At 43.4% G+C, this 288358-nt stretch overlaps 4 protein-coding genes across 7 annotated transcripts; 1 reads left to right on the top strand and 3 right to left on the bottom strand.

The window, feature by feature from the left end:
* Positions 1 to 16686: 16686 nt before the first annotated feature.
* Positions 16687 to 22194, bottom strand: INHBB (inhibin subunit beta B; the record flags this gene model as incomplete). Its single annotated transcript, XM_081261181.1, has 2 exons — positions 16687 to 19284; positions 21747 to 22194. The coding sequence occupies 2 exons, from the start codon at positions 22192 to 22194 to the stop codon at positions 18509 to 18511; spliced, it is 1224 nt and encodes a 407-aa protein (XP_081117307.1). The 3' UTR covers positions 16687 to 18508.
* Positions 22195 to 69247: 47053 nt separating this feature from the next.
* RALB (RAS like proto-oncogene B) lies at positions 69248 to 112262 on the bottom strand. Of its 2 annotated transcripts, none has more exons than XM_081260789.1 (5): positions 112089 to 112262; positions 90123 to 90300; positions 77440 to 77648; positions 72480 to 72657; positions 69248 to 70009 (listed from the first exon to the last, which is right to left on the bottom strand). In XM_081260789.1, the coding sequence occupies exons 2-5, from the start codon at positions 90234 to 90236 to the stop codon at positions 69890 to 69892; spliced, it is 621 nt and encodes a 206-aa protein (XP_081116915.1). In that variant the 5' UTR covers positions 90237 to 90300; positions 112089 to 112262; the 3' UTR covers positions 69248 to 69889. The 2 variants fall into 2 exon arrangements, with proteins under 2 accessions (XP_081116915.1, XP_081116914.1); XM_081260788.1 differs by having other exon boundaries at positions 90123 to 90296; positions 112088 to 112260.
* Positions 112263 to 137402: 25140 nt separating this feature from the next.
* Positions 137403 to 140204, top strand: TMEM185B (transmembrane protein 185B). Its single transcript, XM_081261067.1, has one exon. The coding sequence runs from the start codon at positions 137868 to 137870 to the stop codon at positions 138918 to 138920; it is 1053 nt and encodes a 350-aa protein (XP_081117193.1). The 5' UTR covers positions 137403 to 137867; the 3' UTR covers positions 138921 to 140204.
* A 32790-nt stretch (positions 140205 to 172994) lies between these two features.
* EPB41L5 (erythrocyte membrane protein band 4.1 like 5) lies at positions 172995 to 287514 on the bottom strand. Of its 3 annotated transcripts, none has more exons than XM_081260425.1 (25): positions 287334 to 287514; positions 280039 to 280234; positions 267164 to 267261; positions 258532 to 258574; positions 257766 to 257844; positions 255875 to 255919; positions 255628 to 255680; positions 251978 to 252098; positions 251769 to 251856; positions 250429 to 250517; positions 247944 to 248013; positions 242746 to 242915; positions 241131 to 241237; positions 239408 to 239435; positions 234348 to 234390; positions 233837 to 233952; positions 206314 to 206477; positions 202541 to 202638; positions 195249 to 195377; positions 191536 to 191600; positions 188349 to 188439; positions 186544 to 186618; positions 183627 to 183668; positions 183138 to 183268; positions 172995 to 176938 (listed from the first exon to the last, which is right to left on the bottom strand). In XM_081260425.1, exons 2-25 carry the CDS (start codon positions 280175 to 280177, stop codon positions 176872 to 176874), a joined length of 2151 nt encoding a protein of 716 aa, XP_081116551.1. In that variant the 5' UTR covers positions 280178 to 280234; positions 287334 to 287514; the 3' UTR covers positions 172995 to 176871. The 3 variants fall into 3 exon arrangements, with proteins under 3 accessions (XP_081116551.1, XP_081116549.1, XP_081116550.1); XM_081260423.1 differs by having other exon boundaries at positions 267164 to 267268; positions 280047 to 280234; XM_081260424.1 differs by having other exon boundaries at positions 183138 to 183265; positions 267164 to 267268; positions 280047 to 280234.
* Between the last annotated feature and the right edge of the window lie 844 nt (positions 287515 to 288358).

Genomic DNA, 288358 nt, shown 5'->3' with positions numbered 1-288358 from the left:
ATAACATGGCATTGGGAAACAGTTTGGAAGTCCCTCAAGAAGTTAAGTTTTGAGCTACTAAATGATCCAGCAAGTCCACTGCTAAGTGTATATTTCCAAGAGAACTGAGAACAGAGGCCCACACAAGAACTCCCACATGAAGGCTCAACAGTATTCTTCGAATGAATGTCTACAAACAGATGAATGAATACCCAAAGTGTGATATGGCCAAGAAAAGGTATATTATTCAGCCATAAGAAGGAAAAAAGGGGGCTGGGGATGTGGCTCAAGCGGTAGCAGCCAGGATTCCATCCTCAGCACCACATACAAACGAAGATGTTGTGTCCGCCGAGAACTAAGAAAAAATAAATAAATATTAAAATTCTCTCTCTCTCTGTCCCTCTCACTCTCTCTTTAAAAAAAAAAAAAGAAGAAGAAGGAAAAAAGGCTGGACACAGTAGCACACACCTGTAATCCCTGTGGTTTGGGAGGCTGAGGTAGGAGGATCACAAGTTCAGAGCCAGCCTTGGCAATTTAGTGAGGCCCTAAGCAACTCAGTGAGACCCTAAGCAATTCAATGAGGCCCTGTCTCTAAAAAATTAATTTTAAAAAAGGGCTGGGGATGTGGCTCAGTGGTTAAGCACCCCTGGGTTCAACCCCTGGTATAAAAAAAAAATCCAGGTACATGGATAACCTTGAACACATAGCGCTCAGTGAAAGAAGCCAGACCCCAAAGGCCACTCACTGTAGAGTCTGTTTACATGAAATGTCCAGAAGAAGGGAATCTGTAGGGACAGAAGGCAGCTGGGGTCTAGAGCTGGGGGATGAGGAGGGGGAGTGACCGCTAATGGATCTGGAAGGGGTTTGGGGGGTGATGAGGATTTTTAAAACCTGATTGTGGTGATGGTTGCACAATTCTGTAAATATATTGTGAAATCAATGGATTGTCCACTTTAAGTGAAGGGCAGGGAACTGCCCAGTGTGGGGGTTCTATCTCAAGGATGCTGTTAAAATTGAAAAAAAAAAAAAAAGAAGAAGAGAGCCATGGGGGGTGAGGGGGCTTATAAAGGCCTGGCAGGGGCTGACATGGTGGACCCAGACCTCTGGGTGGCATGTCCCCCTTTCAATCCCCCGACCCTTCTGTGCCTGGAGAGTTCCTTCCTCAGCCCTCCCCTCCCACTTCCCCCAGTCCCCAGGGAACCCTCTGCTCCGGCCCTACTCCCACCTGCAGGCACCCAACACAGGGCAATGCTCCACTCCCTCCCTTTGCCTGAGCTCCTGGGTGCCAGACCCACATCTGCTTCTCCTGATTACAGCGTCAGTGACGATGGTGGACATCTAACACCCATTGTGCACTTAGTATGCACCAAGAACTTTGTATGCCTTATCCCATTTAATTCTATACCCCATAAGGCATGCTACTATTGTTAGCCCCATTTGCAGAGAAGGAAACTGAGGCTCAGAGAGGGGGACTTACTTGCCCACAGACACACAGCTATGGAGCTGAGATTCAAACGGAGGCAGCCTGGATTTGGCACTCACAGCCTTGAGCCCCAGGTGAAATGCATTGTCTTCCCCAGGCCACTCCACCCGGCTCACCCGACCTGGGGTGACCACCTGGGTCCTCTGCTCTCCCCAGGAAGCCCACTTAGGCCCTCCTGAGTTCCCAGGGCAGGCAGGTCCGCATGCAGAAATGAGTCAGGCCCACCTCTGGTGTCCACCTCTGTTCAGGAACAGGTGACTCAGGGCCCAGATGAGTAAAGCAGGCAGTCAGCCTGACAGTCAGACAGACAGTCAGAACATGGCGCCCAGGTGCAGGCCACCAGCTGCAGGCACTTCTGGCCTCCCCACGTGGCCTGAGTTCACATAGTCTGAAATGAGGTTCCGAGGACAAGTCCTGCTCCTTTCTCTGGGACCCCTGAGGACCCCTGAGGAGCAGGCTGCGGGCTCAGCGGTGGGAGGAGCCCCCTGCCCCGCCTGCCTCCTGACGGGAACGGGTATTTCTGTGCCAACCACAGCCCTTCCCTAGGGCTCGCTGATCTAGTTTCTCGTTTCCTACCTTAGAAATAGCTCATCCCAGCAGTTTACCCACAAGCCCGCCCTTCTGAGGGGCCAAGGGCCCCTCACCCCCAGGAGGAGACTCTCACAGCCTAGGAATTTCTGAGGGCATAGCTGGCCTTGGGTGATACTCAAATAAATTTTTCTTGAGTGACAAGAAGGGAAGGGAGGACGGGAGGAAGAAGAGATTCCCAGCCTCTGGTTAACTGGGTGTCCTTGAATTTGTTGGCTGAGATTATGCTTACTTGTCTTCTAGTCTCTGTGTGACCTTGGGGAAGTCCAGCAATGTCTCTGGGCCTCCCTTCACCAGCAGTCAGTGAACACATTACATTAGACGTTCCTCCTAAGACGCAGTGATGGACCCAGGCCCCGGGGGTTTGCAAGGTCTCCTGGGTACCTGGGAGCCAGCTCTGCACAGCAGATCTTATCTGAACAGCCACGTTCCTAGCCCACCCAGCAGCCCCTCCTTGCAGCCCATGGAATGTCCTGTGTAAGTGTAGGGACAGGTCAGAGCTGGGGGGACTCGAGAGACAGAATCCCAGCTGCTCCAGGACAATCAATATGTGCCAGGGATTCTGGCTTTTGTTTGTTTCTTGGGTACCAGGGATTGAACTCAGGGGCACTTAACCACTGAGCCTCATCCCCGGCCCTTTTTACATTTTGAGACAGAGTCTCACCGGAGTTCTTTAGGGTCTGGCTAAGTTGCTGAGGCTGGCTTTGAATTCGCGATCCTCCTGCCTCAGTCTCCTGAGTTGCTGGAATGACAGGCGTGCACCACTGTGTCGGGCCACTTCAACCTCTTGACGGTGCCCCAGAAGGAAATCCCCTGGCTTTCATTTTGCAGGTTTGGGACCTGCTCTGAGGCAGGCGGGACCTGCCTGGGATGGATTCTCAAAAGCATTGCCCAGCTGCTCTCAGTGCCTGGCTCACCCCACAGCGGGCAGCATCTCCCTGAACCAGCAAGTGCAAGTCTGCGCCATGCACACCTGCCTCGTCTCTCGTGGGTACCAGCGTATGGGAGCCCGGGGGTTCTGCCCCACAGAAGGCTCAGTCAGGATCCTCTTTCACAAGAAATGAGGCAGTCAGAGGAGGAGGCTGAAACAGGAGGAGGCATGTGAGGTTGCTTGCTGTCTCCCAGGCCCACGAGGGGAGGCTGGTGTCACAGAGAGGAAGGCCCGGCTGATTCTGCAGCCTGACTCCAGGACAGTCTAGGCAGGGAGGGGCAGGGCCGTGCAGGCAGGTCCCACATGGCACCCTGCAGGCTGCAAGGGAGGCTACAGCAATCCTTGGAGCTCCCAGCCTGGCCCACCCCAGGGACAATGCTCAGCAATCAGAGCGGCCAGCCTCCTGCATGGGCCTCCTTCCTTCCCATCTATACCTCCGCCTCAAGCTACATGGCCTCTAGCCCAGCCCTGTCCAAAGCTGCCTGTCCTGCCTTTAGGTCCAGCCTGGTCAGACTCTTCTGCCCATCTTCATACCTGACCTGGACATTAGGAACTTCGGGTGGGGGCATTGCCCCTCTCGCTTACTAAGGTCCATTCTCTGCATAGAAGCTAGGGGGATGGAATCTTATGAAAATAAGTCAGATCACACAGTGCTCTTGCCCCAAACCACCCAGGGGCTCCACACAAGCCACTGCCTCTCTGACCTCTGGTCATGGTGCACTGTCCTGCTTACTTTCCTTCACTCCTCTTGGCTCTGCTGCCTCGGGCCTTTGCACATGCTCCTCCCTCTGTTTGGGAGGCCCCACCCCCTCGCCATGGAATGACAGTGATTAGCATCTTAATTTAAGACACTGAGTAATGGAACGTTCACAGATGAGCGTGGAGATGAAGGGCCAATGTCGGGAAGGTCGGCGCTGGAGCCAGCTCTCCCTGTTCCCACCTCCACTCCTTGTTCACCCACGGCTCACAGTGATCAACGCCAGCAATGGCGGGTGCTGAGCGCCAACCACCTTATGCAGATCACCTTAATCACACACCCTTCCTGCTACTGACAGGGGAAACCGCAGCTCTGTCACTGAACAGCCACCAACAAAGGAGCCCCAAACTGCAATCAAGGCAGTGGCCGTACAGGTGGCCCAAGAGGCTGGAGGGGACCGATGCAGCCAGCCAGCATCAGTGTGCTGCAGAACAAGGAGCCCGGGTGAGGCTGGCCACGGGGAAGCCCCAGGAACCCCAAGGGCAGCTGGGAGTCAGGGATCCAGGTGGCCCTGCAGGGCAGAGACTGTAGGCTGCATACTGCCCAGGGTCCCTCAGGCTACATTTTATTTATAAATAAAACATAAAAAAGACTGGGGATGTGGCTCAGTGGTTAAACGCCTCTGGGCTCAATCCCTGGTACCAAAAAAAAAAAAAAAAAAAAAACTAAGCTGTGCACACTGTCACCTGCTGTCCAGCCCCACGCGTGGGCAAATCCATCAGCCCATTACCCGGGTGCACCCTCGGTAGCTGGGATTACTGGTGAGGTTCTATTTGATTCTCTTTATGTTCCTGTGCTTCCTAATCCCCTCGGTTCTTATGCCTGAGGCTCATGACCAGGAAACCACCAGGAAATTATATTCGAACCCAGGGCCTCACACATGCGATGCAGGCGCTCCGCCATTGAGCCACCACCCCAGCCCTGCTCTTCTTTTTTAAAAAGAAAATGTAACCAGCCATGGTGGTGCACACCTGTGTCCCCAGCTACTCAGGAGATTGGGGCAGGAGGATCCCTGGAGCCCAGGAGTTCAGAGCCAGCCTGGGCCACATGGTGAGACACTCTCTATAAATTAAATATAAGAAAAATGAATGAATACATAGATAAAGAAGATGTAAGCGTCCTTTTGAAGAGTCGGTCTTTTTGTGGAGAGTGGCTACTGGGGATGGAACCCAGGGGTGCTCTACCACTGAGTCACCCACCCAGCCCTTTGGATTTTGGACAAGGTCTCACTGAGCTGCCTAGGTTGGCCTCAAACTTAGGATACTCCTGCCTCAGCCTCCCGAGGCCCTGGGATTATAGGTGAGAGCCACCTCACGCAGTCGGAGAGGTGTTCTTAAATCATTCTGCTCAAGACCCTGATAAATTGGGATGGGGTGAGGCCCAAGGCCTGGAGGGGGAAGTGGGAGGTCAGGGCTGGAAATAGGCTGGGAGGCGAGGGCTGTGCGTACCTCCATGAGCAGAAGAGGAAGGATACCTGGGGACCCTGCTCTGGGCCTTGGCTACTGCTGTATCCAATTCCCAAAAGACCTATCCTCCTGCCCTTCTTCCCTGGCTGACTCTTGTCTGTCCTGTAAGATGTGGCCCAGGGACCACCTCTACCAGGATGGCCTCCCTGATCCCCCCAGCCCCAGCCTCCTGGGTCCCAGACGGGGACAGTGTTTCCAATGTGCATCAGGACGGCCTCTGGCTCGGAGAATGAATGTGAACGGCCACGGCGTGGACCATGTGCCATCTGCATTCTTGGCTCACCTGACCTCCCATCTCCGCTGCTCTCCCGACAGCAGCCCACTCTGTCCTGGACACTGGCCTCCGCTGGGCTCTGCTCATCCGCTGCCAGGGGCCCATGGTCAAGGCCCAAGCAGGGAATTCCAGACAAGAGTTTAGGGACAGATGCCAGCCCTGGCTGACAGGTCCTGGCAACCTCCTGGCCCCTCCTCAAAGCCCCTGGACCTCAGAGTCCCCATGGGCAGGGCTCCAGCTCCAGACCTTCCCAGATCCTTTTGGTCTGGAACCTGGAGACCATCCAAGGAAAGCAGGAATTCACAGTGCCCGTGTCTCCTCGAGGAATTTTTTTTTTTAACTGGGGGTTGAACCCAGGAGCTCATAACCACTGAGCTGTACCCTCAGCCCCTTTTTATTTTTTATTTTGAGACAGGGTCTCACCAAGTTGCTGAGGGCCTCACTAAGTTGCTGATGCTGGCCTCGAACTTGTGGTCCTCCTGCCTCAGCCTCCTGAGCCACTGGGAGTACAGATGTGCATCACTGTGCCTGGCTCCTGGAGGACTTTTCTGAGGATACAATGAGACAGGAAAGTACCTGTCTGGCGCCTGGTAAAGGGAACCCACTCAGAGCCACCCTGCTCACCTGCTCCAGGCATGTAAGGGGAGAGTCTAGGCTGCCTAGAGGGGGCCCATGTGAGTCTCTGAGCCCTGGGACTGTACCCAACCTGGTACAATTTGAATTAAAATATTCCTAACATAGAATCTAGGACTTCCTGAGTGTGTGCTTCAGGGCAGGAGGTGCATTCATATTGTCCAACTGTGGCCACCGTCCATCCACCTGGCTTGCTCATCCTCCCAAACTAAAGCTCTGCATCTATCCAACAGTGACACCCTGCCCTCCCCGGACCCACCCCTGCGGGTGTCTCATACCGCACTAGTCACTTTGGCCTACTTGGCTGAGCACAGCGTCTTCAAGTTCATCCATGCCATTGCAGGTGTTGGGATGCCCTTCCTTTTCAAGGTTGAATAATATTCTATTGCATGTAAGACTCTCTCTCTCTCTCTCTCTCTCTCTCTCTCTCTCTCTCTCTCTCTCTCTCTTTTTGGTACATGGGATTGAACTCAGGGGCACTGAACCACTGAGCCACATCCCCAGCCCTATTTTGTATTTTATTTAGAGACAGGGTCTCACTGAGTTGCTTATCATCTCACCTTTGCTGAGGCTGGCTTTGAACTGGAGATCCTCCTGCCTCAGCCTCCCGAGCCGCTGGGATGACAGGCGTGTGCCCGGCTCTGATTCTTTTGAATATAAATCCAGAAATGAACTTTCTGGATTGTAGGGTTTTGTTTTGGGTTTGGTGTGGGGGTTTTTTGTTTTGTTTTGTTTTGTTTGATTCAAGGTCTCACTGTGCTGCAGAGGCCCACTCTGCACCCCTGGGCCCCAGCAGTCCTCCTGTCTCTGTAAGGCCAGGCTACCATGCCCAGTCCTGTTTTGCACTTTTTGAGGAAACTGCCTACTGATCCCCACCATGGTTACGTTCCCACTAACATGGCGCTCATCCTCCCAAACTAAAGCTCCAGGTCACATATCTTCGCTACCATTGCCATTTCTGCTGTTTTGATAGTGGCCATCTTAGCGGTGTGAGGTGGTGTCACGGGGCTTTGGTACCAACCTCCTGGCACTTGGCACCAGGCCCTAGGAAGGCTCTCAAGATCCAGGAGCCTCACCCTCGGCCCTCCAGGCCCTTATTCTAAATATTTAGGACAGACACACTCAACGTGCAGTGGACGGTGATTGTCTCAGCCAGGGCCACAGGTCCACCTCTCCCCCCACCCGCAGTAGGAAGGCTGCAGAGATGGGGGCCTCCCAGGAGGAGGGTGGGGGCCACTTCAGTGCCCGCTGGGACATCTGCCCTGCCAAGGAGCCTTCTAGATCAGGGGCCAGACCACTATGTGTGGGAAGGTCAGACAGTGCACACTGTGGGTCTGCAGGCCACGTGGGTCTCCGTGATGTCCAGTGAACGAGGTCGATGTATTCCAACACAACCTTATTTACAGGCACTCAGTTTGAATGTCCTGTCAGTTCCACATCATGCACTATCATTCTTGGGGTTCGTGTGCAGCCATTTAAAAATGTGAAAACCTGGCTTAGCTTGTGGATGTGGCTACAGGCTGTGGTTTGGCCACACGCTGCCCTGGCTGTGTGAAGGCAGGGTCCCCAGCTCTCTGCAGGCCGATTGCCTCCATGGAGACAGGCCCTGGGCATCCCAGTTCCACGACAGTCCAGAGATCCAAGTGGGTGTTGTCCTCAGCTTCCGTTAGCATCGCTCACCAGTCCACACCCAGCTCTGTGACCCCAAGATGGCAGAGGGGACTTCACGGGCACCTGCTAACTTAGGGCTAAAGATACAGAACAAGCTAACACTGTTTGCTCTGGGGCAAACAGTGCCACTTTGGCCTGGTTAGTGTTATAATTTCATTTCATCTGAAGGAGTTTAGGATGGAAATAGCATGTTTTCATTCTCCTGTCTGATGAAGGAACTCAGGCACAGAAAGGTTGAGCAACCAGCCATAAGGCACACAGCTAGGGCAGAGCTAGTCTAGAAAGTCATGTCACGGTCTGCCTGAAGACCTTCCTTAGTGCCTGGCCTGTGTACCTACCCTCTGGGGAAGCCATAGGAGCAGGGATAGTGGTAAGGAGCTCCCAGGCCCAGGCTGGACCCTGTAAGAAGGTGCCTGGGGACTGCCTCGTCCAGGAAGCCCTCCACGTGACTACTATCCCCTTCTCCCTCTCACCCTCAAGAGCCACATGCACACTTTGATATATCATGGTGCCTGGTGAGGATGACATTTTGGGAGTCTGGCCTCTGTCAAGAAGGGGCCTCCTCCCCTGTGCACAGGAACAAATATTTGGATGCAGCTGAGCTACTAAATGGAGCTTCCTTAGCTGTGGGGCCTCGGGCAAGGCAAAGCCCTGCCCTGGGCCTCGGCTTCCCCATTTCTAGAATGAGATGGGGCTTCTCAGTTCTCAGACCTAAGCAGCCCTTAGAAGGTCCTCCATGGGCCGCAGTGACTCCCACCACCCAGCTCCCAACCACTAGCCTCCAAGAGCCTGCCTCCCCCAACCCATGGAGGACAGTATAGTGCTTCCCTGAGTCACTGACCCAGAGGGGTCCCTGCCCCACCACGCCAGCCACCTCCCCTCCAACCACACTGTGTGGTGGGCCCTCGGGTGGGGGAGGGCCCATGGTGGACCAGCGCTCGGAAGCCAGCCTTCTGTCCTGCCACCACAGCAAGGGTCCCTGTCCCCCACCGAGATCTTCAGAATGACCCCCGTAAGTGGAGGCCAGCAGTACCACCTGGGTCTCTGCCTGGGACCTGAGGTTGCCATGAGGCCGACTCTGGATCACTTGCCACCCCAGCCTCCAAGGGCATCCCTGCCTCCCTGCCAGGATGACACAGCCACAGCACAGCCCTGCGAGGGGACAGGAATGCTGGAGCATCTCGCCCAATCCAGATGAGTACAACGGAGACCAAAGACAGTGAGAAGGCTGACTGAGGTTGGGTAACCACTGAGTGGCTGGGCCTGGATGAGACTGCCAACCAAACAGCACTTATGGAGCACCTACTATATGCCAGGGACTGTCCCCAGGGCAGCGTCCAAGCAGACAGAGCCCTGCCCTAATGGGCCTTAGTCTTGCTCCTAACTGACCTTGACGGAGGCTGCTGTCTCACCCCACAAGAGCAAAGAAGACCCTTGACCGTGAGGCCCCCGTCAGCTCCTCCGGGGTAAGACGGGGAGCAGCGCTGGGTGGCAGGCTGGCCTGCGGAGCTGAGTCAATCTTGTGTACTTCCCAGTCCTTCCCCAGTGTGGTTGGAGATTAATTATTAATGCTGAAATAATTGGCACTCATTAGTGTGCCAGTCATCCACGGGAGGGGGGCCGCGGGGCTCGCAGTAACCGATTCCTAGCTCAGTGATTGATTCATTAAAGCTGAGCTTTTACAAGACACCCTCGGGTGATGAACCACACTCTCCCGAGAGTGGAAGACAAGGGCAGGAAGAGGTGCCTTCTTGGGGTGCCAGGGAGGAACCAGGAAGCCGGCCCAGATCTTCATTGGCCCCTGGGCCCGGGTGCCACCCTTCTGGGCTGGCCCTGTTTGTGCCTGCGGCTTGTGTGAGAGGCTATGCTTTCCATGGAGCTGAACACAGGGGCAAACTATGGGCTTTTGAAAATGCTGTTTACGTGAATCACCTGTGGGGCACGGGGTGCTCTTAAAAGCAAGCAAAACAACAAAGGAGTGGACCGGAGTACTGGCTTCTGGTCTCAGACAGAGCCTAGCCTCTCCCTGTGGGGGTTCTGCCAACCCCCTCCACCTCAGTTGCCCCAACAGGGAAATGGGTGAATAGAATCCACTTGTCACCCATCTGGGGCATTTCTTCACTCATTGAAGAGGAGTTTTTTGAGCACCTGTTATTTCCCAGTCTCAGGAGGGACTGGGGGGAGCAACATCCAGCTCCTGGGAAATCTGGTCCTGCAGCCTTTCAGGGGAGGCAGGTGTGTCTGTGGTCAGTGACCCTGCAGGTGAGGCTGGGAGTGGAGTTCCACAAGCCCTGGGAGTCCAGTGCCCACTCCAGAGCCCTGAAGCGTGAATGGCCATCTGCAAAGCAGGGGAGAAATGGTGTTCCTGGCTGGAGGCGGTGGCACATGCCTGTAATCCCAGAGACTTGGGAGGCTGAGGCAGGAGGATTGCAAGTTCAAAGCCAGCCTCAGCAACTTAGCAAGGCACTTAGCAATTCAGTGAGAGCCTGTCTCTAATCAAATATTTTTTAAAAGGGCTGGGGATGCAGCTCAGTGGTTAAGCACCCCTGGGTTCAATCTCTGGAACCAAAAAAAAAAAAAAAAAGTGTCCCAGGAGGGGAGGACATTTGGTACAAAGGCAAGGGAGGCAAGCTGTGGATGGGACCTTAAGCCCAAGCGTGGCACTCACTCAGGGAGGTCTCTAGGTGGGGAGGTGAGCAGCTGGGGTCCCAGGGAGCCCTGGAGCCATCAGACCTCATGCCCGGGGCTGCAGTAGTGACAGGGTCACTTAGATGGTCACTAGGAGTGGTGTGCTTTGGAAAAGCCTTTCATCCTTCTCCGAGGTCACCTGAAGTGCAGGTCTGAGCAGGATCTCAGCTGCACCAGGCTCTTCCAAGCTCCCAAGGCCAGTTGCTCCTGAATTGTGTGGATGCCTACAAGGGACCTGAGGTCCAGGAGTGAAGGACCCGTCGGACCATCTTTCTAGACTGTCAGGTCATCAGCAAGCAAGTGGAGGGCTGGGGTGGGCTGATGGCACTCAGAGGGCCCCCAAGCCCCCTCTTTGAAGGACAAATCTTATCAAACACCCCACCAAGCAGGAAAATTAGGGAGCTACTTTCAGGGCACTGTGAGGACTCACCTGCCCGCCTCACCCTGCCATCCTGGCAGCCTCCCCGTCTAGGGGACAACTGTCCTAACTTACCTCCCTCCGAGACTTCCTGGGAGGAGAGAGGTGACACCCAGGAAGCACAACGCAAAGCCAGCTAACCTCACAGAGTGGTCCTCTGGGGCAGGGGTGTTCCCTCTAGGTAAGACTGGCCCTCCACCCCCCACCCCCCCCTTGGGGTGGCCTGGAAAGGAGGCTGGGGCTCAGGGAGGCTGGGGGCTGTTTTCTCCAGCCCTGGGGGAAGGGAATGTCTTCCAGTGTCTCCTCTTTCACACACACAGGTGCCCAACACAGGCTGGGAGGAGTCCCCTCCCCTGCCTGACCTGGCCACCTGGGGATCCTGGGCCCTGCCTGTGCCCCACCCTCGGCCCCACAGCCAGTGTAATGGTGGCCGATTCTAAGCACAGCAGCTCAGCCTCCCACACCCCTCACTCCATACAAAGGCTGCAAACAGCACCCGGAGACCCACCCTCACCCCAGTTCCTGGGTCTGGGTGGGGCGGGCTCCAGAGCAGAGGCCAAGGAAGACCAGGTGCAGAGAGCGCTCAAGCCAGTGAGCCACCCACAACCTGTCAGGGACAGCCACAAAAATAGCAGTGCGAGCTGACCCAGGGCCCTTCCCGCCAGCACCCCCATCTGCTTCAGGAGCCACAGACCGTGGTTCCCACCCTGCAAGCCCTCCGCAGAGCAGAGACAGGGTGCTAGAAGCTCCCCCATGAGGGGTGCCAGGTTCCTTCTGCGCCTTCCTCTGCCACCACCGCCCCGTCCCCCGCCCCTCCTCCACTCCTAGGTGACTCCACCCAGGAGTACAAAGCTCTTCCCTGAAATGGCACCTGACACTGGGCTCAGCGCATGTGTCCTCGGCATCTCCGTGGGTCTTCACCCCAGCAGATTCCCCGAGGATCTGCCATGACCCCAGGCCAGTCCCTGGTCCTAGTCATAAGAGGGGTCATTCTCTCTAGATGGGACCTGCAGGTGGGCTGTAACTGGGGTAGCCAGACCCCTGGGTGCCCTTTATGGAGAAGGGACAAGGGGTGGGCGCAGCTTCAGACTTCGGATGGACCTCCCAGGAACATCCCCAGCAGTCCCCAGGCCCCCTCTGACCTCACAGCAGCGCCCCTGTGACTTCCTATCTCCCCAGCCCCCTGGGCTCAAGATCCGGAGGGCCTCTTGCAACAGTGAAGGGAAAAAAGGCAGCATCTGGGCCCCAGGCCCATTCATCCCTGTGAACAGCCATTAAGACTCAGAAAGCCGGGCACAATGGCGCACTCCTGTAATCCCAGCGGCTCAGGAGGCTGAGGCAGGAGGATCACAAGTTCAAAGCCAGCCTCAGCCATAGCAAGGCCCTAAGCAACTCAGTGAGACCCTGTCTCTAAATAAAGTACAAAAAAGGGCTGGGGATGTGGTTCAGGGGTTGAATGCCCCTGAGTTCAATCCATACTACCAAAAAAAAAAAAAAAAAAAAAAGACTCAGACAAGATGCTCAGCTTCTCTGAGCCTCAACTTCCTCATCAGTAAAATGGGCACGCCTCGGGAGGTGGTAAATATGAACCCCAAAAGAGTGCATCAGATATGCAGTAAGTTCTCAATAAATGTTTGCTGATATCATCGGGAGGCCTCTGTGAATATTTATCGAATGAGTAACTGAGGATGAAGGTGTGCTGCGCGGCAGCCCCCCCCCCCAGGAAGGGCGTGGCTCTGGCTGGGTGCCCAGCACCCTTCCTGACACTGAGCAGAAGCTGGAAAACATAATGAAGAAACTGCCCCCGAGCCTGGCCCTGCTCTAAGCACGTTTACCACAGCCCTCTGAGGTAGGCCCTGTCATTGTCCCTTCTGCAGATGGGGACTCTAAGAGGGGACACCAGGCTGGAGTGGAAAAGGGGGCTGATAGACACTGTGTCATGAGGAAGATTGTCCAGGTCCCTCTTCCTCCGTCACAGCACCCAGAGGCCAGGTCACTAACGTCCTGAACCCGCCCAGCTACCCTCCATCCATGACCTGCCTGTCCCCTCACCCCCTTCCTCATTTCCAAACCTGGCAGCCATCCCACCCACCTGGCCACGGAGAGAGTGGAGATGGTGCATGGACAGCTGCCCCGCAACCAGAGAAAGGTCAGCTCAATAAAGCAGTTCACAGCGATGCCCTGGGGTGGAGCCAGGATCAGAGGCAGAGGGCAGGACCCCTCCAAATGAACACCGAGGAAACCCCGAGCCCTGGCCTCACCCTCTCTCCCAGGGAGGCCCCAGAGCGGCTGCCCTCCCCTGGATCTCCCCCTGGGCAGCCCAGGGGCTGTTTGTGACTCTGGAAACAGGTACCTGGGGGAAAATCCACATTGCTCCACAGAGCTGTGCAACCTCCAATGAATGGCTTCTTGTGCCAGCCTCAGTCTTCTCATCTATACAATAGGATTAGTGACACCTGCTCCCCTCTGCTCCCTCGTCCTTGTGAGGGCTAAACTGAGATGATGGGTGAATGTCACATACCAACAGGCACCCATGAAATGTCCTTTGAGTGAGTGAAAGATGAGATGGTCCCTTTCCACTTTTAAAGTGCTCTGGCTTTCAGGCTGCAGGGACACCACGGTGATGTCCTGGCCCTGAATGACTGTGAAACTACGCTGAGGACATCTCTACCGGACACAAAGGTTGCCTGTGCCCCTGCAGCCCAGCATCTGCAGGCACCAGGGAGACCAAGGATTCCGATTCCAAAGGGGATTCCCAGCAAATTGGCTACCTCTAAAGATAGAGGTACCCCGATCACAGCACACAAACTGACCAGAAGAGGAAGAAAATGAAAAGGAGATCAAAGGCACATATGCCACCACACCCCACAATCAGCTGGTCCCCAGCCCCACACAGTCTCACATTCACCCATGCAACCGCCAACCTCAGAGACAGCCAGCACGCTCCAGAGTCACACACAGCCAGCTGCGCACCCCACACCTCCCTCCAGCTCCCCACAGGTCCCTGTCCACACCCTGGCCCTGAGCCACCCCCTGCTCTGCACGCAGCACACACTCATACACTCATGACCCCACCCCACTCACACCCCAGCCTCCCCTGGCAGACCCCAGCAACACGCCCAGCCCCAGCCGGGAACCGTCTTCTGCTCCTGGATGGGGGAGCTCCCAGGGCCTCTGCCCATGGAACAGCGCTCTGATTCTGCTAGACGACCTACGAAGGCCTGCTCTCTCTGGCCTGCGGAAGTGCCTGTGGCGTGGAGCAAACTGTGACCTCACCGACACGCACCCTGCCCACTCTCCTGCTCAGGAGGGCTAGGCACTGCGTGAGTCTCAAGGCAAGATGACCTGCAAGTCCCCTTGGGGGATCCCAGCAGTGGCTCCCACGTGGCCTGGCAGAGGGCCGGGCAGGCGGATCCAGGGCCAGGTCACCGTGCCAGAGCTGCCCAAATCCTCTGGATTCCAGGCCCCCTCCTGGGGTGGCGGTGCAGATCCTGGCAGTGGGATCCTGTCACGTCACAGGTGGCAGGCATTAAACTCTGACAAACAATAGCCACTCCTAAATGCTGTCCCCCAACCTGGGGACGGGCCACAGAGAGCCCCCTATGTGTCCCACTCAGAGCCAGGCCAAGAGGCCAGGAGAGGAAATGCAAACCAAGGACACCTTGGGTCCTCTGAGGTTGGTCCCTTCATCTGCCTAATGGGACATGAAGTGAGGGGAGGTAGACGTGGGTATTGTCCACCCCCACTCGCTCCCCCAGACCCAGGGCCCCATCAACTCAGACCTTGGGCTCCATCAAGTCTCTAAGGGTCAGGGTATGCGTGAGGGTCAGTCTGGGGTAAAACTGGCGTGATGGATGGTCAGGCATTGCCCGGAGGGGAGAGAAGGGACACTTGAGGAGGGGAGAGCAAGCAGCCTCTGGTTCTGCCCATGTCACTGATTCCCAGTGGGGCTGCAGGAGAATAAGGGCTAATAATAATAAGCCACAGGGACGGGAGGGTGGGAAGGATGACTTGAAGCCCAGCAAAGGGACTCCAGCCAGAGACCCAGGCCTGGGGCAGTGGGCTGCCTGTGCGCTGGGTCTGGCAGTGCAGGGTGCCGGGGCCAACTCCCAGGAGACACGGCACCCTGCTGCAGGCCCACTGCGGAGAGGAAGGGAAAGACTGGGAAACAGGAAGACAGGAGAGGGAGAAAAGGAGGACAAGGGAAGGTGGCCCCAGGAGGCACCACAAGCTGTAGAGCCCCACTGGAGGGACACCTAACGCAGGACAGGCCCCCAGGGCCCCCCGCCTGCTCCTCTCAGCCACAGTGCCCCAGATGGGCCACACCCCACAGGTACACACGCCCATGTGGAGCAGCGGTCACACAGGGACCATGCCTGCCAGCCCACTGCCCTCGTGACTCTGGAGTCCCAATGCTTCCTGGGGCGACCGCTGGGCCCACAGAACCATCCTGGGCTCCCACAGGGGTTCAACAGCCCACCAGCCAGGGTCCCTGTCCCTACATTCATGAAATCCTAGGGCAGCGCAAGGCAGGGCTGGACTGAGGGCCTGGGGCTGCCCCACAGAGCAGGGGCGTAACTAGGGGGTGAATTACTCCCCAAAGTGACCAAGCCACTCCCATCATGATGACTTTTTTGTTTTTTGCCCATGAACTATTAGAACATCTCTCGACCTTGCAGATTCACCTCCCGGGACAAGAGCCCAACAAAGCAGCAGCTCTCTTTGTAGGGCAGAGACTAGGAGACAGGGGCCTTAAGAATGTCCCCTGCTACCTACTGGCCGCATGAATTTAGCTGTCTGGCCTCCCTCAGTTTCCCCATTGTTATCTTAAAGGGTAACAATTCGCACACATTCAAGTGTCCTGAGATTTTCTGGGGAAGACCCCGGATGACACAGACCCCAGGACAGAGCCCCTCTGGGCCTTCTCAGAGGAAGGCAAGGCCACAGGACTACCACCTCCCACCCCTACTCCAGGGGAGCAGATAGGCAGCACCTGGCTCAAACTCCCAGGGCCCCTGTCCCAATTGGGTCACCCTCAGGCAGGGCCTGGACTGTCTGAGGCCCAGATCCTAACCTTTGGTAAATGAATATGCATGATGTGGGGGCCACAGGAACAGGAGTGAACGGGTCTCTAAGTCACCCCGTGGTGGTCACTGCTACAGTTAGTAGCTGTCACCACTAACTCCGCCCCTTTCTACCAGTTCAAACCCCTGTAGGGCAGGACACTGCGCTCTTCCTGACCTTGTCTCAATTTCCCCTCCTATCCCAAGATGGGAAGGCCCTTCTGGGGGACAATGGCCTGGATTAGTACCTGGAGGTGAGCAGAGAGGTCAGGGGGGCTTCGCCTTCCCCACTCTACCCTTCCTTCCAGGGATGGGTCCCCCCACTTTCAAATGGTAATCGATGCGGCCGTGGTGAAACATAATTAGTCTTGGGACTAGAAGGGTAAACAAATACGTAATTCATGAATTTGCTAATTGTCCTTCATTTTGATCTTCTGCCATCTCTGCTAGCTTGAGTGACATACATCTCATGGCAAGGACTCAGAGAGTGCCGGGAGCGAGCCGCGGAGGCTGTTGGCATGGGAGCTGGACACCTGGTCTGACCCTCCTCCAGCTGCCCACCGCCTCAGACATCACACAAGGCAGGAAGCCCGTGGCACTCAATTGTTTATTTTCTGAAACTGTACACAAACGTAAAATACTTTAACAGCCAGTCTATGGGGGAGATTGTTTGGTTTTAAATTATTATGAAACAGAACCTAAGGGGAGCTTTTATTAAATAAACATAAAGATGAGGATTTAAGGGTACACACCTGCATTCTACCAGTCATTTTTTTTTTTTACTCTAGCTTCTGGGTGTGTGAGGATAGAAAAGACACATCGAACTGAATAAACAAAATCCGTTTATACCCTGAAACGTTGGCAGGCCACTCAAGCGATTGTTCAGAACGTCCATCTCACAGAAGATGGCCTCACCATCTAATAAAAATTAAAACTGATCTGTTGGCCTCTTTGGTTCCAAAATTATGTATAATACATTTAACTGTATTCATTTTTTTGATGCTATAAAAATAACTTCTTTTTTTCAAATGGCAGTTTCTGACTAACCCATGCAACTAAATCAGTGCAAACATTAAAAGCAATCATTCGCTTAAAAAAGAAGCAAAGGATTTCATTTCAAGTATAAAAAATATAAAAAGAGTCATACGAGTCCAGTTTCGTCTAGTGTGGGTCAACCCTTTAAATTGCATAGTTCACGTGGCACTTGGACATCTAGAGGGAGAGCGACTTCAGCGCTCTCTCCCCCCGGGGGCCACTTCTGGACACGCGCAGATCGGCAAGTGCTATATCATGTGCGTCAGGCAGGTCAGCAAGTGCTATGCGGGGCAGGTAGGCAGGCGGGTGAGTGGGCAGGTGCCATGTCCATGGCTGGCCCCGGTGGCCAGGGCCCACCCACGCGGGCAACTTCTGCAAAGCAGTGAAAGCCTTCCCCATCTCTCCAAGGCCAGCAAAGTGGCTCCCTTCCCCCACCCTGTGCTGAGGGACACCCAGCAGCATTTCCAGAATGCCTCTTCCAACTCCCATTGCCTCCTCTGGGCTCATCCCTTGCCTAGTGGTCATTCCCAGCCTCCCCCAACCAGTCCTAGAGGAATCTCCCCAGGGAAGGGCACCGATTGCAACTTTTCTTCTTCTCATTTTGAACAATTCCGTTTTTCACGTCAAAGGTCATACCTGATAGAAAAGTCTTTACAGTTCTACAACTGGCACAAAGGACCTGTCAACTGTTGGAGATCAGTTAAAGCATCAAATTAAGACCCCATCCTCTCCCACCCTCCCCACCCCACAAACACACACACACACACACACACACACACACACACACACAAGTCGTGTCAGGGACCCGAGTGACAAACAGTCGAATGGTCATTGCCCCTGCTCCTCAGTCTCTGACAGGCGGTGGACTTCCTGGGCCTCCTGCCCTCTACCAGGGCGTGGAGGGACAGTTTCCCCAGGTCTCGAGGCATGGAGGATGCCAGGTGGGGAGAAAGGGGCTGCTGCAGCAGATCAGGCCTGGTACAGCCCAGGGGGACACACAGCCTGCCGCACGGCTCCCCACCCTGCTTTTCTTCTCCATGGCACTCTCTCTCTCTTCCTCTCTCTCTCTCTCTCTCTCTCTCTCTGTCTCTGTCTTTGTGCTTTTATGTGTGCTCAGAAGGCGCGATTCAGAGTGGCCCGGCCAGCTGGTGGGAATGGTGGCTGCTCACCCCATTCTCCTCGATTGACAGGCATTGGTAGCTAAGCTGCCATTTGTCACCGCATCCATTTGCTGGTATCCTGGAGGCTGCTGTGTGGGTGGCAGGATGCGTCTGGCTGTGCGTGTCTACGTGTGCATTTGAAAGTCTCTCCTGTCAGCTGGGGGCTCTCCCTCTAACTTTGACCGGTTGCTGTATGGAGTAGTAGGCAATTCTCTCTGGCTTCACCCTGGCCCTCTCCCTGCAGCCCACTGGAATGACCGCACTCAGCCCACCGGGCACCTCCTGTTCCCGCAGGGGCTGGAAGAAGCCCACCGGGGACTGTCGTCCACACCCCACTGCCGCTGTGCCCCTGCCCTCCGCCATCAGGCGCAGCCACACTCCTCCACGATCATGTTGGGCACGTCCCGCTTGACGATGTTGTACTCGTCATCGAAGTAGAGCATCGACATGGAGCTCAGCTTGGTGGGGATGCAGCAGGAGTTCACAGGGCCGGGGTTCAGGCCCCGCATGCGGTACTGGTTCACCACGGCCGTGTGGAAGGAGGAGGCGGAGCCGGGGACCCCGGCCAGGTAGGCCGGGCAGCTGCCCTCGCAGTAGTTCCCGTAGTAGCCAGTGGGCGCGATGATCCAGTCATTCCAGCCGATGAGCCGGAAGTCGATGAAGAACTGTTGCCTGCAACAGAGGTTGGTCCGGCCATCGCACTCCAGGCCCCGCTTGCGGATGCGATGCCTGTTGTCACCCAGCCGAGCCTGCACCACTACGAAGGGCCGGTGTGACTCCTCACCCGGGTCAACGAACACTGGCACTACGGCCAGCTCCTGGCAGCTGTCACACTGCACATCCAGGTTGAGTCGTCGCTCACCGCGCTCGAACAGGGCTTGGATGGCCTCCGTGAGCGGGAAGGTGTGCCAGCCACTGCGCTTGAGGTCCACCTTCTTCTCCACCACATTCCACCTGTCGCCGTGGCCCTGCTCCTGGAAGTACACCTTGACCCGCACCTTCCGCCGACTGCCCTTCTCCAGCACGTAAGGCAGAAGTTTCAGGTAAAGCCACAGGCTGGCCTGCACCACGAACAGGTTCTGGTTGCCTTCGTTGGAAACGAAGAAGTACAAGCGAACCCGGGAAGAGGCGAGACCATCTGCAGAGAAAGGGGAGAACAGGCCAAGTGAGCTCAAGGAGAACACGAGGCATCAGGGGAAATGGGCTCCGCTGCCTCATGCTGGAATGCACACTTGCCACACAGCTGGAAAACGTTACCGACCAGAAATACCGATCCCAGAGCCCGGGCCTCTGCCTGTAACCTGGGAGAGGCAGAAAGAATCATTTCCCATTGAGAAACCTGGGCCAGGTTGGAGCTGGAGGGTCCCGGCTTCTAAGATCCGGCCTCACCTCTCCCAGGCCAGGACTCCCTGGAGACGGCCTGTCAGGCCTCAAAGCTCAACAGAGGAACTTGTCAGGAGGCCAAGATCTTAACAAGTTGTTATGGGTATCTGTGAAATCTGAAAAACAAAACCAGGATCGCAGGGAGGATTTTGGGGTGGGTTATTCTAAGTAGGTTTTTCTCTTCTTTCTGGTTAACTTAGGGCATTGCAAAATCAAAGCTGGGCCACCTACCGCCTCTTTCCAGTGTTTACCTAAGTATGATCTGATCCAACCCCCAGTGAAACCTCCACAGCAAACAAGCCAGCTCTGCTCAGGTTTCTGACACAGGAACATGTGGCTTTGCAAGCTGCAAAGTGCAGCCCTTGTTTCCAAGTCGTTCCAAGGGACAGGACATTCAGCCTTGAAACTTGGAAGTCCAATCCTCTAACAAGACCCTGGTTCCCCGTTCATGAACGTTCAAAACCTCCAGGGAAAGCAGAGGCTGGTTGGTGAGTCTCTCAATAATTCAGCTCAACAAGAAGAGTGGCCCATGCCAGCCAGGAGATGACTCTCCTCTCATCCTACATTTGGGTGACCCTTCCCTTTGACAATCTCTACTTTTTCTCTTTCTTTAATTTTTTCTTTCTTTCTTTCTTTCTTTCTTTTTTCCAGGAACCAGGCAACTCCGTGGACACAGTTAGTTTTATGAAACCTCCCACCATGCCCCCCCAGACCTCCTTCTCCGGCCTTGCCCGGCTCCTCTAATAACACTGACATCTGACTTTGAAATGGGGGAGGCTGCAGCCTTAAAAGCTGCCTGTGACCTGAATCTGTTATTTATAAGTCAAAGAGCTGGCTCCGTGAAACGGACCAGAAATATAACAGCCCCCGCTGTCATTTTGTGCCACCGGGACCAAAAGGCCTCCTCGACCTTCCAGAGTCACATTTCTACCCTGGGCCCCAAAGCACCCTTTAATCCAAACCCTCTAATTGCATGTCGAGCTTCCCCTGACTCGGGCGGACAGCTAAAACGGCAATGCATTTCTTTCTAAGCACAACCAGCCCTGATTGTCTCTGCTTTTCTCCACACCCGGCCATGCAAAACTTTTCATCCCTTTTCATCCCCAGGCGGCATCAGCACGGTCTGACTGCTGCCTGGGGGAGCGTGGGGGGGCATCTGCAGCCATGGGCACCACCGACCCCCCTCCTCCCAGGCTCCCTGCTTGTCCCCTGTCCCTGCCTACACCGGTGCTTCCCCCCTGAGACCTTCTCTGCAGTCCTCTCTACACAAATGGGGCCGAGCTCCAGGCACAAAAGCCAGCCTGGCTCATTCAAGTCCTGAAAAGGACAGCGGAGCCGAAAGCACTTGCAGCAATTCAGTGCAGGCACGTTTTCCTCCTTCTTTTAAACTTCCCAAAGATTTTTCTCTCCCTGATTTTTAAATTTAGACAGAGGTAGAGCTCTACAATCAGGTGCTTGGGGGGGGGGGGGAATTCCAGAAAGGAGTCCTACCCTTTGTTAACTAGAAACTCTGCAGCTCGGACCAGAGGGCTGTTGCTGCTGCCAGGCAAGCCAAAGGCACGGGGCTGTCCCCGAGCCGCATCTTTCTGTGTAAATGATGGACCTGTTGAGAAGCCTGCCTTCCGCCCCATCCCGGTGCCCACACAATCGGAAGAGAGGTTGCCTAGCTCTCCCCAGCGAGGCTTCAGCAATCCTGGCAAGCCCACGCCGCCCAGCGATGGAAGCGGCCCCGGGGGCCTCTCACGCAGTCACACACACATACATGCACTCACACACACACACACACACACACACACACACACACACTCTCTCTCCTCCGGCCCACGTATATCAACAAGCACACACATCTCCATCCACACTGCTAAGCCTACACTCCGATCGTGGGAAACAAAAACATTAAGCAATCTCCAAGCAAGTGCCCACAGAGCCAGGGCCGCGCGCATCTGCCGGGAGGGGGACGCGCGCCCAAAGGCGCTGGGGCCCGATTCCCAAGAGCAGGGGTGAAGGGCCGGGCTCTCAGCTGCGTGAGTGGGGGGACCAAGAAGGGGTCTACAACCTGGGGGAAGAGAAGAGCTGAGCGCGCGGGGCCGCGGGCAAGCTGCTGGGCCGTGACTCCAGGTTGCCCCTGGGGCGCACCGGCTGTGGTGGCCGCAGGAGCTGGCAGAGAGGGAGGGAGGGGGCGCGGGCCGCTACTGGCCGCCCGAAGGCCATACCCACCTGTCTCAGCAAAGCTGATGATTTCGGAGACGCGCTCCTGGCCGTCGGCGCCGGGGCTTGCGTGGCCGTCGAGGTGTGGGATCTCCACGCGGCCATCCTCGCGTACCTTGCCCGCGTGCAGCTTGCGCAGGGCCGTGACCATGGCGGCCTTGGGCACAGCGTGCGTGATGTTGGGCCGGCCCCGCAACTGCAGGCGGTTCAAGATGTGCCGCTTCACCGCCTCCAGGAAGTCGCCGTCCACCCGGCCCAGCTCCTCAGGCCGCCGGAAGCCGCCGCACGACGTACAGGTGTCCTGCGAGGAGCCCGGAGCTCCGGGCGGCGGGGGCGGCGGCGGCGCAGCGGGCGACGGCGGGGGCGTGGGGGAGCCCCAGGCCTCGGGCCCCAGCCAGCCCGCCACCAGGAGCAGAAGGCAGGCGGCCCCCAACACCCGACCGGGCAGCCCGTCCATGGTGCGCCGCTGGCGACAAGGGCGCCCGCCGCGAGGCGAGGCGAGCCGAGCGCAGGGCCGGGCTCCGGGCTCCGGGCTCCGGGCTCCGGGCGCACCGCCCCGCCCCGCCCCCGCCCGAGCCCGCGCCCGCCCGGGCCTCCGCCCGCCCGCCTGCCGGGAGGGCCGCCGCCGGCTCGCAGGGGGAGGGGGCCGGCCGGGCCGCGGGGGTTCCCGCGCGGCGGCGAAGGGGCGCGGAGGGCCGCGGGGGCTGGAGGGGCGCGCCGGGCGCGGGCGGGTCACTGCCGCACGGGCGTCTCGAGGAGCCTCAGCATCTGCAGCCTTCTGCCCATCCTCTTCGAGTCGGGGCCCCGCAGCCCCCGCTCCGGTGAAGCGAAAGCAGCAGCGGCGGCGACTCAGCCGCGGGGATGGGAAGGTGGCGAAGGAGCCGGTCGACGCAACTTGGTCGAGACCGAGAAGAAGGTGCCGGAGCCCCCAGAGCGAAGCCGGGCGCGGCTTGGCGCGGCGCTGCGGCGGGCGCTGCGGCGGGGCCCCGCGCTCGCACCTGAGCGCCTCGCCCTCGCTGCCTGGCGCCGAGAAAGAGCCGCCGCCGCCGGCGACGGGCAGGTCGTCCCCGCCGCGGGCCGGCGGGAGGCGGCGCGGAGCGAGCGCGGTGTTGGGGAGCACCGGCCGCGCGGGCCAGCTCACAGGCGCTGCTGAGCTCTCGGCCGCGGGCCCTGCAGTCCTCTCGGCGCGTCACACGGCAAAGTTGTCTCCAGGCTCCCGGGGCGCCGCATCCACGGGCGGGCAGCGGGCGGGCCGGACGCTGCGAGCTTCTCCGGGGCCTCTGCTCTGCCCGCCTCCTCGCCGCCTCCCTCTCCCTCCGCCTGCCTGCGCGGGCCGGCCGGGCGCGGGGCGCCGGCCGAGGAAGGCGAGGCGGAGGCCGGGCTCTTCTCGCCCCGGTCTCTTCTGCCTGCCGCGGCGGTGGCGAGGTCTGCTCGAGCACCTAAAAGTCTCCCGGCGTCCCCGGGAGGCGATGCCCTAGCTCGCGCTCCCACTGGCACACGCTGCAGGGCCGGGAGAGAGCGGGCGGGTGGCAGCGGCGTCCCCGCGCCCAACCGCGGCACGGAGTGGAGAGCACACCGAGGAGGAGTTCTTGGCTTTGCCCTCTCTTCTTTTACAGTCCCCGTTTTTTCTCCAGAGGGGTAAAAATGCTGCACACTCTCCGCATGTGCGCGAGCTTTGAGATAGACGTTGGCAGAAGGGGGGGGGGGGAGCGTCGTCCTGGCCGTGCGGGAGGAGACGGTCCGCGCCTCCCGGCTCGGGCTTCCCGGGGGCGGAGGGGGAGGCGGAATCTGTTCAGGTCGGTGCTGCCCGCTCCCCCGCCCACCTCCGCTTCCCTCCGCTTTTTCCCTTTCTGCCTTAAGGAGGGGTGACTCTGCCCTCTATTCCCCCGCACCCCCCCCCCCGCAAGGCCGGGCCACTTCTGCTGCTTCGAAACTTTCCCCCCACGTGGGTGCCCCGGACCCTCGCCCAGCTGGGCGTTCGAGGCACCGATGGGCTCCGGGCGCTCGCCACTCTCCCTCCCACCGCCCCTTACCCGCGGACTCCCAGGACCTGCCCCTGTCCCAGTTGCTGTCCTCCCGGACCCAGGCTGACGGCTCTCGCCGCGCGCCCGCCCCCGGCGGTCCGGGGGTGCTCCTTCTCTTGCCCACCGGGTGAGGCGGGGCAACAACGCGCCTGGGCTCTGCGGGTGGATTCCGCTCCCGGGCTGCAGTGCCCTCATTGTGCGAGGACCCAGCCTCAAGGCCCACAGAGGCCTCTGAGCCCCGGGGCTTCCCGGACTGGTGGGGTCTGCAGCAAACCCACCCCACCCCCACCCCGCCTTGGCAAACCATGGCTCTCAGTCAAAGCCGGGTTTCAGTCCGGGCTCAGCCACTGCCAGCTTTGTAGCAGTGCTCTTGGATAGAGTCCTCATCTTCTCCAGTCTCTGTGTCCTCGTCTGTAAAGGGGGTACAGAGACACCTTATTATCACTGGCTGATTGGGAGGCCTAAACGAGGTGACGAGGCCAAGCTCCTCGCAGAACTGACGGTTCCAGGGAGCTGTTCTCTGGCTGCCAAAGAAACACTGTCAGTGGAAATCTGACTCCAGATCCTGTCCAGAACCCCGAGTGCCATCCATTCCTTTTGTCCCTTCTCAAGCCCCCACCTGTGTCGGGGGCTACACATCAATACCCACAGGGCACAGAGTTTGGGGTCAGGGACGCCTATCCACCCTTGGCCTCACCTGGCAGCAGGCAGGACTGTGAGGAAGAAGTAGGATGGGAGGTCATCTGGCTTTCTTCCGAAATGGAGATATGACCTGGGCAGAGCGTGGCACCCATCTGGGGTCCCCGCAGCCCCCCATCATGAATCTTTGGGCCAGCCGAGCACTGTGGAGCTTGGCCAGAACCGCAGGCCAGCCGAGGCCCCTAAAGTCTGGAAGTGGAGCGCCCCCTCCCTCCCAATCAGAGGAACCTACCGAAAAAGTCCCAGAGCCAAAACTAGGGCGGGGTCTGAGTTTACCAACTTGGAGTCAGAAGCAGGTGCCCAGCTAGAGCACTGAGAAGGCAGCCCTCCTGCCTGCTTAGAACCTTCTCAAGAATCCAGTTCTCTGCTGCTTCCATCCAGACTCTGTGGCTTGCCCTGTCTAGAGCCTGTGATCCATGGGCAGGAAGGAGGCACTCTACCTCCCAGGCAACCTGGGCCAGCACATCCTGCAAGGTCATCCTGCTGAACCAGGCAGCATCCCTCTTGGTGGATTTGCTTGCATCTTCTCATGGGCAAGTGCACTGTGACCTCAGGCTTTCTCCATCACCTGAGCCTCTGACTACTTGGCAAACTCATTCTCAGTCTTTAGGACCCAGCCCAATCTCTCTTCCTTGGCAAAGCTCTCCCTGACCCTCTTGTGCTCTAGATGGTACCTGTGTGATGAGGCCCCTGTGTCCGTGCCTGGCTGTTATCTCCTTACCTGTCTATCTCCAGCCCAGGAACCAGGACTCATGGGCCCTGTCTAGGGTTAGACCTGACATGATCAGGGAGCTTATTGAAAGAACGATTGATTGAATGAATGAGGGAGGTCATTAAGCCAGTGAAGGATTTAACACCACCCATCCCCCCCGCCCCAGCACAAGCCCTGGAAGAAGCATTCTTGACCTGCCCAGCTTCAACCCTTCCTACTGCCAGCCTCACCTGGTCTGGACAGGGAAGAAGGGTGGGCAAGGGCTCCCCACCTTCAGAAAGGTGCAGCATACTGCCTGTTAACCTGGCACCTGGGAAAGGCAAAAGCCACTGTGTCCTTACCGGTGGGAGGAGGGAAGAGGAGGGGGGGTCCACACTTTGCTCCCCTGGTGGAGGAGCGTCAGCCCTGCTGCCAGTCATCTGCTGGGAGGGAACTGGGTCAAGCGGTAGTCAGAAACCATCTGCTCGAGAAGCTGGGATTATCCCGCCCTCTGCTGATCCCCCAGCCCACAGGAGCCAAGGGTGTAAATTGAATCCTTCCAGATCACCTTGCACTTTTTTTTTTTTTGGAGGGAGGGACTCTTCATCCCCTCCTGAGGGGCAAGGACCTGTTCATGTTGGTTCAAAGTCTCATTTAGCATTGGGCTCAATTCTTGTGTTGGTGACCTCAGCCTTCAAACTTGGCCAGGGATGTGATTGCGCCTGTCAGTTTTGAATACAATAATGCACAACGATGCCGTAGCCAACGCCCTGCACGCAGGCTGCAGGACCAGGCCGCCCCCACACAGGATGCTGGCTCCCTGCCGCCATCAGGGACCTCGGGCCCAATGGAGAAGGCAGGGAGGAAATATGGTGACACCGTAGAGTCAGGCATACAGAAAATGGGAGAGGTATCTTCCAGCGAGCTCAGAGCACTTTGTTCTCACACCAGTTTCTGTTTGTTTGCATAACCCATCACTAAGTGTCAATTTGTGGCTGGTGAAAATTTCCAAAGTAACAAGGCACACCATAAAAGCAAGACTGAAGTCTCATTTGCAAAAAAGGATTAAGAACCCAGGTGCAGTACTTGGCCACACAGCTCCTGCAGGGTATGGGGGAAGAGAAGGCCTTAGCTGGAGAGAGGTTTTGGCAGAGTTGGACTCAAGGACCTGGCATTCACTTTCCTACCACTGCTGCTGCCAAACGTCACCATCCTACATCACGCCTCTCTAGAACAACTCGGTATCAGCATGGCAGGAGCTGTAGGCCTGGCTCATGGTGGCTTCCTGCCCAGGGGACAGGAGATGGACAAGGTGAGCCTGGAGCAAAGAAGGATCCCACAGAGGCAGGCCCTAAGGGGCCAGGGGCCAAGCTTGCCCTTTTAAAAGCTCAGACACCAACGTGGAGCCCCGCAGAACACCTCAAGCTACCTCATGCTTTTGAGGTCACAGAACCAAGTCCTTGATGAGCAAGTGGGAGGGTTATTTTGATGAAACAGCTCCATGTGTCTCACCAGGGCAGCTGGACAGCGCCCACCAGCCACAGAGGGCCCCTTAGGGTATGGCAACTCGTGATCGCCTGCATCATTGTGCCGAGCTGCCCAAGGCCCAGTGTGTGACTTAGTGCCTTGATTCATCACACAGGACACATGGAAAACTGAAGGGCCACCTGTGGTTTGGCCAACACCCTGAAGGTCAGCCATAGGCCTGGGACTCCATCAGAGACCTGTGTGCTCCTGTCCCTCCCCAGGGACAGGGACATCTGGCCACACAGGCCCATCCCTCCTTTGACATCTCCATTCAGTGGCCCAACAGGCTTGCACTCAGAAGCATCTTATGAGGCTTTTCATCCACAGTGTCACTTTCGGAGTTCCTCAGCTCCTGACACCCTGGAGACCATTGATTGTTATCAAGAAACACAAATCACCATGTCCTGGCCCCATTCTCAGTGAGACCATGGAACCCGAAAGAAGCCAACTTGAGAGGACCTCCTCTGCGTCACCTAGCAGGGCTGTGGGTGGGGCTCCTGGAGGCTGCTCGAGAGTAGGATTTAACATGTTTTGAAACACTCAGGAAATATTTGACAGCAGGCCCCTGGGCATGGCTGTCCAAGTAGTGTATTTTCTAGAAAAAAAAAATAGAAGTGCTAAATACAGCAGTTGGTCAGTGGCCCACTTCAGATTGCTAATCACAAACCATTCCTAGTGCAGAGCTCCTTCCCATTCATTCAGTGAGCGCGAGGAGCTTGTAAGTGGCTGGGGATGTGATATGGCAGGCGCGGGAGGCTTCTTCTCCCATAACCCTCTCTGTCCGCCGGGAAGAACAAAACGTGGACGTGGGCTGTTCAGGGAGAGGCTGAGATGAAGCGGAGGACACCCCAACCTGCCAGGAGGAGTCTTGCGGAGGCAGACGAGGTAGTAGCACTGGGGACCAAAAAGGAGAACATGGAGGACTGGACTTCTTCTTTGCACCAGGACCCCAGGACTGGGCAGCCCTGAGATGTGGGAGGGCTGAGCCAGATGAGATGAAGACCCCTACTCCACCATTTCCACAATAGGAATTTATGTTCCTACGGACAGCATCCACAGGTCCACATGCGGCCAAGAACCCCATGAGCTGGTTATTTTACAACTAACAAGGGAAAGATAGAGCATTTCTAAGTTGTTTGTTTTTTTTTTTGTTTTTTTGTTTTTTTTTGCTTTGGGTCTCCAAACCCAACTGTGTCCACTTTGGGAACCCTGGGTTCCAATTACCAAACTCCCCTTAAATGGCATTCCTTGAGCCATCCCTGTTCTGAGCTTCAAGGCTGACCTTTGAAATCTACTCTTTGGAGAACAAAACGTTAACTGTCCAATGAGGAACTTACCCCCCCCCCCTCAAAAAAAAAGAGAAGGAGATTAAGAAAGGAAAAAAAGGCACAATTGACCCCAAATAGCATTTTTGTGGGGTACCAGCTATTAAACACAGGGGTGCTCAACCACTGAACCACATCCCCGGCCCTTTTTATATTTTATTGAGAGACAGGGTCTTGCTAAGTAGTTTAGGGCCTTGCTAAGTTACTGAAGCTGGATTTGAACTCGCGATCCTCCTGCCTCAGCCTCCCAAGCCACTGGGATTTCAGGCCTGTGCTACTGCACCTGGCTCCAAATAGCATTTCTTCTGTTCTTACAGGTCATAGAGCCAACACAGAAATCAAGGAAATTGTGCTTGTATACAGACAGACAAGAGAGATCATCACTTTTTAAACAAAATCAATAAATCCAGCCCATTTATGTCTATGATAGCTGAGGACCTCATGGCCAGACTGGCAGCTACACAATGACACTCCCCATTGATCTAACTCACAACCATCAAGGAGCTCAGAAAGGGACCCCTCATGCTGTCGGGCTTCACACCATTTCTGCCCCTCCTGACGAAAGGCCCTGATGGAATTTTTGCAGTTGGTAAATCTCAGACCTGACATTGAAAGGCACGCTGCCAGGGAGCCCGTGCGGTCGCAGAAGAAATGGCACTAGAGGCGTCGCCTGCTTCGTCTCTCCCAGCTCAGCCTCCTGGTTGGCCCCTACAGCTGTGTTAGTTTCAGGACCTCTCAGCTCTGAGCCCTTTCCCTGGGCTCACGGTGGGCAGGCGCCTTGGTTCACACTACACTCTCCCCGGCCTCTTCTTTCCCATCCCAGGGCCCTTGGTTCAGGTGCTAATTCAAAACAGGAGACCTTTGTCACTGAGTCAGTGTTTGGGCAGTCCACGTTTTCAGTGCCTCCCTTTCCCATACACAAGATTATGGGTTGAGATGCTGGAGACAGGGAAAAAAATATATGAATGAAAAGAGAAGGAGAGACCAGGTGGAAGAAGAAAGGAAGGAGATCAGATAGACAAATAGAGAATGAGCATATTTCGGATGAAGAAGCACAAAACATTAAACTTCCATTTGACTTTCATCTTTCCTTGTGTGTCAGTACTTCTCATAGCCCACAACTTCCCCCTGATTCAGAAATAATAGCACAGAGCGAGGAACTTAGTTAAAACTTAAAAGAATCAGCAGCTGAGGCTTTGGATTTCATCAGACACAGATGCTGGTCCACTCCTCAGTTGATGCTGCTGGCTATTGGGAGTGGAAGAGGGCAGCCCAGGCACTATGACACCAGTCTCTTCAGGACATTGTCTCTGTAAATAAGGGAGTCACACTGCCACTCATCTGCGCTCAGCGAACCACGAGTCCTTCAGTAGTTAACTCGAGGCTCGCTCTCTGGCACGCTCACATATTGCAGGGAGCGGTTTTGGGTTCAGGGCCCCTCAGCCTGTTCCAGCTCTTCCTGACCCCTCTGCCTGTTGTCCCAAAATTACTTTTTTATTTGTTATCCACCTGCACTGAGGGCCTGGTAGGAACAGCACTGTTCCAGGCAGTGACGGGCTATGGCACTGACCTGCCTTAAGACCAAGTGTCAGGAAGGGTCAGGCACCTTGGTGGAGGGCGCAGGGCCACACAGAAGGCTGAGGAGCCAGAGAGCCCCTGGCACTGCAGGGTCAGGAGAGTGGAGGGAAGAGGCTGGCTTGGGGGAGCCTCTTGGAGCCGATGCTGAGGGTTGGAGCGACCCTGGAGAACGCAGCCCCAGCCGGTCAGGGTCGGGGAGGGGTGTCTGGCTGGGCCTCCCAGACAGCCAGCTCCCAAAGGCTGGAGTAGGGTCGTGGTGACTTGGCAGGCTGGCCCAGCAGGCTGATCTGCCGCCCGAGCTCTGTCCTGACGGAGAGGAGAAAACCTTGAGCGGTCGCTCCACTGAGATTGGAGGGTTTCCATTCTGTGCAGCCAAACTGATTCAAGGCGACTTCAAACTGAGGTGGCATAGCCATAGTTAGGGGACAGGCGGTGGGAGCGGGGGGAGAACCAGGGCAGGGTGGTGTCCCTCAGTGAGGGTCAGATCCAGAGCAGAGCCAGGAAGCCAAGTGCCCAGGTGGCCCAGGGAGGCTGAGAGAGGCTGCTGTTGTGGGCAGTGAGTGGTGTCCGAATCAACAAACTGACAGTGGCATTGGGGGAGAAACAGGGGGCCGGGGGCGGCACAAGGGCATCTTCGATCCGTCAATGGGGCACTCACAGCTGGGGGGCAGGGGCAGGCATGGGCTCCCTGTAGCTGGGAAGCCCCTAGAAATGGAGCCAAGGGAAGGCTTACACTAAGAAGTAGAGGCAAGAGGACTGGGTGGGCAGATCTGCAGGTCACAGGGGACATGCACAGGGAGAGCCAAGGAGGGAAGCGTTGTCCAAGGCCTCTGAGACCCAGATGTGGACATGGGGCTTAACCTGCTGTCCTGCCTGCTTGAGGTGCAAGGCCCAGGAAGGTCAACACAGGAAGTGAATCCAGAGAGCTAAATGGTGTGTGTGTGTGTGTGCGCGCGCGTGTGTTGAATCTGAATCTAGGAATGGAGGTCTATGGACCTAGCTGTGTTGCTTTGCACGCTGGGGGTTGTATGGGTGTATTGTGCTGTGTTTTAGTGAGTGTGTATGGGTGTATTGGGCTGCTGTGTGTGTTGGGGAGTGTGGATCGAGGCTGTGTGTTGCACTGTGTGTTTAGGAATGTGTGCTGGGGAGTGTTGGGGTAGGTAAGTTGTGAGCTGGGGTGTTGGGATGTGTGTAATGGGGGTGTGTTTGGGGGTGTATGTTGCACAATGTATATATCAGGGTGTGTGTGTCAAAGCATCTGCCGTGTTTTGTGTATTTGGGGTACGTGTCTCAGGGTCTGTATGTTGGGGTGCGTGTTGGGGTGTGTATATAGATATAGGACTGGGGCACCAAAACACAGGCACGTGTTTTGTCTGGCTTTAGAGATAGGCCCTAGCCCCACCCATGAGTCCCTTGGGCTGCAGAGCTGTGACTTGCTGCTCAAGCAGTCCCTGAAGCCACAGAGAGCAAAGGCTTCCTGAATCCCCTCGGATGACTTTCCCCAGGTTAGTGTGGAAGGTCTGGCCTGCAGGAGGACAGCAGAGGGCAGAGGAGGGAGTCTTTTCCTCTGTCACAGCTTCCAAAGGGACAGCTGAGCCAAGGCAGGTGACACAGAATCACAGCTCAGTGAGCATCCGTCCCCAGACTTGCAGGCAGGTTGCCTTTCCACTCTGCAAAACCCAGGTGAGCCTGGGGCTGTTTCCTCAAGCAGCTGCCTGTCCCCAGCCTGCCCGGGGTACCAGACGGTGAGGCTCCTCCTGTGGCCCAATGGGAGGGATCCTGTCATCAGCAATGGCCCCTCTATTCCCTGTCACTTCCCCCAGTCTTTGCGGGTGATTCGCGCTGTCAAGGAGGAAGTTCACATTCTTCATGCTATCCAGGGGGCCTCCACAAGGATCCAGCCGCAGAGGCCTCTCCGGCTCTGGATAAAGAGTGTCCTTCCTCACCGCACAACCTGCTGGCTCGGTATCTTCTCCAGCCACTGAGAGAGTCACTTCTAGGGACCCCCAGCTGGCCCTGGCTTCCCTGGGACAATGGGTTTCCCCAGATGGGAGACGTCCCGTGGGGATAAAAGCAGGATGGTCAGGACACATGGGTCATGCTACGGCTTCCCTGCACCTTGAGTGCCAGGAACAGGCTCTCTTCTGTCCGACCCTGGCTCAAGCATCTGCCACCCCATCCAGCTCCTACCTCCCTTAAAACCCGAGAGTCCCCCTGTGCCTTCCCAGGGCTCCAGCACAGCCCGCAGGTACTGCAGACCAGCTGGAGTCTCTGTCTTGAGGCCTTGAGCTCTCAGTAGCGAGGAGCGATACTGCCATGACATTCCTGTGGCTGGCAGAGGCCTGGCAGGTGGGTCCTGGGTGCCGGCTGAGCTATTTTCTACTGTTTCCTTTTTTTTTTCAACTAGGGGTTAAATCAGGGGTGCTCTACCACTGAGCTACACCCCCAGCCCTTTTTATTTTTTTTTATTTTGAGAAAGGGTCTCACTAAGTTGCCCAGGCTGGCCTTGAACTCGTGATCCTCCTGCCTCAGCCTCCCAAGTTGCTGGGGTTACTAGTGGTAAAATGTGATAAAACGTGCCTGGGATCAATCCCTGGTACCAAAAAAATAAGAGGGAGGAGAAGGAAGAGGAGGAGGAGGAGGAAGAAGGGAAGAGGGAGTGGAAGGGGAAGGAGAAAGACAGTCACAGAGACCTGCAAGAAATGCTTCAGGTGGAACTAAGTGATTCCAAGGAACATAAGGAAAGCGAGTGTGGTGGGACATGGTGGTAAATCAAAAACAGGGTGGTGGAGATAGACAGGAGATGTAGGGAACAGCAATGCATTTTGTAAGTTCTGTTCCTTAGGATTAGACTTGGCCTCAATCGGAAACTAACCCAAGATATTTCTTAAAGAGAAGCAGCTCAGTGTTAGTGAGTCCACGCTGGGTAAGATGGTGGCTCCATGTCATTCAGGATCCCTACTCCTTCTGCCTTTCTTATGAAGTTCCCATCATCAAGTTTGCTTCACGATCGCAAAATGGCTACTGGAGCACCATCTATCCTATCTCCATTTCAAGCAGTAGAAAGGCAGAAAGCAGAGAGGAGCAAAATTTTGCATCCTCTTAGTTGAACTAGTTCCCTTAAAAGGACGATCCCAAAAGCCCCATTTCAAAATTCATACAGATACTTAGCTGGGTGCACAAGAGTTCAATCAGAAAGTAAAAAACACTGAATAAGTATTGAACAGAGCCTGAGCTTTGTTCTCAGGGCTATAGGAAGGTGTGCGAGGGTCTTAGCAGGGGTTGCTGTGATTTGATTTAGACAGCGAGGTCACTCTGGCAGCAGGTGGAGAAGGAGCGGTAGCCAGGCAGGAGTTGAAGCTGGGAGATGAGCTGAGCACCGTAGCAATGATCCAGTGAGAGACGAGGGGCCTTGGCTAGCCCATCAGAGCCAGGGGATGAGCAATGTCTGGATATGGCTTCTGGTTGGGCTGGTACTGACAGAACCTGCTGATGATAGATCAGGGGTGGGCATGAGAGGAAGAGAGTAGAAAGAGGACGAATCCCAGGTGACAGGGCTAAGCAGGCAAGATGTGAGGACATTCATGGGGCTGGGAGAGACAGGAAGAGGAGCAGGGACCCGTCAAGTGTCTTTCCAAATATACTGATTTCCAAGGCCCGTTAGGTGCCTTGGACAAGAGGGACGAGGGCCAGGGGCCAGGTACTGCAGGCATCAAGTATGGTGAGAACGGAGAATCCACCCAGATCTGACCACAGAGGGGTGGTGGCCACTCCGGCCAGAGCCAGCCGTCTCAGTTGAGGAAGCCTTGGGAAGCAGAGCAGGAGAACAACGGACCAGCCAGGAGACTCCCCAAGAGTGTTGTCATGGAGGAACAGAGAAATGGGAGCCAGAGGAGACATGAGGCCATGGGGGGTCCCTATTGTCACAGTCAAAATAGAATGACACGTCTCCAGCCCTGCTCTGCAGATCCCCTAAGCCAGTCAGTGGGTGCAAAACAGGTTTAGGCACAGAGGACCACGCCCTCACAGTGGGACTCAAGAGTGTCTGTCCTTACCTGGGAACCTTGGGGGACACTTCAGTGCCAAGCAGAGCTAGACTGAGTCCCTACTTAGCACAGATCCCTGTGCTGGGGACAGTTCCCTGCTTCACCTGCTTGCTCACCATCTGAGAGTGAAGAACATCCACCTGACTTACCTGAAGCCACATCTGAATTCAAGGGGATCTGTTCCTCCGAGTGGGGCCTGCACAGGTGCTGGCAGCTGGACTTTGTCCTCCACAGACTTCCCTGGGCCTCTGACCACCTTCCCTTGGGGGCTGTCTGGCTTCCTCTCTCTGAGCATTCAAGGAGGAAAGGGGTGAAGCTAGGATGGTTGGGGTTTCATTTTGCCTTAAGCTCTTTGTAGAAACCCCCTGGTATGGGCAGGAGCAGGAAGAATAGCATAACGTCCCTCATGGCCATCCTCAGGTGGACTGGGAGGGTGGTCACTTGGCCCCAGAATCAGTTCTGCCAACTGCCTACAGCGGTTTCTCACACTGCTATTGTCAAACAAGATTGGCTCATGGGTCCACACGTCTTGGATCAAGATGCTCATTTTTCAATGCAATAAAATGGAACAGGATAGAAAACAACATATAACCACACATAGATGGTCTTTCAGGACACTGGTGTTTGGGTGACATCTGCGTCTGTGTTTATGTGTGCGTGCATGCAGGTGGTAGGAGGCCACGTCCAGTGGATTTGTTGGGTGAGTTCACAGTCAAAAGAGAGTGACAGCTGGTGGCCTCCCATCTCCGTCTTCCTCTTCCCTCCCCAGCCCCAGTGTGGTGTCCTTGATGGAGCAGCTGGGCAGGAGGCCACCCCTCATGGCTGTTCTGCCCAGGTGGGCATCTGGTGTTATAGATGGACAAATTGACAGGGAAGCATATGCACCCAGCTGAAGTTCCCCCAGACCTGCATTTCTTTGGATGCATGTGGGTGATTCCGTGCCAGGGCACCGCTCCTGCTGGGTGGGCTACAGCCACGTGGAAGCCCAAAGCCACTGAGGGACCAGTGACTCTGAGCCAGCTGCACACCAGCAGCACCATCGGGCTTTCTAAACCACTGCCACCAGCCACTCTTGAAGATTTCCACGGTCCCAGGAAGGGACGCTGCTGGGTGCCGGGAGGGGATCAAGCCTCCCAAGTGACAGAGGGCTGGTGGAGCTCCCCCTCACGGAGCTGGGGTGCTGGAGCCACTTCACGGGGACAGGTGTGCTTGGTGGCTTTAGTGTCCTGAGCAGCAGAGCCCAGGCTGTGGCAGTTCAGGGGTGGGCCCCCACTTGCCCACATGCTCACGTTCCAACCGAGGGGGACCAGTGACCCAGTGTTGTCCCCGTGTGCCCTCCCAGTATCAGGCTCAGAGGGACAATAGAAGCCCCCAGGGAATGCTCTCCAACACCAGGAACTCTTGTCTGGAGACCTGGGCTCAGGCATGAACAAGAGCCTCCCGTGGGCCTGGCAGCCATGACCGCAGGCCCTTCCCCTACACTCCTCCTCTAAGGAGAAAAACTGAGATTGTGGAGTTTCCATGAAAAGATCCGAAAAGACCTCAGAGAAGCCACCGCCCTGTCCAGATTCCCACATCCTTCCTGGGTTGGGGGCTTGGGGACCCGCTGGACATCTAGCTGGTGGATAATGCATTGGCCAACCAGCCTAGAAAATATAAAAATTGCCTCCCAAATCCATCAGCACCAAGGTCATCACCTTTGCTGTGAGATGAAAACTTCATCTGAAGTGTCTTTTTTTTTTTTTTTTTAAAGGAGGAAAAAGAGAACAGGCAAAATGGTTCATTTCAAACTTCAGTGGCTCTGTCAGGGTTTTGCTCAATCCCTGGCTAACGGCTAAACCATCTGAACTCCAAACCAAAATAAATACACCTCTGAAGTTAAACAATGTTCTTACATCCAGGCTGATGTAATGGTTCCAAACCATGAGAAAATACTACTCCCGCATAATGGGTTCCTCTGTTTAGCCAGAGGAAAGGCCGGGCAGTTGGCGTGGTGTCAACTGGAATTTGGCGTTTTCTATCATTATTAAGCTGGGTGTGTGTGTGTACGTGTGTGTGTAACCTCATTAACAATGTCTCTGTCATTGTGGTGTGAAAGTGTAGAGATAGGTATTAAATATAATTGAGGGGTACAGAGCAGGTCCCGTGGACCAACCCAAAGAAGAGGTCCAGAACAAGCAGCCCCTGCCCACCCCCGCCCTCAAGCCCTTCCCACACTCGGCTTTCCACAGGGTGATATTGAGGACATCAGTGGCCCTCCAAGAGTGTGCTGTGCAGGGGTGAAGAGAGGTCCCACGGCCCCGAGGATGCTCACCTGGGAGACAACTCCCAAATCAAAGTCGGAAGTCGTACCTGACCCAAAGACATGTCCTGGGCACCCTGCAGACAGACAAGCTGACTCTGGTAGCTGAGCTGAGCTAGAACGACTAGTGTCCATGAGGAATGTCCTCTTGATGGACACTGTCTGCACCAATGGCTCAGATCTGCATGGGGCCCCCAAACTCACACCGGCCATGTCCCTGGCCTGAGGCCTTGGTCTTTGGGCTCTAGCAACCTTGAGCCCTTCCCCAGGGCAGGCCAGACAGAAAGTGCATGGAAGGCCTGTCCTCCTGCCTGACCTTCTCCAGGTCAGAGGCTACCATTGAGAAAACTCGAGGTAAAGAGCTATAGGACATTCCCCCAAGTTCACAGTCGGAAATTTGCCAACCAGAGCAACCTGAGCCCTTCTGATTCCAGGTTCTGCAGATTTGGGAGGGGGCAGGTTGGGGATTTTTTATTATCATTCTTCAACACCAACCGCCAACTCCCGGGGGTGGGGGGGACTCAGAGCTAGCCTCTGCCCAGGCCCATGGGACTCTCCATCGAATCAGGCCAAGACGTGGGTGGGGACAATATTGATTGCATCATCTCTCATTGAATTCTTACCACAAAAATATCATTAAGCCCTTTTGCAGATAAGGAGACAGGCTCAGAGAGGTTAGGAACTGGCCCAGCGTTTCATGTGTGGAGTCTGGCCGAGTTACAGGCCTCAGTATACTACGGTTTCAGTATGGGGAGGGTCCCCCCACGGGTACACATGTTGAGGGCGTGGTCCGCAGGGCGGAGCTACGGGAAGGTGGTAGAGACTTTAAAGGTGGGGCCTGGTGCGACGTCCTTAGGTTACTGGGGACATGCATGGAAGGGGACTGGATTGTGGGACTCTACTCATCCTGTCTTGAATTAACATGTCTCTTCTCTCTCTCTCTCTCTCTCTCTCTCTCTCTCTCTCTCTCTCTCTCTCTCTCTCTCCTCTCTTTTTCTGGCTTCAGATATGACTACTTGCTCTGACATGTACCCCTGTAATTGCCATACAGCACCCTTGCCAAAGCCCCAAACCAATGAGGCTGCCTGATCTTGGGCTTAAACCTCTAAAACTGTGAGCTAAATAAATCTTTCCTCTTTATTAGTTAGTTTCCTCAAGTATTTTGTTATAGTAACACAAAGCTGACTGATAAAGGAAGCCACAACAAAGTACCACAGAAGGGTTAGGTTAACCAGCAGAAGTTTATTTTAGCACAGTTCTGGAGGCTGGAAGTCCAATGTCAAGGTGTCCACAAGGCTGGTTCCTCCTGGCCTCTTTGGTTTGCACATGGTTGTCTTCTCCCTGTGTCCTCACATGGTCTTGTGTGTATGCGTGTGTCCTAATCTCCTCTCCTTATAAGGATTAAAGCCCACCTTGATCATCTCTCTAAGTACAGTCACATGATGAGGTTCAGGAGCTCAGGCTTTAATGTGTGGATTTTGAGGGGACACAACTCAAGGGTGCTGGCAGGGTTAAGGGCAGAGGTGCCTAGAGCAGGGTAGCAGCCTTGCTCACATCAGTGCGGGATGGTGGACAGCTGGCTCTAGATTTTCACTGAGTGGTTGCAGCAGGTCAGGCTAAGGCTAGTGTGAGAAGACCCTTTGCCGCTGGGCAAAATGACGGGGGAGAGGAAGCAGGATAAGGAGATGCTGCTCACTAGGGTCTCTGGAATCATCCAGAATGCCAAGAGCCTACAAGAGAGGCTTTGCAAATACAGTGCCCCTCCCATTCATGAGTTTGCTCTCTGTGCTTCCTATTAGCTGTGGTCAATAGGAAGGAGGAGCGCAGAACAATAAGATATATTGAGAGAGAGAGAGAGGCCACATTCACATAACTTTCACCACAACACATCTCTGTAATTGTTCTGCTTTATTAGTAGTAATTGTTAATCCTTTATGTGCCCAATAAATTAAACTTTATCATAGGAATGTGTCGGTACCCATGGTGTTCATTACTACCCAGGGCTGCAGGCATCTGCTGGGGTCCTGGAACCCCCATGGGTGAGGGGGGAACCTCTCTACATTCAAATCCTGTCTGCCCGTGGGTGGCTCAGACTTCACGGCCCCTCTGGTGTCCTGCAAGCTGAGGCTGGAACCGTCCTCAGTAGTCAAAGGAACTGGTCATACTCAGTAGTACTTCCCCCCAGCACACGGCAGAGCACGGGCCCTGGCTCAACGGGAACTTGCTGAGTGACTGATGACACAGACGCACGTTGGACTGAGCCTGTCCTCCTCCCCTGCCCTCAGCGTATTCCTGCTAAATCTTCATTTTTTTTTTTTTTGGAACAAAAAGAGCTCGGTAGAATTCTGGACCACACTCACCATCCACCCAGAGGGACAGTCTGAGCTGGGGCTGCCCCAGGGTGCCAGCCAGCTCATAGAGGGGTGGCCCAACGGTTCCTTACCTCCACACTCTCTGGGTTGCTGGCCCATTGGGCCCTGCCTCAAGAATGGCAGACAGGCAACTGCCCACCATGTCAAGAGGTGAGTATTCAAAACCCCTTTGGGGACAAGCAGCAGCAAGATTCAAAGCAACGCATAGGGCATAGGTTGAGGGCTTGCTGAATGCTGGAACAAGTCCCCCGGGGTGCACCCTCTGAGTTCTAACCAACAGACTCTCGATTCCTAGCTGTCGGGCTCAGCTGGGGTGTGGTCTCATGTAGAGGCAGGAGGAGAAACCACATGACCTCTTTGGGTCCCTTCCTGCTCTGGGATGTCAGGCAGACATTAACGTCTGAGGAGTGACAGTAGCTAAGAGATCCCAATGGCCTGGAGCCAGCAGTAACAGGGTGGCCCAGTCTGGTCAACCCACCTGGAGCTAACCGACAGGTAGAGTGGCAGATAGCAACTCGTCTGGCAGCTGCCAGGGTTACCCATGCAACAGCGTGCGGTGGTGGATGGGACCGCTCGACCTCGAGGAGCGTGGGCGGGGACGTGCATCCACACCTGCCACCCACGGGACATGCACACAGAAGGCATTTATGCAAAGGTGGGGGGAGGCCCTCCTGGGAGGTCTGTCCTCCAGCTCCTAAAAAGCGAATCACAGCCTCCAACCAAGAGCTGAGCCTGTTCTAGCGCCTCAGTGCCTCCTCTCGGGAACAGGGGCCAGCCAGACCCTCCCCATTTCAGCCAGACTGAGAGATGGCCGAGATCCCCTGAGAGTTGCTCCAAACCCAGAGGTCTGCGTCTGGGCTGGGACTTTCTAGTCACTTTTCTGACCACCTCTGAAATCAGATTGGCTTTTTTTTTTTTTTTCAGTATTGAGAGTTGAATTCAGGGGATGGTACCATTTAAAAGGTGGGGGGGATGGAGATGTAGCTCAGTGGTGCAGTGCCCCTGAGTTCAATCCTCAATACTGAAAAAGAAAAAAGCCAATGACCTCTGTGACGTCTCTTTCCTGAAGCATTCATTCTTCCTGGGATGTGTGTGTGTCACGGAGGGTCTGCACAGTCACACTCAATCTGAGACCCATGGCCATGTCTGGACGCTCCTGTCTATGCTGGTGGCTACTGAAGTCGGGAGCAGGCCTGTGCTGGTCTAGATGTGTGAATATTCTAGAATCACCAACCAAACCAATCCCAAACAACAAAGCCCCCTCCTTCCCGGGAGGTCTTGACCTCCAAGAAAGCTATTTTCTGAGCTTCTGACATATTGGCCAAGTAGGAACAACTCCGTTGGGGGCTGCAGGTGTAGCTCCGTGGCCGGGTACGTGCTCAGCGTGCTCCAGGTCCTGGGTTCCATCCCCAGCACCTTAAAAACAGCAAAACTCACCTCCAGCGGCTCCACCCCCACTCACATCCCCCCCACCCACTCCGTCTCCTTTCCTTTATTCCCAACCAAGGTCAGCGGAGGACTCAGTTGCCCAGAGGTGTCCTGGGCACAGGTGACAGAGTGCATGTCAGCCTCAGGGGACCTTCACGTGGGTCCCCAAGCATCCCCAGTGTCCCTCGCAGAGGCCCACGTCTGCACTTCAGGGACTCCAAAAAGGGCAAGTGACCCTCAGGCGTTTCCATGACGACACCAACCCAGCCAAGCTCAGTGCTGGGTAACTTCATGTGAGTCCCTTACCTCCTTTATCCTCCCACAGAGGTGACAGGCAGGACCCCAAACCATGACCCAGGTCTGTGTTCAGACTTGTCCCTGATAGAACATCGGCCACACCCACCACAACAATAGACCTGGTTTAAAATGTTTTACAAAAGAGCTCATGTGCCCCCCCAAAAATGTGAAGGTACAACTTCCCCTCCAGGCTTCCTCGGAACGTACCAGAACCTACGAGGACACCCAGCCAGCAAGCTGCTGCCCCCCCCCCCAAGTGCCAGCCTCTTCCCACAACTGTGGTTCCCTTGTCCTCAGCAGGAAGGGTGGCTGGTAACGACTGTCACAAACAGGTGACCCCAGACTTCATAATATTTTAAGCTAGGTATCAACAACCTTGGGTCACATCAAGTGAATTCCCCTCTGCTGCGGCCTGGACTTCTGAAACCTACCTGTTTCCATTTCGGGTGAGAGCTTTTCTCCTTTCACGTTTCCTCAGCCATCGAGTGCTTGGGCATCTCTTGTCACTTGGGACAGGTTCTGCGTCGGGGATGTGTATTAGTCCACTTTCTGTGGCTATCACAAAATGACTGAGACCAGGTGATTTATAAGAAATAGAAGTTTATTTGGCTCATGATTCTGGAGGTTGAGAAGTCCAAAGCATGGTACTGGTGTCTGCTCAGCTCCTGGTGAGGGCCTTAGTATGTCACAACATGGTAGAGGGCATCACAATGGACAGCAAGCGTGGTGGCTAGGGTCTCTCATTCTCTTCTTTTAAAATCCCTAATGGCTGAGTACAGCAGCAGTACACATCTATAATCCCAGCAGCTCAGGAGGCTGAGGCAGGAGGACTGCAAACTCAAAGCCAGCCTTGGCGACTTAGCCAGGCCCTGTTCTCAAAATAAAAATAATAATAATAATAAAAAGGGCTGGGGATGTGGCTCAGCATAGAGCATCCCTGGGATCAATCCCTAGTACCAAAAAAAGTAAAAAATGAAAATAAAGGAGAGAAAAAGAATGAGATTTGTGTGGGAAGAGTATAAAACTCAACAAGGAACAAACATCACCTAGCAATAGTCATTCAGTTTTCTGTGCTCGGGGTTTTCTGGGTTTTGTCTATGATTTTCTGGGCTGTGTCCTCATAACCCAGTGACGCAGGCGCTCGTGTCTATTACCTCGTCAGGTTTCACCCCACCCCCTTGGGAAGATGGCCTCGGGCAGACTGACCCCGCACTCCGACCTCACTGGCACGGGCCTGCTGCCACACAAGCCCCTGTGAGGCTCAGGGGACAGAGTCCATTCCACGCGCCACCAGCTCCAGCTTGCAGATCCTTATGGAAACTGGACCTGCAGGGGGCCCACTGGTCAGAGTGCCCTGGATCGCCCAGTGCGCGAGGGGCAGTGCCCGTGTGGCTCTCCAGTGTTCTTTACCCCATGGGCCAGACTGTCCTTAACAGCTATCCAGAGGACAGTGTTGGTCAGCTGGAGTCCAGGCAGGCGCAGGACTCTCTGTAAACGCTCATGGGAGCAGAGTGACAACTGGACAGGTGCTGGCCTGCTGGAGCTACCTGAGGGCCACCCTTGAGACCTCAGATGAGTATGAGATTCGATTTCTTTGCAGAAGATGTTGAAGCTGTGTGGGGTTTCCTCCCTTCTGGTGTCCTGCTCTGGTCACAGTTTTGAGGACCTCTTCCTAAGGCACCATTGCCCCACCTGGCCTCCCAGGTGCCCACCCCAGTGCCGACAGCACTCCTAGAGAGGCAGGCTTCACTGGCCAAGGCCCCCACAGCCTCCCTGTTTCATCCGCAGTCCCTGAGATGAGTTACCAGTGGTCTAATTTCCTGATAGAGGAGGTTATAAAAGTTTCAAAATGAGGGGTCAAGGGCTCAGTGGAAGAATGCTTGCTTAACCTGTGGGAGGCCCTGGGTTCCCTCCCCAGTGCCCTAAGACAAAAGGGGCATGAAAGACCGTTGGCTTAAGATCTTGGGTACTTCACTGGACCAGCAAGACGCTCAGACAGCTTGAAGGACTGACAAAGTCGTGGTCACTTGCCACACCCCCAAGTCCACAATGCCTGGACTCCGTACAGACGCCCAGGCCAGATGTCCCCCTAGCAGAAGGGAGGGAGACAGGCAGCCGTGGGCTACTGGACACCTGTCCTGTGCCCTGGGGGTGGACGTGCCTACCTTACTTAATTTCCACAGCCCTGTTAAAGTAGGTGTTACCACATTTTACATGTATACCCCGAGCCTCCGAAAGACTAAGTCGTTGCCAAAGTCAACAGTTCCTGGGTGGCAAGGCCAGGACAGGAATCCAGATCTGCCCGAGCCTGTGGCCAACGCTCTTCCCGCCTAGGCGCTGCGTCCAGACACGCGACACGTCCACCTGCCTGCCCGTGCTCCCCCCTCCTATCCGTCAGCACCTCCCCTGGAGGGTAACAGGGAAAAGAGGTGAGGATGGAAGGGAGGTGAGGAACAAGGAGGTGGTCGCTTGGCTGATTAGATGCTTCATTAAGAGAAGAGAACGAGGCCAGGTGCGGTGGTTCACTCCTGTATTCCCAGCAGCTCAGGAGGCTGAGGCAGGAGGATCCTGAGTTCAAAGCCAGCCTCAGCAATTTAGGGAGGCCCTAAGCAACTCAGTGAGACCCTGTCTCTAAATAAGATACAAAATAGGGCTGGGGATGTGGCTCAGTGGTCCAGGGGTCCCGAGTTCAATCCCTGGTATACCCCCCCCCAAAAAGAGAGAGAGAGAGAGAGAGAGAGAGAAAAGAGAATAAGGAAGAGACTCTAACCTGAGGTGGGCACACTCAGGACACCTCGTGAGAGAATTAACAGGGCTCCTGCTGCCCACTCACACCTGTCATTCATCACCCATACTCCCACAAGGGGCAGGCTGGGGGACGGGGCCCAAGAAACAGACCTAGGAGCCCAGGGATGGGGAGGTGTCATGGTCTTGGATGGCAGCAGGAAAACACAGAATGTGAGGAGCAAACCTGAATCAGGAGTGCCTTCCCAGTCTCCCGGACTCAGAGACAGCCAGGGCTGGAAATGGAAGTTACCAGAAAACCAGGAAAGCACTGACAAGGGCCGGCCCTGCCGCCGAGGGAGGGCCTGGCAGAAGGTGCCCGGTGCCAGAAAGAGGCTGAGCGTGGGAACTGCAAAGACACTGGCAAATGTAACCACTGGCACTGGCTCTGTGCAGGTCATGAGCCAAAGGTGGTGGGAGGCAAGGCAGATTGCACCTGCTGAGAGAGGGGGCGAGGGGAGGGATGGCCAGGAAGCTGCAAGTAGAGACTGTTTGTCCAAAAGGCTGATATTGAATGGAAACAGATACAAGAGTTACAAAGTCGGGGGGGGGGGGCTTTTTTTTTTTTTTTTAAATAGAGGCTACTGGAACATAGAAACAGACAAGAAGGAACAAAGCCAGGAAATGATAAGGATTTGAATAGCAGGAGAGAAAAAGTATTCACAGGGCAAAGCTCAAGAGGAACTTAAGATGGGCAGGGTCACAATCAAGGACACAAGAAGGAAAGATTAGATTTGAAAGGAAAAGACATTTTAATCCTCTGCAATAGGAGAGAAGGATGAGCAAAAAGGGAGCTGGGAATGAAGAAGTATTAAGGCAGAGGGGCTAGAACTCATGCAGAGGACACTGAGCAGCCCAGAAAAATAACAAACAGGGCCAGAGCAGAAGGCAAGCCAAGGGATGAGGGGCCAGGGAAGTGTTGCCAGTCTGTATTAGCGAGGATAAGCAATGCTAGCTGCTATAACAAGCAATGCTCAAGCACAGAAGTTTCACTCAATGAAAACTTATTTTGTCATTCCTTCAAAGTCCAATTCCAATGTTACTGGACAGCAATAGTCTTCTGTGGGCCTGGGACCCAGGTTTCTTCCCTCTAGTGTCCACACCATCCCTGAAGAGGACCAAGGAGCAAGCAGATGGAGAATCGTGTGGGAAGCTTTCTGGGAGGGCACAGAGCAGCACACAACACTTGCACCCACATTTCACGGGTCAGGCCCCAGTACCAATGCGAGCTAGACAAAGTCGTCTTCCTGGGTGCATAAACAGAAAACAGATTTTGATGAGGTCTCCGATAAAGAAGAGAAAATTCCAGTAATTTGAGTTCATGAGTTGTGACTGTAATCACGTGGGTGATGGGAAATGAACTATTCATCACACTCGTGTCTTCTCAGCCAATCTTTCGCAAAACCCTGGCTCATTCGATGCTTCCAACATGTGGACACAGCCTTGGCCACACATCTCTACTACAGGAAGACGTCCCTCACTCTATTCGCTGTAGCTTGGCACCTAAGATGGACAGTTGTATTTGTAGCAAAATGCCTGCCCCCATCCCAAGACACAAAGCCTTAGCAATGGCCTTTCAAATGATCCTCCCAGAATTCCACAGTCATTGCTGAGCATCCCACCATCTTTACCCCACCAGCTGGACAGAGAGGTGCCCTGCTGGCCCATTACAGCCGCCCTAGCTCAGAAAGGCAATTGTGTAAAACTGGTCTTCTGAAGATCAATACAACCCAAGGAGATCTCAGGATTTTCCCTTTGATTCTTGTTTCTGGGAACTGGCTTTTCAGTAGGAACCCAGAGTTCCCCATACCTTCTCTTTATCACACACAAGGATATTGTCTTCCGTTTAAAACCCAGAACAAGTTTCCCAGGCCTGTTGGAGAGGGTTGCGCTGCCCATCTAGCCCACTCTAAGAAAACAAAGGCCCACAGGGAGGCCACGTGAGGGTTGCTAATAACTTGTAGCTTTTGTCCGGAGGCTCTGTCTTGCGCAGCTGATGAAAACCATCAGCGCCTGAGACAGCAGAAGCAACACGGCACTGATGGATCCGAATGACTTAGGAGACGCGGATCCATACACATGTGTTGTGCGGATCTTGCAAAATCTGACTATGGGGAGGGAGGGAGGGCCGGGGAGGGAGGGAGGAAGAAAACAATTGAGCCCCAGAGGCATCTGGAAATGAATGCTAGACTGTGTCGGTATTGCTCAATGGTGACCTGCCTTCCCGGGGGGCCGTGCCAGGCTCTGGTGAGGGCCCAGGTCTTGCTGATGGATCATTTCACCCCTGCTGGAAAGAACATGGGGAGCCGCTTCGAAGTTGCAACGTCCTTTGAGCAGCAGGGATCTAACGATGCCAGGGCATGCGAAGGGCATCACTTGCTCCCATGCAGGCGAGGGGAGCAGACAAGCATCTACCTGCACAAGGTGTGTTTACAGGGCGAAAGCGAGGTGTCTGTTTGCCTCCAACACATGTGGTCAGGTTGGAGAACAGACGCTCATTCATTCCCCGTTTGCCTTGAAGCCTAACCCTTCTCCTTCAGTTGCTTGAGTGTACAGACTCGCTACTGCTCAGCAAGACCCAGGTGTGGTGGGCTCCAGCATGGACCTCTTTGGGCATAGACATTGTTTTGTCCTGGGACAGAGAAGATGAGAGCCTTAAAGGGACCTCCCAGAGCCATGTTTCAGCCACCTCTGATTTTAGTGTGCAAAGTTCAACCCGAAACATCCACCACCCACCATTCCCCCAGCCCACGCAGAGAGGCTGGCAAACGGAGGTTCAAGGCTGGGAGAGCTGCAGTCAGGCAGCCCGAGTCTTGGCAGGCCCAGGGAGCTAATGAGGCTGTAAATGGCAGGCCGGAGGTGTGCAGGAAACGGAAAACATCCCGATGGCTTTGAACTCTGTAGACCTGCTCAGAAGCAGGCCCGTAGGCCTGACACTTGGACACGGCTCCTACACTGTGGGGTGCAGGAAAGGCTCCTGCTGCTGCTGGTGTGGTCGCATGGGACCAGCATTCTCTGAGCACCTGGGGACTCACACCCTAGAGACAGTCAGGTCAGGCCAGGTGGTCCCCAACCAAACTCCAACAGCCCCAGCCTCACCTTACCATTCCCTGCTCCGTGACACTGGGAGATTTAACTTTCCTGTGGCTCTGCTTTTTCATCCAGAAAGTGGGAGTGACCAGCAGGACCTGCCTGGAGGAGTCCGGGCAACAGCGGGATGCTGGTGGGGCTGGTTTGCCTGTGCCCAACCACGCCTGAACCCCCAGAGAAGAAGAAACCCAGACCCAGGTGCAGTGGCGCACATCTGTAATCCCAGTGGCTCGGGAGGCTGAGGCAGGAAGATCGCCAGCCTCAGCAACTTAGTGAGATGCTAAGCAACTCAGTGAGCCCCTGTCTCTAAATAAAATGTAAAATGGGCTGAGGATGGGGCTCAGTGGTTAAACCCCCTTGGGTTCAATCCCTGGTATGAAGAAGAAGAAGAAGAAGAAGGAGAAGAAGAGACCCAAACTATTGCTTTTTCCTGCCCCCTGCTCCCTCTCTGAGACCCTGTAAATTCCACCCTGCACACCCTCTCGGCCCTATGCCCCCACCAGGGCCAGTATACAGCTGGGCCAGACGAGGCCTGGTCTCACAGGCTCCAGAGGAGCACAAAGCACATGCCCAGAGCCCTGGGTGGCTGGCTGGGGACCCTCTCACAGCAGCCTGGGCAGAAGGCTGATGTTCACATTAGAATTGGGCCCTGGAGGCACTCTTCCCTCCCCCATCTCAAAACCCTCGGCACAGACCCCAGGTCTGCTCTGCCGCATCCTTCCTCCGCCTGCATTACAAACAAAACCGTCAATAGGCCTTTGTCTGCCAGCCTGCTCTCCACGTGCCCCTCCCAACATACTTGAGAACAGTTTCCCATCGAGCTGACTTCTCAGCCTACCTGGAAGCTCAGTGATCACAGGCCCCTCCAGGCGAGGGTGGAGGGCATGAGCCAAGAACCAGCTTGGAAGGGCGCCCGTCCCTTTCAGCCCTGTCACTGGGCGAGAGGCTACAGGGGTGGCAGAGGGGAGAGTCCAAGAAGGAACCCCGCGTCTCCTTGTTCTCCCACACACACTGCCTCTGGTCGTGACCCTCCTGCTCACTCCCAGGAGGCTCCAGTGACCCTGGGCTGCTGCTCTCTGTCCCCTTCTGCAGATCCTCCAGTCCTACCCCACCTCTGTCTCTTGCAAAGAATGATGTACTCAACCCCTTGGCCCCTACATCCCTCCTGATGGGGTCACTCGATTCACTGTCCCCTTCTCTGCTCCTAAGAACAGTGCTGCCCCCTCAGGCAGTCCATGCTGTCAGGGGTGGGGCACCAGCAGGGCTCCTGCAGAGAGCACACTCGAGAGACCTGGGTTCGAATCCATCCCTGAGCCTGTCCTTCGGGCAAAGCATTTAACACCGAGCTTCAATTTCTCATCTGATGGCATGGAGACTGTTAGAAAAATAAGTTAAATTGCTCCAATGGTTGGCACGTTAGGCATATAGTCAACGGTCCTACTTCTTTCATGGTAGGATATTTATTTGCATTTACCAGGGGGCCATCTGGAGATAAGCTTTCACCCCACGGAGGAAGAAGAGGAAATTTGGACTCCTTGTTAAGGTAAGTGAAAGATGCTTTGGTGATGGAGCTGGGAGGGGCCCTTTTCCCGCAGTGGAAGTGGTCACCTGCCCGGCTGCCTGGCCTATGGTGGCTGCTGGGGGCAGTTGTACAACAGAAGAGGAGAAAACAGGTACTATGTGCATTTGATTTAAAATAGAGACAAGGAGAAGAAACAAGGTGCCGAGGGGTTCACCAAGTTTGGGGCTCAAAGCCAAAGCCCAGGAAAGGAAGGACCACAGACCTCAACCTTCACTCCACACCTGAGGACAGGGACAGTGAGAGTCACCTAGGTGCCACCAGTGCCCAGCACACAGGACCCTCACCACAGACTTCCTGAGTTACAGAACCTTACCTAGTGTTCCCAGCCCTTCGTTAACTGAAAGGACTACTCTCTTCATACAGGAGGATGCAGGGTCTTATCTCATGCTCAGTTCAGGAAGTCACTGGGAAAAAAAAATTGAAGGGAGAGGGGCAGAAAGAAGAGCCAAGAGACGGAGTTTTCAGTTTGAGAGAAAACACAGGTCGGATGTAGAGCTAACAGAGCTCAGAATCATGGCCAGCAAAGTAGTAAGAGGACAGCCCTGTGCGTGGCTCCTAAGAGAAAAAAAAATGAGCAACTGAGCAGATCACACTCCAGGAAGGTCTCCTTCTCCTCCCTGCCCCACCCAACGCCACCTCTTTCCCTCCACCAAGATGAGGAATGATTGGAGTAGACTAGAGTAAGAACAGCAAACTGCAGCCCACGGGCCAAACCTGGCCCTCCACTTGTTCTTCTAAATAAAGTTTTATTGAAACATAATCACATTTGTTCCTTTACACATCAACTGGGGCTGTTTCTTCAGCTTTGAGTTATATGACGGAGACTCTGTGACCTATGAAACCCAAACATCGGGTCCTTTATAGAAAAGGCCTATCTACCTCTGGTTTGGAGAGAGGGAGAGGAGGGCATGTCCCACTCCCCTCCCCGGGTGAGTGGAGAAGCGCTGCTAGTAAAGCGCGGTGCTTCTGAAAGGGGAGCCAGGGCAGCCCTAAATCAAGCCAGTGAGGGCCGATCCACCCCTCGATGGAGACACAGAAAGAAGAGCCACAGCTCCTTCCCCAGAAGCTAAAGGGGCCTTGAGGGAGCTGGGACACCAGTCCCATAAAGGACCCAAGGCGATAAGAGGAGAAGCCAGCAGGCAAGGGCCCTCTGTGACTGCCCCCTTGCAGACAAGTGAGGCGGGAAAGCGTCCCTCATAGGAGAAGCTCATTTTGTTGGACTTTTTAAAAAGAAAAAAAGGACAGAGTCTTCACTGGCAGGGACAGGCAGCCGGGTGAGCACATCATGAGCTGCCTGTCCCTGCTGCCCACGCTCTCCCATTCTGCTGCGATCCCAGCCTCTGCTCGGGGCCCTCTTGTGACCCTGCACACTCTGCTCAGCAAATCCCTCTGTGGCCTCTACCACTGACACTATCGCAGGAACCCAGATTGCCCTGGCAGCTCCGGCTGCTGCCATCCAACCCCTGTATCGGGGTGAGTGTGGTCCCCTCACCCCCCTGACCTGCCATCCGGCAGGACTCATCTCTGGTGTTTCCTCCTCCCTAGCAATGGGACCCAACCCCCAGATCAGATCTTGATGTCCACCTCACATCACATCACACTCCAAGTCCCTCCAGGTCCACTTCTGAAATACAGCAGTCCCCCACGGCCCCGCCTCGTGTTAGGATTTTACTCACTGTGACAAAATGCTCTAGAAAAACAACCTGAAGGAGGAGCCATTTACTTTGGCTCACAGTTGCAGAGGTTTTGGCCCATGGTCCACTGGCTCTGTTGCACACAGGCCTGCAGCGAGGCAGGAGCATCATGGTGGATGGGTGCTACAAAGCACAGCTGCTCATCTCATGGCAGCAGGAAGCAGATAAAGAGGAAAGTGCCAGGAATGAGATGTAGTCCTCAAGGGCATGTCCCTAAGACCCACTGCTCCAGCTAAGTCCCACCTCCCATAGTACCTTCCAATACTGCCATTAAACTGTTAATCCCCAGATGAGGTCAGAGCCCTCATGAGCCAATCACTTTCCAAAAGCTCCACCCCTGAACTCTGCCGCATCAGGGACCAAAACTTCAACTCATGAGCTTTTAAGGGACATTTCAGATTCAAACCATAACACCCCTTATCCATGGTCTCACTTCCTCAGTTGCAGTTACCCATGGTCAATTGCAACCCCAAAATATTAAACGAAAAATTCTAGAAATAAGCAATTCATAAGTTTTAAATCACATGCTGTTCTGAGCAGCACGATATAATCTGGCATCATCTCGCTGTGTCCAACCCAGGATAAGAATCAACCCTTTGTGCAGAGTATCCACACAGTGTATGCTACCTGCCCAGTAATCATATCATTGCCATCTTGGTTATTAGAGAGTCTATTATAGTATCACAGTGCTGGTATATAAGGGTGAGTACAGTCTGTTATTCCAGGCATCCACCAGGGGTTTTGGAAGGTATACCCTACTATGTGTCTCAGTTCTCTCTGCTGGTTTGTCCAGACTGTCCAACATCTTGGAGCTAGAGCAGATCTCCTCCAACACAACTCTGACCCTGTGCACATCTGCTAAACCAACCACAGCTCTTGGTAATTTCTTTCCCCAACTGGGCTTTTCACCCTTGGCATTGTGGCTGTCCCTCCCTGGCCTCTCAGTGCAGCCAGGCCTACCTCTCTACTCTCTGCAGAATGTTCTAGAGGCTTTGCAGCTATACTTCAGTTGCATGAACTTGGGCAAGTTATTCAACCCCTCAGGGCCTCAGTTTACTGAGCTCTCCAATAGTGGCAGGACTAGGTGGTGACTGGGTTGCCATGAGGGTGGACAAGAGGCCATTGCCATCTGCCTTCTGCTCACGGCACCCGCACTCACTGAGCAAGGGCAAGGTCCACCAAGGGCCCAGGGAGAAAGAGCTGTATCCCCAAGTTATAGTAAGGAATGCTGTTGGCGGAGCACCCTGCACTATGCTGGGGAGAAGCCAGCCCTGGCTGTGCCTGGGAAACAGAAGGAGCCAGATGGGTGAAGCCTGTGGGAGGGGCACAGAGCTGGGTGCAACCAGAGAAGGAGAAGTCACACACCATGGAGCGGATGCTGCCCAGCTTGTGTCCTGTCCAGCTCTATGGAAATGATGCTCTGGGATGCAAGCCTGGGGAAGCAGGGACGGTGCCAGCCAGGGGCTCCACCAGCCACACACCCACTCGCATTGGTGGGATATGTGGTCCTGGGGGATCCTCCACGGGTGAGTGGCACCATCGGACCTGTGCCATGAAGTGTCACATAAAAGATGGCTGTTAGTGTAAAAGACTGTCCCAGAGACAAAGAGTAGCGAGGTGAGAAACGGTCACCATGGAACGAGGCCGTGCCCACCTGAGCCAAGGGGCAGCAGAGGCTAGTGGAACAGAGCACACTCTAAATACGATGGGAAGAGGCAGCGCCAGTCAGTGGCCAGGAGGAGAGGGAGGGAGGGTGTTCACAGGGTCACCCCGGATGGCCAGCCCTGGCCCTGCGTCTCTTGGGGTGGGAGGCTGCCCTCAGCCAACAGGCAGAGTCCATTCCAGAAGGTCGGCTGGAGGGTGGGAAGGAAAGGATTATGGCTCCAAGGAAATGACATAATGATGGAGAAAAATGTGCACGTGTGTGAGAGAGAGAGAGAGAGAGAGGGAGAGCGGGAGCTAGAGAGGCCAGGAGCAGCTACCCACAAAGAGGGTTACCAAGAAGGCAAGATCACCCCACAGCCCCGGGAGCCAAGAGCGTCCAAGACAGAGATGGGCGTAGAAGACACAGACTTTGGTCCGCTGTTTTAAGGACAGAAAAAGTCAGAAAATCACTGCCCTAGGTTATTTGCCTCCTACACTGAAGAGGTGCCGGGCGAGGTGAGGGAGAGCTGGCAGGAGGCCCTAGGATCCCTCGTTAGGTTAGCTGCACCAGCGCCCAGGTTTTTATTGCCTCCACGCTGCTAGAAGAGCTCAGTCCATCTGGTTGTGGCTGTTAAAAATGTGCTTGGCTTTCTTCTTAAAAATAAAACCCCAATCAAGCAAGGGATGAAAGAAAGTGCTTTGGAGCTAATCCAGGGAAACATCGCATACAGGTGGGGGAAAAAAGAGGGCTGGAGAAGATGGCCAGGGAGGGGCAGAGGGACGCTGAGCAGGCCATCGCTGTCAATAAGCACCTGCGTTCACCAACAGCAGAAGTCAAAGTTGTCTTTTGATGCTCAAAACCAGGCAGGATATGCAATTTAGGGAGCACAGACGGAATGGTCCAGGACAAGGGGGAAGAGGTGTGAAAGTATATAGCAAGAAGCGCCCATCTACTTTTAGCTAGGTAACACGAAACGGCTATTAAAAGTCTGCTTTGAAATTTAAAACAGCATATGGTCACAACTTCATCATGTGCAAACGAGTGGCTTTCCTCTGCCAGCTTCATCCTAAACTACCGCAGGCAAGGCTGAGCCGCAGGAGTCTGAGAGGTGAGCCCTTTTCCCAGGGCCACTCTCGGCCACTGTGGGAGACAGACACAGAGCTCTACATCATGCAGATGCGGTTCAAATACTGGAGCATAAAATGCACCAGGGTTTCCATGAACTGCCACCCTCCCAAGAAGAATGTACAGAAAGTGCCCTGTTGGTGCTGATCACAGGTCACGGTCAGACTCAGGACTGCCTATGGACGGTAGTGATGTGTCCACCCGCCCAGCTGCCTCCGGCCTCTGAAGTCAGTTTGTTTGGGCTAGAAGAAAGCAGTCCTTGAAGCGGAGGCCATCCCATCTGATCGCAGCCAAATGGCATGCAGCAGCAACTTCTGAAGCAGGGCTACTGTTGACCCCTGGCAGGAATGTTTCTTAAAATCAAGGTCTGGGTGCTCTTTGGGGGGGGGGGGGGCAGGGCACGATGCTTGGCCAAGGCTGGCAGGACTGTCTGTCTGACTGGGTTGGAGATATGCTTCCATTTTGCACGGAGTAAGTTAGCTGAGATTCTGGAGAGGGATGAAGGCTTCCCTTTCATTTCCAAATCTTCTCTCAGTAAACAAAACTCAGTGTGGGAACCGTATTCCTAGTAAATTGCAACGCAAATTGATTAATGCCATAAAAATGCGACTGAAACCACGAGCCCTCACAGACAGTGGGGCTTATGTTGTCTGCCCCACTCTGCGGGAGCGTTTCCCTCCAGAGTTTGTGTATTGTTCACCCTTTTGGCTTGGCACACACGCAAATCCAAAGCCTATAATAACGCAGGTCATTAAACTCAACAACTGCATTTGGACCTTTTTCAAGGGAGTGATTCAGGTAGGCGCTCTCCCCAGGAATCAGTTTACAAGGTGTTATCAAACGCCACCTCCCCTCCTACAAAGGGGGGCGTACCAGGCACACACTTCGCTGGATAAACGGACCTCCTGTGGCCACTAGGTGGCACTAGGTGTTTGCAAAAGGCGGGGGGGGCAGGTCTCGGGAGCATTTTGTCATTTTTCTGAGCAACTGTCCTGTCCACATCAAAAGGAATAAAGGGGTCTATATGATGAGAAACACCTCAAAGTTTTGCATGGGGGAAGCCCTCCAAAGGTTGTGAGGAAAGAATCCATCTCTCACTTTATTGGAGGAGACAGGAATGATAAGGGACAGACCCAGAGGAGCCATTGTAGAACTTTCCACGCCAGTTAGTCTGAATGTCCCGGGCATCTCCCAGCCCGAGTACTTCTGGGAATGTGGAGCTCCGTGACTGAATTTCCCATCTGGCTTTGCCAGGTTGCTGTGCCCATGGACCCACCAGGCAGGGACGTGAACCATCAGATGGCGACGAGTGGCCAGGCCACCAGAGAATTGGAAATGAGGCGTCAGCCTACAGGGGGTCAAGAGGAAAGGCCAGATGACCCCTTTGTGAACCAGAAGAGGAACTCTCGTGGCTAAGTTCCAAGAGAACCATTAAACTGCAATGAATGAGAAATTTATCAAAGCAGCATATATACTTTTAAAAAGCAGTTGAAAATTAAAGGAATCAGGTCATGGGATTTAGGCAGCAGCATCCAGGTCTAGGGTCTCCCAGAACTAAAGTAAATGTTCAAAAGAAACCCTTTTTGTGCACATATGGAGCCCTACTCTGATCTATAGGATGTTAAGAGATGTTTTGCTTTAATTTTTTTTAATAAAAAAGTGTATCCTGTTCAAAGAAGCTCAGAAAATACTGAATTAAAAATAACGTGTTCTAATGAGCACTTTGAAGTTCCAGAAGGTGGAATCTGACATGCAGTGCTGCGTGCGCATGTTTGGTCACAGAATTCTTTCCTAAAAAGCCAATTAGCGGTTTTGAAGAGCTAGTGTTTTGTGCAATATTTTTTTGAGGAGGTGTTCAATTGCACAGATCATTCAGGATGGCATTGACCAGAAGTCAGGTTGTGGTGTCTATGACTTCCGGGCTCTTGGATAAAAAATATCCTATGATAGAGTTTGGTCAAGGTATTGTTTTGCTGGAGATCACATTTTGAGCATGCCAAGCAGGTGCGCAACCACTGAGCTGCTCCCCAGCCCTTAGGTTCGGTTGAAATCATAGCAATAAGACAAAGATGTGATGAATGACAGGAAAGTAGACACAGATTCCAGAGAAGTGTACAGTCACCAGGAGAGCACAGAGCCCAACTGTCACAAAGATCTCCAGTGACCTCACAGAGCCTGATTAGTTCATGACATTGGAAACTCATCCAATGGAACAGGCTCTGAAAGCTGTATACAAATGTCCTCCTTGCAGGCAAAATGTCCTCCTTCCAGCATGGGACCTTCAAGGAAGGAGCATTGTTTAGAAAGGCTGCAGCGTCACAGTGGGACGGACCCTGAGGTGTCACTGCAGCCGCACCAGCCGTGGGTCTGGGCAGCCAGTGTCCTCGCCTGTAGCCCCTGCCTTCACGCCCCACCATGGAACCCAGGAGACGGAGGCCCAGAAGTTCAGAGCCTTTGAGACTGAGAGGCGGCTTACAGAAGAGAGCCCTGGATCACAGGAAATCACGTGACTGTCCCTTTAACTTAGGGAGATGACATCCCCACATGTGGCATTGACTATTTTTACCAAACTATTGTTTATTATATGCCAGATTTTTTTGTAGCTTCAGAAAACTGAGAATGCTGAGATTCTTAAAAGGAGGTGAGAAGAGAAGGCAGCTAATGAAGAGTCACCTTCCTGCGAATGTCACAGAAAATTCCATGAAGGTGCTATTATTACCAATTTTGAGGAGGTGGGACCTCAGAAAAGCTGAGAGGGCACCTAGAATGTCAGTTTTAGTCGGATGACCCGAAGTCCCTACTTCACCAGAGCAAACAGATCCACTAGTAACTTCACCACTGCATGAGCTGCTATGACTAAATCTTAACTGTCCCCCAAGGCAGGGGACATTGAAGGCTTAGTCACCACCTGTGGTGCTACTGGGAGGTGGCGGCATCTTTAACAGGTGGGGCCTAGTGGAGTTAGGTCCCTGGGCATGTGCCCACCTGGGATATGGGGACTCGGATCCCTGCCTGTCTCTCTCTCTGCTTCTAGCCACCGATGTGAGCCACGTGATCCTGCCATGATGTGATCTTGCTCCACAGGCCCAAGGCCATGGTCCAAGCGACCATGGACTGACACCTCTGAAACTGTGAGCCACATGAAGGAAACCTTTTCTCAAGCTGATCAACTCAGGTATTTCGTCACAGGGACAGAAAGCGGAGTCACAAACAGCGAGAGCAAACTCCTGCTTTGCTCTGAGTCGCAGAGCACCCTGAGCCTGCAGTGACAGACACCCACTACAGCAAGGTCACAGAGCAGCTGCTGCGGGGAATCCGCCATGCTCTCAATGGCAGGACACTGTCCACTTCCAGCCACAGCAGCCTGGGCCCAGGACTGTGCTCAGACCCCAAAGAAGCCACCCTGGCCTAGGGTTCCCTCTAGCCCACTGTGGGGACAAACAGCCTACAGAGTCCCCCTGAGCCCTGGCTGGCTGCCATGTCACAAACTGCCCCAGCAGGAGGCCATGGAAGGCCCCAGGAACGAGGGCAGCCTCCACACATCAGCCAGCAAAGAACAGAAACTCTCACTTCCACGTCAAGGAAAGGAATTCTGTCAACAGCCCAAAGGAGCTTGGAAGTGGCCTCTGCCCCAGCTCAGGCTCCAGATAGGAACAGCCCAGCTGGCACTCAACTGCAGCACGTGACCTCAAGCAGACCCCTGACCCACGGAAATGTGAGCTAATCCTTGTAGTGAAGACCCCCATCATGAGGACGTTCAGTGTCAGGCCAAACCTGAGCTGTGCAGACACAGAGTCAGTCGGCCGTGACAGCAGCAAAGCAGATGTAGCAAACAGAGGGAGAGAGCACTGGGTGACAGACGGGGGCTGCTGGCAGGGAAGGGAGCACCAGATGCCTGTCCCTGAGGGGCCCACAGAGTCGTGATCTGTCCCTAAGGAGGCCAACGAGAGTCCTGAGGCATCCTGGACAACATTCAGTCCCTATATGGGGCTAGCTCTCCTTGCACCTCTCCCCTGACTCACTTCCATCCTTTCCTGGAAACTGCTCATCTCCCCGTGGTCTTCCTCTCAGACGGGGCTTCCATCACCCACAGCAGGAATCTGGACGTCATTGTCAGTTTCTTCTTCACTCCTTTCCTTGGTCTGTTTTCTGTTGCTATAACAGCATGCCAGAGACTGGATGATTTACAAAGAAAAGAGGATTTTTTGGCTTACAGTTCTGGTGGCTGGAAAGTCCAGGTGAAACAAACACCATCTGTTTCAACTCATGGCAGAAATTGAAAAGATAGGCAGACATGGAAGAGGCAAAACATGAGGGGTGGACTCGCTTATAACAACCCACTTTGTCCTAACAAATCCAGTCCTGCAAGAGCCAGAACTCATTTACAGGAGAAAGGCATCTATCCCTTTTAAAAACCAAATCACCTCTCACAAACCATATGGGACAACACCACCAGATCAGCAATCAAATGTCAGCCTGAGTTCTGGAGGAGACAAACCATATTCAGACCACAGCAACCTCTGTCCATCACTATGTCTTTCTGATTTTACCTCTTAAAATAATCTCTCAACTTGAAACCCTTCTCTGTGTCTCCTCAGCCACTACCCAGTTCAAATATTTCTTCAAGAGCTCACTTTCTCTGGCCTCTACTCCTTTAAAAACACTGCTCATGGAGATGAGCACATCATGGCCCCTTATACTCAGCACCTACCAGGAGCTAAGGACTCTACACATTTGTACACACACTCTCTAAACCTCTCCAAAGAGCCAGGCATGGTGGTGCACCCCTGGAATCTCAGTGAATCAGGAGGCTTAGGCAGGAGGATTGCAAGTTTAAGGCCAGCCTCGGCAACTTAGTAAGACCCTGTCTCAAAATAAAAAATAAAAAGGGTTGGAGATGTGGCTTAGTGGAAAAACGCCTCTGGGTTCAATCCCTGACCAAATAAAGAAATCTTTCCCAAGCCTCCAAAAGTGAAGTGTCCTTATTTCCATTACAGAGAAACTATGAGTCAATGCTGCTCAGAGAGACTTAGTAGTTCATCCGGGCACACAGCTTTGGTGCTGAGGTCTGAGGCTGCTCTACTCAAAGCTTGCTTTTTTGCACAGCCCCGCCTTAAAATGCAAACCTGCTGAGACTCTGCAATCCTGCCCTTAAGGATGGAGCTCTGCAAGAAGTAGCTGGGGAGGAAGGAGCTGACCACAAGTTCCTGGACCAGGCCTGGTAGAGTCCTGGTGCTGCCCCCGCCTGGCAGCCCTCTCCCCCAAAGGCACTTGGAAACGAAATAGAGTCCCCTTCACAGGCTGACCTCCAGGGGCTCGTCACCTTCGGGCTTCTCCATTTCCTCTGGTCAATGGGAGAGCTGGGGGAGTGAACTCAAATTCTCCCTCTGGCTTGAACAGACTCCCTTTGGTTGCTTCCCCTGGCTGTGTCCTCCTCTCACCATGGCTGTCCTTCCCCTTCTACACTGGACAGCTGATTCCCTGCCTTCCTAACACAGAAGCTCCACATGTCACTGTGCAAGGTCAGACAGATCTCCCTAGCTGATCCTCCTCCCGGCAGCCCAGAGGCTCCCTGGGGTCAGCATGGTGTTCTCTTCCATTTTCTATCCCTGGTGCTCAACCCAAAGCTGGGGACAGAGCAGGCAGGTGACCATCAGCACCAGCACGTGGTGAGCTGACTCAAGAAGAGGCTGTGGTTCATTCATCGCTGAATCCCTTCCCCACCACCTGGGCACCCACCTGGCACAGGTGTTCCTGCAAGTGGAGGAAGTGCTTGTCCTCACTGACCACTTACTTCCCCCAGGGTTGGCTGGGCTCCTGGTCCTACTTCCCAGGAAGGAGTATCCCGCCAGCAGCCCTGACAGCTCTGTGCACCCTCCATCACCTTCCTGATGACCTTGAACTGCTGGGTGGACTCTGAGAAACCTCAGTGCACATGCCAGCAAGTGTCTCTGGGAGCTTTTGGAGCACAGAGGACTGAGGCAGAAGAATGACCTCTAGTGGTCCTCATCGGCTGTGTTGGTCCAGGAGCCCTGAGCGTGGCCAAGTGTCTGCAGTGCAGGAGGAAGTGGCTATTCCAGGTCACTGCTGTCTGGAAAGAGCACCCGTGGACGGCCGAGAATCCCAGCACCCTCAACAGAAGGACCCGCCGCAGAACTGCAGCGTAAACACTAGCAGACCTCTGGATGATTGGCAATAAACCCATCGATGTAGCTGTGAATAAAACATCTTCCAAATGTTCTGAAGTCTACGAAGCTTTCAATTTAAGAAATGCAAAAAGACGCTCTCATGAACATCCCAAATAACTTAAATACAGACAATGGTACACCGTAGCACATATTTACCTAAAGGCATAGTTTTAAATTACTTTTATCTTCAAAAAAAGTCCCACCCCTGTGCCCACCAGCAAAAATCACTATTATTGTTCAGTAAGAGATCATATATATATACCACAGGGCTCTTGTTCTATAAAAGCCATCCAGAGGCTCTGTGGACAGAGGGGCGTGGACCTTCTCTAACAGATGTGTTTGCTCATCCCCTGATGCCTTTTCCTCCACCGGCTGTTGTAACATTGTACATTCAGTCATCAGTAGCCATACTGATCTTCTGAGTAGGTCTTTGCTTTCTTTGGAGGAAAGAGAGTGGCAATTGTTTCTCTGATGAACAGATAGAGTAGGAAAAAAGTTTCGTTTCTTTTGCTAAACAGAAATCCCACCAGAAGACTTTCCCCTGATTTCGTGCAGAACTAAAGCTCACAACCACCTTCACGGTGACATCAAACACAAGCCAGACTCCTAAGGGCGTTTGTGAGGCTGGGTACTCATAAACTCAGGCCTCCTAAACGTCTTGAAATGTTTTGAAAAATAATTTGTACTCACTCAGGAGCGCTCACTTTCAGGTAACTAACCCACTTGGTGGCACTGGACCGAGCTTGTCTACACTGGCACAGTCCAAGTTCAAATCCTGGACAGACCTGCCATGTGTAAAACCTTAGGTCCAGAGCTCTGAGCCTTCAACCGCAATCACAGAGCTGCAGGGCACAGCGACCTAGCAGACCTAGTGTACGCAGCAAAGTATCTAGAAAGCAAGAAAGCGAGCCGTGCCCAGGAATAACCCAGTTTCTGGTTTGCATGACAAGTGAGCTTCACACACTCAGCAGATCTTTCTTGCACCCCTTGTGTGTACAGACACTGCCGGTTTCTTCTTATGGTTAGACTCATACATTTCACACTCATTTCAAGGAAGCACTTGGCGAGAGAGTCCACTTTTTAAAGCTCCCAGTTAGAATTGAGTGGTCTTCGAAAAGATAAAGATCCTTCAGCCCGTAAAACAGAAAGATCGTCAAAGAACATGTCAACCCAACAGTCGGGGTGGGGGGCGTGGGGTGCCTGGCTCCCTCCATCACAGCTGTCATCATTTTCCTGTGAAAGAGGTTGTAGTCTCAGTGTCCCCTTCCAAAGGCAAATGGCTGGCAGCCGTTCTGTGGAAGGAGCTAAGTCAGACTCCACAAAGACACAGAGGACGGCCTCACCCTGCCGGAGAGGATGGTCAGAGGGGAATCAGAGCAGACAGTAAAGGCAGGGGTCGAGGAGGAGCTGGAGAGAGAAAGGACCTGATTCTGAGAGGAGGAGGCATCAGGGCAGAGGTGCCTGAACAGGCTCAGACAGGGTTAGCCTGCTGGTCAGCCGCCAGGGATTCCGGCTGCTGCGCATGTCAGAAGCTGGGGAGGCAGGGACTGCAGACAGAATGAACTGCATGAGGAAAGAGAGCGAGGGGAATGGAAGGGCTTGCCTAGCGTCCTTCTTTCTCACCTCCACTTTACAGACGTGCCCTGGCTCCAAAGCACACCTGGGGCAGAGCCAGAATTCAGAGGAGTGGGTGACCCCGGAGCTGGAGCAATCTGCCTACACCATGCTCAGGGACTGCCCAGGAGGAAGATGGGCTCAGGCTGGCAAGGGTGCAGGTGGAGGTGAGGGCTGATGTTGAGGTGGGGGAAGGTCCCTGAAGCTCTGGTGGGTGCTCCTGAATCCCTAGAGGTGTGGGGAAGTCACTGGGCAGGGGAGATGCAGGGGCCTGTCAGAAGCTGCATTTTGATAGCATTAGTGCACCACGATTGTAACTCAGGAGAATGTTTGAGTCAGCAGCAGCACTGGCTCTGAATGCTGGCAAAATAATTTGTACTCACTCTGTAGACACCAGCAAGGGTACAATCTGAGAGGTGTTTCATATCAGCTGCGAGACAGGGGAGATCTGAGCAGGAAGACCACAGCCACCTCCAAGTCAGCGAGGACTGGGTGTCCCCAGAGTGTGAGGGGTCAGGAAAAATAAAGGAGAAAAGTAAGATTAAAAGAAAAAGCTGAAAAAAATCCATGTTTAAACAGTGTGGTTTCTTCTCACAGCAGTTAGAATGACAGGCATCATGAATACAGGAATAACAAGTGCTGGAGAGGATGGGGTGGGGAACACTTTTACACCGTTGGTGGGACTGTAAATTAGTACTTGGGCTCTGGAGATCAGTATGGAGGCTCCTCAAAAGACTAGGCATGGAACCACCGTGTGACCCAGCTACGCCATTCCTCGGTATTTATCCTGAAGAATTAAAGTCGTCTTACTACAGTGATCCATGTATACACCCACGTTTATAGCAGCATGATTCACAACAGCCAAACTAAGGGACCATCCAATGGATGCGTAGTGTCCCCCAAAACTCATGTGTGAGACAATGCAAGAAGGTTCCGAGGAGAAATGATTGGATTGGAAGAGTCAACCCAATCAGTGATTTAATCATCTGCTAGGGATTAACTGAGTGGTCACTGGAGTGGTGGGGTGTGGCCGGACGAGGTGGGGGTTGGGGTATGACGTTGGGTATATATTTGTATCTGGAGAGCGGAGTCCCTCTCTGCTTCCTGATCACCATGCTGTGAGCTGCTTCCTCTGCCACACTCTCCCACCATGATCCCCGAGGAACGGACAAAGACCTCTAAAACCACGAGCCCTCAAATAAACACTTCTTCCTCTATAATTGTGCTGGTCGGATCCTTTAGTTATAGCAGGGGAAAAAACTGACTACAACACGTGGATAAAGAGAATGTGGTACCTATACCCAATGGGTTTTTTACTCAGCCACAAAGAAAAATGAAATTGTGTCCTTTACAGGAAAATGAATGGAACTGGAGACCATTATGTTAAGTAAAATAAGCCAAACGTAGAAGGTCAAGGGTTATAATGTTTTCCCTCGTTATGAGAAAGGACTAGAGAGAAACAAAAAGGACCTCATGAAAATTGAAGGGAGATGGTCAAGTAGAGGAAGAAGAGATCAGCAGATCAGAGGGAGGGAGAAGAGGAGGTAACAAACAAGGAATAATGAAACTGATCAAATTATTAAGTACCTGGCCTCTACTCATAGGACTCACTGCTGCTCACATGACAATAGGGACTGAGAGGGTGCTGGGATGCAGCCGGGAGCTGGGAGGGCCTGGGAGAAACTGTGCTGAGCCCTCAGCACAGTCAGGAGGCCTGGCAGGAAGGCTGCTTGGTCTGCATGCGCCCTGCAGCTACGGGGTACTGAGGGACAAAGAGAGCATCAAATTGGGCTTTTTAAAAAAATAGTTTTCAGCTGTCAATGGACCTTTATTTTATTTCTTTATATGCAGTGCTGAGGATTGAACCCAGTGCCTCACACATGCTAAGCAAGCGCTCTACCACTGAGCCCCAGCCCCAGCCCCCAGATTGGGCTTTATGGAGCTATTTCACCCTGCCATTGTACCTCAATCAACCTGAATCTACCAAGGGTGGGAACACAGAGTGAAGCCAGGAGCCAGATGAAGTCAAGAGGATGAAGTCAAGGAATCAGAGAGGAGAGGAGAGCAGGAGACAGGGAGGCATGGAAACATTTGCAAATGCTCAAGACTGAAAAAGGCCCTCTGATCTGGCAGGAGAAAGTTACTTGGGACTTTGCCCCAAACAGCCTGGCAGAAATGGGAGCAGACTGCAATGGGTACCATTTTGTGTTTCTGGAACAGGAAGCCCACTCCCCCATGCCTAAGATAAGTAGTGTGATTTAACCATGAAAGGCAAAAAGGAAAAAAAAAAAAATCATATTTTCCCATGCCTATCCTATTCCCATTCCCATCCCTTGTGTCTCTGCAAGGAAAAAAGAAATTCTAAATACACATCAAAAGCAATTTTTCCAGAACAAAGAAAGTGATTAGCATAGCCTAAGATGGCCAATTGCACTTGGGAAAGTGCTGGCTTAATGTTTCACCATTATCTGGAGAGACAATGTCAAGACAACTGTCACACAGGTGAGTTGACACTCACTGAGAGTCTCCACAGCCAGAATCCAGGACCCAGCACTTCCCATGCTTACCTGGCCACCAATCCCTGCCACACCTGTAACCCTCTCAGCAAGCCCAAGAAACCCTGGCCTGCAGCTACATTTCCATTTGTACAGAAGTGACGCTTCGTGGGCCAACACACCATCTTGTCTTAGCATTCTCACTCAAGCCAATGTGTGATTGATGAATGTAAGTCACAGCCTATATTTACATATTTTTAGCATGAATTTAAAATGATGATATCATACATTTGTTTTCACTGAGAAAATCAGATTTTGAGAAAGTGTTTCCAGCTCTAACTACTGAAAACACACAAGAATGAATTGGTGACGTAGGCCTTCTGAAGTTAACCCATTTATCCCTTTGATTCCTTTGAACACTTGCCCTGGCATGTATGTAGAATAAGTAAGTAGAATAAGTAGTAGAATAAGTAAGCTTGTTTTAAAATATTAAGTTGAGAGCTTAACTTTCCAAAGGATTTTGGAACTTGAAGATCATTCAGATCCTTGGTCCTTTTTCAATGCCAAATGAGAAGCCTGATCTTTCACTCAGGGGATGCGCTGCAGAAGCCACGTCACCCTCGGTTGGTTGGGGAATTCATCTCTGCCCACAGGGCTGGGCAGTCTCCACCAACCTGGGTGGGAGACTGATCCACCATATTTCTGAGTTCTTCAGACATGACCAATGGCCCCTTTTCCAACTTAATAAGTGACACATGTGGCAGTGAGTCATTCTGGCAATGCTTCTGATAGTACTGTGAGCATAACTGAAAATATGTGGCCTGGTGGTGGCTGGGTGCCACATGTCAAGACATGCACTGGCATCTAAATGGGACAAAGACCCGGAGGGGGCACTGGAGCAAGTAACTTTCTTCATCTACATGTACTCAAATAGGGAAGCCACAGTCCCAAGGACCCAAATCAGTTTTAAAATTTTTATGACACACTTTCCAAAAGTCCTCAAAGTGAAAGCCCTGTAGCAGCAATTCGTGAAATAAGGAAGTCTATGTTAGCAATACATGTTTTATTTTATAATTGGTGCTGGGGACAAACCCAAGGCATCTTGCCTGCTAAGCACAGGCTCTACCACTGAGCATTACTGAGAAGCAAAGATAACAACTGGAAAGCAGGACATTCCTGCCCTGATGAAGAAATATCTATAAAATCACTAACAGCACAGGTAAGTTGACTTAGATTCCTTAACCATATGACAAGAAGAAAACATCCACAATTAACCACATTTCAAAAAAGGAATTATTACTTCACACAGCAAATAATAAACCCATCACCTAACAGGGAAAGAAAAAAGTATGAATGAAATTAACTCAGGCTTAGGGAGAACCTAGGATTCCTTCTTTTGAAAGATGACATCAGACACACCTATAATCTTAGTAGCCTTGGGAGGTTAAGGCAGGAGGATCTCAAGTTCAAAGGCAGCCTCAGCAACTTACCAAGGCCCCAAGCAATTTAGTGAGAGCCCATCTCAAATAAATAAACAAACAAATAAAAAGGGCTGGGAATGTGGCTCCTTGTTAAGCACCCCTGGGTTTAATCCCTGGGACCAAAAGAAAAGAGGACATCAGAAAACAACTAGCCAAACCCAGACCTCAAATGTCGAGGCACACATTCCTGCACACCAGGGATTGCCATGTGCCCCTCCCCTTCAAAATGACCCTGCAGGGGGCCAAATCAATGGATTCCCTCATTGTCACAAATACTAGTCAGTGTGGACTCACACTGATCTGGCAAAGGAGGAAATACTGGTATTTGTGACAATGAAATCAGAACAAAACAGAAGAGTGAGCTCCAACGTTAGTCTCCCCTAAAACCTGTGCTGGAGTAACTGTCAAGGAAAAGTCTAAAGGGCCAAAAGCATGGGGGAGGGCCACCAGCTAGTGGGCGAGTTTGATGAACGATGCTAAAACCTGGAAGAGCTGGTAGATACAACAGGAGGGGCTGTGCAGACAAACTGAGCTGCCTAACAGGGCCAGTCTGAGCTAAATTGGCAGGTGGAAAAGCAAGGCTGTGGCCAAAGCTGACCCAGAGACTAATGAGGGGTCTGTCTAGCAAACAGTCTGCCCCACCCTGCAGGCAACTGTGTCTGCCACCAGAGCTTTTGTCTTTATAGATAAAGTGTCTGGAGAGAACCTGGCAGTAGGTGCCCAGGGAGTAGGCATCAGAGGTCCCCAGCACTATGACTGGGTCTCCAGGCATTCCCCTCCAAGTCCAGCCTGCCTCTCACAGGCCCCACTCAGCTCCATGGAGCTCCTGGCTGACTTCCTCTCCCTCCTAAGAATATGGCTGACAACCAGGGATCAAAAGTTTCAAAAATGAACAAAGAGAAAATCTGAATAAAAGCAAACAAAGGCAACTATGAGAATACAGCTTCCAAAAGCTCTCACGTCCTTAGAAAGTCAAGACAGTGAATCCACGAGGCCAGGAACAGTGGCTATGGGAAAGAGGAACAGTTGTAGACAAAGAAAGCTTTTCTTCACCCACATGAATGTCCAGATGAAAAGAGGAAGCAGAGTCCACTAGAGCAGGCTCAGGAGGGCCAAGGGTTTATCTGCTTTGTTCACTGCTGTATCTTGGGAACCTAAACTAACACTTGGCAAATAAATCCCAGGCCAGGGAAGAGACAGGGAGGGAAGATGAACGGGAAAGAAAATAAAGATGCAAAATACAGGACACGATGAGGCATATATGACCCTAGGAGCTCCAAAATCTGATAACTAGAGTTCTGAAAACAGAAGAGAACAACTCAATGTCAAAAATACACTTTCTAGAGCCAAAGAGATAGGAGCCATCTCTGAGCAGGATGGATCACCAAGGCCCACACTAAGCTCCACCACCATGTCCTTTCAGACACTATGGACAAGGAGGGTCTCAGTGACTGGGGACAGACAGGGCGTTATGGTCTCAATGAGTGCCCTCCCCATCCCAGGCTCATATGCTAAAGGCTTAGTTGCCAGCCTGTGGCGCTACTGGGAGGTGATGGATCCTTTAAGGGGTGGAGACTCATGGGAGGAAGTTAGGTCAATGGGGGTATGACTTAGAAGGAGATATTGACTGGCCTCTTCCTTTCTCTCAGCCTTCTAGCTACCATGAGGTAGCTTCCTGTACCCACACTTCTGCATGGTATGCTGCTTTGCCATAGGCCCCAAAGCACAAGAGCCAACCAACCACAGAATGACACACACAAAAGACCCAGAACAAACCCTTCCTCCTCCTAAGTTAGTTCAGCTGTTTTGTCATGGGGGTGGAAAGCTGAGACAGAGGGGAAATGCAGAGCACCTATACAAAGAGACAATGGTTGGGATGGCACCAGACTAATTGGCAGCAACGGATGTTTGAAGATGCTGGAGCTAAGCATTTCAAGTTTGGAGGGAAAATGAGTTTGAACCCAGAATTCTATTCTAAGCCAAACTAGCAATCAAATAAAGAAAGGCCCGAAGTAATCACACTCTCAGAGGTACTAGGGGACTGTGAAAGTTTACCTCCAGCGCATTCTTTCTGAGAATGTATTCCAGCAAAATGAGGGTGAAAACCAATAAAAGAAATGGGAGGGCCAGGAAAGTGTAGAATTAACCCAAGTGTTCAATAAAAGCAACTCTCAGTACCTAGAAAACAATCAGTCCAAATTACATCAATTGGTCAATCAACAAGCTCTAAGAAAAATGAGCATGGAAGCAGATTCCAAGTAATGGAAAGGAACCAAAAGAAACTGGCGTTAGGCATGAAAGAGTACGTAGTCACTCAAAAAGAAAAATCACTCAAACTTCAGGCAAGGTGGAGGGTCGGGGCAGGGGGATAATGCATATGAAATAGTCCAGAGATGAAGCAAGCCAAAACATGGCATAATTCCAGCAATCGATGAAAGAGTCCCCTTCACTGGACACTAGGAACACTGTCCCAGAGTGGTGGCCCTGAACTGTAAAGGAAATGCAACTGCCACATAGGCTTGCCTCGGCAATGGCCCTATTTATCTGAGTCAGAATAATCAAATCATTGTGGACTGGTATTCAACTTGTAGAATGAAGCACGAAAGTCTGAATTTTGGATGGAATACACATGTCAGTCACCTTGATAATGGAAAAGCAAAGGTGTAAGAGAAGAAGGAGCTGCCGAGAAGGTCAAGGGCGAAGTTAGGAGCGTTAACTGCTCACCTTCCATAGCTGGAAGGGAAACATACGCTGAGAGCTGATTGATAATTCAACAGAGGTTCAGAGCTGGGTGCAGTGGCACATGCCTATAATCCCAGAGGCACAGGAGGCTGAGGAAGGAGGATCACGAGTTCAAAGCCAGCCTCAGCAAAAGTGAGGCCCTAAGCAACTCAGTGAGACCTGTCTCTAAATAAAATGCAAAATAGGGCTGCGGATGTGGCTCAGTGGTCAAGTGTCCCTGAGTTCAATCCCTGCTACCCGCCCCCCAAAAAAAGGATAATAAACAGAAGTTTAAATATATAGTTTAAAAAGATATGGCAGCCACTGAGAAAGGAATTAACACAGTGATATTACTGTTGACAGTGGGATGGAGTAGGTTACAGAAATGCAGGAAGCTAAATCCTCATCTCCTGAGTCCAGTCCTCACTGGAAATGTCAGAGATTGAAAATCAACGAATAGTGGCACAAGAATATTATTCAGAAATGCAGGAGTACACAGTGAATGATCTGGGGGCAGAAATGGTTAGAATGTTGAAGCACAAGTTGATTAAATTTTTTAAAATATCAAAATGAAGTTTATTCTAATATTAATATATAATATTTTGCAATATCAATTTTTATGCACTGTGAAGCTTCTATGAACCCAGAATCCTACTCCAAGCCAAACTAGGAAGTAAAATAAAGACCACAAGTAATGCATTCTCAGACTTGCTAAAGGACTGTGAAAGTTTTTTCGGTGCTTTAATAAAATGTAGCTTCCAGGCCAATGGAGATGAATTTTGTATTTCATTTACTGCCATTTGATTTAAATCTATATGCCATTACTCACCTTATATAAAATACATATTTCCCTCTGCACTTTTATGAGGGTAAAATCAGAATGTTTTCATTAATTGGAGTGGGGGTTTGCTAGTGGTATATAAATTATGATGTTGTCCTGCAGTTATTAATGTCCTTAGATTTGATCAAATAGGACACTTACAGGAAATTCTATGTCTAGGTATTTTCCCCATGTTACTTTATGGAATCATGAACAGCTAACTGTCTTTTTCTAACATTCTACTCCTCCCTCAATACACTCCAGCTATACACTGGTCTTTTGGTTGCTCCTGAACACCTCAGGGCCTTTGGATAGCTGTCCCCAAGTCCAGAAAGCTCCTGTTCACCCCACTAACATGGCTTCTCCTTCAGGTCATGAGGTCCCACCTTAAGTGTCACTCCCTTGGAGAAGCCTGTCGAACACCACATCTAAGCTCTGCCTCCTAGAGACAGCTCTATCACATTACCCAGTTTTAAGAGCCCTTTTGCTAAGATTTTCAATTTGTTTCCTCACTCAAACAAGCTCCTGGAAGTTTGGCCTGTCTTGTTCATCACCACATCCCAGCCTGACCCTCGGGAGGAGCTTGAGTATTTCTAGAATGAACACTTTACTGCTAAGCTAAGGGTATAGTATCTAATCATTCAGTAACTGTTTAAAATTTATATACGCCATTGCTTCTCTATTTTCCTATGGCACAGAGCCTCATGTGTATAATAAATTATTTTGTTAGGAACATCCATTTCTGACTGCTATCCAATTGAATATAATTGTAGAAATATACTAGCATACCAAATATGATTTCTCTAGCATGAAATAATTCATGCCTTCTTTTAAAATTTACACTATCATTACTTCGTCTATACATATTCTAAATGTACCTATTCTTGACAAACAGGTTGGCAAGCAAGGATGAAAATATAAAGGTTTCAGAAATTTGAGAATATAATTACCTCTCACTTTTTAAATTTTAAGAAGAGCAGTGATCTCTCCCAAAGGAAAGGATGAAGTTAAAATCACTGTTTATAATTTTATTTCCTAATTCAAAGGACTGACTGAAATAAAGCTTGTCTGTTATTACAGATCATCTGATAAGAACAATAATGAAAAACTTACCATCAATTCCCTTACTACTTACATTTCACATGTATGGCAGGACAATAAAATCAAAAGACCAAAATCTTGAAAAAGTTTGTTTGCTTTTTTTTTTTTTTTAATTCAAAAAAAGCCCACGATTCTTTGGGAGGTAATACAAGACTGATTTGCAAGGGTCAGATCATAATTTCCAGAATCTCTGTAATATAAATTTCAAAGGCTCCCGCTCTCCCCACTCCAATTCACTTTTGGCACCAAAACATGAAATGTTCACTTCTGAAAAATGGGGGTAAACCCACAAAATACCATGCTTTTACCACAGTCCTCCTCTCCTGGTGAGAGTTCTTCTGATTGCTGAATTTAGCATACTGATACAGTAAGAAAGATTAACAACAGCTCATCAATAAAAATCTTTTTCTAACTACCTACCTGACTATTTCAGACAAGAATCACGTTAGAAACAGCAGTCACTTCTCAGAGGTACCCGGGCAGTGGCTTCTCTTCTCTCCCCACTTGTTCTAACTCAAGTTAGAATCACAGAGCAATTCTCTGAGAGGTAGCGAAGGCTCTGGCTTCGTGATTTTAGAATACGATTTTAACTCATCACATTTTCCAGAAGAATTTGTGTGACACTGACAAGAGTGAGAGAGAAGCCTTGCTCGACCTTTGCAGGCAGAGTGAAGGTGATCAAGACGACGAGGACGTGATTACAGTGCAGAACAGGGGCCTGCAAATGGAGAAGACGTCCAAGAAATCCCATCAGAAAGGCGTGTCATCGTAAAGTACTGCTCTTGAGTCTTCACCTAGACTACAAAAAAAGAGAAGCTCCCACACAGCAATCGGGACAGAGTAGGAGAAAATCAGCCAATGTAGACTATAAATGGACAGAATTTAAACATGAAGAAAACAACCTGCTACTTTTATTTTTCATATGTGAGGAGGATTTGTAAATATGATGTTGACCTCTCCAGCCCAATTCAAGTTCACTTTTCTAACTATGCTTCAGATCCGCAGGGTATCTCCTAGAAACTTGTCTTTAAAAACCTTAGAATTTCAGTGTCATGAGAGCCCAATGGATTTTTCTGAGTACTACTGTTACAGTGATAAGGGTTGGGGGGTCTACCTCAGCACCCTCCTTCCGAAGCCTAGTAAAATAAGACATTTTATTTCAAAACAAAAGAGGGTAATGTTAAAAACCTGGGTGGGGGATAAGATGCTGTCACAATACTCTTTCTTTTTAATGAACACTTGACTGTCTCCTCCCTAGAGCTCTACCCTAGCTCAGCCCTGGAGGGAGGGGCAGGACTCGGGAAGGACAGAACTCCACAGTCCTGGCGAGGCAGCCACTCCTTTGCATGGAGAAGGGATTGTTTCTTCTTCCAGCCACCAATTCATGACTATTTGTCCCCATTTAAAGAAGTACAGGTGAATAAGGTTGGGAGAGCAGGAAGTACACCAGAAGCCAGCTACAGCCTCCCGTGTGCCCCAGCCCTGTGTCTCTGGCAGCAGGGGTCTCCCCCACCACTCGGCCTTCACAGCAGGCAGCATCTCTCTTTAAAACTTTTCTTGTTCTTGCTGCTTTTCTTGCCATTCTTGTCTTTGTTTTCTGACATCTTCTTTGCTCTGATTTCTCTCATTAAGTCAAAGAACACCTGGGAGTGGGGAGAAAGGGTGAAAAGTCATTTCATGATTTTGATGAAACAACTGAGCAGGATACCTAGTTCACTGCTACAGCCTCCAGGTCCCCAAGCTTCGGCTTAAAAACCACATGTGTTCAGAAACAAGGGTCTAGATGAAATAAGGACAACTGACCTCAAAAATGTACCCTAATCCCATAACGCAGACATCTTTGCTCGGCCACACAACTGGCCAAGCGCAGGACAGAATTGTACTGTCACTACCATAACCTGATGGCGACTCTCAGGGGATAAACTCTTTTCTAACAGTAAGTATAATGAAGGGTAAAGCGTTCTTGCAGAGAACAGATCTGTTACATTTGTGAAGTTCATAAACCTGAGGGCGACTGTGGGAATCAGACTTTCTAGCATTTCCAATCACCAGAAAAGGAAGGGTGACCCGAGCACCCGAGGCTGGCGCTGCGCTGTATACTTGTCTCTCCACCCCTGTGGGGACCTACGCAGGCCGGAAGAGCATCTGTGAGACAGTTTCCCAGCTGGTCCCCAGCAGTGTCTTGCCCTATTCTTCCCCAGGTATACCCCAACTCAACGCTCAGGGCCTTGTGACCTTAGCTGAGAGGAACTTCATCAAGAACTGGAGACACTAGATGTTTCAACATGTTAGTTGGCTGAGGATGATCATGTGTCACAGTAGTTTGGATTCTGTCCTCTGCAACCAGCAATCGTGCCAGAGGACCAAGCAGAGCCAGTGGCCAATGTATGCCTCCCACAGAGACCCCTGAGAGACCTCACAGACTGAGTGTGACAGGGAATGTGGGCTTTATTTTTGCACAGGTGTATGACACCACAGGCTCCTGTCTTATTTTCATGGATATGTCTTCTTCTTAACCCTCTGGAGTGTGGGACTCCATGTGCACATTTACTCAAGCCCCAGGCACAGAAAAGGGAACCTCAAACTGGATCAGGCTGACCTAAGCTCCTGTTTTTGACAGCCTCTCAGTAAACACACGGCCCATAAAAGCAACAGTGAACAACTCCCAATGTCACAGATTTTTCTTTTTATCCAAACACCAAAAGGCAAGAGGAGGGGCGTGGAGCGCATCCAGCTAAAATGATGACAAAGCCGTTCGCTGCTGATCTTATGGACAGCCTTCTCTGTGTAAAGTGTTTTCCAGTGACTACAATGCTGCCAGTCATAAGTGTCTGCTGGTTCCTGTTTGGCAGGTCAAGCTGGTCCAGCCGTGGGGGGAAATGACAGCAGTGAGACAGCCACCTCCCACCCTGCTCCCTGTCCCACCAAAAAACACACATCAGCAGTTTTGTGAAGTGATCCTGATTTTTTTTTTTTAAATGAAGCACAGGTGTGCACTTCCTCCGTGTTCCTCACAGACAGGAAATCATCTGAGGGAGATTTTGAGTAGCATCAGAATCAATGTAAGAATTGAGATAACAATATAAAGAAAAGCAGGCGACAACTGAATATACCTCTCATTGCAGCCGACAACTGCAGACCCTTGTTGCACACGCCACCTAGGGCTCCAAATATAGGCCCTCGGAGTTGGCATCCAAATTCCAATGTCCCTCTGACATCACCTCAAGCTCCAGGAAAGCCTGGTTAAAATCTCCCCCCCATCAGGTGAGAAACCCAGGGGACCCCTGAAGGAGGGGCGTGGGGGGCTGGCTGCTGCTCGCTACATAACAGACATAGCGCTCAGGTGCCACAGGAGTAGGGATCATGAAGGAGAGCAAGGGACAGAGCAAAGCAGCAGGGACAGCCTCAGCTTCATGCTTGCTTATTTTCGTTGTGCAGCAACCACCTTAACTTATAAGGAAAAAACAAAAAGCTAACAGTAGAAATCTCCAGGAGGTGGCTTTTGGTCAGCTTTCCTCCTTGCCATGGCGACTCTTCTGTGAGCCTCAGGAAGCGGAAGTGAGAGTACACTGTGGACGGGGTAAGAGAGAAAAGGGACCCAGAGCTGGATCCTGAGGGCAGATCCTACTGAGAGACCCATCTACAGGAGGAACCCCGGCTCTGTGCGTAGACAGAAGGAGAAAAGAACAGACCTAACCAGCAACTCAACAGGAGCAGAGGCAAGACTCATCATGCTTCTTTCAAAGCCAACTAAGCGGCAGCCTGACACCGCCAGCCCTGTTCCCCAGGCCACAGGCTGTTGGGCGGGAGCACAGGGAAGCGGAGTCTGTCCTCGCTGTCTTCACAATCCACACATCATCTCACCTGACCTCCAGAGACAGCCCATGATGAGCATCCTCTAAGGAATCCCCATGGCGAGGAGCAAGGTCTCCTTGGGCTGCTTTGGATACAGGGTCAGACCTGCCCAGTGCCTCTCACTATCATGGCATGGACGTCTGGAAAACCAGAGTCCTTGTCCAGCTTCCATAAATGGTTGCCTCAAAACCAAGTGAGGTATGTGTTTGGTCAAGGCCAAAGCCTGTTTCCAAGAAAACACCCAGGGCACAGGCCTACCTTGTCCACGTTGGCCCGCGTTTTGGCTGACGTCTCCACGTACTGCACGCCCCACTCCTCCGCTTTACTCCTGGCCTCCTCGATGGGCACTTGCCTCCGCTCCTCCAAGTCAGACTTGTTTCCCACGACAAGCAATGGGATTTTATCTTCTTCAGCCTTAACGCGGAGGATCTGTTCCCTGTTGTTACAACAAAAGTACAGCAGCCAAGAAAACCACAGTAAGAACCGAGTTCATTAACCATCCCAACAGAGGCCGTCCTAAGGCAGAAGAACTGCTCCATTTAGGGCATGTGCCAAGGAAGCACTCTGGGGTGGGGGGGCAGCCACCAGCCAGGGAGTGTTTCCAAGTCTGGTTCCCAGTTGGTCTGCATCAGAAGCCCCCAGGGCACTCTTTACAACAGTGCAGGTTTAGGGGCCCAATAATCCTAGAAATAGATGTCTGGATAGGAGGCCAGGATCGTGCATTCCTACAGGGTCCCCAGTGAATACTTGTAATCACAAAGGAAGGAAAGGGAAGGGAGGGGAAGGAAGGGGAGGGAGGAGAAAAGTCTGTGAATCTGTGGGATAAAAGCAAGCTAAAAGAAGTATCTCACAAAATCCATAATTCCCATGGTGGGGCAGAAAGGGTACGTGACTTGTGACTGTAAGAACTATGAGGTCTAGTGTTTTCCATATGGGAGGCAGCAGCCTCTGAGAGGATCTTGAAATCAATTTAGCGAGTAACAACCAGAAATTTTTTTCTTAGTGAAACAGATTATAGGAGATAGCAGAACAGAAACATCCAAGGGAATCTTAAATAATAAGTACTGGCTTGTGAAATTTCTGTTTCAATTAGATCTGTGTGTGCATATGGCTGTCCCTCAGTACCCAAGGGGCATTCATTCCAGGACACTGAGGATACCCAACTCCACAGAGGCTCAAGTGCCTTATATCAAATGGCACGGTATTTGCATATAACTGACGCATATCCTCCCATATGCTTTAAATTCTGTCTCGATTAATTTAAAAACCTAATACAGAGTAAATATTATGCAAAATGAACATTAGACTCTAGTGTTCAGGGAAGAGAAATAAGGAAAAAAAGCCTGCACATGTTCAGGACAGGAACAACCATCACAGGCCTAACTAACTTTTTTTTTTAACATTTATTTTTTGGGTATAGTTGGACATAATACCTTTATTTTATTTATTTATTTTTATGTGGTGCTTAGAATCGAATCCAGGGCCTCACATGTGCCAGACAAGCACTCTACCACTGAGCCACAATCCCGGCCCCCTAACTAACATTTTTGATCCAAGAATGTGGAACCCACAGACATGGAGGACCAACTGTATGTTCATCCCACCCACAGTTTCCACTTAGACACAGCAAATGTTCCAGGCAACAGAATTAAGATAGTTACATTAGGCAGTAGTCATATTCCAATGAACATCATTTTTCCACTGTAGTGAAAAAACGAAAATAAAGTACTTTAAAGCTTAGGGAAAAGTATTTCAAAATGTCCTCTCTAAAAAAAAAATATATGTAGCACATTCAATTTTACCTATACTAAAATTAATCACCTACCTAAAAGTAGTAATCAAAACCAAGTATTTCTAAAAACTTAAATATTCTACTCCCACTATTTTGTTCCAATAGGACACTTTTTGGGCGCTGGGGATGGAACCCAAGGCCTCATGCATGCTGGGGGAAGTGCTCTACCACAGAGCCACAGTCCCAGCATCAGTAGGGACACTTCTACTACCACATTCCAAAAAGAGTCCCCTCTGAAACAATTTTGTGGAGTTCTGTACTGATATTTATATGACAGAGCAACATTTCACAATACTAAAAATATTCCTGAAAGTTTCCATACAGGCAGTTTAAGTGCCAGATATCAAATATTTTAAGATAAATGAAAAGAAGGAAAAGTTGATGTTGAAAATCACCTCGAAGCCGCTTTGTTATAACCTGCATTTGAACAGTAGTCAAGGACGTTGATGCACTGGGAGTGATGCACACCTGTAATCCCAGTGGCTCAAGGGTCTGAGGCAGGAGGACTGTGAGCTCAAAGCCAGCCTCAGCAACTTAGTGAGGCTCTCAGCAACTCAGGGAGACCCTGTCTCTAAATAAAATATAAAAAGGATCATAGAATTTGCAGGGAAATGGATGGCACTAGAGCAGATTATGCTTAGTGAAGCTAGCCAATCCCTAAAAAATAAATACCAAATGTCTTCTTTGATATAATGAGAGCAACTATGAACAGAGCAGGGAGGAAGAGCAGGAAGAAAAGATTAACATTAAACAGAGACATGAGATGGGAGGAAAAGGGAGAGAAAAGGGAAATTGCATGGAAATGAAGGGAGACCCTCATTGCTATACAAAATTACATATAAGAGGTTGTGAGGGGAATGGGAAAATAAACAAGGAGAGAAATGAATTACAGTAGATGGGGTAGAGAGAGAAGATGGGAGGGGAGGGGAGGGGGGATAGCAGGGGATAGGAAAGGTAGCAGAATACAACAATTACTAATAGCGCATTATGTAAAATTGTGGATGTGTAACCGACGTGATTCTGAAATCTGCATTTGGGGTAAAATCGGGGGTTCATAACCCACTTCAATCTAATGTATGAAATATGATATGTCAAGAGCTTTGTAATGTTGTGAACAACCAATTAAAAAAAAAAGAAAATATAAAAAGGGCTGGGGATGTGGCTCAGTGGTGGAGCACCCCTGGGTTCAATCCCTGGTTACCTGCCCCCCCCCACAAAAAAAATTTAAAAAGAACATAATACACTTAGAAGTTGCAACAGATATAAACTATAAGAGTAAAAAACTGATACACTCCTGGCTTATTGGTTCTGCAGGGGCATAAACACCTGATTAATCAACCTACTGCTCCAAGAATGGGAGCATCAAGTTCTGAAATCTTATGACCCACTCACTCTCTCAGCTGTAAGATACTGTCCAGGAAGTTTCAGGGAAGAATGTTTCATTTTATGCTGGGGCCTTTCCATTTAGAAGATGAATACAGAGATGCTATGGTTTAAAACTGCTAACAGACCTCAGTGACTGAAGTTAACACCAGGGCTTGGAAGATTTACCTCCCTTCCTCTGTTTCCAGAAGGCATGAGAAACCCAGAGAGCTCCGAGGAGTGTATCTCAACGTCCAGAGCTCAAGTCAGGAGAGCCACCTTCCCTTTCTTTTTTGCTTCAGGGATTCATCTATCCTTTTTTCTTCTAAGAACCCCTCTTCCCACATAATCACCAAAGCCCCCTCCACAGTGAAGCAAGGCTTGCTGTAAGTCTGTGAGGACACATGAATGTTCCCTGCATGTGGTGACCCAAAGGGAACAAGACAAAGGGAAACTGTCCTGTGGAGATGACGCTGCTACCATTCAGCACGTCCCTTCTTGGTGAGCTATAGAGCAATGGGAAATCAAAGGCTCAGCACAGGGAAGAAAATAAGACAGTGTGTACTTCTGTCCTGCTTCATCCTCAAGAGAGCACGGAAACAGGTCTACATAGAGGCAAACACAATTATGAATGCATGGGCTGTGATCCAATATCGAAACCTCCAAGTATGTCTGACAAGGCTAAGAATTAATAAGACTTCTCAGAGCGAGTCCCTGTCTTCTAGCCAGTTACTTCCACACACACACAGTTTCAGAGCCCTGGGACATCCGACTCTGTACAATCGAAGTCCTACCTCATTCCTTCCACTCTCTCTGTTGGACCACCTGAGATTACCCCTCCAGGCCTCCTGGCTCACTGATGCTTTCTTTCAAATCTCAGGCTGATGTTTAGTGGCCTCATTTCACCTTTGGTTGATTATCTTACTTTCTAATCAGAACTTGTTAAAGAAAGAATTACTTGGGTTTTATTTTCTTATCTCTTTACTTCTTTCCTGTTAGACTGTGGTTATGGTTCTTCAAATACCATCTGGATACTATTATGGTTTGCATCTTCGCTGTCCCCCAAGGCCCACATGCTCAAAGGCTGTCCCCCAAGCCTGGGCCATCAGGAGATGGTGGAATCTTAGGAGGAGGAGCCTCATGGGAAAAAATTAGGTCACTGGGAGCATTCTGGGACCACAGTCCCTTCTCTCTCTCTTTGCTTCCTGGCAGGGATGAGACAAACAGCTTCCCTTTGCCATGAATTTCCACCACAATGTACTGCCTTACAGAAGCCCAAAAGCAACAGAGCCAAGCAACCATGGACTGAAACCTCTGAAACCATGAAATAAACCATCAAAATAAATGTTCCCCCTTTTTTTTTTTTTTTTTTGTAAATATCCCACCATATAGGCCACATGTCATATGAATGCACTGTGAGGGGGCCAGGGACATGACAGATTTTGCAGTTCCTACCAGAATGGAATTCAGTCTTATGCACAGTTTCATTTCATTTCTCCAATAACACCTGCATTTTTAGAGAAAGAAATAATTTCTGGATGCTCAGTAAATTTGCCCGTGATCAAAAGCTGGTAAGTGGCATGGAAGATTCATTCAGACCAGGTCTAATCACAGTCTGGCACCAGCCGGGTCCTTCCCTCGAAGTGGCAACAAATGGTCACTCTGACTCACACTATTCATTGTCTCCCCATGTCTCATAAACACCAAAATAGATCAAAATTGTCATTTATAAGTAAAATTATTTTAAAAATCAAAGACAGCTAACTCTTATCACTGTCTCAGGATTTATATGAACAAAGATACATTCTTGAGGATATGGAGTAGCTTCATCCTCGGTCAGAGACAAGATCCTTCAGATACTTCACTTGCAGAAATCTAGAACAGGAAAACCTAGAGAGATGACAATGGTGGCCTCCAGTGCGTGGAGATTCAGAAAGTCCTAGAAAACTCTTTGGGCAGAGTGCTCCCTAGTAACAAGCTCCACCTGCTCCTCCTTGGCCAAGCCCCAGGCTCCTTCTAAGTGTGAGGCGCGAGAGGGGAAGGGCTGTTTCATCTCAAACCCACCTGAACTCGGCCGTGGCCGTGAAGGCCTCGCGCTCGGTGATGGAGAACACCAGCAGAAACCCTTCCCCGCTGCGGAAGTAGTTGTCACGGATGGCTGCGTAGTCCTCCTGCCCGGCAGTGTCCAGGATGTCGATCTGCACCTCCTCCCCATCCAGGACCACCTTCTTCCTGTAACTGTCAGCCTTGGTGGGCTCATAGTCTTCCACAAACTGGGGAGATACACAGCATTATCAGCAATTAGCAAGACGTTAAGGAGAAGAAAAGCTGCCCCCAAATAAAATTTGATATCTAAGTACTTTGCTTATAATCACTTAAGTACTCAGTGGGTACCTGTAATTATCACACCACATAAAAGGCAGCATAAAATAAAATAACGTTATATAGCATTATATAAAACCTCACTTCTTTTTAGCTATGTTCAACTATTTTTTATTTTGACTGGAAACAACAGGGGCAGATGTTCCCATTTACAGATGAGAAAACCAAACACAAAGCAGAACACTCGGCACTATTATTGTCAGTACAGCATGAAATTATGATAGATCACTAGGAAATGTGAGAAATGGGAGTTCTTTTTCTAATTAACAGAAATTTAAAAATCACCTGAAAAGTAATTTGGCAAGAGGTTTACAATACGATAAAGCTCCAAATGGGTCAGAGATTAAATGTTAACAAGAAAACCGCTCAAGTACTAGAAGAAAAAAAAATGGGTGAAATCCTTTTACCACCTTGAAGTAGAGAAGGCCTTCTTAACTAAGATTCAAAATCCAGAAGTGATGTTGGAAAAAACTGATAAATTAGACTACATGAAAAAGTAGGGCTGGGGTTGTGGCTCAGTGGAAGAACATTGGCCTAGCACATGTGAGGCACTGGGTTCAATCCTCAGCACCATATAAAAATAAATATTAAATAAATAAAGGTATTGTGTCCATCTACAACTAAAAAAATTTTTAAATTAAGAGAAAAAAATTGTTTAAAAAAAGTTTTAGCAGAGCTAGCACAATATACCATAAACATAGGCAAATGACATACAGGGAAAAATTATTTGAATCCATAGTACAAGACCTAATGTCTTTAATATATAAAGAGTTCCCAGAAACAGAGGAAGAATATTGACAGTAGGGAAAAGTGGGCAATGGACATAAACAATTCACTAAAAAATAGATACCCGGTGCTAAACACATAAAAAGATGTTCATCCTCACTAGTTTTTTTTAAAAAGTGAAAATTAAAACTACATTGAGACATCATTTTTTACCAACCAGTTGGCAAAATTCCAAAAGTCTGACAACATACTTTAGGGGAAAGGCACTCTCGTACATTTCGAGCAGAAATGGAAAACAGGACAATTCCCCTGGGGAAAAATTTGTCAACAGCTGATAAAATAAGAAAAATTCCTTACCCCATCCTAGCTATCCTGCTTCTAGGAATCTAAGCTCCAGAAAGCCTGCACAAGAATATACCAAGTAATTCACTGTGGCACTGAGTGTAACTGCAGAAGATTAAAAACTTCCCAAATGCCCAGTGACAGGATTTCACATGAGATACTGTGCGGCCAGGCACCAGAGCTCCAAGGAAACAGGGAGAGCAACTTGACGTATGTAGGCATTTGCCAAAAAGGCACCTTGAAAGGACCGACAGAATTGAAAGCTGTTAAACAGAAAAACCGAAGCAAATGAGCCTACCTGAATATTCATTTGCTAGTGAAGACACACAGAAAAATAACTTAATTAATTTATGAGACTTTAGAAGAGTATCGTGAAAAAATGCATCCCATTAAAAAAAAAAAAAAACCTAAGGAGGGCCGGGGCTGTGGCTCAGTGGTAGAGCGCTTGCCTTCCATGTGTGAGGCACTAGGTTCGATTCTCAGCACCTCATAAAAATAAATGAATAAAATGAAGGTCCATCAATATCTAAAATATATATTTAAAAAAAAAATAAGGACAAAAAAGTCAAATATGAAACTTCCTCTCAGTAGTTGTATTGTTTAGTAATAATGATATTATTCCAAAGCTATTTTCTTTATATTGGTGTGTATAAAATAAGTAATCTTAATGATTCTAAAAATCAAGAAATAAACTAAGTTTAAGGACAATAATAAATAATAAATTGCCTCAGTCTGGCTGGGCACAGAATCACGAGCCACTCAAGCAGGAACAAAACTTTATTTTTGAAAAAGCCGCCAATACTCCGCCGGCAAGCCAAAAACCGGTCCACCCACGCGCGCGTCTACCAGAACGGCCCCCCCCACCTCCCCCCGAATTCCCTCCTACTATCCTTCCCCAACCAATGGGAACTCTCCAGGAGTCCCATAGCAAGCCAAGGTGAACAGCAGGAGTCCAATTTCCATATGAATGTAAATCTTAACATAATCATATCATCTCAGTGGCTAGCTGGCGTCCCCTTACAACCGAAAGTGCCATGCATCATATTATTTGCTTGTGGCTCCTAGCATCTGCCCCCTTCTGTTTAATTAAGCAACAGGCAATGTGGCTAGGGACTGTGCCTGTTAGGTATGTCCAATTCAACATATGGTTCTTACCTGTCATCGGAAAACTGACCTCTAGGCGTCAGCCTCCTGTCTTAGGTTGATACCACTGCAACTGAATCATACCCGTCACTGACTACCGATCCAGCATATAGCCATACCTGTGGATAGGCCTATGCACCAGTGGGAGGGTGAGGTTCTTTGCCTCACCTCTGTTGGCCCCCAAATTTGACCTTGGTGCCGGTGGGGGGGTGAAGTTCTTTGCCTCACCTCAGTTGGCCCCCAAAATTAGACCATCACTAGTAGAAGGGAGGAGGATACAGAAATGCCACGACATCAAGTCAATAGACGGCTCTTTAGGAAAAATTGCATCACTGGTGACACATCAGCAAAGATACTCCAGCACTGCCATAGTTCGCTGCATCAACAGATAGAGCACAATGCATACAAGTGATACATAGTCCAGGCAAGTTTTGTAAGCAGTTCAAAGTGGAGGAATCTATCAATATGTCCATTTCCTCCCAAAATAAATCGACTCAGTGATTGAGCATTACTTGTTGAGTTATTATTCATTGATGCATCAGTTTATACAGTGTGTTGTGATAATTATTGAAGAAGTTGTAGTTTGGTTTCATCTTTGTCTTCACCGGCACTGGGATGAAAATAGGGATTGACAATGATGTTAAGAGAAAAAAAAATAAATAATAAATAATAAACTAAGTTAAGGACAATGTATTTTTAAAAATTAAATGGTGCTGGTACAGCTGGATCCCCTACTTCATACCACATACCAAAATTAAAATAGATCAAAAAATTAAAATTATAAACTCTTAGAAGAAAACACAAGTGTACATCTTCATGACCTAGTATCTGGCAATGTATTCTTCAATATGATACCAAACGAACAAGTAACAAAAAAAAAAGACAGGTAAACCGGTCTTCACTGAAATTAAAATTTTTCAGACTTCAAAGGACACTGTCAAGATGGTGAGAGACAACCCAGAGAAAGAGAGATACTTGTAAATCACATGTCTATTAAGGGGATTATTTCTAGAATACATAAAGAACTCTGGAAATTCAATCATAAAAAGAGATAACCGAATTAAAAACAGGAAAAGGGGGGGGGGTTGTGGCTGTGGCTCAGTGGTAGAGCACTCGCCTGGCACATGTGAGGCACTGGTTTTGATTCTCAGCACCACATATGAATAAATAAAGGTATCCTACAATTAAAAAAAAGTCTGAAAAAAAACCAGGCAATATGATGATGTAGTTCAATGGTAGAACACAATGGTAGAGGCCCTGGGCTCAATCTTCAGGACCAAAAAAAGGGGAAGAGAGCGCAAAGAATCTAAATACACAATTTTCCAAAGAAGATAAACAAAGAGCAATAAGCACATGAAAAGATGCTCAGCATCACTCACCATCAGGAAAACATAAGTCAAACCACAATGAGACACCACTTCAAACCACAGGATGGCTGTAATACGCAGACAGACAACAAGCTGGGCATGGTGGTACATGCTTGAAATCCTAGCTACTTGGGAGGCTGAGGCAGGAAGATCGAAAGTTTCAGGCCAATCTCAATAACTCATGAGACCCTAAGCAACTTGGCAAGACTATCTCAAAAAATACAAAGGTTTTGGGCTGTAGCTCATTGGTAAAGTATCCCAGTACCAAAAAAAAAAAAAAAAAAAAAGAAGAAGGGTGGGGGACAATAACAATTGTCAAGAATATGGAGAAACTGGAACCCTCAAATATTGCTGGTAAGAGTGGAAAATGGTGTAGGTACTATGGAAAACAGATTGGCAGTTCATCAAACAATTATAATAGAGTAATCACATGCCTCTGCAATTACTTGCCCAGGTATACACTCAAAGGAATTTAAGATGTTTTCATCTTGAACACCCATGTCCATAGCAACTTACTCATAAGAGTCAAAAAGCAGTAACAACCAAATGTCCCTCAATTGTTGGAAAAACAAAATGTGGCCTATCCAAACAATGAAATATTATTCAGTCATAAAGGTAATGAAGTAGACCGGTACCTGTGATCCCAATAACTTGGGAGGCTGAGGCAGGAGGATTGCAAATTCAAAGCCAGCCTCAGCAACTTAGTGAGACCCTGTCTCTAAATAAAATACAAAAAAGGACTGGGGATGTGGCTCAGTGATTGAGTGCCCCTGAGTTCAATCCCCAATACCAAAAAAAAAAAAAAGTAATGAAGTTTCAATTCATGCTACAACTTGGATGAACCTTGTCGAATTCTACTAAGTCAAAAAAGGCCAACACAGAAGACCGCATATTGTATGAGCCTATTTATGTGAACTATGCAGAACAGACAAATCTTTGGAGATAGAAAGTAGATTAGACAGTAGATAGTAAGTAGGTACTCGGGCTGGAGGGATAAAGAATAGGAAATGACTCCTAGTGGATGTGGGGTGAGGAAAATGTTCTGGAATGAGATACTGGTGATGGTTGTACAACTCTGTGAATATTCTAGATATCACTAAATTCTACACTTTAAAAGAGGAAGTTTTTTTTTTTCCTGTGGGGTAGTGGGGAGGGTTCTGGGGATTGCAAGGGGACTCAACCACTGAACCACATCCCCAGCCCTTTTTTGTATTTTATTTAGAGACAGGGTCTCACTGAGTTGCTTAGCATCTTGGTGTGCTGAGGCTGGCTTTGAACCTCAACCCTCCTGTCTCAGCCTCCCCATCCACTGGGATTACATGCGTGCACCACTGTGCCCAGCTAAAAGAGGAAGTTTTATGTGAATCTTATCACAATTTTTTTTATTTTACTAATGTTATTTATTTATTTATTTATTTATTTATTTATTTATTTATTTTTATTTTATTGTTGGTTGTTCAAAACATTACATAGTTCTTAATATACCAAAAAAGGAATAAGTACTGTTACATGCTACAACAGGGATGAACTTGCAAAACACGATGCTAGGAGAAAGTCATGAAGGCGATATTGTGTGACTCCATTTAGGTAAATCCACACAAACAGAAAGTGGTTGCGAGAGGCCAGGGGCAGGAGAGGAGGAAGTAGTAATGGGTGTGACTGCTAATACACAGGGCTTTTTTCTTGAGTGATGAAACTTAGACAATGGTGAATGTTACACATCTGCATAAACATACAAAAGAAGTGAATTATACACTTTAACAGACTGCTTTTCATGCTATGTGAATTATACTCAAAGTTGTAAGAAAAATTTATAATCTAAAAACTGAATTGCAAATATCAACAGAATTTAAGGTTCCTTCAAAGAACACTCCTAAAAATACCTTATATTATTAATTAATGGCTGCCAGTTCAAATTATTTTAAATCTAAAAATAAAAATCCTAAAATAGTAGGCTAGGGATATAGCTCAGTGGTAGAGTGCTTGCCTAGCATGTGCAAGACCCTGGGTTCAATCCCCAGTACAAAAAAAAAAAAAATCCTAAAATATTTTAATCCTGGGTTCTCTTAACTTCATACTAGTAATTATAATGTGAAAACTTGCCTATGCTTTGCAACAGTATCTGTCCTTTTAACTTTCCAAAGAGACAAATACATGATCCCAAAAAGACAAAACCACCACTCCTCCATCACTCAGAATCTCTGCATATCACCATAAACATCTCAACTGGGCATTTCTGAGCTTCTAAGAAGAAAGCCGCCACAGTTTCACTGATCCTTTGACACCAGAAGTCTGAATTTCAGACATACCCGCATAGCTCTGCACTGAGTAAAGCCTGGTATTATTAGAACATTCTATCGCAACCCTGATGTTTACATTTTTCAGGTAGAATCAGAAAATCACCAAAGTCTCTGTTAATATGAACCATACTCGTCCTCTACTGGCCTGCAAAGCTTCGTGTGGTTCAGTTTCAGATGCCCAAGATGCACAGGTCCAAGACACATTCACACACACCCCTTCTCCCCGCACCCCCTTAACATTTTATAGTTATTTTTTGTTTTTAGTTATAGATGGACACAGTGCCTTTATTTATTTATGAAACCCAGGGCCTCACAAGTGCTCCACCCGAGCCACAATCCCAGCCCCCACACCCCTTCTTATTGAGCCAAGTCTAGGGAGACTTTGGGGAGACTGAGTCTGAAGTGGCTGCTGCCAAAGCATCCTCACCCCAACCTCACTTTCATGGAAAAAGCTAAACATCTTTGCTATGGTTTGGACCTGGAATATCCCCCAAGGCCCATGTGTTGAAGGCTCTGTCCCCAGTCCTAGGAGCCACATGGGAGGCAGTAGACCTTTAAGAGGTGGTGCCCAGTGGACGCCTGCAGGTTGGTGGGAGAGTGCCCCTGAAGGGACTTCTCTCTCTCTCCCTCCCTCCCTCCCTCTCCCTCTCTCTCATACCCCAGCCATGAAGTGGGTAGCTTTCTCTGCCAGGCACTCCTGCCAGGATGGGTGCTTTGTCACAGGCCAACAACAGCAGGGCCAACTGATCCCAGGGATGAAAACCTTAAAACCTTAAACATTTTCTCTTTATCAAGTTATCATCTCAGGTACCTGTCACAGTGACAGAAATTTACTAACACAATCTTCAAGTGTGTTAGGCCAGGGCTTAAAAAGTTACGATCTCCGATCAGCCCCACTGGCAGTTCCCTTTAATTACTGTCAAAGTGAGACTCTAGAAAGGAATAGACTGGCTCCTTCCATAGTCCAAGTTTCACAAAAAATTTCATGGTGTTAGTTAGCTGGCCCCTGAGCAAAAGCCTCGGTGTCCGTCTCTGTGAAATCTAGCTGGCTTCGTGATCTCTCAGGTAGGAGTTATCACAACTGGCCACACGTCAGACAGCATACTGGAAATGGAGGCCTCGTTCTCAACTCCAGATTAAAAAAAAAAAAAAAAAGTCTTCTGAATAAAGGAGAGTGTATTTCAAGCTATGGTTAATAATCACTGATAGGGTCTCCTCAAGCTCTAAAATTATGACTCTAGAACTATCCTGCCCAATATTGTAGCCTATAGCCACATTTCAAGTGCATAATAGCCACAAGTATTCTGAATCCTAACTCCCATCAACATCCTCTTTTCCCTAGTCTCTGTTACATTAAAGAAGAAAAATAAGAAATTTTTAGTAAGCAAATTACAATTACTGAGTTACTAAGCAAATTATGATCCCAGAGCTAGCTTGCTAATACAGTCATCACTAGCCACATTTCAAGTGTACTACACAACAGCATTAGAAAATCAATCAAAGACTCCCCCAGATACACATCACTTCTATTCTTTCCCTGTCCTGATTTTATTTTGCCATTTCTTCAATAACCACTACTTTCTGGTCTTCAAATAATGTTAGCCCACAAGAAAAACAGACCAAGGCAAAGCATAGTTTCCCTTGTCTTTATGAAGGACAGGAAAAAAAAAACCTCTTGTTCTTCTGCATCTTTCCCCTCCCCTCTACACACACACACACACACACACACACACACACACACACACTCCCAGACCGGGCTTTCTTAGTCTCCTATGGTGTCAGCAGCAGTATTGAGCTGTAAAATAGGTCCTAGTCTCACAGAGGACTAGAACTCTGTATCTGAACTTGCCCTTGGATTTGGCATCCCGAGGCCCTCAATTACCTGCACTGTAGGAGTCTCCATTCTCTGATCAGCCACAGCTCTGTTATGATTTGGATATGGTTTGTCCCCACCAACACTCATGCTGAAATCCGGTTGCCAATGTAATGGTATTGCAAGCTGACAGCACTTTTACAAGGCAATTAGACCCTGAGGGATCCACCCTCACAAAGGAAACAAAGTGGTTCCTACAAGAGTGGGTTAGTTACCATGAGTGGGTTGTCATACAACACCTGGCTACTTTGTACCCTCGTCTCTTTACATATTCCTGCTTGCCCATCTGCTTTCCACCATGCATGCAGCAGCACATGGCCCACACCAAAAGCCAAGGAGATGCAGGACCATGCTCTTGGATTCCCAGACCCATAGCCAAAATAAACCTCTTTTCTTTACAAATTTCCCAGTCACAGCTATTGTTAGAGCAACAGAAAATGGATAAAGACAGTCCCAGAAAGGTTTCTCAACAGCAGCACTGATATTTTATGATGGTTAATTTTTTTTTGTACTGGGGATTGAACTCAGGGGCACTCGACCACTGAGCCACATCCCCAGCCCTGTTTTTTATATCTTATTTAGAGACAGGGTCTCACTGAGTTGCTTAGTGCCTTGCTTTTGCTAAAGCTGGTTTTGAACTCCCAATGCTGCTGATCATGCTACCATGCATAGGACAGCCCCACAACAAAGAATTATCAGAGGGTGCGGTGGTGCACCCTATAATCCCAGTGGCTTGGGAGGCTGAGGCAAGAGGCCCCTACCTTCCAGTAGTACTCTCCCTCTGGTAGTGACAACTAAAACTGGCTCCAGGCATTGCTGAATATCCTCTGACAGAAAAAAGCCTCTTCCCCACCTCTGTTAACAACTGCATTTCTAACCTTTCCCCCTCATCCTAACTCCTTCCTCACTCTTTCCCCTTCTTACAAAAGAAGAATATGTAAGTTTTAAAAAGCAATTTACAAGTTATCAACAAAAGCAAACAAGAAAAATTTCCACGGCAGAGTTCTCAACTTCTCTCCTTCTAAGCAAAAATGTTTGAAGTATATTTAGCAGAGTCTGCCAGATTTACCCACTTCAGCACCTAGTTTAAGATAAAAAGAAGTAGGCATTGACCACAAAAATGTCCCACTGTAAGATACAGGTGGTGTGACCCAGAAGGAGATACAGGTTGTAGCCTGATGCTTACTGATTTGAGGGACCCCTCCTTTAAAAAAGGATTCACAATATTAGGTGCAAAATGAGTATTTATCTCCATGAGAAAAGCAATAATAATTCATTATAAAAATTTAAAGATATACATACACTAGGCACATACACTTTCAGGCAACCCCCAATGAGCCACACCCGTGGATAATGCACTCCCCTAGAATGCAGACAGACCTTGGAATTGCTTCTAGCCACAGAATATGGTAACCATGATGGGATTAGGCCCAAGAGGCCCTTTCCTTATACAGCCTACCCCACATATGCACGGGTTCTCTATCCAGATTCAATCAATCACAGATCAAAATGTAGTTAGGCCTACAATGGTTTCATCTGTACTGGACCTGGATAGACTTTGCTCCTTATCATTATTCCCTTAACAATATACAGTGCAACAACTATTTGCATTGCATTTATGTTGTATTAGGTATTATAAATAATCTAGAGATAATTTAAAGTATGTGGGAGGATGTGTGTAGGTTAAATGCAAACACTATGTTCTGGTTTGGATGTGAGGGGTCCCCCAAAAGCTCACATGTGAGACAATGCAAGAAGGTTCAGAGGAGAAATGATGGGGTTGTGAGAGTCTGAACCCAATCCGTGAATTAATCTCCTGATAGGAATTGAGTGGTAAGTGAAGTCATAGTGTGTGGTTGGAGGAGGTGGGACCTGGAGTGTGGCTTGGGGGCTATTTGTATCTGGAGGGTGGAGAACTCTGTTTCCTAATCATCATGTGAGCTGGTTCCCTCTGCCACACTCTCTGCCATGATGGCCTGCCTCACCTCGAGCCCCAAGGAATGGAGCCTGCCTGTCCTGAAACCATGAGCCCTCAAATCAACTCTTCCTCCTCTATAGTTGTTCTGATTGGGCCCTTTTAGCCACAGTAGCAGAAAAGCTGCCTAAGACATGCTACATCATTCTATAAAAGGAACTTGAGCATCTGTGGATTTTAGTATCAGTAGGAATCACAGAACCAATCCCTTATAGATACCAAGCAACAACTATACAAGACTCTGTCTTAGCTGAGCCTACAAAGTCCCCTGCTGGTCTTGAAGAAGACAGCTGACATAGAATGAACTGCCTACCCAGTGTGACAGGGGACTGGGAGCAACCTGTAGAAGCTGAGGGCCAATGTCTTTCATCCACAAAGAACTAAACTCTGCCAATAATCAGGGAACATGGAAGAAAACTGAGCCTCAGACAAGATGACAGCCCTGGCCAACATCTTGACTGGAGCCTTAGGAGACCCTGAGTAGAGGCTCCACCTAAGCCACACTTCAACTCTTGACCCATGGAAATTGCGACAAGAAATGTATGTTTTCAAACTACATTTGCTAAATTTGTGTCCATGATTACATGGCAAGAGAAAACTAGGACAAATACTGACATCACAAAACCCAGGAAAATACTTTAATATTGTTATTCATTAACTGCCTGACATCTCTAGAATACCTTTTTAAAAATTTGCTATATACTCTTTCTTGTCATATGCCAACAACTTTGAAATGTTTTTCTATAAAGAATAACAAATAATGTAGCCATGCTGATGGAAATTTCTCTTGTACTGACAGTTTAGAAAAGGTTCTTTCAGCTTCACAAACACATGACATTACTCGTAATGAAAATTTTAGTTCTGTAGTCTGCCCATGTCCATATCCATGAGTTTCCCAATTGTGGATTCAACCAATCACAGATGAAAAATATTCAGAAAAAAAATGTTTACACAGACATGTACACTTATTTTTCTTGTCATTATTCCCTCTATGATATCAACTATCTACATAGTGCTTACATTGTGTTAGGTATTATAAGGAACCTAGAGAGCACTTACAGTGTATACAGATTATGTACAAATACCATTCCATTTTATAAAGGGACTATGAATTTTGGAATCTTTGGAGGGTCCTGGAACCAATCCTTCACAGATACAAAGGGACAAATATACTGACACATTTACGAAATACATATGAAGTTTCAGTGTAAGATCTGGAAGAAATTTCCAGACCAATTGCTAGCTCCATATATTTTGCCCCTTGTTTCTCCTCCACCACCCCCACACTCGCAGTGCTGGGTCCCACAGGACATGTTCTTGCTGCGACCCGCCTGGCCCTGCAACACACATCACAATGCTAGTGAGTCACACAGTGGGTGGCAGGAATGTTCCCACCCCATGTACTAAAGTGACTCTGTGCACGCAAACACACACATACACACACACAACCGATATTTCCCAACTAACCCCTATCCCTAACTGAACTTCCCTGAGCTAGAATCAGAAATGTCCACAGCCACTCCAACAGCACCTAACACAAGAGGAAGTGGGACAGAGGAAAGTCTAGTAGAAAGATAGTGATCTTCTCCAACTGTGCCCTAGTTTTCTCTCTTTGGCAAATTTCATAGAGCGTACACTTGTGTGAATGCCATGCTAAGGTGTGGGCTTTGCTCTGAAAATGCCCTCTACCAGAAGGTCCAGCTAATGGCCATCCAGCAGAAACTCTGGTAGCCACAGAAATCAAGACTGTGCTGTCATATTGGACTCAACACCACTCACATTAATCACATAAAGTAAGTAATACAAGTGTTGGGTAAGAATGGCACAAGCCTTACCTTGCTGCATAGAGAATCAAGAACTTGATGTCCATCACTTAGGAAAAAATTAGGTTCTTATGACAACTCAGCTCCCTTTTTCTTCTTTCCCCAAATTGACTAGGCACAAAGCTAACTATCTAGCAAGTATTGAGAAATACTTGCTGTTAGTCAGTTTCTAGCACTGTGACAAAATACTAGATAATCAGTTTAAAAGAGGAAAGGTTTATTTTTGGCTTATGGTGTCAGTCCACAGTTAGTCAGCCCTGTTGCTTTGGGGCCTGTGGTGAGGCAGCGTGTCATAGTGGGATCACAGGTGGAAGGTGCTCATCTCTAGCAACTGAGAAGCCAAAGAGAGAAAATAGATGGGACCAGGTCCCAACATCCCCTTTAAGGGCACACCTCCCTGTGACCTGACTCTCTCTCACTAGGGCCCAGCTCCTAAAGGTCCCGCCACCTGCTGCTAACACCCCAGGATGGGGACCGAGATCTAACAAGGGGCCTGTGGGTAAAACCCCAGATTCAAACTCTGGCACCTATACAAAGGCCTCTCTCCGCTCCCTCGCTCTTGTCACAAAGAAATATCAAAGAACAAGAGTGGAGACAACGTGAGCAGAGGCGCCTCACATCCCTGCCAGAGTCGAAGTCACATCTAAAATCAGCACCCGGACCTTATGTTGGGAAGTCCCCTAGGAGGCTATTCCCAAACCACCTTGACACGGATTTGTCCCATGAACCCTATGCACATGGGGGAAGGGCACCAAAACATGGCTGGGACATTGTCCCACTAAGGAGTCCACACAGGCAGTGTGGCTGGCGTCTTACCTCGTCGTACATGAACTGGAGCGTCAGGGCTGACTTGCCGACCCCGCCACTGCCAACCATGATCACCTTGTGAAGGGCCAGGGAGCTCTGGCCCTTGTTCTTGTTCGCAGCCATCCTGCTGGCTTAACGGAGGTGACAGGTGACAGCACGCGGACAGAAGAGCCAGTCGGAGAGCTGCCGGTGACAAAGACAAAGACTTAGACGCAGTTCAACACGCCTATGCTTTGGGAATTGGACAAAGATAAAAGCCCTGTGACCACCTGGAAGTCATTTATCCCCACAGAGCCAGGGCCAGAGTAACACCAAGTCAAGAAAAAAGACACGGGAGCACAGCCTGAGCCTCCCACTGGGGAGGGTGAAGAGGATGCTGTCACTAGAGTCCATACACCCCCCAGGGCTTCCCTGGGACAGAATGACCGAAAGGCTCCAAGTCTCAATTCCCACCACTTCCCCGAGTCACCCAGTGTGCCAGGGAACCATGTGGCGACCTGGATCTCCAGTTTTTTATCCTTACTCCTCTCCTTGTACCTGTCCCTCTAGCCTCACACTTCCCCACCCCACACACAAACTCACAGCCCTCCATGTGAATTAAGGAGGTGGCTGAAGAGGAATAAGTAGATATATTATTTTATAGTAATATATAAATACCCCTCAGGACACAGGACACAGTTAAAAGAAGTATGTAATTATTTACTCCAGGTTTGTTTAAAGTAATGAACTAAAAGAAGTTAATTTTTTAAAAAATAACAATTAATTTAAATCAGTTTGTCCTCCTCAAAAATAAGAAAATGAGTACCAATCCTGGCATTAAGGGAGATGAAATATGCCCCATAAGTAAATTCAACAGATATCTAGACCCTGTTCTGACCCAAGAGCTAATCTTTAAATAATTTATATGGGGGTGGAGTTCTATTTCCATACATCTCAGCAAAATGGACCCAAATCTGGTTCTGCCATTTGTGAGCTATGTGACCTACGACTAGTTATTTAATTTCTCTAAGTTACAGGGTTTTCTTTTTTTTAATTTTTAATTTTTTGTAGTTGTAGACAGCATGCCTTTATTTATTGACTTATTTTTAAATGTGGTGCTGAGGATTGAACCCAGTGCCTCACACGTACTAAGCAAGGGCTCTGCCACTGAGCCCCAGCCCCTGGTTACATGGTTTTCTTATCTGTAAATACATATAAATGGGCATTTAAACCTGCAGGATGGTCCTGAGAACTACAGGACCTAACATGTGAAAGATCTAAGCACAGGATCTAGCACATAGTAGGGATGTAATAATGGTTGGCTGCCGTCCTGTTTAACAGGGTGGTTTTAATTAGATTTTCTATGTGTGTGTGTGTGTGGTGCTGGGGATGGAACCCAGTGCCTCACATGTGCTAGGCAAATGGTCCACCACTGAGCCACAACCCCAGCCCTAACAGGGTATGTTTTTAATTACAACATCATGGGCTCCTATTTCTCTTCTTGTTGAGTTGAAAACACTCCCACTAGAAAAAAAACAAATACACACAACACACAAATCACTGGGAAAAACAGAACATCATTTTAAATCAGTTGTTTCCATCCCTGGCTTCAAGCAGCTTAGAGCTATACCAACATCCTGTGTCAGAGATTTTGATGCAGCCTGAAACTCGGGACTTCTAAAGATTCCCAGGTGACTCTCGTGGGCAGCGAAGGCTGAGAATTGCTCTGAAACGCGCAGCTGAGTTCAGTGGAAAAGCAGCAGTCCCCACTCAGCAGTAGGAGCTGCTCATCCTGCCATTTCTAGGTAACAAGATTTAATATACACAGAACTAGGAGACCAAGGCCCACACAAGGGAGGAGTGGAGAACTGAAACACCTTTGCAACTGAGAACTGAGAGGCCAAGGCCTTTGAAGGAGCACCAGAGGAGAGTGGATTAGAAAAACACGTTCACCAACAGGAACGATGACAAAGAGGCTTATCTGCCAAAGCCCCAGGTGTAGGCAAGTTTTACTTAAAAATCTACAACCACAACAGTCCTCCAAAACTAAGAAATGCACGTGCAAAGTGGTCCCATGCAGGTAGGAACACCGGGGCTCCAAGCAGCGTGCTGGCCAAAGCCTGTCTGGGAGATGAGGGCAAGGAGAGCACCTTCCCAACTTCTGGAACACACGAGAACAGCACCATGTGGGAGCCAGCATACATAGCAAGTGGGGCTTTTCAGACAGGCAGCAGACAAAGGATTATTTGATCAATTGTAATAAAAACAAAAAGCAGCATCTAAAAAACACAACATTACCAACAAGTCAGATAGACTTTAACAAGAATCATTCTAAGTGCCTAAAAATTTTTTTGAATATTTAAAATGAAAAGTTATGATGCTCTGTAGCAAACCTACAAAACACACACATAATCTCTGAAAAAAAAAAACATGTATGATCTACCACCAGGAGATATTCATTATTAACTGAGTATTTCCTGCTAGTATTTTAATCTACACAGTGCTACATTTGAAACGTATATGAGGGCTAGGGTTGTGGCTCAGTGGTAGAGCGTGTGCCTTGCACCCGTGAGGCACTGGGCTGGATCCTCAGCAACACATAAAAATAAATACAGGTATTGTGTCCATCTACAACTAAAAAATATTTAAAAACATGTTTGAGATCATATTTATATAGTTTCACAAGTTTTCTATGCACTATATCTATTTTCCAAAACAGGTGAATTGAACGAAATTCAGCCTTTTCACATTGAGTTCCTCAGCTACACAGGGGCCACGTGAATGGCCTTGGGCTGCCCTGAGTCAAAGTCGAAGCCCTGCTCATCCATTGGTTCTCCACCCTCACATTTCACCATCTTTTTACCTGCCTATACCAGGCACTCTTTCCACTCCCCCTTTGCTAATTATGTGCTTTTTATAATAAGTGAGCTAAGCAATTAACTCGATAATTAAGCACATCTGAATTGTGACTAAAATAAAAGAAATGGGATAAGGGGCAGGCCTCCCCCAAAGGCTTCAGTTTAAGAATGTGAAACTACTTTTGGCCTCATTTCTGGCCCCCAGCAGTTTCCTAAAAACGGAATGAGGTTGCAGCACTCAAATCCTCCATCCCACATTTCTCCAAAGCAAACTTCTGTGAACTACATGAAAATGGACAAATATTTTTCCAGGCTAAGAAAAGAGGTCTTTCCAAACACGTGAATAAGTCTAATTCTGAACCACTATTTTCAAAAAGCAACATCAATTTCTCTAGAAGAAACAATCACAAATAAACTGAAGGCTACTGAAGGAATCCACAGATGTTTACTAAAACATCTCTGCTCAAGTCCAAAACCGGAAATAACTATGGCGGATATTTCCTATCCACGTCACTGCTCTGTCAACTCCGCACGCACGCTGATGGGAAGGACAAAAGAAAGGCAGAGGTGGCAGCCAAGTGCCCCTCATTGCTGACCTTCAGACTCCTGGTGTGAGAGATAAGACACTTCTAACTGCTGAAGTCTCAGAGTCTATTTACTGTTGTGGATTGTTTTTACTTTTACCAGAAAACATTACAGAAATATAGTCTTTGCCCATAACAAAGTTGTTTGAGTGACAGTCTACTGGTTTGAACAAATTAGTAAATGAGGACAGTACAGGGTGACAAATTCTATGGTTAAAGGGCACTCTGGAAACGGAAGAGAGATCTAAAGCAGAATGTAAGTTCAGGGGAAATTTCCTGGAGATAGCAACATATAGACTCAGATTTGAAGGACTTAACTAAAGCGAGGAGGAAAAATAGAAGAAAAAGAATCAGTGAAGCTTGGGCAGTTCATGTATATGATTTAACAGATATATACAACATTTAATTAATAAATAATAGTTTATGATAGATGTACCTATTCCATAATGTGCTCTTAAAAAAAAATACAGGTTGGGACTGGAGTTGTAGCTCAGTGGTAGAGTGCTTGCCTCGAATGCAGAAGGAACTGGGTTCAATACTCAGCAACCACATATAAATAAGTAAATAAAGATCCATTGACAACTGAAAAATATTTTAAAAAAATACAGGCATCCTTTTCCCTAACAGTTTATTCTGGAAAATTACAAATATTTTGAAAAGTTTAAAGACCTTACAGGGGCCAGGTGTGGTGGCGCATGACTATAATCCCAGTGGCTCGAGAAGCTGAGGCAGGAGGATCGTTCAAAGCCAGCCTCAGCAACTTAGCAAGGCCCTAAGCAACTCAGCAAGACCCTGTCTCTAAATAAAATACAAAAAAAAAAAAAAAAGGGCTAGGGATGAGGCTCAGTGGTTAAGTGACCTCAGGTTCAATTCCGAGTACCCCCCCCAAAAAAAAAGAAAGAAAGAAAAGAAAAACAAGACATTCCAAACTAAGAATGCTTCACTTAGTTGGCTTAGGAAAGAGGCAAAAGAGCTTAGAAATGATTTTTCTACATATGTTCTATGATACAATAATATCATAGCATAAAGCCAAATACCAGAACACACATTCACTTGAGAAGTAAAATATATTTTGAAAGCAAATCTCAGTACATAAAACTATCCAAGTGTTAAGAGGAAAGGGTGTTTCCAGTGAATTTTAGTTTGACAGGCTGACAATAGTCATTAGTCTTTCTTTTAATTTAAGCAAAGAAGAAATATGCTGGTAATAGAATCCAACTGCCACGTTGCCTGTATCATAGGGCTGTCATGAAACACAAGTAACAATGAGAAAACCTAGGGGACACCAGCTCTCCCTGACCCCTCATAAAATCCAATATGCTGGGTAATACAAAATGCAAAAGCACACAGCACACTCCCCCATGCGACACACCCAAGGAACTGAATGTAGCACTTTTTCTCCAGACAATATGAATGAAGGTAACCTGGATGCTACTCGTAGGTTACAATCATAATATCTGAGTCTCCCACAATGTTATCCAGGTATTCAATCCTTTAAATAACAATCAAAAATCCTTTAAATAACTCAACATTCCTTTAAATAACAAGCACAAATCTGAGACACTTTTAGCACCCAAGTAATTAAAGACAGTATTGAAACAGATTATTGAAAAATCAGGAATCCATGAATCTAGACCTAAAATAAATATTAAAGGAAAAGGGAGGGCCCTTGCTTACAGAAGGCCAAGGGCCACCTGGAAAATGCAGAGGATACACCTGAATTGGAAAATTAGTATTTCACAACAGTTTAAAGACTGACAGGCAAGACTCATCAGTGGATGCTAAACCTACGGGAAGGATTGGACGAGGAAAAGATTTGTGTGATCTTAAAATGTCTCTCCAGATTTACTTATTAGTTACAAGGGGAAAAAACAGTAAGTATGGCAAAATCAGACAATACTTTGATCACATGATCAAAATTAATAATGCCAAGGTGGGGCAGGTAGACATCATGCACCTCCAGGACATTTAGCCATAAGAACACATCAGACAGGGCTGGGGATGTGGCTCAAGCGGTAGCGCGCTTGCCTGGCATGCGTGCGGCCCAGGTTCGATCCTCAGCACCACATACAAACAAAGATGTTGTGTCTGACGAAAACTAAATAAATAAATATTAAAAAAAAAAAAGAACACATCAGACAGACCCTGATCTTGACAAACTTGGAATACAAGAATAGATTCAAGATTTGAGTAGTATATCAATGCTAAATGTACTGATGTTGATAATTGGACTATATTCATAGAAGAGAATATCCATATTCTTAGAAATAAAGTCATGATTTATACAACTTATTCTCAATAGTTCAGAGCAAAAACAAAAAGAACTCTTTCAGGTGATTTTTTCTTTCTTTTGCACCAGGGATTGAACCCAGAGGTCCTTCCTTAACCATTAAATCACACCCCCAACCCTTTTATTTTGAGACAGGGCCTTGCTAAATTGCTTAAGGGCTTCTCTAAATTGCTGATGCTGGTCTCGAATTTACAATCCTCCTGCCTCAGCCTCTGGGATTACAGACATGCACCACTGTGCCTGGCTCTTCCAGGTGATTATTAATCACATTAAAGGTAATTAACAGGAACGGATGACAATTACCTAAAAAAAAAATTCCCTTGCCAAAGAAGGGCCAAGCTCTGGTACTAAGAATCTCGTCCCTGAGCTCCTTCCACAACACTCAGACACCAGCAGTTAAAGAAAGAGATGTGAAGGTGAAGGGCCTAGAGGAAACTCATTCCCCCGGGCCCCCCAAAAATTCATGTATCCTGGAAAATATCCCCAGATGTGTCCACAGCCCCCAACGACACTGCACATGTAAGTCTACAAAGGTTCCAGGAGCCATCTTTGTCCCACACAGTAAAACAAGAACATGACGGAGGGTTGGGGGGTGCTTTTATTAAACAATTACTATTGGTTATTTCCAGTTCAATACTATTTCACGTGGTACTCTATTTGGTGGACTATAACTGTAGGTTATGTGCTTGGACATTAGGCTAACAAGGAAAACTCAGCTTTATTTATAAAAGCTCAGTGAAGAAGACAAACACTCAACTTCTGTATTTTCTTCAAAAGATTGTTCCCAATAGGAAGTAATAATGGAAAAATGCAGGGAATTGAACACGGCAAGAAAGTTTAAACGAAACAGCCATAAAAGAGAAAAAAAAATGAAGAGCAAGGGAGAAGTATACATACGGAGCAACAGACACACTGGGAGAAAATATTTGCAACATATGATGAAACTGTATCTGTAAAATATAAAAAGTTCCTGCAAACCAGTAAGCCAAACAACCCAAGTTTTTTTTTTTTTTTTTGGGGGGGGGTGGTCTGGGGACTGAACACAGGGGCCTTTGACCACTGAGTCAGATCCCCAGCCCTATTTTGTATTTTATTTAGAAACAGAGTCTCACTGAGTTGCTTAGTGCCTTAATAAATTGCAGAGGCTGGATTTGAACTCATGATCCTTCTGCCTCTGCCTCCCGAGCCGCTGGGATTACAGGGATATGCTGCACCTGGAAACAACCTAGGTTTTTTAATAGATAAAAAATTTAAGAAGTGATGCTAGGAGCCACAAGCAAATAATATGATGCATGGCACTTTTGGTTGTAAGGTGACATGCCAGCTAGCCACTGAGATGATATGATTATGTTAAGATTTACATTCATATGGAAACTGGACTCCTGCTGTTCACCTTGGCCTGCTACAGGACTCATGTTACGGGACTCCTGGAGAGTTCCCATTGGTTGGGGAAGGATAGTAGGAGGAAATTCCGGGGGAGGTCCAAGCCCCCCGGTTCTGGTAGACGGCGTGGGAGGACCGGGTTTAGCTTGCCGGCGCCTAGGGAGTATTGGTGGCTTTTTCAAAAATAAAGTTTTGTTCCTGCTTGAGTGGCTCGTGATTCTGTGCCCAGCCAAGACTTCGGCAAAGTGACTCACAGGAAAGAAAGTGAACACAGCTCATAAATAAATATATAAAGCCATATCCAATTTCTCTGTTACTCAAGGAAATGCAAATAAAACATCAGCTTGGGTAAATTTAAAAAGTACTGTCAAGAATTTGGAGAAATGGATACTGTTGATCATAATATTAATTGCAACAACCTTTGGGGGAAGAAAAGTCAACAAAAATCAATTAAAAATTTAAAAATCTAAAACTTGTAGGAAAGTATTCTATAAAAATGGACATATATCCTTACAAGAATGATTTTTTGTGATTACACAGAATACTCTAATAATCTGAAAAACATCCGCCAATAGGAATACTTGCATATATTATAATAAAACCAAATTTTAGATACACAACTACAGAGGAAAATCTGTATGTATTGACCTAGAAAAATGGGAAGATGTATCATTAAGTGGGAAAAAAAAAGTTTTACAAAATGTAATGTTATTGTTAAAAAAAATATATATGTATAATTATGATAACATACACTGTTAATACTGGCAACAGTGGCATCAAATAATGCCAGTGAGATAACTTCAATTTTATTGTACACATTTCCATTTCATTTAAATTTTTAAAATCAGTGATTATATGATGAATTTTATAAAATTAATAGAATATCAAAGTTTGATTTTAAAAATTTAACAGCTGAATAACACAAAAATTTACCAGGAATTTTTTCCTTATTAAGTCCCTACAGTCTGTGGAGAAAGATGTTTACATTCGGGGTCTGGGTTGCATTTTAAGTCACACCCAGGAGCCTATGGGAAATGCGGAATCTCAGGCTGTACCCTAAGCCTGTGAACCAGGCTCTGAACTTTAACAAAGTCTCCAGGGAAGTCCTCTGCACAGTGAAGTTTATATAGCCCCCTGCTAGGTGAGTGCCAAGGCAAATTCCAATTGTTTATACCACTTCCTGTTAGAATCCAAATTAGGAAAATCTCCACCTAAATTATGATCATGAAGGACTTTTCCCCAAAAAATAACTCTCTCAAATATGAAGTAGCACAGGAAACAAGATGACTCTCAGGGTTTAGAAATGCTGCATGATTTAAAAGTAAAATTCAGTGACATTGTTTGTCCAGTGGACCTCATTCTCCACTAGTATTGAAAATCAAACTGGAGTCTTTCTCTTAGCATCTAATACCAAATTACTACGTAGTTGTGACAAGATCACCAACCTAGGAACTGCATCTATGAGTGTCCATGTTTATGTGTGTGTGTGTGTGAATATATATAATGATGTCCCCCTCTCCTTCCCCGAATCCCTACACACGGTTAATCTAACACAACGCAAACCCTGTAGCTATCTATAACATGGTCATGTCCAGTCTGTGGCACAGAAGCTGTATCTTGATCACATGTGAATCTCCAGGGACAGCTTTGACCTACAGTGCATTAGAAACCTACAAATGCCCGGAGAATGAATAAAGGGATGGATGAATGATGAGTGAAGCATTTTAAGAGGAGAACACGTTTTAAACAATTTTCCTTTACACATACTCCATGTTTCTCATCAACGTTCCATTAAGGAAATGCTGTCCAGAAGGGCAGCACTTAAAGCAGCAGCCTTCCTCAGAGGTTTTTAATGCAGTTCAACAATAAACACTATCAGCTACCAAAAATAACAATAAATTAAAAATAGACACTTGCCCACCCATAGGTACTCAGGAGCCAATTTGAAGAGACTAGTCAGAGAGGCAATTAAAGATCAATAAAGATAACTGCAACAGATTGAAACAAATCAAATTTGTTCACGTGCACCTTAAAAAGCACTTCATCTGTCACTTCTGGAGGTAACAACTCATTATGTTAAAAATAGGCAAATAAAAAGGAAAGAATCAAAAATGCACCCTACTTCTCCTATGCAAACTGTACCACTGGGTAACTAACAGCTGAAGCAAAGGCCTTCCTTCTAGAAATAATCTCACAAACCAAGGAATGGAAGAATTTGGGCAGCACCTTTTTACACTTTCTCATGCTATTGAGCATCAAAGGCAGCTAACACCACAAAAAGAGCATTAATGGCAGCTAACCCAGGTGTGGTGGCATGTGCCTGAAGTCCTAGCCACTCAGGAGGCTAAAGCAGGAAGATCACTTGAGCCCTGGAGTTCAAGACCAACATAGGGACAACATAGGGAAATCCTGTCTCAAAAGAAAAAAAAAAAGACAAGCTAGCATAAATGAGCATCTTGAAAAAGATAGAACATCAATGATATGGTATTGGAAAAATAAAAACTTCTTCTAATCAAGCCACCAATTAACAGCAGTTCCAGGAACATGTTAAACACCACCACAGAGATGCACACCAGCCATAAGTAAACTACAGGAGGCTCCATGAACAAAGCACCTAATTTCTCCAGTAAACAAATTCAGGGGAAAGAGAAATAGAGAAGGAGCCTATAAATTAATAGACCCAAGAGACTATCAATCAGTTGAAACAGAGCCTTTTTTGGATCCTAATTTAAATAAAATGAGGAAATTGGATATTCTGGCTAGATTTAATAATATTAAGGAATTAGTGTTTTAATTTTTTAAAATGCCTCATCTAACCTCATTTGTAATGAGGTTAAATGATGTGCAGGATCTGCTTCAAAATTATCAAGAGAAAGAGAGTGAATAGAGATAGAGGTGAAATAAAATTAGCTATAAAGTGATCACTGACCCTGACCCGATAGGGACAAAGTAATTCATTGTGCCATTCTCTGAACCTTTGTATATTTTTAAAAATCCCCATGAAAAAGAAACATAAGGTAAATAAGCTCATATATCCAGAAGGATTTGCCAGGAAAATACTAGTGTATATTACTGATACAAAGAAAAAAACAATGTTTTTGAAGAGAAAGTAAACAAACAAACAAACAAAAAATCCACAGCACAGGAAGGAGGCTGAAGACACGGCTGGGACTTGAGGGCAGCTGGAATCAGAGCCCTGCACGCTGCCAAGACTGTCACTGCTTCCCTTCGTGTGCTGGCTCTGTCTCTATCTTGCTATAGATCAGCTTTCACCACTTGGCAAAAAACAGAGCTGCCAATTTGTAAAATTTGGTGGCCTGCAGGCATGCTTTGTTTGCTCACACAGTGCCTTTTAAAAATTGATTTAATTATTAACATTTTTAAAGGGAATTTTACATACAAGTCCAAATTTCTGGCATCGCTTGAAAAATCAGAAGTCTGACTGACGTTCCTAAATCCAGGCAATTGGCTGGCACTGACGAAGGCCGGTGCTTTTGGAAGGCGCTGGCACTGTCTGCCAGGGCAGAGGAGGCCACTCCTGTCTTCCTGCACCTGCTTCACTCATGCGCAGGACCCCTCTGGCTCCCAGCCCAAGCACAGCCACCATGAGCCAGGCCTCTCAGTCTCTTACCCAGAACTCACTTGGGGCCAGTGCCCTCCCTGGTCCAATTTCCCTTCCCTGGGTAGCTGCTATTGTCATTAGCACCAGGACATACTTTTAATGCACTTACAGGCGTGACTCAGTTTCCATGTCTACAAAAATGAGGAAGCTGAATTAAACAACCTAAGTTCCTTGTTAATTTGGGGCTTTTATTTCCTAAAATTAGAGCTATAAAACAATTCAAATTAGCACTGCTGTGTGCCTAAGGAAATTTGTTTTAGGTATTTCTGTCCCCTAATGAATACCTCTTTTATCTGTCCCATCCCCCCAAAAAAAATAAAAATAAAAATAAACCCGGGTTAACAAAAAAAATTTTTAAAAATTAACTAGAACAAGAGGTTGGGTTGTGGCTCAGCAGTAGAGCACTCGCCTAGCACGTGCGAGGCCCTGGGTTCGATCCTCAGCACCACATAAAAAATAAATAAATAAAATAACAGCTGCAACTAAAAAATAAATATTTAGAAACATTAACTAGAACAAAAGATAATAGCTCTGAATCTCTTATCAGAAGCTTCTCATGTATGCCCCGAGGCACATGTTAGTCCTTCTGCCACAACTGCTCTTGCTCCTCAAGAAAGACCAAGAGGGTCATCTATAATTGTACCCTTTACTGAAATATTTCCTCCATCACCTTCCTAGACACCCCTGGCAGCTGACCTGCCCAGTCTAAGTGGGTCCTCCCACACAGCTGGCATAACTTGCCTGAAGTCACGGGTTTAGAGTCCACACTCTGAGCCACTACACTGCTGCTCCCAAGATTGGGGTGGGGTGGTGAAGCCCTTCAAATATGGCCTGAAATACTGAAACTTATTACAGGGACCCAGAGCTATGGGGTCAGAAAGCTCACTAAAGAGAGAGACAAGCCAGGAAGGGTGGCATATGGCAGTAATCCCAGCAGCTCAGGAGCTGAGGAAGAAGGATCACGAGTTCAAAGCCAGCCTCAGCAAAAGTGAGGTGTTAAGCAACTCAGTGAGCTCCTGTCTCTAAATAAAATACAAAATAGAATCGAGGATGTGCCTCAGTAGTTGAGTGCCCCCGAGTTCAATCCCCAGTTACCCGCCCCCCAAGAGACAAATACAAAGACCTGAGAGGAAATGTATGACAAAAAATAGTCATTATACACCCAAAATAACAATGCAAGGACTTGGACAGATATTTTCACATCCACATTCACAGCAGTATTATTCACAATAGCCCAAGGTGGAAACAGCCCAAGTGTCCATCAACAGATAAGCAAAATGTGGCCTGCAGCTGCAACAGATCATTATTCAGCCTTAAAAGAAAGGAAATTGACACACATTACGACATGGATGAACCTGAGGACATTCTGCTGAGTGCAATAAGCCAGACACAAAAGCACATATACTGGACAGTCTCGTGAGACACCCAGAATAGTCAAATTCAGAGACAGGAAGTAGCATCTGGTTGCCAGTGCCTGGAGTTAGAGAGAAATGGGCACTTGTTGTTTAATGGGTACAGAGTTTCATATGGGATGATGTGAAAGTTCTAGAGATGGATGGTGGTGATGATGGTTGCAAACCATGTGAATACAACTTAATGCTACTCAAGTATACATTTAAAAATAGTTAAAATAGTAAGTGTTATTTATGTATGTTTTACTATATTTTTTTTTTGAAAAGTAGTTATGTATCAACTACAGTATAAGCCAGGAAAAAATATTTCTACTTAAGCCTGAAGTCTGCCATTAAGAAGCTAACAACTTTGGTTATTTAACATTTATTGGCCTCAGTTTGATTCATAAAAAATATAGGATAGCTCTCTCCTCAGGTTGTTATGGAGACCAAATGAGGAGATGCATGTCAAAATACGTTCTGAGTAAGTACGGCACTGATTTCTATCAACTCTAAACTTCTAGAAAGCTGTAAGAAAGACCTTAGCTTCAGAGCCAAGTCTACACTAAGTCAGGATGAGCTGCTGGTCCTTAAAGAATGCAGAGACAGGGCAGGGAGGTTTCTTCATTCAGAGGCCGCCCAGTGTCCAGCACGTACGCTAGTGAGGAAGAGGCCTGTCTTCTAGCCTCAGCCACTCACACCCTACTGGCCACAGAGGCAAGACACTTCATCACCTGGGCCTCAGTCACCACCTGAAGAACAGGGCAAAGATCTGCCCTGCCCACCTCACAGGTCAGCCAGGCAGGAGCAAAGGGGGATCCATACCAAATGCACGGTCAACACAGAAACAAGCGTAGGCATATTCCCATCAGCACTGGTGCTCGACACCCTTCTTTATTCTCCATCACCCAGAAAGATACTGTCATTCCCTTCAGAGGTATCACCAATGGACATTTTTTGTTGATTTTTGAGACAGGGTCTTGCCATATTGCCTAGGTTGGCCTGGAATTCCAGAGGTTCAAGCAATCCTCCTGTCTCAGCCTCCTGAGTGGCTGGGACTGTAGGTGCATGCCACCATACCGGCTCAATGGGCACTGTAGGACATGCCTATCCTAACTTCCCCCAGTAGCTTCTGGAACTGCTCTAACAGAAAGCCCTTCATCCCTTTCCCTCTGCAGCAGTGCGTGATGCATGAGGGGACCTTGTGCAGCAGATGCTCCTCCCTGTCAAGACTTGGGAAGGACAGTTCTGGAGGAGACTCACCCTTTTCCAAGGGGTGGCACACCCCTGAACATCTCTCTGACCAAGTCACTGAAAGGGTCCTCATTACTAGGACTCAGCCCAAGAGAACTGCATCCAACCCCTGAAATGACTAACCCCGCATTTCCTGTACCCTCAGGGACACCAGCAAAGCCTTCAAGAGCCTCTGCCTCTTTTAAAAATGTTCTCAACTCTGGCTTTGCCAGATACCTGGGTGTACCCTGGGGATGCCACGTATTAAACAGCAGCCATGTGACCTCTCACACCATGTGCCTCCAGGCCACAGGGAACCAGATAAGTGTCCTTCCTCCTTCTCTTCCTTCAATTCCAGTTCAGTGCCTCCCCTGTCCCCTCCTGTTGCAGAAGCTGCATCTCTGAGGCCTGGACTTCCCAGCTGTGATACCCAGTCCCCTCTCTGTTACTATCAGCTCCAGATCTCCTGGTCACTTCCCTCATTTATTAGGGACATCCGCTTCTGTTTCACAGACTTCCTCCTACCCCAGCTCCGTCATCCTCCTCAGTGACTTCTACCCCCACTCGGATGACCCAGCAAAGGGCTCTCAGAGGCTGGACCTCCTCTTCTCCAAAACCCTTTTCCTTCATCCTCCCCAACACTGCTGTGGTCATACCCTGAACTTCACCATCTCCAAACAGTTCTCTCCTCTCACCCTCCAGCCTTGATCCTTCCAGCTCTCTGCTATTTACCAATAGCCCTGCCAGAATTCTCTGGCCTCCTGACACCTGCAGGCATTGGCCTCCAGCAGGTTCTCTCTGCCCATCAACCCCCTTCACCTCTGAGGCCCCTCTCCCCAGCACCTCACCTCCTGCTCCTCCTGGAGGCTCCCTCAAACCACTGCTCTCCTCGCCACACCTGACCTGGCAAGAAATGAAATCCTGTCACCAGTCTCACGGAATTCACTTTCAATGCATTTATGATCACAACCAGGCCTGGGTGCTCACTCCACATGTTCTAGAAATCTCACCATCTCTCTCCCTTACTCCCTCCACTTGCCCATTCTTGACAGATGACCTTGCCTCATTTTCCCGAGAACACAGAAGCCATCACCCATAAACAGGTGGTTGTCTTCTCCCTGGCCAGTCTTCTCCTCTCTACAGAATCATCCCCAGAGCAAAAGAGACAACTCCATTCCATCTTCATCCTAAACACACACACCCTGATCCCCTAGGTCCCTCCAGCTAACCACACTATTCAGAACTGTCTGGCTAACTATACTAATCGTATTAGTTTACCTTCTATTGCTAAAACAAAATACCTGAGGCTGGGTCATACATAAAGAAGAGGTTCATTTCGCTCATGTTTTTGGAGGCTGAAAGTCCAAGATCAGGCAGCCTCATGTCTTTGGCCTCTGGCGAGGGCCTCAAGAAGGAGGGAATCATGGCAGGAACACAAGTCAGAGAACAGGGAAGGGTGATTCTCACTCCTTTTTTAACCCAAGGTCCCACAAGAACCTTGCTCTTTTCTAAGGGCAGCACGGGTCCCTCACCTACGAGCCAACCATCCCCCCCAGGCCTTCCCTCTTAAAGGTCCCACAGCCCCAAGCCCTCTACACTGAATACCAGGCATCCAGCACACCAACTTTTTTTTTTTTTTTTTTTTGGTGGTGGTGTTGGGATTGAACCCAGGGCCTTGTGCATGCAAGGCAAGCACTCTACCAACTGAGCTATATCCCCAAACCATTGCACCAAAGCTTCTCAAACTCTAACGTAGCAACAAATGAGCTGGGGATCTTATTAAACACGTATTTGGAATGATCAGGTCTGGGTGGACTCCAAGCTTCTGCACTAGGCACCTACGTCAGCTGTTGCTCTGGGCCCACAGATCCCACTCTGAATAGCAAGGGCCTGTGCTTCCTCCTCTTGCTTTTCATTCTAATCTGACTGACTCCCTCACATAACCTCACAGAAACTGGTCTTGTCAAGACACCAACAAATACCATGTAACCAACTCCAAAGAAAACTTGTCTCCCTCTCCTCTCCAACCTCTCCCCTGTTTAAAAATGAGCACAGAGCAGCTGCAATGAAGTCTTGCCTGGAAGAGGGAAGGCCCTCGGAGGCCAGTGCACAGCGTGCCTCAGCGTGTCTTTCCCTTCCAGCACCTACACTCACATTTCCTGGAGGGCTTCTCACTTCTCTGCGCCTTCCTCCACATTTACAGGCCTCTTCGTCTTTTACCTGGCTTCTACATTTCAGTCCTCCTCAGACACCCACCCTTACTGTCTCTCTACCCTCTCCCTAGGCAAGGGCATCCCTTCTAGGGTTTTCTGTGCAGCTTGCAAACTGTTCAGATGCAACCCAGACCCCCCTGCCTTCCTGCCACCCGTCTTGGCTGTTTCACAAGAATCTCAAACTTAGACCCAAAATAGAACTGTTGATTCTTCCCCCTTAAGGCTGCTCCTTCTCCACTCTTCTCTCCCCATCTAATAGCTACCAAACCACCCTGGGGTACCCAAGCTGTCATAAGAACCAGAAACTTGAAGGTTATTTTTGATTCCCCAACTCAGCTTGTGACAAGTTCTATTGATTTCACCTCCAAAATACTCTTTAAACCCAACCACTCAGTCCACCTTCTCTGCCACAGCTCCCCAGATGACTCCTCTTTCCTGGCACCTTAGCCCCTCTCCAGTCCAATCTGCTCTCCACAGAGCCCGTGGTGCAATTTTTTAAGGATGTAAGTGACAGTGTGCTTCCTGGTCTAATGGCCTGCCATGACTAGAACCTAAACCCTCCCTGGGCCACGGCCTGGAAGGCCTTTGCCCAGCCAGGCTTCCTTCAGTCCCATCCACATGCTAAGTGCTTCCTACCTACGGTTCCATTCACATGCTCTGCTCCCCCTCGGAGAATTCAGGAAGACCCAAGGCAAAAGGGAAGCGGTACAGATCAGAAGCTGAAGAAAGACCTTTGTGACTTTCTGAAGCAGAGAGAAAGAGGCAATAAGACTCGAGAGGCGAGGAAGGGCCACGCCACTCAAGACCCCACAGGCACTGGAAAGCCACGGAAGTTTTTCCACCAGGCATCACTGTGCCTGCATGTTGAAAAGGTCACTCTAGCTATGGAGTGGAAAACAGGGGACATGGGGAAAGTGGCTAGATTTAGAACAATTGGGACATTAAAAAATGGCAGCAATTACTGAACAGATCTAACTTGAGACTTTTTTTAAAGTCTCAATATGCAACTATTAATAGAGCTACTCCATTACCTAATATTCATTCCTAAAGGTTGGGGAGATAGCTCAAAAGCAGAGCACTTGCCTAGCATGTGTGAGGCCCTAGATTGAATCCCCAGCACCACAAAAATAAAATAGAACCCATTCCTAACAATAGGACCAGCTAACCAACAATAAGTGACTGGCCACCAATCCCTTCCTGTGGAAGGAAGAAGGGGGATTGTGGGAAAGGTAGGATGAAATAAAAGAAAGGAACCAGCTCATAAATTAGGACAGAGGATGGGAATGGGGCCAAAAATAGGAAGCAGAGGAAATGCAAATTGTGTGACTTTTCTGCCTGATTGTGACTCAAATGGGTTGCAAAGTACAAGTGCAATTCTTGCAATTGAACATGATTAATGAGATCCTGTTATAAATATGCTTCATTCAAAGAGATCTGTTACATGAAAATATTAGAACTGTAGAAATTTCAGAGATAAAAGGAAACAGGGAGGTGTATTAATTAGCCGGGCCACAGGCATGGGTTTCCTAAACTCTGCTCCCGACCTGTATCAGGAAAACTTCATGTGGATGCTGAAGAATGAAGTCCTTCTACCCAAGTGGATAATTAAAATGTGTGAGGGCTGAGAGAGAACTGAAGAATTGCTAGGCAAATAAACATTGTCCAAAGATTTAAATTATGCAGGCGAGGAGAGAGGGCTTAAATTCTCCAAAACTTTTTGGCTACTTTGCCAATGAGCTTTATTTTTAAGAATACACAAATCATTAATGACTAATTTTAAGCTGTTCATCAAGGAAATCACTTTGGCAATAGGTTTCTTTTTTTTTTTTTTTACCAACTTGTTTTAGGGTTAAAAAAATCTCAGCTGTTCCATTTGGTTTAGGGACAAGCAAAATTTAAATTTCTAATTTCCAAAGCAACTGCATATTTGGCTAATTAATTCTAGCATCTGACAATGAAGAACCAAAGAACAAAAAGTTTCAAGTATACTACCAAAAGTTTTTAGAATAGCAAAAACTCCAGCTGTGTTTTAATCTCCTACAGTACTACACACTTTACTAATCATCTTAAAGATTTTTTTTTCCAATAATGTCTGGTCCAAATGTTAAAAAAAATAATAATAATAAGCTGGGTATTGTGGCCCATGCCTGTAGTTCCAGCTACTCAAAAGGCTGAGGAAGGAGAACTGCAAGTTCAAGGCCAGCCTCAGCCACCTAGGGAGACCCAGTAACAAATAACAAAATAAAACATGAAACAGGATTGGGGATGAAGCTCAGAGGGAAAGTACCCCTGCATTCAATCCCCACTACTGCCAAAACAAACAAAGTAGTAGCTAGTCACCAAGAATGCCAAAGGTCCCTCAGATAGTCCCTTCCCACAATATATCAGGTTTGTTCTGTGTACTGGTAGAAGAGACGGGCTGTCATTTCCAAGATTAGATACCAAGATACTGTAGCTTCCATCTTGATCGCTATGATACACATTCTCTCTCAGGTCACTAGCTTTGGGAAGAAAGTTAGCTACCATCTTGTGAAGTAGCCTATATAGAGAGGCTCGAGTAGTATGAAACTGAGACTTCAGCCATGTGAGTGTGGCATCTTGGAAGCAGTTCCTCCAGCCATCAAGCCTTCAGGTAACGGTGACCTTGAGAGAGAATCTGAGTCAAAAGCCCTTGACCAAATGAATAGATTCCTGAACTTCAGAAACTGTATGAAACAATACCAAATAAATATTGTGTGAGATCATTACTAACATTTATAGTACTGCCAAATTTGGGAAAAATTTTTTTATACACTAATAGAAAACTCAAAAGGCAAATAAACTTTAGAGGAAGCCAGTCACACAGGGCAGCTTCTGTATTTCCTTTTTTTTTTTAATTGCTTTTATTTTTTAAATACATGACAGTGGATGTATTTCCTTTAACTCGTGTCATATACTAAGTAAAATTATATAGCTTAGAATAGTTCAGTGTAGATCAGGCCTGACTTGCTGTATCAATTACCAATCTGGTAGGCTGAAAATGTGCTATAAGTTATCCATGAAGCAAGGACAAAAAGCAAAGGCAACAATATAGCAGATTACCAGTTTTTTTTAGATCACCTATTAATAACCCCTTTTCTGCATTTTTTTTTCAGTACTGAGGATTGAGTAGCTCTACCACTTAGCTATACCTCCAGCCCTTTTTATTTTTAGACAGGATCTCCCTAAGTTGCCCAGGCTGGCCTTGAACTTGGGATCCTCCTGCCTCAGCCTCCCCCATCACTGGGATAATAGGTGTGCACCACCACATCTGTCTCTGCATCTATATTTCAAAAAAAAAAAAAAAAAAGAGCAAACTCTGAGGCTGTGATATAACTCAGTGGCAGAGTACTTGCCTAGCATGCCAGGTCCCCAGGTTCAATCCCTGGCACTGCAGGGGTGGGGGGGACTCTCAAGAGGACAGGAAAACTATAAGCAGTTTTTTTTCTTTAAGTGCTATAAACTGAGATTTGAGAGTTGGCTGGCATTTTCTAATTGTCTTAATAACCACATCTACCTACCTTCCCACTTTCACACTCAGATTCCTATATCTGTTCTCTATATCTTTCTTTTCCCTCTTGCCAACCAAAAGTTCACACACCCTCTTGCCTACTGGCCCCATTGCTTTTCTGGAATGTCTAAGAATGTGTGGACATACACACCACTGTTTATATTCCTAAGTTCCATAAAAACCATGGTGCTAAAGGAAATAGCTCACTGTCAAATCTTCAAGGCCACATATTTATATGGTATTGGTTAGATCAGTGGATCTCTGCCAAATAGATAACGGATGTCCAATAACCATTTCTCTTCTTCTTACACACCCAATCACCCTAATAGGGAAGAGTCCCCTTCTTCCTGGTACTCTGGGCTCCCTAACATTCAGAATTCTCAACAACATGCACCATTTACCCCCCTACACACACATACACACACAAAATACACAAAAACTCCAAGTGTCCTGAATGTTCTACAGTAGGAGACTGTTTACCAGTAATTAGAGCCAATGAAAAGTGAAAGTTCTGTATTTTATCTTGAGACCAGTTACACTGAAAACTTTCTAAGAGTTCACCAAGATTTCTTCCAAACTGTAGGTCTTGGTGGTTATACTGTCTCCAAATTTAGCTTTCAGAAAACGTCAGGAATGATGTTTTTGACTTCCACAAATGAGATGAGTAGGTAAGACTTTAGTAACTGAATGCAGGCAGGCCTAGTGGGGCTGAGTGGTGTGGTACAGGATCACCTCCATGCTCAGGTTTAACCTTTTTCATGAAGTCTCAGCCTTCTACAGACAAGAAACTTGAAGAATTTCAAGGCAAGAATTTAGAACTTTTTTCACTTTTTCCACCTTCCACCAAGACCTCTTCAAATTCCACTTAAGGTTTTATTTATTGTTTTCCTGTCTTTAGGTGTCCAGGTTCCATTTTCCCAAAAGAGACCCAGAAATTTACATCAACACTTTTTCCACACTAAATTCTGGGAAAATGTCTACTCTTCAGACATAGGAGAGTCTTGCTAGGATCTCAGAGTGTCTGCTGTTTCCAATGAGAAGTAATGTGAACAGAAGAAAAGGGTTTGGGGATGTAGCTCAGTGGTATAGAGCATGCTTAGCACACATGAGGCCCTGGATTCAATTTCAGGAACTTTCTCTTTCTCTCTTTCCAAAAAGGAAAGAAAGACTCAGAAGATGTGATCAGAATAAAGTAGAGTAGCTGATGCTTCTTCCAGTGTTAGCTTTCTGTTACTGTAACAAATTCCTGAGAAGTTAAAAAGTTAAAAAGAAGAGAGGTTTACTCTGGCTTACACTGTGGGAGATTTCAAACCATGGTTGGTCAATCTGTGGCTTAAGGCCTGTTTTGATTATGATGGGAGAGTGTGGTGGAACAAATTGCTCATCTAATGGTGACTGGGAAGCAAAAAGAGGAAGACACAGGGGTCCCAAATATCCCCTTCATGGGCACACCCTCCAGAGACCTAATCTTCTGACTAGGCCCCACCCCTTAAAGGTTCTACCACCTCAGCACAGCACCACAGCATGGCAAACAAGACCTTAATACACCTGCCCTTGGGAAGCATCAAGCCACCACTCCCCCCCCCACACACACACACACACAACTACAAAAAAACACTTTAAACAGTTCTATTTAATTTAATCCTAACAATAAGGATAAAAAACTATTATCAACTTTTTAACAGTTGATTCTGGAACTTGGGGGTGGGGGGATGCTCAAGATCAAGACCACTAATAAAGTTCCAGAACCAGCATTCAACCCAGGTCTACAAACTCAACTGTCTCTTGTTCTGGCCAATATTTAGCACCACCTTTCGTGGTCACCCCATTTCTGAGAACCGTGCTTCTACTGCTCCAGGTTTAAGGAACACTGCCTTGTTCTGAGGTCTGGTGACATCCAAGAATCTTGTTGCTCCGCTTAGAACATCAGTCATTTGCACATCTAAAAGATATGCTATACCCCCTGCCAACCAGTGCCCACTATCCATCCCCAAAACTTAACAAGAAGAAATGAGGTTAGGAAACTAGGACAGGGCAGAAAGTTCTCTGCTCTGCAAGGGTTGAAGTCAAGTCACAGATAACTCAAACGAACAATCAGCCAAGTCTCTTCCTGGGACAATTCTAAATCAGTCCACCTGACAGTAGAACTTCTCCCCAGAAGACTCACTCGATCCCAACATCAAAGTTCCGACGTTTCTGGGAGTCACCCGAAAGTGCGCAGACAGAGGAAGGGCACTGTTCAAACTAGCAGTCTGGGCGCAGCGACGGGTCTGAACCAACCACCGACACTCCAGGAACAGAGTCGCCCTCCGGGTCAGGGCAGTTAAAGTCACGGTGCTTCAAGACCCCATCAGAAGGGAAGGAGGATGAGGGGACTGTGCTCATTTACAAAACAAGACCCCCAAAGAAACAGCAAAACCAAAAAAAAACTTTAGCAACCGGCCCGAGCCACCCCAAGTTCCTACGGTAATAAGTTTTTGCAACACTTTTCGCTCTTTTCCTGCGCAAAGAGGCAATTAAGGAACTGAGGAAATGAACCACCCTCAGGCTGGAGACCCGAAAGGGCAGGAAGTGGGAGCAGTGGCCATTTGTGGGAAAAGGGAAGGAGAGGCGACCAGGGAGAGGCTGGGGCGCCGCCCCCACTTCCTCAGCCCCAGCCGAGGTGAGAGGCCCGAGGCTCTCCCCAGGGTGGACCTCCCGGAGCCGAGCAGGAGCTGCCTGGGCTTCGCCCTCCGCGGGCCCCGGGGAGCGACGTGTCCGGCCGCTGCCCAACCACAGCCCCGCGGAGAGCGCGGGGACGGGAGGCTCCAGGGCACTGGGCGGCGCACCCACTTCCCCAGCCCGCGCCCCACCCCGCCCGGAGGGGACCCTGCCCGGGCGCCGCGCCCTTACCTGGGACCCTGGCCGCGCCGCCTCGGCCGTCTGCGCCCAGCCCGCAGCTCTTAAGCGCGCCCCGCCCCCTCCCGGGGCCGGACCCCAGCCGTCCCCCGCCGATTTGTCATTGAGCAGCTCCGGCTCGCTTCTCCACCCCCCGAGCGCGCCCCCGGCGTCGCCTAGGCAACCCCTCCTCTCAGGAGCGCGCCCTCCCTTCCGCTCTCGCCCTTCGACTCGAGGCCACGCCCCCTTAGCTCCTATCGGCCAATCCGAAGCGGGCCTTCCAAGCCGCGGGCGGCCGGGAAGGAGACTTCTCCAATGAGAAGCCGACTCACGCGGAGGGGCGGGCCCCGCGGCTCTGGCCCGTCCACCGCCGTTCCCTTCTTTCCCGGGCGGGACACGCTGCACGTGACCGCTGCGGCAGTGGAGGAGCCGGGACCTGGTCTGGGGACGCTGGGCGTGGGCGGGCGAAGCGGCGCTGGGGTTGTGGGCTGTAGGCCAGGGTGAAGCCAAAGTAAGGAAAAGGGAAGGACAAACCTGCTCTACCGAAACCTCAGAAAATTAAGAGGTGGCCAAGTGCGCTCTTTGGAAGGTCCAGCTAATTCTGGGAACACCAGCTAGGGGCGCCTGCAGTGGCACCTCCATGTTCCGCCACCAATAATTTAGCTGATGACATCCCATTAACAGTAATGGAGTTATTTAACCAATGCTTCACTGTAACCTAATCCCGGTCACAACCAAGAGCCAGAACCTTGACCCAGAGTTGGAAGCAGGAAGTGCAGTGGGCAAGCTCATGGCCAGAGGTTCTCTCCAGCAAACTACCCTAGACATCATCTTTAAAAGCCCCACAATTTGTGTTTTTTTAAATCAAAAATAGGGCTTCTACCCAGGGTGATTTTTCTAACTAGCCTTCCCTTTGTAGAGTTTACTAACGAGCTGCACCTTCACGTATTCTGTGGCTTCACCGACCTCTACACAGACGTGGCACATCACACTGTATTGCAATTAAGAGTTTAAATGTAGGCCTCTCTAAAGAAGGGCCTACGTTTAAACTTGTTCAATGTGCTACCCACAGCAACTAGCACAGAATAATTATTTCTTCTGTTGTTGATTATTATAAGTTGGATACATGTGTATTAGCAGCTTCGTGCTAGGTTGCTATGTATTAGCACGTCCACACACCCCTTCAATATCTATGTAGCAAAAGGCACAGAGTTTTTTGGGGGTTTTTTGTTGTTGTTGTTGTTGTTGTTGTTGTTGTTGTTTTAATGTAACCAGAAAACCGTTTTATTGTTAGTCTAGTATCTGAAGTATTCAGTTTTTACCCCAATTGTGCACTGTGGACTACTGAGTGCTAATGATATGACAGACTTTGCTGGGTACTCTCAGGAAGAAGTGGCAGGAGGCTTCCCAAAGAGGATGCTCTCCAGTATTTATGATCTAGAAGGGGAATCACACCCAAATTTTCCCTATGGATTAATGATGTTTGGAGTCTGGCAGCTTAATCTCAAAGGAAGGCTTTATGTATAACTAGCAGTTACTTAGGAAGTTACTTAACCTCTGTGGGCCTCAGTTTCCCAGCTGTACAATAGGAGCAGTTCAGCACACATTCTAGGTATGAAGATTTTTGTGAAATTACACATACAGCTCAAGGTATACATTTGGTGGGAGCTCCACAAATGTGAGCTAAGGCTGTGATTACTGCCAGAGGTTATGATGTACACTCAAGACCCTGTTAAAACCACCTCTCCTGGGTGCATATCAGCTTTCCTCTGTCTGAGTAGCAGGATGTGCTGGGCTGTCTGAGAAAGGCTGTCTCACACTCCTCCTCTAGAACTCTGAAGGATCCTATATTCAGCTCCTGGATGTTCTGGGCCCTGAGCTGAGTGTGGTAGAGTCATAGAGGAGTGGTAGGGCCTTTTTTTTTTTTTTTTTTAGGGAACAGGGCTGCTTCACACAGGATACTTGGCCAGCAATGTGTCCCCCCAGGCCTCAGCTGCCTATGGGATGGCTCCTGCCAGGTCTCAGCGGATCTCTTCTCTGCTGAGCTTCTCCTGCCAGAGCACTGCCTCCTGGTAAAGCCAAGAGTTTGAGCAGCAAGACTCTGTAAGGCCCCTCTAACCCACTGTGCTATAAAAAGAACATTCTAGGTACTCCTTCAAAAGTATTTATGGAGTACTGTGCCATTTGGGAAATATTTCTACTTCTCTTCGCTAATCACTGGATAGGATTGAACTTCTTAGCTGCCTCTGGTTGGTTGGAACCATGTAACTAGCACTAACCAATGACTTGTGAGCAGATACAACATATACATTTTTTCTGGGCTGGAGAATTTAATTGCCAGAGTGAATCCCTGCAGAACTCTCTCATCCTCCATACTGGGAATGTGTAAGAGGGTGGCTTCTCCATTAGCCTGGGCTCCTACAATGAGCACAACCCCCTTACAATCTGTGATGGACATTCAACATAACTGAGAAATAAACCTTTATGGGTTGAAGACACTAAGTGTATTTGTCAGTTCTGTGTTACTATAACACCTATAACGCAATAATTGAGGCAGCTAACTTGTGAAGAGTAAAGGTTTATTAAACTTACAGTTTGGCAGGTTCAAAGTCCACAATCAGGTCGGGGAGCATTGATTTGGACTCTGGTGAAGGCAATATAGATGGTATACATCATGGCAGGAGTACATATCGGAGTGAATAGGCACATCTCCAACAACAAGCAGAGGAAAAACCACTGCCCCACAGTCCCTTCTAAGGACAGCACCCCAACAGCACCATCCTGAGGACCAAGGCTTTAAACATGATCCTCAAATCACACCAAAATCATAGCATTAAGATTTGGAAGTTTTTATTACTGCAGCATAGCTTAGCCCATTCTGACTGATATAAGGTCCAATGATGTACCTAGCTGGTGCTGGGATATAGTAATGAACAACCCAGACCAAAGAATGGAAAAACTAGTAAACAAACAAGCTACTCAACAATTCCAAAATGTGTCCTTATAGAGAATCCAAAAATGGTCTCTCCTTGACAGTGACATTTAAATGAGGACTTGAATAATGAGGAAGAATTGATCAATCTTGGCTAAAGTTGGGGCTGAGAGGAAGCCCTGAGGAATATTTCAGGCAGAGTAAAAAGCCTGATCTGGAGGCAGGAAAAAAAATAATAATAATAAGCATGGGACTGAGAACAGCCAGGAGAACTGGAACTGTGAGCAGGGAAAGTGATCCACGCATGGCTGGAGAGGGAGGTGGCAGCAGATCCCACAGAGGTTTCTGGATGTTGCTAAGGAGGGTCTTGCTAGTGTGTTGGAAGCTACCAACAAGGCCCAAGCCAGGAGGGTGACATGCTTTTATTTAGGTTTTTGCTACAATTTGAATGTTGAATGTTCTCCAAAGGCCCGTGCATTAAAAGTTTGTCACCCGTCTGTGGCACTATTGGGAGAAGATGAGCCTTTAGGAAGTGGGAGGAAGTTAGGTCACTGAGGGCATGCCTCTGAAGGAGCTTATTATATTATTACATTGGGCTTACCACCTAGGTCTCCAAAGGTGCTTTGACACTAGGGAGGTGGGTGGAGACGGGGGGCGGGGGGGGGGTGTGGAAAGGATGGCTGACTGATTTCCTCGAACATCACCAAATGTTAAAGCCTCACTGCCATGAGCTGATTATATAAATAGATGATATTATTAGAAAGAGCCCAGACAAGCCCCAGCGTCCCCTGAGATTTGGTGACTGCCTCAATTTGAAAAGAAAGGAGGTTGCCAGTCTACAGAGGGGGAAGGGGGGCAGAGAGCCATTCCTGCTAGAAGTTTTGGAAGGACTCTAAACAGCAAAAGTAAATGAACTTGCCAGGTCCTGGTGGTGCACTCCTGGAATCTCAGCAGCTTGGGAGGCGGAGGCAGGAGGATCAGGAGTTCAGAGTCAGCCTCAGCAACTTAATGAGGCCCTAAGCAATTTAGCGAGACCCTGTCTGTAAATAAAATATAAAATGTGTTGGGAATGTGGGTCAGTGGCTCAGTGCCCCTGTGTTCAATCCCCAGGACCAAAAATAGTAGATGAACTTAACCTTCAGCATTTTGATCATTTTTCTGTTCTTCTATGTTTCTCTACCTCTCAGTGCCCAAATGTTTTCTCCCCACTTTCTACAACCTACTTCTCTTCTCAGGGACAGGTTTCACCTGTAATAAATGAGTAATGACAGCTCAATGTGTCATGTGTCATTACTCCTTCCCAGACATTTACATCATACAGTTGACCAGAACCTGAAGTCCCAGCCCAGGGGGACATTTTTAGAGAAGGACGTGAGACTTTTCATCCACACTACCAGGACAGAGCGATTTGCCCCTCCTCCAGGAAAGCTTGATTCTGCTCTCCCCCAGGGCCCCAAGTAGGGTACTGACAGATTGGCGTCCTCCCTCGGGGGTCTAGTCACCACCCCCAGGGTGTCCTTACCTTGCAGACTCTTGCTGGCAGCTCGGCAGCTCCCCAAACCTGATCTGGGTATTTGCTTATTCCCAAACATATTCATATCTTGACTTTGTTGCTTCATTTAATAATTGCCACTCAAACAGAGTTACTGGGGGTTTTTAAAAGTGTGTTTTCCGGGGCTGGGGATGTGGCTCAAGCGGTAGCGTGCTCGCCTGGCATGCGTGCCACCCGGGTTCGATCCTCAGCACCACATACCAACAAAGATGTTGTATCCGCCGAGAACTAAAATAAATAAATAAATAAATTCTCTCTCTCTCTCTCTCCCCCTTTCCTCTCTCTTTAAAAAAAAAAAAAAAAGTGTATTTTCCTAAGTGCTAATGAGATCTTTTCTTCCCTCACCACCATCTTTCTCCATCATCTCTACTGCCCCAACCAGGGCCCTGAGCAGCCAGGGAGACTCATCAGATGTTCCGGGGAATCCCTCTGCCAGAAAGTCAGTGGCCCAAGTAATCAGCCACGGGAAGAGCTTTTGTCTTTCAACAAAAAACAAATCTACTTGGGAAACACGTTAGGAAGAGAAAACAACTTGTTTCTATGTTAAATTATTGAGTTGGCTGGACTTGCTGCTTGGGTATCGTCACTGACACCTCATCTCCCCAAAATGAAGTCGAGTCTGCCCTGTATGGAGTACACCCCCATCACTGCTGCTCACCCGCACCGGACACCTGCTCCTGGCCTCCCTTCCAGCTGCGGGGAGCCTGTGGTCTGTGCTGCCTAAAATCCACGTAGTAAACAGCCGCCACAAATCTGCTACTGACCTCCAGGTAACCAGATAAAAGCCAGAGTGGGGTGACAGCTGCAAAGCACCAGACTGTGAGGAAAAAATGAGATTCTGAGCTGAGCTTTCTCCAAAGTGGAGTTTTATTTGCAGTCTCCCAGGAAGCCAACCACATGGAAAACAGGAAAAGACCTTGTGGGGTCCCTCCCTCCCTCCCTCTCCTTGTCCCCAGCTGGGATGTCGCCCTTCCCACATTATAAGGGCCTCCCTGGAGGCTGCCTGGGCCACAGAAGCACAAGGAACTAGAATCAGCCAGGCTCCTCCTCTGGCTGCCTGGTGGCCCCTGATGCTCCTTAAACTCCAGAAGGTCCCGTCCTCATCGCCTAGAGAACCACCCCCACACTTGCCTCTTGCCCATCTGGTGTATGCTGACCACACCAAGCAGATCAGGCCCCCCACCCAGGTGCACTCTTGGTCCACCTGTGTACATTTCCTCAGGGGTCAGCCAGCTCTGGATGGCTAGACAGACAGACAACGAAGCCATGAAAACGTGTTAGGAAGAAGGAAGGCTATTAGTCAAACATCTGCCGGGTGCCTGGCACTCTCAGACACTTGCCGTGTGTCCCTGGTGCCCTGCATAAGAGTCCCCTCAAAGCAGCTGTGGTTCCCATGCTACAGATGAGGACAGGGCCTCAGAGGAGGAAGAGGTCAGAGAGGACCTCACTCCAGAGCTCGCCTTGACTTGCTCTCCTCCTGACCTTGTCCAGTAGCAGAGCCTCCCATGGTGGTCAGGACCTTTGGTCCCTGCCTACTGCATGAGGCTGATTTCTAACTCACTTTAGGGAAAGGGAGGGAGGGCTATCGTTCAGATGGAGACTGCTCTTCCAGGCCTTTCTCCACTGGCTGTGGATGCTCCCTCTCTTCTCATTTTCCAAGTCCGTCTGTCTCCCACCCTACCCCTTCTCCAGAGCTGGGGCAGGGAAGCACCCCCTGCCACCTGGTCCCTCAGTCAATCCCAGGCAGCCTCTATCACTTTGACCCTCCACCCACAAATGCCAACCCAATTCCTGGTGAATGTCTACTCCCGCCATTCTTTAAAATGTGCTTTTCAGCAGTGTGGAGGTTCCTCAAAAGACTAGGCACAGAACCACCATACGATCCAGCTGTACCACTCCTCAGAGTTTATCCTGAAGAATTAGCATACTCCAGGGACACATTGCATACCCATGTTTATAGCAGCACGATTCACAATAGCCAAATTAGAAACCAGCCCAGGTGTCCATCAATGGAAGAATAGATGAAGAAAACATGGCATGTATATACGATAAAATTTTATTCAGCCACAAAGAAGAATGAAATTGTGTCATTTTCAGGAAAAATGGATGGAATTGGAGAGCACTATGTTAAGTGAAATAAGCCACACTCAGGTCAAGTTTTCTCTCCTATGTAGAAGCTGCAGGGGATACAGGAAAAGGAAGGAGGGTGGGGGGCTCTCATGAAAATCTAAGGGAGATAGTAGAATTAAGGAGAGGGACCAGCGGGAGGGAGGTGGGAATGGAAAGGGCAAATACTAGGGAACGATATTGACCATATACTGTTATGCCCTGGGCGTATATGAATATGTAACAATGAACTCCACTAATATGCATAACTATAATGCACCAATAAAAATATGGAAAAGTAAGTAAATAAGATGTGGCTTCTTTTTCCCTTATGGACAGTCCTCATTTTCTCCCTGCATCTATACCAACAGGCAGGTCAAGGCCAAAGGGTAGGAAGTGTGAGGAATTCAGGGTGGCCCCACAGGGGTAAAGGAAAATCTTGAACCAGGAAAGCCTGCTTGGGTAAGAAGGTGTAACTATTACAGAGAGTCACATCCCAGCCCTCCATTCCTTCTCCTGAAGCAAAACCACCAAGCTATTCAAGTGCACCTCTCAGGCTGGGGGTGTGGCTCAGTGCTAGAGAGCTTGCCCGCAGCAGGTAAGGGCCTGAGTTCCATCCCTAGCAGCTGGGGGGGGGGGGGGAGCACAATGCATGTCTCTTAGGTGGGGGCTGAGGGATGATTCCCTTTCCTAGAATCCATTTTTTTCCCCTGTGGGGTTTTAATCTTTATAATGGCCAAGAAGAAATTTGGCAGACAGATATAAAAAAATAAAGCAGCTTGAGGTTTATGTGGCCTCCAAGGTGGGAAAGCGTCTGCAGGGCCTCAAGGAGGCCAGGTCCCCACTGTGAAGGCTGTGGGAGGTGCGTGTAACCTGGGCAAGCAATAAGCCCAGCCTTGAAAACCAGGGCCATAAGTCACAGAAAGCACTCCAGGCACTGTGCAGACCAGACTGTGCAAGGCCGCCTCATTCCTGCAGGGTGACGGGAAGGGACCACTGGGCAGAGGTCAGCCACCTGCTTCCCGCCCCTTAGGTGGCTCCTCCCTGCCCTTATCTGGACAGGTAGGAGGAGAGACCTTGCACAGAAAACCTCAAGGAACATGTTTGGAGCAGGTGAAGCTGTGGGGACCCTCTCATGTGACACAGGTCTACTCTACGCTTCTCTCAGCATTCAGCTCCCACTGTTCCAGGTCCAGATGGTGACATATCATAGCACTATCTCATGTAGCCTAAGAGGAAGGGGAGACCTCTTATTTATAGTTAAGGCCAGTCAGGTGGAGAGAAATCAAATCTGTCCCAAATCAACCCAGCTGGTAAGGGACAGACCAAGCCTCCAACCGGATGTGCCTAAAACCAAAATCCACTCTCTTTATCCCACCACCTTCCCCTCTGTGTTAGTCAGCTTTCTATTGCTGTGACAAGATACCCAAGGAAAAGAAACTTAAAAGGAGGAAAGGCTTATTTTGGCTCATGGTTCCAGAGGTTTCAGGCCAAGGTCAGCTGGCTCCATTCCTATGGGCATGTGAGGCCAAACATCATGGTGGTGAGAGAACATGACCAGGGAAAGCTGCTCACCTGTGCTCCTCAGGAAGCAGAGACAAGGAAAGGGCCAGAATCCCAACATACCCTGCGAGGGCACAGCCCCATGGCCTACTTCCTCCCAGTGGGCCTGCCTCCTAAAGTCTCAATAGTACCACAGCTGAGGATCAAGTCTTCAAACACGGATCCTTGGGGGACATTCCAGATCCAAACTGAAGCCCCCTCCATGGTGGTGGGAAGGCTACATGGCCTTGGACAACTTCCCCTCTCTCAATTTTCTCATCTGTAGAGCGATAGTCAATCGGTGTGTCTCTATGGAGCACCTGCTGCTGGCTGCCAAAGAGCTCCCCTGGGTTCTGCAGCTCTCCCCCTGCAGGCTCATGTCCTTGGCAGAGCCAGCTGAGCTCCCTGACCACTGAGACCCTTGGGACTGCTGGCCCCCAGCATTCCTGCCCACACCTTATCACAGGCCACAGCCTTCCCGTGAGCTGTCTTCCAGGAGTGGCCGGGGTCTACAGAATCTCTCCCAAGATCACCTGATGTTCAAGCATGGCAGACTAGGCCCTTGGGTTAAGCAGAAGTTGAATCTCATGCATTCCCTGAGTTCCTCCTAGCAACTGTGATGCTACACAGCGAGGTGCCTTCTAGAGTGCCTGGCCCACAGTGAGTTTCAACAAATACGTAGAAGTGAATGATGGGTGGATGGGTGAGTGGGCTGGGGGAAGACTGGAGGAAGGGTGTGTGTTAGTTAGCTTTAAATCACTGTGAACAAATACTGGAGATAAGCCACTTAAATGGAATAAAGGTTTATTTTTGGCTCATGGATTTTAGTTGCTTGGTCCTGTTGCTTTGGACAACTCAGCAAGACCCTGTCTTTAAATGAAAATGCAAAGGGCTGGGGCTGTAGCTCAGTGATAGGGTGCTTGCCTAGCGTGCATGAAGGCCTGAGTTCAAACCCAGTGCTGGGGAAAAAAAAAAAAATCTAAAGTATAGCAAGGTGATTAAAGAGACTTAAGGACAAGGAAATGCTATTGATGAATTGACCTGGTAAGGTTGACCTGAAGGGTTGGTCAACCCCTTGGCTCCTGGTATCTACCATTCCACTTTCTGCCTCTGTAAATCTGACTCTTCTAGTCACAGAAGTGGAATCATACAGCATTTGTTCTTTTTATTTTCTTTTTTTGTACCAGGGATTGAATCCAAAGGCGCTTAAGCACTGAGCCACATCCCCAGCCCTTTTTATTTTTTATTTTGAGACAGCGTCTCACTAAGTTGCTTAGAATTTTGCTAAGTTACCTAAGGTGCCCTCGAACCTGCAATCCTCTTCCCTCAGCCTCCCGAGCTGCTGGGCATTTGTCCTTTTGTGACTATTATTCCACTTGGAATAATGTTCGCAAGGTTCATGTATGCTGTATCATGAGTCAAAATTTCCTTCCGGGGCTGGGGATGTGGCTCAAGCGGTAGCTCGCTCGCCTGGCATGCATATGGCCCGGGTTCGATCCTCAGCACCACATACCAACAAAGATGTTGTGTCCGCCGAGAACTAAAAAATAAATATTTAAAAAAAAAAATTTCCTTCCTTTTTTTGAGGCTGAATAATCATCCCTTTTATGTTTATTATTTTGTGTGTGTATCTAGTCAACCATTTATGAACACCTGGGTTGCTTCTACCTTTTGGCTATTTGTGACTGAAGTTGCTTTGCACACCGGTATGCAAATACCTCTTTGAGATCCTGCTTTTCATTGAGGGCTGTGCCCAGAAGTAAAACTGTTGGATCTTCAGGAAATTCTCCCCTGTACATTCCCAACAACAATGCATGAGGGTTCCAGTTTCTCCCCTCCCTCCCACGGTTCATTATTCTGTTCTTTTTATAGCAGCTACCTTTGTTTCAGGACCCACATGACAGCAGAGGCCTGCTCATAGCAGGCAGTCCTGGATAGTATTCCCATGAACAAGCTCCTGTCCTGAGCTTTCTTCCTAATCTTTTGGGTCCTTGGAAAGCAAACAGGGCCTGTTCCCTTTCCTGAGGCCAAGGCTGGGGGTTGAGCTTTGCAGCTTTTAGGGATCATGGGGCAGACTCAGGGACAGGCCTGACAGGCCCCTGCAGGGGCCAGGTACCCAGTGCACAGTTGTCACCCAGAGGCAGCTTCCCCTGCTACAGCACCCTAGTTAAAGGCCTGGGGACCTTTGGGACACTGCATCTATCCAGCAGCAGGCACCTCTTGGTGGCTGTTCCCAGTTCCCAGGGAGAGGCTTCCTTCTTCCCTAGGAGCCCACCTCTCTCTGCCCCACTCAAGGGCAGAACAGGTCGCCTCCTGAAATCCCACCAGGTTCTGCCGGGTCCCAGAGTCCCCACCCACTCCTGCACAGTGCCTGGAGCCTGGTCTCCCACTGACTCAGCAGCAGGAGAAGGTGTGGCTGGGGATTACCAGGGAGGTCAGAGGAAGAGGGAGCTCTGAGGGAGGGAGAGTCTGGAACAATTTAGAGCAAGACTCAGGATAGCAGGCCTGTGGAGGCCTGCTCTTTCTCCCATTGAGGGAGATGCTTTAACATGACTTTGGAGCCTCAGAGTCCTAGTTCAAAATAGCGGCTCCCCAGATACATGCTGGGTGACCATAGGCAAGTCCCTTCACATCTCTGAGTTTCGTCTGTCAAGTCAGGATAAAAACACTGAGTCACAGGGTCACTTGCAAATTCACAAGGCAATCTGGTCCTCCTTGCCACACCAGGGGATCCCACTCTTTCCCACTATTGAATACAGAGACCCTCTTCCTTCCATCCCCACGAACCCCCACTGCCAAAATCCCACGCACATCTAGACCCTCCTTTGGAGGAAACCACCCGTGAGATTAAAGGATAACAGCCTTCCTTTTTCTGACATGAGCTGGCTTGTTCTTAAGCAGAAAAAACACCCCCACCCTCCCCCCCATCACACCACCTCCACTCCATCCTTTCTTTGTGTTGGGGCTTCTGGGGAAACAACAGTCCCACCTTGGTTTCCTTCCAGGATTGTCCGCCCTCCCTCCAGAAATTCCCCAACAGCTGCCAAGTTCAGTGATAAGAAAATAGCCATTTCCTGAAAGAGGCCAGCACATTTCAAAGCCATGAAATGGAGGCAACAGCCCTCTGCATGCACCCCCACTCTCGGGCCACAGGCCATCAGGACGTGACTCCTACCATGAGCTCAGAAGCCTGGGCAGGTAGACTTTGATGAAGGCTGGAGTATTCGTCTCTGCTACTATCACTCCTGGGCATTGAGAGCACAGTGGTGGAGGGACAGAGGAGGGGGCATATATTGTGCACCCACTGTGCTCCTGGAACTTGCAGGCGCAGGGCATCTGGCCTTTAGTGAGAACTCACTGAGCAGTTCTTTCTGCACCACTCAGTAGCTGCCAGGCAGGTGCCGGGCATAGGGCACAATAGTGAGCCAAAAAGACCCTTGAGGGGTGCAAAGACAGAAGACTCTAAGAGGGTGTGGCCTCTCCCACCCCTGCCCCTCCTTGTTCAAAGTCTCTGCACAGGAGGGGCTGAAGGAACAGGTTGGGGACACTGGGATGTACCTCTGGGGCTGCAAAGCCCTGGGCTCCATCCGCAGCCCCACACGGTGGGGAACTGAACAGAAGATCAAACTCCCCACGGGAGAATGAGGCCTCGGCGCTCTGGCAGAGATCAATTATTCCAACCATGGTGTAAGGAACAGGAAAATGAAAGCGGGAGGTCCTAGGACTGCCCACCACCCTCTTTACCTAGTTCAATGACAACCCAAAGAGCAAACCTATTTCCTACTTTTCATTCCAGAAAGCAAGGCCAAGAGCCCAGGGCTGTGACTGAGCCGAGTCAGGGCCCTGCATGCAGCCCTACCCTGGACGAGGAGCCCACAGACCCTGGAGCCACCATTGAGTCGGCCTCTCCCAACTGCAGTACAGGGAACCAGGATCTGGGCGGCCCCTTCAGCTCCCTGGGTGGCTTCTCCCAGCTCCCAAAAAGGACCAGGCTCAGCCCTGCCTTCTCTGCTCCTCAAACAGCACCCTGCCCGCTGCTAGGTCTGGAAAGGAATGACACATTTATGGAGTGCTAGTTAGGTGCATGGAGATGACCTCAGATAATGTTGACAACACATCCATGACATGATATGGTCCCGTTTAACAGGAAACAGAGGCCTCCGGAGAAGAGACGACTTCAGAACAAAGAGCCCTTTTGGGGAGTGAAGCAGACAGGGGTTTCCTGGGAGAGGTGCGGCTCAGAGGGGCTTGAAAAATGAAGAGGGCCATTTCTATGCTTTGAGGTTTCTGGGCTACACAGGAGCTGAAATAAAACTATAGGGGGAACACTAAGCATCCTGAAAGCCAGGAAACGGAACCATTGACATGAAGGGATGTGGCCATTGATTTCTCTAATGAGGAATGGAAATTTTATATGAAGATGTAATGTTGGAGATCTATGCAAACTTAGTCTTTATTGGCATGACTTCTAATTAAAACCAAGAATTTTCAGGAGAACAAGAAATAACATATTTTTTTGCAAAACTTGATAAAGAGAAGGTATGGAGAGCAAGACAGTTAATACTTGATTTTAAACAAGGAATAGAAATTGAAAGAGAGGGAAGTTCAGAAAATTTGTCTTAATGAAGAAAAAAAAACATGAAAATTATTTATACAGAAAATTACACAATAATCGGGTTATATATTATTACAAACATCTCAGAAGACTGAGGTGAAGAAAGAAGAAAGAGGTCCTGTGGGTGTCTTTTCCTGAAAGTACCCAACATCTGCATGCAGCTCCGGCCTCCAGTAAGCTCAGCTCTCTGCCTGGCCCAGCCAGAAGCTACTGTGCCCCACCAATTGGCCCAAGGGCACATGTCCTGGCTAAAGTTAGAGAACTCTGCAGAATGAGCCCAAGGCACCTGATGAAGAAGGGCACCAACGAAAGCCCCAGAGAGCTTCAATTTGGGGACACCCTCAACTTATGCTCATGATACTTGTTGCAGAATGATCAGAGGGGAGACTGGGTTCAGATCAATGCCCAGGCTGTCTGGGTAACCCAGACACTGCATCCATTAAGGAGGCAGAAAGCCCACCAAGGCTTTGCCAGGTGACTGGCTCTGACCCTTGGTGACATCTCAGCTCTCTCCCCCTCAGAGCCAACTGCGTGTTCAAGAAAGGCTGTTGCTTAGTGTTCAAGGAAAGGGGGTCTGGGCACTCGGAGAAGTGCCCAGCAGAGCTGCCAAGAGAGCCCTTGACCTAACATACCCCTGCACAGCACCGGGGCAGGAAGACAGCTGGGGCGGGAGCATGGCAGGGCCCTCTCTGCTTGGCAGCCTGTCCCAAGCGGAGCCGTCACACATCGCCTGGATCTCCTGCCTTACAGGTGATTGAAGATTTGGCCAAATCACTGCTCAGACAGATTTTCCTCCAAGCCCCACACTAATTGGTTTTTGGATTCTACAACCCAAACTTTGGAGCCCAAGCTCCAGGTCATCCCACAAGGGCTTAGATGTGGAGGCCATGACCCCGGAGCTAAAGCCACCAGACACCTGGGCCGCACCTGCCTGTGCAGTGAGCCTGGGAAAACAGCCCTGGGGACTGTGCCGGGTATGCCGGGCCTGGCAAGCCTCTGCGCTCAGGGAGGCCCGGGGGACGGGCACGTGGCCAGTCTCCTGGGCGGCTGCTAATGAGCGGATGCATTCTAGGTCATCTCCCCCGAGGAGCCACTGCACCCGAGCAGGCTGCCAGGTCCCTACAGCCTCTGCCCTGCCCAGCAAGGGCCCATGCAAGTTCAGCCCTGCCAGGCCCTAGCAGCCCCTTGTCCCATCAGAGGGGGTCAAAGTTGCCCATTACCCCTCCTTCCTCTTCTCTCTAGCTAGTCTCCCTTGAGGAGGATTAGATCAGGGGTCTTGGTTTTATTTATCTCCCTACGTCACACTTGGAACATAGAAGGCACTCAAGAAATGCTACTTGTCCTCATTGAGTGGAGGAGCCCAAGCACAGGAAGTTCAAATCTGGGCAGGCTGAGGTGTATCTTGGGTCAAAGGCTCTCTTGGCAGCTCTGCCCACCAGTACTCTGGGCCTCGGGGACCTCATATGTGAACATACAAATAACAACAGCCTTACGGCCTGCCATAGTGCAGGGGGCACAGTTTTTACCATGGAAGTGATTGACATTATTTATTTTTATCTTCAAAGAAGAATGCAGTTGTGACCAAATGAGGAGCTGGGACAAAATAAAAACGAGAATCCAGTCTTAGAGGATGGGGACTTGGGCACTTGGGTCTCGTCGTGCCCTGGTGGCACAGTGTGGGTAGGTTTTTGGCACAGACCTAAACATACACAGACACCATGGTGCTTACCCAGGGCCCTGCAGATGGTCAACAGCAGTATCATCCAAATTATTTTCTAACAGTATTGTAGCTCGGATTCAGACCAGGACTGTCCTGCATAAAGCCCACTCTTTAAATCACAACTCTGTCCTGCAAATGGAAGTGAGAACCCACCCTCAAGGGCACTAAGCTAAGAAGCAGCCCTGCAGGGGACAGAGAGCAGGTCAAGAAAACTAGGGTTGCCCACCATGGACCAGGAAGCTGGCAGGAGAGCCTAGGAGTGTGTCCCGGGCCAGCCCTGCTCAAGGTATTGAGTGATGCCGACTTCTGTCATGGTCTTTAGAAGTCAGGCTTCAGTTGTGCATGTAGCAAGCTGGTTTTGACCCAGGTCTGCTGTATGCCTCTGTTCTCTTCATGACATCTCCTCCGTCAGTCCCCACGTTTGGGTGGAAGGACAAGCAGGAGAAGAGACCTATGGTTCCATCCAGGTTCTGTGCTGGAAGATGGGGATCATACAGTGGCCATTATGGCGCCTACTCATGGGAAGCATGCAACGCTTCCTGTTTGGAGGAGCCTTTAGTGGCAGCAACATGCATTTCAGTGTCTGGACCTCAAGCCACTAAAACAGGAGTTCAGCTAAAACCAGCCCATCCCCTCCCAGCTGGCCAAGCCACTTGCCTTACCCACCTGCTACTCCTGGGGGCTGTTCTCAGTGAGTGAGGTGACACAGTCACCTTATGCTCTAGGCATGGGGAGAAGTCCCCTCCCAGCCTCCTCTCAAAATCCTAATCCCTGTACTGCCTCAATCACTACATCCCAGAGGGGCTCTCCTTCCCCACCTGTCCATTCACCCAGGGTCAATATGTTTTTTTTCATATTATTTTTTGGTTGCTGTTAGACACAATATCTTTATTTACTCATTTTTATGTGATGTTGGGGATCGCACCCAGGCCTCGCCTGTGCTAGGCAAGCGCTGTACCACTCAGCCACAACCCCAGCCCCTCAATATGTTTTTTAATGATTAGAAATTGATGCTATGGTCTGCAAGTTCGTGTCTCCCTCAAAAGTTATCTGCTGACATCCTCATCCCTGATGTGATGGTGTTGGGGGCTGGGGCCTCTGAGTAGTCATGAGAGCTCTACCCTCACCAATGGGATCAGTGATCTCTTAACAGAGACACCAGAAGCTCACTTTTCCCTTCTGCCTCCTGAGAACACACAAGAAGCAGCCCTCACCAAAACTTGCTACCACCTTGATCTTGAACTTCCAGCCTCTAGAAGCATGAGAAATAAACATTGCCGCAGTCTTGGCTTGGCACAGAATCACGAGCCACCACACAGCTTTGTAGATTCAAACAGCAATTCTTTATTCCCGAACTCACACCGGCCTCCACACACGTTCTGGGGCAATCCCAGTTCTGCTGCCACCCAATTCACCTACTCCACGAGGCTTTTTTCCCAAAATGTTCTCTGAATCTCACGAGAACTCAAAGGGAGCTCAGGCAGCAGGAACGCCCTATTTCCAGCAGCAATAATCCTCAACATCGAACTTCCCTAAAACCCAAGGTCTTAAACTGGGAACGCCCTTAACCCAAGGAGCGGGATACTTCCTCAAACTGCAGGACACACCCTAATCCTGGATCCACCCTGGTCATTGAGCAGGGTCACCTTTCTCAAACACACATGTAAGGTCACAGCAAATTTCCAAGGCAAGTCCATTTAACATGGGGTACGCTGGCAAGGATGTGTCATTCCTACTTGGCAATGGCCCTCAGCAAAACATGTCATTGATCAGGCTACCCAATTCATGGTATTTTGTTTTGGCAGCTGGATCAACTATAATATTTAGTACATCATTTTTAAAAAACAACTTCTAACCAGCTATTCGATGGAACTATCAAGGCTTTTCTGTTTTTATGTCCAGGTTGGAAATTAGTGTGAACATTCATTCTGTTGTATTCTCTGCACTGCTGTGGAGACGCCCGGTGGGTGCCCCAATGCCTGAGCCAGGTGCTTGGTGTCTTTCTGAGCCTTGTCTCCTCCCCTGTGACACGGGCAAGTCTGGGTCCTTGAAGATGCGGGAATACAACAAATAAGCTCTTCTAACCATCATCGTCACACTATTTAGTAGTGTCAACACTGTCTCCTGCTTCCAAAGCTGCCTTTAGACCAAAAGGGGAATATTGAGCCCTCTCTTCACTTCTTAATATGTCCCTGGTTTCTTGTTAACTAAAAGAAAAAAAATATCATAGGTGTTTGTTGTACCTCTATACCCTGCACCCCCCAACCACACCCCACCCACCTGATCTTTGAAGTTCCTTTTGCTGATCTCTCCTCTCCTGGAGCTAATGATTGTAAATCTTTTCCATTTTTACTTAGTTGATCAATGATCCACTTAGAAACTGCAAAGCAACCTCTTTCGTCACCCCCGTGCTCTGTGCAGACATGTAGATGTCAAGAAACTACTTGTCTTGTGGGGAAAATTTTGTTAAGCTGCATTTGCAGTAGGAATTTCTTACCTGAACAGCCCCCCATCACCCCAGAGCCTCCCTAGATAAAACTGGGAGGTTTATGGCTGTTTTGAGCCATTTGGAAAGAATCTCAGCAACAGAAATTAATTTCTATGTTCTTATAAGGAAAAATCTAAGTGGGAGCTCCCAGGAGTTCCATTTTCCATCTTTGGTAGGAACTGCCATTTGAGAAGGAAGGGATCACTAGTCAAAGCCAGCCTCAGCAACTTAGCAAGGTGCTAAGCAACTCAGTGAGACCTGTCAGTGACTCTGCTCGTGTGTCCCAAGGTAGCTGTTTGCCCTCCTCGCAGAAGACCTTCAGAACACAGCCGCAGACAGTTGCTAGAGATTTATTTCTAGACTCAGCAGGCTCAGCGGTGGTCCTGTGGTTCACCTGGAGGATGAGTAACAGAAGAACATCCCTGACCAAGCATGAGATGGGCTCTGGCCCGGACACTGAAGGAAGAGCTCCCACGCTGCATGGATACTTGATGGGCACAGCGACACGGATGGCAATGGCGAAAAGGGCTTTTCAGGGGCCATCTGGCTAAGGGATCTAAAACCTGGCTGCACACTGGAATCATCTGGGGAGCTTTATCCACAATTGAATGCAGGGCCCCACCTGTAAGGAGTCTGATTCTGTAAGTCTGGGTCTGGGTCGAGGCCCAGGAGTCTGCCTGTGTTCAGCCAGTGACTCAGGGACCTGCATCTAAGGACCCCTGCTCCCCCCAGGGCCTCCTTGGTTTATAAAGCTGAGCCAGACCAAGGGTGAAGAAGGGAGATGGGTGACCAATGTTTGCCTAGGGTGCGGTACAACTCAAGGACAACCCAAGTTATGCAATCTAAGGAATAGCCAGGAGGCTCCCGGGGAGGGGCATGCATACATGCCTTAAGCAGGTACTTAACATATGTATGAATGCATATAGCTAATATTATTATCCCTGTCTTAACAGATGAAAAAACCTGCACTCAGAGAAGCTGAGTCATCTGGTCAAGGGAACCCAGCTGGTTAAACAGCAGAGCAAGGATTTGAATTCAGGTGGTCCCTTCTTTGACCCAAGATCCTCTTGGCATGGGTCTAGTTTGGAGTTCTGTGCCAGCCAATGGCATTACCTTCTCCCCTGATCACCCAGCAGGCTTGACTGTCCCCCTAAAGTTTAATTCCATTGATTTTTTGTGCTCTGTGACTGTAAAGGAGTGTACTCAGTCTTTGGGATAGGGATCACAGGGCACTACCTTCATTCACAGGGCCCGATCCATACCAGGCCCCAGCAGATGATCTAGCTAAAACATCTGAGTGATGAGTGAACAGCTTAAAGTGCTATATTAGATGGTTTTCCATGGCTATAACGAAATACCTGAATCTGGGAAATTCATAAAGGAAAGAGGCTTACTTAGCTCAAAGTTCTGCTCCACTCTGGTGAGGGCCTCACGGCAGTCAGCATCAAAATGGCAGAAGCGTGTGCAAGAGCAATTTCATGAAGGGACAGGAAGCTAGAGATGATCAGGGATTGGGCTTGCTCTTGTATAACTATCCATTCTCAAAGGAACTAACTCACTCTGAGGGAGCAACATTAGTCCCTTCTGAGGGTGGGTGATGCCCCCAATGATCTAACCACCTCCCGCTAGGCCCTACCTCTTAGGGGTTCTCCCATGGCTTAATACTGATACTGAGGACCACGCCCCCAGCACATGCACTAGGGAGGATTAACCACACCCAAACCATAGTGAGCATGTATGTGGGCCCAGATTTATATTTCAGATAAATCTCCCTATAAAAACCATCTATGTAAAATACCAATTGACAACCAAGGTGGCAATGGGTCTGGTCTGAGGGTCTGAGGAAGAGAAGGAAGTTGGGGCCCTAGGAGATGGGGCCAGAGATGAGCCCAGATGGTCAGCCAGGGTCTTGAAAAGCACAGTAAGCATTTGGATTTTCTGTTGAGAAATGAGAAGCCACCAAAGTTCTGATGCAGGGCAGTGCCAAGATCCTGTGGCCCCAATGTCACCTGTTTATGCTGTTGGCCTTCCACACTGCTAGACAGTCTCTCAATGACAAGAACCCCACATTGTTCATTGGGCAACTTCAGGGCCTGGCTCTGAGTGGCGCACAGAGGATTTGGATTTATTTGTAGTTTTTTTGTTTTTGTTATTTTGCATCAACAGGCAAAAAATGATATGTAACTCAGAGTGAAATTAGAAATAACATTTTTCAAATGTCTGTTTATGAGGCACTACACATCATTGACCCACATCACGCCATCTCAGGAATTCTTGACCACTCCTGGGGAGGGCAGGACTGAGCAAAAATGTCTTTTACTGAATAGATTAATCTACCCTATAGAAATAAGCTAAATGCAAAAGAAGCTGTTTTTTTTTTTTTTTTTTTTTTTAAAGATAGAGTGAGAGGGGAGAGAGAGAGAGAGAGAGAGAGAGAGAGAGAGAGAGAGAGAATTTTTTAATATTTATTTTTTAGTTATCGGCGGACACAACATCTTTGTTGGTATGTGGTGCTGAGGATCGAACCCGGGCCGCATGCATGCCAGGCGAGCGCGCTACCGCTTGAGCCACATCCCCAGCCCCAAGAAGCTGTTTTTTTAAAAAAAGGCCACAGCAAGAGTAAAGGACTAGACCAACCTGGGATGAAATATATTTTTAAAAAATTTTTAGTTGTAGATGGACACAATACCTCTATTTTATTTTTATGTGGTGCTGAGGAACGAACCCCAGTGCCTCACACATGCGGGGCAAGTGCTCTACCACTGAGCCACAACCCCATGATGGAATATTAATGTGACCACTACGAAGACATTTATGGGAGTCGAGAAATGTTCTATTTGTGCATTTTATCACACTTAGGACACAGCTGAATGCCAGGCAAGACACTGCTTCACATATCTTGAAGGAAAAGAAAACCCAGGGTGGGATACCTAGTGAGAGACATCTCAGTGAAGTTAAGACCCCAAAGGGCTATTTCTTGGGTGTGAGGAAAATTATAACCACTTCTTAGCCAGAAAGTTAGCCAGGAAATCTCTGCCTCAAGCATGGCCCTGATAATGTGAACAAGTTTTGATTCTGAATCTGCACGAAGATATCCCAAAGCATCTCATGCAAACGCTGTAACGAATTTGAGTTTACAGTCGTCTCAAGTTGGCAGCACACTTAGATGACAGTCAGGGAAAACAAAACTGCTCTCTGGAAGAACTGAATTTCAACACAGGCCAACCCACAATGCCTATGAAGGACCCTCGACTGGCTGGTGCAGAATCCAGAGATGCCAAAATGAGAAACCAAGTGAGTCTTAGGATTCATGTTAAGGAAACAGCAGAGTGAGATGGCATGTGGATAACGACATCTCTTTGCAGGGTATACTAACTGGAAGAAGAAAAAAAAAAAACAGCAAAGTGCTCACGATGAGTTTCTGTAGGTAGTAAGAATAAAAGTCCCATCCCCCTTCCTTTTTTCAGCATTTTCCAGATATTTCTAAAGTGAGCATGCATTTAGTGACCACTTGATAAATACGAGAATTAAAACCGTGTGCTATAAATAGGGAGGGAGATGACTTTAGGGGAGATGGTCATTGGAACCTGGCTCTTGCAGGGGGTGGAGAAGATCACTGAGGACAGGGCTTGGATGCCAGTGAGACCAAAAGCAAGGCTCAGCAGAAAGTCTGTAGCTGGGGGTTTAGCAGAGAACTGTAGTCATGGTCTTGGGCCTCAGTTTCCTCATCTGTAAAATGAGCTCATTACAAGCATGAGGAGTTGTGTGCTCTGGGAGTTCCTCCTGCAAGCCCCAAAACACTTCCCTGCAAGCCCCAGGCCTGTCAGCTTTAGATAGGAGGATGGCAAGTGCTCTGCTGCTCAACCCTGGGAAAAGAGCACATCAGTTCCAACCTTCCCACCCTCTGCTCTCTACCAGATACAGTACCACCTGCAGGCCTGTGCTGGCAACTGCTGATACAGATGAGAGACTTGTCTCTGTCTTTGAGAAAATCACAGGGGCCTGAGAGTCACCAGCAAACGGGATGACAATACCCTGTAGTGTGAACACTTTTGGATCACGGGTTCCCATTTTTCAGGAAGGGGGGCCCCAAAGAGATATTTAACAATAGTTACTACTGGGACAAGAAAATCAACATATTCTAGATTTTGATACATGGTTTCATTTTACCCTCACATTTATGGAACTTATCTCCATTTCACAGAGGAGGACCAGAGACTTAAGTTACTTGCCAAGGTCAGGGAGCAAGGTTCACAGGGCAGCCAGGGGCCTTCAGACTGCACGTGGGAGGGTGTGTTCCAGCCATGGGGAGAAAGACAGGGGGAGGTTATTGCAAAGAGAGGTTGGAGCATGTTTTATTTAGGGACCAGGGCCTGAGGGGCAATGGTGGGCACCCCGGCTGACAGAAAGGGTCCTATGGGCTGTGACTTCCTTGTGAAAAAGCTAATGAGAGCAAATCCACATACAGGTCTGAAAGGGAAACTTCCCTGGGCTTCCTATACTGGGCTACCCTTGGCTCCAAGCCAGTCCCTTGGAGCACATTCAGCAAGAGCATCCTGTGTCTTGAGACTGTAGGCCATGAAGGAATCTGACTGAAGCCCAGGGTCCAGGACCAAGAGCATGCTCAGTGGTCACCAAGAACAACCTGGGGAGGTAGAGGCACAAGGTCAGGGCCCCCTCTCCCTGAAGACTGGGGTTCTCCAAGACCAGTGGCACTCTGGAGTTAGGCCATCTCCTTGCTTAGAGCGGGAGGAGCCAAGGTACTGAGCAAAAGTCTAAGGATTTTGCAGAAGGAATAAAGGTTACCAACAGACTAACCTTAAAATAGAGATGACCCAGGAATATCGGGATGGGCCCAATAAATCCCATGAGCCCTTAAAAAGGGAAGAGAGGCGGAGTCCATAGAGTTCACACGTGAAGACTTGCCAAGCCAGGAAACAGAGGGCCTGAGAATGAACCCAGCCGACAGCCAACAAGGAAATAGCTTCAGTCCTACAACTCCATGGTACTGAATTCTGCCAACACACAACTCAGAACCAGAGTCATCACCAGGGTGCCAACACCTGTGTCTCAGCCTCCCGAGACTACTGCAGAGCACCAGCTGGAACCCAGACTTCTGACTCTCAGAGACTAGGAGAAAATCAACAGATGTTGCTTTAAACCACTAAGGGTGTGGCAATTTGTTTCAGCAGTAATAATAACTCATACATGAGCTACTACAGAAAGCTCTCCCTGGACAGGGAGGGAAGGGCACAGGGCCTGGCACATAGTAGTGAGAAGAAAGCCATGACAGGTTGAACTCACTCAACCAACATTTCTCAAACATCCATATGACATAAGTGCCAGCAGGGATCTAGAGTTCAAAGTTCATGGAGTCAATCAAACACAACCCCAGTGAAATGAGGCCTGTGACTGGACCTTATCTCCCAAGGCTCCACAGCCTCCTCTGCAGTGAGTGTGGGAGGGTGCATGCTGGTGGTGGGGAGGCAGGGAGACAGGAAGAGGCCACTGCAAGGAGAGGTGGGAGTGTGGGAGACCAGGGTCACTGGTCTGTCAGGGGTAGAGAAAGTTCCCAAGGGCTGGCAGGCCTGTCTTGGATCTTGGCAGTCCAGGAAGAAGGAGTAGCTACATGGGGTAGGCCCTTCCAGGGAGAACAATGGGGCCAATGGATGGGGAGATCACGCATGGATATTCAAGGGAATGACAGGTTGGCTTAGCTGATATGGACCATGAAAAGGGGCATTGATCAGCAGTGGACCTGGGTGAGATCAGGAGGACCTCAGAGGTCACAGGGCGGCTGGGACTGAGGATGCCAAGCAAGGGAGAGATGCTAGGGGAGGAGGAACATATCTCAGGACAGTGACCTTCACACCCTCTGCACTCCCTAACCACCATGTATCTCAACTCATGCAAGACAGGCCTGCAATGGTAACCTGAAGCATCACATCTAGAAACCCCTCTGGACAAACTTAGCTTTGGTGTGTGTGCCAGCCTTGAGGGTGGCTGTGCCACTGAGCTCCTGGCATATGGTAGATAATCCATATTAGCTTTAAAGATAAATAAAGACAAGGCAGGTCACTGAGAGACCAGCTATCTCAGGGAAAAAAAAAAAAAAAAAACAGCACAGGGGCAGGTCTGAGGTACAGAGCAGAGCCTGCAGGTCTGGAACACCAGCTACAGGATGACAACAGATAGTATCCCTTGTCACAAACCTGGAAGCCAGCTCTGACTTCCCTCAGGAGCTGGGCAGCAGGAGCACCCTGCACTATGACTGGACACCTCAACACTCCCATCTTGGAAGGAAGGGATCATGCACTTGTTCTAATGAAGAACATTAAAGATGGAGAAACGGGCTGGGGTTATGGCTCAGTGGTAGAGCGCTTGCCTCACATGTGCAAGGCCCTGGGTTCGATCCTCAGAACCACATAAGAATAAATAAATAATAAAGTTAAAAAGAAAAAAGATGGAGAAACAGACTCCAAACTCCTCTTTGTCATTAAGGCACAGAGGCCCTGAGGTCACCTGACTGTACAAACTGGGGAGGATTTCCAACTGTTCTCACAATCAGACCTGGACCTGGCTCAGCCATCACCTTCTGGGGGGGCGGGGGTGCTGCCAGCAGGTTCTTCCCCTCCACAGGCTCTATTTTCCTCCATGTGGTAATATTCATCACTCTCATTTCTCTAAATGCAAAATGCAAAGTTTCATGTGTGGGTTCATCTAATCCTCAAAACAACCCTACGAGCTTTAATTAGCCCATCTTACAGATGAAGAGGAAGTTGGGAGTGATGTCGGGGTTTCAATTTTTAGAAAATTTGTTTCAGCTGACAGATCTTTCTTGAAAGAGTACCAAAAAGCCACTATGCAAAATGATTATAGTGGCTCTGGCTCTGGTTAAGGAGAGGGCTCAGGGAGAAAGGCCAGGCTCAACTTAGCTGAATGTCCCCACAGTGACTCCCCAGAGGCTCTTTGGAAATCAGTGTTCAGAACTGATGCTCACTCAGCTAGGAGTTATTCCTTCAGGGCCACCTGACTGCCCCTGCTAGAGGTGGGAGCAGGTGAGTTGTGGGAGACCTTTGAGCACTTGGACTGGTCTTTCCACATGGTGCTTCATGTGCATTCTACAGGTGCCTGCCATGTCCAGAAAAAGCTATCTGCTGGGTCTGGATCTTGATTCCCACATCCCTGTGGATGAGCTGGAAGCTGGGGCTGTGAGGATGCAGGAAAGTATCCTGTTTCCCCCTGAAAGCTCTTCCTTGCTACTCTACAGAGACTCTGATGGCCCATGCATTCCTCTGATGACTTCCCCCACCTCAGAGAACCAGACCAGGTGAGACCAGTGGGGGCTGAAAGGCAGGAAGGACAACCAGGGTTCTGCTGAGCAGGGGGGCAAAGAGAAAAGGAGGTAGAAATCCTTGGGGGGCGGGGGAGGGGTATGCTGAGCCGTCAAGAGAGAAAGAGGTACTCCAAATCAAAGACCGATTGCAGCTTTGTAGCCCTTACTGATCAGTCCCCAACTTCACAGACAAGGAAACTTAAGCCCAGAAAAAGAGGGGTCAATCTGCATAGGTTTTACACCTGGTGAGTAGCTGGCCTGGACCAGAACCAAATTTCTTGACCTCTGGTTTGGTGCCCTTTCCCCAACACAATTCTTCAAGAATCATTCCCAGGCAGGAGTCAAAATGAGGTTTAGAGACTTGGAAGTTGGGAGCCTTGAATCTAAATTGCAACTTTGCTGCTAATCTGTTGCAGTGACTTAGAGCAAAAAGAATCCCTCTATTCAGGACCAGTTTCCTCACCTGCTCCCTCAGGACGTTGCTTTGGGTCCTGTAGAATCCTAGCACCCTCGCCTGCACCCGCTCTCCACTCCTGGGGTGAAAAGGACGGGTAAAAAGACACTCGGCACAGCCACTTCACATGGAGCTTGAGAATGTTTGTTGCCCAGTCAGGTGGAGCTTTACCCTGGGAGCCGCTTTACCCTGGGAGCCACCTTACCCCATGCACTGATTGCACACTTGGGCCTCCCTCCCGAGTCCTGGGTCAAATTCACTGTCTCGCGCTAAGGTCCCACAGTCCCGCGCTGGCCCACACTGTGTACATGCGTCCTCGGCAGTCATACGGTCACCGGCACCCACTCCCTTGCTCACACTCGCCGGCCCCCGCCTTTGCTGGTGTCCATGCGGTTCCCTACTCCGCGCACTGGCACGGGAGCCTTGCCGCGGGAAGCAGAGCCCCCAGATTTGTACCGGGAGAGAGGCAGCTAGCTTTAGGCGAGAGAGGAGCACGGAGACGACCGCGCCTCCAGGCCCCGCCCCTTCCCTCTCCGGGCTCCGCCCCCGCCCCGCCCCCGAGCCGGCTGGGAGGATGTGAGCTCAATCCCGCCTCCTCGTTCCGGCCGCCGCCAGGAAGCGTCCGCCTGAGGTCGTGGCCCGGTCGCTGCCTACGCGCCAGCTGAGGACTCGGTAGCGCTCCCCGCCCCTTCGGGCGCTGCACGCAGCAGGTGCCTCCCCTGATGGGTGCGGAATGAAAGCGAACAGACCGGGCCCCCACCCAGCTGGCGGCGGGGCCGAGGCAGCGCCCCCCTCGTAGACGCCGCGCAGTCCCGGGCCCGCGCACGCCGTGCCCCAGCGCGCTTCCGGCCAGGTCACGTGACCGCGTGCGCACGTGTTCCGGTCTCTCGGTGCCGCGGCTCAGAGCCTCCTCCTGGCTGGCCCCCGCCGATGTCCACCTAGAGCCCGGGCAGGCCAAGCCAAGGAGGCGGCGGGCCCTGGGAGCTGCAGGGACGCGGGCGCCGAGCCGCGTGAGCAGAAGGCTCGGGCAGGTGGACGGCGGCTTCCGCCATGAACCCCAGGGGCCTGTTCCAGGACTTCAACCCGAGTAAGTTCCTAATCTACGCCTGCCTGCTGCTCTTCTCCGTGCTGCTGCCCCTCCGTCTGGACGGCATCATCCAGTGGAGCTACTGGGCCGTCTTCGCCCCCATATGGCTGTGGAAGCTCCTGGTCATCGCGGGCGCCTCGGTGGGCGCTGGCGTTTGGGCCCGCAACCCTCGCTACCGCACCGAGGGGGAGGCCTGCGTAGAGTTCAAAGCCATGCTGATCGCCGTAGGCATCCACCTGCTGCTGCTCATGTTCGAAGTCCTAGTCTGTGACCGTGTGGAGAGAGGGACCCACTTCTGGCTGCTGGTCTTCATGCCACTCTTCTTCGTCTCCCCGGTGTCTGTGGCCGCCTGCGTCTGGGGCTTCCGACATGATAGGTCGCTGGAGCTGGAGATCTTGTGCTCAGTCAACATCCTGCAGTTCATCTTTATTGCCTTGAGGCTGGACAGGATTATCCACTGGCCGTGGCTGGTGGTGTTCGTCCCCCTGTGGATCCTCATGTCGTTTCTTTGCCTGGTCGTCCTGTATTACATCGTCTGGTCCCTTCTGTTCCTGCGATCCCTGGATGTGGTAGCCGAACAGCGAAGAACACATGTCACCATGGCCATCAGCTGGATAACGATTGTCGTGCCTCTGCTCACTTTTGAGGTCCTACTGGTTCACAGATTGGATGGGCACAACACATTCTCTTACATCTCCATCTTTGTCCCCCTTTGGCTCTCGTTAATAACTTTGATGGCTACAACGTTTAGGCGAAAAGGAGGCAATCATTGGTGGTTTGGTATTCGCAGAGATTTCTGTCAGTTTCTGCTTGAAATTTTCCCATTTTTAAGAGAATATGGGAACATTTCATATGATCTCCATCATGAAGATAGCGAAGATGCTGAGGAAACATCCGGTCCAGAAGCTCCAAAAATTGCTCCAATGTTTGGAAAGAAGGCCAGGGTGGTTATAACACAGAGCCCTGGAAAATATGTTCCTCCACCCCCCAAGTTAAATATTGATATGCCAGACTAAGCGCTTTTCCACCCAAGGCCCTTACATGAAATAGAAACCATATACACACACACACAAATTCCACCTTGCTTTTGCCTCTTTGTTCATCCATCCCAAACCTGGAACTGGAAACAGGCTCCAAACACATCAGCTCATGCCTTGTGAGATTGATGCAGATCAGTGACTCATCAGTATGCACCATAGATAGAGGAGATTGTTTTAATCTGTGGTTGTGTGTGTGTGTGGTGTGCACATGGGTGATAGAACTTGCTTTCCAGGTCAGTGTTTAAAAGCTAGCCAAGGGCAGTAAGTTGTTTTAGTAGGTCCTCAAAAGAAATAACTACTCAACTGTTTGATGGTGGTGGTTGTTTTTAAGTGCTAGTATACCTGTCAACAGTATTGTTTAAAAAGTATTTTTATACATTGCTAGTCTGTAAAATTGTATTTCAGATTATTGTGCCTGTTATGACAGAATAGCAAATATATAGAATTCTCTTTCCACCACTGGTTTATAAACCTCATAGTTGTTATTTCTAGTGTCCCCACTGTTAAGATAGTTTTTCTTTGGGCTTTGCTGATACTGGTCTTTAATATTGTAATAGACAAATTTTTCTAATGGAGTGAATCTGCATATATAGTATTTATATGAATATTTTAGCAGTGTAATATTATTCTAGTTATGCAGTACAGTGTATTATGTTAAAGTATTTTTTTAAGTTTCTATGTGAAGATAAATGTCTATTGCAGATGTACATAAAGACTGCATAAGATGTTCATATGTACCCTCTTGTGGGATCATATCGAAGTACTAGGTATAAATGTAGGAGTTGAAAATCCTGTGGACCTGAATATTCAATTTTAAGGTCTCTCTTAGTACCTGTTAGTAGAGGGAGGAGCCACCACCCTTTGGACACAGTGCGGTACCAGGCCATAAAGTGATACTGATGTTTACCACCTCGAATTTTTCCACAAGTAGTAACAACAATTGAGGAACAACCAAAGTCAGCAAGTGGTTGTCCATTTCTCAGGGTGTTAGAATTTTAGTTTGTCGTGATGTAAAGCATTACTTGTCATTGAAAAGCTGAAGATAGTAGCCTTAACCAAAAATGGTCAAAAGATGACTTTTATTTTAAGGTCCAGACTTTTTGGTCTGTCAGCCGTAGAGAAACAATAGTTCAGGTTTTATTTTTAGGAAAGTACAGTGTTTGTTCAGATACTGGTGGTACACCAGGGAATCAGAAGGGTAGAGCCAGACCCTTCAAAAGTGATATTCTGACTGAGAACAAATAAACACTTTGAAAATGAGTTTGCAATGAAAAGGAGTGCTCAAATTACTGGGAGAAAATGAGAGGGAACCCACTTTTATTAGCAACTTATTTAAAATTATCTAAACTATTCTCCATGTTGTGAGTACATAACTACACCCTTTGCCCTAGCCATGAGGCAGACCTGTTCCATTTCAAGAAAAAGATAAACCTAAATTCACCATTTTTGTCCCATGTTAAAGTAACATTCTAGGTCCACATGGCTAGTGACAGAGAAGCCAGTCCTAGAGAGTTGAGTGCCTGCTGGCCTGAGGACGCCACAGCTAGGATATGTTGGCTGCAACAGCGTTTCCCCTCCCCATAGCCCTCTCACGGTGGGTTTACACCTGCTAGCTGAATGTGGAAATGAGGACCTATACTGAGCCAGTCACTGTGCTGGGCAGTTGGGGATACGATGGAGAGCAGTGGGGATGTGGCTCCTGCCCACTGGGAGTGTATATGGAAAGTGCGAGCCTCGCCTCCCATGGCATTGAGTAGATGGTGCTCATCACTAGCCATGTGCCTTAGAGGGAAGAGCTGAGAGCAGCTGTGGAAAACCTGTGGGAAGGTGCTGCTAGCTTCACAGTGACCTTTACCTGGAACTTGAGGCCCATCTTTGTTTTTAGGAGCCAGGTGCTCCCCTCTCGGTTCCCCTTAGCCCTCCAAAGATAACTGAAAAGATCATTAAAATTGAGCAGTGAAGGAGCAGGTGTTGGAGGAATTAAGGGGCAGGTTTGGGGGCTACAGGGGGATCAGCAGCCCCTCCTGGCTACAGGTTCCGGGTAAGGGCTTGTTGGTAGCTGGTGTAGTCCCTTAACCCTGGTGGGTCCCTCTCCACACCCACCCAGCCATCATCATCTCCTCTCCCACAGTGTTTGGTGTGGACGAGCCAGTGCCTGAAGTGTGGTAACAGCTTCCCACCTTAAGCTGTCCCCTGCCAGGCCCTTGTCTTGCCTTCATACTTGGATAAAAACAGCCAAGTGACAGGTTGTGGAACTGTTGTTGATCTGAAGTCAGTGCAACCTCAGCTGTGCCTGAGGGTTTATGTGATCAGGGCACAGTGACTCCACGGAACTTAGCATGTCAATTCTGTAAGTCTAGTTTCTTCTGCAAAACAACTTTTACTGCTGAACAACCTCAGACCCTCAGTGGCCTGCAACCACACTCCAGGCAAGAGTCTGATCTGGGGCCTGGCTGAAGGTACAACATTCCCTGAGCTGTGTTCCTCTTTCTCATGGCAGAAAAACAAGGAGGCTAAGCTAAACCTTTCTTTTTTTTTTTTTTTTTTTGGTTGTTCACAACATTACAAAGCTCTTGACATATCATATTTCATACATTAGAATCAAGTGGGTTATGAACTCCCATTTTTACCCCAAATACAGATTGGCAGAATCACATCGGTTACACATCCACATTTTTACATAATGCCATATTAGTAACTGTTGTATTCTGCTACCTTTCCTATCCTCTACTATCCCCCCTCCCCTCCCCTCCCATCTTCTCTCTCTACCCCATCTACTGTAATTCATTTCCCTCCTTGTTTATTTTATTTTTTTTTAAAGAGAGAGTGAGAGAGGGGAGAGAGAGAGAGAGAATTTTTTTAATATTTATTTTTTAGTTCTCGGCGGACACAACATCTTTGTCGGTATGTGGTGCTGAGGATCAAACCCGGGCCGCACGCATGCGAGACGAGCGCACTACCACTTGAGCCACATCCCCAGCCCTCCCTCCTTGTTTATTATCCCATTCCCCTCACAACCTCTTATATGTAATTTTGTATAACAATGAGGGTCTCCCTCCATTCCATGCAATTTCCCTTCTCTCTTGCTTTCCCTCCCACCTCTCATCCCTGTTTAATGTTAATCTTCTTCTCATGCTCTTCCTCCCTGCTCTGTTCTTAGTTGCTCTCATTATATCAAAGAAGACATTTGGTATTTGTTTTTTAGGGATTGGCTAGCTTCACTAAGCATAATCTGCTCTAATGCCATCCATTTCCCTGCAAATTCCATGATTTTGTCATTTTCTAGTGCTGCGTAATACTCCATGGTGTATAAATGCCACATTTTTTTTTTTTTTATCCATTCATCTATTGAAGGGCATCTGGGTTGATTCCACAGTCTAGCAATTGTGAATTGTGCTGCTATGAACATCGATGTGGCTAAGCTAAACCTTTCAAGCACAAATATAGTTCATGTCTATTCTATTTCTCTACAGTGCAGCGTATTATGACCTGCTCACGTATGTGACTTATGTTACATCTGCGTTCTGGTGGCCAAAGCACATAGCCATACCTGTGACCTCTTTGGTTTGAAGGTCATTTTAAAGGAATTACAAAACATATGGTGGATCATGAATTATTTTCTTGCCTTCTGTTTTACAAATATTCTTTAATTTTTAAGTAATGTTTAAGTTGTTGCCATTTGAAGGAATCTGTTGAGGACCTGAGGTGTGAGGGGAGGACCCTGCATTCAGGCTCCTCAGTGAATTGGTGAGGCTTGGCAGCTCTTGCAGGACAGTTTTATGAAGGTGCTTCTCTGCAGGGTTATGTTGGATACCATGGGAGGTCAAGGCCAGGTGCAGGGAGAGCAGCCAGGCAGCAGGTGGTGGGATACAGGAGAGCGGAGTGGAGTCGGGCCTTCCCCCAGCCCTCTCCAGGGCTCTGACTTAGAAAAGAATCCATGAGGACACAGGTATTCACAGATAGGCAGGAAGTCTGGGGTCAAATTCAGCAAGCACACAGGGACCTTGGGAAGTTATATAGCTGGAAACCCAGTCAAGGTCATACATTAGGGACCATCAGGAATATGGTGGAGTGAGCCTCAGATGTGTGTTCATTCTGCAGCCTCCAGGATGTGAGAAGAGCTCTTGCTTCTGTAGCTCTGGAGGAAGAGGCAGGACTCACCCAAACTCACGCAGTAGAGGATTTGCCCATGAAGGGGGAGGTAGGGTTGCAGACACTGAGACATCACAGTTACAAAAGCCCCTGCTCCCCCTCCTTGGCTATCTGGCATGCACCCTTCTTTCCAAGCTCACCTCAAAAAAAAAAAAAAAAAAAGAGTCTCCCATCTTACAGCTGAGCCTCACACAGTGGCTGGTCCCTTCCCTGAGGGACAGAGGCATTCCAAAGCCACCTTACAGATTACATCCTCCAACTCCTGAGCTCGGATGTTTGGGATGTCTCTTCCTCCTCCAGTTTTGTCTTGGTTTTCTTTTTCTTTTTTTTTCTAGAATGTATGGATTAAAAACAATGGCACAAGATGCCCTCCAAAATATGGCCCTAGGACCCTGGGAGTCTGTGAGGTCCTTGCCCAACTACACATCTTGGGGAGGCTTCAAGGTGGCACTGCGAGAGACCAAATGCAGAAGCAGATGTGGGCACATAAATGTCTCCTGTTAAGCCAAACATTGAAGGTTTGCAAATGTGGGAAAATAATGTCGCACTCCACTCACTGGTTTGGTTTGGTTTGGTTTTGAAAAGTGGTCATTTTCATTTTTTAAAAAAGTCAATGTATTTATTGTTTTAAAGTGAATAAGAACTTTTAAAGTTATTGGCTTTAATTTCTACCATGGTAAATGTTGATATAACTCAAAAACCTTGGGTCCACAATCATTTTTAAGAGTGTAAAGGGGAACTGTGGTCAGGACTTGAGAATTGCTGCCCTTTTAGGGAAAAGAAAATAGAAATCAGCTGAAATATAAAGTTCCATGTGGCACAGCAGGAAAGGGAGAATATAGGCCTCTGTCCTTATTTCTGCAACAGATCACAGGATGGCTTCTCTCTACTGGACTCCAGGTTCCTTTTGTCCTCCACCAGCCCCTGCTTGGTAGGTTATTTAACCCAGCCAGGTAATTCTACAACTTTGTCCCAAGGGAGCCTGATCCCTTTGCTGGTCTTGCTGGCATCTTTGACTTCATCTTACTACTAGATATGGAGGTACTCGGAGCAGCCAGGGCATCCCCCTGGTGCTGGCCACAAGCCTGGCTCTGCACTGGCAGCAACGTGATTTCCCCTTGATCCAGTAGTTCATCAGAAAGGCGGCATCATTTTTCCCCAAGGGGAAAGCCAGGGATGGTAGCATCACCCAAAGCTCACGGCCACTCCTGTCTTCCAGGATGTCCTGTTTGTCAAGCAGTTCCTCTGAGGGCAGGGAGAGAGGAAGTGGGTTTTGAAATCTTTCTCCACCACAGCTCAGAGCTCGCTCTCTCCTCTGATTCTCCTTTCTGTGCACCTCCCTGTGCACCTCCCCTTCACCCCCACCTCTGGCTCTGGAGCGCAGGTGCCCCTCAGTGTGGCTGGCTGGTTCCTCGAAGCCAGCACCACATGCTTCCAACTGGGAGCACCAGCAACACTCTAGTGCAGGCTCTGGGGCCACAGATTCCGTCACAGCTCAGCCCCTTGAGTTCCTTCATAGCTGTCGCAGGAACCTGCCCTCTTTCCTCCTCTGACCTGCTCTTGGCCTGAGCAACTCGAGAGATGAAAAATGGCTGGCCATTCAAGGCAGAAGTCCCACCACACCCCTTGCAGGAAGGGAAAACGACCAGGCTTTCATCAAGGGAAGGGAATCTATAGGAAATTCAGGCTTGCCCACCAGCCAGGGACCTTTCCAGGACCACCCCACACACTCAGTAGCCAGCAGCCAAGGAGAACACAGCAGGGTCCAGCTGTTTGCCTCAGGCCACAGTGGTGTCCAGCCAGGGGGGCCCACCAGCTCCCCTCCACTCCTCAGCAGGAGCCCCACCCCACCCCACCCTGTCAAGCAGCAGTCAGCTGTGTGTGCAGCAGGCCCTCCCTCTCAGTTCTGGAGGCTGGAAGCCCAAGACCTGGTCCTAGTATGGAGTGAGGGATGTTCTACTGACAGATCTCACCTGTCCCCCCAGGGCAGGAGAAGGAGAGAAAGCACTCTGGTGTCTCCTCGGAGCACACTCATCCCTCCACTAACCCCAATTCCCTCCCCAAGGCCTCATCTCCTAACATTGTCACATCGCGCTTTAGCGCCTCCACATGTGACGTACAGGGGAACACAGTCCACAGCACATATTGAGTGTAAAAATCCCAAAGGCGGAGACCAGGCCCCATACTCACTCACCTCCTGAGCGCCTACTGTGGACCAGATGTAGTGGGTGCACAAGGCGTAAGTGAGGGCCATGGTCCTGGAGAAATTCCCCACCAGCACCCAGGCTTGTGACTGTCTGCTGTTCCAAGTACAGTAACATGGGCTGCAAGAAAGGACTACCTCTGACCAAGCAGGGTCTTAGGACAACTGTCCTGGGAGCACCTGAGAGTGGGCAGGGTGAGCCTGGTGTAAAGATAAGAGTGTCACAGCACGGGCAGGCCTGGGGCTATCGGGAGGGAGGGGTGAAGGAGCTGTTGGACACCTTGGTGATAGTTAATTCCACCGCGCAGCCAGCACGCTGGCTTCATACAAGAGGTTCGTAGCAGAGAAGTTAACTAGTGAGATCAAAATAAACACACAAGACTCAATTACCTTTTTCTTTGACCAGGTCCGAGACGGCCCTCCCTCCAGCTCTCACCTCGAACCACCTGGTGGGGCAGCAAGGCTTACGCAGGACTAGCAGGAGAGAAAGAGAGAGAGAGAGAACACCAGGGAGTGGCCTTTTATTGGGGAACAAGAAATTCAGGGGAAAATTCCATCCAATGAAGGTCTAGGGGGCAGTATTCCAAGATCAGGGTCAGTGATTGGTCTCAGGGTCAATGGTCAGTCACACCCCCACACGGACAGGCTCTCGGACCTGGAGAGGGTGGGGATAAGCTCTGACACAGTTTGGCCAGAACACCTCACACCCAATCAGGGAGGTGCCCAATCACGTGCGAGAATGGCTTCCCACAGTTAAGAGTGACTTAAACAGGAACATTACAAGAAATCCAGGGGAGACTGACCCACAAACAGGGTCCCTTGTTCAGCGCTTTATCAGGGAAGGCAGGCTTTCCACCTTTCCATGCACATCCTTGTCCTCAACTATGGAGGATATCTGCCCCCAGGTCACCAGACACAGCTGCAGGTGTTGCCTACGTCACTTCTCTGGTCTCTTCTTACCTTTATTCTCCCCGGCTGCGATCAGGGCAGCCACCAGGAGGGCACCTGCCCTGACTTCCAACCTGACACAGATGGAGGATGGCTCCCTGAGCCCAGGGCTGCCAGCAGGACAGGAGGGAGCCAGCAGGGGACCATGGAGAAGGATCCAGGATGTGGGGAGAGGGGTGGAGAAGACGGGGTAGCAGGCATCTGGTCATGACTGGCCTCAGCAGGAGAATTTTCATGTCCAAAAGGCCATGGAAACCAAAGGATTTTAGTAGATCTATGTTTTGAAAGACCATTCCAAACACAATTTTAAAAAATTGGAAAAAAACTAAATGCTCAAGAATTGGAGACTAAGTTTAAAACATTATACACATATATGCTGGAATATTATGCAAACTTTGGGGAAAAGTTTTATTGAACTTTCAGAGTTCAATAAAACCAACCAGGTGTAGTGGTGCAGACCTCTAGTTCCAACTACTCAGACGGCTGAGGCAGGAGGATTCCAAGTTCAAGGCCAGCTTGGGCAATGTCGTGAGACTCTGACTCAAAAGAGCTGAGGATGGAGCTCAGTGGCAGAGTGCTTGCCTAGCATGTGCAGGGCTCTGAGTTCAATTCCTATACTAAAGGATAAAACAAACAAAAGAAAAAACACAGTCCAAGAAAATTCAATAATTGTATGACGTAAATTGGCAGTTGAAGGGGTTATGAGATAAAAGCACTAGATTAAAATATGCAGGAGAAGATTTCCAGGAAACAAAGCACACAGTACGAATGCTTTTCCTTTCTTCCTTTATGTCTTTAACCATTTTTCTACAACAAGCACACCTAACTTTTCTATTCAGAAAGGGGAGTACTTTTGAATTCTGATAGCCTGTTCTAGGGATGTTGAGCCTAAGCTGGGGGCAGACAGATCTGATGAGATCTTAGGGAGAGGTGCAGATGGAAGAAGGAGGAATTTAGAGCATGCTGGATCTGAGATGGGACCTAGGTGCTAAGGTGGGAGGACAATTCAAGAGCACTTCCTGGGGAGGAAGGAAAGGGGGCTTTAGCCAGGACAGCTCCAGACCCTTTGGTCTCTATCCGGGCTTCTCTCCTGCTCCTGGCCTGCCTTTCCTCTCCTCTGACAGAAGGATAGCACCTGCCCCTAACACAGCAGTGATTCACACTCAGTAGTGGAAAGAGGGTCTCCCCCTCTGCTCTATCAGGTCCTATGTGGGGTCACCCAGAGCCCACTGTGACTCTGAGCAGCCCCAGATCCTCACAAGCTTACTGGCATTAGCCCCAACCTCAAAAAGAGAACTCCCTGGGTGCCGGGTTTATGTAGGCTCTGGAGGAAGTGCTGAGAGAGAATCCAGGGGTGGGACAGTTCCCTTGGCTTGTTCCTGTTCACTTTGGCACTTTGAAATCACACAAGTGCAGTGGTGATCAGAACTCATCTGCACCATCCTGGAGCCAAAATACAAAATATGCCTTCTAAGCAAAGGGTTTGGGGGAAAAGATGCCGCAGTCTTGGCTGGGCACAGAATCACGAGCCAATCAAGCAGGAACAAAACTTTATTTTGAAAAAGCCGCTAACACTCTCAGCGCCAGCAAGTCAAAAACCGGTCCTCCCACGAGGGTGTCCGACCGGAACCGCGCGCCGACCGGAACCCCCCCGTCTCCTCCCACCTCCTCCGGAATTCCCTCCTACTATCCTTCCCCAACCAATGGGAACTCTCCAGCAGTCCAGTAAAGTCCCGTAACTTGAGTCCGGTAGCAGGCCAAGGTGAACAGCGGGAGTCCAGTTTGCATATGAATGTAAATTTTAACATAATCATCTCAGTGGCTAGCTGGCGTCACTTTACAACCAAAGGTGCCATACATCGTATATATGCTTGTGGCTCCTAGCATCTGCCCCCTTCTGTTTAATTAAGCAACAAGCAATGTGGCTAGGGACCGTGCCTGGTAGGTTGTCCAATTTAACATATGGTTCTTACCCGTCATGGGAGAACTGACCTTTAGGCGTCAGCTTCCTGTCTTAGGTTGAATCCACTGTAATCAGAGCAACCCGTCGCTGACTACCGGTCCAGCATTCAGCCATGCTTGTGGATAGGCCTATGCACCAGTGGGGGGGTGAGGTTCTTGCCTCACCTCTGTTGGCCCCCAAATTTAGCCTTGGTGCCAGTGGGGGGGTGAGGTTCTTTGCCTCACCTCTGTTGGCCCCCAAATTTAGACCATCACTAGTAGAAGGGAGGAGGATACAGAAATGCCACGACACCAAGCCAATTGACGGCTCCTTTGGAAAAATTGCGTCACTGGTGACACCATCAGCAAAGATATGCCAGTATTACCACAATAAACATGGGGTGAGCTGGCAAGGAAATTGCATCACTGGTGACACCATCAGCAAAAATATGCCAGCAGTACCACAATTCGGTGCACCAGATGATATTTCACAATGTATGCAACTGATATATAGTCCAGGCAAGTTCTGCAAGCAGTTCAAATTGGAGGAGTCTATCAATATGTCCATATCCTCCCAAAGTAAATCAAGTCCTTGATAGCATTACTTGTTGAGTTATATTCATTGATGCATCAGTTTATACAGTTTACTGTGATAGCTATCATAGAAGCTGTAGTTTGGTTTTATCTCAGTCTTCACTGGAATTGGGATGGAGATGGAAATTCTGGCAATGATGGTAAAGAGACATTATCCTGAACAGAATTATTAAATATAATAAAAAGAAAAGGTGAAAGTAAACAAACAGATCTGTTAAACTCCTTTAAAAACAATCCTTAACAGCCGTTTACCAAATTTAAATTAGTAAACAAACAGATCTGTTAACCATCTTTAACAACAATCATAAACAGCTGTTCACCTAATTTAAATTAAACCATATAAATCACGTGAATAAAGAAAAAATTCGGATCCATTTTTTCATGAGCGCTCCTCATATAAGAAATATGGACATACACACATACAGACATACAACACAAAACAGAAGTGTGCACACAACATACAACACATAAGACAATAGTAAATAAAGGCCTTGTAACTATACTTAGGTGAAATCTCCATTGCAATGTTTAAAAACTCCACAGTCAAAAAAAAAAAAAAAATAAATAAATAAATAAATAAATAAATAAAAAATAAAACACAGTCAAAAAATAAAACTGATCAGAAAAACATTAACCTAGGTTTGTATGAGCTCAAAAATAAAATAGAACTTTATGATGTGGAAAAATGCAATAATAAAATAGATACTGAAAAAAAAAACCTTGGTTAATCACTGTCGCAGATGTAAGAATAGCCAAGCTGGAGCTCTGGATGTCAGCTGTTATGGATTTGAGTCAAATCATCTTCTTTTTCTGTAGAAATTGTTTTAGTTAATCTCTCTGGAATCCAAATCGGTTGCTGTTCATCCTGTGGGAAAACACAGACAGCGCCCCGATTCCAGACTATCACTGGATCCGGGCCTTTCCATTGTCCTGTTAGAATATCTTTCCAAAGTACCTTAGGCTTATGTACATTTTTGGGGTACAAATGTCTTTCCGCAGCACTAAGTCCCGATGAATCTAAATTTAAAAAGTTTAGAGTAAAAAGGGTTATTTTAAGTTTATCTTTGGGGGATATATACCCCTTTCCAATTCCCTCCTTTTGTTTTAATAAGTACATTTTAATAGTTTGATGAGCTCTTTCAACTATGCCTTGTCCTTGTGGATTGTATGGAATTCCTGTTATGTGAGTAATACCAAATGATGAGCAAAATTGTTTAAAAGAGGAGGAAGTATAACCAGGACCGTTGTCCGTTTTTAACTGTTTTGGAACGCCCACAGTGGCAAAATTTTGTAAGCAATGAGCTATAACATCTTTAGTTTTTTCTCCGGCATGAAGGGAGCCCATCAAAAATCCGGAAGAGGTATCAACTGTAACATGTAAATATTTTAATTTTCCAAATTCTGGCAAGTGTGTGACGTCCATCTGCCAAATATGGTTAGGTATTAGTCCTCTAGGATTGACTCCAAGATTAACTTGTGGTAAAAATGTCACACAATTTTGACATTGTTTTATTATATGTCTGGCCTGTTCTTTAGTTATTTTAAAACGCTTTTGTAAAGTATTAGCATTGACATGGAACCTTTTATGAAAATTTATAGCTTCTTCTATTGTGGAGAAAATATGTATGTCATGTGTAGATTTATCTGCTAGTTCATTGCCCATACTAAGGGCTCCAGGCAATCCTGTATGTGCCCTGATATGACCTATGAAGAATGGATCTTTTCGGTCCCAGATTAGACTTTGTATAGCGGAAAACAAAGAGAAAACAGTAGAGGAAGGGGAAATCCTACCAGCATCTTCAAGGGAATTAATAGCATTAACTACATACTGACTATCAGAAAATAAATTAAATACAGAATCTTTAAACATCATAAAAGCTTGTAATACTGCATTAAGCTCTACCTTTTGAGCTGATTGTTTGGGTACTAAAAATGTAAAAGTTTGATCAGGAGTAACTACTGCTGCTGTACCATTGTTTGACCCATCAGTGAATATATTTGGAGCATTTATGATAGGGGTTTTTCTTGTCATTTTTGGAAAAACTACAGGATGCTTAGACCAAAAAGACAACAAAGGATTAGATGGTAAGTGATTATCAAATGAAACACTAGTTTTACACAGGATTATTGCCCAAGTATTTAACTCATTAGCTAACTCATCAATTTGATCCATAGTATATGGAGTAATAATTTTATTGGGAGAAATCCCAAACACTCCCTTAGCTGCTTTTATTCCTTTGAGTATTAATTGTCCTACAGCCTCAGGATATCTAGTAAGAATAGTGTTAGGGGAATAAGATAAATGTATCCACAATAATGGACCTTCTTGCCAAAATACTCCTGTAGGAATATTTTTTGTTGGTAGTACAATAAATAATAAAGGCAAACTTATATCAATTCTATCCAAATGCATTTTTTCCATATATGTTTCAATGATTTTTAATACTTTTCTTGCTTCAGGCGTTAACATGCGGGGTGAATTTGGATCTGATGGACCTTTTAGAATATCAAATAAAGGTCCTAACTCTCCTGTTGGTATGCCTAGATAAGGCCTTATCCAATTTATGTCTCCCAATAACTTTTGAAAGTCATTAAGTGATTTGAGTTGATCTACTCGTATTTGAATTTTTGGTGGACGGACCATGGTTGAGGATAATAGAACTCCTAAATAATTAATTGGAAGATTTAATTGTACTTTATCTATTGCTATCTCTAGATTATAATTTTTCAATAAATTTGTAAGTGTGGCATAACATTCTAGTAATGTGTTTTTATCTTTATGTGCCAGTAACACATCATCCATATAGTGAAATATTTGTAGTTCAGGATTTTGGTTTCTAAGTGGCTGGATTGCTTTATTAACATAAATTTGACACATAGTTGGGCTGTTAGCCATCCCTTGAGGGAGTACTTTCCATTCATATCTCTGATCAGGACCTTCATGATTCAGTGCAGGGATAGTAAATGCAAAATGTGGACTATCCTCGGGATGAATTGGAATTGAAAAGAAACAATCTTTAATATCTATAACTAAAACATGCCAGGTTTTTGGTAAAGCAGACAATTGAGGAATCCCTGATTGAGCAGGTCCCATAATAACCATCTCATTATTAATGGCTCTTAAATCTTGTAATAATCTCCATTTACCAGATTTCTTTTTAATGACAAAAATGGGAGTATTATAGGGGGATACGGAAGGTTGTATATGTCCTTCCGCTAACTGTTGTCTGACCAAGTCATGGGCTACTTGTATCTTTTCTTTAGTCAAGGGCCACTGAGGAACCCACACTGGTCTTTCTGATTTCCAAGTAATTTTGATTGTCTCAGTGGCCCTTTCTGAAAACCCAATTCATGTCTATTTATTTCTTGATCTATTTGAATAGGTGCTGTCATACCTTGTTCTTGTTCTCTTAATCTTTTTTCTTTCCTAAAGCCTTGTTTAGCCCTAGTAGTGGGCGCGTTAGGATTGATGTTATTTGTTAATGTCAATCCTAATTGATCTAGGACATCTCGTCCCCATAAATTTACAGGAAGATGATCCAATACATAGGGCTGTATAGTTCCTTCACATCCTTCAGGATCCCTCCAATCTAATACCATAGCACTTCTATGGGGATTTGTTGCCACTCCTAGGCCTCGAAGCGTTTGAGTGGCTTGTTGTAATGGCCAATGTTTTGGCCATTCTTGACGAGATATGATGCTGAGGTCAGCTCCTGTGTCCAGCAGCCCATTAAAGTCATGTCCTTGAATTTTTAATTTTAGCATTGGGCGAGAATCTAAATTTAAAGACAGCATAGCCCAATCTACACCTGTGGAACCTAATCCCTTGGAACCTCTTTCTACATTACAACTGGAAAATTTATCATGCAGGCTGGGTATTATTAATAACTGTGCTATTCTATCTCCTGGTGAAATTACTGATATACCTCTTGGAGAACTAGCTATAATTTTTATTTCACCTTCATAATCGGGATCAATTACCCCAGGACTTATCATAAGTCCTTTTAGTGTAGAAGAACTGCGTCCCAATAATAAGCCTACTGTTCCCTGGGGAAGAGGTCCTTTTACTCCTGTGGGAATGATTTGAATTCCCATCTCTGGGGTTAGTACTGCTCTGGCAGAGGCGCAGATGTCCAGCCCTGCGCTCCCTCTAGTTTGTCTGATGAGGGATTTAATGGATAATGCGTCCTGGGCACTACCTTGATGGGGCTGTTGGGTTCCTCCATTGCCCCATATATTTGTGGTTTGGGGCCCCGGGGCATTGGGCCCTCTAGTCCGTTTTTTGGCAATGGAGCTTGATACCTTTCTCCACGATATCGTGGGTAAACACTTGGTCCTTGTCCGTTTTTTGATAACGGAATACCCTCTATGGTGGTTTGAGAACGGCATTCATTAGCCCAATGTCTCCCTCTACGGCATCGTGGGCAAATACCTGGTATTCTATTCCTTTGATATCCAGCTTTGTTAAACCCTCCTCTTATGGGGCAACTCCTTTTAAAATGTCCTGTTTGATTACAATTATAGCATGTTCTTGGCCTGGCATCTAAAGCCTGTTGTACTGCTGCTAAGACTTGCCCCTGTTCATTAATGTCTCTACATAATTTAATATATGTGTTTAAATCCTCATGTCTCCATGGTCTAATGACCTCTCTGCAGCAACGATTTGCTTGGTCATAAGCCAGTTGTTTTATAAATGGCATTACCTGTTCTGTATTTCCAAATATCCTAGAGGCTGACTGAATAAGTCTATCTACAAATTCAGCATAAGGTTCATTAGTTCCTTGTATTACCTTAGATAATTGACCTTGTAAGTCTCCATGCCCCTGTAAAGTTTTCCATGCCCTAACTGCATCTACAGCAATTTGTGCGTACACACCAGGGTCATATTCAATTTGTTGTCTTTGACCCTCATAAGGTCCCTTCCCCAAAAGCATGTCCATATTTCTTTGAGGGTACCCAGCTTCTGCATTTCGCCTAGCTGTCTCCATGCAAAATTCCTCATTGGCAACCTTCCATAACAAATATTGTCCTCCGTTTAGCACAGATCGACACATGTTAGCCCAATCTGCTGGTGTCATGTCCAAGTTGGTAACAGATTCAACCATGCTTATTGTGAAGGGAGCTTGCGGCCCATAGGTCGTTACAGCCTCCTTTAATTGCTTTATTGTTTTGAAATCTAAAGCACGGTGAATTCGTTGCCCTCCTGCCTGCTCAAGTACAGGGCATGCTAATCTTTGGGGTCCTGCCTCAGAATTCCGTCCATCAACTACGGTAGTTGAGGGCCGCTCAGCGGTAGATGGAGCTGTTGGCTGAGTTACGCCCTCTGGTGATAGAACGGAGTTGGTAGCAACCTCCTGTTGTAATTCTCCACCTGATGGCTGCTTGTCCTCTAAGCTTGCTTTCTTTAAATTCTCCTCTGTCTGACTAGCTTGAGAGACCTTCTCTTTTGCTTGACCTAGCGTTTTTTCTACCATAGTCTGGACCTCTAACAATTTACTTAACAGTTTTTCGGTTTGTTTTTTATTGGATTCTAATCTACTATAACCTAACCCAATAAGGTAGGATAAAACAAAGCCGAAGCAGAATGAAACAAAGACGGAGCAGACAATGGTTGTATCAATTTTCTCTTTCTCAGGGCTGAATAACTTCAAACCTTGAGCCAACCATTTTTTCCAGTTCGCCTGAGAAAATTCTAGGGCTAGGGAGCTCGAAATGAAAACAAAATAAATCAAAACAAGAACACATTGTTTTCTGAGAAGGTCATCCATCCTGTCGCCTTCCCTCAGGGGCGAGCAATTTACTCACCTCTAAGCTTCAGGCGTTCCCCGCACGGGCCGCCAAATGCCGCAGTCTTGGCTGGGCACAGAATCACGAGCCAATCAAGCAGGAACAAAACTTTATTTTGAAAAAGCCGCTAACACTCTCAGCGCCAGCAAGTCAAAAACCGGTCCTCCCACGAGGGTGTCCGACCGGAACCGCGCGCCGACCGGAACCCCCCCCGTCTCCTCCCACCTCCTCCGGAATTCCCTCCTACTATCCTTCCCCAACCAATGGGAACTCTCCAGCAGTCCAGTAAAGTCCCGTAACTTGAGTCCGGTAGCAGGCCAAGGTGAACAGCGGGAGTCCAGTTTGCATATGAATGTAAATTTTAACATAATCATCTCAGTGGCTAGCTGGCGTCACTTTACAACCAAAGGTGCCATACATCGTATATATGCTTGTGGCTCCTAGCAAAAAGAGCTGTGGTCATAGGGCTGAGACCATGTGCCAAGTGAATCATGTAACTTAGGGCAGGCCACTGACCCCTCTGCACTTTGGAGGGTCAACTTTGTCAAATCATCGCAGTGGTCAACACTGTAATCTGTGACTGCCTGGGACAGAGAGAAGCCAGCCTGACTGTGTTCCTGAGCAGGGCTGAATGCCAGGGGGCTTCTGCCGCATCCTCTGCCCCTGCCAGCCCTGTGGGCATCTCCCTACAGCCAGGTCACCCTCTGCCAGTCACTGTTCTGACAGTTCCCTGTCTTCTAGGTCAGAACATCCATCTCGCAGGAACTCCGAGTGGCTGGACATAGCCTGGGTCACGACCTTCATGGGATCCCCCAGACTGAATGTCACCTAGCCTTGCTTGTTCACGTCTATAATCCCACTGTTCCTGTCTTCAGTAGGTGACTAACATATACTATTGAGAGGGAGAAGGAAGTTTGGGGTGTGGTCCCTCACCTTGCTTCTTCAGTGACTCATTAATAGACACACCCCAAACATTGGTTGTCAAGACAAGGGACAGAGGCACAAGACAAAGGTGGAGATGGAAGTACTTCCTGTTAGATCTCAACCTCCCTCCCTCCCTCCCTCCCTCCGTGTGTGTGTGTGTGTGTGTGTGTGTGTGTGTGTGTCTCCCCGCCTCCCTCCTGCCCTCCCTCTCTCTCTCTCTCCAGTGCTGGGGCTAGAACCCAGGGCCCTGTGCATGGTAGGCAAGCTCTCTACTGCTAAGCTACACCCCAGCCCCTGTGTCATCTTATCTGAGAGGAAAATCCTGCAGAGGCTTCTTTCATTCTACCAGGCCAGGATCAGGACAGAGGCCGGAGAGTCTGGTTGTGGAGGCCAGAAGTCCAAGACCAAGGCGTCCATCACTGTGCTCCATAGTCAGGTGCCCTTTATCCCTGCAGGATGACATCTGTGTCTAACCCTCTCCTTTCTCTACCCTAACCCTGTGGGACCTCATCTTAACTTCATTATATCTGCAAAGACCCCGTTTTTCCAATAATCATGGTTCCAGGGTTTAGGACTTAGACCTATCTTTTGGGGAGACAAATTTAGCCCCAACAACAAGGTTCACAGGGCTATTGCCACCATCAGTCCCCTCAGCACAGGTGAGGCACCCTAAATGACAAGCAGCAGAATTCCTGAGTGTGGGGGACTTTCTCAATAATTGGAGCAGCCTTGACCCATGACCTTTGACCCATGGGAGCTGGCTGCATCCCTTTGGGGACTGGTGTCCCTGCACAGCAGGGCAAGGTGAGAGGCAGGGCTATCCTGCTCACTCTACAGTGACCAGGGTCCTCCATACCAAAGCTCCCTCAGGGCAGCATCTGCTCACAGCTGGCTGAGGAGGAGGGACACCTGCCAGACAGAGGAGCCACCATCTTGGGTCTCTGGTGGGCTTGGCGTGTTGTACCCATGCAGTCCTGAGCCACTCCTGGACTGTCCAAAGGGGACAAGGAGTGAGAAGCAGGAACAGAGAGAAGGGAGGTGGGGGAGCCAGGGTGGTGACCAGCACCCAGAAGGCCCTTGGCAGAGGAGCTGGGCTCGACTTCTGGCTGTGGGAGGGCAAAGGGTCCAAGGCCCAGATGGTCACAGGCCAGCAGTGCCACCATTCTACCCTGGGGACACATACTTGGTGGACACAATTAGGGACCTCAAGTGTGTACCACTGAGGTCAGAGGGGGCAGAGCTGGAGCCTGGAATCCAACCAGAAACTGGAAGTCCCAGGCCCCAGTGGCAGTACCTTCTCAGCATGGGCTGGGCCTCTGTCACCCTGGACAGCCAGAAGGTGCTGCAGCTGGGGCTAAGGCCTGGGCTGGACCTCTGGACAGCGGGAGCATTTGGAAGCAGGGCGGATCCCTCCCGGGCTGTCCAGGCCCAGGGCAGCCTGAGGCCCCTCCACTGTCCCAGGAGTGGCTTCTGGCTGCCCTCCAGCTGCGGGCTCCCCCACCTTCTCCAGAGCAGACACAAGTTTGTCACCCTGGCAGTCCTGGCACCTCCACTTTCAAGCCAGTGGCCCTCGCACCCCAGAAGCACAGTGAGGCCATCACCAGTGCTCTGCCTGCTTAGGCCTCAAGCCCCGTCCATCTCCTGCGCCACCCCAAGGGGACCAGTGCGCCCTCTTCTGGCGTGTTTCTGTGTGGCCAGGTTGGACTCGGGTCAGACTCAGGTCAAAGGTACAGACAGCCCACGGGAAAGTGGTGGCCCAAATCTCGAAGGGAAAGGAGAAGTGGCACCCGGCAGGAAGGCCTGGGGCCCCTAGCCCTCCTCCTCCTGCTGCCGCGACTCAGGGGCTGGACCTCCTTCTCTGCCATTTTGCTGACAGCACTCCTATATTCCCATACTGTTTTTAAGTCTGTCTTCCATTAATATTGATTCCAAATTAATTTTCAATCTGACTAAGCATAGGAAAAAAAATTGTTTCTTCTAGAAGCAGATAAATACTGGTGGTCATTCTTTGTTTTTAATGGAATAAAACTGGCTTTACTGATTTCAAAACCAACTGTGTTGGAAATCCCACCACCTGGACCAGCACCCTGAGAGGACCTGGGACATGGTCCAAGCACCCCGCAACTCTGTCATGGCTCTGCCATGGCTGAGACAGGTCAGGTCCCCAGGACTGCACTGCCCATGAGAGGGTGCTAGGGAACACACACTCAGAGCAAACCAGGGCCTACCTCAGTGGAGGTGGACGTGGGTACAGTGGGGTGAAAGGTACCTCCAAGCCCCCCTTACAGGTGATACCTACAGACCCCAATAGCATTACTCCCAACTCCAAGGGACATGAATGGGGCTGCTGGAAGCTGAAATAATGGCTTGGGCTCTGGCCACCCTGGTCGGCTGCCCTGAGGACTCATAAATTGCCCTTATCTGTGATAGTCTATTGACACACCCTTAGTTCAGCTATTCTGTATACTACTGATCCTTACACCAGCACCACACTGTCGTGATTACTAGAGCTGCATCCTAAGTTTGAAGTTAGGCAGTGCGAGTCCTCCAGCTTGGTTCTTTCTCCAAGTTGTTTTGCCTATCCTAGGTCCCTTGCATTACCAAAAGAACCCAATTTCTCCAAAAGAGCCTGCTTGGGATTTTGTAGCACTCAGGGATCCTTTTGAGTGAGAACTGACATCTAACAAGATGGAGTCTTCTAAGCCAAGAAGAGCTCCTCCTTTCTGTTTTCTTTCAGCAATGCTTTATAGTTCAACATCCATGTTTGTTTGTTTGTTTGTTTTTAGCATCCATGTTTTATAAATCTTTTGTCTGACTTATCCCTACTTATGTGATCTTTTTTGAATAAATTGTAAATTGGATTATTTATTTATTTTATTTTTGGTGCTACGGACTGAACTGAGAGCCTTAAGCATAACTAGACAAGTGCTCTACCACTGAGCAACACCCCCAAACCTTAATTTCCATTTTTGGTAAGCAGTATACAGAAGTACAATTGACTTTTGTATTGATTTTATATACTGAAAACTTGCTGGATGTATGTATTAGTTCTGATAGCCTTTTTTTTTTAAGATTCCAAGAGTCCATAAAATTTTCTATTTTGGTGATTATGTTCTCTGTGAATAAATACAGCTTTACTTTGTTGTTTCCAATATCAATGCTCCCATTACTATATTGAATAGAAGTGGCAAGAACAGATGTTTCTGATCATATGGGGAAAGTATTCAGTCTTTTTCACACCCAGATGAGCTGAGAATATTTCTTATGAATTGATGTTGAATTTGACTAAGGCTTTTCTTGCTGCTACTGACATGATCAGATAATTTTTCTTCTTTTGTTTATTGACAATGGTGAATTACATTGGTTTTTTTTTTTTTTTTTTTTTTTTTTTTTTTTTTTTGTACCAGGAATTGAACTCAGGGACACTCAACCACTGAGCCACATCCCCAGCCCTATTTTGTATTTTATTTAGAAACAGGATCTCATTGAGTTGCTTAGTGCTTTGCCGTGTCGTGAGGCTGGGGCTTTGAACTTGCAATCCTCCTGCCTCAGCCTCCTGTGCTGGGATTTCAGTTGTGCGCCACCATGCCTGGCACATTGATTTATTTTTGAATGTTGAATAAGAAGGACATAATTCAAGATAAAGCATACTTAGTCATTAGATACTAGTCTTTTAAAACTATCATTAGGTCTGCTACAATTTTGCTAAGAATTTTTGCCTCTATGTTTGTGAACAACAGTGGTTTGTTGTTTTCTTATAAAATCTTTGTCTAGTTTTGGTATCAGGGAACCATGGGCCTCATTTATGAGTTGGGCATATTCTTTCCTCCATTTTTTTTAGGAAGAGTTATGGAAATGGGCATGGTATCTTCCTTAAATGCTAGTTAAAATTCTCCAGTGAGACTCTCTGAGCCTAGAGTTTTCTTTTAGGGAAGATTTTTAATTACAAGTCCAATTTCAATTCAATTACAAGGGAGGATCCATAAATACGTAATTACTCAAATTATCTATTTTTTCTAGACTGAGTTTTGGTATGGCCAACTTCATGAAGGCATTAATGCTGGTCTATGGTTTAGGACCCACAAGAGTACATTGGCTCCTGGGAGACTGGGTTGGCATAGAAGACTCTGGCCCCTCCCCACTCTTCCTTTTCCTCTCATGGCGTGTCACCTCTCTCTCTCTCTCTCTCTCTCTCTCTCTCTCACACACACACACACACACACACACACACACACACACTTGCTACACATACCTTTGCCATGAGGTCCTCATAGAGCCAATGCCACTATCATGCTCTTAGATCTCCAGAACCGTGAGACACCTAAACTTCTTTTCTTTTTAAACTACACAGCCTTGAGTATTTTTTTTTAGCACCAAATTGGAGAAACATATGGGTATATCTCCAAGGGATATAAAATCACTATACTTAAAAAATAAATAGAAGAATGCAGGAGGTCCTGTGTTCAATCCCAAGCACCACAAAACAAAATTTAAAAAGAATGAGATTTTGATTGCTGTCTTACAAGGAATTTTTCATTTATTTTAAGTATCAAATTTATTGGCATAAAGTTACCCATGATATTTAACCTTATGAGATCTGTTGATTCTGTAGTGATAGATATTATTCCTGATATTAGTAATTTGTAACTTCTCCCTATTTTTCCTTCTGATATAACTAATGAGTTTTTGTTTGTTTGTTTTGTTTTGTTTAATTTCTGGTCTTCTCAAAGAACCATCCTTTGGTTACTTTTATTTCCTATATAAAATGTCTCTTTCCTTTCTCACTGATTTCTGTTCTTTATTGTGTCCTTATCTGCTGTTTATCTTAGATTCAATTACTTTCTCCTTTTTTCTGTTTTTTGTAAGGTATAAACTGAAGTCACTGACACAAGACCCTCTTTTCTAATATAAGCATCTACTGCTATCACTTTTTTTTCTGTGTCCTACTGTAGCTGCTGCCAACAAATTTTTAAATTTTGTGTTTTTATATTCAGTCAGTTAAGAAAGTACTGATTAACTAATTATTTTTGCCATACTGGGGATTGAACCCAGAGCCTCATGCACTGAGCCATATACTCAGCCCTTTTTATTTTGGGGGACAGGGTCTTTCTAAATTGCTGGAGCTGGCCTTGAATTTGTGATCCTCCTACCTTAGCCTCCCCAGTTGCTGAGATTACAGGTGTGTGCCTCTGTGTCCAGTCCCTTTGGCCTTTTAAGCAGGGAAAATAATCACACATTGTGTGACCCCTTGTGGACTCAGTTTCCATGAGTTCTGTCTACCAGAGCTGTTTCCATCCTTCACTTCTAGATTCCATTTTAGGCTTTCCAAATCCCAAGTATCAATGGACTCTCAGATAGTTTGGTCTCTCTGCCTGTGATTTGCCACAAGTGCCCAGTTTTACCCAGTGTTATTTCCTGTTGCTGTTCTGTGGTGCTGGAGAGTAACCCAGGGCCTTGCACATGCTAGGCAGACATTCTACCCATGGGCTTTGTCCCCAGTTCCCACCATTGTTTTCCTATCATGGTGCAAATGTCAAACAAAATGAAGGGGAAATAAATTTCAATATTATTATGCAAACAGCTTTGACCTCCCAGAGCCCCAGGTTCTCTGGGCCAAAGTTTGAAAATCTTTAGTTTGAAGTGTCTCAAAGCCAGTGACTGCATGTTCTCTCCATCTTCTTAGCATGTCTCTTAATCCCCTGTGGGCTGGGCCCACCGCCAAAATACAGTACATGGCTGCTGGCTTAACAGTTGGCATCTTTGTGATGTAAGTGTAGTGAACAGTGCAATGATGAAAGCTCTGGTATTTGAGAAGTTAATGTCAAGAGCTCAAGTGCCTGTACCAAAGCCAGAAAAGACACTACAAGGAAAGAAAAAAAAAGAACTATAGACCAATCTCTTTGATATATTGACACAAAAATCTCAGCAAAATCCTAGTAAACAGAATTAAGGATAATATTAAGGGGCTTATACCCCATAACCAAGTGTTAATTTTTATTTTTATTTTATGGCACCCAGGGCACTGTTCCACAGAGCTATATCTCTAGCCCTTCTTAAATTGTATTTTGAGATAGGGTCTCACTGAGTTGCCCAGGCTGGCCTTGAATTGCAATCCTTCTGCCTTGGCCTCCTGAATAGCTGGGGTTATAGGTATGGGCCACTGCACATGGCTGAGCAAGTGGCATTTATTCCCAGAATGCAAGGATGGTTCAACAAGCCAAAATCAATGCAATAAATCACATTAACAGAATGAATGAGAAAGAAAAAATGAGCACCTCAATCGATGTAGAAAAAAGCATGTGACAAGGAGCTGCAGTGGCATAATCAGTTGGCATATAGTACTTATGAGAAAGAGCACTTGACAAAATTCAATACCCTTTTATAATAAAAAGACTCAACAAGCTAGGAATAGAAGGAAAGTGTCTCAATATAATAAAGGCTATGAATGAAAAACCCATAACTAACAACTAACGTCATAATACTCAGAGCTGAAAGACTGTAAACTTCTCTTCCTTTAGGAAAAGATGAGTCTCCCATTTAAGCCAACTTCTATTCTGCCAGGAAGTGCTAGACAATTAGGCAAGAAAAAGAAATAACCAAATTGGAAAGGAAGAAGTAAGATGTCATCTCTGTTCACAGATAACATGATCGTATGTGGAGAAAACTCTGAAGACTCCACACACCAAAAAATAGAACTAATAAATGAATTCATCAAAATCGAAGGATATAAATCACATTTCTATGCACAAAGATGCCAACAGTTAAGACCAATCCCCCCACATTAAGAAAACAATTCCATTTGCAAAAGCATCAAAGAGAATAAAATATTTAAGTATAAAATTAACCAATTATGTAAAAGACTTGTACACTAAAAATTACAAAATGTTGCTGACAGAAATGAAGCAAACATAAATAAATGGAAAGATGTACCATGTGCATAGATTAGAAGACTTAATTTTGTTAAAATGTCAAAATATCCAATGCAATCTACAGATTCAATGCAATATCAATCAAAATTCCAATGTCATTTTTGGGGGAGGGGGTACCAGGTATTAAACCCAGGGGTGTTTATCCACTGAACCACACACATCCTCAGCGTACCCCCCTGCTTTTTTTTTTTTTTTTTTTTTTGAGACAGGGTCTCACTAAATTGCAGAGGGCCTCACTAAGTTCCTAAAGCTGGCTTTGAACTTGCAATCCTCCTTCTTCAGCCACCTGAACCCCTGGGATTACAGGCTTGAGCTACCACATGGAGTTCTGATGTCATTTTTTTTCAGAAATAAATAAAATCCATCCTAAAATTCATATGGAATCTTGAGGGACTCAAAACAATCTTGGAAAAGAAGTGATCAAAGTAAAGCACATTTAAATGCTAAAGAAGCTGTTGGAGCATTCAGTGGTTCATGAATGGAGGCAACACCAGATTACAAGTGGGGAGGGGCAAGATGCAGGAAGGACAAATACTCTGATTTAATTTTTTTTTTTTTTAATTACTGGGAATGGAACCCAGGGCCTCACATGCTAGGCAAGCATTCTGTCACTGTCACCTCCCAGCCCTGGTTTGCCTTTCAAAGCACCAAGAGGTTACTTAAGGACAGGCTAAACACAAACTTTAGGTATCTTTTTTTTTTTTTTTTTTTTTTTTTTTGGTACCAGGGATTGAACTCAGGGGTACTTCAACCACTGAGCCACATTCCCAGCCCTATTTTGTATTTTATTAGAGATAGGATCTCACTGAATTGCTTAGCGCCTTGCTTTTGCTGAGGCTGGCTTTGAACTTGCAATCCTCCTGCCTCAGCCTCCTGAGCTGCTGGGATTACAGGCATGGGCCACGGCACCCCGGCTCAGGTACCCTTTTTAAAAAGCACTGATGAGGGGCTGGGGATGTGGCTCAAGCGGTAGCGCGCTCGCCTCGCATGCGTGCGGCCCGGGTTCGATCCTCAGCACCACATACAAACAAAGATGTTGTGTCCGCCGATAACTAAAAAATAAAATATTAAAAAAAAATAAAAAAATAAAAAAAAATAAAAAGCACTGATGAATGGAGCTACCTCTTCCTGGCATTGACTGCCACTATATCACTGCCAGCCATGCCCAGCTTGGGCAGGCGCTTGACCTCTCTGGCATGAGAACAACCCTGAGCATGGCACAGTCCTCTTAGGAAGAGCCATTTTTCCAAATCCAGTTCTCTGCCCACTGGGAAAACAGCCCAGCATTCTGCCCTAGGGGCACCTGTCTAGGCCCACATGGGGGAGGCGCAGCTGGTGCAGTTAATGGCTTCTCTCCAAACCTGACTCCCTGCCTGAGCCTGCGGCAGGGCCTGTCCGTGGATACTCCTGAAGGTCTCTGCAGTGCCCTCTGCATTGCCACCAAGCAGGCCAGGGGAGCATCAGGGTTGGGTAAGCCTCACTCTGCCCTCCCCCAACTCAGCAACTTCAGATCCTCTCGGGCTGTGCTTAGACCCTGTGGCCCTGGGGCTGCAGCCGCCTTTTCTGCTCCCAGGCCAGCTCACACCTACAGCCCTAGGCTTCCCCTGTGCACCAGGAACTTCTGGGAACCCAGAAGCCTCTGGGGAGAGCAGCCTGCCAACAAATTTTCCTTTGGGTCTGTAGCCAAATGGTCTGAAAAAACTCCTGGTGTTTCTTAAGCCTGCCATATTTTCCCTCCTTCAGTGAGCAGGACACAAAGGGTCAGCCTTGGTGCCCCACTCTGCACACCATGGAGGTCCCATGACTTAGAGGTTGAAAGGGTGACACATCCTTCCAAGACCCATCTGTTCCTGTGACCCAGTGACAGAGGAAGCTAAAACCTTAAAACACCTTAGCCACAGCTACCAATGGGCAAACCTCCTGCAATTTCTGCAGCGCAGTCACTAAAATCTAGCCTCTGCATCTGACTCAGGGAACGACCCCAAGACTCCCCTCCACAGTAAGACACAGGATGGCCTAGGCCTGGACTCAGGTTCTGCACCAGGGCTCTGGGGAGCCAGCCCTCCTACTCAAGGCCTTTGGTTGCTTGTGTATTCTGCATGGTAGCATTGCTAGGTCATCATGCCTAAGTGAGAAAGGGCTCTGCTTTTGCTCCCCTGTGTCGGCTGGTCCCCTTCCCAGTGCGAGTGGCAGGGGAGATTTTATGGAAGGGGTTGGGGTGGGGCAGGGAGCTGGGTGACACCCTGGCACAGTATAGCGCAGCACAGAGAGATGCTCAACAGCTTCCCCGACCCTCCCGAAGACTGACTGCACCCTGGGGTTGGAGAAGCAAAGCTCTGCCCATTGGGCTTCCTGGCCAGGTCCAGTGGGCTTCGCTGCTGAGACCGTGGGAACTAGGAATCCACGAGAAACAAGGTCTATTAGACGTGCCTCTGGAGCCCCTAGAACCCTGGTTGGGGGTGATGCTCCATTTGATGGAGAGACCAAGAGGGTTTTATCTGCCACCTCCTGTTATCTGGGCCCAGTGCAAGCTTCAGATGCTGAAACCAACACTTGGGTCACACAGGACAGTGCCCTGGGGATAAGGCCTGTTTTGAGTTCAAAGATCTCCCCAGAGGCAAGGCCAGAGCCTCTCCAAGGCACAGAAGGGAGTCCATGGTGGAAAGGGAAAGGCAAAAGTGGCACAGGGGTGAGGTGTGGACCTCACACCGCCAAGGGGACTGACTGCTGCTCCACAAGGGCCTCTTCAAGTCAAGATGGCAGTTCCAGGTGGGGTCTGCTTTGGGGCACCCCAGCCCTGGTGGCCCGGCCCCCTGGGGGTCATGCTCTTCACTTCTGAGCTGCTGCAGCACCTTCTCTCCACAGAAGCCCAAGTCCCACCGCAGGTGACCTGCAAGGACAGACTCTGGGAGCTGAGTCTCCAGACAGTGACAAGCTTGGGTGCAGAGGTGATGTGACGGAAGTGTCACCATACCAGATCCACGATGCCATCTCAGCAGGCAGTGAGTTTCTAAGTCTGCTCTCATCCCCTGGATTTGCCTTTGCACATTCTTTGGACATTGCCAGGGTAGCAAATGCCTGTCCTTTGAGAAGAGGATTTGACTTTTTGAAGCAACCAAAGCCACTTGGCACTAAATCCAGGAAGGGAAGTATAGGGTTCAACTGGAAGAAACTGCAGCTGACAAGAACAGGGGGTGGACACCAAATTTTACTCAGGTCTAGAAAGAAGGGCAGAAAGGGGATGGGGGAAGGAAGCGTGGATATTATGAGCAGAATCGAGAAAGAGGCTCCCAGAATAACTGGCAGCAAGACTGTCAGTCTCTTGTGGGCCATAGCAGCTCCCTGACGGGGGGAGAGTTGGTGGGTGGGTCTTCATTGCTGTCTCAAGCACTGGAGAGCAAGCTGGGCAAATAGTAGTTTCTCAATAAATAGTTGTTAAATGAATGCAAGAATATGAACTTGGAGTTCATTCATTTCAGCCCCCGAGTCAGTTGCCAAAGTCTTAACCACTCCAGCACTGCTCCAAAATCCAAGAACATACCTGGGGACGGTGGCACATATCTCTAATCCCAGCGGCTTGGGAGGCTGAGGCAGAAGGATCATAAATTCAAAGCCAGCCTCAGCAATTTAGGGAGGCCCTGAGCAACTTAGAGAGACTCTGTCTCAAAATAAAAAATATAACAGCCTGGGAATGTAGCTCAGTGGTTAGGGGTTCAATCCCTGGCACTTCTTTATCATCATCATCATCATCATCATCATAACAATAAAGCTATACACTTCCTTATATGTGTGATATATTTCATAATAATTCTGAAAATATTTTTGTTTTTTAAAAATATTTCATCCTGGTAACTGAGTGTCATGCTTGTCATCTGCCAAAGGGACTGTGGTGAGCAAAGACCCAAGACAATGGACTGTCCACAGGGTGAGGGTTTCTGAGGCCCAACAGCTCCTTCCCCTCTAAACCACAAGACAGGCGGCGTCTTGAGGGTTTGGAAAAGAAAGCCAGAGAGCTGGTGGCTGGATGGCACAAAGAGGCAGCACAGGGAGAGGCATGGAGGAGAGGAAGAGCCACAGAGACAGCTCCTTGGTGTTAGAGAGGATTGAGGCTAGAAAGACAAAGAACTGACACTTGGCTGTACCTAAACCAGATCCAATAAAAACCTCTGAAGCGCAGGGACAGCCCTGTCTTGGGAGCTTTCCCTTCCTGGGGAGGAAATACCTTCTCCCTAAGGTGAAACGACTCTACCTGGGCCTCTTCAGTCTCCATCCTACAGTATTCTCTTACTTTCCCACAGGGCTCAACTCCTAAAATTGGTTGTGTTTCTGGGACAAATTTCCCTCCAGCTGGACCAGCAAGGTCTTCCCGGTGCTGCAGTGCCCCCCTGTGGTCATTACAGGCATCACACCCAGATGGTAGCAAGGATTTCCCAGAAAGTGGGGGATCCTAATAACCCCTAAGCATTGCCCAGTTGCCACTTTCTCCCAGCAACAGTCACCCTTATTGCCCTGTCCTTAGATTTGGAGGTTGGCACAAAGGTGCTGAGAGGGGCTTCCTTGGAGATCAGAACTCCAGACTCTCCAGGCTTTGGACTTCAGGATTTATACCAGTGATCCTTTCAGCCCTACCCCTTGGGATTCCTAGGCCTTCAGCCTCAGACTGAGAATTACACCATCAGCTGCCTGGAGTCCAAGGTCAGGGTCTCCAGTCTGCCAACGGCTTGTTGATTATGGAACGTCTCAGCTTCCATAATTGTGTGAGCCAATTCTCCAATAAATCCCTCTTTCTGTATATGCAAATCCTATTAGTTCCTTAATACAGAAGGAAATGGGGAAAACTAAATTAAGAGACCAGCAGGGAACACAGTGGAATTTAGTGTATGCTTAATAAATTCAGTATTCATTCAACATATTTGAACTCCAATTGCCACCAGGGCAGGTTGCTGAGTGCCTGTGATACAGCAAACAGAAAACAGTTTAAAAAGTAAGTATCACAAAGGGGGATAAGCTTATAATAGGATGCTTGGAGGGATGTCTGGGGAAGTGACATGCAACCTGAGCCCCTCACAGGGAACCCTGGGTCTCAGCAGAATAAGGAGAGGCCCAGTCACAAAAAGCCCTAGGAAATGCTGCTGAAGCCGTGCAAAGAGTTGGAGTCTGTGTTCAGGAAAATGGGAAGCTACTAAGGGAGTTTGAGCAGAGGAGGATCATGACCTTGTTCAACTTATTGAATGCAGGAAGATCAATGAGCAGGTAGTTGTGGTAGCTCAAGCCAGATGCCAACTTGGTCAAGGAAAGGATGGATCTGCCCAGATAAAGAAGGATTTCAGAGACAAATTCAGTAGGACCCGAAGACTGATGGGACAGGGGTGGAGGGGGGAGACAGAGAGGAACCAAGGGTAGTAAGACAATTTACTGAGATTAGGGCCACTGGGAAGCACTGATTTTGCTGTGTGGAGAAGTGGGGGACTTTGGCAGAAACTTTTAAGTTTGGTTTAAGATATACTGAGCAGCTTAGGAAGAGGAGCCCAGGCAGAAGTGTGTTGGTGATGGAGGTTTGAGAGGTACATGCTGGTGCTGTGGATGGATTCAACACCCTGGGAGCTGTCTACAAAGCTCAGGAGTGTGGGGATGAGACCCAGGCTGGGACCAAGCGTAGAGGTCCTTGGCTTTGGATGGGCAGAGAAGAAAAGTTGCTTGGAAAGGAAACCAAGTAGCCGTCAGATCAGTAGGAGAAGTTGCAAATTTGCAACATGACTGCCCTGGGTCCACCTTTCTGATTTGTTCTGGCTAGTAAAATGCAAGCAACGGGGATGAAATCTCCAGGCAGAAACAGGACAAGCGGAAGCATGGTTCCTTCATCTCTTTTTCCCCCTCCTCTGAGATCATAAAAATATGTGTCCAGTCTCTGAGTCTGGGACACTTGTGTGGAAATACTGTGCATAAGAAAGACACCTTAAGCAGGGCCACACTTCAAAGGATCCTGTGCTTGGCCTAATGCTTTGCTGTTACTAGCTTGAAATTCTCAGTAATTTCTGAGTGAGGTCCCACATTTCTATTTTGCACTAAGCCCTACAAATTATGCAGCCAGTCCTTCTAGACCACTGAGTTTTTTCTGGGCTATCTGTCCTAAGGGATGAACTAAGAGAATTGGGGAGGCTGAGAAGAGAATGACAGATGCTACAATGTACCAGGCAGGACTAGACAGGACCACAAGTCAGGACACAGAGGGCAACACTCAAGTCTGTGTGCCAGATATGGTGGTGCACGCCTGTCATCCCAGTGATCAGTAGGCTAAGTCAGGAAGGTCACAAGTTTGAGGCCAGCCTCAGCCACTTAGCGAGATTTTGTCTTGAAATTAAAAATTAAATTTAAAAAGGGCTGGGGATGCAGCTCTGTGGTAGAGTACTCCTGGGTTCAATCCCCTGTACCATTAAAATTAAAAACAAAAGTCTGTGAAGGGAAGAAGCCAGAAAGATGTGCGACAGAAAGAGCTATTTGTTCTTTTCAAAAATGGGAAACATTCGGAAAGGGTTCAATGACAAAGCAAAGCACTTTTTAGTCAAGTGCAATGTAAAGATACAGGACAGATAGGGGGCATGTAAAAGAGTGCCGGAAGGGAGGATGACAAAGGCCTGGGACACGGTTTGTAATAGGATGAGCACTTCTGTTTTAACAGGATGGAAAGAGGGATCAGTAGGTGCAGACACAGGGAGGCCGCTGAGTGCACCCATGCCTGTGTCTCTCCACTTTTATCAATGAGGCAGTCATTTGCTTAGAGTGAAAGGTTGCCGGGGGACAGTCAGGAATGGACAGAGGGGACACTAATCGCTGTCATAGGGTGAAGCCACTCAAGGAGTTGTGGCCTAGGATCTGCTCTGGTGGGTGCCTTCTCTCTACAATTGAGACCAGACCCTCAAAAAGGGTGGCCGAATCCATGCAATATTGGGGATCACCAGATAGGTGAGAGAGAAGAAAAGGAATGAAGATTGGCTAGGGACATACCACCTCCACACCATTAATAATGACACCAACACAAAACATTTACTGCGTGCCTCTTCTAAGAATTCTACACTGTCAGTTCGTTTCATCTTTATTATTCTATGGGGTATGTGTTAGGTTTTTGTGGCTGCGACCAAAATACCTCACGTGAACAACTTGGAGGAGGGAAAAATTAGTTTCAGAGGTCTTAGTCTGTGTTGGTCAAAAAACCATTTCTCTGTGTCTGAGGTGAGGCAGAACATGACAGAGGAAAGCTGCTCACCTCATGGTAGCAAAGAGCCAGATAGAGCAAGTCACCAGGGACAAAATATGAACCCCAAAGATATGTTCCCCACCCTGTGACATACCTCCTCCAGCCACACCCTACCTGCCTACAGGTAATACCCAGTCCACAGTCCTTTCAAATTATTAATCCAACAAATGAATTAACCCACTACTGTGCAACTCTTGCAATCTAATCAGGTTACCTATTGCTACATTGTCTCAGGAGCTTTGGGGGACATCTCATATTCAAACCATAATAAAAGTTCCTACTATTATCACCACTTTACAAAGACAAGACAGAGAGACTGGTGGACAGGTTAACCAACAGGGTTTATTTGTATTTTGTAATTCAATTATGATTCACTTTAAAGGGCCAACTTAAAAGTGGTGTGTGCCTTCATGCTCTGACAGTTCACTGAGCACACTTCTGTTGTGCATCTAGTTTGTCAGTGATGCAGAGAGCTGTGAGAGAAGCTGGCAGTCGCCCCAGGAGAAGCACCTCTGTACACAGCCACCTGACTGCAGCCATCTTGAGTCGTAACTGCCAGAACTGAACCCGAGCAACAATGACCTGAGTATTCGGTGCATAGTTTCTCAGCATGCTATTCACAAAACCATTAGTGTGTTAAGAGGAGCTTGACTACTGAACCTGGGTGCCATGAGCACCAGGAATGTGCCTGCCGTCCTTAACAGCGGCTTGAGACAAAACCAGGTATGTTCAGGCTTGAGGAAATCCACTTTTGTTCTGAGCATTATACACACTTCCTTCCTCTGACCAAAGTCTTGAGGATCCACTGGTCTTGCTGCTGCTCTTGACCACATTAAATTCCAAAAAGATTGTACTCGATGTAATTTTGAATCCACCTCTGATCTTGGTGCTTCCACATATGGTCAGCTGTTCTTTTATACTGGATTTTCTTGGAACAGCCTCCTCGATTCACCCTGCTCCTGATAGCATCTCTGGTCTGACCATGGAGTTCTAAAGAGATGGTGGGGCTTTCTCAGGCGTACCCGTGGTTCCACCCAATGAAACAATCCTCAAGAGTTCCACAAGGGACAGCACATGTGGGATTTGGGAGTACATGATAAACATGGAGCAGACATCCCAAGGTAAGGGATATTGGCTGCGCCCCAGGGAAGAGGAAAAGGCTGTTGAAGCCCTGGTGTTATGGTTTAGATATTAGGTGCACCCAAAAAGTTCACATGTGAGACAATGTAAGGTTTGGAAGATAAATGATTGGATTATGAGGGCCTTAACCCCATCCGTGAATTGATCCCGATGGGATTCACTGAATGGTAACTGAAGGCAGGTGGGGTGTGGCTGGGGGAGGCAGCTCTCTGGGTGCTTGGCTTAGGTGGATACATTTTGTATCTGCTAAGTGGAGTTTCCTTCTGCTTCCCCCTGCCACACTGTTCCACCATGAGGTTCAGCTTGAAGGAATGCAGCTGGCTGTCAACAGACTGAGCCCGCAAACAAGACTCTTTTCCTCTACGATTGTTCTGGTCGGGTCTTTTAGTTGCAGCAGCAAAAAAGCTGACTAAAACACCTGGGGAACCCTAAAAGATGGCAGAAAGACATGGCTCTGTCCAGTGTATTGCGGATGTTTTTCTTTGGGAAGGAATTGCTTTGCAGTGATGAGCTTCTGTGGAACTTCTGGACTCAGACAGGAAGGGCCTCGGGATGCAACAGATAAGCAGAGACTACTCTTCACTACAACTCTGGTTCAGCAAGCAGACAAGCAGCACTGAGGGAATCAGACCAGCAAGAGCGGAGTCCTGGAAGCCGGAGATCTGGATTCTTGTTCCTAACCATGTGACCCAGGACCAGTTTCTATCCCTCTCTGGACCAATTTCCTTATATGCACACTACAGGGCTGGGACTAAAGATCTTGAAAGTCTGTTTCTTCCCTGTCATCCTAATATGCTGGCCTAGGAGCATATGCTATCTTTGAACCTTGCCTAGTACACTTGACATGTGACACACCCGTATGAGCTGCGGAGGGCTGGGCACTCAGATAGGCTCCTCTGCTGTTAAGAAGGGTTGTTTGTTCTGCTCTCTGTTTCTCTTCACAAGGGGGTTCTGGAATCAAAGCATAGTGGGATGAACACCTGCTGCAACAGGGTTGGGGCCAGAGACAGACCCTTTGGAGACACACCCCTGCCACCAAACCAATGAGTTCCCTTCCTCAGGCCCAGCAGCACCACTGACCCTACTGATTTGTGACCTGTATCCCCTGCCCCTCCAGGATTTTCACAAAAGCCCTTTCCAGGTAATATGTTGGTTTTATCTGGTTATTTTGGAAGACCCATGTCCATCCCCTTCCTCTCAGGAAACCACAGCCTTGTGAGATGCCAAGCCCTCCAAGCAATGGTCAGAGCTACTGCCTGACCCAGAGATGCTGGACACACTACCCCCACATGTTTCTGCCCATCTTCCACCTTCTTGTTGGTATGGAGAGCAACCCCTTTCTAATGAGCCAAGTTACAATGGCTGTTGTTACTGGCCCCAAAAAACTTTTTTTTTTTTTAACTGTACTGGGAACCAAACCCAGGGCTTTGCTCATGCTAGGCAATCACTGAACTACTGATCTAAGCACCCAAAACATTCCTTCTAGGAGCTTCCAGCATTGTCGACTCAGCTTCCGGCACAGAAAACTACCCTGCGGAGACAGAAGAGCACCTTGTTTCTGGGGCCCAGTGTGACCTCTGGTAGGCAGGAGAGAGAGAAGGGGAGAGGAAAGAGGGTACCTTTCCAACTTACCTCAGAAGCCTTGCCAACCCTGTATGGGGCTGTGTGTCTCTGCCCAGTAGAAGTCCTGAAAGCAACCTGACCAGCACTCCTCACGGGGATGGCAAGGTGTAAACTGCATGTGGGCAGGAGCTGGTGAGGGGGCACAGCGACACCTGCCTACTCCGAGATGCTGTGATGCACACTTCAGGCATCCTTCAGACAAAGGAACTGAGGCTCATGGGCGGGGCCAGAGATAGACTTATTAATTTATTCAAAGTCTCAGGGATACTATGTATGCAGTGGAGGCCAGACTCAGTGACTAAAGCCGCCTCCCTGTGCCACACTGCTTCGTGGAATGATCGCGGTGCACTCCAGGACTGCTGGACGTGACACATGAAGTTTTAACCTTCAAAATGTCTTCCCTCCCAAATTCACACCACCTACACTGCTGTGAGTCACTGCTTCAATTTACCCCATCACATTCCTATTAATGGTGGCTGTAGCCTAACAATTCTGTTGAAGTCAACACACAAGTATTACATGCCCAAGAAAATGAAAACATCAATGTCTTGCAAAAGTTTTATTTGAACAGAGTCACAGCTAGAGTTCTTACTTCAGTGTACAGACAACTCACAGTTCAGTGCAGGGCTTCTAATACAAGTCATATAAAACTGGAACATACTGAATATAGTGCACTTGATAGAAAAATAAATTACAGTTTCAAAGCTACTGCAGAGCTTTACACATATAAAAAGTAAACATAAAACAGTTAGTGAGGTCCTCATAACTGTCTATTATACCTAAATATAAAAAGACCAAGGGACTCTGATTAAAAACAAAAAAAACTTTCTGATAAGGAGAAATCCTGAGAAGTGATTGAATGCTATCTCGAGCAGTGTGGTAAAGGAGTGGCTTGCAGATCCTACAGAATCTCAGCTCTACCAACATGTTAACACAGCTGAGTTCAGCTCAGGACAAATTTCTACCATCCAAACCTCCTAGGAAACAGAAAAAAATTTCTAACCTTCTTCTGATTATTCAAGAACCAGGCTTAAGTTTTCAAGAGGAAAAAAAAAAGGGACAAATAATCTAGAAATGCGCATTCTTCAGTCCGCAGAAGTATCCAGGTTTTCAAACAAATACATGGCCAAATGCAAGACGAATCAAAAACTGGTGGATCTCACAAAGACTGCTGAGACCCACAACTGCATCTTGCCCGGCTGCAGCACAAGTGGATGAGGATGAATGTCCAGAAGCGCTGGGTGTCTCTAGGTGGCAGGTGATACTACGGAACCCCTCTCAATACCTGCCTGCCTCTGAGACAGACATCATGCCATTCTTCAAAGCTGGCAACCAGGGGTCAGGAGCTTTTCAAAATAAACTTTACAGAACACAGATGTGCTCAATCGTACTGCTGTCTGGGCTGCTTTGGGCACCACCAGCTGAGCTGAATGGCCAAGTATTCATTATTTCTAGCCCTTTTCAGAACAAATGTGGGGACCCAGCTCAAGGGAAAACAAAGAACTCTACTTTTAAAGATCCTTAGAAAAATACAAGATTCTTCAATACATAACTGGCAAATAATCCCACCAGCCAGAGTTCTGAAGGGACAAAGGGACTTAACTTTCAGGTCCTGGCTAAGAGAAGACAGAGATATAAGCTTTAACCCAAACTGAGAGGCATAAAGAGAACAAGCAGCCTAGATCCAAGCAACAACTCAGGGCTCTCATCCATACATGTCCACGGGGCAGCTGGTTGTACAAAAGTAAATAAAGCTAAAGACAAAGATATGAAATATTTTTAAAAAATAAATTTTCTTAAAACAATGTAAAAATGCTAAATACACAAGGAACCTACTCACTGCTTTGGTTAGTAGTATCTCCTGAACAGCAGGAATAAAATAACCACAAGTCCCTCCCTCCTGTGGAGGAGAGAGATGCTACTGACAAATATTCATAATTAAGTTCTTGCAGGTTAGTTTGCAAATGCTGAGGCTGAGTTTAGAGCAAATTATCTGCCAACTCTGTTGTCTTATTTTACAGCAGCAAGTCAATGCTCCCTCCCACTCCAGGGCTGTAACATGGCTAGGATTCTCCCCTGGCCACTCCCCCTGGGTAGGCAGCAGAGAGTCTGTTCCCAGCATTCCCAGTGTAGCACAGGACACAAACCACCAGGAAAGCCTTCAGTGTCCGGGCTGCCCTCCTCCCACCTCAGCCTCTTGTTACCAGTTGTCTTCTTACCCAGGGTTATCTGCAGCCTCTTGGCCAGCATCCTCAACTGGTTCAATGTACTTCTCTCTTCTCAGAGAGAGACCTCCCTTTCCCTACCTGCACATTCACAGACTTCCTCAGCCCTGCCTCCCCAACCACCACAGCTCTCAGGGGGCAGAACAGCATGAGCTGTAATAGCAGCTCTGGGAACAGCATTAGCAGCAGATGTGACAGGAAACATAAGTGACAGGTATTTTATCTGTCAGAGCTAATTCATCACTCCAGTATTATTTTCGTGTTTACCACTTCATGCCAGGGCAAAGCAAAATTTCCTTTTAGCTTAAGATTCAAATGAAAGTCCCTATCAATTTTCTGACTGGAAAAAATACAGGTACCTGAAGACAAATGTTATATTTTCGACTACTTAATTCCTAAATTTTAGAAAATGTAAAATGAGGTCGATCTTCTGAGCCACAATGCCCTTCTAGCTGCTCTGAGGACAGCAGCACAATACTAACTTGAAGGGCATAGGGCTTATTAAGACACTAAAAATTTGATGTCTAGTCCAATGTTTCCTGGGTTAAGCTGCAACTGAAAAACAGCAAGAGCACTGCCAGAGAAACAGCTACGGGGAGGCAGCCAGCGAGGAGTGCCAGCTTTCTCTCCTTCAGCAAAAATGTTTTGTGCAAAAAGTGGTTTCCAATCTCTACAGATCCCTGGAAAACTACTAGATTAAAAAAGAAAAAAAAAATTCCTGAGCTTCCCAGACACTGATGTGTCAACCTGAGCACATAATTATGCTACAGGAGCCCAGGAGAGTCCAGACTATGGAGTTTTAAAGATTATAAAACTAATTTACTCAATTACATATATATTATAGGGCAAAGAACTAAAAAAAACAAAACAAATTTCAGGACATACAGCTTAATATAAGTCCTTGATAACAATGGATTACTGACAACGTTCCTGGATGGTTTCTAGATCATCCTCATTCCCCAAGGCAACTAAGACTTTCCTTTAAGTCTATATAGTTTTAAAGCTAAATAAGTGTTGCTCCTGGGTGTTAGGGGAATGTCGATTACTTTTCAATGATTAGCATTTTAACATCCAGAATTTTTCTGTACAGGCTAAAAGGGATGTGAGAATTTTGAGAGAACTCTCTAAACTAATGCAAACTCCCTAATGCAGTATGACTTCATTCAGTGTGCTGGACAAATTTCATACATAGCAGGCATTCAAGGAAAAGAAAAATCCTCTTTCCCCCACCCCAGTTCTCTAGTTTTTTCCTGGTATTTTTGTTTTAGTATGTGAAAGCTCTGAATTTTTTCAGCTTTTATTATAAAGAGATGGAGGCCATGTCCAAATAGGTCCTGATGTTGCAGAGTACTGGTGAGCTGTGACTTCCTGATGCATTCCCCATCAGGCCCAGGAGGGACAGGAGAGGCCTGAGGTCAATGCCCAGGGTCTATCAACCAGGAACCTGCTCCTTCCAGGCTGCAAAGTAAGGTAAGTATGTGGTGCACGAGAGTGCTTCCTGTGGGAAGACAGGGCTGGAAAACAAGTTTTCTCCCTCTAGTTCTTCTCAAAAGTCTATATTTTACCTTGATGTAAATTTGTAGTAGTTAGATAACCAATCCATAAGTCAAATATATGGAGGACATTTAAAACCTTCTGTATTCTCAATTTCTCTTCAGTACTACTGTAATAACTGTGAAAGAGCTGGCCCTAAATCTACCTACATAATATCTGCACCAATTTCCTAAATTCCTGATTTCCAGGTAATACATGGTAAAGTGCAATTTCTCTAATGGGCATTCAGCACAAAGAAGCACTTGCCCCGATAAGATGGATCTAACAATTAGAAGGCTGTTAACTGCCAGAGACAGCCTTGCTATGAAGTCATGAACACTTACAACAGCTAGGTGGAACCAAGAGTTTGAAGGAAATGGCCAGGGGGAAGTAATTCCTTGAGTCAGGAATTTCCAACTCTAATAAAACTACAGAAAGTAAAAACCCAGATACCCTGATCTGGGCAGAAACAGTGGAAATAAACTTCTAGTTGGACGGAAAACGTAGCTAATTTTTTTTTTTTCTTGGAGTCTAATCTAGGTAAAGCTTTTTTACCTACAAGTAAAGGACAGACTCCTGAATCTAACACATTCCAGGAGAAACGGATTCCAGGACAGACTGCTGGAGAATACTGGACATTCCAGTTATAGGTGGTAGTGGCAGTGGCAGTCCCTTAGAGCTCAGTTGTCAGTAAACACTTGTGCTTCAAGACCGTGTCTTCCACCAATGTTGGAGCAGAACTGAAAGGAAGAAAGTTTGGTTGTTCAGTGAAAACATTTGCAGGGGTAGGGGAATATTCACATCTTCACCAGCTCAATTACAGATAACAGATTTAAATGAATACGTAATAATATCTAAACCTAACAATGAGATACTCCACAAATGGGAATTTTAATTTTTCTTTCTTTCTTAGAAATGAGAGATTGAACAAGGTGCATTCTACCACTGGGCTACATCCCCTAGTCCTTTTTATTTTGATATAGGATCTTATACATAAGTTGCTGAAACTTGTAATCCTTCTGCCTCAGCCTCTCAGAACACTGGGATTATAGGTATATGCCACCATATGTAGCCAGAAGGAAAATTTCAAGGTAACTGAAATGTGAAATAAAAACATTTCCCCTACTTCCTTGAATGAAATATGCCTAACATACATTTAAATATCAAGAATAGTCCTGTGCTATGCATAAGAGCAGTATGCCCAGGAGATACCAAGGGAAGTGGGCTGTCCTGTGTGTTTTTTAAAAAACATAGTCCCAGGTGGCTATATAAGATCCCCACACCTGTCATCTATTTGTCAGAGATCTGAAAAAAATGGAAGGGTTTGCATGAGGGCCACAAGTCTCTGCTGGGGGTGAACTGAGCTTAGATACAAGGATGTATTGACATTAATTTGATTTCATAAAATCTTAATACAAAAAAATGTAATGTAAAATGGCAAAAGCACTAACAAGATTTAAAAATGAAAGCAGCAGTCACCCATACCTCCACTCTCCATTCCTACTACACAAAGATGAATATTTGCAACTGTGGGACCCCCCACCCCACCCCGCCGTATTTTCTTTCACTTCTCTGTATTCCGGGTTCTCAAAGAGTGGTCCCTGCAATTTGTTAGAAATGCAAACTCTTGGGCCCCACTCCAGATACAGTGAATCCAATCCGGAGGGTAGGGTCCAGTGATCAGTGTTTTAACAGGCCTTCCTCCAGAAATCCTGCTTTAGGACTAGCGAAGTTCTGACTGCTCTGAGTGATGTGTTTAAACATTGGCTTCCTATTATGAACTATGAAGCTTAATTTCTATACCTCCTTTACCACCTCCATAATCCTGAATTAACTTTCAACATAGTTATATGACCAACTTTATTATATGTTAACATACAGGATTTTTTGGTAATTTTGTAAATATTTTCATAATCAGGTATCAGTGTACTATATGTCTTTTGTGGAATTTTAATTTTCTTAGGATTGAATAACTGAGTCATTTACTGTTGTTGTGGCGACCACATATTCAGTCTTTTATATGTATATGTACCCCTACTTCTTAGGCACAATTGTGGATCTCAGTACCTTCAAACAGGTCATGTAAAGAGGGAAAATTTGAGTGTGTTTTGAATCTGAAAAGGATTCCTTTCTAGACCTGCTGGGCAGCTGCTGTCTTCGAATTTCTTCCATCTTCCTCCAGGTAAATCTCTGCACCTGTTTCCTATGTCGTCTTCTTTGTAGGATCAAACTTTTTTGATGGAACACCTTCCAGTAGCTTCCTGGGGAAACCGCCTATCTACAAACATCTCTAATCTAACACTGGTGAGTTTTTCTGAATATAAAACTCTGGAGAAAAACAAATTCCCTCCATAATCTGAAGATTCTATTTGATCATCTTCTAGCTTGCAGAAACATCTGCTGCCATTCTGATTCCCAATACTTTTTATGTACTCTTGTCTTCCCCTCACTGGAAACAGATATCCTCTCATAAGTTTTATCCGAAGTTCCTGATGTTCCTCAGTGTGATCTATTTTCATCTTGTGCACTGGGTACTCAGTGGACCCTTACAATCTAGAAGCATGAGTTCTCTTCTGGGAACTCCTGATGCAAGTACGACTCTGGACTGTCCAGACCAGTCCTCTAATGTTCTTATCTTTTCCTTCCCAGTTTTCTTTTTTTTTAATCCCCTTACCTTTTGGGAAACTGCCTCAATCTTCCACACATTCTTTGGGTTTTATTTTTAATATTTTATAACATTTTTAGTTTTTACAATTTTCTAAAAAATAGTTCTTTGTTTTCCTTTTTTTTTTTTTAAATTTCCTACTATTATTGCATGGATGCAATGTATCTTTTCTCTAAATTTAGATACTATAATTTAGCAAGTTTTCTTCACAGTTGCCTTTATTTCTATGTTTCCTTTTCAGTTTACTTCATTTGGTCTTTCCTCACATGTCTGAAAATCTCCAGCTTTCTTCTATTTCAAAGAGAAGGAATGAATGGTTGGTAGCTGCACGTATATGAATAAAAACTCATCGATTAATGAACTACATATAGAATAAAAACTCATTGATTAATGAACTCCTGGGAAGATTTCTGGCAGTTTCCCCAAGGGATACACAAATGTTAATATGTGTAGGCCTTTCCTCTTTGGTTCATTGCTTTCTTCAGAGAACAGCATTTTACTTTCTCAACTGAAACATCTGTACTTGGCCAACAGCATTCGAGAAGCTGCGATAAGAAGGAAGATGGAAATCTCACCCTTCAGTGTGTGTACTTTGAGTTAACCTGTTTTCAGCTTGGAGCTTTACAATGCAAACTCCCCAATCTAGAGCCTCTCTGCCTCAGCAAGAGGAAAAACCTCAGCATTATGCAGCATAAACAGGGATGGGGGGATGGTGGATGGTGGATGGTCTAAATAGACATAAACACTTTCAACCAACCCTTAGCCCCACTTTACTCTATCACCATAAATACCTGGTAACTTCAATTTCTAAGCCTTTCCAGGTTCTCCATTATCAACTAGGCCTGTTTTATATTAAATTTCAATCTCTGGATATGGGACCCAGTCATCATTTTTAAAATACTAAAACACACACATACACAAACACACACACACACACACAGAAGTGCACAAATCGGAAATTTACAGCTTGATGACTTTTGCAAGCTGAACACACCTTTATAATCAGCCTCTAGAATATTAAATAAAACATTATTAACACTCTAAAAGCCTCTTTAGGGCTCTCTCCAGTTGTGAACCACCTCAAGGGTAACCATTATAGAGCTGTGTTTCTTTTTGAACTCCATTTTGCTGACTTTTATTATGATGGGGAAACTCTAAAATGACCCCCAGTTATCCCCACCTCCTAGTGTTCACACTCCTATATAATCTCTTCCCCTTGAGTGTGGGGAGGACCTGAGACTTGCTTTAATAAGCAGAATACAACAAAGGTAAAATAATGTCCCTTCTGTAACTATAAAAGACTGTGACTTCTATCTTGCCAGTAGACTCCACTGGCTTCTCAGTTTGCATGCCTGGTACCTGAAAGGGTGATTACACTGCAGAGGACCACATGATAAGGACGGAGGGTAGCCTCCTACCGATAGTCAAGAAGGCTCTCAGTCTAATAGCTCTTCAGGACCTGAATCCTGCCAGCAGCCATGACTGGAAACCCTTCTCTGAATGAGACCTCAGGTGAGAAACTGGTCCTGGCTAATACCTGACAGCAGGTTATGACAGACTTTGAAGCAGAGGTCTAACCCAGCTATGTTCAGATTTCTGACTCATAGAAAATAAGATTATAAATGTGTGTTGTTTTAAGCTGCTTAGACTAGAGTGATTGTTACATAGAAATAGATAGCTAATAAAATTATATTTATGTGATTCATTTATATTGCTAACTGCAGTTGTTCTTCATTAATTTTCACTACTTTTTATTTAGTTGACTGCTAATAAGCAATTGGAAAATTTTCAGTTCAGACTATTAAGAATATGGCTTCTATAAACATTTTGTACATGTTTTTGATGGACATATATTCATGTTTCCATTGGTTATGTATATTAGAATAGCACCACTAAATCATCAGGCATGTTCTGCTTTAGTAGATACTACCCAAGCTATTTCCAATGTGGTTATTCCAGTTTACAGAGTTCCAGTTGCCCCATATATTCACCAACACTTGGCATATTGTCTTTTTCATTTTAGCCATCTGAGCAGTGGTGGGACATAATAGTTTGAATTTGCGTTCTCCAAAAGACTAATCAAGTTGCATATCATCTTGTATGCTTATTAGCCATTTGGATATTCTACTATAAACTGCCTACTCAGCCCTACTGCCCATTTTTCTATTGAGCTGTCTTTAACCTGATTTTGGAGGAGCTTTTTATGTACCTTCAGACTTCTATCCTGATATGCAGAGTCAGAAGGGTAAGGGAGCAGGGGAGAGAGAGCACACCAAAGAAAGAGTACCACTGGACAGTTTTCCCTTACACTCTTGAATTATATCTTTTGATGAATGAAATTTCTTGATATAATTCAAGTTACTGTTTTTTTTCCTATATGATTAATTAAAGCTATTTGTGAGCTGTTTTTAAAAAATATTTGCCTATTCCAAGGTTACAAGGATATGCACTTGCTTTGTTTCCTATTTAGATCTGCAATTTACCAGAATGAATTTTTGTGGATAGTATGAGGTTCAGTCAAGATTAATTTTTCCCACAAGGGTAACTAATATGCCCAGCTGATTTACTTCAAGACTATTCTTGCCTCACAACATTGCACCATCATTGACTTCATATATTGTTGGGTAACTTACATGTGTGTGGGAAGGTTTGTTTCTTGACTCTATATTCTATTCTACTGATTTAACTGTCATCTTTTCACTCTTTAAGTCTTTTATGATTACTTGGAGCAACAGATGATTTGGGGAAGCAACAGAGAAAGGTTCTTCTTTCATTTGTAAGTTTTAATTTGGAAGTCCTTAAGAACTCACACTAATTGTGTAAATTTAACTGCAATGCATTACCACCTGGTCCTTTATAAAAATATTTTTAAAAACTTTTTTTTGTAGTTATAGATGGACAGCATGCCTTTATTTGTTTGTTTGTACGTGGTGCTGAGGATCAAACCCAGTGCCCCACACATGCAAGGTTAGAGCTCTGCCACTGAGCCTCAGCCCCACCCCCTGTTGAGATACTTTTATAGGCTACAAATGATTAGAAAAATAATCCATTAGATTTGTATAAAGTGGAATTTGACTAGATGTGAAATTCCCTAAGGCAGGTTCCAATCTGTCTTATTCACTACTATCTTCAATGCCAGAAATAAATAATGTCAGGGACATCACAGACACTAAAGTGTTTGCTGAGTGAGAAATGGTATTACTGAAAAGACTATGAAGATAAGGGAATGATTTTAAAGTCAACCTATGAATATCTTTTAAGTTAATCATCTCTAATAATTTCCCCCCTTTCTCAACACCAGGAGGATATGGGGAATGGCAACAACTAAGAAAAAGGTCTGAGGTAAGAGTAAAGGCAATTATAAACCTTTTGCAAAATAGGAACAGTTATGGACCTAGCAATCAAAAGTTGAAGAGCTCTTTTCAGTCTAATTTGTAGCAAGCTAAATGTTGACATGAGCTACTTTGGAGCCCTTACCTTGGGAATTTCCTACCTCATACTGTACTTCTTCACCTATAGTGATAGACACTGCCATTCATCACTAGTATACAGTAGGAACATGCATAATAGTAAAGAATAAAAGGAAAAGATATAAATTTAAAACAAATATAAAAATTTAAAGATAAACCTATTATTATCTTTATCTAGCAAAGACTTCACAAAGAAACCTTAATAAAAAACTACCAGTAGTGGGCTGGGATTGTGGCTCAGTGATAGAGCACTTGCCTCACATGTGTGAGGCCCTGGGTTCGATTCTCAGCACCACATATAAATAAGTGAATAAAATAAAGGTCCATCAACATCTAAAAAATATTTTTAAAAAACTACTAGTAGCAAGGAAAAAACCCATTATGATAAACAGAAAAGATGTATCCAGTTTTATTTGTTCAACTAGAAGAACTGAAGGTTGAGCCCAGTGACACTAGCCTGTATTCTCAACTACTTGGGAAGCTGAAGTGGAGAATCACAGGTCTGAGACCAGCATACGGCAATTTGGTGAGACCCTGTCTCCAAAAAAGTTTCAAAATGGCTAGAGATATGGGGCTCAGCAGTGAAGCACTTGTCTAGCATGCCTAAGACTCTGGTTCTATCCCCTCTACCAAAAAGAAAAAGGGGGGAGAAGGGGGGGCGGAGAAGAGGAAGAGGAAGAAAAAGGAAGAGAGAAGGAGGAAGAAGAAGGAAAACTGACATTTGTTATTTAAATCTAACTAACTATTATTTTCCCTCCAAAAGATGCAGTTTTTTAAACTGCAGCTGAGAAATAATTTCCTTACCTGGTCACAGCATCTACTAAGAATGGTGCTGGAGGAGAGATCAATGAAATTTCATCTTTATTACCATGTCCTTCTTTTCCTGCCAACAATGTTCCATATCTTTCAAGTCCATTAGAAATGGCACCACTCTGCTATGAGAGACACACAACACATCTCAACACTGAGGTAACACTGGGTCAAGCACATCAGTTACATATCAACTTCACTAATGACTATGGCAGGGAGGAAAGATTTGGATGTTCATGATTGCTTTGTTTTTAAAAAATTATCCTCAACCTCAGATTTTATTTTATTTATTTATTTTTGGCCACATCCTTAAGAATTGGCAAACAGGAAAGATTAAACCATGAATTTGAAGCCATTAAATTCAGTTAACACAACTTTGATAATGACCCAAATGTTTGTAAGGAAAAACAAGAACCTAGCGATCATTTAGACCTTGCCCTGAAAGAGTAACCAGAATAAAAATCATAAATCTCATAAACTTACTGGAACAATCCACCGGGGTGTGATCATGGATGTTGAAGACACCTAAAACAAATTTTATATATGTATTTACTTTCAGGGAAGATAGATTTATCATAATTACAATACTTTTTCATATTATAAAAGACATGTAGGAATTCTTTTTTTTTTTTTTTTTTTGGTGGTGCTGAGGGTTGAACCCAGGGCCTTGTGCATGCAAGGCACTCTACCAACTGAGCTATATCCTCAGCTTAGGAATACAATTCTTAATGAGTCCCTTAAGCTTACATGGACTTTCAAAGACTCTCTTCTTTAATACAGATCCCATACTATTATGGATTATTTATGAAGTGTCCCTCAAAAGCTCATTTGTGAGATAATGCAAGAATATTCAGAAGTGAACTAATTTGACTATGAGTTGTAAATATGGAAACTTAGACTAGTTCTTGCACTGGTAACATTAGCTACTAATAAGAAAAATTTAAATAAGTCCAAATCTTAGTAAGTTAGATTAATCACCAGAACCAGAAACATACAAAGTATGACTTTCCTACCATATTAAGAAAATACAGTAGGGGGTGGGGGAGTGAGAGAGAATGAGAATAAATATAAATATGGTAAGAAGTAACCAAAAAATAGTTTGGCAGAACAAATCTTAATTACAGTAAATACAAATACATTAAACTCAACCAGAGTACAGACACGTTAAGAGTTGTCAAAAGAGATCTGGCAAAATACTGTTCACAAAAAGTCCATTTAAAACTAGTAGACACAGAAAGATTAAAAATAAAAGGATAGAAAATTATGCACCGAGTAATACAAATTTAGTACATAATACTGGGAAAACTGGTCCTTTCTATGGATATACATAAAGTTGAGTCATCCTGAATCACTCTCCCCCACCCAATAACCCTTCAAACTATCCAAATAGGTTTAAACATTAAAAAAATGAAAGGAAATAAAATTATGGTAAAAATAGAATATAGCTCTGTGACTTCAAAGAGGAGGTGGCAATTGATGAAGAAAAAGGTTTCTGTTCAATGATGAGTATAAATTTATTTTACATATTATTCATTTCCTGAGTAAAAGATATAGGTTGGCTCCATCTCCTTAGGACCTATCACAAATAATACTGTGATAAAAAATTTTCTTATGTATTATTATACCAATTAGAAGGAAATATTTTTTAATGTCTAAGATTGACATGGAATTGATATCTAAATTATGCAAAGAACTCTTCGAAAGAAAGAAAGGAAAACTAATAGAAAGATGAGCAAAAGATGAAAAGATGACTCAGAAAAAACAAATCATTAAAAAACTGGAGGAGGTATTAAATTTAACTCATGCAAATTCAAACAATGAGAAAAACTCCTTCCTGTTAGAAAATATTAGAAAGATAAAGTGCGGCTGAAGGGAGAATGTGAGTGAAAGGGTAACACATGAGTACTGATGGTGGCAATACTAACTGTGGAAGTCTTCTGAGGAGCAATCAGTAACACCAAGTAAGGATTAGTGAGCTAGGCTCAAATAAACAATCTGTGGGCATATATCCCCCAAATCTCCCACATTCTTAAAGGAGACACAAATTATTGTGTTTATCTAAATAAATAGATGAAAGGCAGGCTGGAAAGACATATGTCATATACAGTACAATGAATGCCTCAGGGAAAAACAGGAATGGAAGTGGATACTGGAGAATAAAGGGAATAAAACAAAATAAGCTCTACAAGAAAACTCAAAGGATAGTGTGGCATGGACTAACCGGCATGTCTAACCTAATCTGGGCACCTGAAATTTTTTTGTTTTTAAATATTTATTTATTTTTTAGTTTTCGGTGGACACAACATCTTTGTTTGTATGTGGTGCTGAGGATCGAACCCGGGCAGCATGCATGCCAGGCGAGCGCGCTACCGCTTGAGCCACATCCCCAGCCCGGCACCTGAAATTTTAAAAAAATATGGATACTATCCCATTGGTCTCAGAGATACCTTCTTATCATAAATTTATTTTACATATTTACTCATTCCCAAAGTAATAGAAATCTCAATGCCTTCCAGGACTTTCTTCCAGGTCTTAGTAAAAATTCTTACTCTAGTTTTTAGGTTCTGCCTAGGCTCCTCACTGGAAAGATGGAACTTTATAATTTTAATTTTGAAGCTCATTAAAAGTAGGAACTATAACCTAGATAAAAATATAATAAAAACCTTACTCTCAATAAAATCTTATTTTGTTTAAATTTGTTTCTTTTTTTTTTTTTTTTTTTTTTGGTAATACTAGGTATCGAACCCAGTGGTACTCTACCACTGAGCTACATCTCCAGTCTTTTTTGGTCCTGGGGATTGAACCCAGGGGTGCTTAACCACTGAGCCACATCCCCAGCCCTTTTATATATTTTATTAGAGACAGGGTCTCACTGAGTTGCTTAGGGCCTTGTTAAGTTGCTGAGGCTGGCTTTGATCTTGCCATCCTCCTGACTTAGCTTTCAGAGCTGCTGGGATTATAAGTATGTGCCACTATGCCTGGCCATCCCCAGGTCTTTTTAATGTTTTATTTTGAGATGGGATTGCACTAATTTGCCCAACCCAGCCTCAAACTTGTGATCCTCCCACCTCAGCCTCCTGCATAGCTGGAATTACAGCTGTGCACCACCAGCACACCCACTTGGTCTTAACTTTTTAAGCTGTTTATCCACATATTTTCTCTCATTTAATTTAATATGGTGTTGAATTTTAAATAGGCTCCTACGATTTCTATAGTGACATGTAAATTCAAAGTGGAAGAATTTTAGTACAAGAAAGGCAATGCTAAGTGGTTTCTGAAATACAAACTCTTATTAAATGAAAACTTTTACTAAATTGTTAAATAGGCAAAAACTAGAATCTAACCAGACCATTTTCAAGGCAAAATTCCTTCCCATCTTGCTGTTTTAAAACATATTTACCTGAGGTGTGACTGTGGGGTCAATTAGATTCTCAGTTAGAGATAAGAGCAAGGCATCCAATTCATCTGTGGCATCCTATATAAGACAAGGAATCTAGAATAGTTAAATGACTCATTCATCATCAGACTTTTTTTTTTTTTTTTTTTTGGCCATATCTTCCCAATGTAAAATTCTGACCCACGCCTGGTTAGTATTAATCCTTTAAGCAAACAAGAACTTTTGGGAATTATGGTTATTAATGATTCCACTTCTCCATGGAAGGGAACACAAGACTACAAATCAGAACTTAAAAAAGAAGTGTTCTGTATATGTTCATATAGGTATTCCTTTGGGTGAGATACAACTTGGGTAAGGTTATGACTGCTCTGACCTGTTTTTTTTGTTTGTTTGTTTGTTTTTTAAAGCATAAGAGACAGTCAATCAAAGAGGTCCCTCAATTTCAAAATGCTTCTTTGTCAAGATGTCTGGATGCTTCACTAATTGGAAAAGAATACAATATGAACTCTCTCCCCCATAAATGATAATAATTGTTGATTTTAATATTTGAGGCATCTTCTGTATCACACTGTGAGGGGAGGTGGAATTTAAAACAATAAAATACAAAATTCCAGTCCAGTAATATGAAAAATAGGAACCTGTAGTATAAAGAACATTTAAAAAGGCCCTTCAAAAAATAAGACAAAATTAAAAGGCCCTTCATTTATACATTTTTATTTAATCTATTTATCTTCAGGCCTTCGTGAATCTCCTATTCCTATTTCCATACACAACTAAATTTTAGTCACATATATGAAAGAATTGCTCTTTCCTCTTTAAACTCTTTCCTCCCACCCCATCCCTTCCCACCCTGTTGCCTATGCTAAATTCATCGTAACAGCTTGTGTATGTCACTATCACTCTAGCACAATTCTCTCTCCCACTGCATCATAAGCAGTTTGAAAACACAGACTATGTTTCATTCATTTTCTAACCTGTAGTGACTAACATGCTGTCTGGGACACATTATATACACAATAAATCTTTCAACTAAATGTTCTTCTCTGTTCTAAAAACACCTCAGATTCCACCTAAGAATTCCATTTCACTAGGTAGTCAAATGTCTTTTTAGAATTTTAATTAGCAAAAAAAGGAATTCCTAATTTTGAAGGTACTTTAGGTTGGGGTTTTCCACAAGCCCTAAAATCTAAAAGATTATATCCCTAAATCTCAACCATACCATATCTTTTGCATAGTGACAATAAATGTGATATTTAGTTTTTCCCGTTTAGTAAAATACTTGGTAGACTTCTACAACAAATACACATTATGCAACAAAAGAGCAAAGCAGTGCATTAATTTGCAAGGACCATTTTAAATTTAACTTGCAAATTAAAGCATTCATGGGCAATAAAATGGGTTTCTGTAACTTCTGAACTGGTAAGCATATGACATGTGGACATAAAAAATGCAGAAGTTGAGATGAGCTGATTATGTGGCAATGTAATCAATAATTGGCACCATTATTTCAAAAAGTTTATTTCAACCAACAAATATTTACTCAGTGTCTATTAGGTGCCATATATTTTTTGAGACACTAGGGATATAGCAAGGCTCTCTCACCACTCATATTCTTCAGAACAAATCAGATACAAATTTCAACAAAAATCACCCATGTTTGAGATATATAGCTGGAACTCTTCCATCTAATAAGAACTTAAAAAAGTGTCTATTTGCATATAATATTGTATCTCCTCAAAAGGAAGAGTGAAAGCATAAACAGAATTCAACTCAATACTCCCTTAAAAAACTTAAAGAAGTATTCTTACCTTCAGAACAGAATTGCTATCTGCAGGCATGGTACACATCGGAGCAAGAGAATCTTTGGAGAGGAACACATTATTCTCATTTAATACAACACTGGAAAAAAAAAAGATAAATTCAGATCATGTAGGACCTTTATAGGAAAAGGCAGGGTTTTTTAAGAAAAGGACTTAGGAAAAAAGAATAAGGAATTCATACAGGGGGGAAATAAATAACAACTGGTGATGTACACCCAGCAGTCAGTATTGTACGCATGTGCCTAACCTGTCCCCATGCCCCACAGAACAGCTTTTATACACAGGTCAGATTTATTCACAGCTGGATCAAAATAGCAGACTACCTTGCTTTCCCTTCTCAAATCTCACTTAAATGACAGAAAAAAAAGATTTACCTTTTCCAAAAAGAAAAAATTCATAATGCCTAAAAACCTCTAAAGTCTGCTTTTAAGAGATGTTACAGCCTCCCCCCAAAGCCTCAAATCCAGAGAAATTATGTACATATTTAATATTTAACTAATATTGGTCCCAATAATGGAGAGAACCAGAGAAAAAGAATAAATAAGGAGAGTATAAATATGACATAACTACACAATGAAGTATTACTTAGCCATAAAGTCTGGTAAAGTACCAATACATGCCACAATATGGGCTTTATAAGCATTAGAAGAATAAAAGAAGCAGACACAAAAGGCCACATATAATATAGTTCCATTTATAAGAAGTATCCAGAGTAGCTAAATCCATGGAGATTAAAAGTAGATTAGCAGGGCTGGGATTGTGGCTCAGTGGTAGAGCGTTTGCCTAGCATGTGTGAGGCACTGGGTTCAATTCTCAGCACCACATACAAATAAATAAAAAACAAAGGTTTATCAACAACTAAAAAATATTTTGAAAAAAAGTAGATTAGCTAGGTGGGTGCAGTGGTGCATGCTTGTAATCCCAGTGGCTCAGGAGACTGAGGCAGGAGGACAGTAAGTTCAAAGCAATTTAGCAAGACCCTAACTAACTGTCTCAAAATAAAAAATAAAAGAGGAATGAAGATGTGGCTCAGTGGTTAAGCATTTCTGGATTTAATCTCAGGTACTTAAAAAAAAGAAAAGTAAATTAGTGGCTGTCAGATGCTGGGGCTGGGTGGGGAGGGGAGGTGGAGAAATGAGGAGTGACTACTGGTAGGTGTTTCTTTTAGAAATGACAACAACGTTCTAAAATTGAATACTAGAAGCACAACTTTGTGAATACACAAAAAAAAAATGAATTGCATATTTTAAGGGGGAAATTTTGTGATATATGAAATACATCTAAATTTTTAAAAGTAAAATAAAAATTATCTACTATAACAAAATCTTATGACAAAATTTGATATATGGTTCATAGGTATATATTACATAATTCTCCATGATTTTCTCTATGCCTGAAATATTTTTCAAAAGGAGTAATAAAAACAGGATGATATGCCATGAGGAGAAAGGCATTAGCAGAAAAGGAAAAGGTCCAGAAACAGATGTTAAGTTTAAAAGAGAACACACAAGGGAGGGGGGATAGTAGGGGATAGGAAAGGTAGCAGAATACAACAATTACTAATATGGCAGTATGTAAAATTGTGGATGTGTAACTGACGTGATTCTGCAATCTGCATTTGGGGTAAAACTGGGGGTTCATAACCCACTTCAATCTAATGTATGAAATATGATATGTCAAGAGCTTTGTAATGTTGTGAACAACCAATTAAAAAAAAGAGAGAACACACAATATTTCAAATTGTGAGGGGGGAAAATAGATTATTCAAAATATAAACAGCTACTTAGAAAAATAAATTTGGAAGGTGGAATATATCCTAAGCTCTTTATAGCTTTAAGAGTTTAATAAGGGCTGGGGATGTGGCTCAGCAGTAAAGAGCGTGCCTAGCATGTGCAAGGGCCTGGGTTCAATCCTTAGCACCACATAAAATAAATAAATAACTAAAAAGGTATTGTGTCCAATTACAACAACAAAAAAAAAGATATTAAAAAAAGAGTTTAATAAAACTTCTGATGAACACAGGCCAGTCCTGCCCCCCTTTTCCTTCTATTTATTCTAAATACAACTTTAATAATGACAGTACTAACAAATGTTAGCACCAACATTTAATTTAGAATAAATGAAAGGGATAAGCAGTAACATCAGTTTTTCCCTGATCATCAATTAGTATGGATGTTGAGAACCAACCGTAAAGTCTTAAACGTAAAGGATGATACATGCTTATATGCTATGTTGTTTACAGCATGTGGAACAGAATGATTATTCAGAAAAATCTTCATTGAAAAAATTTTGAAAATCAGAAAAGAACATTAATTTACCAATATTTTTTAGCACCAAATAAGAACAGATCATTAGATATACAGTGATGACAAAACTGGCATAAAACAAGGAATAAGGGGCTGGGGCTGGGGCTCAGTGGTAGAGTGCTTTCCTAGCATGTGTGAGGCACTGGGTTCAATCCTCAGCACCACATAAAAATAAACAAATTAAAAAAAAAAACACAAGGAATAAAAGTCTGACAAGACAAGTAAATGGCATAATACTCATTGACAAGAAGCAGAAGAGAGTAGGAAAAGTAACAAAAAAATCTGTTCAGTTAATGTGAGAACCAATGGTAGGTAAAAGCACAAGGCCACTGTGATGGCACTAAGTTAACTATGACACCCAGAGAAATGATAAGCATTTCACACCAAGTATACTATGAGATTCAAAATATCTTGAAAGATGTTCTTTTTTTTTTTTGTACCAAGGATTGAACCCAGGGGCACTTTATGGCTAAGTAATACTCCATTGTGTAGTTATGTCATATGTATGTTTTATTGTGAGACACGGTCTTGCTAAGTTGCTTAGAGCCTCACTAAGTTGTTAAAGCTGGATTTGAACTTGTGATCCTTCTGTCATACACCAGTGCATCTGGCTAAAGATGTTTTTTTATTTTATTTTTTTAAAATTAGCTTAAGACAAGTGAGAATGTAGGAAGACGAGGAGTCTCTTCAAATAATCTAAAAGTAGGTATTAAGTGGCTCTGTGATAGAAAAGAGTGAATTCAAGCTCTTTTTCAAATAACTATCATTTAACCACATAATGATAGATTGGGGAAGTAAACACACACACACACAAAGGCAGCAGGAAAGGATCAGAAAATCAATTTACTTCTCTCTACCAAGAATCGTACCTGTCTATGGTAGCATCCTGAACACTGGCATTTTTATGACTTAATAAGCTATCTTCTCTTGTAACCTAAGGAAATGAAACCATAAAAAAAATTATCAGTTTGCTCCAGGCTTTAGTTCAAATAAGAAGTACCACCACTTATCGATACTATACTTAATGCAATCCTATCCCGTAGCCAAATTAATTAAGACTCAATTTCAATATGTTTGGTACACAAATTCCCATGCACTTACTATACTGCTGTCAATTGTTTTAAGACATCAGAGTGGGCCAGCTGAGGTGGGGCATGCATGTAATCCCAGTGGCTTCAGAGGCTGAGACAGGTGGATCAAGAGTTCAAAGCCAGCCTAGCAATTCAGCAAGGCCCTAAGGGACTCAATAAGACCTTATCTCTAAATAAATACAAAAAGGGCTGGGGATGTGGCTCATTGGTTAAGTGCCCTTGGGTTCAATCATTAGTACAAAAGATATCACAGTGTGTTCACAAAGATTCCAGGCCAGAATTTTTTTAAATATTTTTTTAGTTATAGATGGACACAATACCTTTATTTATTTATTTATTTTTATGTGGTGCTGAGAATCAAACCCAGCCTCATATATGTGAGGCAAGCGCTCTGCCACTGAGCCACAATCCCAGCCCCAAGGCCAGAATTTAAGTATATACAGGTGCATAAACACACCACATGCATCACTTCTTTCTACTATCCTCCCACACACCAAGTATTCCCTCAAGGCTTTTTCACTCAATCCCCTCAAAAACCCTTACTTGTGAGCAATCTATACATTCTATAATTTCATGTAATTGAACTCAGATAATGCCTACTTTTGGGTCTGCTTCTTTAGAGAAGCAATGTTTTTGAGATTATCTCATGATCTTTTTTTAATATTTATTTTTCAATTGTAGTTGGACACTTTTATTTTATTTGTTTATTTTTATGTGGTGCTGAGGATCAAACCCAGGGCCTCAAATGTGCTAGGTAAGCACTCTACTGTCGAGCCACAACCCCAGCCCCTCCCTCATGATCTTGCTGCGTATATCACCAATGGATGCTGAGTAGCATTTCAACTATACAGACATGCCACAATATCTGTTTATTTGTTTCCAATTTTTACAAATAAATTTGCTGAGAACATTATAATGTACTAAAATCTATGTGAGCCCAAGCTTTAATTTCTCTTAGGTAAATAACTAAGTGTGTAATGGTTGGATCAGGCAGTTAATGTGTGCTAAATACACTGCTAAACTCTTTATTCTAAAGTGTTTAGGCCATTTTATATTCTTACGAGCAATGTATCATCACCAACACAGTGGTGGTCAGTCTTTAAGCTATTTCAGTGGACATGTCTTTCACCATGGAATGTGATATTCACTATAGACTTTTTTCCCTACATGTCTTTATCAGGCTAAAGAAATACCATCTTATTTCTACTGTGTTGAAAGCTTTTATCATGAATAAATGCTGCATTTTATAGAACGCCTTTTCTGTATGAGACAATCTTATGCATTTTTTAACAAATGAACTATACCTGGGTTTGAATGATAATCCAATTTCTTTTCAAAGAGAAACCCTATGATCATGATGTATGATCCTATATTTGAATTGCTAAGTATGATCTGATTATATTTTGTTAAGAACTTTTATGTCTGTTCAAGGGAAGTCCTAGTTTGGAGTTAATTTTCTTCTAATTTTTTTCTTCTAATTAGTTTCATAGTGGTATTGAGAATTGAGAAGTTTTCCTTCCTCTTCTACTTTCTGCAGGTTTGTATAAAACTATTATTATTTGGTAGATTTCTACCATGAAAGAGACTATCCTGGATTTTTCTTCATGAGGCTTATAACTATAAAATCCAATTCCTATAATTCAGAGCTACTGAAATTATTTCTTCTTTACATAAAGAAAGATGAAACTGAAATATAAGATAATAATGTCTATTCAGGCTTCGATAACAAAATGCCATAAACTGGTGGCCTACAAATAACAAACATTTATTTCACACAGTTCCAGAGACTAGGAAGTACAAGATTAAGGCACTGGCTCTCTCCAGACTTTTCAACAAGAGCATTAATCCCATTCATAAGGGACCATGCCTCACCAAAGTTCCACCTATTAACAGCAATGCTCTGTGGATTAGTTTCCACATACAAATTTTGAAGGCAAAAAAATCCCCAATCAGATCATAGTGAATCATAATAGCTATTAAAGCTATTGCTATTTCCAATAATGGGTGTCAACCCTTTTAAAATGCTTATTGTGTGCCAGGCACTATTCCACGTCCTTAACATTTATTAGGATGCTTTATTCTTACAACACATCAAATGTAGGTATTACCATTATCTTATTTTAAACATAATTTAACTTAGGCTCAGAGAAATGAACTGATTTAACCCAAATCAGAAAGTTGGTTGGTTACAGAACAGAAATGGGGTTCTTGATGGCGCCTGTTGTATTTTGTATTTACTTTGATATATGAATATCATGCTGTGTTTACATTGGGGAGGGGGATAAAAAGCATGAACAGTATTCCCTGTCATCTCAGTTCTAATCAAGCATAACTTCTCAATAAAAGGAGACTTTAAAGTTTGTTGACAACCAGGTAAGCCTGACTTGGTGAAACAGCCTTTGTTCTGGTTTCAGCATGGAGAAAAAGTTTGAAAGGTGAGGAGAATCAAGGAAGAGTTGATTTGAAAAGGCATGGCTACCATATTCTTCCTGGAGGGCTGACCCTACACACTATATCCTTTATCATGTCATAAACCACTCTACCTTTTACCTCACAATTTTGCCCAATTGAGGATACATGGGTGGTGAGAAGTAGTTGAAGGATACAGCATCATAGACTTAATGGTTAAAGAACTAAACAAACAACAAAAAATCACTGGGGTTTTCTGGTTATAAAAATGAAAATAAGTAAGGACTAACTTTAAAAGTATTTTGGCTTTTTATTTTTTAAGTACTTACACAACAGAGTATCTTCATTCTGACATTTTACTCCATGAATGACTCATCTTAGTTGAGCTTAATTTGCATTTAGATTTGAGAAAGGCATTATGAATGTGTTTCTTACTACTGTACTCTACCTCTAGTCTCTTGCTAAATTCTATATTCTGTTCTCTTTTTTCCCTTTTTCATTAGTTCTAATCACTTATACATGACAGTAGAAAGCTCTTCGATTCATTGTACATAAATGAAGAATTTTTCACTTCCCTGGTTGTACATAAAGTAGAGTCACACCATTCGTCCACCATATATCCTACTCCTTTTCCCTCACCCCCCCCACCCCTGCTTTGCCCCATCCAAAGTTCTTCCACTCATCTCATGCACACCCCCCCCCATTATGGATTAGCATCCATTTATCAGAGAAAACATTTGGCACCGGTTTTTTTGGGATTGGCTTGTTTTGCTTGGCATGATATTCTCCAACTCCATCCATTTACCTACAAATACCATACTTTTTATTCTCTTTTAATGCTGAGTAATTATTCCATTGTATATATGTACGACAGTTTCTTTATTCAGTCATCTACTGAAGGGCATCTAGGTTGGTTACACAGTTTAGCTATTGTGAACTGTGTTGCTATAAATATTGAAGTGGCTGTGTCCCTATAGTAGGCTGTTTTTAAATCCTTTGAGTACAGACCGAGGAGGGGGATAGCTGGGTCAAATAGTGTATACTTTTCATTTCACCAGGACTGTCTATTAAAGATAGCTTACCTTATGCACTGCTTCTACTTGAGCCTTCAAAATGTTACTCTTGAAGTCAGGAGGAACTCTCATGGCATTCAATCCGGGGCTCTCAATGGCATTATTAAGGCATTTTTCAGTCAACTTCACCACTTCCTTCTAAATATTAAAAATCAAACTGTAATCAACCTCAACAGCTCATATTTACATGGAAATAGGAAAAGACTGTCAAAAGTTCATATTCAGACAATTAAAAAATCATGCCTGGGCAGCTATCTCTAATTCCAGGTATAGTCAACTCCTGCAATCACCTACCTTCAGACAACTCCAGAAATCCCAGGATTAGCCTCTGGAGAATCTATCCTAAAATACAGCTGAAAGCAAATGTCACACATTCTCCACGTGTGGTTTAATTCAGGCATTTGTCCCAGAGGATACAGTTAAGTTACTTAAAGAAAGGGAATCGGGCCCAATAATTTCTTGAGGTTCCTACCTATTCATATTTCATGTTTGGAACTCTGGAACTATTACCAGGAAATTGGCCATGTCTGGGATTATATGTAACAAAGCCAGGAAAAAGTCACTCTCAGATACACATTTATGAAAAATGTAGAATAAAACACAAATCTAGTCAATAAATACAATAATTCAAACAATTAAAATGAGCTAATATGAAAAGAAATAAATGAAAGGAAGCAGACTAATATCTTTAAAAGAAAAATTACCTGCACTACAATTGATATTTTGCCTAACTTAAAATAAACAGTAACCATTAACACAAGGCTAGTTTTCAGGTATAGAATTATATACTGTAGCACGCTTTCAAAGTTTGAAAAGACTCAATTAATGTGCTAATTCTAATTTGGTGTTTCTCAATGTGATCTCCCACATCTGCCTCTAGGTAGTAACGCAAAATCTAAAATTATAACAAGCTGCCCCATGTGATTCTGATAAATATAAAGTCTGAAAATTATTTCCTTAGGCTAGCCTATGACTTCTTAGTCTTCAGAATGGTTCCTGTTAATTGAAACCATTATAGCTTTTTCAATCATGGCTCATTCAAATTGCTTTGACAGGTTTCTTTTTTTCCTGGAGAAAATAATGTTGCAGACTTGAGATTGCTTGTTAATCATTTTTATCTGCTCATTATAATATTCTATGAGCAATCTGCCTCAGACATATGCAGGTATTTCTTTTTCTGTCTATGTTAAAAATAAAACAAGAATTCAACACACATAACTAAATTCCTAAGAGTAAGAATTGTTACTATCTTTCTGGAAGTCAGTTTTGCCAAATCACTAACGGCTTCAAAATTATGCTTATCCTTTAACTGACACTTTCAATTTCTGGGTATTATCCCAAAGACATAATCAAAGATGACTACAAATGCTTATTTAAAAGACTATCACAACATTTACCAAGACAGTAAAAATTAGGTGTCTAACAGAGGTTGGAGTAAACACATAAATGAGTATTCATGTGATTTAATTATTACCCATAATGTGACAACTTTTTAGTTTTAAAAAGATGTGTATTGGGCTAGGGTTGTGGCTCAGTGGTAGAGCACTTCCCTGGCATGCATGAGACACCAGGTTCATTCCCTAGAACCACATTTTTAGTTTTGAAATGCATACGTCATTTAAGTGTTTTGGAAGTATTTGGCTTTAAAAATATTGCCATCTAGGGTTGTGGCTCAGAGGTAGAGTGCTCACCTAGCATGCGAGAGGCACTGGGTTGGATACTTAGTGCCACATAAAAATAAAATAAAAGATACTGTGTCCACCTATAACTAAAAAATAAATATTAAAAAATATATATTGCCACCTACTAGTGGCACAATGGATGACTTTATATTTTCTATTCTTTTAAATCTATATTTTCTACAGTTATCATGTATATATATACATACACATATATATAAGAAAAATAATTACTAAATATAAGCTGAGTATAACAGCTTTAAAACATTTTCACATTAATTTATTATAACCTATAAGTCCACTGGCATCCGCTTACTATGCAGCTAACTTATCTGCCTTGGGGAGCCAAAATGTGGCAAAAACCAAAAGAATTAAAAGGATATTCTGATTCCTAATACCCCAAATTAGATTCAATTTGAAATGAATTAAAACGATACTCTGATTCCTAATACCCCAAATCAGATTCAATTTGAAATGAATGTGAAATTGAAACTCCACTATAGAGTAGTCTTGGCTATAAAAGTCTGTTTTGTTAGGCTTTCATGTAAGGAGTTGAAGTAGATTCAAAGTCTGCTTCAGTCCCAATCAGAATGACACCCACCATTCCCAAAAGGTCCAAGTGCCCTTGGAAAACAATGTAAACAATAAAACAAAAGAAAAACAGTGCTTTCTTATACACCGAGGTCCTAATTCTGTGAGCTCTGTATTTAAATGCCTCAGAAATATTGAAATTACTAAAACTAAAAATATTAATACACATGCACTTCTTAAACATGTGAAATTCCTCAAAGTTCAAGAGATGCAAGTAGTTTTATTTTAAGATTGATAATGGTTAATTGTTTTTAATTATGGGCCCCTCTGAGAGTTTGGAAAAAAATTTGGGTCCGCTTTTCAGAAAAATGCACAAATTAATTAAAGACAGGGTATGTGAATTTCATGGGGCTTACGGACCCTATTTATAGTTAGGGATAAGCCTGTGGCCTGCGGGTTAAGAATGCTGCTTGAAAAAATTAGATGGGCTGGGATTGTGGCTCAGGGGTAGAGCACTTGCCTCACATGTGTAAGGCACTGGGTTCAATTCTCAGCATCGCATATAAATAAGTGAATAAAATAAAGGTCCATCAACAACTAAAAAAAATTTTTAAAAAAGAAAAGATTAGATACAATTTACTTTTCTAAATATACACAGAGGTTTGAACCACATTTTATTATCTGCTTCTTTTCATTACGTTGTTTAATGTAAATGAAACTGGAAGAGTGCCTAAGACAAGACAAACTGAATGTAAACTTAACAGCATAACAGCCTGATAACAGCCAGAAACAACAAAAAAAAATGACTATTTTAAAATTATTGAACAGCTGGATTCTATCTATAACGTCTGATATTGGGAGGCTGAGACAGAAGATTTCAAGTTCAAGGCCAGCCTCAGAAGCTTAGTGAGACCTTATCTCAAATAAAAAATATTAGGGGCATCCCTGGGTTCAATTCCCATACCAAAAAATAAAAATTATAAAACAAACAAGAAAATTAAAACAAAAAGTTATCATCTCTAATTTACCAGTTAAGTGATTTGCACCAGCCCATTGATTCCTGGAGAAGTGTGGCATTCCTTTGTATGGGTGATATCTGAAGACTGCTTCCATTCCCCAAAGGGGAATCATACTTATCATCATGCCTTCTGTGTACAAACTCCAGTGGAGAGAAAGAAAGCTACTTTTTGCTTACACACTTTCTAGGTCTGAATAGAATGTAAATCAAAATAGTAAAAACAACAAAGTTGATCCCGGATAATGGCAATCTGCTACTAGGTTACATTTGTAACAACTAAGAAAAAGGACCATTAAAGTACAACCCACAGGGCAAGTCTGGGCCACTGTAAGTAAAAATTACTGGAACAAGCAATCAATGCTCATTCCTCTATGCTGCTTTCCTGCTGTAATAGGTGCAAAGATGAGTAGCTTGACAAAGACTACATGGTTGGCAAAGCCTAAAATATTTACTATCTGGCCCTTCTGGAAACAGCTTGGTAATCTCTGGTTGCAAGAATACAGTCTTTATGCCTAGTTTTAATCTTTTAGCCTAAAAAAGACTAGATGTTAAGGGTCATATACTTTAATTATGTCCATTGTCCTTGCTAATAAATGCAGTGTGGGTTTCATGACTTTAAGCATTCTTAAATTTTATTACTCATCATTAAAGAACAATAAAAAAATGATATGTAAAATAAAGTTTGGTGATAAAGTAACTGAAAAAGTCTATAGATCTCGACATAGCATAAGCAGAAGATGCAAAGCAAGAAAAAGCACAAAGACTGAATAAATACAGAAAAGAAGCACCAAGCACCTCAAAGTTTGAAGGAACAATCCATCAGTCCATTCAGTCACCAAAATAATCAAATTGGTTAATATTTCATCTCAACCTGAGGAATCTCCCTTGCTAAATAAAGAACTTGCTACTTCCTGAGTTAACATATTCAATATGCTACCAAAAAATGTAACTAGTAGGAAACACTTCCTTACATCAAGGCAAGGTCAACATACCTGTAATATACACATCTTTTCTCTGAGGCTATTAAAAAATAAGATACATTATGGGGCTGGGGTTATATTTCAGTGGCAGAGCACTTGCCTAGCATGAATGAGGCACTGGGTTTGATTCTCAGAACCATATATAAATAAATAAAAATAAGTAAAAAATAAAGGTGTCCATCTACAAATAAAAAAAATTAAAAGATACATTGATTCCTCTTTCATATAACAGCTCTTCAGATATCTAAAGACAGTTGAAGTACTCTTTTTTGAGATTTCTACTTGGTGATCCTCAAGTTTACAATGTCCAGTTATAATTTAGTTTCGAGACCCTTTACACCATATAGATACTCTTTCTGAAACTGCTTTAGTTTTCCCATATCATTTTCAAGAATGGTATCCATAAATGAATAAAATATTATGGTTTGACCTCCTTTTAATAACTCTTTTAATTAATACAACACAGCTGTTTTGCAGCTGATTCACACTGCAGTTATATATTCTTTAAAAATTTTTTTTTTACACACGCTCCTATTATATTCTAGTCCCCTACCCTAACTCTGTACTTGTGAAGACTTGACATATTTTCTTAAATTCAGTCCATCATTCTAGCCTATCAAAGTATTCATGAATCTTGATTTGGCCTTTCAAAACTGTACTTCCCTAATGTTATCATCTGAAAATCCCACTAGCTTAAGAGATCTGGGATAAGAAGTGATCAACAGAGATGGTCATTTGCAATATGAACTTCTCTGGGGCTTGGTGGCATAGGCCTGAGAGCCAGGACCTTGTTTTTCCTCTGTGAACTTCACATGACATTTTTTCTATCATACAGAAAGTAAACAATAAACACATCGGTAGAACTGAATCAATAGTATATTTAAAACAAAACAAAACAAAAACCCCTCAGGTGCCTGTATCAATTCTGTATAATGCAGGTCTCCTGTGGCGTGAGAACTTTCTCATAATGGGTTCTCATATAACAATGGTCAACTGTCATTTGACAAGATTGTGTGGCTGCTTCAGACCTCTGCAGATGCACTATTCTCACAGCTGGTTATTCAACCACTAATATTTTGCTTCAGAATAACATTATATTTAGAATATATTTTCTTTTGAAATTAGTTAGCAAGATTGATATTAAAATTAGTTTGTATTCCTTAGGCAAATATCACTGATTGCTGGTAGAGGTAGAGAAATCAACCCAAATTAAAAATGTGCCAGGTTAATAAAAATGAACTTTTTTATTAACTTTTTTACACCACTCTGATTGACTAGAGTTAAGATACAATACTTAATTCTCCTTCTAGTCTCACCTGACATGGAATAAGCCCTCACTAAATAGCTGTCTTTTCTTGGCTATGTCATCCCCAAAATGTTGCTGGATGGCACAATGTCCTTCACTCTAGCCTCCTCTCTACCCCTCCCTCGATATCCTAAAAACCCATACCTCCCTCATTTTTTCAAGGCTTCAAGATTAACCTAACAGATCCTCTGCCTCAGAGACTCAGTGTGAATTTTATAAAAGAAACAAGTAACTATTCAACAGATTTCCACAACTTCCCTTCTAAAGTAGCTCAAGTTTCTCCTTTTTCCTTCCTGCAGTGGTTCACCAGGTTTTATTTTTCTTCAGGTTCATTCCAGTACTCTACTAATGTCAAATTAATGATTAATCACCTAAAGTTTTCAATTTACTCTTCATTTCTGACCCTGAATTACCTGCCTTACAAAGACAGTAAGCAAAATGACACTGTGAAAACAGACAAATGCAACAGAAAAATACTGAAGGGTCAAGAAAAATGGAAAGCCTGTCTGAGATTCAATCAGCTTCTAAAAGATATTTCTAAAAAAGAAAAATTTAAAAAATAAATAGTAATAATGAAAAAAAAAAAGAGTTGGATCCAGAAGGACAGTTATAATAATGCAAGAAAGAAGAAAGTTACTGTCTACTCTACTAGTCTCTGAAGAAATTCTATGCAGTTATCCAAGGTTGACAGAATACTACAAAATAGCTATTCCCTCTTTAAAACAAAGAGAAATCAAGTCATCTTGACTTTGTTATTGTTGTCTATAAAGAGAAAAAAGAATGAATTAAAATTTGTTATTTTATTTCAGAGGGACATGTGGTAACAGATATGATTTAACTATAAAATTTCTCTCATCCACTTTATTTTAGTTGTTCCTGTAAGTTATATAATATAGAAATAAGAAAAATTTAAATTATACACAATTAACTAAAGTTTGATATAACTGGTATGCATCTTTTTTTTTTTTTAAAGAGAGAGTGAGAGAGGAGAGAGAGAGAGAGAAAGAATTTTTAATATTTATTTTTTAGTTCTCGGCGGACACAACATCTTTGTTGGTATGTGGTGCTGAGGATCGAACCCGGGCCGCACGCATGCCAGGCGAGCGCGCTACCACTTGAGCCACATCCCCAGCCCAAGTATGCATCTTTTTATTCCACACCAAAAAAACACCCAAAAAACTCACAGGATGGAGAGGGATGAAAATTGAAGTTAAAGCATCTGAAATTTTATTTTCTTCCTGATTTACACCATAAAGCATCTCTTTTTTAAAACAAAACCCTTCTATAATTTCAAAAGGTTTTTAGCCAGTACTTCAACTAGATGGGCTGGGATGAATAAAAATTAAAGGTTTAATAGCAATAATGCTTTCTGAGTTTAAAAAACAATCATGAGCCAGGCATTGTGGCACATGCCAACTTGGAAGGTTGAGGCAGGATTGCAAGTTCAAGGCTAGCCTTAGCAACTTAGTAAAACCCTGACTCAAAAAATAAAGAGGTCTGGGGATGGAGATGTAAGTCAATGGTAGAGCACTCCTAAGTTCAATCCTCAGTACAAAAAAAAGAAAAAGAAAAATCATGAGGTGATCTTATAATTCTTAATGTTGCTATACAACTTTCCTCCTTCCCTCTCAAACATTCATCTTCTTTTTTTTTTTTTAATGAGAAAACAGGCTTATAATACTCAGCAGAGATTTTCCAGCAAAAGAAAATATTCTCTTTTAAAAGAAAAGACTTCTAGGAGCTCTGGAAATGTGAAACAGGTAGACACAGAGAAGATTTAAATATACCTGGCTATTGACATTAATATCAATGTTTGATTGAGGAGACAGCAAAGGACTGTTTTCCATCTCAAACTGCTTGAGCTTCTCTGAGGCATCTTTCAATGCTGCAAAAAATCGCAAAATAATAGTCTGTCAGTCTATCAAGCTGTCATAACTATGTGGGGACACAAATTTAAGTTTTATTTTCCTCAGCACCAATAACCGTCACTTAAAAGAAATAATACACATGAACAGAAAAAAATACATATTTTCTTTCCATGACCAGGTAACTCTCCATTACCTTGAGAGTTCATCCCAAATAGCAATCCTAAATACATTGTCCTATGTTTACATCACTCCTAAAAAGCAACTGTATATGGACTCTCAATAGCATGTGCAAAAGGTTTAACAGCCAAGAGATTTAAAGGGCAGAACACTTTTGACATGGTCCTTTTCTTCATTAACCTCAACTCAAAATGCATGTCTAACCTTAGTATACACTGCCGTCTCCATACCTGGTCTTCACTATATCCCATCTAAAATTAAGTTTCTCTTGAGATCAGGGATAGAGTGCTCGACTCGCACGTGCGAGACCCTGAGTTCAATCTTCAGCACCACATAAAAATAAATAAGTGAAATAAAGGTATTGTTTACAACTACAACTAAAAAATAAATATTAAAAAAAATAAGTTTCTCTGGAGCAAACTGGTAAAAGGACATAATTATTCATTCATTAATCCAACATAATATATATTGGTACTATCAAGTGTGTATAAGGGTTGGGGATTTCACTCAATGGTTGAACACTTGCCTAGCATGCTGCAAGGTTCTGGGTTCAATCCCCAGTACCTCAAGGGAAAAAAAAATTGACTGCTATAGGTGTGTGTGATGCAGGACAAGCATTTTGTCCGCATAATGTTCTTCCCAGCTGCAAAATATTATAAATAAAGTCCCGGGGCTGGGGATGTGGCTCAAGCGGTAGCGCGCTCGCCTGGCATGCGTGCGGCCCGGGTTCGATCCTCAGCACCACATACCAACAGAGATGTTGTGTCCGCCGAGAACTAAAAAATAAATATTAAAAATTCTCTCTCTCTCTCTCTCACTCTCTCCTCTCTCACTCTCTCTTTAAAAAAAAAAAATAATAAATAAATAAATAAATAAAGTCCTTTAACTACTGAAAGATAATACATTAAAAACACAATTCATATTTAAATAAGTTATATTTAAATTAATCACTGTAATAATTTTATATGGCAGAGATTAATTTGCATTAATTATTTTGGTAATTTTTTGTCACTTGGCAGAAAAATTATTGAATGCCTAACAAACTCTATGTAATCAGGTAGAAGGAAGAAGAAGAAAACTGAAATCATGTCCTTGGATCACAGGGATCTTCTAAAAGCACTGATCAATTAAACCAGTAGATTCTCTTGCTAGCTGCACAGAGTCTGGTGGAGAACCTTCAAGAAATACTGATTCTCAGGGATCACCCTACAATAATTATATGAGAATTTCTGGAGGTAAGATTCTAGCACTGAAATTTTTAAAAACTTTCCAAGTGATTTTAACGTACAACTAAAGTTGAAAGTCACAAATTCAACACTGGTCTTCTCAAAATCTTCCCTACCCATTTACTTAATTCCCATCTTTGGTTTTGTATATTATTCAAGTTCCCTGATGCTGAATTTTAACGTGATTCTGATACTATGAACTCTTTAGCATATACTGTTAAATTATTATCTGTAACTAGTAACCTATGTGAATCAAGATTTTAACATTATAACAAAAATACAGAATAAACTGGATACCAAGATGAGAAGGCCTTAACTTTTAACATATAATACACTATTCTTACTGACTTACGCAAATGTTATAAATCTCAACTGAGTAAGTTGTATTAATGAAACCCTTATACTATGGAAGAATTGCTTCTACCACCACCTCAACAGCATTCTAGCTCTACTTGAATACCTTCTATAATGAGGAACCTCTTAGGTATCTATCTATTTGTATTATATAGCAGAAATAGTCCCTATAATGATACAGAATTTGCTCCCCTATACTTGCAAATTGCTCATCTAGGATTCACCAGTAAAGCACCATAAAATAAATTATTTGATATACCAGACATTCAAAATGTTTGGAGAATTATCATCTCATTCAATCTTTTCTTTTCTAAGCATCTCTAGTTCATTATGCCATGTTGCCCTAACCTAATACTATCTGCTAATAGTGTGTACTCAATAAATGTTTGCTAATACTACTTTATTGCATCACTGAAGAAATTAAATGTTTTGAATTCATATGGACTTAAAATGGAATATAAATGAAATCAACATTGCCATCCCTATGAAAGAGAATTTTTAACCCTGAAAGCACTTTGCATTGAGCTATTCCTGCCTCTGCCTGAATCTAAATCCTGGTGGCTTTCATTTGTATGTCTAACATCTTTGAAGTGAAAAAGAACAAGCACTTCTAAGAAGAGGTGGATTCCAAAATAGGGCTATCCAAACTGGACTAACCAAGAGAGAGAGAAACAGTAAAAGACTTCTTGATAAATAGTAAAAGGATATTTTCTTAATCCAGTAACTCACTACCTTAAAAAAAAAAGTCAAATCACTTTATTCTAAAATTGCCAATATAATAAATCAAAGTTAATTCTTGTTGCCCTGACTGCTGAATGATAAACACAACATTTTAAACATGGTAGATGTCAATAAAAATAACCATCATGATATACCCAAGACATTTGTTTAGCCAGTGTACTTGTAGTAGTTATTTAGGAAATAAAAGAACATATTATAACCCACTTACAGAAGTATTTCAGAGTGTTCTACTAAGCAGAAGAAGCACTGCATGATTTTCTACTAACACTTTTTATTTCTAAATTACTAAATGCTATTGCTCTACCCTAAAGTCTTCAGAGACAACAGCATACTCACTGGCAATTTTCTGTGAGTTGTTTAAAGATAGCGTCTAATTTTAGCCTATGATAGAATCAGAATTGGCGAGAGCCATGTAAATACAAGCTGCTTTAAAATGAACATGCATTACACTGAGATTCAATAGGAACTTCTGTTTAGAAACATTTTATGCTTTACTATCAAACCAAACTCTCAAATATATAGACATCTTCAATGAGCAATTTACTTTCTCCTTTTAACCTTTGAAATTTTTAAGGAAAGCAGCATTTGTTATGTATTATTTTTTAAAATATTTTTTAGTTGTTGATGTACCTTTATTTTTTATTTATTTACATGTGGTGCTGAGGATGGAACCCAGTGCCTCACACATGCCAGGCAAGTGCCCTGCCACTGAGCCATGATCCCAGCCCCTGTATTATTTCTTTTTATGGGACTAGACATTAATAACCCTCATTAACACACACACACACACACACACACACACACACACACACACACAAAATACTTTCTAGGAGCTAATGAATGAATCATTCAAACATTCATTCAATTCTGTCCCCTAGGAAACCTTTAAGAAAAAATTTTTTGCTACTTATTTTGTACTCAACAAAGTAAAACTAAGAATGAGAACTCAAATGTTTAATTATTCAAAAATGATGCATATGTTTAATGGTCTTAATTACATTATCTTAAATATTTCAATGCTCTAAAGTCAAAAAAGGCAGGGAATCATAACTATTGTTACTTAAATTTAAAAGCTCAACTATTACATGTAATATTCTTATAGTTAATGTAATATTCTTAGAGGAAGTGATTTAAATATCTCATTTCAAAGGGAGATAAAAAGTACTACTGATATATTACAGAATATTTACTTACTCTCACATTCAGCTTCAGGTTCCTCTAATCCAGTTTGCATGGTGGCTATGTTAATGTCATCCAGTGCTAGGGATGTTTCCATGGTATCTGATGCCCTAGTTACATCACCAATGGCTGTTTCCAGTAAGTCTGGGCTATCTAGCAAATCAATACTCAGAGGCAAGCTGCAAAAGGCAATATAAAACTTACTTAGACCAATAAATTTATAAGAAAATGAATTTAAAATACTAACAAAAATCAATGTTAAGGAAAGATTCATTAAAGAATTTTATCAAACTGGCTTTATTCATATCTTAAATCTCTCTGGGAAGATTTCTAGCCAAGATGGAGCAAAAGGGACTGGGTTAGCCTCCCACCCTTAGGAGAAACTGAAATCAGGAGGGGAAAAAAAACAACTATTTTCAAGACACTAAACATCAGGCAACAAAAGAATGACTCTGAGATTCAGAAAACATGTAAGGTGAGCCTTAAGAAAATTTTCAGGATATGGCGCAGATAGGGAAGTGAGGCAGAACACCCAACACTCCTTAGCTGAGAAGATGGGACTGACAGTCTAGAAGACAAGTCACACAGATGTTTTAGGACAGAATGCCAAAGGAAAAAGTAGCGCAAAGAGATGGCGCTAGAGGCATGTAAAGGGTCCACTTCAAAGTATTCAGCACATGTGTGAGAAAACTCCCCAAGGCCTGGAAAGGAATTTCTTCCATTCATTAGGTGGAATCTGTGGCACTCACATTTCCACCGAGCTGTGAAAACATGTAATTCACAGAGCACTCTCTCCTCTGTAGTAGAAAGATATTAACCCAGACAAGCACTGCAACAAACTCACCAAAATAAATATAAGCAAGAACTGAAAGGGTTAAACTTTCCAAGTACCTCAACCACATCTCAAAACAAACCTCAAGATGATTTAGAAAAATATCAAAATATGTAGCAGCCAATAAAATAAAATGCACAATATCAGGCTTCCACTCAAAGATTACCAAGAATTCAAAGAGGCAGAAAAAGGATGTCCTCAATCAAATTAAGGGCATCTACCCAGAAACAAAACACAAAGCAGAACTCCACAAACAAGCCAAATAAATCAAAACCTAACATAACAGTTAATGATATAAGACAAATTCTGCTGGGCGCAGTGGCCCACATCTGTAATCCCAGCTGCTCGGGAGGCTGAGGCACTAAACAACTCAGCGAGATCCTGTCCCTAAATAAAATACAAAACAGGGCTGGAAATATGGCTCAGTGCCCCTGAGTTCAATCCCCAGTAGCCCCCCAAAAAGAAAGACAAATGCTTTTTCTCGTAAGAAGTTCACTTTTGTCATTTTAAGTCAACATTGTACTAGAGGTTCTAATAGGGCAAAAAAGGCGGGGGGGGGGGGGAGAAAATGTACATCAAAGGTATTTAGAGTAAAAAGGGAAAACACAGATAAATGTACAAGGCTTGTACACTGAAAACTAACAAATTAAAGGAAATCTAAGTAAAAAGAAGGACATCTGACATGCATGGAAACACTTAATGTTGTCAAGATGGCAGTTTTCCCCTAACTGATCTGTATATTCGATACATTATCAAAATTCCAGCAGAATTTTTTTTTGTAAAATTCAGTCAATCCTAAAATTCATATGTAAATTAAAAGGAGCTAGAATAGCCAAAACAACTTCAAAAAACAATAAAATTCAAGAATGTACATTATCCAATTTCAAAACTCTTTAGACAGCAAACAGTATTCAAGATTTTGTGGGATTGGCATGAAGATAGGCAGGTAAATCAACAGACCAGATTGAGAGTACAGATTTTCTTCTATTTATAGCTGACTTTGGCAAGATAAATCAGTGGGAGAAAAGATAAGTCTTTTCAACAAATTGTGCCAGGACAATCAAAATGCAAAAATTTTGAATTTTAACTCTACTTCACACTATTCACAAAAATTAAATCAAAATGGACAAGAAACCTAAGTCCCTATTTAAGAGCTAAAATTAAAACTTTAGAATAAACCACACAGGAGAAAAAAAATCTTTATGGCCATCACTGGGTATAATATCCCAGATATAACACCAAAGGTCTGATCCACAAAAGAAAAATTTCATACATTGGAGTTTATCACATATAAAAAATGTTTGAGCTTCAGAAAGCCATGTGTGAAAATGAATAGAAACTACAGATTAGGAGAAAAGTTTTGAAAGTCATGTATCCGAGAAGGAGCTTGTATCTAAAACATACAAAGAACTCTTAAAACAATAAGACAACCCATATAAAAATTGGCAAAATGTCTGAACAAACACTTCTCCAGAAAAAAAATATTCAAATAGTTAATACTCAACATTATTTTCCCTCAGGAAAATATGAATCAAAACCACAATATGCCCACTCTAATGGTTACAAAACAAAAAGACATTAAGTGTTGGCGAGGATGTGGAAATGAGGTAACCCTCATGCATTTCCACTCTGGGAAACAGTTTGCCCATTTCCTGAAAAATTAATAACAATTTACAATACAGCCCCATCAATTTTCCTCCTAGAATTTTGTCCAAGAGATATAACTTATATCAATGCAAAAACACATGCACAGCCAGGCTCAATGGCACATGCCTATAATCCCAGCTCCTCAGGAGGCTGAGGCAGAACTACAAGTTGGAGGCCAGCCTTGGCAACTGAGATCCCATCTCACATTAAAGGGGACTGGGAATGTAGCTCAAAATAGGGTGGGGATGTGGCTCAGTGGTTGAGTGGCCCTGAGTTCAGTCCCCGGTACTCTAAAATAAATAAATAAATAATAAATTCTAAATTTAGAAATCTATTAGCCAATATAATCTATGTTAACACATTTTTTCCCCTTGTTTATGGGCAGGGGATACTGGGGATCAAAATCAGGGACTCACACAAGCTAGGCAGGTACTTTACCACTGAGCCAAATTCCCATTCCTGACAAATTTTTTTGTTTTTTGATGGATCTCACTATGTTGCCAAGACTGGCCTCATACTTGAGATCCTTGTGCCTCAACGTTCTAAGTAGGTGGAGTTTATAGGCATGTATCACCTGGCTCTATCACAGATGGGATCTCTGTGATCAGTTGTATAATTTTCAACAAGTCACTTTACCTTGTTCACAAAATGTGTAAAGATAGAGGTAGGGGAGTGGGTGGTGGTAGAGTTTTGGTCTCCCTACACTGGTTTCTTTCATATGCTTTTACTTGAATTTGTGACGTACATTTAATCCACAAGATTTCTTGGCTAAAACATTTAGAAACCATTGGAGTAAAGGTACTCCTGACACATTCCATCTTTAACACTATAAAAATTTATTCATGTAAAACCAGCTGATTAGTTCACTCTTCATTCCATCTCCTACTGGTCCAACTGTTATCCACACAAAATATGAATCAGGTCACCTCTGGGGACTTTAAAAAAAGAGGTGTTAGTAGTGATGGAGAGAGGAGATCAAACAGATGACAGGGTACTGAATTTGTTAAAGTGGAACAATGAGCATATTAGTGTTCATTGTATGTTCTAATTGATCTACTTTTTACATTTTCAACATTTTAAAAAACAGAGATACCAATATTTTGGACAAAAGGATGTGAGAACTGGAAGGAGGTCATCTCCTGTGGACCTAATGTGGGCACATGACAGAAAAAATTTTTTTAAATTACACATCATACTAAAAAATAAGACAAAAACTTTATAAATCAGAAAGTAAATGAAAAATGTAAAAACAGTGTATGGGTTAAATCGTAGCCCCAGTTGAAAATTCAAATGGTTAAGTTCTAACTCCTAATACCTCAAAATATGGCCTTATTTGATGGGCTCACTAACTAATATAATTAGTTAAGTTGATAAGTTCATTCTAGAGTGGGATACATTTCGCACGCAGAGAAATGCCATGTGAAGATGAAGGCAGAAGTTGGGATAAAGCATCTACAAGTCAAGAGACACCGAAGATTGCCAGTAAACCACAAGAAACTAGGCAAGAGGCATGGAACAGATTCTTTCTGACAGCCCTCAGAAGAAGCAACCCTACTAACACCTTGATCTCAAACTTACAACTTCTCAAAATGTGAAAAGAAAATTTTGTTAAGTGACCCAGTTTGTGGACCCTGTTCACAGCAGTCCTAGCAAATGAATATATCACTCATTCTAAAGATCAGAGCCTACTGAGAGAACCTGAAAGTACACATCATTCAAGTCATAAGATAAGAAATCCAAAAAAAGACATTCTGCAAGGAAATTCAAAGGGGTAGAGGGTACTTTGACTTTTCTCCTCCACTTTACAAGGAGAGTGGGACCTTGTAAAATCACATCAAGTAAGCAGAGGCTCTAAGGAGAATGGCATCTCTGTGGTGTGAAATGCCAAGCACCAGAAACTCCTAGGTCTATGTTGGGTGGTAGAGAGAGAGTTCTAATGAAAATCTCATGCCTGAATCTGCAAGTTTGGGTGCATATTTAAATATACTTCCCATGTAGTGAAGTGCTTCCTTCAGGACAGTGGTCCAAACCAGTAAGTTGAATTGAACCAACCTGAAGAAAAGACAAGTTGGACAAGCTGCATTCTCAATGCTTGGCATAGCAAAGATTGCATAGGCCAAGTGGCACAAAGAATAAAAACAGGAGTAAATGATAATGCATTGCAGAAAAAAATCTATAAATGTAATGCTGTTAGCAAATTATTTCTTTTAAAGGTTAGGAGAAAGAAAAGCTCTTTTGGACATTAGAAAAGCAACTCATATATTTAAGAAGACAGAATTAGAAAATCACCATATTACAAATAGTGAATTAATAATAACGGATTCAAGGGGCTGGGGTTGTAGCTCAGTGATAGAGCACTCGCTTAGCACAAGCAAGACGCTGGGTTCGATCTTCAGCACTACATAAAAATAAATGAATAAAATAAAGGTATTGTGTCCAACTACGACCAAAAAAAATTTAAAAAAATAATGGATTCAAGGCAAAAATCATCAGTGGGTACTAAAAACAGGATCAAAGATTTGGTAGGAATGGGAAAACCACTCAGTATCAAAATGACACTCCACAGATTACAAAGGGGAAAAGTACTTTTACAGGGAAGTCTGGTGAATATCATCTTAAAAAAAAAAAAAAGGTCCAACTTTAACCTAATCATGAGAAATCAGACAAATCTGTTGAGAGATATCTTGCAAAAGAATTGGCAAAGGCTCTTTTCTTAAAAGCCCAAAATTATCGGGGCTGGAGATGTGGCTCAAGTGGTAGCATGCTTGCCTGGCATGCGTGCGGCCCGGGTTCGATCCTCAGCACCACATACAAACAAAGATGTTGTGTCCACCGAAAAAACTAAAAAATAAATAAAATTCTATCTCTCTCTCTCTCTTTAAAAAAAAAAAAAGCCCAAAATTATAAAGGGCAAAAAAATTATTAAAAGGCTGGGGACTATTCCTGATTAAAGTTCACAAAACACTAATTGAAATCTTGATTGGTACTTAGATAAAGAGTAAAAAAAAAACTATAAAGTGCATTTACTGAACCAGTTGGCAAAATCTGAAGATAGACTAAACATTAGATCAATGATAAATTTTATGTGTAACAAAATGTGTTATGTACTAGAATATCTTTGGTTTTTGGAAATTTATATGAAAGTATTTAGAGATGAAGTAACAATGTCTTCATTATGATTCTCAAATAGTTCAGCCAATACAATTTTTTTTAACATTTGGCAAATGTAAGGAAGGACACATTATGTATTCATGTCCACCATTCTTTATTTTTTATTTTTTGTAAGTTTGAAGTTTCCCAAAATAAAAATTTGGGAGAAAAAAAAAGAATGCACGTGCTCCCCTTGGGCCAGTGTTAAGTCCAACTTTAAGCCCATTCAATGGAACGCTAAAATGTACCAAGGTCAGATGACTTGAATGTAAAAAGGTACTGGTGGGCAGGAGCTAAACCAGGAAAAAGGAGAGAGAAGAAGGATGCTGCAGAGATGAAACATGAAGCACTTTGCCTATGCTGAGGAAGTGACAGGTCCTATGAGAACAAGCTAAGGTGAAGTAGCACAAGACAGAATGCACAGCTGGGTGTGGTATTGCATGCCTGTAATCCCAGCAATTTGGGAGGTTAAGGAAGGAGCATGGCAAATTCGAGGCAGCCTGGGCTGTTAGAGGACCCTATCTCAAAATAAAAAAGAAAAAGTGCTGGGGATGTAGTTCAGTGGTAGGGCACCCCTGAGTTCAATCTCCAGTACCTCCCCCCACAACACACACACACACACACACACACACAGACACACAGTGGACACTAGCACACGTCATGACAGGCTGCTGGATTACAATAGCATCATTCAAATAAGTCTTTCCCCACTTTCTTCTTCCATCTAGTTCAACCTTGAAAGCAAAAATTAAAACAATGAAAAGTTCTCTCATTCCTCACTGCACATTTAGAGAAAGGGGAAATGATATTGGACATAATAAATTCAAGTGATAATTTATTGCAACTTAAGGTATGTTTCAATTACTGAAAGTAAGATGTATTTAAATCATGGGCTGAAAGGAGGAAGAAAAGTACACCTTGTATGAATGAATATGGTAATTAAGAGCAACAAAGTAGAGCATTTAGCCCTTTCCAAAACAATGACGAATTCTTAGCAGCGCACTGAACCTTAAGCCAGGAGATACTTGAAGAGTTAAGAGTAGAAATAGACACTGGGATTAAAAAAAAAAAAATCCAATTCCTTGGGTGAAATGAAACCCAAGATACCACGTGTGAGACAGTGAACAAGAGTTTAGACTACTACAGGGTTTGGGGTTGTGGCTCAGTGGTAGAGCACTTGCCTGGCATATGTGAGGTATGGGGTTCAATCCTCAGCACCACATACATACAAACTCAAAGGTATTGAGTCCATCTACAACTAAAACATATTTTTTAAAAAAAGTTAGGCTACTACATAAAATCAGGGACATTTTAGATATGAACAGAAGCTGAGAAAGCTCTCTTCACAAGTCTACAGTTTCATATGAGATGAAACCTTGCAGTGAAATGAAGGGAATACTCATAAGTCTCTGTGCAAACAACCATGAGACCACCACATTCTGTCTCAAGAACTAAAGCAATTTCTATGAAAGATCCTACAACAGGGTCTCAAAATGTGAAGCTGAGGAAACTTAAAAACTACCGTATAGGCAAGAAGGAAAGACAACAAACCTGCTGGACTCAGAGAAATGAAGCACATAAAGAAGTCTGGCACAGGGGTTGGGTTGTGGCTAAGCAGTAGAGCGCTCGCCTAGCATGTGCAAGGCCTTGGGTTCGATTCCCAGCACCACATAAAATAAATAAATAAAATAAAGGCATATATATAAAAGAAGTCTGACTCTAAGACAACCAACAAACCAAGAGCACTTATAGCTAAGGAAGTAGAAAGGACAACAATCTAAAAAGAAATGCAACTATATTAAACGTTCTGAAAGACACAGAGAAGGTATAGAATCAATGAAACAGGAAAGGAAATTACGAAAAAGAACAGTAGACTCTAAAAGATGAGAAATTAAATGAGTCAGTAAAATAAATGTTCAAAGGGACACTGTTGACTAGAGCATCACAGAAAAATTGATTAGCAGATATTAGGAAAATCACCAAGAAAGTAATAAAGACATAGTAAACATAAAAGATACACAGAGATTGAAAGCTGCAACCTATACTTATTTAATAGAAATTTCAGGAGGCAAAACAGAGAACATGAAAATGGAGCAATATTAGAAGAGATAATGACTACACTTTCCAAAGAGAAGACATTCAGGGCTGGGGTTGTGGCTCAGTGGTAGAGTGCTTGCCTAGCATGCATCAGGCACTGGGTTCAATCCCCAGCACCACATACAAACTAAATAAACAAAATAAGGTATTTAAAAAAACCTAAAAAAAAAAAAAAGACTTTCATAAAGGATTAAACACTAAATACTGAACACATAAGTTTTACTTCTACTTTCTCATAAGACTGCTCTAAAGTGATAGTATAGTATAAGGACACAAAATCACTGTCATTTATAAGAAACAAAAAAAGGAAAAGAAAGGAAAATTTTGAAGGCAGTGAATGGACAAGTGATCATTGATTAGAAAGGCTTGAAGCTCTAAAACCTAATCTAAAGGTACAGAAAGTTTAGGGGAAAAAAAAGTCACTACATGGAACTGAAAAAATGTTCCAATTCTACAGGCTGTCTTTTTTGAATGTAATCTTTTGAAATACAAATGTTTTGATATATAGTGAATTCAAATTATCTCTTTTTTCTTTTGTCACATGCTTTAGTGTCATATCTAAAAAATGCTGGTCACAAAGATTTACCCCATGCTTTCCTTTAATATAGTTCTAGCTATTAAACTTAGGTCTACTATCTATTGGGGTTAATTTTTATATGGTGTGAGATAGATGTCCAATATCACTCTTTTTCGTTGTGGATATTCAGTTGGATTAGTACCACAAGTTCCTTAAAGAATGGAGCTAACTGAAAAGCCATCTGGAAAAACACAATCAGCTATCATTACTTATGCCTTCTATCAAAAAAATTCTAAATGCATCTGAAATTCAAATACAGTACAGGAAAATTAAACCTTACAAGTGTTAGGAAGCAAGCAAATTGAATTCCCTTAAAATGTAGCAGCGAAGAAAACCATTCTAACCATTAAAATTCAGAAATCATTAAAAAAAAAAGATGGATGCACTTTTTTCGTATAAAAATAAAAATCTTATACACAGCAAAAAAATACCAAAAGCAAAATAAGTGACAAGTTGAAAATACAGATGCAACTTATATTCATAGAGTTCATATCCCTACTACATATAAAAAGCTTCTGAAAAATAGAAAAGGTTAACTGCTCTGTTTTAGATAGGACATGAAATTTACAGAAAAAATGCAAATGACTTAAATATAAAAAAAAGTTCATAGTGAGAGGAATTTAAATGAAATACACTGAATATTGACTGTAGTGTTAGTTTCATGGATGCATGTGTCAAAACTCATCCTTCAGGGAAAAAAAGATGGGCACAAACAGAACTTCAGTTGCTTCAGTTATGGTTGCAGAAAAATTAGTTATTTCCGTTTTAGAAATTAAGAGTAGAAAGATAAAGTAAAGAGTATTTAAGCTTCACAATTACATCTAAATAAGATATATGCTTAGGGATGAATTACTTGCTTTTACCAGATTATGTAAATAAAGAAATAAGAGAATATTGTATAAAACTACATAGAAAATTGAAAACTCAAATAAAATTAATAAATTCCTATAGAAATTGGCTCAAAAAGAAATAGAAAACCTGACTAGACCAGTAACCATTAAATAAGCTAAGTTTATTCAAAAATATCTTCACATGAAGAAAATAGCATGCCAATTCAACTACACAGAAGACTCCTACCAAACTATATAGGAAACAGCTCACTCTACTTTTACATAAACTCTTCAGAATATTTAAAAAAAAAAAAAAGTGGGCAACATTCCACAGACAGTTCATTATATGAGACTAGGATTAATCAGATGAAAACACTACAGGTCAAAAATACAAATAAATAAATAAATAAATAAGTCAATTTCACTCATTAAGAAACTAAAAATCAGGGCCAGGGTTGTGACTCAGTGGTAGAGTGCTTGCCTTCAGTGTGAGGCACTGGGTTTGATTCTCAGCACCAGATACAGATAAATGAATAAAACAAAGATCCACCAAAAACTTAAAAACATAAAAAAAAAATAAGCTAAAAATCTAAACAAAACAGCAGCAAACCAAATCCAGGAATGTATGATGTTATTTACATGAATATAAATCCACGTGATTAATGCCATGGAATGATACACTGAAAAAAGAATAAGCACTTATAAACACTGATGAAATCTGAGTAAGATCTGAAGTCTAATATTGTGCCAGTCAGTTTCTGTGTTTGACAATATAATTATACAAGATATCAGCATTAGGGGAAGTCCTCACTAAAAAATACAGGATTTCTGACAGAAGGAGAATGAGAACAAATAACATTACTCAATAATGGTGCATGATCAGTCAATCCATTTAATAAAAGATAAATAATAAAAAGTAAATAAAACTATCTCTACTTCACCCTTCATAGAAAGTAACTAGTCTTAAATGTGAAAGGCAAAACTACCCATTTTTACAAAAACAATATAGGACCATAGGTTCTTAACCTCAACATAGGAAAACATTTGTTAACTAAAACTCAAAAAGTATTACACAAGAAAAACATTGGGGAAAAAAAAAAAACTAATAGGGCTGGGATTGTGGTGGTGGTAGAACGTTCACCTAGCACATGTGAGGCTCTGGGTTCCATCCTCAGCACCACATAATAAATAAATAAATAAATAATAAACAAGTATAAAGATATCGTGTCCAACTACAACTAAAAAAAAATATAAAAAAACCTGATAAATTTAACATTAGTTTATGAGCAATATAAACATATTCAAAGCATAAATGTCTTAATAGTTACAACCTGGGAACAAAAAAGATGTATCATATATCAACAATAAAATGGACATGTTTTGGTATTCCCTAAAGATCTGGAAAAGCACACAGGAATATATTGAATAAACAATTTCTACAAGCATCATCATGGCTGATTCTCAAATGAAAAGCAATGGGCAAGACTCGAAATTTCAAGATTATGATTCAACCTACATGAAGTTCAAAATCAGGCAAAAAAAACAATGCAATGTTTAAGAATATAAGACAGAAGGTAAAATTACTTTCAGAAAAGTAAAAAAAAAAATTTAAGACAAAACTCATCAATATAGATGTGTTGGGTAGGAAAGAATGGAAGGAAATAAAATTGTGGTCACAGAGAGGGTTCTAAAACAGTAATTTCTATTTCTTAAGAATTATATTCAAATTTGAACTGTATTTTTATAGACATATGTATATACTTCATGATAAATTTTTAAAATAAAGGGCAAATCGAAAAAATTTTAAGAGTAATATCTAAGATGTTTTGTTCTTTAATGGAAAAAAAATCTTTGAATCCTTCAGATTCCCACTTGATACTAATTCACAAATTTACTTGTCTATTTGGGTATTAACTCCTCCCTACCCCCAGTTAGCAGCATAAATATTTATTGTTGCACTTAAGAAAATTATCCTACTTTTAACAGTTAAAATCATTTTCTTTTTCTGCGGTACTGATGACTGAACCCAAGGCTTCACACATGCTGGGCAAGTACTTTTAAACAGAAATACATATCACCAATTCTTTTTATTTTTTGAGACAGGGTCTTGCTAAGTTACCCAGGATAGCCTCAAACTTGCCTTAGTCTCCACAGTAGCTGGGATTTCAGCATGTGACACTGTTCCTAGCCTTCACTTTTAAGTTTACAGTATAAGGATTGAGGTCCCTAAATATGAGGGAAAGAACAGGTTGGTGCAGCAGATTCAATTACCTCCTCTTCTTCAGGGAACCATATAGGAAAAGGGAAGGGGAAAAAAAAAATCTGGGTAGACCATTTTGAGAACTGAAAGAAGTGGTAATAATACTGGAAACATGTTTGCTTCTAAATTATAAATCTGTTGAAGGGCATACAATATTGTATACTGTCTGTATGACAGTAACAGCACAAAGTGTAAGGGAGATAAAGTTATAGAGGAACACAGCTTTTATATACTATTGAAATTAAGTTGGTATCAACACAAAGTAGATTGTTAGTTGCAATTTCCATGGTAAACACTAAGAAAAAAAGTTCTCCCTCATCAGCATTTGCATTAAATATGAACATCCAGTGGCTGGGGTTCTGGCTCAGCACTAGAGCTCCCTAACATGTGTGAGGCACTGGGTTTGATCCTCAGTACCACATATAAATAAAGTAAAAGTACTGTGTCCACCTACAACTTAAACTAAATTAAAAATATCCACTTAACATTGGCAGAAAAGATTAGAACACATGAACCAACTACATGCTGTCTTCAAGAGATACACTTTAGATTCTAACTCACAAATAGATTTAAAGCAAAAGGAGGAAAAAGATATTCCATGCAAACATTAATCAAAAAAAGGGTTGGAGTGGCTATAATAATCCCAGGCAAACAAGGCTATAGGACAGAAACTGTTGCCAAATATAGAATGTTTTATAATGACAAAAAAATTAATTCACCAAGATACAATCAAAAATATATAAGCATCTAAAATATAGCCCCAAAATACATAAAGCTAAAACAGAATTGAAAGAAAAAAATAGACAACAGTACTTCCACTTTCATTATGAAGAGAAAAAGCAGATAGAAGATCAAAAAGGAAGCAGAAGAGCCAACCATGGTGGCACATGCCTATAATCTCAGCAATTTGGGAGGCTGGGGCAGAAGGATTCAAATTCAAGGCCAGCCTTAGCAACTTAGCAAGACGTGGTCTCAAAATAAAAAATAAAAAGGGCTGAGGACATGGCTCAACGGTTAAGTAAGTGCCTCTGGGTTCAATCCCTGGTACCAAAAAAAAATTAAAATAAAGAAAAGAAAAAAGCAGCAGCAAAAGATTTGAACAATATTATAAAACAACAATACTTAGCAATTATGTACAAAACACTCCAGTAATGAGAGCAGAATACACATTCTTCTCAAATGCAAATGAAATATTCTCCAAGACAGACTATATTGCAGAATGGGAGGAAAAAAAATTCCAAATTATATATCTGATAAAGGACTTGATCTGAATATGTGAAGAATTTACAATAAAAAGGAAACACTTTTTTATTTATTTATTTATTTATTTATTTATTTTTGGTGTGGTACTAGGAATTGAACCCAGGAGCACTTAACCATTAAGCTACATCCCACTCCTTTTAATTTTGAACAGGGTCTCACTAAGTTGTTTAGGGCCTAAGTTGCTGAAAGCTGGCTTTGAATTTGAGATTCTCCTACCTTAGCCGGAATTACAAGAATGCATCACCACCATTTTTTAAATGGGCAAAGAATATATGTAAATAGATTTTCCTCCAAGAATGTATAAAAATAGTCAATAAGCATATCAAAAATATCCAAAATCACCAGCTCCCATAATACTACTTACTATTACAGCTAGCATGACTATAATGAACAAGGCAGACAACAGCAAGTGTTAGCAAAGATGTGGAAAAACCAAACATTGATATATTGCTTGTGGGAATATAAAATGGTGTAGCCACTGCAGAAAACAATTTGGCAGCTCCTTAAAATGGCAAAAATACAGTTACCATATGAGTTAGTAATTTCCCTCTTAACCATATAACCAAGAGAATTTTTAAAAATGTTCATATAAAACCTGTACATGAATATGTTCATAGCAGCATTACTCTTGAAGGAAAAACAGCAAATCCAAATGTTCACTAAATGATACATGGATAAATAAAATGTACATCACATAATAAAATATTAACCCAATAAGAGCAATCAAGTGCAATTAGTCTTCCATATCGTGGGTTCCGTACCTATGGATTCAACCAACCACAGACTGAAAATAAATATCTGAGGAAAAAAACTGCACCTGTATGGAACACGCAGAGACCTTTTCCTTGAATACAGTGTAACAACTACTTATATAGTATTAGATGTAATTTAAAAGGATTCAAGTTGTATGGGAGGATATGCATAGGTTGTATGAAAATATTACACCAATTTACCTAAGGGATTTGAGCATCCACAGACTTTTGTATTTCTAGCAGAGCACGAGGTGGGTGCAAGATATTAAGGGATGTTGCACTGAAACATGCTACCAAGAAGAGATAGCCCTGAAAACATTTTAAGTGAAAGAAGTCAGACACAAAAGGGCCACATACGATGATTTGTTTTACAGGAAATTTCCAGAATAGGCAAATCTCTAGAGGTAGAGAGTAAATTATGGGGAGTGGATAATTAGTAAATAAATATGGGGAGTACTGCTAATAAGACAGGAGTTTCTTTAGGGGGATGATGAAATGTTCTGAAATTAGACAGTGATGATGGTTAAACACTCTTGTGCAAACTATAAAAACCACTGACTTGTACACTGAAAAGTTTTTTCTGTAGTCAAGACAATTCATTTTCAGTCTATGGATTGAGATGATGATCTATGGACTCTTGGCAATGCCTCAGTATCATCCACTTATCAAGAATAATGTAAAAGAATATGCAAACAGTCTGTCTTTTCATTCCTTTTCATCTCCTTCCTTTCCATGGACACTTACCTGAATAATTCCAGTATGTCATGTGTCCCTCTACACCTTGGGACGTTTTGTTTTTAAAGTAGTATGTACTAAGTAAAGCAGTATTTCCCATCCCCCATTATCTAAAAATCCATTATCTATCTCTTGTGTGTGTGTATGTATAACTACATAGATGGTTTGTTTTTTCACAGAAAATGGGAACTTAGATATTTTAGTTTTTAATGGAACACACATAGCATGGATGTAGAACTTTTTATTATCCAACCTCACACTGGCCCCACAGTTATCTCTTGTAAAGCAGAACTGTTATTACATTCCTTTTTACTCTCCACACTCCAGGTTCCACTGTTTACACTGTTGTGGAGGCAGTATGGAAGCTAGGTCTGGGCTCTCGGACTGAGTCAGCACACTAAGCTGTCCAGAGTTTGAAGTCCAGTCTCATCATGTACTAGCAATGCAACTTTGAAGAAGTTACATATACTTCCTGTGCCTTGATTTCTTCAGTCTAAACACCTAACAGATCTCTGTAAGGATTATATGCTCTCCTGAAATAAATATTTATGCTGTACCTCCTGAACAACGCCAGGCACAGAAGCACTCAAGTGTCAGCTATCGCTACTAGGATACTTCCCCGCGGGCTTTATAATTTTTACTCCAACCTGTTCCATCATTCCTCAACTATTAAAAAAAAAAACTATAAAACTGCACCTATAAAAGTGCAACTATTCCTTGCACTTTGCTACTTCTTTTGCTATATGTCTCTCAGCCTGTAATGACTTGGCCATCCAATACTCCTGATTCTGTGTATCACTCAAAACCTAATATAGTGTCAGGCAGCCTTTTTTTTTTTTAATATTTTTTAGTTGTCAATGGACCTTTATTTTGTATTTATATGTGGTGCTGAGAATCAAACCCAGTGCCTCACACATACTAGGCAAGCGCTCCACCACTGGACTACAGCCCCAGCCCTCAGGCAGCCTTCTTAGTCAACCTCTTCTAGTCCTGGGGGACCTTGCTCACATACTGATTTACACTTGTATTACATATCTGTAAAACCATTCATCTCCAGAGTTGTAAATTTTATGAAGCCAAGGACACAATTTTTATTTTATATCACAAAGTGTGCCAAGATGTGCTTGGCATTCATTCAGTTATATAATACATATGGAGTGCCTGTTCCGGGGAAAGGAGTAAACAAAATAAATGTTCCTATTTGATAGAGCGTATAATTTATTTAAGAATACAGAGATGACAAACAAGTAAACAATGTATAAAATGAAATAAGGTGAGAAAAAATAAAGGGTAAGGAAGATAAGGAGTGCCAAGAAGACTGGGAAGCACACACCTATTTTACACAGAGTGGGAGGAAAGTTTCTCTGATAAGAAACTTGAAAAGTATCAGAATGAGCCACGAGAGATTCAAGCAAAGAATAGTGTTCAGACAGCAGTAAAAGTACAAAGACCCAGGGAAGGAACATGCTTGGTATGTCTGAAGAAGTATTAGGAAATGAGACTTTGATAAGCAAGGTCAAAAGTGGTAGAACATAAGGGATGGAGAAAATCATACTTGAAGTAAGGATTCGGGTTTTTAGTCTGAGACAAGGAAGGACACCATAAGGTTTGAGCAGAGGAATGACATGATTCCTTTGAGCAGAGGAATGTGTGGATTATGATCCCTGTGGCTGCTAAGGGGAATATCAAACAGTAGATGAATAAAAGTAATGACTGGGAGACAAGGTAAAGTCAGGACTGACTGGAAATTCACATAGGGTGGCAGCAGTGGAGATGGTAACAAGCCGAAGATTCTGGTAATATTTTGTGGAACTGACAGAATTTACTGACTGAAGAATATGAGATAAAGAGTCAAGATGACTGTAAGCTGCCATGGTCTTAATCACTGCTTCTCAAACTTTTGCATGCACCAAGATCTGCAGAAAGGCATATTTAAACACAGTACTGCTGGCTCCTTTCCAGTGCTTCTGAATCAGAAGGTCTAGAGTTGGGCCAAGACAGATTAACTGAGCAAGACGACAACCAGAACTGCCATTTACTAAGCTAGAAAAAATAGCAGAGATGGAAAAACTACAGAGGTCAAGAGATCAACTATTCAATTCTAAAAACATTCAATTGGAATGCCACAACATCACCTCTGCACTCTTTCCCCCAAAACCCATGACTTCAATCTAATCACGAGACATTATCACACAAACCAAAATTGAAGATATATAAGATATCTGACCAGTACTCTTCAATATATTATGAAAGGACATGGAAACTGTGTCAGACTGAGGACTAAATGCAATGTGAGATTATGAATCATATCCTGGAACATCTGTGGAGAAACTAGTGAAACCTGAATATTGTCCCAAATTTAGTGGTACTACACCAATATTAATTCTAGTTTTTATGATACATCATTGTTAGGTGGGGCATTTACAGGGGAAGCTAGAAGAGTTAATATGGGAGCTCACAGTACTGTCCTTGCAACTGTTCTGTAAGCCTAACATTATTTCAAACTGAAAAGGGGTTTTGTTGTTTTTAAATGAGACACTTGTAACAGATACCCAAGTAGGGATGTCGAATAAGAAGTGGGATATTTGGTAATAAAGAGATCCAAGTTGGTAATATAAATGAAAATGCCAATGTGTAGATGGCATCTAAAAGCATAACACTAGATGAGATTACCAAGAAAATGAGTTGTAATAGGGAAAGTCCTAAAACAGGGTTATTAGGGAAAAGAGGAACTTGCAAAAGGGACTAAAAAACAATGGCTAGAGGTCAGAAGACAATAGAGGAGTATCCCTGAGCTAAGTGAAGAAAAAGTATTTTCTGAAGGGAGTGAGCCACTGTTTTGAATGCTAAGTTCACTGAAAATTAGTTATGGGATGAGAAATGTGGGAGTCAGCAGTGACCTAACAAAAGCTACCTCACCGTTTACACTACTAGTCCATGAAAGCCCTTGTGTAAACAATGCACCTCTTGCAAAATTGTCATACAACAGACTGATCTGATGGATTTTTTAGAGTACCCAAATCTTACTGTGTCATTCTAAAGATTTCCAAGGGTTTTGCTAGTAGTGACCCCAAAAGAATTAGTGGTTCTTATCTCCTAACTCCTAGAGAGTTTATAATTGAATATGTAATCCCTGAAACTGATGGCCGGGGTACAAACATAGTTTTGTTTTTGTGTTTTGTTTTTTTGTTTTGTTTTGTTTTGTTTTTAGTTCTCGGCGGACACAACATCTGTTTGTGTGTGGTGCCGAGGATCAAACCCGGGCTGCACGCATGCCAGGCGAGCGTGCTAACGCTTGAGCCACATCCCCAGCCCTTTGTTTATTTTTTTAAATTTTTTGAGATAGGGTCTCCCTAAATTCCTGAGGCTGGTTCACTACACTGTAATCTCCTCCCTTAGTCTTTTTTTTTTTTTTTTTTTTTTTGGTACTGGGGATTGAGCCCACAGGCACTTAACATTGGAGCCACATTTCCAGCCCATTTTTGCATTTTATTTAGAGACAAGGTCCAAGTTGCTTAGTGCCTTGATTTTGCTGAGGCTGACTTTGAACTTGTGATCCTCCTGCCTCAGCCTCCCAAGCTGCTGGGATTACAGGCATGCATCACTGCTCCTAGCATAGCTTTATTTTTTAAAAGCTCTTCTAGATGTTTCGCATCCATCCTGGAATGTTTTCCCATAAAAACAAACAAACAAAAAATCCCCCCAGTACTGGGGGCTGAATCAATGGCTTGAAAGCAAGCACTATGCCACTGAGCTACAACCCCAAGTCATCCCCCCAAAATTTTCTCAATACTACTTTATTATTTCCACAAGGTAAAATCAAGCAAGCAATCATCACCTATCTATGATCTCAATTTTATTTATTTTCTTTTATTCTACACGAATAATTTTTAAAAAATAATTTTCATTTACTAACAATGATTAGGCAGATCTTTGGACAAGACTTTTATCAAGAAATATGCACTTAAGAGCTGGGGTTGTGTCTCAGTGGTAAAGCGCTTGCCTAGCATGTGTGAGGCACAGGGTTCGATTCTCAGCACCACATATAAGTAAAATCAAGGTCCACTGACAACTAAATAAATTTTTTAAAAAAGAAATATGTACTTAAGTAATGCTGGAAACAAAAAGTAAAAAACTGATTTAAAAAAAAAAAAGATACATGCACTTCCCCTCCAACCCACTCCTGTACTAGGGACTGAACTCAGAGGAACTCTACCACTGAATTCTACTACCCCTAACCCCTTTTAACTTTTGTTTTCAGACAGGATCCCACAAAATTGCCCAGGCTGGCTTAGAACTTGCAATTTTCCTGCTTCAGTCTACTGAGCAGCTGGGCCGAGCAAAGAAATATTTTATAAAAGGAATATACACTTTCTTAAATACCAACCATAGAATGATTTGTCTCAATTCTTCTTTACTAAAACAAAACTGGAGATGGAGCCCAGTGGTAAAATGCTTGCAAGCAAGCGTGTATGAGGCCCAGGTTCAGTCCCTAGCAACGCAAAAAACAAATGAAACTTCCTTCAATGACAACAAATAAGAACTACAGCTGTTGAACCTGTTCAAGAGGAGGAGGTATAGGTTTATTACACCATTCAGGGAGTCTTCAGACACAATCACGGAAGAATGTTGTTCTCTGGATCAGAGACCTCTTTTACAGGCCAATATAAACACAATGCTGAACAGCTGTCAGGAACAAACTAAAGAGCTCACTCAAGCACCACCACCTAGAACCGAGGCCACAGCTGCTTGTTAAGAACAACAGAAACCTTAGGTAATTACCTAATAATGAAAATAATGTGAGAATAATTCCCTCAGGAAGAACAGAAATACATTTTTATACCTAGCAGAAAAACAAGTATCAATGAAACTGCCACAGAAATATTTTTTTCCTTTCACCAACTTCTTTAAAATTTTCTCTTCTCTTTACTAATTATCTTTATGAAGGCTAATATGTATGTTACTCCTCAACAGCCTAAGGAGCTGAAGTATATTATTAGCAAAAGACAAAAATTGATGGAAGAAATGAAGCTAACATATTTTACACAGAAAGTGATATGCTCCAGGATTTTCAAATTCAGCTCTCATGTAAAAGCATCTCCTATGTAAGCATTTAGAACATTTCTGGAACCAAGAAATAAATTGATGATGTGGTATAATTTATATTAATCTATACGAAGGAAGTATATGGTGAGGAAGAGATTCAAGTGTTATTGACACCAAAATTTTATTTTTGCAAATACATATGATAAGCACTATTACCAAGGATAAAAAATATTAATACAATTTGATATTATTTTCAAACCAATACTCAAAGCCTAACAAAAACAAAATAATGGCCTTCAAAACAAAGAACTATGATTTAGAAATGAAGCATTTGCCCAACCAAAGCAGTTCAAGTATCATGGTTCAAACTTAATGTATCCACCGTTAGAGTGCGCCACACTAATAAGAAACAACCATCTCTCAACTTTTTCAGTTTCAACTTGCAAACACAAAGGAAAATAAGAGACCAAACCTGAAGGATTAGTCTTCTTATGCCTGTGAAGCCAGTCCTTTCCACAACATTCTTTCTCCTCAGAAACACAAAGACACCATACTGTCCACTCTACCTTCCTGTTCTATCTTAATGTTTTTGGCAAAATGGAAAGATGAAATCATGACACCAAGTACACAAAAGTGATCAAGTATCCAAATCATTATTAGTACATCAACCCACTAAATATGTAAAAATCCAGTAAATTAGAGAAACTAGGGCTGGGGTGTGGCTCAGTGGTAGGGTACTTGGCTAACATGTGAGAGGCCCCAAGTTCCAGCCCCGGCATAGGGCAGGGGGTAGGGATGCACTATTACTCTGTGAAACAAGTCACTTCCCTTTGCTCCATTTAAGAGACACTTCTTCTGTTTTGTATCTTGACATAGTTATGAGATACCTTTCATAACCTGGACAATTGCAACAATAAAGATTCAGGCAAGAGTTATAAAAAAATAAATTTAGGAGAAGCCAACACTTTAAACACTCATAAAAAAGAGGATGTTTTGAATTTAAATGATTTTATAGTATTAACATAATTGTAAAAGAGCTGCTTTTCAAAAGATATATAGGGGCTGTGGTTGTAGCTCAGTGTTAGAGTGCTTGCCTAGCATGTGAAAGGCACTGGGTTCAATCCTCAGCACTGCATATAAATAAGTAATTAGGGACAGGGTTGTGGCTCAGTGGTATAGCACTTGCCTAGCATGCATGAGGCACTGGGTTTGATCCCCTGCACCACATAAAAATAAACAAATAAAATAAAGGCATTGTGTCCACCTACAAATAAAAAATACTTTAAAAAATAACTAATAAAATAAAGGTATTGTGTCCATCTACAACTTAAAACAATTTAAATATATATATATGTATGTACACACACACATACACACAAGACAAATAATTTAAATAATTCCTGTTTTTCTCTGTAAATTCAGTTAAGAGTGAATCTATGATTACCATATCAACTGTTTTACCAGATAAAGAAATAATGATCTTAAGCATTTTTTCATGTTAAAGTGTGAGGGTCACTAACTTTGCTGTATCTCTAAAGTCTCCCTATCCATAAATGAACACAGATGAAACATGGCCAACCTAACTCAAGACTGTCAGAATTACATTAAATAAAACTTAATTTCAAACCTTCCAAACTTGTGAAGATTCTGTTAAGATACATATAAAGTAATTATATTAGCATTTGACCTTAGATTTCAAGATTAAAGTCAAGATGAACAAAGTCAAGCCTTGGGACTTTCTAAAGACCTGGAAAGTTTTGTTACTCATGATGCCTCTTTGATTTCCATTACGAATATAACTAAAGATACTGGTATTTCTATATCTATGCAATCTTTTCTTGAATGGCACAAATCAGAGCCACTGTGCTCCAAATTTTAAGGAAAAAAATTACCAAGAAAACATTTAGGAATTAATTATAAACTAGTGCTGTCTGAAGTCTTAAAAACTATGACAGTGATACATTAGTGGCCACTTTTTAAAAAATATTTTTTAGTTGTAGTTGACCCAATACCTTTATTTATTGATTGATATGCAGTGCTGAGGATCAAACCCAGGGCCTCACACGAGCCAGGTGAGCGCTTTACTGCTGAGCCACAATCCCAGCCCCACATTAGTGGCCATTTTTAAGAACAGTAAAGGACAGGCCAAGAGGTCAAGAGCTGGGATATTTAAAATATGCATCCATTTATATTGAGAAGGATGCATAAAGAATACTTTTGAGTATCCATCCCCTTATATATGATAGTGGTAAAGTCAGGCTGAAACCTGCCTACAATTTTCATTCATAAATATTATTTAGTCCTGTTTAATTACATATTCCATTGACAAGTTGTATTATATTCACAACTAACAGTCCAATATTAAATCCCTCTGAAGTCTCTATTGTCTAGCAGAGAGAGGATTTGTATGTTAAAACGAAACTCTTGAAGTTAGCAGAATGAGTTATAGGGACTAGGCTGTTTATAATAAAGCATTATACCTTGAAGCATTATGAATTCTCAATATAAAGTACCCTCAAATTTCTATTTACACAATTTAAAAGTTAGGAAATATTTATAAAACTTGAAAAAAAATTGTAAAAGAAATGTTTCCCTCCTAATCACTTCTCATTCCGTCAGAAATGTACTTTTCCCAGCTAATTTGCCTCTATGCACTAAATCAAAAATCTTAAATAATCACATCCCAAAGTTCAAAAATGGATCAGAAATAGTAATACATATCCAATCCATCCAAAAACATTGTTTTGACTTTAGAATTTTATTTTAAAGGTTGTACAAGGTCATATTCTGAAATTCTTGCAAACCTGTCAGGCAAAGGAGATGAAAAAGAAAAGTGAAAAGACAGAAGTATATTTTTCATTTTGTACAACCATTTAATAGTAATGAAACTATTCATTTAAACATGGTTTTTAACTGTTCAAAGTCACCATCTGGATTTATCTATGTGAATCCACTATTTATATGATTTCTAGACCTGTGATAACTTGAAATACTTGTGTTTATTGAAAAGTAAAACTGCATTAATAATTTTATTAATTAAAATTTTAAGCATGTAAATAAAATTAAGGCATGGGACATTTTTGAAAGCAAAATAGTATATGAGAACATTATATAAATATCATGAAAGGCTTATACATAATGACTGAACATGCTTCCTTCTGGGTGTGCTTTTAGTGTGTCTGATTCTTTAAATCTCAATTTATTTGGACATTATGTGGTGAGGTGACAACTGGCAGTCTGTCACAAACACGAACATAAACCTTCTCCTGACAGATACTTTGAATGATGTATTAACAAGCTAAAATCATAAAAACCCCTTCCAAAGTCACAGTGATATACATTCTTTTCAACACGACAATGTTTGTCATTATCATTGATGGCATACAGCTTCTTCAGATCCTCTTCCCTTCCACAGAAGAATTCAATCACAAATAGCACTATACAACTAGTGACTCAGTATAAAATAAATTCTTCCAAATATGCCCAATGTGATCAATCCTTTATAAACACCAGGAAATGTATACCATCAACTTGGATGAAAAGAGTCCCAATGCCTAAGAGGCTTAACACTCATATCTCGGTCATGGCTGCATAACCAGGAAAATGAACATCATGATGGGCTCCTGCATTCTTCACATTGTGCTCATGAACAAAGTCAGAGTAGTTTCTATGTGCGTTCTGGGGTGGGGGCAAAGGCCTTGTATTCCACTGGTTTCCACCACGTTGACAGCAGTCACTGGCCGAAGACAGCCTGGATGGTTGGGGAGTTGGAGGGGAGCACAGTTAGTCAATAGGAATAGGAGAAAATGGATGTGTTAAGAGGTAATAAAGGAGAAAGGCAATGTGAACAGCATGCACCACTGCTATGAGTTATTACCAACATCTACTCCATGCAATGATAACATTCAAGAATAACAAAGGGGAAATCAACAAAGTTACTCGGTAAGAGAAAGCGTCAATATGGAAGTATGTATAAGTAATGAGAATCAGCTAAGTGAATTAATTAGAGAAGAAAATTCACAGCAAGACACTCTGTATCTGTGCCTGATGTTATGAAAATAAAATGCAGAAACGTTGTTTGGGATTCTAAAGAGGAGAAAAAATATTCATAATCTACTTAATTGAAATACTTGAAACAAGAATTTTACATAAAAACAAAGGCATATATGAAATAGGGCAATTATTGAAAATTATTCCCCAAATTATATGATTTCACAAAATTAAAATTCGGGAAACAAAATTTCAGAAACCGAATTAAAGAAAAATCTGCCCTCAGAGTTCACATGATTTTTACATCAATGTTCCCTAATAATAGAGAACTGCTGATCCTTCTAACTGTAGAAAAAGTTCACAGGACAACAGGATCTCAAAATGAAAATCAACAGGTACAGATAACGTGTAAGATTGTAAGTCTCCAAAAAAGTATTTTTTCAAAAAACAAACGTTTAATAAGCTTATTAGATGTCTTTTATCACAGTCCTATAGAACTAGAAGAGTAAAACATGCATACATGTAATTCCCAGTTAAAAGTGCTAAAAGTGAGTCCTCTGATAGAAAACACTTGCAAAGGTTCAGCAAACCAAAATTGTGTGATATGGCAAAAAGGGCAACACATATTTCAAATAACTGCAAAAGAAAAAAAAAGTATCCCAAATCTGAGCTATCTAAAAAATAGATTGTAAAATGCAGTGTTATCTTTATAACTCAACCAAAACACTAATCTTTAAACTTTTTTTTTGCTTTAGAGAAACTAAAAAGGATGTGAAAAACTCACAATAAAATCATCTTCCTTCCTTCAATCAAAATGATCTGTTTGTCAGATCTAATCCACAAAATTCAAAAAACTCAACTTAGGGTCTCTAAAAATTAAGAAAATTAAATGAATTTATGCCAGATTTTCTAAATAGTATTGTTTTGTTTTTGTTGTTTGCAAATGATTTATGTATTTAAATTGCATGGATTGTTTCTCAAAATTTGACATACTATTTGATAAATTCTAAATTACTGATATATCAAAGCTTTGGCCCAATTAATGGGTTATTTAAAATATATCAGCAAGAAAAAGCTGAATTCATAGCTGGAAGTGGTGGTGCATACCTATACTCCCAGCTGCTGTGGGGGCTGAGACAGGAGGTCTGTGAGTTCAAAGTCAGCCTCATCAATTTATTTATTTATTTTTTTAATTTATTTATTTATTTATTTATTTTTATTGGTTGTTCACAACATTACAAAGCTCTTGACATATCATATTTCATACATTAGATTGAAGTGGGTTATGAACCCCCAATTTTACCCCAAATGCAGATTGCAGAATCAAGTCGGTTACACATCCACAATTTTACATAATGCCCTATTAGTAATTGTTGAATTCTGCTACCTTTCCTATCCCCTACTATCCCCCCTCCCCTCCCCTCCCATCTTCTCCCTCTACCCCATCTACTGTAATTCATTTCTCTCCTTGTTTATTTTCCCATTCCCCTCACAACCTCTTATATGTAATTTTGTATAGCAATGAGGGTCTCCCTTCATTTCCATGCAATTTCCCTTTTCTCTCCCTATCCCTCCCATCTCATGTCTCTGTTTAATGTTAATCTTTTCTTCCTGCTCTTTCTCCCTGCTCTGTTCATAGTTGCTCTCATTATATCAAAGAAGTCATTTGGTATTTGTTTTTTAGGGATTGGCTAGCTTCACTAAGCATAATCTGCTCTAGTGCCATCCATTTCCCTGCAAATTCTATGATTTTGTCATTTTTTATTGCTGCATGGTACTCCATTGTGTATAGATGCCACATTTTTTTTATCCATTCATCTATTGAAGGGCATCTGGGTTGGTTCCACAGTCTAGCTATTGTGAATTGTGCTGCTATGAACATCGATGTGGCAGTATCCCTGTAGCCTGCTCTTTTAAGGTCTTCAGGGAATAGTCCGAGAAGGGCAATAGCAGGGTCAAATGGTGGTTCCATTCCCAGCTTTCCCAGGAATCTCCAAACTGCTTTCCAAATTGGCCGCAATTTAGAAAGGACCTAAACAACTCAGTAAGACCCTGTCTCTAAACAAAATACAAAAAAGACCCGGGATGTTGCTCAGTGATTGAGTGCCCCTGGGTTCAATTTCCTATACCAAAAAGAAAAGAAAAAGCTGAAGATAAGAAAAGGAAATAGATTAAGTTGGCTAAAAGTTATCTGCCAAAAATAAGGTGCTCATGAGCCTAGCATGGTGGTATATGCCCGTAATCCCTGAGACTTTGGAGGCTGAAGCAGGAGGAATTTAAGTTCAAGGCCAGCCTTGGTAACTTAATGAGTCTCAAAATAAAAAGGGTTAGGGATGGTGCTGGGGCTCAGTGGTAGAGTGCTTGCCTCAAGTGTGTGAGGCACTTGGTTTGATCCTCAGCACCCACATAAAAATAAATAAAGATATTGTGTCCATATACAACTAAAATATAAGTATATAAAAAAGGGGAGGCTGGGGTTTTGGATCAGCGGTAGTGTGTGTGAGGCCCTGGGTTCGATCCTCAGCACCACATAAAAATAAATAAATGAAAGCAAAGGTATTGTGTCCAACTAAAAAAAAAATATTAAAAAAGGGGGGTTGGGAATGTATCTCAGTGGTGGAGTTCTCTGGGTTCAAACCTCAATACCAAAAAACAACAAAAACTAATATGCTCCATTATTCTGCCCAACTTTTCAAACCCATGGAGAATTTCCAAGTTTTATTAATACTTTCTAAAGGAGGACTCTTTTATTCTTTTAGAATAGATTAAATTGGTTAAAAATATGCAGAAACAAAGAATGAAATGCAGCATGCATTTTAAATTAAGGTTGGAGAATCTATTAGCTCTAAGACATGTCTGTATGAGCTCTATATTCAGTACCATGCACTGCTGACACACAGAGGTTCAATGGGTATTAATGATCACTACTTTACTTCATTTCAGCAAAGGAATCTCAGTACAAGCAGATTAAGGAAGGAAGCCACGAATCTCCAAATTTTTCATTTTTCTGGAAACTCACACAAAATCAATACTCTAAGGGCTACATCAAAGGAACGGGTAGTGCCTAACAAATCAAACAAATTTAGATGTGTACCCATTAAAATGGAAAACTATTGATTCTGTGTTACACAGGTTACAAAGTAACCAGATTCTCCTTCCATATTAATATAGAAGGTAAGCACTTATTAAGATGGTTCTTTCACAGCTGAAGTCTTTTCCTTGCCAACAGGACTTAATGGTAAATAACAGTAAGAAAGTACAAAGAAATTAATGAAACTTTTCTTAATGGCTTAAAAAAAATAAAAACTAAAATTCAACATTTACAGGCTTCCTTCTTTACTTTTAAGTATGTGCCTACTTGCACACAAAATACCTCTACCATATTCCCAAGTTAAAAGAAAATTTTTATAAAAATGAAAAATTCTTTCAATCTTAATTGCAAAGTTATTTGGAACTAAAGTAAAAATATGCCCAACCATCAAGAGGAAAGTATCCTGCAGTTAGTGAAGCCAAAATGACCGTAAAGGGGAAAATTAAATAGCAAAGACAGAAAATAATCACCAAACACTGTTGACCCACCACCATGAAGGAAGAACTGCTTGCACAGAAAGCGGACCAAAACCTTGAGATCACCACAGAAACTCATTAGATTTCAGGTACTAAGAAAACTAAGAGCAAAAGAGAAAAATCCTATGAATTATCAAAGTTCAACTATTAAACACAAAACGTGAATAGATGATACAACCAACATGACCACTCAATCAAATAATTCCAAAAGTGACCCGCCTTCCCAAGCCCCATTTATCCAGCTAAAGAGTAAACCCAACTGATTAACTCCAACAAACCACAAAGTATCCATATTTGTGTACTTAATATTAATCTGGAAATGTAAATGAACAAAATATCCTTACTTTTGACAGATTCCTTCTCATTTCCAAAAAATGAAATACTAATGTTTTATTTTATTACACTTTAAATCATATTTCTCTTTGGCTTTATGTTCAGTTTTTAATGAAGAAAACATATCCTAAGTAGAAATAGCATGTTGTATGGAATAACAAATATTTTCTTTATGGATCTGGGAAAGGTTTCTACTGACTAGCAAGAAGTCTTTCAACAGAAAACCACCCATCATTCCCAGATCATGCTAATCAAAACAAAGACAGTCATCTTATGTTCTTGAGACAACTGCTCCCTTCTCTACCCATATACATATTTTCCCCATTCATATGATTGCTCAATATGATACTTTTTTTTCAGCACACAAATATGAATAATTTGCTTTCAGTCATACTCATAAACCTGAAAATTGAGAATACAATTAAACAAGCAACAATTCTGATTAAGGATTTAACAAACCATTTCTTGTCATGCTGATCTGTTCCAGAATTCTTTGGAAGATTTTCTATCTCCACCAGCACGGGACCAGAGGATGTGGAAGGAATCACAGACGCAGTAGATCTTAGACCCCAAGTCTTTGGACAAAAATTATAAAAATAATTTATTTTTCTGCATCAATAAATAGAATACTAAAACAGAATACTATATATAGAGTGCAAATAAATGCAATATAAGCAAATGGTTGGATATTATATACTACCTTAGAGAGATAATAATTTAACTGAATGCTAATATTTTATTCATTCTCTAGGACTTATAGGACAAAATGTTTTATAGGTCATCTGTTTTATTTACAGTATCTTAAGAGCAAAATAACAGGGGGATAGACATAACTGAGCTACTTAAGAGACAAGGACAAGAAAATGCACAAAACTTGCACACAGTTGTACACTATAAAAATCCAGTTAATAATACTATAATTTACTTAAGTAAACTGTTCTAATATTTTAGAAACTTAATATTGTCTTACCTGTTGGGAATCATTACTCTGAGTAGAAACATTATTGTGAACACTGTAATGGGAGAAAAAAAAACTTTAAAAAACTATACTTAAAATTCTAGGGCTTTATTTTCTAAGATTATACATATATATTAATGAAAGGAGAGCCTAAGACATCAATGTTCTGGTTCAAATTAAAAAAAAAAATCAGACTGGGGATACAGTTCAGTTGATAGAGTGCTTGCCTTTAAAAAAATCTACTGCTGGTATCTAAAATTAAGAATGTCAGGGGCTGGGGATGTGGCTCAAGCGGTAGCGAGCTCGCCTGGCATGCGTGCGGCCCAGGTTCGATCCTCAGCACCACATATAAATAAAGATGTTGTGTATGCCGAAAACTGAAAAAATATTTAAAAAAAAAAAAAAAAAAAAAGAATGTCAGATGGCCAGAAAACATTTACAGGCAAACACTTGCTTTTCTATATAGGCTGCTCAATTGATCCTTCCATATATATTATAATTCAAGTGCTTTTTAGACACATTTACTATTAATCCTGTTTACTGATTAGACAAAGATGGCAAAACAAAGAGAATACTACAAATGACTCCTTACATTCAAAGCAACCATCAGAAATAGCCATATAAGCTTATCTGTCACTTCTTTTGTATATTCATACCAGCTCAAGATTTTCCAGTAAACAACAGCTCAGCTTGTATAACTCTCAAGGCCTTAGTATAAACTTAACCTATTATAGCCCATTGTCCTATACATGACACCTATAAAAACTTAAATTAAGCAATTTTAAAGATGTCCTATAAAATTGTTGTCCAATACATGGAACAATGGAACACAATGGGTTAAAGTCAAAAACTTTTGTGTATATACACCTCTTTAAATGATTTATAAGTGTTCTAAAATTTTTAGTTTAATCTGTACTCATTCCCTGCCCTCACAAAAAAATATCTTTAAACCTCAACCAGTAATGACAAAATAAACAGAAACTACAGAAAAAACAAAACATTCAACATAAGGATGTGCTATTACCACAACATAAAAAAAAAAAAAGTCACCGACTTCAGACATTCTAACAATTAGTATCTGTGAAGAATTCAATAAAAAAGAAAACACATTCAAAGTTATAAAAAGGACATTCCTTGAAAGTGAGAAAATAATCTACATATGTAATGAGACCAATGTGTTCCAGGAAAATAATAATCATATCCACTGTAAAATTACACCTTCAACAATAAGAAAACTTCATGTATCCAAAAGGGATTTAAAGGCAAATTAAATTCTAGTGTCAGGTTGGCATAAATTCCTCCATAGCAATACTCAAGAAATTTACCTAACCAAGACATCATTTTAATAATGGAAAATATGCAAATCTCAAATGGGGAAAAAAAATCACATGAATACAGCATTCAAAATACCTTCTTAGGGGGTGAGAGAAAATCCAAAATTGCCTAAATATAAAACCCAGCCAATTAAGAAGGAACTCAAGATAAAAGCTTGCTAAAAGACTAGGTAATGAGGAATGATAATTATACAAAATACATGTATAAAGATGTGAATTTGGTGTCAACATACCTAATATACAGAGACATGATAAATTGTGGTATAAAGGTGTGTTAAGAATTGTATGCAAAAAAAAAATGAGAGCTCATGTATAATGGCATAATTTGGCTCGAACATACTTTATATACAAAAAATTATGCTGTAAATGGATAATTATGAATGTATCACACTCCACTATTGTCATGCATGGAATAAATAAAAAAAGAAAAAACTGAGAAATGAACCTATTTATATCTTATTTTTTTACTAAACTACACTTTAATTACAAGTTGAATTACCAGAATTTGCATTACTGATATTTATGATCAAACCCAAAGTATTGGGGCTTGAGATGGGGCTTGGTAGTAAACAGTTTGCCTAGTATGTACAAGGCCCCGAGTTAAATCCTAAGCAAAATACACACACACCAATAATAATCCTACTTCTAACATAGGCATACGTGGTACCCTAATCAAATCAGAGAAATTAGCTTTTCTTTTTCTCAATTATTAATAAACAACTATTTTATTCATTTATTTATATGTGGTGCTGAGAATCGAACCCAGTGCCTCAGACATGCTAGGCAAGTGCTCTGCCACTGAGCCACAAAGCCAGCCCAGTAATTAGCATTTCATTGTCCTAATTTCTTTACTTTAAAGTCATCCAGCTTCTCGCTTCTTTGTCTTCACTGATTATAAAACAGCTTAGTTTTTTAAAAAAAATCTCTTAATAAAAAGCCTAATTCGTTTCTCTTCCCCCATCTAATTTATTAGTCAAAAGTTTATTATTGTTTTTATTCATACTATTTGAAGTATTCAGTTTTATGAAATTTGTGCAGAATCAGCCCATTAGTCTACATAATAGGTGATGGAATTTATGTTTTGCCATTAACACCATCTTAATAGGTTTTGCAAAACATCTTGTTTTATTCAAAATGACTTGATTGAATTTTAAATATATATAGTATTTAATTTGTGTAATGGAACAAAGGATCTAATTTTTCTACATCATAAAATTATTCATTTTGTGTTTTAATATTGTTGAATAAAATTAAAACATTATTAAAAAGAAACTGTTTAGTGTAGATAACATTGCCAAGGCAATTGTATAAAGAATATAGTTACCAGGCATAAGCACAAACCATGTTGTTTACAGAATACATTATGCTAGTGTAAGTAATTCATGATCCCTGGGGGCTGGGGATGTGGCTCAAGCGGTAGCGCGCTCGCCAGGCATGCATGCGACCCGGGTTCGATCCTCAGCACCACATACCAACAAAAATGTTGTGTCCGCCCAGAACTAAAAAATAAATAAATATTAAAAATTCTCTCTCTCTCCTCTCTCACTCTTTTAAAAAAAAAAAAGTAATTCATGATCCCAAACATGAATGAAATCTTATCCAGTCTTCTTAGTAAAGAGTTAGACTCACTAGTCTATGGTCCCTTTGTTCCTCTATGAAGTTTTCCTTTAACTGGGAATAACTTCAGTAAGCAATAAAGATGAATAACATGAGAAAATAGTACTTATAATAAGTGATGTTAACTGAATCATATCTTCCTATTTCTAAATAATATGGAATGTAGAAAGCATGACTTTCTCTTATTTATATAGGTTATTTTACTTTTAGGAATATTAAAGAATTACTTATTATACCTAGTCTTAGCTTCCCTTATTAAAGGATTACAAGGAGGGAGGGAATAGCAAAAGGGAAGCAAAAGTACTAATAAACAAAATGTAAAATGTCCTTTAAAATGTCACGTCTTCTAAATATATTTAATAAGACACACAAATGAGTAGTTAGGAATAGTATAAGGAAAATGACCAATATCAGCCAATTTAGATAAAACTGCAGAGTACAAGGTGAAGAAATATTTTAGGTCAAATAGTTGTGCTCTTTCAAAAGCTATTGTTTTCCATGGTTCACTGGAGCAAAACTGTTCATGCAAACAGAACAGCAAGGGCAGGAGTGAAAGGGCATGCATGCAAGCACAAACTTAGATCCTCTCAAGCACTGTGATGAGTGGTGCTAAACGTCAAGAGTGTCGGGCCTCCCTCTTATTTCTAGAACCCTACTGAAAAAAAAATAATAAGAGTATCATAATCACTCAAATATCCCATTTCTGTTGTTCCCAGTGCTAAAAACATCATTAATGAAGAAATAATATTTAGCAATAATTTAACATTTAAATTAATTTTAATTATAGAAAAGACTACAATTTTAATTATAGAAAAGATGCTCACTTTTTGTTGAAAAATGTATATTTCAGAACATCTTTTGGGGAAAATCTTTTATTTTGCAAATAAAAGCCTTAAGTTTTCTACATAATATGACTGCTTAAATACTATGTTTACATTTCTACTAACTTCACTGGATATTCTTTAATATTTTGTCCCAGTCTTCCTTTCAAGAGATGGTTCATTAAACAAACGTGTTTTAAAAAATGCAAAACATCTCTCTTTCCCCCTTTTTATTAAAAGTGCTATTTCTATTTTTAAGGAAATAGAAGTGTATAGTCCAGAAAAGGCACAAATTCTGTTTTGTTTTCTTGTTACATAAATAAATTCTTACAACAGAATTCCCTGCTTCCTACTGGCTCTATTCATTTATTTAGTTTCAACAGCCTAGCAGCTGAAGAAACTCCATAAGAGTCCTTGCTCGAACAAGCAGAGTGCTTTTATAATGAATTGGTCATCACAGCCTGGTTTTAATAACTTTCCAAGTGAAAAAAACTGAACATAAAAATTCAAGGTGAGACTGACCGCGCTCAAGAACACAAAACCAACCAACTTCTTTTGGAGAAGTTCTAGTATAAATTCAAAAAGAACCTAGATTTGTGGATATGGTCTCACTATGACTCTTTCAACGGGTATTCCAGAATTTTCAAGTAAATAATCAGTTTTGAAAAGCATTCTATGAGAATATATACTATAATATACACTATTAAAATTAACAAAGTACAGATGATCTCTGATGAATGTAGACACATGGATCAACAAAATATTAGCAATCCAAATTCAGCAATGTAAAAGAAAGGATTATATAATCAAGTGGAATCCATCCTAAGAATAAAATTGCTTTATTTGCAAATTAACCTTTGTTCTTTGAGCTCCTTGCATGTAAAAATAATCCATCTTTAAATCCTCAGTGACTTGCCAATAACAAATGTCATTTTCTCATTAAAAAAAGCATACCTACTCCCAGCTCTATTTCTTTAAACTTGTTTATTTTTCTTCATATCAATTTTATCTGGCATTATCGTTTTATGTGTTCCCTACTCCTCCCCCCAATGCCTATGGACAACTCTTGACACTTCAAAAAGTCTTCAACAAAAGCTTAATAACAGTGGGCTGGGTGGGGATGTGGCTCAAGCAGTAACTTGCTTGCCTGGCATGTGCAGGGCGCTGGGTTCGATCCTCAGCACCACATAAAAATAAAGATGTTGTGACCACCGGAAAAAAAAAAAAAGCTTAATAACAGTAACAAACTAAATTACCAAAACATTATATATCAATTTCTAAGTAGTAAAACATTACTCACCTGAGTTCTTCAGATTTTGCTGTACTTGCTGTAAGAAAAAAGAAAATATCTCATTAGTTCAATCTTACAAAGTAGATTGCTTCATTATTTAAAATAGAACTTTGACTTGGAACATTTGACTTGTTAACAGTTTTCAAAACTTCATACAAAAAGTGTTCTGGAATTAATACTAGTAAAGTCAAAGTGGCAATTACTTCTTTTCTTTTCTTTTTTTTTTTTTTTTGGGGGGGGTACAGGGGATTGAACTCAGGGGACTTGACCACTGAGCCCCATCCCTAGCCTTATTTTGTATTTTATTTAGAGGCAAGGTCTCACTGAGTTGCTTAGTGCCTCACTTTGCTGAGGCTGGCTTTGAACTCGTCATTCTCCTGTCTCAGCCTCATAAGCCTATGGGATTACAGGCATGCACCACTGTGCCTGGCAATTATTCCCATTTTTTAAATAAAGCAATAAGTATATATAACTTTTAAAAAAATCATCTGCAAGTCTCATAGAGTGAGCTGATTTTGAACCTCAGAGAGGAAACCAAGAGGTTACTTGAGGATTTTAAATTACTGCCAACTGAAATGGTTTCATTTCTAGTCATATACTATTGATTTATAGTCACACCTACAATTACGGATATAAATCAGTTTGGTTTTTTTTTTTAAATTAATATTGCCAAGAGATTCTTCAGAAAACTTGGAATGGGACCATTCCCAGTTATCCCACTCCTCAGTATAGAACCAAAGGACTTAACATCAGTATAGTTCAGTGACACAGCCACATCAATGTTTATAGCAACTCAATTCACAATAGGTAAGCCATGAAATCAACCAAGGTGCCCTTCAACAAATGAATGAATAAGTTATGGCATACTAAATGAAATAAGCCAATCCCAAAAAACCAAAGGCCAAATGTTCTGATATGTGGATGCTCACACACAGTAAGGGGGGCCAAAGAAAAAGGATTAGACAAAGGGAAATGAAGGGAAGGGAGTGGGATGGGAACAGGAAAGACAGTAGAATAAATCAGATATAATTTTCTTATTAAGTATACATACAAATACACAACTAGTGAAACCCCACACCATGTACAACCACAAGAATGGAACCCTAATTAGAATAAGTTATACTTCATGTATGTGTAATACAACAAAATACACTCTGTCATGTATATCTAAAAAGAATAAATTTTTTTAAATTATTATTTTTTTAAATTAATACTCCCAAATATCACATCATGGCAGTGTCTGGGTCAATTAGTAAAGACCCTGACATTGGACATAATTAAAATTCAACCTGTATTTTAACAAATTCAGAATTGAAAACAAAATATAAGCTTTATTTATCAGAGTAAACCATGCTTTTTCTTCTATAAGTGCAACTTAGCAAACAGCAAATAACATTTATGAATGTGGAAATATCTACAAATGATATATTAAAATTAAAAACTGTATGTAACAGAATTTTTAGTAATATTATAATACAATATAAAATAACTTAAACTAAACACAATCTCAGAAATATCAGCTGAATTGGAATTAATATCAAGTTTAATCTCAGCTATAGGTATAGGCAATTTCCCCCATGTAAGCTTATGAAACTTATTGCACTAAAAGAGTACTTCAGTGGGTTAGAATAGCCCTAAAAAGAGAGTCAGGGTTTTCCTCTCAAGTAAACAATACCAGAATATGACTTATTATCAAGAAAGAACAGTCCTTTGAAACCGGGTTGCACTTCACCTTTCATAGGCAAAGTTCGTCGAGAATATCGTTTGCTAGGCCTTCTTTCAAAGGACGTCGATCTTCTTGCTTTACTGGTTTTTGTAGTCTGGTACTCAGTTTTCCCACTAAAATAAATAAGGCACATCAACAAAAATAAGAATTTAAGGCCTACAATCTTAATAAATACTAGAAAGTCTACATTCAGATTCTCCTTAAAAGAAGTATCCCGATCATCATCCTAAAGGAACTACTACTATTAGTTTTGATTTCCCTCTTAACCACATCATCTTTCACTCTTTAGGCTTTTGAGAATATGTAATAGATTAATTACACTGTTTTTTTCTCCTCAAGCATAAATATTATCTAAAAACATAAAAAAACTACTTCAGAATGTCTATGCTCTTACAGAGTTTGGAATGTCTTCCTAGCCAAATACCTCAAAGTGTATAATTAATAAGACTTTCACTTACTTTTTGTTAATTGTGATATACTTTTCAGAATTAATTTTCCAGCAACATTTTAAAAACTATTACCTGCTTCTTTGATTTGCACTTAAATTCTGTTAAGAAAATGCCTTCCCACTCTGTTAAATAAATTCCCCATGGTTGACTACTGGTACTATCCATTCTTCCTTCAAATCATATTGATTCACATAGCATGTTAAAAACCAAAGAGGGGCTGAGGTTGTGGCTCAGTGGTAGAGCACTCGCCTCACACATGAGAGACCCTGAGTTCGATCCTCAGCACCACATAAAAATAAACAAAATAAAGATATTGTGTCCATGTATAACTAAAAAGATATTTAAAAAAAAACAAAGAAACTAATAATCTAATGTAATGTAAACCAAAACATTTCTAAATCACGATAAACACACAAGGGGTCTGTAAGAGTAATGGAATTTCAGGTTTACTTTTATCTATTTTTTATTAGTTTTTTAATACATTTATTTATGTATGTATGTATGTATGTATGTTGTGCTGTATGTATATATGTTGTGCTGAGGATTATGTATGTATGTATGTACGTATGTATGTTGTGCTGAGGATTAAACCCAGGGCCTTGCCATGCTAGGCGAGCGCTTCACCACTAAGCCACAACCCCAGCCCCAGAATTTCAGGTTTATAGAAGACAGAAATATTATTCAAATTAATACCCCCCTTCAGTGTGAAATCTTTTTTCAATATGGCATATAGCTGTTGAACAGAGAAACCACAAAACACTTGTTAAATCAATTTTAAGAGGGTTATTTATTATAATAAATAAAGGTCAAAAGGGATTATAAAATCCATAAGTTACTCTGATTTTCTATCTATTTAAGAAATCATAACCAATAATACATTTTCTTTTTTATTTTAGCCAATGGAAATAACCACTTTATTTCTCCATGCCTTAGTTTCCACATTTGTTAAAGGAGAGGGTTGGCCTAATATTCTGGGCTTGGATGAAAAAATGGATGATAGAGGGCTGGGGTTGTAGCTCAGTAGTAGAGCACCTGCCTAGCACGTGTGAGGCACTGGGTTGGAGCCTAAGCACCATATAAAATAAATAAAATTAAAGGTATTGTATTCATCTATTACTAAGTTTTTTTTAAATGGATGATAGATGTTAGAGAAAACAGCAATTAAACTTGACCTATATCTAAAACGTGATCCTAGTCGAATAAATCCCGAGCGATGAGAACTTTTTTGGACAGGGCCTCGGAGGCGGAAGAAGGCATGATGTTCCACAGCACATTTCCATAAATGTTTACATGCTTTTGGATGATCCAGTCTAAAAACAAATGTATGTTCCTGCTCTTTGCCCTAGAAAGAAAGAATATAAAAAGAGATGATTATTAAGCTGGACAGGGTGGTACATACCTGAAATCCAAGCAATTCTGGAGGCTGAGGCAGGAGGATTTCAAGTTTAAAGCCAGTCTCAGCAACTCAGCAAGGCCTTAACAACTCAGCAAGGCTCTGTCTCAAAAATGAAACATAAAAAGGGCTGAGGACACAGCTCAATATTAATCATCTCTGGGATCAATCCCTAGTACAAAAAAAAAAGGTGATCATTAGGTCAAATAGTCCTGTCTCCCATTTCTGTGACACAAATAACAGTAACAGCAATACCAAAAAAGAAGCAATAAAGTATCTAGTTTATTCCCTGAAATTCACTTTTCTCTCTTTTGACAGTGCTGGGGACTGAACCAAGAGCCTCATATATGCCAGACAAGAATTCTATCATGAGCTACACCCCAGCCAGAAACTTATTATTTATAGCTATTACACACACACACACACACACACACACACACACACACACACACACACACAGAGTTAAAAGTCAAACTATTTTCTAAGCTAGTATAAAATTATTCCTAGGAGGACTGGGGTTGTGGCTCAATGGTAGAGTGCTCGCCTCGCATGTTCAAGGCCCTGGGTTTGATCCTCAGCACCACATAAAAATAAATAAATAAAATCAAGGTATTATGTTCAACTACAACAAAAAAATAAATATTTTAAAAAAATTATTCCTAGGAGTATCCCCTCCACTTATATACTCTCATTTGTCAGAGAAACAAAATTCACCTATCATTCTTTGTGGTAATTATAATGCAGGAGCTGGGTATAAAGCTCGGTGGTAGAGTGTTTGCCTGTCATGTGTAGGGCCCTAGATTTGATCCCAAGCATCACAAACAAAAACAATTTAAAGCACTATATATGATCTGGCAATGTGTCAATAGCGCTAAAAAGGCTCACATTTCTTGTCCTACTAACCATAGTCCCAGGAGTCAAATTATAATAGCTAACATTTACAGACTTTTTTTTATGGATTTCACATGAATAAGGAATAATATCATTAGACTCATTTCATATAAGGAAATAGGAAAGGAAACTAGAATTTGAATCTAGTCAGTGTTGCTCCAGAAGCTATAGTTTTAACAACAAAGTAATACTGTGTCTCTAGGAAAAATGATTCTATAATTAAACACTGGCACACATCCACAATGTCCAAAACTATAAAGAAATGATCATGTAAATAATGGCAAAATTTTAAAACTATAAAGATAAAGGATTAATGTAACATTATTTATTCATATTACAGAACACCATATATTAGTTAAAATGAATAAACTAAATCTACACAGAGTGTTTAAATAAAATAAGCAAGCTGCAAGTATATTTATGTTTATGTAAATTTTTCTTTTTTCATTTTCGGTACTGTGGATTAAAACCAGAGGCACTCCACTCTCGAACTACATTCCCAGCCATTTTTGTTTTAAGACAGGGTCTTGCTAAGTTGTCCAGGCTGGCCTCAAACTTGCAATCCTCCTACCTCCACTTCCTGAATTACCGGGATTAAAGGCAATGTACCTCTGCACCCAGATATCTCTTTTTTTTAAAAAAATATTTATTTTTTAGTTATTGGTAGACACAACATCTTTGTTTGTATGTGGTGCTGAGGATCGAACCTGGGCCGCACGCATGCCAGACAAGCGCGCTACCGCCTGAGCCACATTCCCAGCCCCCCAGATATATCTTTACTTATCTATTTCTAAAAGAGATCTTAATCAAAATGCTATAATCCTAGATCCCGAGAAAAATGGGTATTATAATTTTTGTATTTTTCAATTTGCTTGAAATATTTTATAATTTAAACTGTTTTCTCACTTAAAACTATTTTTCAATGCCAATTTATCATCTTGTTATAGGAAAATATTAAAATATTCTTAAATTCTAAGACACAAAAATGCCAACCACAAAGGAAAATAAATTATGAGCTGTATTACATTGATAAGGTTCTGTTCACCCAAAAGATACTTTAAAAAGAAGGAAAAGAAAGTTAAAGAGAAGATACTTGTATGCTATACCTGACAAAGAATCCCTGAGTTCAATCCCCATTACCATGAAGAAAAATCTAAATCATCCAAAGCTGAAATCGACTTGCAATAACATACCCACCCACTTGAAGTTCATGTAAATTTCTCTACACAAAGTATTACCATTTTAAAAAATTCCAGGCATAAAAATATTAATGTACCAAAAATTCACTTACTATATCATGAAGTGCTTCCCATGTCAATTACTATTTCTCTTCACTAAATAGCATTTTTGTGCACAAAAATGAGAACACATGACCATATATCTATGCACACTTGCAAAGATTATGCACTCCTATCTTACCACTAATCAAACTGTTGCAATTGCTTCTCTACTTATTTCTCCCTCCCACTCCACTCAAATCTGCTGGAGAATATAAACATTTTTTCATTCATCCTGTTAAGTAAAAAAATCACACTGTACCAGGAACATAAGCACTCATCACCTTTATTCATAGATGGATAACTTTACAGTCAAAACAGACTACCAAAATGTACCAAGTGAAAAGCAGTACTTCCCATTAAGCACCAGCAATCAACACAACCATAACAGGCTTCTAACAAACCACTGCTTCTTTTATTTTATTAATTTTTTTTTTTAAAGAGAGAGAGAGAGAAAATTTTTTAATATTTATTTTTTAGTTTTCGGCGGACACAACATCTTTGTTTGTATGTGGTGCTGAGGATCGAACCCGGGCCGCACGCATGCCAGGCAAGCGCGCTACCGCTTGAGCCACATCCCCAGCATTTATTAATGTTGACCAGATGATAAACTCAAAGACTGTTTGCCAACATGGGTGTTTGTGCTCTTATTAGAGAGATGTGACCAGTGCAGTATCGTTATTAAAAATTTGACCAAAAACCATACTCCAAGTTATATAGTAGTAACTTTAAGTAATTGCTACAGTCTTAACCATTTTTCCAGTTAACATATTTAGTTATGTAATAAGCACAGAAAATCATCTGTAAATTACTACCATGATACAGAATACCACCTGATCTTGGCTTTCTACTTATTAACATTTATGTTGAAATTTATGACATTTTCATATTGCACCTTTGTGGGGAAAAATAGGAAAAGAAATGAACAGAAAATGCTGACCAAAAAAAGAAATAAGTAAGTATGACCAAATATTAACTACTAAAAGATCAAGTTTAAAACAGTAATATTCCATTATCATAAGCGAAATTTCTTTTAAAAATTCAAGAATGGCAAAGTTTTGGTAAAGCTCCCATTCTTGTAATTTCACCTACTTTACAATGGTACATCCAAAATATATTACTACTAATAATCAGGAGGAATAAACAAATCATAAATTATAAACATACTGGAAACGTGAATATATGTCTAAATATGATTAAAAAAATATAGGAAGCATTTGATTTTTAATATTTTTTAGTTGCCAATGGATCTCATTTATTTATTTATTTATTTATATGTGGTGCTGAGGATCAAACCTAGGGCCTCACACATGCCAGGCAAACGCTCTACCACTGAGCCACAACTCTAGCCCCACAGGAAGCATTTTAAATGGAAGAAGTACAATTTACCTAGGAAAGGAGAGAAAAATCATAACAAAATCTTAAAATCTCTCCAACATTTAATTATAAAAATGTTCAAACATATACAAAAATTGAATACCCATAGAGATACCATGTACTGTCAACAACTATTAGCATTTTACACAGTGTGCTTACATCTGTATCTTTTCATATATCTTTAAAGCTTGTTAATTTACATATAATTTTAGATGTACAATTCTGTGAGTTTTGACAAATATACAGTTGTATAATTAACAGCAAAATAAAGCTATAGAATAGTTCCCTCAACCACCAAATATATCCCTCAGACTTCTGATCTTTGGTAGTCAACCCCCTTCTCAACCTTTAATCCCAAGTAATCAGTGACCTATTTTCCATTCCTACAAGCTTGACCTTCCCAGACTGTCATAAATAAAATCACATAGTATATAATCTTTTTAACTTTTTGCAGTACTGGAGATGAAACCCAGGGCCTTGTATGTGCTGGGCAAACACTCTACAATTGAGCTCTATTCTTTTATTTTGAGACTGGGTCTTTAATAAGTTGTCTAAGCTGGCCTGGGACTTAGACTATCCTGTCTCATCCTCCTAAGCAGCTGAGATTATAGTATCCCCAACAGTACTTAATCTTTTTTTGAATCTGACTTCTTTTACTTAGCATAATGTATCTGAGATGCATCTATGTTTGAACTGATTAGGATCTACATTTTATTGATAAAATCCTGGTAATCCTTAGTTCAAAAGGCTTTGAAGAATATTATTAGGTAGATCTTTTAATTTTTTTAATCAGATATGAAGGGGATATGGTTGCTTAAATTTATATTTTTGCATACCTCATTTATATTATAAATGAAGAAACAAAGAACAAACTTTAATTATATTAATTATATTATCTTTAATCTTAATAGCAGAAATCCATATATAATTTTTTTAGATATAGATGGACACAACACAATGCCTTTATTTTTATGTGGTGCTGATAATCGAACCCGGGTCCCGCCTGTGCTAGACAACCACTCAACCGCTGAGCCACAATCCCAGCCCAAATTTTTAAAATGGTATGACCTAAATCAGGAACTTTTTTATACAAAGTTTTTTCTATGACTGTGTAAAACAATGAAACACGTTGTGATTGGTATCCCCCCTTATAAAGATATGTTGCCAAGGTCATGCATCTAGAATCCTTGGAAGACTGAGACAACAGGATCACAAGTTCAAAGCCAGCCTCAGCAATTTAGCAAGAGTCTTAGCAAGAACCCAAGCAAGATCCTGTCTCAAAAAAATAAGAACGGCTAGGTGTGTGGTTCAGTGGCAAAGCCCCCCGGGGTTCAATCCCTGGCAACAAAAATAATAATAATAATAATAAAATAGAGATATTAATTACTATAACATAGTTATTGTTAAGCAGTTAATACAACAAAATTCCTACCTGATCATCATCTTCTACAACCACTAAGGTTATTTTATTTTTCTTAAAATCCATTCTGGTTATCTTGGGCCTAAAATATAAGACAAACAGCCAGATTAAAAAATGTTTTTATTTCAAGTGTATTTAATCATCTAACTCCTGAACTGAATACTAAAAGGGTAAATATAATCTATACTACCTATCAAAAAAAGTCTAATCTAAAAGAAAAAGGAAAATACATATTTTAAAAACAATACCTTTATCAAAATTGATGCTGCATATACATCAGACATTAAAAATGTAAAGGAAAAAAAGAAAATGAAGAAATTGATGTATTTCACAGACCCCCAACTATGGTGTAAAAGATTCCCCAGGCACAGATAAAATTATTTCAGTGTTAAAGAAATATCACAGGAACTGGATACAGGAAATATCATAAAGCTTAAAATGTCATGTAGGGAAATATTACTGATCAGGGTCTTCAATTTTTGTCTTCTACAGCAATTTTGTAAACCAAAGTGCTTGAACAGGATATACATGTTTTTTAAGTTTTTTTTTTTTTAAACCTCACTGTATGGTCCACTTTCTAACTCCATCTCTCCAACCTGTACCAGAAATCTAAACCACTTGCCACATTTAACTCTGTATTTCTATGAATTGTGAATGTCAGAAAATTTGACTCTCACTCCCAAAGACTAATCTTTAAATTTTTACAACTTTATGAGGAAGCACAAAAGATGGCCTCTTTTTCTCTCTGCCTTAGAGTATCCTCAGGCCACAAGGCATATTTTCAAAGCAAGCCGAATTCCAAAGAATTAACCACCAAGGACTGAAAAGATAAATGCTCCAGCTTCTTCATCCATCAAGGTAAGATTGTAAAGATGTTCCACTCAAATCTCAAGAAAATCCCTACAAGGAAGACCTGAATGTACATTTCAGTTTAAGTAGAGGGCTGTGAGCTAACTGTTCTGGCCTATTTTGTTTTTGTTTTGGTCCTGGGAATTGATCCCAGATACTTGGCTACCAAACCACATCCCCAGACCTTGTTCTGGCCTAATGTAAAGAATTCAATAACATCAAAGAATCAAGAGGCTGGTGTTGTGGCTCAGCAGTAGAGCGCTTGCCTCCCACTTGTGAGACCCTGGGTTCGAGCCTCAGCACCACATAAAAATAAATAAATGAAATAAAGGTATTATGTCCAACTACAACTAAAACATAAATATTAAAAAAAAAAAAAAGAATCAAATAACAGGGCTGGGGCTGGGGCTGTAGCTCAGTGGCAGAGTGCTTGCACTGGGTTTGATCCTTAGCACCACATAAAAATAAATAAAGGCATGCTGTTCATCTATAACTACAAAAAGTCTTTAAAAAATCAAATAACATGGGCTGGGGATGTGGCTCAAGCGGTAGCGCGCTCGCCTGGAATGCGTGCGGCCCAGGTTCGATCCTCAGCACCACATACCAACAAAGATGTTGTGTCCGCCGAGAACTAAAAAAAATAAACATTAAAAAATCTCTCTCTCACTCTCTCTTTAAAAAAAAAAAAAAAAATCAAATAACAGAGAGGCCAATACACATGAGCCACCTTTGACTCATGTCTATAACACCAGTACACTTCTAAGCATGGTACAAGTTGTGACATAAAAATGTAAACACTATTTCCTGATTTTTAAGCTTTTAGAACACCAGATAAAACCTGAAAGACTAATGGTTATAAAATCCATAAAATCTATCCTTGATGTAAAAGTAAAATGTAAAGTATGGATGATAAAAGTGAGAACACAGAAAAATGAACCAAGTTAAAAAGAAGGGGTAAAAGTACTAACAGCTCCCCTCCCTCTTACATAAGAAAGGGTAAAGAGTATGTCTACAGAACAAAAAACAAACTAAACACTTAAAAATAAAAATAGTAATATAGCAGCATAAAGGGAAGGAGTGCCCATGAAAAACATTAAATAAATTCAAAAATATATAATATTAAAACATACTTTGACACACTTTGAAACTAATAGAGAATACAGCTAGAAAAAAGGGCTAGGGATGTAGCTCAGAGCACCCCAAGCCCAATCCTCAGCACCACACACACACAAAAAAAGAAGGTGATGAAAAAAGACAGTTGCTTTTCATTTACAAACTTTTCAGAACTACGTGATTTTCCAACTATATTTCATGTATTCATTTGACATAAATGTTTTTGTTAGCTGGGCATGGTGATGCATGCCTGTGTGATCCCAGAGACTTGAGAGGCTAAGGCAAGAAGATCCCATGACCAAGGCCAGCCTCGGCAATTTAGCAAAATCCTTAGTAACCTAATGAGACCCTGTCTCAAAATTTTAAAAAATCAAAAGGACTGAAGATATAGCTCAGGGGTCAAGTGTTCTGGGGTTCAATTCCCACTACAAAAATAAATAAATAAATAAATAAATAAATAAATAAATAAATAAATAAATAATTTTACTCATTAAAAACAAAACAGTAAGTATCTGTGAACTGTAACTCTGCTTACCAAAAAAATAAACCAATCTTGGTGTCTCCTTCAAAAACAAGGACTCCTGTTGGGGTCAGTCCCAAACTATAGTCATTCCCATCTCTAGCCTAATTTAACAAGAAAAAAATGTGTTAGTTCTATTTGCCTAAAACAGGTTTCACATTTTCATGTAACTGTTCAATTTTATTTTCATGCTGAATATATTAATTACATCCATACAGCTAATATTAATATGAAAGATGTTTTCAACAATTAGCATACCCAAATCCATTCTCTGGAAAATCCATGCATACACAGTGTCTGAAATACTACACAGTAATCCCATTTATCCACAGGGGCTATGTTCTGAAGTTCCCAGAGATTCCTAAAATCACGCATAGTACCTAGTGCTAGAATTGCTACGCTTTTTTCCAATACATATATACTTATTATAAAGTTTCATTTATAAATTAAGCACAATAAGAGGTTAACAATAATAGAACAATTTTAACAATATGCTGTAATAAAAGTTATATGGTTTCTTCTCTCAAACTGTATCTTATTAGTTGGGAAAATTTCTATGTAATATTTTTGGAACTTGGTCGACCATGGATAAATGAAACTGAAGAAAGCAAAACCACGGGTAAGTGAAGGACTACTGCAGTTGTAAGGCATGTCTTCAATGAGAGTGAGTAGTTAAACTCCCAATATGAAGAAAGCTCTTTCCAGGGTCCTCCTATAATTCTACCTGCCACTTAAATGACAAATGTTGCTAATTTACCTAGAAATAACACAAATCACTATTGTTTATATTTTATCAAAGACCTCTCAAGTTATATTTTCTTTTTTTTTATACTTTAAAAAAATAATTTGTTTTATTTATTTATTTTTAGTTGTAGATGGTCATGATATCTTTATTTTTATGTGGTGCTGAGGATGCAGTGCCTCATATGTGTGAGGCAAGTGCTCTATCACTGAGCTATAGCACCAGCACCTCAACCTATATTTTTCAACTTCATTTCCTTAATTATTTTAACAGAGCCTACTGAGTAATGAAATTAAGTGGCATAATATGAAGTAAAAAAAAAAAAAAGTGGTTTAAAAATCTTAAAAAACAGCATTTTTTCCCAGCTAAAAATATTAAGAGCTTAGAAACACCTTTTAAATTTTTTTCTTCTTTCTTATGAATTGTCCTATGCAATTCCAGTCATTCAATATTTAATCTCAACCTTGTTTTAAAATCGTACCTCTATCCCAAAGTATCCTTTGCTAGCTAGCATATGTAAACTCCATGCTCTCACCTATATACAAAATTCATAATCACCTTAAGTTCCAAAGGAACCAAATTTTTTTTAAAGGCACCACAACACAATGCTTACCTTGACCACATGCATGTCAACCCCATACATTTCTAGCCATTTGGCTTTATTCAGATAATTGGTTTCAGCTTGTGCTGGTGTCTGACCTCTAAAAATTAAAATATAACTTTTAAAATAATAATATAAAATGAATTCTCTATCAAAGAAGAAAACTGGTATGAAATAACTATTGTGGTGATGTTAAAAAAGTGTGATCAAATGTCAAGTACCTGTATTCTTTCCATTTCTCAAAAATAGCCAGTTCCATTTCTTCAGTCTGAATGGGCACAAACCTGAACTCAGAGACAAGTTCAGGACTGTGTTCAGCAAGATCATAGTCACCGAGTTCAGCTACAAACATAAGTTACACAAAATTACATTGTGTTAATACTAATTAAATTTCCTGCAGAATCCTTCTTCAAAATCTGTTTTATAAAAAATTGTTGGGGAGATTAGATTCTTTTACCAGTCTGTACACAAACATTTCCTCCCTCCCTCCCTCTCTTCTTCCTTTCTTCCTATTTCTTCTTTCTTTCTTTTTGGTACTAGGGATTGAACCCAGGGACACTTAACCACTGAGCTACATCCCTAGTCCTTTTTGAGTCAAGGTCTTGCTAGGTTGCTAAAGGTCTCACCCGAGGCTGGCCTCAAACTTGATATCCTCCCTACCTTAGCCTCTGAATCACTAGAATTATAGGCGGACACCACCACACTCAGATTTTCTGTCGTTGGTGGTGGAGGGATACTGGGGATTAAACCACGGGGTACTTTACCACTGAGCTATATCTCCAATCCTTTGAGACAGGATATCACCAAGTGGCTGAGGCTGGCCTCAGTCTGACTCAACTTCTTTTCATTTATTCATAGTCTAATGCTTAGCTTTTTTTAAATTTATTTATTTATTCTACTAATGCTTAGCTTTGAAAGTTACTTTCTAGACTTACATAGAACAATCTTTTGACTTGATAATGAGTAAATTAGCAATTCTCAAAAAAACATTTAGCTGGTATCTATAAAGAATCAAAGTAATGTCACAGAACACAATACCATGTAACATTGTAAAGAATAGTCCCTGTGTTCTTAGGATGTAAAAATATTAATCCTAAAGAAGTAACAGGTTGGGCATGGTGGCACATGCCTGTAATCCCAGCAGTCAGAAGGCTGAAGCAGGAGGATCTCGAGTTCAAAGACAGCCTCAGCAACAGCGAGGCACCAAGAAACTCAGTGAGACCCCGTCTCTAAATAAATACAAAAAAGGGCTGGGGATGTGGCTCAGTGGCTGAGTGCCCTTGAGTTCAATCCCCAGTACCAGGGGGGAAAAAAAAAAACCTCTCATTAATTAAAAAATTAATTAAAAACCTTTCATTAATTAAAAAATTAATGAAAATAAAGTTGGGAGAGGGAGAAGAAAAAGAGCAGTGCATAAACATTTACATACTCATCTGTGCTTTTCTGAACTTGTTGGTTTGGGGAGAAAAGAAAAATACCATATCAGAGTTTTCTATATTTTTGACATGTTCTTTTAAAAGAATATTTCACTTGTATTAGAAAGTTAAAATTTTTTTCATTCTACTAAGTCTATATGAGAAGTATCTCGACATATTAAATAACAATGGTAACCACTCATTTTCTATTGAGTTTCTATTCCACACAGGGCATGTATTTACTGATCACTACTGTGACTCAAGTTATGTTAAAATTAAAAAGGGGGGCTGGGATTGTGGCTCTGTAGTAGAGTGCTCGCCTAGCACAGGTGAGAGGCCCTGGATTCAATCCTCAGCACCACATAAAAATAAATAAATAGATATTGTGTCCAGTTATAACAAAAAAATAAATCAAAAAATTTTAAAAAAATGTTTTCTTAAACCCTATTTTCAAGAAGCACATACCATATTCCATGTGTATATGTCAAAATACACTGTCATGTGTATCTAAAAAAAAATTTAAAAAAGAAGCGTGTACTCTGGTTGTCATAAAACTTACAGAATGAGATACAAAAAGAATATATGAGGCAACAAATAGTATAACATTCTGAAAATGACAGCTTTAACAGTGTATCAAAGCTTTTAGAATTAACAATCTTATATAGAAATAATGAAATATAAGTGTGCTTTCAATAAAATATTTGTGGGTGAGGGGTGTAGCTCAGTGTACTTGCCTAGCATGCATAAGGCCTTGGATTCCACCCCTAGCAGCACAAAAATAAATGGGCAACTAAACTTTTCTAATCATTAATAGCAGCATTTCCAAGCCAGCATCTACCTGATATTATGTAGTTGAAAACACTAGTTTTAATTTGGAGATAGAGTAGAATCGTAAAAAGAAGCAGGACAATAAAAATTTACATTAATGAAAAATTTCTGAAATGCAAAAATTTCATTACCAATCCCCAAATCAACGGGAAAATGTGCTTTCTTTAATAATGAATGCACAAATGGGCAAACATTAAGTTTACCATAGGACATAAAAAAAAATTAGTACTATTATCTACACAATGGCAAATAAATACTACTGATCTTAGGGACTACGGAACACTAAAAAAGCATAGAACTAGTCTTGATCATCATTAAGTACTATTTTTTTTCTTTTAGTATGTATAAAGATGTTGCTAGCAAAGTATTTCCTTTCACCTTGGGAAAGACTAAATTTTTTTTTTATTCTTTAATAATGTCTTATAAAAAATAATTCTTTTTTTTTTTCCTGGTGCTGGGGGATAGAACCCAGGGCCTTGTGCATGCGAGGCAAGCACTCTACACCAACTGAGCTATATATCCCAGCCTTTTAGAAGAGAATTCTTAAGCTTAGTACTGTTTAATCAATGTAGCAAGGTACAAAAATAACCTTTTCATTCTCATTTATTAGAATAAAGAGAATACTTTATAAAATGACCATCAGGAGCTTTTTTGGGATGGGGAGGTGGATACCAAGAATTGAACTCGGGGATACTCAACCACTGAGCCACATCCCAGCTCTTTTTTGTGTTTTATTTACAGAGTCTCACTGACTTAGTTGCTTAGCACTTTGCTATGGCTGAGGCTGGCTTTGAATTCTGGATACTCTTGCCTCAGTCTCCCAAGCAGCTCAGATTACAGGCATGCACCACTGTGCCCAGCTCAACAGGAGATTTTAAGTATACTCTAAACAATTCCTTCATGGATTCATTTTTAAGATTAAAGAGTCTAATGCAGTGGAACATGCCTGTAATTCCAGCATGTTCCACTGTGAGGGACAGTGAGGCAAGAGAATCCCAAGTTCAAGTCTAGCCTCAATAACCTAGCAAGACCAGGTCTCAGATAATAAAAACGGATAAGGATGGAGCTGGGGTTGTGGCTCATGGTAGAGCTCTTGCCTAGCATGTGTGAGGCAATGAGTTCAATTCTCAGACCCACATATAAATAAATAAAATAAAGGTCCACTGACAACTAAAAAATATTTTAAAAAGGGGGAGGATGGGGATGTAGCTTTAGTGGTAGAGCATCCCTAGGTTAAATCTCCAGTACCAAAAGAAATCAACAACAAAGAATAAAACTAAATACACCAAAGCTAGCAGCTATCACAATAACTTATTCGTGTATCACTGCATTCTTTTTAAGGAGGGAAAAAAATCAGCTTAGGTCCCAATCATGACATTTATTACACTGTCAGACTGTAACTGTTATTTGACAACAATATAGATGGAAAGGGGCAAAGAAATGAAAGGAAATAAAAAGATAATCCTCTAAAACAAATGAAAATAAAAGTCAGAGTTGGACACTGACAAGTTTAAACAAAAACAGCATTCTTTTCTTACACATGTTTATACTCTTGAAATTCTTTCACTAAAAACACAAAAAAGAATCACACTTTAGTCTTAGAGTAAGCACAGGAACTGCTTACTTACCTTGCAGATTATAAGCTGCCAATTGTACTGCTGTATCAAAAGGACATTCTAATCTAAGAACAAAATAGAAATTTGTTGTCAATTTCATAACCTACATTTTAAGGTTCATTTTAGCCATCACTTTAAGAAAATAATACATATATTATGTTCACTATTTCCTTTTCATAATTATAAACTTATTTTGAAAATCATTGTTTGACTACTCATAAAAATGTACAGTTATTATTACTAAGTAACTAATACTTACTTTCCACTGAGAATATCTTGTTTTAACTGAAGAACAAATAAATACCTAAGAAAAGATAAAAGGCAGAAATTTAACTAAATGTAACAAACTACTCTGAAAAAAAAATCCATCCGAATTTGAGAACACTCTTAATTCTAGAATTTTACCCACAATAAAATATTTAAAAGGGTTGGGGATGTGGCTCAAGCGGTAGCGCGCTCGCCTGGCATGCATGCGGCCCGGGTTCGATCCTCAGCACCACATACAAACAAAGATGTTGTGTCCGCCGATAACTAAAAAATAAATATTAAAATTCTCTCTCTCTCTCTCTCTCTCTCTTTAAAAAAAAAAAAGAAGAAGAAGAAGAAATGTTAAAAAAAGAATGGGCTCTGGAGGCTTGGTTGTGGCTCAGTGATACAGTGCTTGCCTAGCATGTGTGAAGCACTGGGTTCAAGCTCCAGCACCATAAATAGATAGATAGATAGATAGATAAATAAATGTGTTGCATCCAACTACAACTAAAAGAATGTATGTTAAAAAAAGAGGGCTGGGGATGTGGCTCAGGCGGTAGCACGCTCGCCTGGCATGCGTGCGGCCTGGGTTCGATCCTCAGCACCACATACAAAGATGCTGTGTCCGCCAAAAACTAAAAAATAAATATTAAAATTCTCTCTCTCTCTCTCCCCCCCACCCCTCTCTCTCTTAAAAAAAAAAAAAAGAATGGGCTCTGAGGCTGGGCACAGTGGTACATCACTGCAATCCCAGCGGCTGGAGAGGCTAAAGCAGGAGTTCAAACAGCCTCAGCAATGGCGAGGCACTAAGCAATTCAGTGAGGCCCTGTTTTTAAATAAAATACAAAACAGGGATGAGGTGTGACTCAGTGGTGGAATGCCCCCGAGTTCAATCCCTGGCGAAAAATAAAAAATTTTAAAAAAGAATGGGTTCTGTGACAACATATCCACCTCATATCTGAAGGGATACAGACATGGGCATGACTCTGAATAACAGCTATAATCTCACTGTTGTATATGCAATAGAGTCAATAAATCAATATCAAGAAGGCAGAATAAAATAAAGTGTATATAACCTAAAGTTTGTTCAAAACTATTCAAACTAACTCAGGATCTAACATTTTCATTCATCAATGGCATCTTAATGAATAAGCAAAGAAAGAAGCCACCCAGGCATTGTGATATAGGCCTGTAATCCCTATGACTCAGGAGGCTGAGGCAGGAGGACAAATTCAAAGCAATTTAGGGAGATCCTATCTCAAAATAAAAAATAAAAAAGGGTTGCAGATGTAGCTCAGTAGCAGAGCACTTACCTAGCACCCAAACAAGGCTGAGGCATTGAGTTCAATCCCCAGTACCATAAAAAACAAAAGAAAGTCAGGTACCAACTTGACTAAACCCCCAATGACCAAAGATAGATTATTTTCAAAGTCAATAAACACAATATTGCAATGTATTGAAAACAGTACATAAATAAAGAATTTTCTATAGTTGCCTTTGGAGGATGCTCGGGAATCAACTATTTCAAAAGCCTACTCTGGAAGCCAATAAATAAGCAGAAAAAAATCATATGCATTAAAAACGTTGTTCCATAATAAAATTCTACTGTCTAAGGTTTTGTTACCAAGGGATCCATTTCATTAGTTTTATATAAACTAGAAAGAATCCTAAGACATTTTTCCAATACCATCAAAATAACCCTATATAAGGGGATGGCGCTGTGGCTCAGTGGTAGAGCACTTGCCTATCATGTGTGAGGTACTGGTTTTGATCTTTAATACCACATAAAAATAAATAAAATAAAGGTATTGTATTCAAAAATAAATAATATTTGAAAAGGTATGTTCATCTACAACTAAAAATATTTAAAAAAAAAATACAGTTTCACATAGTGGTCTTACCGGGTTAGCTCTTCACGAAGATTATTTGGTTCTGAGGAATAAAACTTAACTCGAAGATGCAGACAATATGGTGAACCAACTGCAATTATAAAAGAAAGAAAAAAGTTTTGACTTTTATTATTATTATTTTATTTTAATTTCACTATTTAATAATTTTCAAGACAGGTATGGTGGTGCATGCCTATAATTCCACCTACTCAGGACACGGAGGTAGGAGGATTCCAAATTCAAGCAAGGTCGGTAACTTGGTGTGATGTGTCTCAAAACAAAACAAAAAAAGGGCTGAGGAGGTAGCTCCTGGGTTCAATATCCAGTGCAGCAAAAAAAAAAAAAAAACAGAAATAATTTCAGCTAGTAAATTTGCTGAAAATATACTGGAATTGGACAGGCAATAACAGGCACCTGTGATATTATTTAAAGTTTGCCACAGTCTTAAACTTGACACAAAAAGATCAATCAGTAGATTTTTTTTTAAGAACTAACTATAACATAGTATTATCATGAACACCTGTCATCTCAAGAATAGAAGACTATAGATTAACCAAGTCAGGAGACTGAGGCAGGAGGATCACAAATTTGAGGCCACCTCAGCAGTTTAGCAAGATCCTTTCTCAAAATAAAATTAAAGAAGGTTATAGCTCAGTGGTTGGAGCACCCCTGGGTTCAAACCCCAGTACAGCAAAAAAAAAAAGACTTTTAATATCTTTATAATAAGAGTTTCTAATACAGTTGATTTCCACTTTTCTGCAATTTTAAAAACACTTACTTTTCACTTGCTTTTTGATGCTTTTTGTGCCATCCAACCAGTGCTGAAAACAGATAAAATAATTCAGTATAAGCAGATGACAGAACTTTACAATTTTAATTAAAAGATTTTTTCATCAGGACTTTGTTGAGAACCACAATGAAATATTTACCCAGGGAAAAACCAATGAGTGAAAATGAAAGAAAAAAAAAAGAACAGGAGAGAAAGATTTTAGATCTCAATATTCATAGCAAGCTTATCTCACATACAAATAAAACATCTAAAACCTGATGTGACTTGTTAAAACATTTCCTCTAGTACCCTACTAACAAGCTTGAGAGTTGAAGTTTGCCCTTAATTTTCCTCACTGCTCCCAAATAAATGAATCTTTCAAAACTGTTAAAATTAGGAAGAAAAGGACCCTCATATTTCAATGCCTGGTTAATCCTTTTAATAAAAAAAAAAAGAAAAGATTTACTGGCAGATCCTAACAAATAATTAAATGAAACAACAATGTCACCTAAGTTTTACAAAACAGATAAGTTTTACAATACTACTCAAAAATATTCTTTGAAAAAAAAAAAAACCCTGTAAGTTAAAATATTTTTCTTTTAACTAAGGTAATTCAATGAATTACTCAGTAAATTGCTCATTAAATGAAGCACTCATTGTTCATTTGCTTTATAAATAAATAAATGTTTAACACTCTAGCAGATTCCTCGTTGCAAGAACCTTCTGATTTATATAAATAACCTCTTCACCATAAAAACGCCATAACACAAACAAACCTAAAAACCCATTCCAGAAACTTCTACCGACAAACCATTCCCAGCTCATTTCCCATTATTAAACCTTTACACCACAAAGTCCTAACAGTGACAGTATGTACTCATCTAAGAAATACGTGACTGAGTTCTCTTCAGCATGTTTTTAATTTCAAGTACTATAAAGGAAAGGAGTGTTCTTGTGCTAAGTAGTTCACAGAGCCAAGGAATCCAGTTTCAGAATCCAGATAGGCAAAGAGTAAATAAGGCTGCATTGTTAAGAGTTGTAATTATTTGCTCTCCTTGCCAATTATGTGCCTAGTTTACTCTTTCTTTCCATTCCCTTCCCAAATCCAAAAGTGAAATTCAAAGAACCACCAGTATGCCAGAAGAGTGCTTTTCTACCTTGAAATATGATGTTCAGTAAACATTTCAAAAGGCAATTAAATTCTGTCCAAAGTTTCTTTGGATTCCAAGTATGTAGGCTACTTGGGCATCTCTAATTTTTAATACTTCAATCTACTAAATGTTCAGTTGAAACATCTCTCCATATTAACAAAACATTAGTCCTGCCAGTAGGCTGAACATACATCAATCTATTAGTAGAGAACTTGAACCTAGAACAGCAATTAGTACACCCATCCCTAATCAGAAAGCCAAAATCCAAAAATCCCAGATGTAAGCATCCCCAAAACCCACTACAACCTAACTAATGCCAATCACATACTGGGTATGAAATAAAACTAGTTTTCATGCTCAGAATGTTTTCTCCAAAAAACCATGGATATGGGAATTGCTCTGTTTTCAGGCTTTATCCTTTATCTTACACTGAAAACACTAAGACTGTAGGCTAGTCACCTGGATACCATCTGATGTAGCCTTGGTTAGGGAGATTCTCATACACCATAATGAGTGCAAATAAGCACAATCCTTCCAGGAGGGGGGAATCTGGATGGACATTAGCTAATGTCTCAAAAGTATCTATGTGTACTTGATCCAGCAATTCTACACCTAAAATCATAATGTATGTGTATAGATCTACCTACAAGGAATTAGATAAAGTTGAAACAATCTATATATACAATAATAATGAGTAAAATAAAGTATTTAAATATGCTAGAGCAACATGCAGCAATTAAAAAGAATGAAGGTTAACACTTAAGATCTGGAAATAACTTTTTTTTAATATAACTAGTATATCACAAAGCATAATTTTTTTTGCCAAACTGTACAAAACTGTATATTTTTTTTGAGAGAGAATTTTTTAATATTTATTTTTTAGTTTTTGGCAGACACATCTTTGTTTGTATGTGGTGCTGAGGATTGAATCCGGGCTGCACGCATGCCAGGTGAGCGCGCTACAGCTTGAGCCCCAGCCCAGCCCAAAAAAACTGTATATTTAAACATGAATTTTCTTTCAGGCTGAGACAATATAACAGAGATGTTATCTCTAGGTTAATTAAGATGCTGATGATTTTTTTCTTCTTTGTGTTTTCTTACTCTATAATAAACATTACTTAAAACAATAACCACAAACCCCTTTAATATTTTATATAGCAATAAAATTGATATATGGATATTGCCTAAGATTAAATATGTGGTAAAAAGTACAAGGCCAACAGTCCCCTCACACAACCCTGTTCCCTAAATTGGACATATACCCCACCGCAGTGTTATTGATTTTTCTGTTTCTTCAAACAGGAAAGAAAAAAATATTTTAAAACATATGTGGGTTAAGCCAGGCACAGTAACACATGCCTATAATCCCAGTGGCTCATGAGGCTGAGTCAAGAAGATCACAGGTTGAAGGCCAGCCTCATAAATTTAGTGAGACTCTGTCTCAAAATAAAAAAATAAAAGGGGCTGGGAATGTAGCTCAGAGGTAAAGTGCCCCTGGGTTCAACCCTAGTACTAAATATATTATTAAAAGGATAAGAACTAGTAAAGAGTGAAGAACATTATAACAGTGCATGAAGGGGCTAGGGATGTGGTTCAGTGGTATAATGCTCGACAAGCATGTGTAAGACCCTGAGTTTGATACCCAACACTTCAAAAGGAGGGGAGGGGGCAGAACAATGCCCTGAAAAATCAAAAAGGCTAAATATAAACTTTGACATAACAAATTTTGAAGAAGGAAACATTAATATAGACCAGTTATACTAGAATCTTTCTTAAATTTTTTCCCTGGTCAGAACTATTTAGGACTAGTCTCATAATACACCTTTCTACTAATTCATACAGTCCTACCAAGAAGCACATTACACATAAACTCATTCCAGTGAGAAAAAGGTCTAGAGCTATCTTCCAAGCAGGCGTTTCAGCCTCTTGGCTACCTGCATGTAACAGCTTCTAGTATTTGCCCTCCCATAAGACTCTAGATAAAGCATCAAACACATTTTACAGTAAAGATTCAGGAGCTGGGGGAGTTCTGGGTGACTTTCTTCTGGGAAAGGTCCGAGTTCATGTTTGCATATTCTCAAATCTGTTTTCTTTCATCCCCTCCACATTCCATGTCCAAGGACTGGAAAATTCAGAGCTCCCAGATAGGCACTCATAGTATTTTCCTTAAATAAAGGTCTTTAGGGGTTGAGTTTAAATTATGTGAGAAGATGAAAGTGAGAAGATGCAGATACAGATTCTTGGGTGCTTGGTGTGAAACTAACAAGGTTCTCTTTCCTTGCTGTACTTTAAAAAGGAAACAAATTCCCTTCTAACTTCCTGTTTTTAAAAATTTAATTGATAGATATCAAAGGATGCAGAAACCCATATTTCTTTCCATCCTACTGAGCTATGGAAGAACAATTGTTGACTTGTATGTCTTAAGATATGAATAATAAGCCAGGCGCAGTGATGAATGCCTGTAATCCAGAAGCAGGAGGATAAGCAACTTGGCGAGGCCCTAAAGCAACTTAGCAAGACCCTGTCTCTATAAATACAATAAAAAATAAAAAAGGGGGTTGGGGATTTGGCTCAGTGGTTAAGTGCCCTGAATTTAATCCCTGGTACACCCCCAAAAAAGTTATGAATATGTAATTATAAGCACAACAGAAATAACTAAACCAAAGAACTACACAGGAATTTGTACATATACAAATCCTCATCCTAGGCCCTCCAAATCAAATAATCTGTAGACAGCTCTTCAAAGATTCCTGCTTACTAAACACCTGCAGGGCTGACTAAAGAAATGCATCATTACCCTTGTTCAAAGTGCAAAGAGCATAAAAGCAGTGAAATGTTAACTATCTCTCAAAACAATTGCCTCTGCACAAAAATTTTTCTTCTGTGAGTAGGGACTTATACTTTGAATTTAAGAATTATTTTAAAACAAATTTTAACATCTTAAACAATTCTAGAAGATGTTAAAAATCTGTACTACAAAACCAGAATACCTGGTATTGCTATAATCTAACCAAAAACAATCTACTACATGCAAAACCACCACAAAGCACACTGTCTGTAGTGAAAACAGCACTATGCTTATAAAATACCTAAATTGAAATCCAATCTCAAAAATCACTAGACCACACTTAGTGAACAAAACTAAATTAGTGAACAAATTAGAACAAAGTGTTACCTTTCCTACACCCACAATTACTAAGTGACATAATAAGTACAACGAATTATATACAAAAAAAGGGTTGGGAGTGTGGCTTAGTGGTTGAGTGCCCTTGAGTTCAATCCCTGGTACTTCCCCCCCCCCAAAAAAAAATACACATAAAAAAATTAAAAAAGAATATTTAGGGCTGGAGATTTGAGATACTAGGTTCGATCTTCAGCACCACAAATACAGAATATATATATATTCTATATATATATACACACACACATATATGTATATATGTTAAGGTATTGTGTCTATCTACAACTAAAAAATATTTTTTAAAAATTATTCACAACATAGCTCTTTATAATACAGCAAAATAAATATTAGCTGAAACAAATCAACACTGTATAGATAAGAGCAATGATATCACTACTCATATGCTTACATGAAATTTAATTTGGCAACACCATCATTTAAAAAACAAAGGAAGCAAAATCAGAGTACTGAAAAAGATTTACAAAGATGACCAATTTCAGAATATTCCTAGTCAAAAATTATAAACAATCAATATTGGGCAGCAAGAAGTCCAATAGTTTTTGTGAAAAATTCGAAGTTATTCTCTTTTGGGGAGGGCAGGGGAGAGTACCAGGGATTGGCACGCAACCCACCAAGCCACATCTCCAGCCCCTTTTTTTGTATTTTATTTTGAGACAGGGTCTCAATGAGATGCTTAGCACGTCGCTTTTGCTAAGGCTGTCTTTGAGCTCACGATCCTCCTGCCTCACCCTCCTGAGCTGCTGGGATTACAGGGGTGAACCATCACACCTAGCAACAATAGAATTTTTAGAAGAAAATGTACATGTAAATCATCGTAAGCTTATAATACACACAGGTTGTTGGTAGGACACTAACAGCATAAGCAGCCAAAGAAAAAGTAAATGAATTAGATTCCATTAAAATCAAACACTTTGTGCAAAGAACACTCAAAAAAGTTGGGGGAAAAATACAAAATAAGGAAAATATTTGCCAATAATACATCTGAGAAGGACTTGGTACCAGAAAATATGAAGAACTCTTATAATTCAAAAGTAATAAAGGCAAACAATCCACTTAAAAAGAAGACAAAGGACGTGAATAGACATTTCTCCAAAGAAAATATACAAATATTTGATAAGTGCATGAAAAGATGCCCATGTCGTTAATCATGAGGAAAATTCAAATCAAAACCACAATGAGATAACCACCTAAAACTAAGATAGCTAAATGAAGAAGAAGGGTTCGGTAGAAGGAGAAACAGCAAACACAAATATGAATAAACTGACATGTTGAAAACCTCAATACAGAATGGTGTGAACACAGTAGAAAACAGTTTGGCAATTCCTCAAAATATTAAATAGTTACCATATGACCCCAAATTGCACTCCCAAGTACATATCCAACAGAAATGAAAATAATGTTCACAAAAAACTTGTTCAAAAGAGTCCAGAGCAGCATTATTTATAACAGCCAAACAATAGAAGAAATAAAACCCAAACAAAATGTGGTATATTTACAATGGAAAATTATTCAGACATAAGAAGAAATCAAGTACTAAGAAATTCAAATACAAGACACGGATGAACCTTGAAAATATTATAAGTGCATTTCCAAATTTAAAAGGCTACTAGCCAATCGGCAGCTTGGGAGACTGAGACAGGAGGATAGCAAGTTCAAAACCAACCTCAGCAACTTAGCGAAGCCCTCTGCAACTTTGCAAGACCCTGCTAAAAATAAAAATTAAAGGGCTGGGGATATGGTTCAGTGGTTAAGCACCCCTAGGATCCATCCTTAGTACTAAAAAAAAAAAAAAAAAAAAAAAAAAAAAGTGCAGGGGACTACTAGCCAGGTTTGGTAGCACCCACCTATAATCCCAGCAACTCTGGGCAACATGGGCAATTTAACAAAATCTTGTCTCAACATAAAAAAATAAAAAGACTGGGGATATAGCTCAGTGGTAAAGCACTTAGGATCAATCCCCAGTACAAAAAAATTTTTTTTTAAATTTTTAAAAAAGGTTATATGATCATTTACACAAAATTTTCAAAATAGGCAGATCCACACAGAAACATCAGTGTTTGTCAAAGGCTATGGAGAGAGGTGAATTGGGAGTGACTGGTAATGTATACAGGGTTTCTTTTGGGTGTGACAAAAATGTTCTGGAATTAGATAATGATAATAGTTATAAAACTCTGAATATACTAACACACACCTATAATCTCAGCAACTCTAGAGGCTAAGGCAGAAGGATTATAAGTTTCCAGTAAGATTGGCAGCCATTAAGAAGTCCAACAACAACAAGTGCTGGCGAGGATGCGGGGAAATGGGTACACTTGTTCATTGTTGGTGGGACTGCAAAATGGTGCAGCCAATTTGGAAAGCAGTATGGAGATTTCTTGGAAAGCTGGGAATGGAACCACCATTTGACCCAGCTATTCCCCTTCTCGGTCTATTCCCTAAAGACCTAACAAGAGCATGCTACAGGGACACTGCTATATCGATGTTCATAGCAGCACAATTCACGATAGCAAGACTGTGGAACCAACCTAGAAGCCCTTCAATAGATGAATGGATTAAAAAATGTGGCATTTATACACAATGGAGTATTACTCTGCAATAAGAAATGACAAAATCATAGAATTTGGAGGAAAATGGATGGCATTAGAGCAGATTATGCTAAGTGAATCTAGCCAATCCTTAAAAAAGAAATGTCAAATGTCTTCTTTGATATAAGGGGAGTAACCAAGGACAGGGTAGAGACGAAGAGCTGGAGAAGAAGAATAACATTAAACAGGGATGATAGGCGGGAGGGAAAGTGAGAGTTAAGGGAAACTGCATGGAATTGGAAGGTGAGCCTCAGGGTTATACACAATTACATATAAGAGGAAAGGAGGAGTAGGAGAAAAATTATATAAGTGGAAGAAACGATTTATAGTAGAGGGGATGGAGAGAGAGAAGGGGAGGGGAGGGGAGGGGAGGGGTGAGGGGACAGTGGAGAATGGGATAGACAGCAGAATACATCAGTCACTAGAAAGGCAATTTGTAAATCAATGGAAATGTAACTGATGTGACACAGCAATCTGTATACGGGGTAAAAATGGGAGTTCATAACCCACTTGAATCAATCTGTGAAATATGGTATATTAAGAACTATGTAATGTTTTGAACAACCAACAATAAAATAAAAAACAAAACAAAACAAAACAAAACAAAAAAAAAGTGACTTAATTTGGATTAAACAAAAAAAGATTTGGTATCCTAGGTAAAACCAATTATTTACTAATTCATCCATGCTTTCTCTCTTCCCTTTAATTGTCCTCCAAACCATATCTCTAGGAGATAATTCTTCTAAACTATCTTCTCCCTCTGTTTACTACTGTCTTGACCTTAATATTTCACTTATACCACCAATGTGTTGGTATTAACTCTTCCTGACTTTAGTCTCCACCCATTCTCAAAAAACCTATGCAATATTTTCTACATAAAACCTTTTGAAGCAAAACATAACCTCCCTGATTGAAAAATATTTAATTCCAATTATTAGAGAATAAAAATTGCCAATTATTTCATAATCTTGGTACACTGATGGGATGAAATGGCCACTAATCCACCCTCCAATTTTACCATCCAATACTACTTTCTTTCAAACACCCTTTGGTGAAATCCTAATACAGAATTGAATTCTTTGAACAGCCTCCAACTTTCTACTGTTACATGGTATTTTCTCACCTGCAATGTACAAAGAACAACTGTTTACAGACACAAAATCCAGAGTTCAATCCCTGGTACTTCCCATCTAAAAAATACACATAAAAAAATAAAAAAAGAATATTTAGGGCTGAGGATTTGAGGTACTAGATTAGATCTGAGGACCACAAATAAAGAATATATATGTATATATACATACACACACACATAATATATACACATATACATATACATATATAAAGGTATTGTGTCCATCTACAACTAAAAAATATCCTAGTCCACTCACCTTAATTTACAAAATACAAACTTAACACGTTTGTTACAGTAATTCATAAGCTCGTGTGCCCCAAAACCAAGCCAGTGGTTTTTAAAAACAGAATCCTAAGTTCCATCTTCAAAGATTTTCCTCTAGTAGTTCAGTTTAAGACTAGAATTCACAAGAACTGCAGGTGATTCTAAAGCAAGAGGTAAGTTTCAGATCTCAGAAAATCACATGAAATAAAGAATGCAGTAAAAAAAAATGTAGCTTTCTAGCACTTAAGACCATCCTCAGAAATTTTCCATTTCCATTCCCTTAAGAGAACTTTCAAAGGTTACTCACTGCTACTTGTGCAGAATCCATAAATCTCAAACCAAAATAGTCACTTTCAATAAGGTCCAGGTGATACATAATCTGATCAAACAGCTCTTGTCCTTTGGCTTTTTTCTGAAATGGCAAGAAAATAAATCCATCAGTAAGTAGCTTATAAGGTCAAAAGGACTAAAAAGGTGATTTTAGTTATACACAATGTCTTACAGAAAGTACAATTTACCACACAAAAAGTATTATGATACAGCAGATAATTAGTAAAATAGTATAGTTTCCCAATAAACCATTTGAGGCCAAAAGAAAATTTGTGATCTATATGTATTTTCCTGGAGAATACCTTCTTACCAACTAACAAATATTACCTACTTTGAAGTACAAATATTTATACAAAGTTATGTGTTTATAAGGAGAAATTATTGTTCTGTCCTCACAATTTTCTTTTTTGGGATGCTGGGAGTTGGACCCATGGCCTATCACGTGGTAAAAACACATTCTACCACTGAACCACACCACCAGCCTTATCTTCTCAATTTTTATAGATTCTAGTTTAAAGGAGTCAATAATACAAGTGAAAAAAGAAAACAGAGCACATAACTATAAATCATACAAAACTAACCATACCTGCAAACAAATTTTAGGAAAAAATCAGTGACTAGAATTATCAGTGAAGGCTTGATGAAAAAAAAAAATCAGAAACAAACAAGAATGTGGAAATGGCAGGGGGATAGAAGGGAACATGAAAAATTTGAAAATTACTTTGGGGATACAGAAGACACCAAATAATGAGGGTAATAGCAAAGATGATGTCTGAAAAATGAACAGATAAAATGTGGTCTCAGGACCACTGAGGGTTCCCAAGACCCTTTCAAAAGATCCATGAAGTCCTAGGATTCCCCTGAGATATTCCAATCAAAACAACCAACATATTGGGGATGCTGAAGATGTACCTCAATAGTAGAGTACTTGCAAGGCCCCCAATACTGGGGAGTGGGGGGTGAAGGAGAACCCACATTTTAGGACTAGGAATATAGCTCAGTGGTAAAGCACTTGCCTAGCAGAGACAAGACCCTGGGGTTCAATCCCAACACTGTAAAAAAGAAAAAGCAACATACTACAAAGCAGTACTATTACAACACAGTATCAGACTCCACAGTCAGGCACTGTGGTGCGTACCTATAATCCTACTTCAGAGGCTGACGCAGGATGATTCCTAGTTTGACACCATCCTGGACAATTTATTGACACTCTCTCAAAAACAAAAGGGAGGCCAGGCACATGGTGCATACCTGTAATCCCAGCAGCCTGGGAGGCTGAGGCAGATGATCACAAATTCAAAGTCAGCCTTAGCAACCTGGCAAAGCCCTAAGCAACTTACTGAGAATCTGACTCAAAATAAAAAATAAAATGGGAGCCATGGGTATAGCTCAGTGGGAGAGTGCTTGCCTAGCACATGTGAGGCACATCCTCAGCACCACATAAAGATAAAATAAAGGTAGTGGGTCCATCTATAACTAAAATTTTAAAAAATAAAATGGGCTGAGGTGTGGTTCAGTGGGTAAAGACCCCTGGGTTCAATCCCTGGTTGAAAAAAAATTAAAACAAGAAAAAGGGCTTGGGATGTAGTAGTGTTAGAGCATTTGCCTAACATATGTGAGGTCCTAGATTCAATCCCCCAGTAAAATAAATAAATAAATAAGAAAAAATTTATTAAACCAGACATGAAAAAGATTTGTAACAGCATTAATACAATGCCACTCTAAGTTCTCAGTTATTTTGGAAAATATTTTTCATGAAAACGTTATTACTTGTGTTAACATACAAGGGGTATGTTACTGCTATTTGAAATTAACAGCTAATTTTTAAAAACTTCTAATAATAGTTACCTTATTAGATGTTACCTTAATAGTGACCTTACTAGAAGTTACTTTATTAATAGTGACCTTATTAGAAGTTACTTTATTAATAGTTACCTTATTAGAAGTTTTTAAAAATTAGCTGTTATTTTAAAATAGCAGCAACATAACTGTTGTATGTTAACACAAGTAATAACATTTTCATGAAAAATATTTTCCAAAATAACTATCAATAGATATAAGCCACATAAGCAAAAGCACTAAGGGAAAACAATTTTCATGCACATTCTTATCTAGGCCTCTCCCATCTAATTCAAATTTGTGATTTATAGTATTTCATATTTTTAAAAAATATAGTTGGGGCGCTGGGGCTGTAACTCAGTGGTACAGTGCTTGCCTCCCAGATATGAGGTCCCAGGTTCGATCCTCAGCACTACATAAAAATAAATAAAAATAAAGAATGAAAAAAGAATTGAAACTAAGGATTTAAAAGTATGTGCGTGTGTGCGTGCATGTGTGTTTGGATTCCTTTTAGCATATTATTAATCTCTTTTTTGTTGTTGCTTCTTTCTGGTGCCTTATAGTTGTACATAAGAGTCGGAATCATTCTGACAGTCATACACATATGGAATTTAATTTACTTCATTTCATTCACCAATAACCCTGCTTTTCCTCTCCTCTCTTCCCATTCTCTACTGGTCTACCTTACATTCATTTACTTATGTTTTTGAAACCAGAGTATTACGCTCTGCTTTTTAATTAAGTTTATTATTTATATTTGTTCTGTTCCCCTTTTTTAGTGTAGTGCTAGGGATCAAACCCAGGACCCTAAATATGCTCTACCACTGAGCCAGACCATTTTATTTTGAGACAGGGTCTCACAAGTTAGGCATGGTGCACATGCCTATAATCCCAATGACAAGAAAGGCTGACTTCCAAGTCTGAAGCCAGTCTCAGGAACTCAGCAAAGCTACAAATGTAGCTTAGTGGTAAAGTTCTAAGAGCCACAGCCAAGGGGCCCCAGCAAACTTCCAGTGACAGCTGATAATTGGCTCACAGCCAGCAAACTTCTAGCTGCCAACTGATTGGCTCCTCCTACCCAATACTCATTGGGCTGTTTCTGTGCCCTTTCAGACCAAGGAGCCGCTCATTGGGGGACTTTTTTTTGGCTCCGCCCACGCAACCCAGCCAATCGGCCTCAAGAGCAGGAGGAGTGGGGCAGGTTTAGAGGCTTGTGGGAAGCCTGTGGTGGCAGTTGGGCTCTGAGGGAATTCCTGAAGAGCTCCTATGGTCTAGCCTGTGTTCTATAAAGTTCCTTTCTGCTTGATAAGTGGCTCCTGAATTGTGCCCAGCCAGACTGCAGGCAGTAAAGTGCCGCTGGATACAATCCCCAGGGGGTGAAAGGGAGACAGGGTCTTGCTGAGTTGCCAGGCTGGCCTCAAACTTGGAATCCTACTGCCTCAGTCTCTTGAATAGCTGTAATTACAGGTGTACACCAACATGAGCTCCTAAACTGATTTTTTAAAAACATCTTTACTTGGGTATTTGGTCACCTCAATTTATACATCTTACATGTGTATATAACATGTCTTATAGCATTGCTAGATTTGCTTCTCTGTTCATTTGAATTCTCCATGAATGTTTTTCAAGCAGGTCTTTGGCTGATTTTCTAAGGCCTTCTACATTTGAGAATTTTTTACTCATCCTTCACACTTGAATGATGACTAGAAATAAAATTCAAGGTTTGAAATTACTTTAAATACTCTTTTCAATACTTAAAAAATATTACTCTATTAATAGTCTTTTTGAAGTCAATACTGTTGAATATGTTAATTTGAATTTGTTCCTTTGTAATGTTACCTTGTTCACTTTTAGACTTTATATCTCATAGTCTTTTTTTGTGTGTGATACCAGGGATTGAACCCAGCAGGGGCACTTAACTATTAAGCCGCATCCCCAGCCCTTTTTGTATTTTATTTACAGACAGGGTCTCACTGAGTTGCTTAGGGACTCACTAAATTGCTGACACTTACTTGCAATCCTTCTGCCTCACCTCCCATGCTGCTGGGTGTACAGGTCAGAGCCACTATGCCCAGCTTATACGATAGTCTTAAATTTTACTGTACCATATACAGTAATTCTGAGGTATTCTATTTATTTGTTGACTATTGAGATGCTAGGGATCAAACCCAGGGCCTTGCATATGCCAGAACTATACATATACCAAGGCATTCTATGGTATTATATATGGATTTTTAAAATCCAAGAAGATGTTTCATCTTAAATTCTAGGAAATAAATATCTATTATTTCCTTAAACATTTTTCCTATTTTTCTGATTCCAAGTTTCCTCCCTAAGTGTTGGCACTTTTTTTTAAGTTGTAGATGGACACAATATCTTTATTTTATTTTTAGTGGTGCTGAGGATCGAATATAGGACCTCAAGTGTGCCTCTGCCACTGCGCTACAGCCCCAGCCTTAGCACTTCTCTTTTTTAAGCATACATTTATACAGTAATCCTGATGATTCTGTCTTATCCACTTTATATACATAATTTAAAGTTCAGAAAGATGTTCACATGTAACACTATCCTTTCCCAGAACCTGTCACCATTCCAATCAAACTATGCCCATTAAACAAGCACTCCCCCATTCTCTCCCCCACCCCCCAGATCCTAGTTAACTTATTTTCTATTGTCCATGAACTTGCTTATTCTGTATAGCTCATATAAGTAGACCAAATAATTCTTGGCCTTATGTTTCTAGCTTACTTAATTCATGTTTTTAAGGTATCACTCATGTGATGGCATGTATCAAAATTTCATTCTTTTTAAAGCCCAAAATTTTTCCACTGTATGCAAATATGACAGGGCAGCTCCTTTGGGAAGTCTTCCCACCCATACCAGAGACTGAACCCACGCCAGGCAAGCTCTCTATCACTTAGATACATACCTCATTTTTAAATTTTATTTTAATATACGGTCACATTAAATTGCCCAAGCTGGTACACTAACTTGATTTTCTGCCTTAGCCTGTTCAGTAGTTGTATTTCATCAGGAAGTTGTTCTTTGAGGTTACTTTTGCCTCTCCCTCTCTTTGCCCCTTTTAAGGTTCCTCCTCCTCCCTAATCCTTTTCAAAGAACTTTCCCCTCCCTTTTGCCTTTTGCTTCTCTAAAGAGAAGCCCTACCTATTCCACAGGCTCATGTCTATCTTTATGTTAGTACCACACTACTTTTGATTCTTATAGTTTTATATTAAATTTTAAAATCAAGAAGTTTGAGCCCCCCAATTTCCTTCTTTTTCAAGATTGTTTTGGCTATCTGGGTCCCCTGAGATTCCATATGAACTCAGAAAAGGTTTTTCTATTTCTGCAAAAACTATCATTAGGATTTCAACAGGAATTGCTTTTAATCTGAGTAATACCATCTTAACAATTATCTTTTTATCCTTTAACATGGACTATCTTTTATTTAAGTATTGTTTCATTTCTCTCAGTAATGTTTATAGTCTTCAGTGTGCAAATCTTTTGCCTCCTTGGATAAATGTATTCCAAGTATTTCATTCTCCCTGATGCTATTGTAAATGGAATTGTTAATTTCAGATTGTTCACTGCTCATGCACAACTATGCAACTAATTTTTTTTCTAATTTATCTTGAGATGTTGCTGTATCAATTTATTAGCTCCAATAGATTGTTTTGCAAAATCATTAGCATTTTTATATGTTCAATATCATCTTGAACATATCTTGCTTCTTCTTATCTAGATGTCTTTTGCTTCTTATTTTTGCCTAATTTGATTTTTTTTTTTTTAAAGGAGAAAAGCACTTTTATTGGGATTTCCAGAATACATTAGACTCAGGGGCTTTTAAGTCCTAAGTCAACATTAATTATTCCTCACAATCTACAGATTTTTTTTTTTTTTAGTTGTTGATGGCACCATGTATAAATAAATAAAATAAAGGTCTAAAAATCAAACCCAGTGCCTCACAGTATCCCAGCCCCCAGATTTTTTTTTTTTTTTTTTTAATCCTCAGACAGGGTTTAAATTGCTGAAGCTGGCCCTGACTTGACTCCTGCCTCAGTCTCCTGGGTTGAGGGGATTACAGGCATGCCACCAAGCCTGACTAATATCTACAAATTAAAGTGCAAATTAACTGTTCTTGCTTACAACTTTGTCTTGGTCACTTCAGCATTTTTCTTTTTTTAAGATGGACACACACACACACACACACAAAAAAAATAAAAGTCAAAAAAAAAAAAAAAAAAAGATGGACACAATATCTTTATTTATTTATTTTTATGTGGTGCTAAGGATCAAACCCAGTGCCTCATATGTGCAAGGCAAGCACTGTACCACTGAGCTATAACCCCAACCCCTCACTCCAGCATTTTTATGTTTTAACTTCCTAATAAGTCATGCCTCTGAGCCTTCGCAAAATGCATTTCTTTCTGCTTAGAAGGTTCTTTATGCTCCTAATAAACTCTTGACTCTTGTGTCTCAAGAATCAAAACACTGGTGTGGCTCAGTAGTGGAATGCTTGCCACACACATAAGAGGCACTGGGTTCAATCCTCAGCACAACATTTAAAAAAATAAATAAAGATATGTGTCCATCTACAACTATAAAAAATATTTTGAAAATTCTTTTTTAAGTTAATGATTTTCCTTTATTTTTTAAGAAGTCGGGAAGGAGAACAATCAATTTGAAAATGATTTCTTTTTTGAAAATTCTTTTTTTCTTAATTTTTTTAGTTGTTGGTGGACACAATATCTATTTTTATTTATTTATTTTTTTATGTGGTGCTGAGGATGGAACCCAGGGTCTCACGTGTGCAAGGCAAACACTCTACCACTGAGCCACAACCCCAGCCCTTGAAAATTCTTAAAAAAAAAAAAAAATTGAAACACTGGGGCTTGGGTTGTAACACAATGATAAAGTGTGTGCTTGGCCCTGGGTTCAGATTAGTGAAAAATAAAGAAAGACAACACCTGTGTTGCCTTCCAGTTATGTGACAGACTGGATCTTCCTTCCTCCATATTACTTTGTACCTGTAATTCTGGTTAGTATAAAACCTATGTAAAGGCTCAGAGTTGTAAAGTGGCTCATCAGTTTAAGCAATGGTAAAAAGATCTTATATGGCCAGTCTGTAGATTACAGATGTGAGATTCTTGATTCCAGGGCCAATATTCTATTTATTTCTATATACTCTTTCATGTTGTAGCATTAAAATTGGGAAAAGTGAAAACACAGACTCACTCAGCTCTCATTGACTATAAGTCCATTTTTCAGCTGCCTCAACACCAGAACTTGCTATTTACATTCTTCTGTTTTCCTCCTAACAAATTATTTCAGGTCACCACCTCTTTCAGACCCAGTCCTCTTTGTATATTCTTTTATACAGATTAAGAACATCTTTGATCAGCTTTCTTTCTCAGCAGAACATATTCCTTCTTGAATGTCGCTCCCTCCCATCTCTACCTGTGAATATAAAACCAATTCCTAAAGAACATCATTAAAACAAACTCAGATCTTCCCTACCCAGCCATTCTCTAGCTGCTGTGCTATTTCCCTCTTGGTAATTCCTCATTTTCTCTCCATGTACTTCCTTAAACAACTAATTAATATTTTAAAGCATCTACTATGTGCAAAGGACTATGAGAAGTCCACAAAACACAACTGTTTCTAATAATTCCTTAAACCTTCTAAAACAGCTTCTAAAAGTACTCTCTGAAACCTTCTTGATTTCCATTCTATTAACACCCTCTTCATGATGGCTCACTTACTCTCATAATCTTCCACACAATTTATATTACCCCATCCAGCAAAGTTAAAACTATGTTTTACTCATTTCTAATTTTTATTCCTATGCTTGTACTGGGAATTTCTTCCTCTGCAATCTCACTGACAGTGTAAGTTTGAAACCCCTTCATCACTGCTTTTTATCCTGTAACAAATCAAGCATACCACCTTTAAATTAAACCTATACCATTTTTATGTTTCTTAAAAACTAAAAAGCTTGGGGCTGGAGATGTGACTCAAGCAGTAGCGCGCTCACCTGGCATGCGCAGGGCGCTGCGTTCGATCCTCAGCACCACATAAAAATAAAATAAAGATGTTGTGTCCACCGAAAACTAAAAAATAAATATTAAAAAATTCTCAAAAAAAAAAAAAAAAACCTAAAAAGTTTAAGTGGAGTTAAACAGAAATACATAAAATTTGGTTTTTTTGTAAATAGTTTTATTGAAATATAATTCACATACCATTTTCCATTAAAGTATATAATGAATTTTTAGAATATTCACAGATATGAATAACTTCACCGAAGTCAATTTAAGAATATTACAATGCTTAAAGTAAAGATACAGTATAAAAATTAAAAAAAAAAAAAAAAAAAAAAAAAAAAAAAAAGAATATTGCCATCACCTAGGTTGGGCCTGGTGGCACACACCTATAATCCGAGTAACTCAGGAAGCTGAGGCAAGAAGATTCCAAATTAAAGGAATTTTGGCAAGAAACTGTCTCAATAAAAAATAAAAAGGACTAGGGGGATATAGTTAAGTGGCACCATGTGCCATCATGCCTGATCAAAGAGCTGCAGATCAAAGAGCTGCACATGGTATGACGTAACGGCTCAACTTTATTTTTTCTCATGTGGATAACCGGTGGGCCTAGAATCATTTGTTAAAACAATTATTCTTTCCCCATTGAATGCTCTTGGCACCCTTATAGGGGGGTGTGTGGGGAGGGGGAAATCAACTGACCACAGATGGATCGATTTACCATTCTGTTCCATTGATCAGTCTATCCTTATGCCAAAAGCACATCATCTTGATTATTTTTGCTTTGTTGTAAGTCTTAAAATTGGGAAGTACTGGGCTGGGGATGTGGCTCAAGTGGTAGCGCGCTCGCCTGGCATGCGTGCGGCCCGAGTTCGATCCTCAGCACCACATACAAACAAAGATGTTGTGTCTGCCGAAAACTAAAAAATAAATATCAAAAAATTAAAAAAAAAAAAAATTGGGAAGTACTTAAAAAGTGAGTATTCTACTTTTAATACTGTTTTGGCCATTCAGGGTCCCCTGCAATTTCATATGACTTTTAGAGTCAGCTTGTCGATTTCCACAATATATCAGCTGGGATTCTGGCGAGGACTGCACTGAATCTGCAAACAGTTTGAAGTATACTGTCATCCTAATTACTTTAAGTCTTCGAATTCAAGAATATGAGATGGTTTTCATTTACAGTAATCCCCTTATCCTCAAGGCAAATGTTCCAAGACCCTCAGTGTATGTCTGAAACCACAGACAGAAAAAAAATCTTTTTATGTGATTTGGTACTATGTATACATACCCAGTGTAAAATTTAATTTATAAATTAGGCACAGGAGAGAGTAATAAAAATAATAATAAAACAAGAAAATTTTATCAATGTTATAAATTATCTCTGGAATATTTCACAATATTTTTTGACCATGATGACCACAAGTGACTAAAATCATAGAAAGGGCTGGGGATGTAGCTCAGTGACAGAGTGTCTAGCATTCATGAGGCTCTGGGTTCAATCTCTAACACAAATATAAAATAAAATCACAGAAAAAAAGCCACAGGTGAGGGGGACTACTATATTTAAAAGTGTAACTATACATGGCCTGTATAATTTAAAAGCTTTGACATTGCTATCAGTAAAGTATGTATATGAAAATTATTATCTATTGATTAGCCAAATATTTTATTATTGATATAACAGTTATTGATATAACACATATTGATTTAACACTTAGAAGATGCAAATTTTTATACAACATATTATTTACTTGATAGACATCTAAACTCTCAAAGGAATTCGAAGAATTTACTGCAGCATTTTAAAAGAGAATTTAAAAATCAAAGAGTTAAAAATTTCTCTCTGATGTCTCTGAATCACTGAAAGGTATTCTTACTATATTTAGTTGAAAAAGGAAGAGCAGAGAAAAGGGAGAAAGTAGTTTCCCCAGTTTTCAAAAGGAAGGAGAGCAGGAATAAGAAAATAATCACTACTACCTGTAACCCCATGATTCAAGAGGCTGATACAGGAGGATTTCAAATTTGAGGCCAGCCTCAGCAACTTGGTAAAGCCCTAAGCAAATAAGCAAGATCCTGTCTCAAAATAAAAAATTAAGGGCTTGGGAAGAAGCTGTGGCAAAGGATCCCTGGGTTTAATCCCCAGTACTCTCACTCCCAACCAAATGATCAATACCACTAGTATACATTAATTCAAAGTCCACCAATTAAATTTTTCTATGTAATCATAGAGTTTGAGAGTAGCCCAGTGGTAGAGCACCTCCTGGGGATGTAACTCAGTGGTAGTGTGTCTGCCTAGCATATGTGAGGCTCTGGGTTTGATCCCTAGCATTGCAAAAATAAATACTCAACAGATAATCCCTTATATATTACCTGGGCAATCATCTTAATTCCATGCTGGCTAGCTATAATCACTAGTGACCCTAATCCTAATAGGAAATGAATATGTGCTTCATTCAATTTCCAAAATCAATTCTAAATCTCCCAGAATCACCCAGACTAGTTGAAAAGCTAAATGAGAAAAAACAAAAACTTACATTTATTTTTTAAGAAATTAATAATCCTCTGACCTACCTTTTCCTTTAGTAAGATGGTTTTATTTGCAAGAAAATGTCCATTTTATACTCAAGCAAGTATCTAGAGTTACGTTACTAACTTTAAGATTTCACCAGCAAGACTAAAAAGGCTATTGTTCTGGCTGGGGTTGTGGTTCAGCGGTAGAGCACTCGCCTAGCATGTGTGAGGCACTGGGTAAGATCCTTAGCATCACATAAAAATAAAAAAAATAAAGGTTTTGTATCCAACTTAAAAAAAAAAAAAAGGCTATTGTTTTTATTCCATAAGGACTCAAATCTAAAATTCTGGCTGTTTCATTGCAACTGCCAGGTGACGAGCCAGCTAGTATTTCTGGACTTGATCAAGCATCACATACACCTTACTGAGTATACCACACCTTAGGAAACTATTCTAGACCAGTCACTAGACATTTATTCCACTACTTTAAAGTCTAGTGCTGTTTCTCTTCTATAAGACACTGCTTTTGAAAAAAAGCTTTACAAATTCTCCTAGTACCAACCTATCCATCAACAGTCCTGCAAGTTCATACTTCAAACATTAGGTAATAGGAAACCTTTTCCAGGAACCAGTAATCTCAAGCTTTTCACATATCTAATGATATTTTTATGGATTGGTACACAAAACTCAAGATTCTTATCAAATGGGATAAGAAGTTAACATGAGAACTATCTTCAACTATCTCATGTTGGAATGTCTCTCAATCCTTGAGAAGCCCTTATAGAAAGAAAACTTTCCTTTAAGTTTTACAGAATCGGGGCTGAGGATGTGGCTCAAGCGGTAGCACGCTCGCCTGGCATGCGTGCGGCCCGGGGTTCGGTCCTCAGCACCACATACAAACAAAGATGTTGTGTCCACCGATAACTAAAAAATAAACATTAAAAATTCTCTCACTCTCTTTAAAAAAAATTAAAAAATAAGTTTTACAGAATCAAAAATGTACAGACTAATATATAAAAATAGCAAGTACACATAATGACAACTCCAAAAAACTTTAAATTTCTTATCATATTCCAATATTTTTAAATGTATAAGGTATGGCTGGCATTGTAGCTCAGTGGCAGAGTGCTTGCCTAGCAAGCATGGAGGCCATGAGTTTAATCCCTAGCACCCAAAAAACAAAACAAAAAAAAATGTGTAAGGCACATCCCCAGTACATTTCAAATTATTTAATTAATCTGAAAAGTCTTTAGAACAAACTATCTAATTCCTTAAACTCACCAAGTTTAAGGGCTTTCAGAGCCCACTTAACTAATGTAGCAACATCTAGGCTATATATATAGCCTTGCCTAAAGAGACTTTCGAAATTGAGATTCAGGTATATGAGTGGGTACTAAAAAAGTGTGGACAGAGGAAAGACATCAAAGGACCACCCATGAATCTATGTCAAATCACACAACATACATAAAGTTTTTGAATGAAGAACAAAGACACTTGAAAGAGATCTGGTATTAGTAAGTAGTTCAAAAAGAAACTCCAATGCTTCCCACCGGCCTTTTAAAGCCTGTGAATTAATGACAATGCATTTGGAGATGGGGGGGGAACCACCAAAAACACAAATACAATTATAATATCCTTTTCTGAAATAAAGATTGGTTCATTTTTTAAAAATCTATAATGCAAGGTACTTTGGGAACAAAGAGGCAGTTAGAGCTTAGTGGTATGAAGAAAGTTCTTTTTCTCACTTCATTTCATTAAAATTTCTACAGGCACACAAGACTGTAGAGAAGTGTCCGTTTTGTTTTAAGGAAAGCAAGAGGTTTCACCAAGTGCACTACTGAACTCCTGTAATCCCAGCAGCTCAAGAGACTGAGACAGGAGGATGGCAAGTTCAAGGTTAGCCTCAGCAACTTAGCAAGGCCCTAAGTAACTTAGTGGGACCCTATCCACCCCCCCAGACACACACAAAAAAAAATTTTTTTAAAGAACTGGGGATGTAGCTCAGTGGTAAATCACCTTTGGGTTAAATTTCCAGTGTGCACCCTGCCCCTGCCAAAAAAAGTATTTGGAAAGTATAAAGAACTGAAAGTCATATAGTACACATGTAAATTTGACTATGGTTCCCAAAGACACTCATTGCTTTAATAAATGCTTAACAAGGATTGTAAGAAATTCATTAGATTATACTATCTACAGTTATCATCAAGAGCACACATGAACACGCACAGGTTAATCCATACCAATAACCGCCCTATCACTTAAATGTTTCAGGTTAGTACTCCAGAGGAAGTATTATTCCAAGTATTTTTGGTCCAAGATTACCTGATCCATGTACCCAAACATTAAAGTGCCTGATGCATACTAACCCAGACTGTCTAATTCCCCCCAAAGTTATCATCAACAGAAAGCTCAAAGAAAGAGAGACAGTAATCTTGTATAGAATTTGCAAGCTCGGCAAAACCCACATACCGGCAAGTCCACGCTAACATCAGTGCCATCCAGGAGGGACACCCGACATGTGATGATGGACTTAGAATCTCCAGCTGCAGGGATGTGTGTGGCAGCTCTCTGTGCTTCTCGGAGTCGTTCCTTCTCAGCATGTTTACGCATTGACCGGCGCCCAAGAGTTCTACGGAGGAAGCTCAGCATTTTTGTCACTATAAAACCAGAGAGAACAAAATCATCAGGAGAAAAAATACACTCCACCCAACTTGAAGTGAAATAAATATTTAGTAAAGTCCTATGAATACTATTTTGAAAAGAAAAATAAAACTAGCTACTTTTTACACATACATCAAAAAATCATGTTGTATATATTAAATATAATTTTGCCCATTAAAAATTAGTTTACTTTTGGGCTGGGGTTGTGGCTCAGCAGTAGAGCGCTCGCCTAGCACGTGCGAGGCCTTGAGTTCAATCCTCAGCACCACATAAAAATAAATAAAGGTATTGTGTCCAACTACAACTAAAAAATAAATATTAAAAAAATAATAAGTTTACTTTTAAAAACCCAAGTTTTTAAAGGCACATATAAGACAGCCCCATGGCTTGCAGTTTTCTAAATTTACTGAACTTTCAAGCTGATTTGGCAAGGAAAGGCAAACATTTATAAAATTCATCAAACCCCTGGATCAATAAATTATATATGTACAGTAATATCCCCACAAACATTGGAAAATGTTAGACAGTACCAAGTTATAGTTTGATGATCCAACAATTCTGAGAAGTTCCATTTCCTTTCTAAGCACTTATGAAAATAATCACCTACTTTAGCTAAAATATAAGCATAATTCAAACACCATATATTATTAAATATTCTATTTTTTTTCTTTCTTTTTGTTTTAAAGATAGGGGTCTCACTATGCTGCCCAGCCTGATCTCAATCAAACTAGAGTCAAGGGATCCTTCCATCTCATCTCAGTCTCTGCAGTGCACATGATACCATGCCTGGCTCTACAGAATGTAAATTACTACCTAACAAACATTTATGTCATATTACTTTAGTTACTTGTTTCCTTATCTCTACTAAGAACATTAAGGTTAAACAAAAATAGTTAAAACAGATGTTAGTAATTTTAAAGATACAGTACACTATATTATGTTTGAAAATACCAAATAGAGGGCTGGAAACACCATAAAAACAAGGTCAAACCTTGCTTTATATGCTTAAAAAAAAAGTCAACTTGCTAACCTAATGTGCTTAATTTTCACAACAAAGAATTTGAGAATAAGTATATATAAGTAAACCAACAAAAGATTATTAATTGCAGAAAAAATAAGTTGCACAGAAAATGCAAATAATCACAATACACTATATGACTTGGCTACTAAAGTTCATGATCAACACTAAATATTGATCTAATCATAACTACAAATTGCAACTGAGGAGATATAGTTTATATTGGAAATGCCCAAAGAAATACATTATAAAAACACACATTTGAACACTAACCAAAGAACTTCAGCCATTTTTTGTACTGATGTTTGATTTTTAAAAAGGTCCTTATCTCTTAGAGATACATACTTAAATATTTACATAAGGAAAAGATGTTTTGCCTGGTATTTGGATCAAACTAACAGAGAAGGGAATTAAGTCCTGAAAGAGATGAAACAAATTGGTCAACAGCTATTGAAACTGGGTCATAGGTATGCGGGGGGTTCATTACACTCCCGTGACTCTTATATATGTTGAATTTCTCCATAATAAAAATTTTTAAAGGAAAAATATGTTCAAAATGTACTGCAATTTTGTGTTTCCTAGGAAACTAAGTGTAAAACGATTTTTCTTCCATATTATCCTGACACCTTAAAAAACTGATTCACTACACGAGTTTGCCTGTTTTTAAAAAAAAAAAAAAGTTTTCAGATTTAGAATTTAAAAATTTTTTTAAACAGAGTCTCCCTATGTTACTCCCAATTCCTGGATTCCCACCTCGCCTCCTATGTAGCTAGGACTATAATTTCTTAACAGGTGCCACAACTCCCAATAAATTTAGAATTTTAATATCTTCATTTTGAATGATAAAACACAGAATCAGCAACAGTAAGTTATTTTTACAGGAATATGAAAGTGCCTCAAAAAAAAAAATTACAGATGCACTAAAGATTTAAAGTGAAAAAGAAATGAAAAGGTACTAGTACTTGACATGGTAGGCAAGCAAGCACTCTACCACACAATCTAAACTGCCCAGGCTGGCCTCAAACTTGAGATCCTGCCAGGACTGATGGCCCACACCTGTAATCCCAGCTCCTTGGGAGTCTGGAGACAGAACTGCATATTCAAATCCAGCCTTCCCAAATTTACAAGGCCCTGTCTCAAAATAAAAATAAAAAGGACTGGCAATATAGCTCAGTGGTAGAGCACCTCTCAGTTTAGTCCCCAGTACTGCAAAAACAACCAAACACGGGCTGGGGTTGTAGCTCAGTAGTACAACGTTCACCTGACACGTTCAATCCTTTGCACCACATAAAAATAAAATTTAAAAAGGTATTGTGTTCAACTACAACTAAATCAAAAATATTAACAACAACCAAAAAAAAAACCTTCGTGATCCTCCTGCCCCAGCCTCCCAAATAGCTAGTATTATGGTTTATAGGTATATACCACCATATCTAGCTAGTGTGAGGAGCTTTTAAACAATCTGAAAAAAAATTTTTTTTGAAGGATTAATATGCAGTTTAGTGAACAACTATTACAAATCATTTAGATAAAAAACACAATTTTTTTTAAATGGGCAAGATAAGAAACAAGGCTTAAAAGATAATAAAAAAAGATTCCTGGCCAGGGGCAATGGCGCATGCCTATAATCCCAACAACTCAGGAGGCTAAAGCAGAAGAATCACAAATCTGAGGCCTGCCTGGGCAACTCAGACACTGTCTCAAAATAAAAACTAAAAAATGGATTGAGAGGCTGGGGATATAGCTCAGTGGTAGTACTTGCCTAGCAAGCACAAGAATCTAGATTCAATCCCCAGCACCACACACAAAAAAAATAAATAAACAAAATATTTAAAAAGGCTGGGAACTGGGCATGGTAATGCACACCTGTAATCCCAGCAGCTCGGGAGGCTGATGCAGGAGGATTGCAAGTTCTAGGGCAGCCTCAACAATTTAGCAAGATTTTGCTTCAAAATAAAAAAAGCTGGGAATGTAGCTCAGTTGGGTTCAATTCCCAGTACAAAAAAAAAATCATAAAAGATATTTACATGGCTCAGATGTGGTCTAGTGGTTGACTGTTAACCTGGCATGCTCAAAACTATGGGTTCCATCCCCAACACCAGGGGGAAAAGAAAACTTTGTAAAAGACATGCTCAACAAACCTCAAAAATCCATATTAGAAAGTAAGATAGGGCTGGGGATGTGGCTTCATGGTAGAACCTGCTTAGAATGTGTGAGGCACCGGGTTTGATCCCTAGCATGGGGGAAAAAAATAAAAGATAAAGCTGGGCACAGTAGCCCATGCCTATTGTCCCAATTGGTATGAGGGAGGCTGAGCTGGAGGCAAGATGGGTTGGAACCAGATGTTCAAGGACAGCATGGGCAATATAGTAAGCCCCTGTTTCAAACAATCAAAAGAAGATATTGCTTGTCATTAAAAGACTTAAAGTAGTCAATGTTTAAAAGGCTGAGAAAAACAATCACTTTCATAAACTGTCTTCTTTAAATATGGTTTTTAAACATGCTGTTAAAAAATTTAATATGCGGGTTGGGGATGTGGCTCAAGTGGTAGCGCGCTCGCCTGGCATGCGTGCGGCCCAGGTTCAATCCTCAGCACCACATACAAACAAAGATGTTGTGCCCGCCAAAAACTAAAAAATAACGATTAAAAAATTCTCTCTCTCTCTCTCTCACTCTCTTAAAAAAAATTAATATGCATATCTTTGTATTCAGCAATTCTATTTCTGGTGGATGGCCAAATAAAACAGTAACTTATGTGATCTATTGTAAGATTAAGGATTTTTCCGGATATAAGTGATTTAGGAAATTTTAAATTATGTCCATCAGCATGTAAAGTTATGGTACATATAACAGTATACAATACAGTTATTCTTTTAAAAATACAGTTGACTTAAATATTGATAAAATTCCTAAGTGAGGGGCTAGGGTTGTAGCTCAGTGGTAGAGCACTTGCCTCATTCACGTGAGGCACTAGGTTCAATCCTCAGCACCACATAAAAATAATAAAATAAAGGTATTATAAAATGAGAAAATATACCCATTTGATTCAAATGTATGTCAAGATCATCGTATCCTCATGTGCAACTAATAAAAAAATAAAAAAGGTATTATGTCCAACTGCAACTAAATATATATTTTTTTTAAAAAAAATGTTCAGGGGCTGGGGATGTGGCTCAAGCAGTAGCACGCTCGCCTGGCATGCGTGCGGCCCGGGTTCGATCCTCAGCACCACATACCAACAAAGATGTTGTGTCTCCCGAGAACTAAAAAATAAATATTAAAAAAATTCTCTCTCTTTCCTCTCTCACTCTCTCTTTAAAAAAAAAATGTTCAGTGGTTTATAAAGAAAAATCTTTTTAAAAATTTGTAAGTGAAGGGGCTGAGATGTGGCTCAAGTGGTAGTGCGCTCACCTGGCATGCCTAAGGCACTGGGTTCAATTCTCAGCAGCACCACATAAAAAATAAAGATATTAAAAAAAATTTGTAAGTGAAAAATCAAACCAAAAAAAAGTTACACGTTATTATTCTACATTAGGGGGAGGACACATATGCATGCACACCTGCACATACACAGGGACTGGAAGGATATGTAAAGGTTCTGTCTAGATAGGGTCAATCTGGAGCTCATATGAATACACAAATGTGTCATTGAGCTTTTATCATTTTTTTAAAATAACTTTTGTGTTGTTTGCCTCTAATTCCAACTTTGCAGGAAGCTGAAGCAAGTTGATCACAAGTCCAAAGCCCGCCTGGGCAACTTAGTGAGACTGTTTCAAAACAAATTTAAAAAAGGGCTGGGGATATAGGTCAAAGTAAATAACCCCTGAGTTCAGGGTTCAGTCCCCAGTACTGAAACGTGTGTGTGTGTGTGTGTGTGTGTGTGTGTGTGTGTGTGTGTTCCAAATCGGGCACACTGGTGGTATGCATCTGTAATCCCAGCTCCCTGGGAGGCTGAGGCAGGAGGATTGCAAATTTGAATCCAGCCCGGGGAATTTATCCTGACTCCATCTCAAAAAAGGGCTAGAGATGTAGCTCAGTGATAGAGTGCTTGCCTAGTATGTGCCTGGCACGAGCTTCAATCCCCAGTATCACATTTAAAAAGAAAAAAAAAAAAGTTTCACTCTTTCCCCATCCCACACACACTTGCTCAATTTTTTTTTTAAACACTACAGTCAGTAAATTTTGTTAGCAACCACAAATCTGGACCTTGTTTCTCTCTAATGACAGTCCCCCACATACACTACTCCCACCTGCCTGCCCACTCTAGCTGCTCTCTGCTCTAGTAGTCAGCTAGCCCAGAAGTCTTGATTATGTTCATTAGTTGTTTCATCTTTCTGGAATAATCTTTTTCCATTTCACCTCTCTCTCTTTCTGCTCCTCCTTCAAGTAGTTATCTTCAGATTTACAGGTGAAATGTCTTTTCCTCAGAAAAGCACTCCCAGATTTCTGAGTCTAAATTAGGCACCCCTGTTGGTACTCAGGCATTTCTTTGTGTAATAGTAAAAAACATAATTGCTTAATTTTTTTTTAAACTGACTACTTCCCTACTAAGACACAAAGATAGGGACCTAGACAGACTTCCTCACTACTTTGATCCAACATACACCATGGCAACATGCATACTGGGCACACACTAATATGATACAGTGGAATTTCTGGATGGTAAAGTTTCAAAGAATTAAAAAAAAAAAACTAACTTTCAACAACAAGGGTTTCCTTTTGAATCTTAGAAATGCAAACTGAAGTAATCGTTTACCACCTGAATTAATAGAAGTTGCTTTAAAGCATATCCAAGATGAAATGTGTATACATATTTATGACTGGTGGCCACAACATGGTAAGTAATTGCTTCTTAATAAAACAATATACCAGGGCTGGGATTGTGGCTCAGCGGTCTAGTGCTCGGATTCTCAGCACCACAAAAATAAAAATAAAGGCATTGGTTGTATCCATCTACACCTGAAAATAAATATTTTAAAAATAAAAATAAAACAATATGCCAATTTACAGCAAATGCCATGAGGACATTAGCATTTTTGTCCCAGTAATCCCAGTTAAAAAAAAAAAATCGTCAACTAGTAATTCAACAGCTAGAAACTGCATGTATCGTTTTCTAATGAAGTCAGAGATTTAAAAAAAAAAAAATTAAATCCTGTGAGGGCTGGGATTGTGGCTCAGTGGCAGAGCGCTTGTCTAGCATATGTGAGGCACTGGGTCTGATCCTCGGTACCACATAAAAATAAATAAAATAAAGATATTGTGTCCATCTATAACTAAAAAAATTTTTTTTAAATCCTGTGAACTATCTTACTCCAAATAATCCACCTAAGGCACGTAGAGCTCAGCAACTGGTTAGTTATGTCAGCAACAGGGTTAATGGAACTGCGGGTTGCATAAGAAATGTAGTTATGTTTACTTTTCTCCTAATTCTTAGAAAAGAAAAAATTTGAAATTAGTTTAAAATACTCGCAAATAGAGCGATGTCTTCCAGCTCTAAATAGAATTCACCAGTCTAACCCTAAAAATGAGAGACCCATACAATTAACTTTACCCACCAAGGAGCTCATCATTAACACGACAAAAGCCGGGCGGGGGCGGGGAGAGTGCCTTCGCCCTTCCCAGGACCGGGGACACCTGCCTCGCATAACTTCCAAGTGGCGGAAGTTTTACTCAATACAATCAGCCAGACGCGTCCTTTCGGGCGTCTGCTCCAGGACCCCGACGGGAACTCGAGGTGTTTCCCTAGCCCGCGACTCTCCCCTCGCCGGCTGTCCGGCCCCGCGCCACTCCTAGAAGCGCAGTGCCCAGCGCCGCCCCGGGCTGGCTCGGCCCGGAGCGCGGCCGCCGGGCAAGCATTCACCCCGCCGCGCCGCGGTATCGCCCGAAACTCCGCCGCCGCCCCTCCCCTCCGGCCGGCTGCTCGCGGAGCCGGCCGGGCGGGGAAGGCCCGGGCAGCCCGGAGTCCCGGAGCGGCCCCTACCCACCTCCCGGGGACGAGGCCGCCCCGGGCGAGGAGGGGTCCGCGCGCCGGGAGAGAAGGGGGTTTTGCAGCCGGGGCCGCCGGGCCTCACGCTTACCTGAGACAGGGGACGACGGCGCGACGGCGACGGGGGCTCCGAGAAGCTGACGAGGGGGCGGCTCCTCAGGCGACGCCAAGAAATGGCGGCCCACAGCGCGAGCCCACCCTGTGCTAATCTCTAGAGGACCCCGGTCGCCCGCCGGCCCGCCCCTTAAAGCCCTTCCGAGCTCCGCCCTCGAGGGCGGGGCATTCCGCTCTCGAGGGCGGGGCGCTCCGCTCTTAAACTGGACATGACCCCGCCCCGGAAGTCAATCCTCCTGGAGAGGCTCTGGTCAAATCCGCGGCGCCGGACGGAGCAGAGCGGGAGTCGGCTGTCGCCGACCGAGAGCCACTGCCGAAGACGTCTGCGTATCAGATCGCACTCGCAGCGTGGGTGCAAGAAGGCGGCTGTCGCTACCTGCGCGACATCCCTAGGTGCCTGGAAAACTGGCTGCTAGATTATTCATTCACTCATTCGAGAAATTAACTGAGGCTGGGAGCGGTGGCGCACGCTGTAATCCCAGCCCTGTGAGAAACGGGAAGGAGGATCACAAGTTCGAGGCCAACCTCAGCAAGTTAGGTAGGCGCTACGCAATTTAGTGAGACCCTGTCTTGAATTTAAAAAATTAAAAGGGCCCAGTGTGGTGGTGCATTGCCTGTAATCCCAGCGGCTGGGGACGCTGAGGATCGTGAGTCCAAAGGTAGCCTCAGCAATTTAGGCCCCAAGCATCTCAGCAAGACATTAACTCTAAATAAAATATTAAAAAGGACTGGGGTGTGGTTCAGTGGTTAAGCTCCCTTGGTTCAATCCACAGTACAAAAAAGAAAAGAAAGAATGGATTTAGTGCTGAGGGTGTGTAAAGGGCATGCCTACCTGTGCACAAGGCAAGAGGGTCCATCCCAACACCGCAAAAAATGAAAAAAAAAACTGTAAATATTTACAAGTATCTCCTCTCCCCACACTTCTTAGGGATTAAAAAAGACTTAAGCCTCTGCTGTTTTTTATTATTATTATTATTATTATTATCATTATTATTATTGGCT

Source organism: Spermophilus citellus, assembly GCF_964194105.1.
Source record: "Spermophilus citellus genome assembly, chromosome: 11".
Taxonomy (NCBI): domain Eukaryota; kingdom Metazoa; phylum Chordata; class Mammalia; order Rodentia; family Sciuridae; genus Spermophilus; species Spermophilus citellus.
This window is presented reverse-complemented; position numbering and strand designations above follow the sequence as displayed.

Bases quoted from the DNA above. Each gene is read 5' to 3' on its own strand.
- RALB (XM_081260789.1), bottom strand. From the start codon at position 90,236: ATGGCTGCGAACAAGAACAAGGGCCAGAGCTCCCTGGCCCTTCACAAG. The intron at 72,658-77,439 runs GTGGGTTTGAGA...TTGTAACAACAG, and splicing joins ACGGCCACGGCCGAGTTCAG to GGAACAGATCCTCCGCGTTA. The intron at 70,010-72,479 runs GTAGGCCTGTGC...CCCCACTCCCAG, and splicing joins CGCGGGCCAACGTGGACAAG to GTGTTCTTTGACTTAATGAG.
- EPB41L5 (XM_081260423.1), bottom strand. From the start codon at position 280,226: ATGCTGAGCTTCCTCCGTAGAACTCTTGGGCGCCGGTCAATGCGTAAA. The intron at 250,518-251,768 runs GTAAGCATTGTG...TTGTTAAATTAG, and splicing joins TTGACATGCATGTGGTCAAG to GCTAGAGATGGGAATGACTA. The intron at 183,269-183,626 runs GTAAGTTTATGA...TGTCTCTCATAG, and splicing joins CACCCCGGTGGATTGTTCCA to CAGAGTGGTGCCATTTCTAA.
- TMEM185B (XM_081261067.1), top strand. From the start codon at position 137,868: ATGAACCCCAGGGGCCTGTTCCAGGACTTCAACCCGAGTAAGTTCCTA.